This window comes from Panthera tigris, chromosome D4 (assembly GCF_018350195.1).
Source record: "Panthera tigris isolate Pti1 chromosome D4, P.tigris_Pti1_mat1.1, whole genome shotgun sequence".
Lineage (NCBI taxonomy): Eukaryota > Metazoa > Chordata > Mammalia > Carnivora > Felidae > Panthera > Panthera tigris.
Genome location: NC_056672.1, coordinates 31,432,467 through 31,720,824, shown reverse-complemented (window position 1 = coordinate 31,720,824; position 288,358 = coordinate 31,432,467). Strand labels below are relative to the sequence as shown.

General features: G+C 37.0%; 4 protein-coding genes, 1 long non-coding RNA gene and 1 other non-coding gene across 14 annotated transcripts; 3 read left to right on the top strand and 3 right to left on the bottom strand.

Moving 5' to 3' along the window:
* Positions 1–29,085: 29,085 nt before the first annotated feature.
* Positions 29,086–67,319, bottom strand: IL33 (interleukin 33). Of its 5 annotated transcripts, none has more exons than XM_042964858.1 (11): positions 67,270–67,319; positions 56,114–56,250; positions 53,860–53,943; positions 46,388–46,517; positions 43,758–43,865; positions 36,756–36,878; positions 36,075–36,206; positions 34,372–34,479; positions 33,282–33,332; positions 32,238–32,335; positions 29,086–30,885 (listed from the first exon to the last, which is right to left on the bottom strand). In XM_042964858.1, the coding sequence occupies exons 5-11, from the start codon at positions 43,852–43,854 to the stop codon at positions 30,688–30,690; spliced, it is 807 nt and encodes a 268-aa protein (XP_042820792.1). In that variant the 5' UTR covers positions 43,855–43,865; positions 46,388–46,517; positions 53,860–53,943; positions 56,114–56,250; positions 67,270–67,319; the 3' UTR covers positions 29,086–30,687. The 5 variants fall into 5 exon arrangements, with proteins under 5 accessions (XP_042820792.1, XP_042820793.1, XP_042820795.1 ...); XM_042964859.1 differs by having other exon boundaries at positions 43,791–43,865; XM_042964861.1 differs by lacking the exon at positions 36,075–36,206.
* A 50,431-nt stretch (positions 67,320–117,750) lies between these two features.
* RANBP6 (RAN binding protein 6) lies at positions 117,751–123,629 on the top strand. 4 transcript variants are annotated; one of them, XM_042964684.1, is made up of 2 exons: positions 117,751–117,945; positions 119,002–123,629. In XM_042964684.1, exons 1-2 carry the CDS (start codon positions 117,751–117,753, stop codon positions 121,066–121,068), a joined length of 2,262 nt encoding a protein of 753 aa, XP_042820618.1. In that variant the 3' UTR covers positions 121,069–123,629. The 4 variants fall into 4 exon arrangements, with proteins under 4 accessions (XP_042820618.1, XP_007098625.1, XP_007098624.1 ...); XM_007098563.2 differs by having other exon boundaries at positions 117,751–117,886; positions 119,002–119,175; XM_042964683.1 differs by having other exon boundaries at positions 117,788–117,886; positions 118,411–123,629.
* A 1,849-nt stretch (positions 123,630–125,478) lies between these two features.
* KIAA2026 (KIAA2026 ortholog) lies at positions 125,479–255,313 on the top strand. 2 transcript variants are annotated; one of them, XM_042964777.1, is made up of 8 exons: positions 125,479–126,270; positions 145,795–145,995; positions 187,832–189,246; positions 198,966–199,045; positions 214,273–214,362; positions 229,432–229,547; positions 248,876–249,063; positions 250,169–255,313. In XM_042964777.1, exons 1-8 carry the CDS (start codon positions 125,678–125,680, stop codon positions 253,798–253,800), a joined length of 6,315 nt encoding a protein of 2,104 aa, XP_042820711.1. In that variant the 5' UTR covers positions 125,479–125,677; the 3' UTR covers positions 253,801–255,313. The 2 variants fall into 2 exon arrangements, with proteins under 2 accessions (XP_042820711.1, XP_042820710.1); XM_042964776.1 differs by lacking the exons at positions 125,479–126,270; positions 145,795–145,995; positions 214,273–214,362 and having other exon boundaries at positions 187,486–189,246; positions 250,169–255,312.
* LOC122233357 lies at positions 246,563–246,701 on the bottom strand. Its single transcript, XR_006210907.1, has one exon. It is a non-coding gene; the product is annotated as a U4 spliceosomal RNA (small nuclear RNA).
* A 5,897-nt stretch (positions 255,314–261,210) lies between the features above and the next one.
* Positions 261,211–283,432, top strand: LOC122233195. The gene is made up of 3 exons (XR_006210697.1): positions 261,211–261,355; positions 280,050–280,159; positions 283,261–283,432. It is a non-coding gene; the product is annotated as an uncharacterized LOC122233195 (long non-coding RNA).
* MLANA (melan-A) lies at positions 270,355–283,672 on the bottom strand. Its single transcript, XM_007098564.3, has 5 exons — positions 283,449–283,672; positions 282,025–282,126; positions 277,727–277,823; positions 272,389–272,502; positions 270,355–271,126 (listed from the first exon to the last, which is right to left on the bottom strand). Exons 2-5 carry the CDS (start codon positions 282,099–282,101, stop codon positions 271,058–271,060), a joined length of 357 nt encoding a protein of 118 aa, XP_007098626.1. The 5' UTR covers positions 282,102–282,126; positions 283,449–283,672; the 3' UTR covers positions 270,355–271,057.
* Positions 283,673–288,358: the final 4,686 nt, after the last annotated feature.

Genomic DNA, 288,358 nt, shown 5'->3' with positions numbered 1-288,358 from the left:
TTGTAATCATGTCTTTCCTTTAGCCACTCTCTTCTACTACCTCTCACTGGAAACAGTTTATCCTCCTGTTATTCTAGGCAAGAACAAATTCCAATTTTACTGAGGAATTTAGCATTCTGACAAGATTAAATCAGCTTTTAATGAAAAAAAAAAAACAAAATAAAACAACCAAAACACCATTGTATTTTCATATCTCTCTAAAAAATGTTAAATGGTTTCACTTATAGGCTGACAGACTGAGTTTACACTGCATGGTATCAGGCCAATTGCTGTTTGACTTTATTATTTTAGTCACATTTATTGAGGGATAATTTTCATACAGCAAAATTCACTTATTAATTGTACAGTTTGATGAGTTTTGATAAAGCATATAGATGTATAATCACCACCTCAGTCAAGATATGAACATTTTCATCACTGAAAGAAGTTCCCTTGTTGCCTTTTGTAATCTATCCTCATCTTAGGCAACCACAAATCTAATTTTTGTCTATATAGTATTTGACTTTACAGAATGTCATATAACAAATATCATACACTATATGCCCTTTTATTGATGGCTTTTTTCACCTAACAAATGCTATCGAGATTCACCCATGTTGTTGCATGTGTTAGTAGTTTGTATTCTACTGAATGGATATATTACATTTTGTTTATCCATTCACCAATTGGTAGACTTTTTGGTTATTTCCAGTTTTTGGCTATTATGAATAAAGTTGCTATAAGCATTTACAAACTGCTCTTTATGTGGAAATATGTTTTCATTTCTCTTAGGTAAATACTCAGGAGTGGAGTATTTTGTAAGAAACTGACAAATTATTTTCCAAAATGGCTGAACAATTTTGCATTTCTTCTAGCCATGTGATAGAGTTCTAGTTACTCTTCATCCTTGACAGCACTTGATATTCTTAGTCTTTTAGATTTTATCTATTTTAATAGTTGCATAGTGTTATATAGTAGTAGTTGGTATGTCAGTGTGGTTTTAATTTGCATTTCCCTGATGACTAATGATATTGGGCATTTTTTTCATGTGCCTGTTTGTCATCCGTATGTCTTCTTCAGTGTCTGTTCAAATCTTGTGTCCATGTTTATTTATTTATTTGTTTTTAATTTTAATTTTTTATTTTTTTAAATTTACATCCAAATTAGTTAACATATAGTGCAGCAATGATTTCAGGAGTAGATTCCTTAGTGCCCTTCACCATTTAGCCCATCCCCCTCCCACAACCCCTCTAGTAACCCTCAGTTTGTTCTCCATATTTATGAATCTCTTGTTTTGTCCCCCTCCCTATTTTTATATTATCTGTTTCCCTTTCCTTATGTTCATCTGTTTTGTCTCTGAAAGTCCTCATATGAGGGTAGTCATATGATATTTGTCTTTCTCTGACTAATTTCACTTATCATAATACGCTCCAGTTCCATCCACATAGTTGCAAATGGCAAGATTTCATTCTTTTTGATTCATTGTATAGATATACCACATCTTCTTTATCCATTCATCCATCGATGGACATTTGGGCTCTTTCCTTGCTTTGGTTATTGTTGATAGTGTTCCTATAAACATGGGGGTGCATGTGTCCCTTTGAAACAGCATACCTGTATCCCTTGGATAAATGCCTAGTAGTGCAATTGCTGGGTTATAGAGTAGTTTTATTTTTAGTTTTTTGAGGAACCTGCATACTGTTTTCCAGAGTGGCTGCACCAGCTTGCATTCCCATCTTTTGTCCATTTTCAATGGGTTATTTGTACTGTTGCTGTGTTGCAAGAATTCTTTATATTTAATTCTGAATATGAGTCTTTTATCAGATGAATGTTTTATAAATATATTTTTCAGTCTGAAGCTTTTTATTTTCTTAATGTCTTTTGAGGAACAGAGGTTCTTAATATTTGTTACCTACAATAACATTTTTTCTTTATGGTTTGTGCTTTTTGTGGGTTTTATCTAACCAATCTTTGATTGACTTATTGTCACATATTGTGTGTGTGTGTGTGTGTGTGTGTGTGTGTGTGATTTCTTAGAGTTTTGTATTTTTAGCTCTTATATTTAGGTCTATGATCTTTGCAAATTAATTTTTGTGTCTGGTGTGAAATAGAATCAGAATTTTATCCCCTCTTCCTTCCTTCCTTCTACATATGGACATTCAATTGTTCAAACACTATTTATGGAAAAAAACCATCCTTTTTCTGCTGATTTAAATCTTTGTTGAAGGCAACTGATCTCGGTTATTATATATAGGTTACATATATGTTGATTAAAATCTCTACCACAATCATGGCAGAGTTTTGAGAAGCTGGTTCTAAAATTGACAAGATGCCTGGGTGCCTGGGTGGCTCAACCAATTAAGCATCTGATTGATTTTGGCACAGGTTATGATCTCATGTTTGTAAGATCAAGCCCCGAGTTGGGCTCTGCACTGACAGAGCATGGGTTGCTTGGGATTCTCTCTATATATCCCTGTCTCACTTGCATGGATGCTCTCTCTCTCTCTCAAAATAAATAAACATTAAAAAAGATAAAAGGGAGAAATCGGTGAAAGAGAAAACAAAAAAAAAAAGGAAAAATCAAAGATACTAAAAACTGGTTCTTTGAATAGCTCAGTAAAACTGATAAACTGTCACGAAACTAATCAAACAACAAAAAGGAAACCCACATTATCAATATTGGAAATGAAAGAAGGGACATCATTATAGATCTTATAAGATAAGAGAATATTTTGAACATCTTATTGCTGATACATATGATAGCTTAGATAAAAGGAACACATTTCTTGAAATAAGTTAATTACTAAAGATAACATGAATAACAGCATATCTATTAAAGAATTGAATTCATAGTCCAAAATGCTGCCACAAAACATCTCCAGGCCCAGATTGCGTCACTAGTGAATTCCACCATGGAATTAAGGAAAAAATAATAATAATTTATACAAAATCTTCCAGGAAATAAAAGAGGAGGTAACAGCCACTCATTTAATGATGACAGCACTATTCCCAGTAGCAAAGTCAAATAAAGGTATAAAGAAAATATACTAACCAATATCCCTCCCAAACCTAACTCAAAAAACTTAAAAAAATTTTTTTTAACATTTTATTTATTTTTGAGAGACACAGAGAGACAGAGCCTGAGTAGGGGAGGGGCAGAGAGAGAGGGAGACACAATCTGAAGCAGGCCAGGCTCTGAGCTGTTGGCACATAGCCCAACATGGGGCTTGGACCCGTGAACCGTGAGATCATGACCTGAGCCAAAGTTGGACACTTAACCAACTGAGCCACCCAGGCCCCCCCCTTTTTAAAAAAATTTTTTTTCAAAAATCTGAATAAAGTATTGGTAAATTAAAATGAGTATTAAAAACCTGAGAAACTCAACAGAAGACCAGGGGGGAGGGAAAGGGGGGAAAAGAAAGTTACAGAGAGGGAAGGAGGCAAACCATAAGAGATTCTTAAATATTGAGAACAAACTGAGGGTTGATGGGGGTGGGGGGAAGGGGAAAGTGAGTGATGGGCATTGAGGAGGGCACCTGTTGGGATGAGCACTGGGTGTTGCATGGAAACCAATTTGACAATAAATTTCATATAAAAAAAGAAAATACTTCAGCAAAAGGAAAAAACCCAGATTAAAAAAAAAACAGTAATATACAAAAAGATCATATATCATGAAGTGGGACTTATCTCAGTTATACAATGTTGGTTCCACATTTTAAAATCAATTATTGTAAGTTACTATATGAACAGAATAAAAAAGAAAATTATATCATAATCTCAATATGTACAGAAAAGCATTAGCAAAATTCAGTATTTATTCAAGATTTTAAAACTCTCAGCAAACTAGAAATAGAAGGAAACTTCCTCAACCTGATAAAAAAAAATATCTACACAAACAGATTTAACTTTATTTTTAATCCTGAAAGGTTTAATGCATATTTTCAGACCACAACACTATGAAACTTGAAGTCAACCACAAGAAAAAAATTTGGAAAGAACACAAATACATGGAGGTTAAAGAACATCCTACTAAAGAATGAATGGGTCAGCCAAGACATTGAAGAAGACATTTTTAAAAAGTACATGGATGCAAATGCAAATGAAAACAGTCCAAACACTTTGGGATATAATAAAGGCAGTTAAGAGGGAGGTATATTGCAATACAGGTCTTAATCAAGAAGCAAGAAAAGTCTCAAATTCACAACCTAACTTTGCACCTAAAAGAGCTAGAAAAGGAACAGCAAATAAAGCTTAGAGCCAGCAGATGATGGGAAATAGCGAAGATTAGAGCAAAAATAAGTAATATAGAAACAAACAAACAAAAAAAAACCCCAGTAGAATAGATCAACAAAATTAAGAGCTGGTTCTTTGAAAGAATTAATAAAATTGATAACCCCCTAACTAGACTTATTAAACAGAAAACAGAGGGGTGCCTGGGTGGCTCAATCAGTTGAGTGTCTGACTTTCGATTTGGGCTTGGGTCATGATCCCAGGGTCATGGGATCAAACCCCACATCAGGCTCCACTCTTGGCAAGAAGCCTATTTAAGATTCTCTCTCTTTCTCTGCCCTTCTTCCCTACTCGCATTTGCTCTCTCTCTATAACAAAACAAAACAACAAAACAAAACACAACACCCAAATAAATTAGGCCAATTTAGTTGAAAGTGTTGCATATTTTCTATTTCCTTACTGTTTTATTCTTTTTCTTTTGGTCTGCTTGCTCTGTCGTATACTGAGAGAGAAGTCTTATGTTTTCAACTCTGTGATCATCCTACATTCTTTCCCAAGTGTGCCTTTTTTGGCTCAGCAGTACAAAGGCAGGGCCTGTAGTAGAGCAGGCATCAGCCAGGCCATTAAATGTCAGTCTCCTCTGGCTGGCTCCCAAAATTTATCAGCGATTTTATGGGAAATGTTTACTTTTGGTTTCTAAGAGATGAAGGGAGGGGATTGTTTTTCTTCACGAGTTTAGCATTCCTCAAACACTTGACTTTTCCATCCCTTATCAGTCCTCTTTTGCATTGAAATAGAAGGATGAAATGGTTTGTTCAAATAACTGAATTTCAAATATTGGGTAATTACTGGTTTTCTTTCCATCCATGGGGTCTTGACAATTCAAGGAAAAATAGGAAAAGTTCTGTTAAATAAGCTACACTTGCATGGAACTGAATACCAAATCAGTTCATACTATTCTGCTTAAAATCCTATGTTACAATTAATAAGACTTCTCAGGGCACCTGGGTGGCTCAGTTGGTTGAGCATCCAACTTTGGCTCAGGTCATGATCTCATGGTTCATGAGTTCAAGCCCCACGTCAGGCTCTATACAGACAGCTCAGAGCCTGGGGCCTACTTAGGATTCTGTGTCTTCCTCTCTCTATGCCCTCCCCTGCTCATGCTCTGTCTCTCTCTCTCTCAAAAATAAACATTTAAAAAAAAGACTTCTCACTGAGGAAGGACTGTTTATGTCAAAGAGGTGGTGTGTCAGCTGAAACTCATTCCAAAATTCCCAAGTGTTTCCTTAGAGAATGTAATCATTCTTTTAATAGAAGAAAAAGCCAGTATGGTGCAATGGTAGTATGTTATCAGCAGCAAAAAGCAGAAATATATTTATTTTTCTTCTTGTCTTTGTTTAATTTTACAAAATGCCTCTAATAATGAGGCAAACTAATAATGAGGATCCCATTCAACTGCAAAATTCTGACCTGATTTAACAAGTTTTTTTGTTTTCTTCAAGTGTGGTTCTTTGAAAAGTAGGCCTCCCTTGAGGAAAAAAAAAGTTCTATTGGATATTAAATTGCAAATGTATGTCGAAAGGAGGAAATAGGTTTAACTTTTGTTGACCCCAATATAGTCCAGACAATGTGCTAGGTGCTTACAACCATTTCCTTATTCCATCTTCTCAAGATCCCTATCTGGGAGATATATTAGCTCTATTTAACATGCAATGACACTGAGGTACAGAGCAGTGTGAGGTCACATAGATGGCAGAAATTAAGATTAGAACCAAGATCTCTCTAGTACCAAAATTCATACTCTTTGCTGTCCATCATGCTTTCATTAATATGGAGGCCTGACACAAAAGTAACCCATTACTGTTTTTACTGATTAGTTCTGTGGTTTCTGAAATGGTTTTATCTAATTGTAGTTGGCATAGAATGAGATCTTTCTCTTTATATTCATTGTATTAGGAAAGCTTTGATCATACCATGTACTTTAAACAGAACTTGATATTTTGGTCTTTGATTAATTTGACACTATACAATATAGACATCTCTTTAGACTTTAGTCTTTGCAAATGTTAGGCTTAATGTGAGGACTGAGCAGAGGGCAGTTTAGGGCCTTTGGTCTAGGCAAGGAGGGACAACTAGAAAAATTCAAAGAGTGTAGCAAGATTGGTCAGTAGAAATGAGAAAACTGGCATGGAGGCAAGTACAGGTATCAGAATTCAAGGCAAAACAGATATCAGAGACCCAAAAGAACTTGTTACAAGAAAGAATAATCATGCAGAGAAATGATTCCAAGCAAAGGTCATCAGTGATGTGGTTTGAAGTGTTGAAGTTTGGAGCCGATGGGTAAGAATTCTTGAGATGTTTTTGGTGCAGAAAGGTGGTTTTATTAAAGCACAGGGACAGGACCTGTGGACAGAAAGAGCTGCACTGGGGTTGTGAGGAGTAACTGATTATACACTTGGGAGTGGGGGAAGATAAAGGCAAGGGGAAGTTTCCAAAAGGACCTTCCTATGTTAAATAAGACTCACAGGATCCTGGAGGCCTAGATATTGTCAAGCTAAAGTTATTTTTCCCTCTAGCAAAGCATTAACATTAAGACAGTTGGGAATTCCTGGAAGAATGTCATACTCTGCCTATCTCAAGTTATACGCCAGTGGGCTGTGGGTTATATGGAAATTTAATTTTATCTACAGTTCTTCTGCCTTTGTTTCCCCCATTAACCAGTGGCCATGCACTTGTGTGAACTGGAACATTGATTTTCAGATATGATCCTCTGACCAGCAGTATTGCCATCACATATTAACTTCTCATAAATACAAATTCATGAGTTCCACTTTGATCTACTGAATCAGGATTTCCATGACTGGAACTCAGAAAACTGTGCTTTAACAAACTTTTCAGATTATCCTTATTCATGTTAATATTTAGGAACCTCTGAACTAGAGGTGCAGAGCATCAAGTAGCAGGAAGGAATGAACTAGCCATGGAGCCTTGACTCCTTCATATACTTAATAAAAAAATTATTAAAAGTGCCAGGCACTGTGTTAGGTACTGGTTATACAGAGATGAAGGCATAAGAATGACTTTGTTGATGACATAGAGGAAAAGAATGCATTTAGTCAGAGTTGTGTTAAGTTTGAACAATCTAAAGTACATCTAAATGGTAGTGTCCCATAGGCAATAGGAAGCACAGTTGGCCTTTAATCAGAAAAGATATCTTGTCTAAAAAGTTACCAGTCCTTAAAAGAAGAGCTAAACTTCTGGGAGCTAATGGCCTTGTGTGGGGTGGGGTCTAGTTGGGGGCTGGCAATGTGGAGTGAGGAATGAGAGGGTCAAATGTTTGAGATTCCTTGAGACCTTGTTAACCACTCCATTCCCAACCAGATTCCCTGCCAGATGTTCTGACTACCTTCTATTTACTCTATTAGTGAAAGGGGGAGATTATTCCTTGCCCTAAGTAGTATGAGATGCCCAAACACGCAATGCCTGACATGATCAGATGAGATCAGCAATAGTTTATTAGTCACATATACTCACAGCCTGGGGAGAGGAGGACACCATATGCCAGGGCCCACAGGGGTTTCTCTTGGGAGCAGAGTGAACCAGCAGGGGCTATGGGAGGCAAGATTTATAATGACAAGACAGTGAGGTGACCTTTGATCCCTGTTGAAGGGTGTGGTTTATTTGAATAGTAACTTGGGCTGTCAAAGAGATGAAACCTGTTAGGTTGAAGAGCCGGGTAGTGTGTAGCTAGTTGGGCTGACAGGTGAGCTAGCTGGGTGGGGAGCAAGGGAACTCATGGTAGGACTTTGGGATTCTGTGAGGCTTAAAGCTGTCAAGGCAGCACATGGAATTTCGGATTTTACAATTCACCAGCATACATGGGAAGTGCACTTCAACAACCGTCTTCTTTTAAGGGAGTTTATCTGGGCTAAAGCCTTCTTGTTCTCTTTTGGTTTTCATTGCACAGCCTGATATCTCTCTGCCACCTGTTAGAAATAAGCCCATCGACACAACCAAAGAAGGGACACAGAGGGAGCACAGTGAAGGGAGGCTTTAATCAACGTTCTTGCAAGAGCAGGTGTCTGATGAACAGGCACACTTAGGGCAGTTACATACAGCAGACAATTTATCTCCTAGCATGCAAGTCCCTCCCCTGGTTCCTCTTTGGCTGAGTACTACAGAGGTTACAGCCTTACCCATGATGAGGTTTTGGGGTGATGGTGGGGGGTCCAGAGCCAATGACCAAGAAATAATTCTTGAAGATGTCTTTGGTGCAAAAAGGTGATTTTATTAAAGCACAGGATCAGGACCCATGGGCAGAAAGAGTTGCGCTGGGGTTGTGAAGAATGGCTGGTTTTATACTATGGAGTTGGGGAGGTAAAGTCAAAAGGGAGGCTTCCAGAGGGACTTTGATATGCTAAAGAGAACTCTTAAGATACCTGAGGCCTTGCTATTGTTAAGCTAAGGTTGTTTTCCTTCTGGTAAGGCATTAACATTAGGACGGTAGGGAGTTCCTGGAGAAATTTTATACTCTATTTGTCTCAAGTATTTGTCAATGGGCTGCAGGTCACCAGAAAATTTAATTTTACCTGCCATTTCCTTCTTGCCTTTGTTCTCCATATCACTATGGAGGGGTGATGTTGGGGCTCCAGGAAACTGAGTCCATAGGTTTCTGGAGATTAGGCTTTTTCTTGCCTAATAAGATTGCCTTTTTCTTGTAATTTATTAAGATAAAATCATGGAGACCAATGTCCTGTATGACTATGATCTCTATCAGTTGGCCATTTGTTTTCTTTCCTTTCCTTTGTCCTGGGGCAGACAGGAGTGCCTGAAAAATATCACACATCCCACCTGGGAGGGGGAGGGGGTTGGGTGTGCTAGCTTGCACTTTGTCAGCCCACCCCATGCTCCCTTATCACCTGGATGTCACCCATGCCAATGTAAGACAAAAAGTAGTCTGATTGGAACAAATGTACATTCACTAAGGTGACACAGAGATTTTCAGTCCTTCTTCCCTTTGTTCTTTGGTGCATGCTCATTGCAAAGCCCATGAAAATAAACCCGGGAAAATAAGTCCACGAAACAGAGAGGGGAAGAAGCACCAGGAAGTGAAGGGTCTAAGTGTTTGGGACTCCACTGTGGTGGGGAGAAGTTGTACATATTTCCAATAGGTTGTAAACCTACTGTTAACTAGGCAGCACAGCTTTTATTTGGTATTTCTGAAAATGAATCATCTCCCTTCTCACACTGTTATGGAATCAGGCTGGAATGCTGGCAGAAAAACCAAGCAGCACTTGGAGACCCTGGTGGACTGGAGATTTACTTAACACCAGCGGGCTCAGAGGAGATCGTTTCTCCAAAGATCTGAGCCCTGAATGCGAACGGGAAGGGTAATTTATAATTATCAGCCTTCATATTTGTGCGTGCGTGTGTGTGTGTGGGGGGGGTGGGTTTTGCTCGGGCAGCAAAGGAAGAAGAGCTCGGAGGAAGGGGTCTCTAAGCTAGAGACCAGAGTTTGTTTTAGTCCAATCAGCCATCTTTGGTGTACATTATCCACTTCTCCAACATTCCCCCCTTTGATGCCTTAAAAAAAAAAAACTTTTAATAGGCATCACCTTTCAGTTTTACAGGTTGGTACTCTCAGAAGGCTAAGATATGTGCAGTAGTTTGGCAAGCAACAGTGTTTTCAATAAAACATACCATGGCATTCAGTATACAGGGGCCGATGGATACAAGTAAAATTATGGAGAGGAGGGGCCCCGCCAGGGCAGGAAGCAGGATGCCCAATCTGTGAGATTCCATCCTTTCCATTGATTGATATTTTCCTATTGTTTATGTTGAATTCTTTCCTTGAATTTCTTAACCTTAGTTGTAACTATTCTTAACTGGTTTAGGAGATAGCAACATTCCTCCCCCAGAAAGATGCAAGTCCCTCCTTTTTCTGAAGTGAGGAGGTCGAGGGCTCACCTATTTTGGAGGGTCACCACCGCCAAAGAGTTTATTTGGCTTTGTAAGGTTACCAGAGAATCTGCCACCTGTTCCATGTCTTCATTTAGCTCTTGAGATAGTCTATGGTATAGTCCCACGGATGAACCTATGCCCCCTATTCCAGTTCCTATTCCTGTCTCAATTTCTGCTCATATCAGAACAGGTAGCAGGACTGCCTGTTTAGTCTGGGACTTGGGGCTAAAGGCAGTTAGGAGCTGATCTTCAGTGTATACAGATATCTCTGGGGTTAGGAAGACAGAATAACATATCTGAATCCAGTTGGCTTCTAAGCATTGGTAGGCTGAATTAGAACATAGATAGAACACCCTAGGGGTTGAACATAGGGTTGTATTCCTCTTTAAGGTTATATTTCTTCATTATAGAGAGGTACCATTCATACCCTCAGGGACTGTACAGATTAGATTGTTGGCATTTGTGAAACAGAGCCCAGTGGTCAGGGTCCAATTAAGACAGAAGTGTTGGATTTGAGATTTTCAGGAGCTTCCCAGGTCAAAGGGATAGGAGTGGCTAAGTAAGCCCTCCAGCTGAGGGGCAAACACATCCAGCAGGTAGGGGTGTGATCATCTATTTGATGGAGGACTTTAGAGTAGTGTTAGTCCAAAGCTGGAGTGGGGAATTGGTAAGCATCTGACTGAGGGCTGAAAGCCTCAAACACTGGTAGGCTGCTGGGGGAGTGGTCGCCTTTATGGTTTATATTACCCTATCCTGGGTATATTTTATAAACTTTTGAAGGGCCCTGTCTTGCATTCCTCCCCTGTCTGAGATTCCCCCATTGAGGAAGCTAAGTGTAACAAGCTTCCCTCTCTGGAGGCCCTTGTTGTGACATGGATTTCTGACATTTTGGGTTATCCCCATGGTCCAAACCTTAGTCCTTGGGGCCCCGGGGGGCCTGACAGATAGTGGGTGTTTTTCCCTTGTAGCAATCTTTGTGGAGGGAGGTGAAGGTGCTGAACGACCTTGACCCCCTTATTGTCATATAACAATCCTGGGGGCAAAGTGGGTAAGTGGCAGTTGTGAAAGTGAGAGAGGTTATCATAATATACAGACAATACTTAATAATCCTCCCATCTAGAGGAGGTATGTGAGATCCAGCATACATCTTTTGTCCCATGTCCAGCTTGTTGGTGCAGTCTCTATCAGCCCAACAGTAAGAAGATCAGGGCTATGACACCAGTGAAAGGTAAGGGCTGGCAGAGTTGTATCCAAATCCCTGGGTTCGGTGCATATATTGATTCCTCAAGCTTCTGCCATGCACAGGCCAGCCAACTTCCAGGGTGTGGTTGGAGCAGGGCTGGAGATCTCAGGGGCCAGTGTCTTTTTGAGGGTCAGTTTAAGTGGGTTGCCTGGATCACTTTGCCAGGTTGAAGGTTCCTCTGAGTTGGCCTTCTTAGCTCTGGAGTGATGAACCCATGGGGTGATACCTGAAACTGAATCCTCTATTTGGTTGCATGTCTGTAAAGTCCACCTCCAAGTCTTCCAAAGGGATAAGCTTCTGGTAACTGTCAGATCAGGTTTAGGGAAGATATGGTTTGCATATTTAGAGATCCATAGTGTTTTTCAGTTGTTTAAATAATCATATGTCCATAGGGTCTTATTATTATCCCCATAGTATAACAAGCACAGAAGATTGCCTATATATGAAATACTGTGACAATTTTCTGAAGTTTATCTCAAGTTGTCTAGTTTAGGCAAACAACAAACATTTAAAGGCAATCATAACTAGAATTTAACATCCATAAGGATGCATTGTTGAAACATAGTTGTTCTCTCTAAACACCCCCCCCCCCTTTCCAGAGATAGCCAAATTGAGACCAATGCATTTGTAGAACAAATCCAGTCTTAACAAATCTGGCCTAATTATTTACATAAGCTCAGCAAGAATAGCGATTGATTGTGAGGATCTTTTAAAGTTTGCTTTGTTGGAACCTTTTATAAGGAATCTCCAGGTTGAACTTTTAGTAGCCTCTCCAGGCCAGAAGTCAAGCCAAATACATGCCATCAGACAGGCCTGCAATACCTGTAGAATTGGGCGAATTCCTCCTCATGAGGTCCCCAAGATATCCTGAGGTTCCTGCACCTGCCAGGAAGTGACCTTCTTTACTTACCCGGTGAGGCTGCTGGGAACTCTGTAAGCAGGGACCAGGCCAACACTTCCAAGGGGCTTTATGGCTCCATGTTTTATAAAGCCAACCCTAATTCCTTAAAGCTGTCTGGTCATATCTGAGTCTATGAATGTCATCCTCAAATATGACATTCCAGTCAAAGCCTTGGTAAAATAACCAGTATTTCCAAATGGTGACCTGTTATAAGATGAACAGATTCTTATTGAACTTTTGCAAACAATTGTAATTGCCATGAAAGAAAGAATACTCATTGAGAGTTTTGAATTTCAGGGGAATTATGTAGAGAGAAAAGATAAATGCTTCAGCTTACAAATGCGTACTTTATGACATTTTTATATATCATAGTTATCTTAAGAGAAAGTTTCCTTAATCTGGAAGAGGAAACATTAGGGAACCAACAATATTTTTAACAAGAATCACAAAACTATAATCTTCCTCAGTTCATTTAATCTCATGTTCCTAATTCTTATTCAATTTGAATGCAGCTTTTTAGTTATGGAAATTTTTACCCATTTTAGTATTAATCTTAAGGATGTTGAATACCTGTATTTGTCCCCAAATTCCTTTTTATAAATCTTCTTGAAGAAGAGACATGTTTTGTGAGAGAATAAGAACAATTATAAATGGCAAAATCTCAGAAATAGACATCATTAAAGATCTGATGAGAGTTCATTATGATGCAATTGACAAAGAAATTCGGTTATTTCTGTGACACATAACATCTCAAGTAATCAGAATATTAAGTGATGACCTTATATCAAAACATTAAAATTTTAGGAATTGCATATATTCAGGCAGTTACAGCATTTACCTGTGCAATACAATCTAAGGTTTACTATTGTATGACAGAGCTTTTCCAAGTAACTTGACATCCCAAATAAAAGAGCCTAATTTGTCAAGAAGACTTCATTTACCATTTAAATCCTGAGAAGTTTGTTAAAACCCCAAAAGTCATAAGTGCATCCTAAATAGGATTACAGATCATTAAAAATCTTACAATTTTATATATTCAACCAAAGTGGCAATAAAAGATCCCAAAGGTGAATGTATAGCATTATACAGTTGTTATCAAAACCTAGCTCCTTTAACATTCAGAAGTTTTAACTAAGTAATCAAAGACCTGATAGAGATGAGACCTAAAACTTTGATTTTCCTGGAGGATAAACCTTTGTTTGCATTGTCTTATCAAAAGCAGATCAACAGTTTAAGAAAACTTTGTCATTTGAGCAGAGAGAAAAGCAGGATTTCAACCTTATACTAGTGTACTTTTAAACTTCCATTCATCTCAACCTTCTGTAACTTTCTTTTGCTTCTAAATTTTGTCCCAAAGACATTTCTTTCCAAATAACCAGTTTCATTCAGGACAAAATTATTTTCTTCTACCCTCGAAGAAACTGTATTTCCATTCCTTATATCTTTCTTATATACCTCCTATTTTCCTACATACAGAGTTGCTTTCTTTATTTTCATCAGTCTTAAGTATATTTAGCAAAATTTAAACTCTTAGGAAACTTTAGTCTCCAAATGAGGACTTGGTAACCAATTAAGAGGTGTTTAATCAGAATTTTTTTAGATGGTAAATTCATGAATCAATTAAGTACAAAGCATGCTTTCCAATAGGTCTGAATAGCCTTAATTTCTCAGCAATAAGAAGTTAAAAACACAAACCTATGTTCAATAATCAAAGCTTTAGCATTCCATACTATTTGGAAAGTTTCAGGTTGCCAAGGACCTTGAAAGTTATCTTAACAATTACCCATGAAAACTTTGAGACAAACAAAATTAACTATCATTAACAAACTGCAACAGAAATAACATGAGCTTATTTGACCTTTGCTGATAACTTTAAAGACAGGTCCAATAAACTTAGATTAGTTTAAACATCGAATATGTTTAACTGCATCCACCTAAAAGTCAATCAACTTTTCCCCATTGTCAATTTTCATTTGGGGCACCAGTGGAGATATCTGAAATGGGTGGTCCAAGGAGGGTGCACTTTGCTCCTTGACTTGGAGGGTGGGAGGAGGAACCAATGGTGCCTGAGACACTGAGGATGGTATAGGACCACACCCAAGTTGGTGCAGAAACATGAGGGGAAGGGGAAGGCAGAAGCAGCAACTTCTTGGGAATATTCCTTAAAGTCCCTGTCCTGAGGTAGACTAACCACAGTTGGCTCCAACTATAGCTTTTAACCTGGGAAATGAGGGAGAATCCCTCACATCTATTAAGCAGAGGAACAGGGAGAGAGAGTCAGTGTCCCCTTTTAGTCTGGTTCTGTCTCAGCTAGACCAACAAGGTCCCCTTCTGGAGGTTCCTCCTGATTTCCGCTGGGTTTTGGGGACTTTCCCTGGTTGGGACACTTATTCTTTTTAATGTCCTTTCCCCTTGCAGTAGGTTCATTGACCCCTTGCTAAGGATGTTCTGGGCATCCCCCCTTGCTACTGGGCATATTTATGGCTTTGTCAGACCCCTGCTCTGATCTTCCTGAGAGCCTCTTGATATCAGTGGATGTGGACTGGCATCTGGAGAGCCCCTGCCCCTGATGGAGGGCGCCTGTGCTTGGCCTAGGGTGCAATCTGGCCATGAGCCTTGTGGGGGAGGGTTCTCTGGCCTGGAAGGGGAGGAGAAATGGGCGGCTGCTGCAGCAGCAGCAGCGCTCTGGCTGGGGCAGCAGTGGCAGCAGTCCACCAGGGGAGGAGTTTCAAGCTCGGGAGGGGGGGAGGGAGCCTAAAGAGTCATGAAGAGGGTAACATTAGGGGAGCGGTGGGTCGCTCCTTTGGCTCCCTGGGTGAGTCTCTGGATAAAGCAGCTAAAACCTTTACCTGGCTCTCCTTGTTCTGTCCCAACCCCACAATGTTCCTGTGAGGCAGAGTCACAAAGACAGAGGGACAGGGGCATCCCCTCCAGTGAGGAGACCAGCCAGATGCCCGCCTGGCTGTGTCTTGAAGGAACCTAGGCGACGCTCAGCCCACAGGTCCCAGCCCTGCCACCCACAATCAGAAACCATTCTGATATCACCACACCGAGTGCCATCCATCATGGAATCACAGATGGGCCCACTCAGACTCCATGCCCCCCTGGGGACCCCAAGGGCACCTGCCTGTGGAGCCACAGAATCTAACTCAGCAGGCAAGCTAGACCGAGTCACACATTCACATTCACATACACACCAGAGGTTATTATATTCCCTACCATAAAATCCCTACCTGTGAGACTTCTGAAGTCTCAGGTAGTGATCAGGTCCCCCTTCCACTCTTGCAAGTAGGCCTGACTAGATTGGGCCCCAGCCTTATGGTTCGACGGTGGGGTCCAGGTCCTCACCTGCCAAGTATCCTCAAGTCTGGTGGGAATGGTGGAGTGGGCCGGCCTGAAGGGGACAGAGAAGGAGACTGCTGAAATTTAGGCAGGGTGCACACTCTCCCTTGTGATCCCTCATTCTGTAACTGCCTCGCTCTTCTCCCAAACTGGTGGCAACAATGGGCCAACGCTGTTGGGTTTCCCAGTCAGGGAACCAAATTTGTTATGGAATCAGGCTGAAACTCTGGCAGAAAAACCAAGTGGCTCTCAGAGACCTTGGTGGATTGGAGATTTATTTAACACCAGCGGGCTCAGAGGAGACCGTTTCTCCAAAGATCTGAGCTCCGAATGCGAGCGGGAAGGGTAATTTATAGTTATCAGCCTCCATATTTGTGTGTGTGTGGGGGGGGGATGGTTTTCCCATGCACGCAGCAAAGGAAGAAGAGCCCAGAGGAGGGGTCTCTAAGCTAGAGACCAGAGTTTGTTTTAGTCCAATCAGCCATCTTTAGTGTACTTTATCCACTTCTCCAACAACACCACCGGCCTTCTCTCTCTCTCTCTCTCTCTCACACACACACACACACACACACACACACACACTTTTATATTGACAATAGGTTTGGATAGTCCTCCTTGATGTGGGAAACAAAGGCAAAAGGAACTGTAGATAAAATTAAATTTCCATTTAACCCACAGCCCATTGGCGTATAACTTGAGACAGGCAGAGTATGACATTCTTCCAGGAACTCCAGCTGTCTTAATGTTAATGCTTTGCTAGAGGGAAAAACAACCTTAGCTTGACAATATCTAGGCTTCCAGGATCCTGTGAGTCTTATTTAACATATGAAAGCCCCTTTTGAAACTTCCCTTTGCCTTTACCTCCTCCAACTCCCAAATGTATAATCAGTTATTCCTCACAACCTCATGCAGCTCTTTCTGCCCACAGGTCCTGTCCCTGTTCTTTAATAAAATCACCTTTTTGCAGCAAAGACATCTCAAGAATTCTTTCTTGGTCCCTGGGTCTGAACACCAACACTTCAAACCACATCACTCATGGCTGTAAATTCAGCTGGCAGTCAGGTTACCACCCCAGACTGTAGAAGAAAGTGTCTTGTGTTTCTTAAATGATCCATATACTCAGACGTGGTATTCCCAGCCTGGGTCTAGGATCTAAGTAAGCTCTTGCTTATCTGAGAAAGTGGGTCTCATATTCTTATATAGAAACACAAATACTCAAGATGGCAGAGAGAAAAAGAGCATGTTTAAGGAAGCGAAGAAGAGTGGTAAGAGAAGTTGGAAGAGAAGCTGGGGAGGTATATCAGAGAAATCAAACTAAAAGAGACTACCCAATAAGAATGGGGTGGTTGAGAAGAACACATGCTGCTGGGAGCAGTGGAAGAAATGGACTGAAAAGTGAATATTGGATTTTTCATTTCAGATGTATTCATGCTACCTTGTTAGAACAGTTTTGATAGAATATGTGTGTAAAGATATGTGTGGGGAAGAGTAAGGGGAGGGGTAGGAGAAAGAAAGATGAAACCGTAGAACAGTGAATTCAGAGAGAATGGATACTAAGGTATTTATGGGAGAAATTACATCCTTCAAATACTCCAGCAACAACATCAAAAATTTAGTGGGATTGGAATGGGGAATTAACTAAATAAGAATGGAGGATTATTGATTATTCTCCATTAGAGCTATCTGATGGGTCCTCATTATTCTATTATGAGACTACTTTTTAAGCTTATGATGTGTTTGAAATGGTCAATAATAAATGTCTGAGTGTTTCTTGAGGACCAGAAGGGGCCATGCAGGAGAGAAAGCCATCAAGGGGACATTTGTGAGAGGGCAAGGAGACCCCAGTGGAAAAAAGATAAAGGTGTATCAGCTAATGACAAGGGGCTGAGGAAGAAACTGTAATATATTCCAACACTTCTAACCCTACAACCTGTTTAGGAGAGCAGCAGTAGAGAGGAGCCCAGCAGGAGATCTTTAAAGGGCACTTTGAAAGAAAGTATCAACTTTAATCATCTGCCAGTCTGGTTCAGGGATATATCAGCTTTAATTGTCTACTAAGACTGGCAAACTTGAAGCCATACAAGTAAAGAACTGTTTTATCTCTTCACCTCTCCTCTCTTCTTCATTCTGTCTGTTCCCTGCTCCCCACCCAACTTTAATCCCTAGGGAGAGCAAGTCTTCAGGTAGCAAGTGAAGGAGAATGTAACCAGAAGGCCAAGTCCCTTTCCTCACCCCAACTTGAAGCAGGATTTTGGGGTGGGGGGTAGGAAGGGTAGGGGTGGGGAAAAGATGTGATGCTAAATTAAGTTCAGAGATTTGAGTATTGCACTGAACTGGACATTCTAATTATTGTATTGAGGCTGTTTGCAATGTAATATGACAATAGGACTGTCTATCAAGAATAAGTGGAAAAGTGTAAGAGGTAGGATTGAATTAAGGGATGGTGGAAGACAACTAATGTTTTGATCACCAATTATACTTAAGGTTGTGGACTACACCATTTTTATTTCTGGTTTTATTTCCTTATCATGATCATTTCAGCTCACACTCAAACTATTCCAACAAACCCATTCTCTTCCTTACCACTAATTCCTGTTTCCCACCTCCTCATTTCTGTTTCTGGCGACTTCATTTTTCCCAGTCTCTCAGGCTCAATATCTAGGAATTAATTTTGATTCTTCAGCCATCAGGTGTATTGATTTTTCTTTCTCATTAGGTTCTCTGACTCCACCACTCACTGACTGTGAGCCTGGCATAAACTAGGAGATGTGTTCTAGGATGTCTACAACTCAGCCATTTCAATTGGTAGTCCCTGATGAAGGTGTTCATATCTATATTATGAGAATGCAACCCCATGGCCATAGTGACTGGATGGACCAGCAATCAAGTACAGCTTGATAGGTAGATATACTGGGGCAATATGATTCTCTTTCAAGAATGTGAACCAATACCAGTTTTTGTTGTTGTTGTTGTTGTTGTTGTTGAACAACTTTGAGAAGGTTTTTATTCCTAATGGCCAAACTAGGTCTGAAAGGAAGAGAGTCAACATTTAATCCCTCTGAGCCTTAATCTTCATATTTATAACATTTAATCCCTGCTCTATTATTTATACTAGTAGTGGCAAACTAAGTAGCTTACTACTTCTAAACAAGGTCATTTTAATTTAAAAAATTTTTAATGCTTTAATTTAAATTCCAGTTAGTTAACATACAGTAATACTAGTTTCAGGTGTACAATATAGTGATTCAACACTTCCATACAACACCCAGTGTGCATCACAAGTTCAGCAAAGGAAACAATCTGCAAAACTAAAAAGCAACCTATAGAATGGGAGAAGATATATGCAAATGACATATCTGATAAAGGGTTAGTAATCAAAATCTATAAAGAACTTAGCAAACTCAACACCTTGAAATTGAATAATCCAGTTAAAAAATGAGCAGAAGACATTTTTCCAAAGAAGACATCCAGATGTCCAACACACACATGAAAAGATGCTCAACATCACTTATCATCAGGGAAATGCAAATCAAAACTACAATGAGATACCATCTCACACCTGTTAGAATGGCTAAACTCAACAACACCAGAAAGAACAGGTGTTGGTGAGGATGTGGGAATAGGGAACCCTCTTGTATTGTTGGTGGGAATGCAAATTGGTGCAGGTAGCCTGGAAAACAGTATAGAGGTTCCTCAAAAAAGTTTAAAAAATTGTTACAATCCAGCAATTGCACTACTACGTATTTACCCAAAGAATACAAAAATAACTAATTCAAAGGGATACATGCACCCTGATGTTTATAGCAGTGTTATCTACAATAGCCAAATTATGGAAACAGCCAAGTGTGTCCATTGATGGATGACTGGATAAAGAAGATGTCACACACACACACACACAAAGCACACAAACTGGAATATTACTTAGCTATAAAAAAGAATGAAATCTTGCCATTTGCAATGACACTGATGGAGCCAGAGAGTATTAAGCTAAGTGAAATAAGTCAAGCAGAGAAAGACAAATACCAAACAGGGTCATTTTTAAAAACTATGTGTAATTCACACTATAAAATTCACAATTTTAAGCTGTACATTTCAGATGTTTTTATTGTATTCACAATATTGTGGAGCCATCCCTGTCTCACTCCAGAACATTTTTATCATTCCAGAAAGAAATTTCATACCTGTTAGCAACCACTTCTCATTCTCTTCTCCACTGGCCTTGGCCCACACCCCCTTTCACTGCAAGCCACTAATTTTCTGTCTCTGTGGATTTGACTATTCTGGGTATTTCATATAAATGAAACCACATACTATGTGGCCTTTTGTGTCTGGCTTCTTTCCCTTAGCATAATGCTTTCAAAGTTTATCTATGTTGTAGCATCTATTGGTACTTTATTCCTTTTTGAGACTGAATAATATTCCATTGTATGGTTATTATCTGTTGATGGACATTTCTATTTTTGGGCTACTATAAACAGTGCTGTTATGAGCATTTGTGTACAAGTTTTTTGTGTGAATATGTTCCCATTTCTCTATGGTATACACCTAGGAGTAGAATTTGGGTCAAATAGTAACTATGTTTAACTTTTTGAGGAATAAACAAACTTTTCTATACTGGTTGTACCATTTCACTTCTTCACAAATATTGTATGAAGGTCTTAATTTTTCCATATTCTTGCCAACACTTGTTATTTTCCTTTTTTAAACACCCCCCCCCCGCCTTGATAGGTATAAAGTGTTTTTTTATTAATTTTCTTTTCAATCAATTTCATTTTCAAAATGGAAAAAACTATTTTTCTCACTATCTTTGCTCATTGTAATGAATTCAGGTAATGCAGTTAGCTATCAAGATAAGCTAATATCAAGATAAAAATAAAAATTGTCCACAACTCCATCAATCCAATGATAGCAACTGTTAGCTTTTGGAGGAGGGCAATAGTTTGAAGTGCTATCTCATCTAGGTCTTGGAAATACCTACACTGTGGAATATATCTCTGTATGAACTGAAGTTCTTGTTTGCCAGAGTTCTAAATAAATACTACCCAATTTTTGGAAATTATCCATTTCCACCCCTACCTCCTGTTTACACAATCTTGAGATAATTGCTTAGAAACAGTTTTATTTAGTCAAATGCTTCTCCCATCCAGATTATGTCTGAAAAGTGAGAAGAAGAATAACCATGTATTGAATTTTTGTGAGACAACAGGCATGGCATTAAGGCACCTTCATTGTATTACCTTATTCAATATTCAGAACAGCTTTGTGCGACAGATCTTATTGTCATTCCCCTTCACAGACTGAAACAGATGCTGAATGATGTTAAAAGTAACTTACTGATAAATCTAAGGCCATGATTTTCCAACCTGGATCTGAGAACCAAAAAACTAGTTTTCGTGTTGTTGTGTTGTTGTTCAGTTCAACATGCAACATCATTTGGTGGGTTACTTCTTTATTCTATTGCAGTTTTTATTAATTCAGTTAATCACGTATTTTAAGCAGTTAGTGGTGAATAACTTTAAGGACAATACAATAAGAAACTGAATAAGAGAAAATATGTCAAAAATACAGTTATTAATTATTGATAGTGTAGCCTATTAAATATCTTTAAGCATTCTGATAGTTTCATTGAAGCTTAATAGATAACCAATAAACATAATTTAAGATGGACAATTTGGTAAGTTTTGATATATGAATGCTCCTGAGACACCTTCACAGCACAGTCAAGTTAGTGAGCATATCAATCATGTCCAGAGTTTCCTCTTGATCTATGGTAATTGCTCCTTTCTTCCCCACTCCTGTGCACTTCCATCCTCAACCAACCACTAATGTGCTTTCTGTTACTATAGTTTGCGTGTTCTAAAGTTTTTATAAATAGAATCATTTTGTATGTACTCTTCTTTTTTAATCCAGCTTTTTCACTCAGCTTAGTTATTTTGAGAATCATCCATGTTGTAGTGAATCTCAATAGTTTATTCCTTGTTGGTGGTGAGGAGTAATTTTATTGTATAGATACACTATAGTTTGTTTATCCATTCACCAGTGAATGGATATTTGGGTTCCAGTTTTTTACTATTGCAAACAATAGCATTCATGTTTTGTATAGAAATATGCTTTTATTGCTTTTGGGTAAATACCTAAGAGTGGAATGGCTAGATCATATGATAGATGTATGTTTACTTACTTTAAACATCTTTTTTTAAATTGATTTATTGAGGTATAAATTATGTACTTTAACATTCATTCATTATAAGTGTACAGTTCAATGAATTTTAATATTACAGAGTTGTATAATCACAATCCAACTTTTGGTAATTTCCATCACCTTAAAAAGACCGTTGGTCCATTAGCAGTCACTCTCTGCTTCTACCCTAAGCTCCAGGCAAACACTAATCTACTTTTCATTTCTATAGATTTTCTGTTTTGAGCTTGAGGGCTGGAGATGGAGTGGGCTGGCAAAAGTGTGTGTGTGGAAGGACTAGGGCATGCTGAAACAGAGCTACCTTGGGGGGACAGCTGGATTTGGTATGGGCCAGGGCCCAGGGCAAGCTGGGGTGGCCCTACTAGTCCCTCTAGAGCTCCTAGATCATGCTTACTCCATGCTATCAAGGTGGAAAGGGAATGTAAAAAATGGCAGTTGCCAGCACCTCCAACCCAGGAGAGAGAGATTTCCAGCAGTTCCTTGTTTTGCAGATGCTCTAGAGTTAGTAAATAGGTTTCTTTAACTTATAGTCTCGTTGTCCCTTTAAACTAGGTGCTCCTTGAAAGTTTTGCTGTGCCAAGATGGGGAAGCCTTATTGACTTGTTGATGTCCCTACCTACTTCAGATTGCTGCCTGGGGGGTGGTGTTCCCATAATTATTGTGTCACCATTTGTCTTACCCTTCTCTCTGTGGTCCCTCTATCATTTGTTATACAGAAACTGTTCAATCAGCCCTCAGTTCTCTTAAGGAGGGATTGCTGTATATGTACGCATTTAGATTTTGTGTTTCTGTGGGTGGAGAGGACTTCAGGGTCTTCCTATGCCACCATCTTGGACCAATTCATTTTTTTTTTTTTTTTTGGTATATGGATATCCAATTGTATGAACACTATTTGTTGATAAGACTTCCTTTTTCCATTGAATTGTCTTTGCAGTTTTGTAAATAATCAGTTGTGTATATATGATTAAGTCTATTTCTGAACTGTCTATGCTCTATCTTTATGGACATACCACATTGTCCACATAAATGTAGCTTTATAGCAAGCCTTACAAGTAAGTAGTAGACAAAAAAAATTTTTTTTTCGAAATTGTTTTGGCAATTCTAGGCCCTCTGAATTTCCATATAAATTTAAAAATCAGCTTGGGGTTTTGATTGGGATTGCACTAAACCTATATACCAACTTGGGAAAAATGGACATCTTAACCATATTATGTCTTCTTTTTTTTAAGTTTACTATTTGTTTTGACAGAGAGAGAGAAAGAGAGAGAAAGAGTGAGCACATGAGTTGGGGAGTGGAAGAAGGAAGGAGAGAGAGAATCCCACGCAGGCTCTGCTGACAGCACAGAGCCCGATGTGGGGCTCAATCCCACAAACTGTGAGATCATGACCCTAGTCAAAATCAAAAGTCGGATGCTCAAAAGACTGAGCCACCCAGGCACCCCAACCATATTAGATCTTCTGACCCATAAACGAAGTATATCCCTCCACTTATTTAGGTCTTCCTTAATTTCTTTCAGTTGTGTTTGGTTGTTTTCAGTTTATAGGTCTTGCACATCTTTGTCATATTTCTCCCTAAGTATTTAAAAATGTTTAATTGTATTATAAATAGTATTTTAAAATTTTCAATTTCCAGTTTTCTTTTATTATACAGAAATACAGTTGATTTCTGTGTATGGATATTGTATCATTCTGCATCCTTGCTAAATTCATTAGTTCTATTAGCTTCTTTGTAGATTCCATTGGATTTTTTGCATGGATGATCATATTATTTTTAAATAAAGGCAGTTTTACATTTTCTTTTCCAATTTGGATTATTTATTTCTTTGTCTTGCCTTATTGCAATTACTCGAACCTCCAGAAAAATTCTGGACAGAAGTAGTGAGACTGACTTCCTTTTATTGTTCTTGATCTTAACCAGTCTTCTATTCAGTCTTAGACTATTATGATGCTAGCTGTAAGTTTGCTTTGGTCTATGCCCTTTATCAGGCTAAGGAAGTTCCCTTATAGATGTTTTTATCAGGAATGGATGTTAGATTTTGTCAGCTGCTTTTTCTGCATCTAGTGAGATGATCATATGGTTTTCTCTTATAGCTTGTTAAAATAGTAAATTACATTAATTAATTTTTGAATATTAAACTAACATTGTATTCCTGGGATGAACCCCACTTGATCATTATATGCCCTTATATCCCTTTAATACATATAATACATATCCTTATATATATTATACATCTACTTTTTATATTTGTGGATTGATTAAAATTTTAGCATGTAAATTTTTGAATTTTTGTATCTATGTTCATGAAAATATTGATCTGTATTTTTCTTTTCTTGTAATATCTTTGGTTTTGATATCAGTGTAATGGTTGCCTCATAAAATAAGTTCAATAGAATTCTCTCCTTTTTAATTTTTTGACAGAGTTTGCTTAGAATTGATATTATTTCTTCATTAAATGTTTGAAAGAATTTACCACTGAACTGAAGTTTTTTTGTTAAAACATTTTAAACTATAAATTCACTTTAAAAAATGAATATAGGGCTATTCATATTGTCTGTTTCTTCTTGAGCGAGTCTTAATATTTTGTGCCTTTCAAGGATTTTGTCTATTTTCACTGAAATTACCAAAATGTTGTCCATAGTATTCTCCTTTTCATCCTTTTAATATCTTTAGAGTCTATAGTAATGCCAATTCTCTTATTATTAATATTGGTAATTTGTATTATTTCTTTTTGTTTTTCTGATCAGTCTGGCTAGAGGCTTATCAATTTTATTAATTTTTCTCTAATATCTAGCGTTTGGTTTCATTGATTCCTCTATCATTTTTCCAATCTACTTAATAGATTACTACATAATTTTATAGTTATATCTTTCCTATATCTTGAAACATCTGTACTTTTATCAAATTATCTTAAAATACTTTTTAATGTTTATTTTTGAGAGAGAGAGAGAGAGAGAGAGAGCGAGCACAAGGGGGGGAGGGGCAGAGAGAGACAGGGAGACACAGAATTCAAAGCAGGCTCCAGGCTCTGAGCTGTCAGCACAGAGCCTGATGCGGGGCTTGAACTCACAAGCTGTGAGATCATGACCTGAGCTGAAGTTGGACACTTATAACCGACTGAACCACCCAGGTGCCCCTATCAAATTATCTTTTGAAGAAATATGGGTCTTTTCATTTTTACTATTAAACTTTTTTACTTATAATGTAATATTTTATACTTATAAAAGACTATATGTAACTTGTAGGTAAAGAAGTATAATAAAATAAACACCTATGAAGTTGGTGGATTACTTCTATACCTGTCAGATCTCTTTAATTCTGATTCCTATCCTCCCCCAACACACACACTTTATCTCTTACAGGTTAACTTCTATTAAAGTTGTAGAGAAATTTGAGCATGTTTCTCTATGTGCTAATTGTACCTAAGAAACATTGTTCTCAGTTAATATCAGTCAGGTTTTCCTGCCTTTTAAAGCTAACATTCACTGAGAGCTTGCAATGTGCAAGGCAATTCTTATGAGTGTCCTAAGAAGCAGGTGTTCCCATCATCTCCTAGTGTTTGAAGTTTGCTTGAAGCCACATTAAAAAGAAAACCGATCTCTAGCTTAAGCACACATGGATTTATTTTTCTCTCTCAATAAGAAAGTTTGAGAGGGAGGGAGCCAAAACATAAGAGACTCTTAAAAACTGCGAACTGAGGGTTGATGGGGGGTGGGAGGGAGGATAGGGTGAGTGATGACTATTGAGGAGGGCACCTGTTGAGATGAGCACTGGGTGTTGTATGGAAACCAATTTGACAATAAATTTCATATTAAAAATATATATAAACAGAAAAAAAAGAAAGTTTGCAGTTAATACTACAAGACTAGCACAGCAGAAAACAGTGGCACACATGTCCCGCTGTCTTACATTATGCTCCCTAGATGTGGACCTGAGTTAGGGATTCATGAGCATGCAATTTACTAAGGAAATGTTCCCAAGAAAGATTGCTAAGGGAGTTGGGCAGAACAGGGATGGGCAGGAATCTAAGTAAGAATGTGATCTCATGCTTAAGTCCAGCAGAGGGTAGCTTCAGCATGAAGCCTCTAAGAGAATTTTTGAGTGAAATTTAAGATAGAGTTCTTTGACCCAAGCAAAAACTTCCAAAAGTCTCGTGAGGCTGATGGGAGGAATGCAAACTAGCAGAAATTTTCAACTCTCTGTGCAAGAGGGCAAAGCAACATCAGTACCATAAAAACAATTCTTGTAAGAAAAACTGTAAGTGATGGATATTGAAAGTGCACAGAAGATGGTGGTGGTGGTGGTGTTTATATGGGTGTATGGTACACACAGAAATGTAATAAAAGAATTCAATATAAAGGGATCCAACAAGGGGATTTGGGTAGAACACCATTATTGTTCACAACACCAGCGTTCGTCCATATTTCCTTCCTACCATTTTTAATGTATTGACCTTTATCCCCATGTTCATTGCCCCATGGTCAGAAGTTGGCTGTTCTACATTCAGCCTCATATAGGTAAGAGGTCTAGGTCTAGGTCTAGGTAAGAGGAAGGCAGAGAGGGTGAAAGACAAAAAGTGCATTTTAGTTGAATATGTCCCTTTAAAAAAGTTTTTCTTGGGGCTCCAGGTGACTCAGTCGGTTAAGTGTCTGACTTTATTTCTGGCTCAGGTCATGATCCCAAGGTTGTGAGATCAAGCCCCATGTCAAGTTCTGTGCTAAGCATGGAGTCTGCTTAAGATTCTCTCTCTCCCTCTGTCACTTTCCCCCACTCGAGCTGGCTCTCTCTCTCTCTCTCAAATAAATAAATAAATAAATAAATAAATAAATGTTTTTCTCAAAACTTTATCCTGCCTATATTTTATTGTTCAGAACGGTGTCAAGTGGTTACCATATCTACTACATGGGAGTCTGGGAAGGCTTAATCCTGTTAAGAAAGTGGGGATAGTGGTGTTGGATATTAGGTAAACAACTACAATATTTGGTAACTTCTCACCTTACAGAGAATAAACAGAGATTGAGAGAGTTCACATAATTTGCTGAAGTTGCACAGCCTGTAAGCAGTAAACCAAACCTATGTTCTTTTTAAAAAAAAAATTGTTTTGTTTCCTTGTTTCTGTATGTATGTATATATGTAACATCTACACCCAATGCGAGGATTGAACTCATGACCCTGAGATCAAGAGTTGCAGACTCTTCCAACTGAGCCAACCAAGTGCCCCCAAATCTATGTTCTTACTATGCTGGGTAGTGATTCATGCATTCTTTTTATGGGAATACCATATGGGCTAGGGACTATAATTGGACTTGGACAAGTGTTTCATCATCTTGGCACCTCAACAGGAAGTACCTCATTGATTCTATCTCTACCAATTTGGCTTTAACTTTTATCTCTTGCATCCGTTTCTCAGAGTCCTAAACCCCCTAATCCCAACCCTGACTGGGACCTGTAGAAGGAACCTATATAACATAACCTTGAGGATGGATACATGAATAGATCAGGGTGGGTAGTAGGGTAGAGAATTCACTCTTATTTCTTTCTCTAATGTGAAACTCACACTGATCTATCTTACCTTTGTGCAAATGTGTACTGCAGAGTTGGGGGTTAATACATAAATTGTACATGTTTTAAGTTCCATGTGGACAAGGAGCATAGTTTAGGTTTTTTTTGGGGGGGGGGAGGTGCTGTCATACTACCTAGCAAAGTCCAATATGCATGACATGTATTAAGGGAGCAACTGCTAGAGGACAAGACTTCTGGGCTGTATAGGTCATTGTATGATGGGGATGGGGGAGGAATTTTGAGTACCCTTGTTTAAGATTTTCCCATCCATCATGCAATTTCTCAGCATGAGGCATAAAGGTTGAAATTATTTTTATTTTTTGGCTTTTTTTTTTTTTTTTACAGATGTGGTGGTTATAATTCAATTTTTTAAGATTTTAATCCAGCTGTTGCATTCTTTTTTTAAAAAATGTTTATTCATTTTTGTAAGAAAGAGAGAGAGAGAGAGAGAGATGCCACAAGTGGTTAAGGGGCAGAGAGGGAGACACAGAATCTGAAGTAGGCTCCAGGCTCTGAGCTGTCAGCACGTAGTCCAATATAGGACTTGAACCCATGACAGCGAGATCATGACCTGAACTGAAGCTGGATGCTTAACTGACTGAGCCACCCAGGCACCCCGTCAAGCTGTTGCATTCTAATTAAATTAGCAATTATTTTTCCAAATTCGCTGAATCTTAACTCTTACTTCATTTTTTTCCAATTCTAAGTCATATTACTTATTCAAATAAAGTTTTCTTGACAGTATTTCAAGGTATCCAATAAATACATAAAAATCTAATGAATATGAATAAAATGAGGGAAAAGTAAGTTTTGGCATAATTGTTATTCTGATACAATGAAATGGAAAAATTCCTTCCAGTTATGTCTGTGTTATCGACCATCAAAACACATGAAAGTAAGTGACAAAAGACCATCACACATTTAAATATTTTAATCAAATAATACTCAGTATAGTGATGGTACAAAGTGTTTTTTAGAAAAGGAGAATTGAACATGAAAAATAAGATAACCAGGTTGAAAGATACCTAAATGATCAGAGGTCAGGTTAAATTTCCTTTGGCAGGTGTATGTTGGCTGTTTGATTTGGGGTAAAAGTCACCAAATAGCTCATCTGTGCTGGCCAGTATGATGGGCACTGGGAATATAAAGGTGTAAAAGACAATCCCTTTTCTGAAATATCTTACTTAATTTTGAATGACCAAAAATATCAGACAAATGACCTACTCCATATACCAACATTGGTGGAGTAAAGTGTACTTACTTTCACTTAAAAACTTCAGAATATTGAGTCATTTTATGATAAAAACGTGGCCTCACAGACTTTTGAAAAATATAATTTATTCAAGAACTTAAACAATGTAATAGATATATCTGGTTACTTAAAAACAATAATTTTAAGTATATCATAGAGATGCATATGATTAACATTTAGTGTTTTTCAGAGCGGATATTATAGATTCTGCGTTTATTTTTGTCTCCATAATAAAATTGGCAATGAAAGCATAAGAGACTCTTAAAAACTGAGAACAAACTGAGGGTTGATGGGGGGTGGGAGGGAGGGAGGGTGGGCGATGGGAATTGAGGAGGGCACCTTTTGGGATGAGCACTGGATGTTGTATGGAAACCAATTTGACAATAAACTTCATACATTGAAAAAAAAAAGAAACTTGAAACAATATACAAAAAAAATAATAAAATTGGCAATGTAATGAAAGATTTATTATTGTTTATAATTGCTTACCCTCACACAGTAATTCTCAGCCTTTTTAATCTTATGTTCCACCAGCATTATAATCTAATAGATCTCAACAATTAAAAATTAAAAAGCCTACACTTTCAGAAAAAGTTGCGTTTTATAAGTATTGTCATTAGTTTTATCATTTATTGTCAGTGCTAAGCCTAGGAAAAATTATAGTAGAATTAAGGCCTTAAAATAAGCAAAACTATTCCTTTAGTAGTTGAAAAATCTTATTATATGGTTGAGTATGAATTTTATTACTTTAGTAATGTAAAATGCAAAGATGTTTAATAAAAAAATATTGCTCTTTAATAGGCTTATATGAAATTCTACAACATCAGATAGATGAAGTAGAATAAAGATGGCATCCAGATATCAAGTGATTTGTAATGAAGCTCAGGAGTCACAAAAGGTATATCAAGAACACATTTGGTCAAAAGAATAAAGAAGTAATAAAAGTCAAACAAATATGCCATAATAAGTAGGGTAATCGGAAAGCTGGACAAGAAAAACATTTGTATACATGGGAAGAAAGTATTAGAAGAAATTTTGTCCAGGGTGATATGTATATCAAAAGTCATAGATCCCTGGAGAATAGGGTCAGAAGGACATAGTATACTACAAACATCAGGAAGAGTCAGTTATTGAAATTGTGATGATAATCCTGTGTCCTATCTAGGCTGTAGTAGATTAGAGGATTTCTGAATTCACTGTGGTACTTGGATCCCATGGTACTTGGATGTCCTAAAATAAGTTGTGTCTCAGTGCTTTTAAAAAAACGTTTTAATTTGTTGGATATTCCTAATGATTTCAATTATATGTCTGAACTAAAATTTATTTCATTTCCTAATATAAGAATGCTTTGCTTAAACTTGACTAAGTCTATAAAAAATCAGCAGTTTACAAACAATTAGAGGCAAAACTATTTACTTTACAAATACTGGATTTATTTTTCTTAATGTTTTGACTGTCTTTGTCATTTCATATATTTATATTATCTGCCTACCTATGTAGGTAGGTATCTGAAGTTTTGGGCATCTTCAAACAAATTTGGTGTTTTATTCCAGTTGTGAAATGGTCAGTCCAAATAGATTTGGTTGTATTTTCACCAATAGCTTTAGTGTTTGAACTCATTGTTTGGAACCAGGGAAAATTTTGTCTTTATGTAGCTCTTTAAAATGAATCCCTGTCTAAAATGAGACTTGGATTAAGGCCCTTGCTTCTCCCCAGAGGTTTCAGCTCTAATATGAAGTTCTTTCTGTACTGAAAGTAGAAAAAATTAAAGTTCAGGTTGTACCTCTTCTGAGGTCTCTTTAGCAATATCCTATTGAATATGTAATGATACAGAAGGAAATAAAATGCAGAAATGAAAGACCATAAAAAAGTATTTACACATAATGAGAAAAACATTCCATAGCATACTAAATACCCTCCATTTCCCTTGAATGTTACCTCTTTATTTCTCGATCATTTCTCCAGTGGTAGCTATTTGAGTTATCCAACACAAGATCCACAGCTTTCCATAACATTAAGTTTAAGAGAGTTTAAATATGATATTCTCTGTACTAAAATACTCAGTTTGATCCTCTACTTTAATTAGAGCAAGGTGGTTATCCTTTACTCCTATAAACACTCCAGGGTCATTCTTACATTCAAATGAAACACATTTGGAAGACTTCCTATGAAGGCGGAAGAAGGCCTGGTCTGGCAATGGTTTTCCACATTTTTGTAGCTGAGGAAACAAGAAAGAAAGCAATCAGTACGTGAGTGGGAAATCCATAGTCAACCTCACCTCCCTGTGTTAGAAACTAAAGAGAAATAATTATAACTTGGTATTTCTAGCAAGGCTACTTACTAAGTAGGGGATGGGAATGGGGTAAGAAGAAGCTAGTAGAGGGCTGAAGTGGGGTGGATTTAATTTAATTTACTGATGGTCTACATACTTTGAGATGCTTTGTAGCTTAGAATGACTGGATTTGGATACAGCAGCTCAGGATTTGTGCCCCACTTTTGCCATGTACTATCTCTGAGTCCTGTGCACATTGCTTTACTTCTCAAGCCTCAATTTTTTAGCCTAATCTGTTTTCTACATGTGAGTGATATAAATGATTATTATTTCAGGCCAGTAAGTGTTGGGAATGGTTTGTTATACAGTAATAGCTGACAAAAACAATAATTCCATCATAGAATTACTACAAGAATTAAAGGGGACTGCTTGTAAAACATTTAGCATGGTATTTGGCATATAAGAGAGTTCTGTATGGGTTAGCTCTTACTATTGAGTAATTATATATGCCAAACACTGTTATATACATTGAGGAGCATTTAAGGAAGATGTGGGGTACCATCCAGTGTTTATGTTAATACCTTACATGGCTGTATTAGTTAGATTTATAATTTTGTATTTATGTAATTTGTCATCTATATTATACTCTTATGTTTTCTTCCTGGTCTCTATCTTTGGCTTGTTTGTTCCTCAAAATGTTTATAACTCTTCATCATGACCAATATTATACTAACATTTACTAACTGAAAAAGGCTGTGTAGTGAATCCTATGATTAGAATGTAGATTATTATTTATAATGATTATTGTAAATCTTGGCAGATGGAAATATTTATGACTTTCCCTTTAGCAGGCTTGGAGTGTAAAATTACTTTTGCATTTGCCTAAGAAAACTATTTTATTAAGAAATGCTTCCTGGAAAAACAAAGTAGTTCCTAAAGCTGAGTAGATAGAATTTCAGATCATTCTACATAGTAGCACTTTTCAAACTTTAATGCACATATGAGTCTCCTGGAGATTTGTTAAAACACTGATTCGCATTCAGTTCTGAGGAAGCCTGAAATTCTGCATTTCTAACAAATTCGCAGCTGATTCTGCACTACTGGCAGAGCCCAGACGTTAAGTAGCAAGGCTATTCATGCCATTTCCCTCCCTTCCCTATTCCAGAAGCAAGTTATTAGTAGTAACTGTTTTATGTACAATAGCAGAAACAAAACTTTTTCCTTGAACTGTGACAAACACCCAAATCTGCACAACAGAGTGGAGTCAATTATGACAGTTAAGTGAATATTTCTATTACCTCCACAGAGTGTTCTTTGTTATTGGCATGCAGCAGGAAGTCTTTGTCTTTTGTAGGACTTAGATTTACCAATAACGTATGGCCATCATCAGCATCACCTTGCAATTAAAAAAATATGTAAATTAAAAATAATAAATTAATTTAAAAATCTAAATTATAAAGCTAAGAATTGAACAAGTAAGTTCAATTTAATGAAATGAATTTAACATCTAGGAAAAGAATCCAAGATGTGATGTAAAATAATTGCTTCATTAACCAACATGTCTTATAGAAGTATTTGTACCCAAATGAAACTAAAAAGTCACCGGATAATTTGGGGGTAATGTTAAGCTCCTAAAGAGTCATTGGACAATTTGGGGGTATTTTTAAGCTCCTTAGTTTTCTTATTTGGTTTCTAATTGTAGAATTATGACTCTATTGGTTATTTGTCTGGGTGTCAGCTTCCCTGTCTCCATGTAAAGCCACTGATAGTTTTCCTTCAATATCCCAACTACTCTCCTTGTGTAATAGAACATTTCCCAGTCTGTTTTCTTGTAACTAAGTGTAGCAATGTGACTAAGTTTTGACCAATGTGAGGTGAATGGTAGTGTCACGTGCAACTTCAAGGTTTTGTCCTTAAAGGGAAAGATAATTCATGCATCTGTCTTCCACTGTCCTGCTGATTGGGCATTGCTGAGGTAGCAAGTAATCTTGAACCATGTAGATGTTGGCAGAGTGACAAAGAGAGAAGGATCCTGGTCCCCAGACAACTTGTTGAGCAGCACTGCCATTCTCATCCTGGCTAAGATAGAAATGAAGTTTTATGTAGCTTAAACCACTATTATCCTGGATCTTTTTTAAATGTAAATCTTCATCCTAGTTATTAAACTGCAAATGGATGGGATGGAATAAATCCTCTAAGAATCTAAGATTTAACCATGAATGTGGGCTGGGCTGGAGAGAGTCTTCTGAGACTGCCTTCCTTTTTTATGGAGCATTTTTGGATTTGTCCTTGCCCCAAATTCAAGAATTCAAGTACTACAGCTACCTAGTTTTCCAAATTACCTGTTTCACGTGAGGGAGGTTGGAAATCATAATAACGGAATAACACCTTATCTGAAAGAGAATGCATAAAATCCCTTCAGTAAGATACAATTTTATCAAAATGTTTCAGTTTTAACAAATACATAACGTCAGACAATATCCTCTTTTATTATACATCAATTAAAGAAATTTTGTGATTTTAAGGAAGGTCTCAAAAATGTATGAATATGCTCTGATGAATTCTCTAACACAGTTATTATTAAAATATTTAACAAATTGTCCATAACACTGGTATATTCTCTTATTTGAGATTGTACTTTGGTGATATTGATAGGACTGGAAAGACATAGCAGGTAATTAGCAGTAGCAAATATATGTGGTCGGTTCATCCATTTTTTTTAAGTTTATTTATTTATTTTTTTTTTTTTTTTTTAAATTTTTTTTTTTTTCAACGTTTATTTTATTTTTGGGACAGAGAGAGACAGAGCATGAACGGGGGAGGGGCAGAGAGAGAGGGAGACACAGAATCGGAAACAGGCTCCAGGCTCCGAGCCATCAGCCCAGAGCCCGATGCGGGGCTCGAACTCACGGACCGTGAGATCGTGACCTGGCTGAAGTCGGACGCTTAACCGACTGCGCCACCCAGGCGCCCCTTTAAGTTTATTTATTTTGAGAGAGAGAGAGAGCACAAGTTGGGGAGGGGCAGAAAGAGAGAGAGAGAGAGAGAAAGAGAGAGAACCCCAAGCTGACCTGTGCTGTCAGTGTAGAGCCTGACATGGGGCTCAATCCCATGAACGCTAAGATCATGACCTGAGCCAAAACCAAGAGTTGGATGCTTAACTGACTGAGCCACCCAGGAATCCCTCTTCCATCTTTCACAACAGATACCGCTTCTCAATATCAGCATCCTTTCCTATTAAATCCTCACTAAGCTTCTGAATTCTCTTCAACTTAGTGATATTTAGGCATGTCCACCAATGTATTGGAGTTAGCACAGAGTATGAAATCTATGTGTCATGTCTGAAGTAATACATTATTTATGGCTTGGTAAATTTATTTTTTACTTTACTAGTCATCATTATATTGTTATAGACAAAAGGAAATATTCTACCTTTCTCTTGGTCTTTTCCCAAGTCTTCTACATAGATCTCATAACTTCCATCCTCAAAAACGAAAGTAATAGATTGATCATTGTATGTGCTCAGGGAAGCAGAATATTCTGTAACAAGTGAAAAGCTTGCCATTAAAAATTCAAAATATCTTGTTCCCATGAACAATCCTCAGCAATTAAAAAAAACCACTTTGTTTAAGGTTTTTGTTTCTGTTTTTCCAATTTGAGCTGTACTTTGTCCACCATTGTTGGGTAAATAAAAGCCTTTGGTGCAAGCTTAACATAGCTCAAAGGCGGAGGTATGTCGCTTGAATGGGATTAAAGATGCTGGTCTCCTTCATGAAGACTATAGGAGGTCATGCTAGTGTGTTTATGGGAAGATTTGATGGAGAGAAGTAAGCTGGAAAAGTGACAGACTTTGCCAGCTTCCTTGTTTCTTATGGTCAAGGGGACTGTGGACAAGAAGGGACTGTATTTTGAGAGACATGGTTAAATGAATACCCATCTGTAAGGTGTGGAGACCCATTCTGTCTTCTGGCTAAATAACAGAGACATTTACAGCAGCACTCTCAACTTTTAAAACAATGTCCCAGCACACATAGAAAATGATAATATTTCTATGGCACGCTGGGGTAAACTGGTGTAGAATTAGGACCTATGTTGGTCCTTGAAGAAAAAAAATCTTTACATTTTCTTTATATTATAGAATTGTGCTAAGAGAAATAATATACAAAATAGAAGAATGTTAAATATTGAATGTGTATATGAATTTCTGAAGTAAAATTATTTAAAAGTCTTTATTTAAATTTTAGTTAGTTAACATACAATGCAATATTGGGTTCAGGAGTAGAATTCAGTGATTCATCACTTACATACAATACCCAATGCTCTTCACAACAATTGCCCTCCTTAGTACCCATCACTCAGCTAGACCATTTCACACCCACCTCTCTCCATCAACCCAGTTTGTTGTCTATTATTAAGAGTTTCTTGTGGTTTGTTTCCCTTTCTTCTCTTACCCCCTATGTTCATCTGTTTTATTTCTTAAATTCCACATATGAGTAAAGTCATATGGTTTTTGTCTTTCTTTTATTGACTTATTTTGCTTAGCATAAATTCTTAATGAGAAACCTCAGTATGTTTCTGGAAACTTAAGATATTTATATCAGGAGTTATGCTTGAAATGGCAATATGCCATTCCTGGTCAAGTTTTCTTAATGATCTCCTCATTTCTTGATAGTTACCATCAACTTGGGGTTTACTTGCACAAGTAGGTGATACAATCTAAAACCAATTTAACAACTATTTAAAATGTTTGTGAGCTGAAATTATATTTTAAAAATATAATAGTTCTTCATTTTCTTTCATTGTCAAAATGTTGAAATTTGGGGAGGAAATGTGGTTTTTTTTTCCCTGAAGGATTATGTATTTTCCCCAGGAGTAATGTATATGGGATTCCAACCCATGACAAGCATTTCAAAATAATGATGGAGGGCTAACTATAGAATGCACATATATTGTTAGAGCAGCTACACTATGACTAGTCTGGATACCACTAAATGGGTACAATGACAGCAAATGGACAGAAGTTTCTGTTACACAAGTAGGCATGGACTTGAAGCTGTTTCCTGAAGTGGCACTTGTCATGGTCCTGTGTCTTACCTCCCTCCTCACACCCACACCATGCCCATCACCAGGCATACCTTGGATACTTGGAACATCAATTGTTCCAAAGCATTTCTGGACCATAGGCACACCAAAGGCTAAGCCCTCCACAGGCCGTTCCAGCTGCTGATGACGGGCAGTGAATACTAGATGTTCTTTATACTTTCCAGCTGTAGGATAAGGGTGGAGTAGGAGTGGATTGTCAGTACCCACTCTGCCCAAACCCTTTACCCCCACTTTGAGGATTCTGAGTCAAAGCTGCTTGCTGACAGTGATGACTGACCCCAGGGCTTCAGCCACCCCACAGTCTGAAGGGATCAATATTTCCTGGCACACTTATACCACAGTAGGGTACACTCACTGGAGTCCAGATGGGAGAAAACTAGTGACCCATGGTCTCAACACCCAAAAAAAAACAACTGCTATTAACATTTTAGTTTAATACCTTTAAATGAAAAAAAATGTAAAATACTGTAAATATATTTATAATTTAATATACTCTGTTTTCACTTATTATGACATGACTTTTTCTACCATGCTATAAAACTCTTTATATGTCCTTTTGAAAATGGCTAGAAAATAGTTCAGCATCCTTACTATTTTTCAGAAGGAAAATTTGGTCGAGGGAAAACATTATATATCTAAGATGTGGTAAATGAAGGCTAATAGATGCTCATTACTATATTGAAAAATTACCAGGAAATGTAGTTTCCCCTTACCTCTTCTTGTTGAATGTCTTTTGGTGGTTTCTTTCTTAAAATAACAGGCTGTCTTTTTTATAAGGCCAGAACGTAGCTGCATAAAGTACATTTGGCAAACTTCTTCAGCCTTCTGCTGGGATTCTAAACAATTGAAAAATTTTGATACTGTTTCATTCCATCCATATTTATCTTTTTACAAACCCTGAGCATAGCAGTCCACGAAAGCAACTAAAGATCCACAGTATCTTATCAGAAAGCTTGGGGCCAGTTGTGTTTCAAAATTCAGAGTTTTTTATTTAAAAAAATTTTTAATGTTTATTTTTGAAGGATAGAGAGGCAGAGCATGAGCAGGGGAAGAGCAGAGAGAGAAGGAGACACAGATTCTGAAGCAGGCTCCAGGCTCTGAGCTGTCAGCCCAGGACCTGACATGGGGCTCAAACTCACAAACCATGAGATCATGACCTGAGTCGAAGTCGGACGCTTAACCGACTGAACCACCTAGGTGCCCCCAAATTCAGAGATTTTTTAGATTTTAGAGTTGTCAGGTAGACTATATGCTGTATATATGTAGTACTCCCAGCAGGGACTAGGGCAGCACTCATAACCAAATAATTCATGATTTAAAGTGAAATATAGGAAAATTCATATAAAGTGAAATAAATAAAGACTTCATGTTGGTTCAGATCAGGATTTAATTGTCACATGAGTTCAGATTGTATTTTATTTCCAAATGAGTTATGAAAAATTTTAGGTCCTTAGAAAAAAATTTTGGTTTTCAGAATTCCATATAAGGGAGTGTGGATCTACATCAAGCATGTATCAATCTTTGCCTAACTTTTGTGATCACATGAAATCTGTAATCTTCTTTTACTTATCTAGAATACACTTTTAATAATTTTAGAAGAATGGCTATAGTCTCTAGAGGTTATTGATATTAAAAATAAGTGACCCATGTCTTCAAGCTTTTTTCCTTTATTTTCTTCTAAGAGTTTCATGTCTAACATTTAAGTCTTTAATCCATTTCAGGTCAGTTTTTGTAAGTTCTTTTACATACGGGTACCCAGTTTTCCCAACACCATTTATTGAAGAGACCATCTTTTCTCCTTTGAGTATTTTTTTGCTCCCTTCTCAAATGTTAGCATGTCTACAGTGCGCCAAGCACTGTGCTAGTAATTTTACTTACTGTTTCATTTAATCCTTTACAATAATATTACAAGGAAGTTATTCTCCTCATTTTCCAAGTGATGATCAGAGGCTCTGAAAACTCTTAAGAGGACTCTGATACTTATCAGCAGGAGGAATTAGTGAGTCATGAAAAAATATGAATGACAAATTTGGCTTTTGCTGGTTATTTTTTAAGCAGTAAAGGGAATCCCCCCACAACACACACACACACACACACACACACACACACACACAGCTCCAGGGCACAGCTCTTCACTTTCCTGGTATTTCTCTTTCTTTTATTTTATCTTAGAATTAGAGGCAGATTCTTGTCTGATTTGTTGCAATGAAAGAATAGCTATTGGTCTTCCCAGAGGCCAAACTGTGTTTCCAAGAGTGCATGTTGTGAACCTTTGGAGGGCATCGTTACCTTTATGAGGAGTCTGGGAAAGACAAGCTGGTGGACTCTGGGTCTCTCTAAGGAGATACTCTATTTGGATTAGAAGACAGTTGGTTTCATTCACCCATTGCAAACGAAAACAAAACCAAAGAGCAACTCAGCTGCTATTTATATCCACATCTCAACACTAGATTAGTGTGATCTTGGCCAAGCGTCTTAACCTCATTGGTCCTTGGGTCATGTGCCAAATCTGTCTCAGAAAATTGCTAAGAGGTTTAGGTGAAATGACTAAGTAAAGCCCAGTTCCTGGCCCATCATGGATTTTCAAACACACTTGCCCAAGGTTACAGATCTGGTGAGAAGTTGTAACTCAAGTATGTCTAGCATCAAAGCTACTCTTTCCATCCACTTCCATCTAAGAAAATGCTACACTGCAATTTTAGGAACTAACATAATACAAATCCAAATTAAATCAGTTAAAGTAAAAAATTTAATCACCTATTTAGTAATTCTTTCATTTAGTCAAAGAAAAAGTCTCAAATAAAAAATTAAATTTTCTACTTGTAAATTCATAAAAGGTTTTTCAGACTCAAATGGAAAAGAAAGTTGTAACACTTGAGTCATGGCATCTCAACTTTTAGTGTTTTGGTAAATGAATTATCAAGCAATTTGTATCAATACAGCCAAATTTCAATTATTCAGTGATTCAGAAAATGAAAATTATGATTTTAGGATCCATTCTATGATATACATTTTTTAATGTTTGCTTATTTATTTTGAGAGAGAGAGAGTGGGAGAGGGGCAGAAAGAGAGAGGGAGAGGGAGAATCCCAAGTAGTCTCCATACTCAGCTTGGTGCCCAATGTGGGGCTTGATCTCATGAAACACGAGATCATTATTGAGCTAAAATCAAGAGTCAGACACTTAACAGACTGAGTCACCCAGGCACCCCTCCTCCTTTTAATTCTCTAGAAGATTTGTCTTCCTGATATACTTTTGAAAGTTAAGTAAACTTTTGTAACTTACTATTTTGAATTATCTATATCTTACCTCCAATTCAGATGGGCATCTGCCTTTAGGTATCTTCAACACTCTGAATGGGGCAAGACCACTTAATTATACTAACATCTACCTTGGAACTCGCTATCATTGCATCAAATTTATAAATATCAACTGTAGTATCACATTTATGTAATGTTTTTACAATTGCAAGGATAATTTATAAACCTATGCCAATGCCAGCATTGAACTTAGTTTCCTGACGACTAATTTAATAAAATACTTTATTAAATGTTTCACATTGTCTCTCCAGAACTAAAAGGCATAAGATGATACTGAAAGTATGCTCATTCTTTACATGCTTATCTTTATGTTATATTCAGAATCCCATTGGACATAACTGACAGGCATGTCTAACATTGAGAGTGGATCCTGTAGGGAGCAGGATGTGGGTCTTGGGTAGTTAGAAGTAACAGTCATGATATTGAGGAAGTATTATGGGTGTAGAAGAGAGGAGCTAAAGATATTGATGTAGAGGCTATCATCTAGTGGGACGAACACTAGTATAATTTATTGAGGGATGACTACATTTGAAATATTGAAGACGGAGCACCTGGGTGGCTCAGTCTGTTAAGCATCTGACTTCAGCTCAGGTCATGATCTCACCATTCGTGGGTTTGAGCCCCGCATCCGGCTCTGTGCTGAGAGCTCAGAGCCTGCTTCAGATTCTGTTTCCTTCTCTCTCTGCCCCTCCCCTGCTCATGCTGTCTCTCTCTCTCTCTCCCCCTCTCCCTCTCTCTCTCTCAAAATAAATAAATAAACTTAAAAAATTCTTTGAAGTATTGAAGATAATTTACATTGGGAGAATTTGTAAGAAGGTATACTTTCGTGTTCAGGGCAGCTGAAAGTATGGTTGTGAGGGTTGTGTTCTCAGACGGGAAGCACAAAGCTGGCATGGCCTTGGGGACTCTGTGAGAGAGAGTTCTCTGCTGGGGTCAAAAGGCCAACTCAAGCTTATGTAAGGGCTGTTGCCACTTCCTATGTCTCTATCCTGCCTCATGTATGAGGGCAGTGTCTCAGATGGTTTTTAAGGAAATTCTCATGAGTAATTTCATCATAGCAACAACATGATGAAATCCTTCACGCATTTCTGGTGAGTAAATGGGAAGGGGCTTGGAAATCTTTCTGTACTTCTGTCACTAAGAGAGCCAGACTATGGCTGACAGGAACTACGTAAGTGAATCACTCATCTTTCATTTCTTTCCGAAACACTTATTTCACCAGACTCTCCTCACTGCTTACTACCCTTGATTTATCTGTGGCATTTGACTTTGGCAACCACATCCTTCTCTGAAACTCTTTCTTTTCTTATTGTCATGTCACCAGTCTTCTTATGTTCTCCTTTTTTCTCTCTGATCATCCATCTCTCTGCTTCTTTGTTGGTTTTCTCCTTGTCTGGCTGCTTCTAAAATATTGGTGTTCCTCAAAATTTGTCCTTTGCCTTTCCTCTCACTCTAGACTTTCTTTCTGGGCAAGCCTGCTCCAATGACATCTTCTTATACACTGATGACTCCCCAAACTGTAACTGTCCCTTAGTTCTGTCTCCTGAGTTTCCTATCTGTTGCTCTTTCTTCACAGGGTATTTTGACTTAAGTTATCCTACAGCATCTCTGTATCTATCTATGTAGAGCCACCAGAATTCTAGACATCTCTACCTGGATGACCAACACCTACTCCAAATTCAAATATACTCATAAAAAAATCAACCCTTCGTTATCTTTTTCTACCCAAAATATATTCCTCCTGAAATCCTATCTTGAAAAACAGTACCACTTTCTACCATTGTCTGCCCATTCTTAAATCATCCTGAAAGCTGAGAATCATCTATTTTTCCATCTCTGTCCATGCCTCAATTTATGTGGTGTGTCATTAAATCTTATTGATTTCACTTTCTGAATGTATCTGAAATTTAGTTCTTCCTTCCTATTCTGTTGTTTTAGGTTAGGCCCTCATCATCAGTCCCCTAGATGAATGCAGTGGACTTCTAACCCATTTTTGTTTCTATTCTTGCCCCTTCACTCTATATGCCACCATCAATGTGATTGATCTTTCTAAAATAAAAATATCCAGTGCCTGGGTGGCTCAGTTGGTTGAACATCTGACTCTTGATTTCAGCTCAGGTTATGATCCCAGGGTTGTGGGAGCATCATGCTCCACATTGAGCATGGAGCCTGCTTGAGATTCTCTCTTTCTCTCTCTCTCTCTCTCTCTCTCTCTCTGTCTCTCTGCCTCCCTCCTCTGCTCATGCACCCTCCTTCTGCCTCCTTCCTCTGCTCATGCACTCTCTCTATCTTAAAAAAAAAATCTTGCTATTCCCCAATTAAATGTTTTCAATGGTTTCTTACTGTCCATAGGATAAAGTTGAGCTCCATCACTGTAACAGAAGATATTCCATGGACATAACTCAAATTAAAGGGTGTGACCTCTACTCATTTCTATTGCCAATTATTGCCATGTAGGGATATGGACCCAGTGTTGCTAGATTTTCAGATTTTTCAAGATATGGAGATTTTTATGCACAATCTTCTAATTTTTAAATGTTTCCTCAATTAAAAAACAACAATATACTGTTCAGGCCAGATAAAATACTTCTGCTGGATGGATCTGTCCCATGGCTCTCATATGGTGACTGGTGGCTAGATTCACTAGGAAGCTGGATTGTCAGGACAGAGAAAGCGTTGATGAATGTAGGGGAGAAGAAGTAGTAGAGGAAAATGGCCTGACTCTACAAGTAGTTTCCTTGAAACTAAGAAGGAAATGAGTTTGGGGAGAGGCTTTTCTCTAGCTCATTAAGTCCTGTATCTTATTGGTACTAGGGATGAAGTACCTTAGTGGTGACCAAACTCATATGGAACCTGATTGTATGTATACCTCTAGCCGCTATTGAGTTTTCTGGCTTTGTGATTGTATCAGATCCTGCCAGTCCAAAGGAGAAGGAACAAAAATGAGCTTTCTTGCTTTGTTGCTTGGAGGCTCACAGCAGTTAATTTAGAAAAATAAGATACAATATTACTTGCACCTTGAGTTTTGAGAAGTGCACCTGCCACACACTTTATAGATATTTGTTGAAATTTTATCCAACAGTGTCCAAATAATGAAAATCTTAGTGTTAAACTGAGAAATATTATTGGAAAAGAAGATCTGTTAAGGGACAATAAGAATAATGTGCTGTATTCCAAAGCCATATGCATGATTTGGGGATTATCTTTATCATGTTTCTCTAAATGGTATAAGTAAGCTGTTAGGGCCACTGCACCCTTAAAGGAGGGGCTACATTTTAATTTTTGCATCAATGCCAGCAACTCTGGCATAAACTCCAGCCTGCTCCTCCACTCCAGTATCTATAAAGTGGCCACATCTCCTGGTGTACAAAGAAAACACATTCTTTATTAAGAGGACATAGAGTTAGTTCCACTGAGTCACTGTTTCTACACAGAGTTTTGATTCAGACACAAATAAAAGGATTAACTTAACTGTGATTTTCTGGCCATTCAGAAACTACAATTAAATTAATGTTTTCCTTGGTTACTAAAAACAGCATGGGTGGGCCACAGCCTTAGGGAAGACAGAAAATGATATTCTTTACCACTGCTCTCTTCTAGCCTTAACGATGTTCAAAGAGATGAAGAGAACAAAGAACAAAGATATGCCAGTCCCCACTATCATTCCTCATCCTCTATTTTCTCTCCAGTCTTGCCAGACTTCTATTAACTTTCTTTGGTGTTACCTCTTTTGTATGAAAAACATGAGTGTAAATTTGCATAATTCTTTTCTAGGATGATTTTCAGGATCAAAGATATTAGCTCTTTCATCTTAAAACTATGGCTACTACCTGCCTTTATTTACCCTTCAATTTATGCCAATTCCTTTGAGTTTTCAATTGGATAGACTTGAGCATCATTTGATCAACTCCGCTTTATTTGGGGCATGTATTATTCAAATATCTTCACTTATTATTCTCTCCCTTATCAGAAGTTGCAAGTCAAGACCACAGTACACCAAAGGTGTTTTATACATAATAAATGTTTGTTGAATGAAAGAAAATCAGTTTAAAATTTTATTGATCTGGGAAAAAGATTTTGGGTTAGGTAGAAAGAGGTGTGGGTAGAAAGAAGGGATTGATATTAAGGGTTATTCATGTTTATCACTATTAGCAGGTTTAAATTACCTAAACCATTCTTGTCCTGGTATGTATCAAATAAGCAAAAGTTGGCTATATATAGTTTGTCTAAAACCAAAGACTGCTGTATTACAAACTTATGAGCCATCCTTCCTAATTTCAGCTCTTGTATTCTTAGTAGCTTTTGGCAAGATATCATGTATGAACATCAGAATCATAAAGATTTGATAACAGATGAATATAGTGTGTAAAACAATCAGAAATGCTTAAGTTCTTACTTCCCAACTTGGGAGATTTTACCAAAGCCTTGCCTGCTGAGCTGTTCATCTTTGCTGGGGAGATTTTGGTGGTTGAATACTCCATTTTAGTCTTCATTTTTCAGGCTTCTGTAGGTTAAAATGCAATATTAGTTCAATTGTCTCAACTTGAAAATAAACAGAAACAACTGTGGCAAACTCAATATTAATAACAGCCACATAAGGAAAGTAATTATTTCAATAATATTTGAACATAGTTTTCTGAAAATATATCTATATTGGAATATAGTCAGAGGACAAAAAGAACTGCAAAGAAATCTTAACCTTTACTTACTGGGCTTTTTGTTGGTGGCATTACTGATTTTGGAATTCTGAAACAGTTTTTTCTATACTAGAGTATAGAACAAATAAGTAGATATGTTAATGTTACAGGATTTTTACCACAGGGGAAAGGAGATACAAATATAAAATATAAGAAGCCAAAGGAAAATCTCTGTTGTGTTAAATCTGAATCAGCAATATCAGTATGCCCATCTTAGTTTCTAAACAGTTTTTACACTAAAAGGAACCAGAACTATAGATATGGGTTGGGAATGTAGAAGTGAATATGGAATAGTTATTTCTACTTGTATTATACAACTTTGTTTTTGTCTCTGGACTTCACATAGGTTGAAATTCCATTGTTTTTGTTGTTGTTGTTGTTGTTATTGTTTGGATGGATAATATTACATGCAACCATCTTATTTACACTGGGTTTCATGAGCAAAATTCTTCAATGGTAAGAACACTTAGAAGCAGAGAATCTTTGATATCATTTTCCTGAACCCCTAAATTTGGCATTCAGTAATGCCAAAAAGCCATGTGTCATTCAAAAATTTGTGAGGCTGTGTCAAAAGGACACAGGAGTCCCCTTAAAGGGTTTCCCACTGGCCAAATTTGGCATAATCTGAGCATCAAAAAGAAAAATGAAGGCAATTTACTATAAAGCATTTAATGCAAAAAGAAACCCACCAGTCTTGAATTTCTCAAGAATGAATGAATGAGGGATTTATTCATTATAGAAAGAATGGTAGAATTAGAAAAACAACAGTCTTGTAGCCCCCAATTTAATACTTGATTCAGGCAAGGATCATCAATGGTTGCTGCACCTTGACTATCAAACTGGGTGGCAATATGTTACTGAAAGAATGTTGCGTTCTCTATTATAAATTGCAGAAAAACTCAAATTCTTTCAGTAAGGTACCACAGACTGGCTTCATTATCAAGGTAAGGCAGTGGTGCTGTGATTTGTGGAGAGAGCAGCATTTCTCCAGCTTTAAATTCTCCCTTATATTGCCTGAAACTCTGCTAATAGTTATTTCTACTTGTATTATACAACTTTGTTTTTGTCTCTGGACTTCACATAGGTTGAAATTCCATTGTTTTTGTTGTTGTTGTTGTTATTGTTTAGATGGATAATATTACATGCAACCATCTTATTTACACTGGGTTTCATGAGCAAAATTCTTCAATGGTAAGAACACTTAGAAGCAGAGAATCTTTGATATCATTTTCCTGAACCCCTAAAACAATGGATGAGTAGGCTAAGACTGAAAGATTAAGTGGCTTGCCCAGGATCACAAAAGCAAAACTGGGACCAGAATCTGGTTTCCTGATTTCCTTCTTTATGCCAGAGTTTCCCACCCTATCTCCTCTCTTCCTCCTCCAAATGTAAGAAGAAAATAATCAAAACTTGGAATTTAGTTTCAAATGCTTGGCCAGTTGTCCAACTTCTTTGAAAATAATAAATTTTTAAATATGGTAATTTGTAATCATAACATGTGGAATAGTTTGGTATTATTGTAGTTAAATTTTAAATTTATAGAAAATAGTTCAAATAATACCTTGCACACAGTAGGTGTGCAGGCAATACTGAAAAAATGAAAATTATAACACTCGTTTTTAAGTTTGTTTCCTTTTTTATCCAAGCATCCTTACATTCCAGGAAAAAAACTACTCCTGGATGGACATAAAAAAAATAAAACCCAAAACAAACTGTTTCAAATAAATGTAGGAAATGTCCCTATTTATATTCCACCTCTTGTGAAGTCAGAACCACATTACCAGAGTGAAGAGGTAAGCAGTCTTTCATTGACGATTCATAGGTACTTTAGTTTAATTATTTTGGGTTATTATTTGATCTTGTAACTTCCCCCACCACCTCTATTAACAACCCTGTTAACATGGACTATCTATTAGCATGGGCTAATTTGAGATAGCATACTTGGAGGAACTCAGCTCTAAACCAAAATTAGCTTTCTGATTTAAGCAACATAGATAAGCAACTGAAATACCACATTTACAATGCAGTCATTGACACAGAGAAAGTTAGCTGCTTTTTAAGAATCAAATGGTAAGTCAAAAGTATAGTCAAGAAATATTTTCAAATCCTATTCAAAAAGAAAAAAAGCATTTCTTTAAACAACCTACATATCTTTAAAAAAAACAAGCATTCTTTTCACCTTTTTTCAGACTTAAAATTTACTCTTTACCTTCCTATTTTAAAATCAGAAATATTTCAGAAAATATAGCAATATAAACATCATTGGTTCCTTCATGCTGCCTTTCCCAAAAACATAGGCAAATATTCTTATACACCGGTTATAACTCACCTTAGTTATAAACGTGAAGGGCTGCTCTCAAATGATGAAGTTTCTTGTCATCAACGTTTGGTAGTAGTTGCAGTTATATTTCAACTCCACTTATATATACACACTTGGATTAAGCAACATTGGGTGACAGCTTTTGATGAATGAGGCAGTGTAAATAGTGCTAGTTAGAATGAGTGGGAGTATATTTTATTCCCACAGTCAAATCCTAAACAGAACTTTTAGATTATTTTAACTGCAGCAATTTCAATGAGTTATACTCAGTTAATCATTAATTTTTATGAAACCTCTATGACATGGACTCTAGGTACTGTTTATTGCTCAATGTAGATCATACAAGGGCACAGATTGTTTCATTGCCTTTCTCTTTTCTTTTGGGAAGTTGAAAACTTTAGGTAATTTTTTTTCTGATTATAAAAATGATGTACATGCTCTCAGAAGATAGGTAAATGATAGGAAAGCATATATGCTGTATTTCCTGACATTCTTTCTCCAATGTAGAAATACTATGCATATCTATTTTTTCATAAAAATAGAATCTTCCAAAAAAATAGAATCTTCCACAAATTTTATTTTATAAGCTGCTTTTTTGATTTTTCAATAATACTACATCATGAATACATGTCAGAAATATTCTTTTACAGGAAGCATTATAATTAGCATTCAATTATATAAATATCCCATACCAATCTTTTATTAACACTTTGGTTGTTTCTATTTTTTCCCCTTTCTTTTCTTCTTTTCTAATATCACCAATGTTGCAGCTGACATGTGTGTGTGTGTTTGTGTGTGTGTGTGTGTTGTGATTCTTGGTAAACCTTTGTACGTTCATTGGTAGCACAAATTCCTCGTACTGGGATTGCTGAATCAAAGGGTTCTTGCATCTTACATGTTGATAGATATTTTCCCATTGAATTCCAAATTTTTTCAACAATCCAAGTAAATGCCTTTTCATCATTGTCTTAGCAGCAATGGTGTCATCACCTGTAAGATATTTGCCTTTCTAGTGGAATTTAAGAAACAAAACAAACGAGCAAAGGGGAAAAAAAGAGAGAGGCAAACCAAGAAATAGACCCTTAACTATAGAAAACAAGCCAATGGTTACCAGAGGGGAGGTGGGAGAGGGAATGGGTGAAATATGTGATAGGGATTAAGGAGTGCACTTGAGATCATTTCCAGTGCTATATGGAAGTGTTGAATCACTATATTGTACACCTGAAACTAATATTACACTGCATGTTAACTAACTGGACTTTAAATAAAAACTTTAAAAAATATTTGCTTTTCTAAAGAAAGGAAAATATTTCATGGTTTTGAATTTTATTTAGTGAAATGAAGCAACTTAACAAAATGTATTTGTTATTGGGGTGCCTGGGTGGCTCAGTCATTTAAGCATAGACTTTAACTCAGGTCATGATCTCATGGTTAGTGAATTTGAACCCTGTGAGTCTGAGTCTGCTGTCAGCACAGAGCCCACTTTAGATCCTCTGCCTCTCACTCTGCTCCTCCCCCACTCACACCCATGTGTACTCTCTCTCTCTTTCTCTCTCTCTCTCAAAAATAAATATTTAAAAATCTATTTGTCCTCAATTTCTGTCAATTATTGATTTATATGAATCCTTTGTAAATTAAGAAATGAAAGCCTTATCTCTGTATGAGTTGAAATTTTTTCCATTTTTTGCTGTAAATAAATTTTCAAATCTTATGTGGTCAAATTTAATCACTGTTTTAGAATTCCTGGATTTTGCATCCTGCTTCAAAATACCTCCCGTCTTCTAAACTTATAAATAAATTTATTATACCATTTCCTAAAATTATATCGTTTACTACTTAACACCTAAATCTTTGATACACTATTACTTTTACTATGAAGAATAAGGTATTTTTTTTCCTACAGTGCTTATCTCCAACCTCACATGTAATCCAATTTAGACAAAGTGATGTTTCATGTGTTATGTTGGAACTAACATGCAAAAGGCTATGAATGCAGAAATAAAGAGTTTGAATTTTATCCCATAGCCAACAGGAATCTTCTAAAAGTTTTTTAAATAAGTGAGAAGTATATAAAAACTGTGTTTTATGATTATATTATAAAAACTGTAATTTTATGGTTGTGTCTGGAGGAATGAAAGAAGAAAAGACAGGAAACAAGGTCAGTCAGGAGGCCAATTAAAATAGCCCAGGCAAAAAGCAGTGAGGGCAGGGTCAGGGCAATGTTAGTGAGGCCAGTAAGGAGGGGATGAAGGTCATAAGTCCTTAAATATTAGAGTGATAAAAGGCCCCAGAGATCCCTGTTCTAGCTCCACTAAGTCACTTAGCTTCTTAGTGACTGAGTCAGGATTAAAACCCAAGTTTCACTCTCAGTTCAGGGTTGTGTCCACTACAGAGCCCTCATAGCTCTTTTTGGATGTGTTTGTATCAGCTCTGGACAGGGATAGCGGGGAGGCAAAGGGAATTGAAGGGGGTGCCTGTGGTTCATGGTAGGAAACTCAGGTGGGGAGTCCATTGTCAAGCACAGGTAATGAGTATAATGTGGGGCAGATGGAGTTTGAGATACTTGAGGAGCACTTACATGGAAATTTCAGCACTGAGCTGGAATTAGGTTGTGGGTGGGTAGGGGAGGCCAGAATTAGCTGTGTGGATTTGTTCTTCGTTACAGCATGAGAGTTGATGATGTAGGAGCAAATGAGAATGTCTCAGCTGAATGTGGAACAGGAAGCAGGCTATGTCTAGATGGAACTATAGGAAATCTTACATTTAAAGAGTAAGAGAAGATAAGGAGTTAGAAAAGACTAGGAAGAGAACCAGAAAAAAAGAGGTCATATATTATGAAGACTAAGAGAGAAGACCATCTCAAAAAGCAACATTTGGTGATGAGCACTACAGTGACCCAGCTGGGGATTAGAGACCTTTTAGAGAGACCATTAAGCGTGGGACTCTCCAAGAAACTGCAGCGGATTGCATAGTGTAGAGGAGGAACTGAGACTTTTTCAAGAAATACAGTAATGAAAGGGAAACAAAGAGACAAGGGAATCTTGCTAGAATAGCATGGAGAAGGGAAAATACTGCTTACTAGTTAGACAATCTTGGGCAAGTTGCTCAATATTTCTAAACTCTCAATTTCTTCATCATAATAATTTTCTTCATAATAATTTGAACTCAGTGGGTCATTGTGAGAATTATATGAGAAGATATATTTTAAGCAGTTGGGACAGTACCTGGCACATAGTGGGAACTTAATACTTGTTATTAATATTATTATTGATGTTTTTTATTGGAATATGGGACTCTCGGACATGTTACAATGCAAAGAGAAAATGAAAATGAAAGAGAGAAACGAAAAGGAGAAAACTGATATAATAAAGTCCCAGAAGAAACAGAGTGAAAGGAGAGAGCAGTAGTGGAGGGGTTGGCTTTGAAAAGGAGGAGGCATTCTTCTTTCTGTAGTAGAGGAGGAAAAGCAAAAGAATGGTAGAGATGTAAAGTTTTAAAGGACAAGAACTTGACAGTCTTGTAAAAATGGCTTGCATCTTCAGAAAGTAAGTTGTGAGGAGAGTTACAGAAATTAAGAGAAGTAAGCATGTGTTTTAATTTCTGAGGATGAGTAGGAAAAGTCTGAAACAGTTCCTTAGAGAATGTAAAAAAGAATTTACTAAGAAATGGGGAACCACTGTTCATGGATATCGAGTTTCAGTTTTAGAAGATGAAAAATGTTTTGGAGATGGATTGTGGTAATGGTTACTCAGCAATATGAATGTACTTCATGCTACTGCACTGTATACATAGGATGGTTAAAATGGTAAAGTTTACCACAATTTAAAAAGTGATTTTACAAAGAATTTAAAAATTGGCGTGGGAGAAGTAGAAAGACTGGAGGTTGTTTGTAAACTGAGGAATTTGGGGGAATTCTGAGGAATGTTCTCTATCTTGGAGATTGCAAAGTTCTGATGATAGTGGTAGTCAAGATTAGCTTTTGCAGGTGAACTGTAGAAGAATATTAAAGACTCATCAAAACAGGCACTGGAGTCACCAAAGTTGACCTCAATAGAGGCACCATCAAACAGGAAAGGACTTTAGGGTCTCTATCAACCTGAATGGAAAGGAATTAACATAAGTAGGTAGTTGGACCCATGGTGAGGGTTAGCAAGAGCAGTAAAAAATAAGAAATGTGTCACTTCTCTATTGTCCCTGGGAGATGGGCACACAAAGAAAGGGTGTGGGTTTTGAGAATAGTGGTGTCACCAAGGGAAGCTGCATTTTAGTTAATAAAGGAAAATAGAAGGACATTTTTAAGGAAAAAAAGGAGGGAGATGACATTCCAGAGGAAATGACACACATTTAAATTATGAAAGAAAAAAAAACCCCAAACAACCTGAAAGAAGATTTTAATCTATCAAGAAATAATATCTTGCATGGAAATTCATTAGTTGGTGATTCACATCTGAGCAACAAAAACAAAAATGTATGAAGTGTAGTCATTTCCCAAACTGCAGTGTTATGTTTGTCTCTTTGCCTGGCAAAGTCTTCCAGAAACTTATGCATTCAACAAATATCAAGTGCCCATTACTTGCCAAGGACTATGTATTCCAACCCCATTAACCCATGGGACACTGCATGAAAATTTTCATTTCACTGTGTCTTCTTATCTACATCTGATCAACTGGAAAATCATTTATTGAATTACCAACCACCTCTCATATGTCAGGCAATGCCCTTTGATAAGCAATTTCCTTTTTTTAAAATACCAATACCCTTTATAATATTAAGTTGGCTGTTGACTTTTCTTTCCTGATTGTGAATTTTACTTGTAAAATAAATTCATTTGATTAGATTGATTTCTTGTGAAGAGGCTTGTCATTAACATGTAGAGTTTATAAGAAATTTTTATTAAAAATACATGTTAATTATGGAAATTTTGGAATACAAAATATAAAGTTCAACATTTGATGCCCTAGAAAGTAGCTAAATGCTTTGGGGGAAAAAAAAAAGTCTTGGGACATCTGGGTGGCTCAGTGGGTTAAGTGTCCAACTTAAGCTCAGGTCATGATCTCTTGGTTCTTGAGTTTGAGCCCCACATCAGGCTCTGTGCTAACAGCTCAGAGCCTGGAGCCTGCTTTGGATTCTGTGTCTCCTATTCTCTCTGCCCCTCCCCTGCTCTCACTGTCTCTTTCTCTCAAAAATAAATATTAAATTTTTTTAAAGAAAGAAAGAAAAGAAACATGCCTAGTAATCATTGTAAAGAAATTCTGCCCTCCTAATATCCCAAGAAAAGTCCCAAATGATGTTGGATTTGTACATGTCTATACTATACCACAGAGTGCTGCTGAGTAATCATAACAACAGTAATAACTCAAACACTTGTCTAGTGCTGCGTTAGGTGCTGGGGTATAGCAGTGAACAAAACAAAGTTTTTCCTGCCTCCTGCAGTTCACTCTCTTTTGGAGAAATAGATGTTGAACAAATAATCATGCAAATAAATCATTTATTTTATTTTATTTTTTAAAGTTTATTTTTATTTTGAGAGACCGAGAGAGAGAAAGAGAGAGAAAAAGAGAGTGTGTGGACAAGTGGGGGAGGGGTAGATAGAAGGAGATATAGAATTCCAAGCAGGCTCTGTACTGTCAGTGGGGCTCAAACTCATGAATGGTGGTATCATGACCCCACAAATAAATCATTTATAAACAGTGATAAATAAATAAGAACTAGGCTGGTAAAGAAGATAAACAGTAGTATTAAAGTAGAGTGGTCACAGAAAGTGGCATTTATGTTGCACTCCAAGGGTGTGAAGAATATATGGAAGGGAGGGGACAGAGAGTGCTTTCTGGGCAGAAAAAACCCCAGGGTCAAAGGGTCTTACAGAATTTGTTGTATTTGGAAATGAGACGGCTAGTATGGTTGGAGCACAGTGGACAATGAGGAGAGTATAATGTAATGGTGTTGGCAGTAGAAGAGGACAGAAGCCAGGTAGGGCTGGGCCCTGGATACCAGAAGGAGGAGCTTGGATTTTATTCAAAATTCAGTGGGAAGCCAATGAAGTGTTTTTAAGTAATATGGGATGTGACTTGGGTTTCATTTTTTAAAGACTGCTTTGGCTGTCATATAAGGAATAGATGGAGGGTAGGAAGAGGAAAGAAATGAAATCAGCAAGGAGTCTGCATTAGTTCAAGCTCTTAATAATGGTGGTGGTGATGATAATGGTGATGGCACTTACAGTGTCTTGGGCATCTTCTGTAGGCCAGATGCTTTACATATGTTATCTCTAATTGTTACCATGACCCTGGTATTTGAGTACCATTTTAAAATTTAGGAAATAGAGACTCAAAGAGATTAAGTGTGCTGCAAAAGACCCCATAGCTAGTAAGTAGCAAAGCTAGGATCTGAACTTAAGTCCATCTGGTTCTTTCTCTTATTCCATGGGAACTGTTCGTAAAATGAGGTGAAATTAAATTTTTGGGTTTTAAATTCCATTCACCACCTTGTAAAGCTTACATACTTTTGCATGAGCAGATCTATGAAGGTATAGAGGGGTCATCAAAACTCTTGTTGGGTACTAGAAAATTACTGAAGAAGACAGTGCCCCACAACTTGTCTTGGCTGGTAGGAGGGACAGGAAATGGGGAGAATGATTAAGTTTGACAACGCTATATGATTTCATTCTGGGAGATTTCACAGGGGAGCAGGAGGGAGAGGGTGAGATGGGAGGGTGATCACATTATCCTCTGTTCCCTTGGGTATAGTGGTTTCACTTCTTTCTTGGGGGAGGTCAGAAAAAGTGATGTCACAGAAGGGGAGGTTGAAATTTGGGGAACAATGAGATAGCATTGTCCTTGTTCAAACTGAATCACTTCCTGTTCCTGACTCCCTGGCACTCTGAAAGTTTCTACATGCCTCTTACCTGGACCCAGGAGAGAACATTTCTCCCAAGGAGAGGAAACACTACAAAGAAATTTGGCAAATCAGTATATGATTCAAGCAGAACTCCTTGTGACAGGAGGGGAGGGATGTTGAGATTTTAGGAAAAATTTCTTTTGTTCTTTACTTAGCATTTGTAAAGCACTTCTATGCTTTCCCACAGTATTCCTGGATGCATTCTTACCCAGTCATTTTTATTCACTGACACTACCTACCCCTTCAACCTTTGTAGCCTCACACAACAGTAACCCCCCTACTCCCACACAGACACACTTTACATTTTATACCCATTGGACTGCTTACTATTCTTCAATTCACCACACACTTGTATACCTCCATGCCTTTGTACAAGCTGTTCCTCTTGCTAGAGATGCCTCTTCCTCTTTGCCTGGGAAGCTTCTATTTAACCCTTAGAGCCCAGTTCAAATGCCTTCATTTCCCTAACCACCCACAATCAAACAGAATTTATTGCTTCCTTTTCTTACTTGCTTATCATATCCAACTAAATTAGTTTTCCTATATCCTCTGCTGGAATGCTAACTCCTTAGAAATAAGGGTTGTACCTTAGTCATCTTTGTTTCCCAAGCAGTTATTGAAAGCAGGCACTCAGTAAATGTTGTGTACTTTGGATCTGTCCTTGCAAAACCCTGAAAAAATAGGTAAGGCAGGTATTACCCACTGAAGAGATGTGGAGATCTTGTCCAAATCCCAAACATCTACTGAGTGGTAGAGTTGGAACTGTGAGTTGAACAGATAGAATTGGCACTACTACATTTTGACCTACAAAGATGACAGTTTTATATGACTCAGTCTAATGAAACCCAGGTCTTCTTGTTCTTGGGTCAATGCTCTTTCTAAAGCATTCAAAGAAGCTGACTTTCTGTTTGGTCTATGGCCCTGTGGTTTTAGTGTGGCCAAACATTTCGAATTGTTCAGTTCAATGTATTGTTTTTATTCCCCTCCAGTGACCCTTCCCATGTCTCACATACTTTGGAGATCTAGCTACGTGTTGAACCAAATCTTTAACAATTTTTGAAGAAACAGAAGAAGAATGACCTCCATTCCTAAGCTTACATTCAAGATTTGCTCCCTCTCTGCAGGGCTCTTCAGCTCTCTCGGTCTTAGTTTCCTCTTCTCAAAAATGAAGAGGGTGCATGAAAGCCAGTGTCTTCCTATCCCTTTGACTCCTTCCTGTGCTCCTATACAGGATTCCACTTCAGCCTCTTCCTTCTCCTTTCCCTGGGCCTGCTTCTTCAATACCAGCAGCTGTACCAGCCCATTGCCCACCCAAAAGATGTCAGCCTCAGAAAACTGCACAAGTTCTGCTTCAGCCCTGTACCCTTCTCTTCTCCTTCCACTACCTTACAGCAAATAGCATAATGGGGTTAGACAAGGGGGCAATTAACTAACCTGGGGTCATGTCCTGGCAAAGGCAGATCTGAAATCCAGTTAAGCCATTGATTTGGGTACATTGTGTCTTAGGGCAAAATTATAGGGAAAGAGGAAGTCTATAGAGTCTGTAGTATATATTTTCTTTTTTATGGATTCAGGAAGCTTTTAAGTGTAGAGGAAAGCAATGTATGGGAAAGAAACAACATGGAACAAATACGTCTTTGGTTTTAGTTAATTCTGAGGTTTAAAGTTGAGATCTTTTTTTGTTTACTTAAAAAAAATCTTAAGTAAAGCTGGACAAATAATATACAAATTATGAATTTTGTAAAAATTTAGTGGAGCATAAAAAATGCAATAGGAGTATGCAGAGTTAAAAGTTCTGTGGTTTTAGAAATTTACCCTTGTATAGTGTTTACTATGTGCTAAGTATTGTACTACATGCTTTATATAGTTAACTAATTCAATTATCATAGCAATCTTGTCAAAAGTGTACTGTTATTTTCCCTATTTTACAGGTGATGAAACTGGGGCACAGAAGGGTCAAGTAAGTTGCCCAAGGTCCCTTGGCTAAAACCTGAAGCAAATGTTTTCAGAATTCATGAGGTGCTCTAGAAAGGCGTTTCTTTTGGATTTCACATCTTCCCCCTGATCCCTCACACCAGAGCAGAAACTCCTTACCCATAGTTGGTTTCTGCTTAAAGTATACTTGGTCAAGAATATTTTGATACAAGAAAACAAATTAAGGGGGTGAGAATATGGCATAAATCCATAACACCTGGATTATTTAACCCTGTAAAGGGAGAGTGAGACTAAAGTCCAATTCGTATACCATCATTGGTGGTCTTGTTGGTGAGGAGATTTAGCAACATCATAAGAAGAAACCATTATACTTTAAGGCTGGAAGAGGGAATTTTCAAAACTTTTTCATGAGTAGAAACCTTGTCTGAAAAAGGAATATTGCTTAGAAACCCCAAAAGGATTTGACAAATCAGTAATTTACTAATATAAATGTTGTTCATATGTTTAAATTTTTAATATTTGCTCATTATAATGTTAACTAACCAGAGACTTCTCTTTTCAGCATGATGGTGGATTAGTTATTATGACCAATCCTCCTTACTAAAACTTCTAAAATGTTGAAAGAAATATTTAAAAAATCTTTCAAACTCATTTGTTGAACTGGAATGAAAGTAAAGAATGTATAGTGTTCAAAATACTGGGAGACAAGAAACCTTGGCTTTTTCCTAAAGTCATCTACTATATTCTAGAGACAGGTTAGACAACTACATGAAGTTCAGGGCCCAGGAGATAAAGTCCAGGATATGCCTAAAATGGGGATCCTAATAGGAAACTGCATGGCCTAAATCTGAACACCAAAAGGGCTACACTTGAAGTGTAAGGGTGGTTGAGATAAATAAACCTCACCTGCAGAAGGGGACTGCTAGGAAGCTCTGGCACTAGATGGAGGGAAAATCATTCTTCTGAGGATGATTCCTCATGAAAAGTCAGCCCCCACACGGGTTTGTATTTTGAAATCACAGTACCTGTGTGTTTCCAAAAGCCTGAAATAGAGAATTAAATATCAAATGCTTTTAGGTTGGTAGTATCCCAAGACAAATGGGAAAGGCAAACACAAATCCTATCTTGATGAACTCAGCTGCAGCCCAAGCCATAAAGTATTCATCCACACAGAAAAATTTCCAGGGCAAATGAATAGTTTGCAGTCAAGATTTATAAAACAAATAAAAATACTTGGCAACGTGATGAAAGCCACAGAAGGAACAGACAACAGAAGCCAACCTGAAAGTTGATTCATGTATTAGAACAATCAGAAATGACATATTGAACAACTGGTTTTAATATCTTTAGGTAGAGTTTTAAAAATATTGAAAAAAATGAATAAGGAAAATTTAGAGTTGAAAAAGATCCAAATAGAATATCTAGAAATAAAAAATACAATGTTGAAATTAAAGCTTCATTAAATAGCAGATTAAATGGCAGATTACACATAGTGAATTAGATGAAGAATCATGAATTAGAAAATATATCTGAAAATATTCATTGGAAAACAATTTAAAGACACATAGAGATGGAAAATATGAAAAAGAGGGTGAGAAACTTGAAGGACGGAATTGGACAGTCTAATGTGTATCTATTTGGAATTTTAGAAGAAGATGATAAAATAGGGAAGGCAAAATATTTGAAGGTAAATAAAAATTAAGAACTTTCCAGAATTATTGAAAGACTCCAATCCTCAGATCTAAGAATCCCAAGCAAGTTTAAAAAATTAAAGAAATCCATTAAATAATGAGGAAGGTTTTAGAAGATGTAATTAAAGCTGAGTCACAGAAAATAGTTCTGGCAGAACATTCCGTATAAGGTGGCAGAAAAACAAGGTGGGAGCAGATAGATCTAAAATCTCAACCTGGACAAATGCTTTTCAGAGTCACGCACATGGAAAAAGCAGATGCCAAGCCACAGAATGTGTATTGACTTGAGTCACTAAGTTGTGAATTAGTTCTCAAAACTGGAGATGAAATACAATCTGTCTTGCTTCAGTTCACTGCTTTAGACCTGGCTTGTTTTACTTTTTAAATTTTTATTTGTACCTAGATCCACAAAGGAAGACAACTTGCAAAGGTAGTGTCCCAAGACAAATGTGTATAACATTTGTATATATTTTAAAATATGTCATCTCTGTTCATGAAAAGATAGTAATTGCATCTATGTATATGTACGTATGGGAGATTTATTTCTGAGTCTTGCCTAATTCTTTGCAAATATGTACCAACAAGTGTTAAGAACATCTCTGAATTGGCAACAATATAAGCAAAACAGATTGCTTAACCAAGGATGAAAACTTGCCCATTAATGTTAGCTTTGACTCTGGGGATAGTCCCCAGATTCCAAAGCCTAAAGTAATTTAATATTTTCAAAATTTGAAATCCTAACAAGGATACAAGTCTTTGGGAAGTATCCTAAATTCTATCAAGTGACTTACCATTTGTTATTCAAGAGAAACATACATGAGTTTTAGACAGGCAAAGATTTACATTTTGAAGCATATCTTCTGAGTAAAATGTAATGTATCTTTAACTTGGCTCTAAAGAGGTCGACTTGGCACATAAAACACATAAAACATTGATGAGGAGACATTTATTCCAGATACCACAGATATATATGTAAAGCCAATGAAAGTACACTTAACTTCAATTTCCAGTGCACAGGGATGCCACTTAGATACTTCTGGAATCGATTCTGGGAACTAATAGGCTTCATATGAAGGCAGCTTTGGAAAACTAAGGAATAACAAGAGGAATTTCTAAAAGGATGAGCCAGATATTTATGGACATGTGGAAAGTGGAACTCAAGTCTCTAAAATTTAGAAGCAAGAGAAGGCAGCCTGAAGCAGCAGCTGAGATAACAAAACTTTGCATTGGTGGAAGATAAATGTAGCAGATCTCCTTTAAAAAAATAAGAAAAACATTAAAAAAAGTTTTCTCTTTAAGAATGGAAATCAACTACTTTTTAGTCAAGTGCTTGCTAGCTACATTATGAAGACTAAAGATAAGTTTCAAAAATAGATATAAAAGATAAGTTGCAAAAGATAAGTTTCGGACTCCTGACACCCAGCCAGAAGATAAGAATTGTCCTTGTGCTAAGAAACCGGTCAGCCAATGAGCCTTTACTATTTTGATGTCACATGCAGAATCTCAAGATGATCTGGTTTATCAAATGCGATAAATTACACAAAGCAGATACTTTGTTAAATTATACATCATTTGAACAATGTTTAAATCAAGAAAAATAATCAGGGTGGATTATTGTTAGCTCATAATGATTTAACAATACTTTAAACTTTCTTAAAGTATGTTGTGTTCAAAGTCTATAAAAAAACTACCTCTTTCTGCCATCTTGGAACCTGAGGAGACCTGCTGGGAACTGTACTCCTAAAACGACAGAAGGCTGTAGTCCAAGGCCATTTTTGCTGGCTATCAGCAGGGTCTCTGGAACCAGAGGGAGCACACAGCTCTTCTTAAAATTGAAGGTGTTTATGCTTGAGATGAAAATGAATTCTACCAAGCAAGAGATGCATCTATGTGTACAAATCAAAGAACAACCCAGTGACTCCTGGTGACAAACTTAGTAATCTAAAAAATCCTAGTAATCTGGTAAAAATAACTCACGCTCATGGAAACAGTGGTACAGTCATGCCAAATTCCAAAGTCACCTTTCTGCTAAAGTCACAGAATCCCTGTGATGCTGTACTCCTTAAGGATTTAAACTTACTGAAAAGCAAATAAATAAAAGTGTAGGTTTGTTAAAAATAAAACAAAACAAAACAACCACACAGTCTATCGAAACTAAATTTGTGACCATGGGGTTAAGAGAATAGTCCTTTTTTTTTTTCCTACCAAGGTAGGACACTTAAAAAAAGTGGTTCCTGACTTTTTTCCCCACTGAATCCCAAATACAATATAATGGTTCTTCCTCCCCCCACCCATTAATGTTGCTTTGCAACTGGGACACAAAAAGCAAATGCCTCAACCCCAAAATTACAATCTTAGGGAAGATACATATTTTTCTAAAGTGTGTCTGCTAGCTAACTCAAGTCTGGGGAAAAATTACTAGCTGCCCCAGACTGGCATAATGCCCGCTTATCAAAATGGCTAAAATGAAGAAGATAGAAAATATCAAGTATTTGCAAGGATTTGGGACAAATGGAATTATACATGGCTGATTAGAGTATAAATTGCTACAACCACTTTGGGAAATAATTTGGTAGCATTCACTAAAGCTGAGCATGTGCATACTTTTGACCAAGCAATTCTACTTGAAGGTATATATGAAAGGCATAAAAATGCCAAAAGACATAGTAAGGGAATGTTCATAGCAGTCTTAGTTATATAACTCTAAACTGGAAACATGGAAAATGTTCATCTACATTATAACAGATAAATTGTAACACATTTATTTAGAGGAATTCTAACCAGTAATGAGAATAAACATATGTGCAACTACACAGAGGGATCTCATAAACATAATGTTGAGTGAAAAGCTGGACACAAAACATATACTGTATGAATTCATTTGTAAATAGTTCAAAAACCCCACAAATTGAATATGTGGTGTTTGATGTTAGAAAGTAAAATACTATTCTTGAGGTAGAGAGTAGTGACTAGAAGAGGGCATAAGGAGACTCTGAGTTCTATACTCCTATTTCTTTAATTACTGAGGTTGGTTTACCTTGTAACAAACCATTAAGCTATACAGTCAGATTTGGGCAGTTTTTGTGTGTGTATGTTATATGTTAATGAATTTTTTTTTAAGTTAAAGGAAAGAGAAGACTATCAGTGAATTCTAAAATGTACACATTCTATATTCTTAAACGTGGTGGTCAAAGAGACACTGACAGAATTAAATAAGCCCTCTATATTGTGGTTAAAAAGAATTAAAGAAGTGTCAGTGTCTGTGTTTAAGAATGCATTGAGCTGACTGGAAAATGGACGGAAATGAACACATTCTCTTCTTCCCTTTGTACAAAATAAGTGGTTCTGATATGCCTGATTAAAGACTTAGTTTTCATACAGAGAAAGACAGATACCACATGTTTTCACTCTTAGGTGGATCCTGAGAAACTTAACAGAAACCCATGGGGGAGGGGAAGGAAAAAAAAAAAAAAAGAGGTTAGAGTGGAAGAGAGCAAAAGCATAAGAGACTCTTAAAAACTGAGAACTGAGGGTTGATGGGGGGTGGGAGGGAGGGGAGGGTGGGCGATGGGTATTTGGGAGGGCACCTTTTGGGATGAGCACTGGGTGTTGTATGGAAACCAATTTGACAATAAACTTCATATATTGAAAAAAAAAAGACTTAGTTTTCTGACCTGAAAAAATTGAAAATTAATCAGATTAAAAGAGATTTTTCAGGTGTTTTTCAGAGTAAGGCAGAATCCTCAGGGTAACTTTGAAAAGAGTTTGGCTGCCCTTTGCAGAAGTTCTTAAAAACGAAAAATGGTTTGAGTTCTGCAGAAATCAGAGGATGTCAACAACCTGGGAAGTTATTTGTTACCTAGGATGAATGTTGTTTCTTAGCTGACAAATCTCTTTTCTTTCACCAAAGACAAAATTTAGATATGCAGAAAGATAAACCATTCATAGCAATCCTGTCTATCTGCCAACTGTGTCTAGGACTAGGCATGTAACCCAGATCTTGCCAATGAGACAAAGGGGTGGCGTATCTGGGACTTGTGGGACAATTTTTCTCCTTAGGAGTAAGAACTTTTTGACTTTTTGACTTTGCCTCTGTGAAGATGTAATTCTCAGAGCTGGGCCAACAATATCCCATAAAGGAAGAGATCATGGACAGTCTGAAGATGGTAGAGCAGAAGGATGAGAAGAGCCTGGGTCTTGGTGACGTCCTTGATTCTTTGCACCAACTCTGGTATTGCCCACTTCAGAACTTCTTGTTAAGTAAGCACCAAGTGTCCTTATATTTTAAGCCATATCTAATTCATTATTATATTTTTGCAGCTAAAGCATATCAAGTGATACAAATTATCTTTGGCTTTTTTTTTTTTTTTTTTTTTTTTGCCTAAATGTAATCTACATCGGCTTTTTCTAAATCCTAAAATGAAATGGCAAACAACTAATGTATTCTGGACATTGTCTTAATCATATCTTTAAATACAGCTGGATTATTTAAACATTTCCCCTGCCCTCCCCCTGCCATGCTCAAAGTTCTTTTTTTCCTTTAGTTTTTAATGTAGTAAAAAATATATAACATAAAACTTATCATCTAACCATTTTTCAGTGTGCATTTCAGTAGTGTTACTAGGTCTGTTCTGCAGCAGGTATGTAGAAGTTTTTCATCTTGCAAAACTGAAACTATATTCATTGCACAACAATTCCCCATTTCCTTCTTCCCCAGGCCCCTGTCAAAACTGTCCTACTCTCTGTTTCTGTATGTTTGGCTACTGTAGATTCCTCACATAAGTGGACTGATATAGTATACAGTATTTGTGTCTGGCTTATTTCACTTAGAATGATGTCCTTAAGGTTCATCCATGTTGTAGCATCTGACAAGATTCTTTCTTTTAACATTGAATAATATTCTATTGTATGTATATACCACATTTTCTTTATCCATTTATTGGTAAATGGACATTTGGGTTGATTTTACCTGTTGGCTATTTTGAATAATATGGCATTGAACATGGGTGTACAAATATCTCTTCAAGATTTTGCTTTCAATTCTTTTGGATATATACGCAAAAGTGGGATTGCAGGATAATATAGTAGTTCTATCTTTAATTTTATGAGGAACCTTCATACTGTTTTCCATAGCAGATAAACAGTTTAATATTTAAATAATGTTATATTTAAAAAATTATGGCATAATAATATGGATATATAAATTGATATGTTATAAACAATAACATATTGTATATGAGAGAAAAAGCATGGTATGTCAGAAATAGAAAAGATAAACTGAAAATATTTTGTATCAGGACAAGATTTTGAAAACATATAAGTAACTGAGATGCTTTTTAAAAAATAAATTCAGATGGCCAATAGCAGTACTGTTATTACTATTTTTACAATTAATTCTATAGATTGCCAATATACTATTATATTATTATTTTTGCAAAACATCAATTGGATTTGTTTACCAAAAACTTTTACATGTATAAATTTGTCTAAATTTGTGTGTAAAATTGATTATGAAAATTACATATACATATACATATTGGTCATTGTGCTTGGACAAATAGTGACAAAATGAAATGACTTGTAAACACTTTGAACAAAGTTAACATTCTATTTATAAAGTGAACTTTTAAACAGGTTTTCATATCCTCCAGTAACTAATGTAGCTAACAAAGGGGCAAAAACAACAACTGTCAATAAGGTATTAACATTTTCAAATTTAAAAAAACTGAAACAATTGGGCCAAATTATAAATAAAAAATATATCTTTAATTAAAATATTTGAATTTTATTATTTTTTTCAAGTGTAGAATTTCGTGATTTATCCCTTATATTCAACATCCCATGCTCATCACATAGTAAAATAGGTAAAAACTCAAGTAGGTATATAATAAAGTGATGTTGGAACTCCATTGAAATTGCCAAAATGAACTAGTGATTTTATATATACAGATTTTCTCCCCTATCTCTGTAACTGAACTAATTTAATGTCAATAGTAAGATGAAATAATCTACTATATATCCTAGGGCCTATATTTTGTAATCTAATAATGTTCTCCACTAAAGAAATCAAAATTCTTTGGAGAATAGCTGGTTTCTGTTACAGGTAGAAGAAATGCAAGATGAGCCTGAATAACTTGTTGCCTGAAAGCAGTGATGCATTTTGTAGAGTTCTAAGGTGATTAATAAAAGAGCAAATGAACCAGCATAAAAAGGCTTCTATGTGCCAAATAGTGGCAATTTGAGTCAAAACAATAAAAAAATTATAGCTAATCAAAACAAGTTAAGTTTGAAAATGATTTATTTACAACAATGTCAACAAAAATCATGAGTCCATAATGATGCTCAAAAGAGAAAAGCACTAAAAACTGTTTTCTGTTCAAAATATCATTTCAGAATACCTATATTCATAAGTTAATTGTAAATATTTTCTCATAATATGTGAAAGTTTTTCCTTGTACAAAGACTGAAATTACTGCTTGCATAACTTTTATAGGAATTTTCTCCTATGTTTGGGATATGTCTATCAAATAGTTACAGAAATACTGGCCAAATTATTAATACTTATGTAAAACTTTAGATATTCCACACCACCCTCACTGACACATTATCCCAGATTAGCTGGTATAGTCCAAAATGAGAACGAGAGTCCCTTCTAATGCTGATATTCAGCGGGCATGCTGAATATGCTCCATGTGGCTGGTTCTTTTATTTATTTCTGCTTATGCCATACCAGAACATCAGAACATACATGAACATCATCACCCGTGGATAAACCAAGAGATATTTTTCACAACCAAATAGCCACCTAGTAATAAACTGTATCATATATTAGATGATATTAAATTTGATTATTAAGAGAAATTTAAAAATTAACAGTATGGTAGCTTTCTTTCCTTTCTTTCCCTTCCTTCCTTCCTTCCTTCTTCCTTTCTTCCTGCCTTCCTGTCTTTCTTTCTTTCTTTCTTTCTTTCAAATTACATTACATTTGAAACTTTTAAAAATCACTCTCTCTCTGTAAGAAAAAAAATATATAAACTGCTTGATAGCATTTCTTACTGCCACTGATAGAGCAACAGGCTAAGAAGTTAGAATGGTTGATATTGAACACAGCAGAGATGCAAAACAATGAACCTCTGTCAAACTCTTTAAGAAAGCATTGAATCTTTGCTAGGAAATTCAAGAGAAGTAATGAGCAAAACATGATTGCTAAATGTCTCAGATGCACTAGTATTGTGAGGGAAAATTGTGGCAATCATCTAATTTTTGAGGTGTTCAGAGTGAAGAGGAATTAGATGTAGACTGTTGTGCTAATTAAAAGTGAAAGCAATCAGCCAAGTTTGTGGGTTCTGGCAATACCAACAGGAATGGCAAAAGAAAGTTACATAAGAAAATGGTGGCTGGCGGGGAAACTTCTTCAGATGGCAATGAATGTAGACCTAAAAAAATAGGTGGAAAGTTTTAATGTCATCTCACTCATGTTTCTGTATTTGGAAATCATGGAAACTGAATTGAAAATCGCTTTACAAAAAGATTAAGGTCATACTAAATGAAGTTGTTTGGAATCCATCTTCCTTCTTGGTCCTTTTCCTTCATGGGACTTAACTCTGGATTTTAACCTCTGGTTTGAAATTTGCTGACTGCGTTATCTTGGGTTAGTACAATCTTTCCAAATCTTACTTGTTTAACTTTATAAATGGAGAATGTTATTATCTTACAGAAGTGCTGAGGATTAAATGGGATAATGGGGGGAAAATAACTCATTTAGTACATGTTCAGTGATTAATAAAGTTACCTTTAATGACTACTTCTGGCTTGCTTTATCTTTATAGGCATCAGAACACCTCTCTAAGGTAGGATTTTTTGTTATTATTATTGGTTTGTTTATTTTTATATCTTGCACCAGAGGGAAAAAATTCAGGGTCAGGAATGTTAAGTAAGATCCAAAATCACGCAGGTAGTCAATGATAGATGATGGATTTAAGGCCTGTCTGGCTCAAAAAATATGTGTATTTTTACTATTATGCTATATTGCACTCTTAAAGCAAAAACAAAAACAAAAGTATTCACAGATATAGCATGATCTACCAATAGTAACAAGGCTAGCATGCGAGTATCTGCCAGGAGTCTGTTACAGGGAGGAAGTGCTCCAAACTCCTTATTTGCCCATTACTATCCTACAATAATGAACTTTGCCTGCCCTGTGAGGCTGTTTCCTCTTAAAGCTTTCTTTTGCATGCAGATGTCAACACCAGAGAACCCAGAGGGAAACTGAAAAAAAGATTAGAGGTTTTTACCATGATTTCCTGAAGTCCTTGAACCAAGCATCATTTTTTTTTTGAAGGAATTAAGATTTTTTTCTGCTCTTCAAGGAGATTATTTTTGGTCTTGTTTCTAAATGTCCCTGCTATAAGCTGTGATATAAATAAGAAAGATTCTGACAGACGTTCTTGATTCTTACCATGTCTGCCAAAATTTCAACTTGTTGAATGAAAGATACATAGATTTTGGCACAGTCACACTCACATCTCCAAAAATGACCTCATGCTATCAGATTTACTGGCATAAAAATTCCCTGAATTTTCTTCCTCCCAGTGCTGTCCCTTCTGCAGTACTTCCCTGTAAAGATTTAAAAAAAAATTTTTTTTTAACGTTTATTTATTTTTGAGACAGAGAGAGACAGAGCATGAACGGGGGAGGGGCAGAGAGGGAGGGAGACACAGAATTGGAAGCAGGCTCCAGGCTCTGAGCCAGCAGCCCAGAGACCCACACGGGGCTCGAACTCACTGACCACAAGATCGTGACCTGAGCTGAAGTTGGACACTTAACCGACTGAGCCACCCAGGCGCCCCTTCCCTGTAAAGATTGAATTCTGCATGAGTATCTCCAAAAAAGGCCTTGTTCTGTCAAATACTCACATAAATATTCCTTGGTGTTTATTTTTTTCTCCCTTCTGTGCTTCACATACACACACCCAACAGTATTTGCTTGTAATGATTTAATTCCCCCATGAGTGAACCTTTTACAACTGAATCTCACACACATTCCCAGAAGTTAGTTGTAAGTTCTGTTTCTTTAACCCTCTGCAGACCCTAACCAGGAGTGGCAGTTTCCATTTCTCAGTCTCTTGCCTTACTTTTAGCCCTGTTTCAAACCCTAAGTAAAAATTCTAAGAATTCTTCCCTCTCCATAAATGGGAAAAAGAAAGAGGTACATTCTGGCTGTATATATTGTAAGCTAAACAGTGATGGGAAATCGAAAAATATCTAGGTCATTGCCGAGAAAATGCTTTATGTAGCTACCAGCCAAGGTTTGATGGGAAATCTAGGATCCTTTCAGAGAAGAATGGAGAAAAGGTGAAATTTGAGCTGCAGAGTTATGCTTGTTCAGAGAGTTAACTATTTAAGCATATTACTCAATTATGTGATTCTTCTCAAGCACCCTAAACTTTGGGAAATAGAGGACTCTGAAGTTTTCTGGACACAGAGCCATGCCCTTTTGGGGCAAAATTTAAAGAGGGGCATCAAGTATTCTAAAGACAAATGTGAGAAGCAATAGATAGGGATATTGGGAACAGCATAGGACCACAGTATACAGGGATGATTCAAGCTGAAGAAGCACAGTGCTGAGGAGGGAGTGAGAGTCAGGAAGATCCAACCACACTTAGTCCTAAACTCTCAAATTTCCAAAGACCTTCTAGAATCAACTTTGTGAAGCAACAGTACTTTTGGATTTGTGCCATTTTCTTTATTAAAATAGTCTGGAGGTATGTATTCATGTGTGGAAAGATAAGGCAGAGAAAAGTGCAAGGAGAAAAAAATTGCCACAAGGCAGACAGTAACAAATAAAGAGAAAAAAATCTTTAAATGAAATTGTCTAAATGAAGAATAGTAGCAAAACTAATAAGCTTTTGAATTTACCCATTTAGTCATTTAGGATGTAAATTACTTATTTTTTCAAAAACTTGTTTATTTTTGAGTAGATGATTTTGAAGGGATGACCCCTCTCGGTTCTTCTATTTGTCCTCCTTTTTTGAAACCACTGGTAAACAATTGCGAGTAGGTTTGTCTTGGAAGTACAGTTATCAACTTGTTTTATGAAGTTTTGTGGTGGGGGAGAAAAACTTACTATAAAGACTATTAATAATCAATTTTAGCAATTTATTAATGATTTTCCAAATCACCCAAAGGAAATCAAAGTGGAATTATAAGTTAGTAGCAACTATCATTATCAACTTTTACTAGTATTGGCAATAAATAGCAACAATTCAGCCTAATCCTTTATAGAAATAAAAAATAGTTCTCCATGGTTCCCAAGATCTTATTTTGCCAAACCTGAGAAAAGAATCTACCAGAATGTTAGTCTTATTCTTACCGTGTAATCTTGTTTTGATTTCTCCTCTGAAAAGCAGCAGCTCTGTGTTCAGAGGGCTTGCAGATTCTATTTATTACTCAAAGTTTGGCAGAGAATCAAATCTCCAAAGGAGGGAGATCTGAGTGGGTGAGATTTTGGCAGGTTTTAATTGCATGTAGAGAGCCAATAGAATTACAATCCTGTCAACATTCAAGATTCCCTACTTTCTGCCTTCTCTTCATCTCCATCTTAAAATTTAATTAAACAATTATGGATTTTATGTTTTGTGGTTTTTTATTTCCAACTCACATCAGAATTATCTCACATGCAATCCCCACTCCCATCTGCAACTCACAATCCTCTGCCCCCACACATTACAATTTGGCTCTCTTCAAAGTTGAACTTCACCCCCAGCACTGTTCATACTGAAATTTTTGGAAGAAGTTTTAGGTGATGATGATAAGTTCCTGAACTTACCTTCTTCTCCCATGAACACACCAAATCTACAGCTATATATGGATCATTTTCTTCTGAAATAGATATGAAAAGTAGATGAACTGCTCTTCAAAACAAAGAATAGCAACAAAAGGATACAACAAAGATAAAAAGACCACATAAAGATGGGTAGGAGAGGCAAAGACACAGTCTCACAAAAACCCCATCCCCTGGCATGGCAACACAGAACAGGAAGAGGTATCACCAGATTAATGTGGAGTTATCAGAGGAGTGAAGGGTTAGAATACAATATTGGGTGCTCCAGCCTGTGAGATCTACATGGGAAATACAAGGCCCCAGGAAATCTACAAGTCCCAAAATGCAAAAAGAAACTGAGATTCTCTTCTTGGAGAACTCACATGTGGCCTTACTTGCCCCAAGACTCAGTAAAAACAAAACAAAACAAAACAAAACAAAACAAAACAAAACACAGCAGTTTGAAAAGCACCTAGACTCTATGCGAGGACATCCATTTGCTGATCTGGAAGTATTGGCTGGAGGGATGGGATAATTGAGGTGCCTCCTGGAAATGGAGACGCTGGTGGATACAGTTGTTGCATTCTCCACATAGCCTGCAAGCACAGGCAGGTGAGCTCAGATACAGCACCCTCTCACCAACTTGTGTGGGAGGGAGGAGGAAAATGGTTATAGCACTTGCTTAGGCCAGAGAGCGCAGGCAGTTGTAGTGATTCCCCACTTCCTGGCTGGAGTGAGCAAGAGCAAGTAGTTACCACATTCCACCTTTCAGCTTAAAGCTGGTGTGTGTGCACAGACAAGGCACTCTTGCACTACATTCCTAAAGTATGTAGGGGCATGCAGTGAAGACATTTGCCCGCTGCATTTCTGAAGCTGGTGAATGTGGCCTACCCCCTATAATCTCTAGCTGCCTTGCCCAAACCAATGGGCATGTGCAATCCACACAGGGGACACACTTTAATTGCCTGGCCCTGGTGGCCAAGACTGTAACAATTGGAAAGACAGTTCTTGGCAGGCCATTAGCCTTAGGCACTGCACAGACAGAAAAACCCCAATCTTCCTATGAAAAAGGCTTACTTAGCCTAGAGCTTCAGCCTGAGGGACAAGCTTTAGTATCCCACACATTTAGAGGGTAGGAGTGCTTTCAGGGAATATAAGCAGGGATACAAAACCCTTGCAAACCCCCTTGGTCTTGCTAGAGGTTGGTGAGACTTCCCAGAAGCTTATACACTTTTTAAAAAAATATATTTGTTTATTTATTTATGTATTTGTTTGTTTGTTTTTAATTTACATTCAAGTTAGTTAGCATACAGTGCAATGTTTTCAGGAGTAGATTCCAGTGATTCATTCCCTATTTATAATGCTCAGTGCTCATCCCAACAAGTGTCTTCCTTAATGCTCCTTACCCAATTTGCCCATCACCCCACCCACAGGCCCTCCAGCAACCCTCAGTTTGTTCTCTGCATTTAAGTCTCTTCTGTTTTGCCTCCCTCCTTGTTTTTATATTCTTTTTGTTTTCCTTCCCCTACATTCATCTGTTTTGTATCTTAAATTCCTCATGAGTGGTTACATGATATTTGTCTTTGACTGACTAATTTCGCTTAGCATAATACTCTTTAGTTCCATCCACATAGTTGCAAATGGCAAGATTTCATTCTTTTTGATTGTGAGTAATATTCCACATATATATTGTGTATATATACCACATCTTTATCCATTCATCTGTTGATGGGTATTTGGGCTGTTTCCATACTTTGGTATTCATAGCACTGCTAAAAACATTGGGGTGCATGTGCCCCTTTGAAACAGCACGCATGTATCACTTCTGTATATACCTAGTAGTGCAATTTCGGGTCATAGGGTACTTCTATTTTTAACTTTTTGAGGAACCTCCATACTGTTTTCCAGAGTGGCTGTACCAGTTTGCATTCCCACCAACAGTGCAAAAGAGATACTCTTTTCCCACAACCTTGCCAACATCTGTTGTTGCCTGAGTTGTTAGTTTCAGCCATTATGACTGGTGTGAGGGGTTATCTCATTGTGGTTTTAATTTGTATTTCCCTGATGATGAGTGATGTAGATCATTTTTTCATATGTCTGTTAGCCATCTGGATGTCTTCTTTGGATAAGTGTCTATTCATGTCTTTTGCCTATTCTTCACTGGATTATTTGTTTTTTGGGTGTTGAGTTTTATAAGTTCTTTATAGATTTGGATACTAATAATCCTTTATCTGATATGTCATTTGCAAATATCTTCTCTCATTCTATCAGTTGCTTTTAGGTTTGCTGATTGTTTCCTTCACTGCACAGCTTCTTATTTTGATGAAATCCCAATAGTTCATTTTTGCTTTTGTTTCCCTTGCCTCTGGAGATGTGTTGAGTAAGAAGTTGCTGCAGCGGAGGTCAAAGAAGTTTTGCCTGCTTTCTCCTCTAGAATTTTTATGGCTTCCTGTCTTACGCTTAGTTCTTTCATCCATTTTGAGTTTATTTTTGTGTATGGTATAAGAAAGGTCATTTTCTGCATGTCTCTGTCCAGTTTTCCCTTAACCATTTGCTGAAGAGTCTTGTTTTATTCCATTGGATATTCTTTCCTGCTTTGTCAAATATTAGATGGCCATAAATTTGTGGGTCCACTTATGGGTTCTCTACTCTGTTTCATTGATCGAAGTGTCTGTTTTGGGGCCAGTACCATACAATCTTGATTACAGCTTTGTAATACATCTTGAAGTCCAGGACTGTGATACCTCCAGCTTTGTCTTCTTTTTCAGGATTGCTTTGGCTATTGGGGTATTTTCAGGTTCCATACAAATTTTATGATTGTTTGTTCTAGTTCTGTGAAGAATTCTGATGTTATTTTGATACGGATTGCTTTGAATATGTAGATTGCTTTGGGTAGTATCAACATTTTAACAATTTTTGTTTTCCAATCCAGGAGCATGGAATGTTTTTCCATTTTTTTGTGTCTTCTTCAATTTCTTTCATAAGCTTTCTATAATTTTCAGGGACTGAGAGGGAAGATGGCGGCGTAGGAGGACGCTGGGCTCACCGCGCGTCCTGCTGATCACTTAGATTCCACCTACACCTGCCTAAATAACCCAGAAAATCGCCAGAGGATTAGCAGAATGCAGTCTCCAGAGCCAAGCGCAGACGAGAGGCCCACGGAAGAGGGTAGGAAGGGCAGCGAGGTGGTGTGCGCTCCATGGACTGGCGTGAGGGAGCCGGGGCGGAGGGGCGGCTCGCTGGCCAAGCAGAGCCCCCGAGTCTGGCTGGCAAAAGTGGAGGGGCCTGACGGACTGTGTTCCAACAGCAAGCGCGACTTAGCGTCTGGGAGGTCATAAGTTAACAGCTCTGCTCAGAAAGCGGGAAGGCTGGAGGACAAAGGGAGGGAGAGCTGCTGAGCCCCCGGACGACAGAGCTCAGTTTGGTGGGGAACAAAGGCGCTCGCCAGCGCCATCTCCCCCGCCCATCCCCAAGCCAAAATCCCAAAGGGAACCAGTTCCTGCCAGGAAACTTGCTGGCACCGTGCAAACACCCAGCGCTGTGGTTCTGCAGATCCATCCCTCCGGCAGATCTGACTCCCTCCCGCTGCCACAGGGCCCCTCCTAAAGTGGATCACCTAAGGAGAAGTGAGCTAAGCCTGCCCCTCCTTCCCCCATGCACCTTGCCTACCCACCCCAGCTAACACGCCAGATCCCCAGCACCACAAGCCTGGCAGTATGCAAGTAGCCCAGATGGGCTACGCCACCCCACAGTGAATCCCGCCCCTAGAAGAGGGGAAGAGAAGGCACACACCAGTCTGACTGTGGCCCCAGCGGTGGGCTGGGGGCAGACATCAGGTCGGACTGCGGCCCCGCCCACCAACTCCAGTTATACACCACAGCACAGGGGAAGTGCCCTGCAGGTCCTCACCATGCCAGGGACTACCCAAAATGACCAAAGGGAAGAATTCCCCTCAGAAGAATCTCCAGGAAATAACAACAGCCAATGAACTGATCAAAAAGGATTTAAATAATATAACAGAAATTGAATTTAGAATAATAGTCATAAAATTATTCGCTGGGCTTGAAAACAGTATAGAGGACAGCAGAGAATCTCTTGCTACAGAGATCAAGGGACTAAGGAACAGTCAGGAGGAGCTGAAAAGCGCTTTAAACGAAATGCAAAACAAAATGGAAACGACGACAGCTCGGATTGAAGAGGCAGAGGAGAGAATAGGTGAACTAGAAGATAAAGCTATGGAAAAGGAGGAAGCTGAGAGAAAGATAAAAAAATCCAGTAGTAGGAGGGGAAAATTAGAGAACTAAGTGATACACTAAAAAGAAATAATATACGCATAATTGGTATCCCAGAGGAGAAAAAGAGAGGGAAAGGTGCTGAAGGGGTACTTGAAGAAATTATAGCTGAGAACTTCCCTGAACTGGAGAAGGAAAAAGGCATTGAAATCCAAGAGGCACAGAGAACTCCCTTCAGACGTAACTTGAATCGATCTTCTGCACGACATATCATAGTGAAACTGGCAAAATACAAGGATAAAGAGAAAATTCTGAAAGCAGCAAGGGATAAACGTGCCCTCACATATAAAGGGAGACCTATAAGACTCATGACTGATCTCTCTTTTGAAACTTGGCAGGCCAGAAAGGATTGGCACGATATCTTCAGTGTGCTAAACAGAAAAAATATGCAGCCGAGAATCCTTTATCCAGCAAGTCTGTCATTTAGAATAGAAGGAGAGATCAAGGTCTTCCCAAACAAACAAAAACTGAAGGAATTTGTCACCACTAAACCAGCCCTACAAGAGATCCTAAGGGGGATCCTGTGAGACAAAGTACCAGAGACATCACTACAAGCATAAAACATACAGACATCACAATGACTCTAAACCCGTATCTTTCTATAATAACACTGAATGTAAATGGATTAAATGCGCCAACCAAAAGACATAGGCTATCAGAATGGATAAAAAAACAAGACCCATCTATTTGCTGTCTACAAGAGACTCATTTTAGATCTGAGGACACCTTTAGATTGAGAGTGAGGGGATGGAGAATTATTTATCATGCTACTGGAAGCCATAAGCTTTCTATAATTTTCAGTGTATAGATTTTTCACCTCTTTGGCTAGGTTTATTCCTAGGTATTTTATGGTTTTTGGTGCAATTGTAAATGGGATCGATTCCTTGATTTCTCTTTCTGTTGCTTCATTATTTGTGTATAGAATTGCAACCAATTTCTGTGTATTTATTTTATATCCTGTGACTTTACTGAATTCATGGATCATTTCTAGCAGTTCTTTGGTGGAATCTTTTGGGTTTTCCATATAGAATATCATGTCATCTGCAAAGAGTGAAAGTTTGACTTCCTCTTTGCCAATTTGGATGCTTTTATTCCTTTGTGTTGTCTGATTGCCAAGGCTAAGACTTCCAATACTGTGTTGAAAAACAGTGGTGAGAGTGAACATCCTGTCATGTTCCTGACCTTAGGGGGAAAGCTCAGTTTTCCCCATTCAGGATGTATATTAGCAATGGCTCTTTCATATACAGCCTTTATGATCTTGAGGTATGATCCTTCTATCCCTACTTTCTTGAGGGTTTTTATCAAGAAAGGATGCTTGTTGTCAAGCTATGTCATCAAATGCTTTCTCTGCATCTATTGAGAGGGTCATGTGGTTCTCGTCCTTTTTTTTTTTTTTTATTGGTGTGATGTATCGCATTGATTGTTTTGCAGGTATCAGGTCCTGTATCTTAGGTATAAATCTCATTTGATCGTGGTGAATAATTCTTTTAATGTATTGTTGAATCCGGTTGGCTTCATGGAATGAGTTTGGAAATTTTCTTTCCATTTCTATTTTTTGGGACAGCTTCAAAAGAATAGGTGTTAATTCTTCATTAAATGTTTCATAGGATGCTCCTGGAAAGCCATCTGGCCCTGGACTCTTGTTTTTTGGGAGATTTTTAAATTACTAATTCTATTTCTTTACAGGTTTTGTGCCTGTTCAAATTTTCTGTTTCTTCTTATTTCAGTTTTCGTAGTTTTCTATGTTTCTAGGAATTTGTTCATATCTCCCAGATTGCCCAATTTATTGGCATATAATTGCTCATAATATTATCTTATATTGTTTGTATTTCTGCACTGTTGGTTGTGATCTCTCCTCTTTAATTCGTGATTTTATTTATTTGGGTCCTTTTTATTTTGTGCCTAACTGGCTAGGGGTTTATCAATTTTGTTAATTCTTTTGAAGAACCAGCTCCCGGTTTCATTAATCTGTTCTACTGTTTTTTGTTGTTGCTTTGTTTTTGTTTTCATTTCGATAGCATTGATTTCTACTCTAATCTTTATTATTTCCTGTCTTCTGCTGGTTTTGGGTTTTATTTACTGTACTTTTCCCAGCTCTTTAAGGTGTAAAGTAGGTTGTGTATCTGAGACCTTTCTTCCTTGTTTAGGAAGGCCAGGATTGCTATATACTTCCCTCTTATGACCACCTTTGTTGTTTCCCAGAGGTTTTGGGCTGTGCTGTTATCATTTACATTGGCGTCCATGTACTTTTAGTTTCCTTTTTAATTTCTTCTTTAGCCCATTCATTCTTTTTTTAAATTTTAGTATGAAATTTATTGTCAAATTGGTTTCCATATAACACCCAGTGCTTATTCCAACAGGTGCCCTCCTCAATAGCCATCACCCACCCTTCCCTCCCTCCCACACCCCCATCAACCCTCAGATTGTTCTCAGTTTTTTAAGAGTTTCTCATGGTTTGGCTCCCACCCTCTCTAACTTTTTTTTTTCCCTTTCCCTCCCCCATGGAATCTTCTGTTATATTTCTCAAAATCCACTAAAGAGTGAAAACATATGGTATCTGTCTTTCTCTGTATGACTTATTTCACTTAACATAACACTCTCCAGTTCCATCCACATTGCTACAAAAGGCCATATTTCATTCTTTCTCATGGCCATGTAGTACTCCATTGTATATAAACCACAATTTATTTATCCATTCATCAGTTGATGGACATTTAGGCTCTTTCCATAATTTGGCTATTGTTGAGAGTGCTGCTATAAACATTGAGGTACAAGTGCCCCTATGCATCAGCACTCCTATATCCCTTTGGTAAATTCCTAGCAGTGCTATTGCTGGATCATAGGATAGATCTATTTTTAATTTTTTGAGGAACCTCCACACTGCTTTCCAGAGCAGCTGCACCAGTTTGCATTCCCACCAACAGTACAAGAGGGTTCCCGTTTCTCCACATCCTCTCCAGCATCTATAGTCTCCTGATTTGTTCATTTTAGTGACTCTCACTGGCATGAGGTGGTATCTGAGTGTGGTGTTGATTTGTATTTCCCTGATGAGGAGCGACGTTGAGCATCTTTCCATGTGTCTGTTGATCATCCGGATGTCTTCTTTAGAGAAGTGTCTATTCATGTCTTCTTCCCATTTCTTCACTGGATTATTTGTTTTTCAAGTGTGGAGTTTGGTGAGTTCTTTATAGATTTTGGATACTAGTCCTTTGTCCAATATGTCATTTGCAAATATCTTTTTCCATTCCATTGGTTGCCTTTTAGTTTTGTTGATTGTTTCCTTTGCAGTGCAGAAGCTTTTTATCTTCATGAGGTCCCAATAGTTCATTTTTGCTTTTAATTCCTTTGCCTTTGGAGATGTGTCAAGTAAGAAATTGCTGTGGCTGAGGTCAGAGAAGTCTTTTTCTGCTTTCTCCTCTAGTGTTTTGATGGTTTCCTATCTCACATTCAAGTCCTTTATCCATTTTGAGTTAATTTTTGTGAATGGTGTAAGAAAGTGGTCTAGTTTCAATCTTCTGCATGTTACTGTCCAGTTCTACCAGCACCATTTGTTAAAGAGACTGTCTTTTTTTTCATTGGATATTCTTTCCTGCTTTGTCAAAAATTAGTTGGCTATACTTTTGTGGGTCTAGTTCTGGGGTTTCTATTCTATTCCATTGGTCTATGTGTCTGTTTTTGTGCCAATACCATGCTGTCTTGATGATTACAGCTTTGTAGTAGAGGCTAAAGTCTGGGTCTATCTGGTTTAGGAATCAAAGTAATACTGGCTTCATAGAATGAGTCTGGAAGTTTTTCTTCCCTTTCTATTTTTTGGAACAGCTTGAGAAAGATAGGTATTATCTCTGCTTTAAATGTCTGGTAGAATTCCCCAGGGAAGCCATCTGGTCCTGGACTCTTATTGTTGGGAGATTTTTCATAACTGATTTAATTTATTCGCTGGTTATGGGTCTGTTCAAGCTTTCTATTACTTTCTGTTTGAGTTTTGGAAAGGTGTGGGTGTTTAGGAATTTGTCCATTTCTTCCAGGTTGTCCAGTTTGTTGGCATATAAGTTTTCATAGTATTCCCTGATAATTGCTTGCATTTCTGAGGGATTGGTTGTAATAATTCCATTCTCATTCATGATTTTATCTATTTGGGTCATCTCCCTTTTCTTTTTGAGAAGCCTGGCTAGATGTCTATCAATTTTGTTCGTTTTTTTAAAAAACCAACCCTTGGTTCCATTGATCTGCTGTACTGTTTTTTTAGATTCTATAGTGTTTATTTCTGCCCTGGTCTTTATTATTTATCTTCTTCTGCTGGGCTTGGGGAGTCTTTGCTGTTCCGCTTCTAGTTCCTTTAGATGTGCTGTTAGATTTTGTATTTGGGATTTTTCTTGTTTCTTGAGATAGGCTTGGACTGCAATGTGTTTTCCTCTTAGGACTGCCTTTGCCGCATCCCAAAGCGTTTGGATTGTTGTCTTTTCATTTTCATTTGTTTCCATACATTTTTAAATTTCTTCTCTAATTGCCTGGTTGACCCATTCATTCTTTAGTAGGGTGTTATTTAACCTCCATGCTTTTGGAGATTTTCCAGACTTTTTCCTGTGGTTGATTTCAAGTTTCATAGCATTGTGATCTGAAAGTGTGCATGGTATGATCTCCATTCTTGTATACTTATAAAGGGCTGTTTTGTGACCCAGTATGTGATCTATCTTGGAGAATGTTCCATGTGCACTCGAGAAGCAAGTATATTCTGTTGTTTCAGGATGCATAGTTATGGATATATCTGTCACGTCCATCTGATCTAATGTGTCATTCAGGACCCTTGTTTCTTTATTGATCCTGTGTCTAGATGATCTATCTATTGCTGTAAGTGAAGTATTAAAGTCCCCTGCAATTACCACACTCTTATCAATAAGGTTGCTTATGTCTGTGATTAATTGTTTTATATATTTGGGTGCTTCCAAATTCGGTGCATAAACATTTGTATTTGTTAGCTCTTCCTGATGGATAGACCCTGTAATTATTATATAATGCCCTTCTTCATCTCTGTTACAGCCTTTAATTTAAAGTCTAGTTTGTTTGATATAAGTATGGTTACTCCAGCTTTCTTTTGACTTCCAGTAGCATGATAGATAGTTCTCCATCCCCTCACTTTCAATCTGAAGGTGTCCTCAGATGACTCAATAGATGAGTCTCTTGTAGTCAGCAAGTAGATGGGTCTTGTTTTTTATCCATGCTGATACCCTATGTATTTTGATTGGAGCATTTAGTCCATTTACATTCAGTGTTATTATTGAAAGATATGGGTTTAGAGTCATTGTGATGTCTGTAGGTTTCATGCTTGTAGTGGTTTCTCTGGTGCTTTGTGGTCCTTGCAACATTTCACTCACATAGTCCCTCTTAGGATCTCTTGTAGGGATGGTTTAGTGGTGATGAATTCCTTCAGTTTTTGTTTGGGAAAATCTTCATCTCTCCTTCTATTCTGAATGACAGACTTACTGGATAAAGGATTCTTGGCATATTTTTTCTGTTCATCACATTGACAATTTCCTTCCATTCCTTTCTGACCTGCCAAGTTTCAGTAGATAGGTCTGCCACTAGCCTTATGTGTCTACCTTTGTATGTTAGGGCCCGTTTCTCCCCAGCTGCTTTCAGAATTCTCTCTTTATCCTTATATTTTGCCAGTTTCACTATGATATGTCATACAGAAGATAGATTCAAGTTACGTCTGATGGGAGTCTCTTCCAAGTGCCTCTTGGATTTCAATGCCTTTTTCCTTCCCCAGATCAGGGAAGTTCTCAGCTATGATTTGTTCAAGTACACCTTCGGCCCCTTTCTCTCAATTCTTCTTCTGGAATTCCTATGATACGGATATTGTTCCATTTGATTGCATCACTTAGTTCTCTAATTCTCCTCTCCTACTCCTGGATTTTTTATCTCTCTTTTTCTCAGCTTCCTCTTTTTTCCACAATTTTATCTTTTAATTCACCTATTCTCCCCTCTGCCTCTTCAATCTGCGCTGTGGCTGCCTCCATTTTATTATACACCTCATTTATAGCATTTTTAAATTCATCATGACTATTTTTTAGTCCCTTGATCTCTGTAGCAATAGATTCTCTGCCGTCCTCTATGCTTTTTTTTCAAGCCCAGCAATTAATTTTATGACTATTATTCTAAATTCTTTTTCAGTTATATTGCTTAAATAAGTTTTGATCAATTCGTTAGCTGTCACTACTTACTGGAATTTCTTCTGAGGAGAATTCTTCCGTTTCATCATTTTGGTTAGTTTTCTGTACCTTGTGTGTTTTAAAAGCTTGCTATGTGTTCTGCAAGCTTGTGTGTTCTGCACCTGAGGGCACGGCTCTACTAAAGGAGGGTCGTACACTGTCCAGGGCCTGGCCCTTCAGGAGGTGTTTCTTCAGAGATTGTTACTTGCTCTCTGTTGTTGTGACTTTGGTTATTTTATTATCCTACTTGTAGTGACATTTTGGACCCTCCACCAGGTGTGCTTTGACTTGTTCCTTGGCATAGCCCTGGAAAGGAAAACAGATAGACAAACAGGAGACAAAAACACACAAACACTCAAACAAATAACACAAACAAATAAACAAAAACAGAAAACTGAAGACTAAAAACAAAACACCCAAAGACACTGACTACAAGTAAAGAAGAGGTTGGAGGCGGTGCTGATGGAAGAGCACATACAAAGAAATGACAGGAGTGGAGGGCTGGGGGGTGGGGAGGAAAAATAAACATTGGTTAGAGAGACTAAAAGGCTTAATCCAGAGAGAGAGAAAGGAAAATAAAGTAGGAGGTGGGGAAAATGAAACGAAGATAAAGTTACCCAGACAGAGAAACTATATGGCTTGATTATTCCAGAGAGAGAGAAAAGAATGTAAAGAAGGCGTGTAGAACATGTATCAAGACAATGGATTAAATGTCTGTTTAGACAGACCAGTAACCAGAGTAACCAGTCTAGGGCATGGAAGAGATAAGGAGGAGAAATGGGGGGGGGGGGGGGGGGGGGGGCGGGGGGGGGGGATATATCTATATATCCAGAATTGACCTAGAGTTAATCCAGGCAATGCTGCATCACTTGCCGGGAGTAGCTGTCTGCAGGGTCTGTGCCGCTTAGGTGGATATGCAGTTAAACCAGTGCAAAGGGGCGTGGTTTGGTGTAATCTGGACCCACCTCCACTCTGGGCCCCAGGAGTGATCCCTGAGGCCCCACCTTGGTGGTGGTGGTGTGTGTGGGGGGGGGGGATGGTGGTCCCCTAGTCTCCTCCACTGAGTGGAGCTGGACCGGTGGACTCCGTTTCAGTCGTCCTCACTGTGCTGCAGGCACAGAGGGTGCGGTCCTTCTCTCCCCGCCAACTCCCCTGACCCTGTGCTTGGCTAGGATTCAAAGTCCTACTCCGTGCGCTCTGGCACTGGGGAAGCGCCTCCCAGTGTGGCCCAATATGTGGTCCTGGCTGGCTTTGTCTGTGCTGCCACACTTCAGGGAGGACAGCCTTCTCCTACTGCGGACTGAGAGCCGCTGCCCTCGCCGCGAGCCCCAAAGGTGGCAGACGCAGGCAGGCTTTGTCTTTTCCCACAGCACTCCAGGGAGACAGCCGCCTTTTCCTCCTGCAGACTGTGCCCTCAGCCCAGCCACTGAGCCCGGGGATGGTGGACGCAGGCAGGTTTGTACTCTCACACAGCCCTCCAGGGAGGGAACCACTTTTTCCAACTGCAGACAGCCCCTGACCTACCACCACACCCAGGCCCCTGGCTCCTCCTCTCTTCCCCTGGTGTGCAAGGGAGCTGGCTCCAGTCTGAAGAAAGCCCTGCAGAGATTGGATCCCTCTCAGTGTCAGTCCGAGGTCTTCCTCCTGTCCAGATGTGATCCTACACTTCCCTAGACACTCTTTCTCTCCACTTTGTCTCTCCATAGCAGGGGGTCCCTCCCCTCCATGCCCACGCAGCCTTTTTTTTTTTTTATCTCCCCCAGTTCACAGTTACCCACCTATCTTTTTTCCAGCTTTCCCATTTTCTTCCTAGTAGATTCAGTCTCTTTTCCTCCCAGGCTCTGGTGTTCAAAGTCCTTTGGCTTTTACACTTCTTTGTTTGAGAGACACGGGAAGTATGGATCCCCCTATTCTCTGCCATGTTGGCCCCTCCCAGTATCAGATTTTTAGGTTTTCTGTCTCTTTATTAAACTTTTCATCTTGTTTGTGTATTTTTTTATTTCATTGTATTGTCTTTCTGTGTTTTCTCATAGCTCTTTGAATTTCCTTAAAATAGATATTTTGAATTCTTTAAATTATAGACCTTCATGTCTTTGGAAATGTCCCTGGAAAAATATTGTGATCCTTTGGTGACGTCATGTTTCTTTGATTTTTCATGTTACTTGAAGTGTTGCATTGTTGTCTTTGCATTTGAAGTAGCAGTCACCTTCTCCATCTTTACTAACTGCCTTGAAGTGAGAAATACATTCTTTTAACCCTGCTAGTATTTCTGGAGCTTTCTCAAACCTTCTATAGATACACCTTCTCCATGCTTCTTGCTCTCTTGTGACAGAATTTTTGAGTTTATAAGCCTTCTCTGCAGTAGGCTGAGTGCTAATAGCCACCCTTGTTTTCCCAAAGATGGCACTAAAGCTTAAATTTATGGTCTCTGCCTGGCCCTCAGATTCAGGCCACCTTTCCCCACATGCTCACATGCTTCTGCCAAAGCTCACTCCCACCACTGCTATCAGGAGTGACCATGGGGTTCTGGTCATGGGCTGGAGTGGGCAAGGCTCATGAAATGCTGAGGATGCCTCTGGGCCAGCTGGGGGCATCCACAGGTGTGGCATTCCCAGTGGTCCATAGTAGGCTTTTTGATGGGGTGAATGATGCAGTTAATAAGATCTGTGCCCCTTTACTGCACTCTTAGAGTCATATCTGCCTCTTCCATGCCTAAGTTTTGTATCTCATGATTCAGTACTCTGGCTGGGCCAGAGAGAAATGAGTCCCTTTTTAAGTGTCCTGCACAGCTGGGGAAGCCAGTGCTCACTCACATGCTCTCCTTTCCCCCACAGGATACATCAAAGGTTGAAGAAGATCTTTCCTGGCCCTTTACTGTGCTGCCTGGGGTGAAGTGATGTTGGTAAAGTCAAGCTGTTTCTCTTACCCATTTCAGTATGTCCAAATTCATTTTTTTTTCTTCAGCAGTGTGCTGGAACTTCTCCTCTGGAAACCTGGACTTCCACAAAGTCTCTCTCATCTGTGGGTGATTGTCTAAGACAATGTTTTTCATGGAGTCCCAGACTGTGGCCAAGAAGGACTGGAGCAGGTCCATGGGTCACTGCAGAGTCCACAGCCAGGATTTAAGTTTGTATACCTATTGCTCAATACACATGTGGGTGAGACTCCTCCTGGGTCTCTTGTTATATGGTGCTTGATCCCACAGTTTTAATAAAGGCACTTTTGTCTGTGGATAAATGCCAAAATTATTGTCATTGAGTGGGGGGACAAAAACAAGGGAAGTATTATTATTCTACCATAATGCTGATGTTACTCTCAGCCATCTTCTCATTTGGTCTTGTAACACTTCTACAGTGCAGCTTAACATACAAAGTTGCCCTCTGTAAGCGTAACTCTATTAAGAAAAAAGAAGAAATATAGACTTGGATATGGATATAGATATTGATTAAAATAAACATTTCTCTGACCATTTTTGGAGAAAAAAAGCTGGTGAAAATTGTCAATGCTAGAAACCTTGTAAATGAGAATGAAATGAGATGGAGATAACAGAGGCTAAGTGAATAAGTCTGCCAGTTCCCCACCACCACAGCTGCATAAGGAAAACTGTTCTTGCCTGAGGGGAGAAAATGGATTGTAGAAGAAATGCAATTTTTTGATCTGTTGTTTATTCTACCTCTTCAGTTTGCCTAGGTCAGTGATTCTTTGTAAGCTTGATTTTATGACTAATTTTACACTAATATAGATAGGATAGAATAGAGTAATACCATGATGCAATTAATAATTTATTACTTTTCCCATAAAAAATTATTTTATTGCCAATTTATTTTTTCCTAAGCACAATCTCTGCCTGAGGAATCTAGCACAAGACAAGATTTTTGAAATAAACAAGTTTATCCTCAACATTCATTCCTGCTATTTCTCTGCTTCTTCTTTTTCAGGCACCCATTGCTCTCAGGCTGCCTCCCTACTATGAGGTCACCACAATTAAACATTGCTTTCTGTCCCATACAAAGTCTTCCCCACCTCAATTTCTCCATGCATGTGACACATACTAATTGAGGGCATTGCCACCAAGAGGGTCCAGAGCATACAAGAGGACACAGAGGACAGGTCTCATAAGCCAGTGTTCCAATATGATCCACTAATATATGTTGTAATATAAATGACACCATACCCTACCCTTTAAGCAGTATCTGCATTTTAAGAAGATCTTCAGAGATGCAAAACTCATCACTCACCAAAGGGATTATTCCCTGATGCTGGAAATTTTAGTAGGCAACAAGCTAACGAGGGAGATATGCTGGGGCCAGAAGATGTATTTCAAACCACACCATGAAGAAAATTGTTTACTCCAAGTCAGACTGAGAAGTGGTCTCCACAAAACATGTGAAGTTCTTGATAAAAATCTATTGATGAGCTAAATAGAAAGATATTTAAATAAACAGAAATACAGATGGATAATAAGTGAACAGATGATATGGGAAGTTTACTGATGATGACTTACATGACATCTGGTCAGAGAGTTAATATAAAGTATTAACAGGTATTGGAAAACTGAAAAGGCAAACAGGGAACAATGAAGCTATTGTGGAAATGGATGACATAAGCAGCTATTCTATTGCTAGGGCTGTAGAAAAAAGAGAAAAGTTTGTAAATTAAATCTAAGAAGCTTAAAGGAGATTTTTCAGGATAAGACTCAGACCTCTGAGTAGTGGCTGCTGCTCAGCGGTTAGTGGAGCTCTAGGTGTTTTGAGAAGGAACCAGAGAGAAAGACTGAGACCTCTGAGGAAGGCACATGAGCTAGCTGGGGCTGATGTCCCTGGAAGGATGTAACAGAGCTGGTTCAAGGAGTTTGGGGATAATTACAAACTAGAATCAACTGTGGCTCATGGAAGTTGCTACACTCAAAGTGAAGAGTCTTTGCTAGTGTGAGAGAGGAATGGGAAGCAGACAAGAAGGAGCCAGGCTTTTCTTCTCCTCAGTTCTCCAATCTCCCTCCAGCACTCGCTATTGACTGGGTTTAACAGGGGACAGGCTGGCAAAGGAGTAATGGGGTTTGTAGAATCCCAGACCCAACATTATAAAGGCGAAAGAGAAGGATGGGTTTAATGCTAAGTGATATTAGCTTAATAATCCACACAATTATCTTAAATGTTAGGGTTTTCCACTTCTGTTTTCCAGAAATACCTTTTCTTTTAAATAAATAATTTATAATTTTGTTATATTTTGTAATTATACTTTTTAAAAGTTACTTCTGACTGATATAAGAATTCAGTTTGTCAGTTATCATCTTTCCATGTGGAAATTAAACCTTCATTTATTGAGAAAATATATTCACTTATTAGGAAATGTTTCCTCAAGGAAAGTAAATATAATGTCTAAGGGGTTGTTCCTTCATCATAAGGTTTGGAAGAGATATTTTTTTCCCAGAGGGACGTGAGCAGGATTTGAATTGCATAATAAAAATATGGAGGTTTCTCAAAAATAGACAAATCAAAGCACTCAGAACATATCAAAGTGAAGTTTCAAAAGGAAATGATTCTGCGAGAAAGTTTTGAGGACTTCAGTGTACATAGTCAGGTTTGGGGGAATAAATATATTTGTATTTATATATTGCAAAATATACCTTCAACAACATAACAACATCAATAAAAACTTACTGAGAGGTTACCATATGCTGGGGACTTTTCTAAGTACATAACACAACTTAACACATCTGATCCTCATGGTGACCCTAGAAAGCATCTCTATTGTATAGACTAAGTTGCCCAGGGTCACACAGTTAGTGATATAGCAGAATTTGAATTCTTAAGTCTAGTTCCAGGACCCATACATTTTATTTCTCAAAAGTGTGGTACTAAATCTGAAGTTATCAAATGCCTTTTCTTAAAGAAAGAGTTATAAGAATAAAGAAAACTTGCCAAGGAACAACACTGCCACAATTAAGCATTTAGTGAAAAAAACATATTCAGCCCCTCTATCAGCAATACACCACCTAAGATGGTGAGATGTGAACTCAGAACTCTGAAGTGGGTTCTGTGCAGTGGGCTGGTGCCACCATTCAGTTCCTACAATAACACTACAGGAACATTGTGAACCAGAACACTGAGCATAGGAACACCCAATACAGGCCTAAAATGTGGGGAGAATGCTCACAAGTCACACCATGACATAAAGACAAAAAAACTTACATAAAACAAGAAACTTACTATAAATCATTATCTCTAAAACATTAGCAGAGCAAAAACAAACAAAAAAAACTCAGACTCAAAATTAAGTACATATTGTACGATCTCATTTATATGAAACTTTAGAAAAGGCAAATCTAATCTATACTAATAGTACATTAGTGGTTTCCTGGGCCTGGGTTTCACTGAGAAAGAGTACAGGGAACCTTTTGGAATGATGAAATTGTTCTATATTTTGGTTATAGTGGTAGTTACATGGGGAATAATGATTTGTCAAAACTCATGGAACTGTACTTAGAATAGATACGTTTCACTGTATGTAAAACACCTCAATAAAGTCGAGAAGAAAACATTACTGCATATTATTTCTAGAGAAAGGAGTTTATTCATTCAACAAATATTTATTGAGTGCCTCCTATGTCTGGTTCTTTTCTGTAAGTTTTATATCATCAGTGATTAAAACAGGTGAAGATCCCTGCCATCATGGATTTTACATTCTAGCAAGGGGAAAGAGAAAATAAACACAAATAGGAATAAAAGAAAGAAAATTATAAACATGCATGATTCAAAACCAAGCATTTGGCAATACTAACCAAGCATTTGGCAAAAAAAATGTTGAGTTGAAACCTTGGGTAAAATACCTCTCATTCATTCAATAAATATTTAGTAAAAACCTATCATGTGTCAGACATTTCTAAGAGCAACCACAGTTACAAAAATTATAAGACAGAAATATATTCACTTTCTATCCTAGAGGTGTCAAGATTGTGGAGCAGCATGGAGCCCCTGAGCTTGTCTCATCCCTGAAACACAGCTAGATCAGCACCAAACCATTTTGAACACCCAGGAAATTGATCTGAGAATTAACGAAACAATCTGCATAACTTGAGCCACAAACTGAGCACAGAATGGTGCATAAAGGTGAACTGGGGGAAAGAAAAACTTCAGAGGGTAGGGAGCCATCTTCACTGAGTGAGGACAGAGAGAGAAAGAGAAATGGGGAGAGTGCAGCACATGGGGATTGTGAAGGAAAAGCATTCCCCCCAAAAATAGTTGGAGAGAAAGAGAGAAAATACTCGTAGGGTACTGAACAAGAAATCTGTTCCCCAAAACCATTGATGATGAGAAAGGAAAGGGTTTCAATAACATAGAAAAGGATTCTATAAAGAGTAGAGCACAGAATCTGAAATTCTGGAGCTCAGTACCTGGCGGTGCTCTGGTGATGAAGTAGGTTAAATCCCCAGGAGCAGGCAGTGTGGTCTGAAGGGTTCGTGTACCACATGGAGAGAAGTGGATCTCCTGCTTGGAGTAAATTTGGTAGAGGTCATATGGCTTCCTCACAAGCAAAGGTCCCAGTGGACCTTGGAGAACAGCCATGTTTGATGGTATTGGGACAAAGATGCCAGATTGCAGTGAAACCTGGTGCTGGCTGTGTGTTGTGATTTACCATAACCTCTGAGCCTCTGCCACTATGCAATTGCATGAATGTTTTCTGAAGCAAGCTGGCACCCAGCCATTGCTCAGTGAGACCCTCTCCCAGAGAGTCAGCACAGATCCAAGCCATGGGGGTTTCTGAAGTGTGGGGTTTTGAAACACAACCCCATTTAGATAAAACTCTGGGGGGAGTGTTGCTTGGTAGGCAGACAGCTTGGACACAGAGTAGAGATAGGGAATGGATGGAGGACCGAGACAAGGGAGGGGTGTTAGATCACAGGTCAGTGAGAGCCTGAAGTTCCTGTGCCAACACTAGGGAGCTGGGTGAAGTCATTTCCACCTCTCCTACACAAAAGCATGTAGGCACAGGCAAGTGCACCTACTGATCCACCCCAGTGAGCTAAGCAGCACCACCTGATGGAGAACAAGTCATTATAATAAGCCCCACCCAACTGCGACCTCCAAGAACATACCCCAGAAGACCATCAAAAGTCACTCCACCTGCTTAGTGTACGGACTAAGTGCTTTATAGTTTGAGTTCTAGGGGAAACTGGATGTAACTTCATTTGTGTTTCATTCTTTTTACTGGATCATTCATTTGTTAATTTTCTTACCTTCTGCTTTTGCTTAAATTGTTTTTGTTTTTCTTTCTTTTCTTTCTATTTCTTGGATAAAGAAAGAAGGAAGTTAACTTTATTTTTTTTACTTTAGTTATATTTTTATTTTTATTCGATTTCATTTTCTTTATTTTATTCTATTTTATTATATAATTTTTTAATTTTTAAATTTTTTACTTTTTCCCCCTTTTTCTTCCTTTTTTTCCCCTCTATTCTATAAAGCTTCTTTCAACAAAAAAATGGAAACACATCTAGGATCTAGCTTCCTTTATTTGATTTTTTGTTTTGTTTTCCAGTTTTTACTCTATTAATTTTTATTTTCTTCCAAAATGGCAAAATGAAGGAATTCATCCCAAAAGAAAAAATAAGAAGAAATAACAGCCAAGGACTTAACATAGAAATAAGTAAGATGTCTGACCTAAAATTTAAAATCATGATAATAAGAATACTAGTTGGGGTTGAAAAAAGCATAGAAGACACCAGAGAATCCTCTTTTTGCAGAGATAAAAGAAAATCTAGGCAGGCTGAAATTAAAAATGCTATAACTGAGTTGCAATTTCGAATGGATGCCATGACAGCAAGGATGGATGAAACAGAGCAGGGAATCAGTGATATAGAAGATAAAATTATGGAAAATAATGAAGCAGAAAAAAAGAGGGAAACAAAGGCAAAAGATCATGATACAAGATTTAGAGAACTCAGTGACTTATTAAAAAGGAATAACATCTGAATCATGAGAGTCCTAGAAGATGAAGAGAGAGAAAAGGGGGCAGAAGGCTTATGTGAGCAGATTATAGTGAAAAACTTTCCTGAACTGGGGAAGGAAATACACATCAATATCCAAGAAGCACAGAGACCTCCCATGAGATTAAAAAAACCCAACCATCACCATATCATAGTCAAATTCAAAAAATATGCAGACAAGGAAAGAATTATGAAAGTCCTTAACCTATAAGGGAAGACATATCAGGTTCACAGTATACCTAATCACAGAAACTTGGCAGGCCAGGAAGGAGTGGCAGGATATATTCAATATACTAAATCAGAAAAATCTGTAGCCATGAATCCTTTATCCAGCAAAGCTGTCATTCAGGATAGAAGGAGAGATAAAGAGTTTCCCAGAAAAACAAAAACTAAAGGAGTTCATGACCACTAAACCATCTGGCAAAAAATTTTAAGGGAGACTCTTTGAGTGTAGGAAAGACAAAAGCAAACAAAAAAGACCCAAATCAATAAAGACTAAAAAGGACCAGAGAACATCACCAGAAACACCAACTCTGCAGGCAACATAATTGCAATAAATTCATATCATTCAGTATTCACTCTAAATGTAAATGGGCTAAATGCTCCAGTCAAAAGACATAGGGTATCAGAATGGATACGAAAACACAACCAATCTATATGCTGTTTGGAAGAGATTCATTTTAGACCTAATGACACCAGCAGATTGAAAGTAAGGAGTTGGAGAACCATATATCATACTAATGGTCGTCAAAAGAAAGCTGGTGCAGCCATTCTTATATCAGACAAACTAGATTTCAAAATAAAGACTATAAGAAGAGATGAAGAAGGACATTATATCATAATTCAGGGGTGTTTCCACCAAGAAGATCAAACAACTGTAAATATTTATGCCCCCAAAGTAGAACACCCAAATATATAAATCAATTAATCACAAACATAAAGAAAATCATTGACAAAAATACTGTAATAGTAGGGTACTTCAACACCCCACTTACAGCAATGTGATTGTGTAAGCAGAAAATCAACAAGGAAACAGTGGCTTTGAATGACACACTGGACTGGATAGACTTAACAGATACATTCAGAACATTTGATCCTAAAGCAGCAGAATACATATTCTTCTCAAGTGCACATGGAACATTCTCTAGAATAGACTACACACTGGGACACAAAACATTCCTCAAGTGCAAAAAGATCAAGATCGTACCTTGCACGTTTCAGATCACAAGGCTATGAAACTCAAAATCAACCACAAAAAAATTTTTTTCAAGAGACCATGAACACTTGAAGATTAAAAAACATCCTACTCAAGAATGAATGGGTTAATCAAAACATTAAAGAGGAAATTAAAATGTACGTGGAAGCCAATGAAAATGAAACACGACAGTCCAAAACCTCTGAGATGCAGCAAAGGCGGTCATAAGAGGGAAGTAAATAGCAATCCTAAAGAAGGAAGAAAGGTCTCAAACACACAACCTAACCTAAAGCTAAACTAGCTGGGAAAAGAACAGCAAATAAAGCCCAGAACAAGCTGAAGAGCTATAATAAAGATAAGAGCAGAAATCAGTGATACAAAAAACAGAACAAACAAAACAAACAGTAGAACAGACCAATGAAACCCAAGAGTTGTTTCTTTCAAAGAATTAACAAAATTGATAAACCCTTAACCAGACTGATTCAAGATTGATTCAAAAGAAAAAAGAATGGACCCAAATAAATAAAATTACAAATGAAAGGTAAGAGATCACAACCATCACTGCAGAAATATTATGAGACAATAAGAGAATACTATGAACAATTATATGCCAATAAATTGGGCAATCTGGAAGTAATTGACAAATTCTTAGAAATGTAAAAACTACCAAGACTAAAACAGGAAGAAATAGAAAATTTGAACAGACCCATAATCAGTAAAGAAACTGAATCATAAAAAAACATCTCCCAACAAACAAGATTCCAGGGCTGGGTGGCTTTCCAGGGGAATTCTACCAAACATTTAAAGAAGAGTTAACGCCTATCCTTTTGAAATTGTTCCAAAAAATAGAAAGGGAAGGAAAACTTCCAAACTCACTCTATGAGGTCAGTATTACCTTGATTCCAAACCAAAAAAAAAGACCCCACTAAAAAGGAGAACCACAGACCAATTTTCCTGATGAACATAGATGCAAAAGTTCTCAATAAGATACTAGCCAACCAGGTCCAAAAATATATTAAAAGTATTATTCATCACGATCACATGGGATTTATTCCTTGGAAGCAAGGTTGGTTCAATATCTGCAAATCAATCAATGTGATATATCACATTAATAAAAGAAAGGATAAGAACCACGTGATCTTCTCAATAGATGCAGAGAAAGCATTTGACAAAATACAGCATTGTTTCTTGATAAAAACCCTCAAGAAAGTAGGGATAGAAGGAACGTACCTCAAGATCATAAAGGTCATATACAAAAGACCCACAGCTAATATCATCCTCAATAGGGAAAAGCTGAGAGTTTTACCCTTAAGTCATATGTCCATTATTACCGCTGTTACTCAACATAGTGTTGGAAGTCCTAGCCTCAGCAATCAGATAACAAAAAGAAATAAAATGTTTCCAAATTGGTAAGGAGGAAGTCAAACTTTCACTCTTTACAGACATGATTCTCTATGTGGAAAACCCAAAAAACTGTTAGAACTGATCCATTAATTCAGCAAAGTCGCAGGATATAAAATCAATGTACAGAAATTGGTTGCATTTCTATACACCAATAATGAATCAGCAAAAAGAGAAATCAAGGAATCGATACCATTTATAATTGCACCAAAAACCATAAAATACCTAGGAAAAAACTAACTAAAGAGGTGAAAAATCTATCACTGAAAACTATAGAAAGCTTATAAAAGAAACTGAAGAAGACACAAAGAAATGGAAAAACATTCCACGCTCATCAATAGGAAGAACAAATATTGTTAAAATGTTGATACTACCCAAAGCAATCTATGTATTTAAAGCAATCCCTATCAAAACAGTACCAACATTCTTTACAGAGCTAGAACAAACAATTCTAAAATTTGTATGGAACTAGAAAAGACCCCCGAAACCCAAAGTAATCTTGAAAAAGAAAACCAAAGCTGGAGGCATCACATTTCTGGATGTCAAGCTGTATGACAAAGCTGTAATCATCAAGACAGTATGGCACTGCCACAAAAACAGACACATAGATCTGTGAAACAAAATAGAGGATCCAGAAATGGACCCACAAATGTATGGCCAACTAATCTTTGATAAAGCATGAAAGAATACCCAATGGAAAAAAATACATTCTCTTCAGCAAGTAGTGCTGGGAAAACTGGACAGCAACATGCAGGAGAAGGAACCTAGATCACTTTCTTACACATACACAAAAATAAAATCAAAGAGAAAGACCTAAACATAAGATGTGAAGCCATCAAAATCCTAGAGGAGAAAATGGGCAACAATCTTCAACCTCAGCCATAGAAACTTCTTACTTGACATGTCTCTGGAGGCAAGGGAAACAGAAACAAAAATAAAGTATTGGGACCTCATCAAGATAAAAAGCTTCTGCACAGCAAAGAAAACAATCAGCAAAACTAAAAGACAACCGATGGAATGGGAGAAGATATTTGCAAATGACTTATTGGGTAAAAGGTTAGTATCCAAAATCTGCAAAGAACTTATCAAACCCCAAAAATAAATGATCCAGTGAAGAAATGGGCAAAAGACATGAATAGACACTTTTCCAAAGAAGACATCCAGATGGCTAACAGACACATGCAAAGATGCTCAACATCACTCATCATCAGGGAAATACAAATCAAAACCACATGAGATACCACCTCACACCTGTCAGAATGGCTAAAATTAACGACTCAAGCAACAACAGATGTTGGCAAGGATGCAGAGAAAAAGGAACCCTTCTGCACGACTGGTGGGAATGCAAACTGGTGCAGCCACTCTGGAAAAATCTATGGAGGTTCCTCAAAAAATTAAAAATAGAACTACCCTTCACCCAGCAATTGCACTGCTAGCTATTTATCCAAAGGATACAAAAATGCTGATTCGAAGGGACACATGCACGCCAGTGTTTATAGTAGCACTATCGACAATAGGCAAAGTATGGAAAGAGACCACATGTGCATCGATTGATGAATGGATATATATATCACTTCATACACACACACACACACACACACACACACACACACACTGGAATATTACTCGGTGATCAAAAAGAATGAAATCTTACCATTTGCAACAACGTGGATAGAACTAGAGTTTGTTATGCTAAGTGAAATAAGTCAGTCAGAGAAAGATAAATATCATATTATTTCACTCACATGTGGAATTTAAGAAATCAAACAGATGAACATAGGGGAAGAGAAGTAAAAATAACATAAAAACAGATAGGGGGGCAAACCATAAAAGACTCAAATACAGAGAACAAAATAAGGGTTTATTTTACAAAATTAAAATTTTTTGCTCATCAAGAGACGCTGTTAAGAAAATGAAAAACAAACCATAAATTTGGAGAAAATATTTGCAATTCATATGTCTGAAAAAGGGTTTGTATCCTAAATTTATAAAGAACCCCTCATAAAATTTAACATGAAAAAGACAAAACAGCTTCATCGCTTAAGTTCATTTTAAATAGGTGACCAGGTGGTTACAGGTAGCTCTTAGAAGAGAGCTGAATGGATTTGTTTGGTATGAAGCACAAACATTATTTCCCTAGAAGATGTACAATCAAGGAAAGGATGGGGCGCCTGAGTGGCTCAGTTGGTTGAGCATCTGACTTCAACTCAGGTCATCATCTCACAGTTCATGAGTTCAGGCCCCGCATCAGGCTCTGTGCTGACAGCTCAGAACCTGGAGTCTGCTTCAGATTCTGTGTGTCCCTCTCTCTCTGCCCCTCCCCTGTTCACACTCTGTCTCTCTCTCTCCTAAAAATAAATAAACATTAAAAAAAAAAAAGGAAAGGAAAAGAGGAGTGAGGGATCATCTCAAGACATAGTAAGCAACTGGAAAATCCAGGTCATTATAACTGAGTTGGACACACTTTACTTCAGCCAACGAGTCTGTATCAGTCATCTTTTGCTGTTTGATAACCACAAAATCTCAGTGACATATAATTTGCATGGCATTTATTTCCCAAATAGCTGAAGCTGGATGAGTCTGTGGTAGATGGGGCATCTCTCATACTTCTTCAGATCAGCTGAGGTGGTTGTTCTTTGTGTGTCTCATTCTAGAGCCTAGGTTAGAGAGTGAACAGTTAACCTGGAGGCATTTTTCTTGTGGCAATGGAAAATGAACAAAAGATCAAACTTCCTATATATTTCAATCTCCTCCTTAACCAAATAAAATCACATTGACTCCCAAAGTCAGTAGGAGAGCTATTCACCTTTAGAGGGATGCCTTTCAACTGGGGAAATTTTGCCTCTAGGGGAGGATATTGACAGTGTCTGGAGGCATATTTGTTTTTCACAATGGCAGGGAGTGGGAAGTGATACTGGCATCTTGTAGGTAGAGGCCAGGGATGCTGCTAAACATCTTCCAATGCACAAGATCACCCCACAGCAAAGAATTACTCATCCCAAAATATCAATAGTGTTTTAGTTGAGAAATCCTGTTTTAGAGGGAAGAATTGCAAAGTTAAGTGGCAAAGGCATGGATACAGAAAAAAATCAAGAATTTAAATCACTAATTCAATCTACTAAAGATCATAAATGTGAATACCCTTATTAGAATTCTTCTTTGAAAATATTGTAATGAATTATCACCTAAAGATTATGGAGATATGGAACTTTTTGCCCTAAATTTACAAAACATGTATTAACCTGGGCTCCAAAATTTTGAGTAGTTATGTAATCACAGCAGCAAAAATATATGTCATTGGAGAATGTTCACAATATCACTTCTAGAGAAGTTCTATCTAAAAATAAAAAAAAACTTCGGAAAATATTCTCAAAAGGCAAATCCTAACAACATTGCCCAATATCAAAACCAGTATCAATTAAATAATGGAAAGTTGGAGAGTGAGGTCCCCCTGAACACTGGGCAGTCAGGCTAGAAGTTGTTGTTGCTATTAAAGTTAAAAACATTTCAGGGAAAAACTCACCTAGGGTGATGGGTATTCAAGTACTGAAATCTGGTTTTTATCATAAATGACGTTTCTATTTGTCAAATTTTAATATGGTATGACCATGGCTGAAGTTTTGACTTTGAAATATGCCTTTTCATAGTATTGTGAAGCTGAGGCATCACAGCTTCAGATATCACATCTTGAGATATCATTTTCACTATGATGTAAGCCATTAAACAATGTCTATGGAAAATGGAAAGTGAATGTAAGACATGAGATGGAAATTTAAAGTAAAAGTCAGGATATTAACAAGTGAAAATTCCAGAGTATTATTAGTATCTGTAAGGTGATATGGGTTTTTGCTGACTACATTTGCCTTTCATAGGTATAGTGGTCTTAGCAATCAACAATGGAATTGTCTCTAGATAGTTTAAGGAAGAAAGAAAGAAAAGACAGGAAGAAAGACCCAGAAAGAAGAAAGAAAGAAAGAAAGAAAGAAAGAAAGAAAGAAAGAAAGAAAGGGAAGAGAGAGAGAGGAGGGAAGGAAGGAAAGAAAAGAAGGAATTCATTATATGATAATAGTTCACAGACTCACTTGGAGGATCCGAGGCCAGACTCTGAGGCCATGTAGTCAAATACAGTGTCCAGACACACATTGTGGGGGGAGGCTTTTCTTAGTACATCACTACCTCTGCCATTTAGTACCTGTACTGCTCAGGAGAGAGTGCCAGAGTCCTGTTCCTAACAGAGCCTAACACTTCTGTTGCCACCTGTGCCAGATCAGTCCTGGTATGTGCACTATTTCTTTACATTGCACTTGGAGACCTCTGACCCATGTGGACTTAAATGATTAATAGAAATTAGGTTACATGTTTGCAGCCTAACTTTAAGGGAATCTGACCATGAACATTTTCTGAGATGGTTGTACTCATAATGTGGAAAATTACTAAAATGAAAGAGAATATTTGGTATCATTGTGTGGCCACTAATGCAGAATATTCACTACAGGAAGAAAGAATATCAAGGAGAAGAAAAAATAACCAATGTTCCACATCAGGAATCAGCAGGTGAAGGTAAACCAATAACTTATCAGGTCTGCAACATAGGGTGCTAGAGGTCTGGAAGATGTGATGGTGAAGGATTCTAGTTGGTCTCAGTAAGTCTCCTGAATCTCTGTCTCCTTGTCAAAAGAGCTGACCACTCCTCAGGACTCACAGATGTTACAAGGGTCCACAGTTGCAGCCTGTCTTTGAGAAGGCATTAGTTTCTATGAAATTAATTCTTTTGTCTCTATAAAATTACTACTCCATAGATTGAGACTCATGTCTTTGGCTTAAGCTTTGGCCTCATGATAAAATAAAATTATTTCCAAAAAGGGTATTTTGTGGCTATTTGCCATTTACACCCAAATGTGGATGACTCTGAGATTCTTTCCTAGAAGCACACCCTTTTCCTTTAAGTTGGATATTCTGTTACTTACAACTGAAAGCATTATAATTGATATAATTATTGATAATTATTGATAGAGTTGATAGAGTAGCACTCTTAAACCATCAATAACTCAGTTAAAATTACATCATCTCAAAATAAAGAGTTGAGTGGTAAAATCAATGCTGAGCTATGCTCTCCAGATCCACTTTCAGGACTAGAGGATATAATCACCAATATGCTGTAAGTGTTGGCTAACAGACCTCCTCTGTCATAACTGGGCAGCACCTTCACTATAGAGATCTGTCTGCCTCAATCAAGTTTGATCACTCCCTTCCTTGGGAGCAGCCCAGTATGGGCTGGCTATACCAGTGCCTGGTCAACATGAAAACATAAGGGCTAGGCCACCTATCCCCAACAGAGGACAACTCTCAATGACCATGCTAGTGTCAGAGCTTTTCATGGGGTCAGCTGAAGCCTTTGCAGTAACTACATTACAGCTCATTTTCTCCCTCTATGCAATTCTACTCCCTTTCTTCCACAACTGTAGTTTCCAAGGACACTCCCATACACTACCCTTCCTACATGCCAATTTCCATTTCAGTCTGCTTTCTGAGGAACCCCACCTATGATAAATGGTCTCTTTATTAGTTAGCATTAGGTTCAGCTTCAGGCTATCAACAACCAACAATAATAATGGCTTAAATAGTATCTACACTTATTCCTCCCAAGTCCAAGACTGTATCAGAGATCTAAATGTGATATGGTGCATCATGGAATGGTGCAGAGACAATATTTTCTATATCTTCTTGCTCTGCTCTGAATAGATTTGACATCATGGTCCAAGATGGCAGTGCATATGTGCTAAACAAGATGGAGGAAGGGACAAAGAGGAAACAAAAAACACACTTGTACCCTCTTAAATACCATCCTGTGAGTTGGGGGATTCAAGGAATAAAACTAATGTTCCTGTTAAAACTTCAGGCATTTACTATGTCTGCCATGGTTTTAGTTTTCTTGGCCCTGCGATAATCATGTCATGTTTGAACATGCTTTGACTACAGACCTCTTCTTTGGACTCATGCTTACTTAGGATGGCTCTTTTCAGTATCCATTCATTCTACCTGGGCCAAATTCCTGCTTCCTACACTTACCCACCATTCACTTCTGACCCCAGAATTATACCAAGTACTTAAACTCACCATCAACAGACCATGATATGACACATCAGTAACAAAACATGACCTACAGCAACATAAGTTATAATTTGCTCTTTTCTGATCCTTGTATGGTGGGCAGAATCATTGATTCAAGAAAATGGTGTGATCTTTAACCAAACTGTGTACTCATTAGCAAATATACATCTACTTTAGCCACTTAAAATTATTTGGAATAATGGGTTTTTATTTTTAGAATTTATTTATTTTTATTTTCTATTTGTGTAAATGAAGTTTCAAAACAGTAGTCTCTCCCACTGGTTGAAAATGTATCTTGACTCCATAATAAAGGATATCATTATGCACTGCTCTTTTTACCAGAAGATGACAATGTATAACAATAAGTAACAGCATGGGCACTGACCAGTCAGAATGGATGCCAATCATAGGTAACCTTTGTAGTTGTCCTGGTAGTGACCAGATGAACATTGTGGTGCTTGTTAGTTGCAGGAAGGAGTATCATGTGACAGGCAAGCATACAGGATTGAATCTCTACTCTGCTTTTTACTAACTCTGGCACCTCTAGAAACTTTTCCTCAGTTTCTTTATCTATAAAATAAGGATAATAAAGTCCCACCTTCAGAGCATTTATTAGGAACATTAGAGAAGATAATTCATGTGGAACATTTGACATGATATCTGACACATTGCAAAAAGCTCAAGCTTCTTTTATCCTATGTAGCAGCAATTCTAATTATTTGGGCTCTTATGAAAAATTCTTGTAAACATTAATGAGCATAATGTCCACTGTTACTTTCCATAAATTCTTCTTAGTTCAGTTCCTGGCCACCTGATAAAAAAAAAAAAGATCTATTTTAATTGACCTTATGGTACAGCAAGCTAAGTTTAATTTCGTTATAAAGACTATATTAGCTATCTTTGGATGTAATTGCTCTTTCCCTGAGGTATTTAAGTTTTTATTCTAATAGCATAATGGTTACAAACACAGGGAGGCTAAGTAGTTTGAAGCCTAGCTCTTCCACTTCTTAGCTGGGGTAACTTAGGCTTATTGCTCTCCCACTCTGAGCATTCTCTCTCTCTCTCATCTGTTAAATAGATATAATCCAAAGAATTTACCTTATAGATTCAATAACATAATTTAGAACATTTAAAATAGAAAAAAGAATCATTCAATAAATATTAGCTATCGTTATTTTACTACAAACTATTTCAACTCCTTTTGTGTAGTAGAGGCAGTATAAACAATAAACTATGAATGGAGTACGAAAGGAACTATTCACTAATTTTTTCATCATATACAGTCCTCATTTTTTTTAAAGTTGTTATCCTCTGTAAAGAAAATGTCCATACTTATTTGTAGTTGTATAAATAAGGTTCAAAAGATTTCACACTACACTCAAATGTGTAGAAAAGCATGTAATTAATCTGATTCCCTTCATATGCCCCACTTGTCAGACAGTAAAGCAAGGACAGTAGCCCAGGTATACTCGTGACAGCAGAGATGAGGTAAAGTTCTCAAATCCTAGTGATGATTTCTGTATCACTGCTTGTCTCTATCAATGAGTGATTGTTTTGGGGTGCTCTCTGGTGCGCTGAAGAGTGACTGGTCCCATGCCTATGGATTCTCCTGGCTGCTGCTTCTGAAGTCTGCAATGAGATAGCTCATGGTGATATCTCTGTTTGGTCAGAACTTGGTGGTGCTTGCTAGATAGTTCAGCCTGGCCTTTGCTCTCAACTGATGCTAAAGATCCCTCTAAGACTGCTCCTTTTCCCTTTTCAGCCCTGACCTGTGATGCCCACCTAGGCTGTGCCATTTGCTACAGCAGACCTCATGGCAGGCCCACCTTCTGTGTGCCCTTTTTGGATATGTAGGAGATTTCCACCTTTGCTGCCTGGAAACCACAGGCAGCTCAGGAAACTAAACTCAAACCCACCCTCTGCAATCAGTGCCACAGAGATCTTTGCTGTAGCTGTCCCCAGGCTAGTGTGTGGGCCTCCTCTGGAGACCCAAATGTGTAATGAGGCAAAGCCCTGTGCCAGGGATGATCCCATTCTGGCCAAAGCTCAGAGAGGAGAGACTAGGCCATCTGACCCTTACCCCTTATCTCTCCTCAATCTGTCTCCCTTCTTCTACATCATAATTCCCAGGGGCTATGTGATAGTTAATTATTTTATGTGTCAACTTTATTGGGGTAAAGGACGCCTACCCCGATAGCTGGTAAAACATTGTTTCTGGGTATGTCAGTGAGGGTTTTTCGGAAAGAGATTAACATTTGAATTGGTAAACTGAGTAAAGAAGATCATCCTCACTGATGAAGGAGGGCCTCATCCAATTCACTACTATTCTAAATAGAAAAAAAAAAAAGTAGAGGGAAGAACAGTAAATTTGCTGTCTTTGAGCCTGTGACATCCATCTTCTTCTGCCCTTTGACGTCAGAATGGGTGCTCATAGTTCTTGGGGCTTTGGAATTGGACTGGAGCTTATATCATTGGCTTCTCTGGTTCTCAAGCTGAGAACTGAATTATACTACTGACTTTCCTGGCCTGTAATTTGCAGATGACAGATTATGGAACTTCTCAGCCTCTGTAATCATGTGAGCCACTTGTTATAATAAGTCTTATGTATGTATGTATGTATGTATGTATCTATCATCTATCTACCTATCCATCTATCATCTATCTACTTACCTATCATCTATCTATCCTGTTTGTTCTGTTTCTTTGAAGAACACTGACCAAAACAGGCCAAAAGGAACAACATTTGGACTTGATACTTCCTGTAAGTCAGATACTCCTTCCAGACTCCAAATTCATGGCTATGGTGGACAGGGTATGGGAGCAAAAAAGTTAGTTTACCAATGAGATTACTTAAATTGGAAGTAATCCAAAATATTGTCTCCCTCAACATTTGAACTGATTGCAGTTGTAATTGGATTATAAATTATTTTGTTTTAAATAAAAACATAATACATTATTGTTAATAAATTGGTTCTGTTATTCAGGAGGATAAAGTACTACTCTTGTATTGACAGAAAGTAAGTTCTGACTCCTACTTCTCCTTATAAAACTAAGAATATAAATGGCTTCTTTATGTTATCCTGCAAAAAGCAAAAATTGAGGGGGTTTCTGACTGCTAAGAAAAATTACACTAAAGGCATTTTTTTCCTCTTGTGGTTAGATCAGAAATTGAGGTGTTCATGGATTAAAAACCATTTTCATTTAACTTTTCAAAAATATTAAATCCCATAGACATACATTTGTAACAACCTGGGAAGATCCCCTTTTGTCAGTGGAGATGAAATTGATTTCTTAAAACAAATATCTTTGAGTGGACCATAGATAATAAAAATAAACTAAGTATTCTCTTCTTAAAGCCATGAAGAATTTACAAAGCTAATTGGAAAAATCAACTTTCTTTCAGCCCCCTTTGCCTAAAAATGCTGAAAAGAGTCTTTTGTGTTTCCTAACACTTAGTTCTTTGCTGACCCTCTCACCAATCCTCTTACCCCCAAACAAAAGGCCAGGAGAATTAAAGTCTCATAAAAATTGATTTTTAGATCTGATAGAAAAATGTTGTAAAATCTTTTTCTTGCCAAAAGAATTAAATGAGAATTGAGTAATAGAAACTCAGTAAAACACTTCCCTCCAGTTTATTCATTTCCCGTACCTCACAACATTTTTTACATCAGTATTCATCCTTCCTTCCCATTTATTCTGTGACTTGGTATGTATTTTCACATACCTAACTCTTATCACCAAAAATTCATGTATGCATCTTTTTAGCATTTTGTTATATGTATATTAATTTTTATGAAAAAATCAAACTATACAAAAATAAAGGTATTGTATAGGGACTCCCATTTACCTATCACCTTGTTTTAATAATTATCACATGGTCATCTTTTTCCATCTATACCACCAGCCACTTCCCACAAGCACCTTTTCCCTCAGATTCTTTTGAAGCAAATTGTTTCATTGTTTTTAAAGCAAATATTTCAAGTATATGTTGCTTTTGTCAGCATAACCATCTCAGTTTTATGTTTCTTCCTTTGGTTCTTCCTGCAATTTCAATTATATAACTTTCTATTTTCACTTTCTATTCAGGAGTTGTATCTTCTACTTTGAACTTGCCATGTGCATCTAATAAATGGATTGAATCTAGCTGGAATTCATTGCATTTTAAGTATGATATCTACCTACAAAAACTTAGAATGGAGCCAGTGGGAGAAATAAAATCCAGACAACATTGGCAAGAAAAATAATACCACAATGAGCCATCTGTGTATTGGAGAAAATCTATATTGTGCAGAAGAAATCTTTAGGGTATAGGTTAACAGGTTCCCCAAACCTAGCATTTTTGTGTTTTATACTTCTTTAGTAAAACCCATTACCAATCACATTTTATATACTAGATCATGAAGTGTTAGTTAATGGGTTTGTGTTTTATCTGCTAAGGATTTGAAACTTCCTCTTAAGACTAAGACTACTATAACTGTGACCACATGACCCCCTTGTTCCTCTGAGGTAATCTGCATTACCTGCCAGGAGTTTGCCTTACTCTTCCTTACTTAAAGCAATAGCACCACCTAGTGGTAAGATTAAAATGTTTCCTCACACTAGTCCTAGAACTTTTTAGAGCTGTTCTTAACAGGCCAAGTAAAGTAAGCAGTCTGGTGAAATTTTGAAGGCCTTCTCAGACTAACGTTTTTAAATGCATAAAACACAATACATAAAATTACAAAGAAAACGAATTACATGAAATGCTGTTGTAGCCAAGTGTCCATAAACTTCTATTAAGAAGCCACAATAGGATATTAGGAACATGAAATTATAGTTCCCTCAGAAGCAGCTCCTATTATTTGTAATTAAGGATCATATTTTGCAGATAGGTCTTAAGGAATTATACAATGGCTTTGGTTTAATCTCTATGAATATTTAAATACAAGTATTATAAGGGAGAGGGTACTGGAGCCAGAAGGGGAGTATCTATGTAATAAAAACAGTCTGAACAGTGAAAAAATGTTGGGTTTTGTATCCTGAATGCTTTTATTGGGCCCACAAACGGGGAGCAAGCTGGAAAATTAATGCTATTACCATTAATACTATTATTAGCTCTGCTAGGTAAATTCCACTCTGGAAGGTGCAGAATTAAGTTCCCACCAAGGACTAGTGAAGTAGCTTTAGATATCACTAGCAGGCACTGTGAGGATTCTGTTGTCACTGAAGTGAGGGGTGGTTATTGTACTGCATACCCCTGAAACGGAGGCTCAAGGAAGAGGCTAGGGGCACAGAAAGGAGGACTATTAACATCACGAATCTTAGGTTATAATAGCAATAATAAAAATTTACCAAATACTTCAGGCTCTCATATCTCCTGAGCACATGGGAGGATTGCACTTTCTGGACCCCTTGTAAGTAGTAAGTGAGGCCATGTGATTGGCACCTGTCAATGAATTGTCTGTGAGAGTGACATGTATCTCTTCTGGGTCACGCATTTAATTGTCAGCAAGAGACCTTCCAGAATTCTCTTTCCCTTTGACACTGGGAAGGGAAGTTTTCCAGATGGTAGCTACTCTGCCTGGTTCCCTCCCTGAGTAACTATAATGGGACAAGTTCTCCTGCTGATTCACAATAGACATGTAGCATGATTGAGAAATTTTAAACCACAGATATTTGGGAATTATTTATTGCTGTAGCACAACACAATCTATCTCAACTATCACAGCCAGATATTCAACTAAGTGCTTTAAGTATTTTCATATGCAAGACTTTCAATTGATTTACTCGCTTTTCCTCATTCTTCAGATGAAGAAACTGAGCCTTAAAGCATTTAAGGACTTGCCAATGTCATGAAGCAGGGTAAGTCCTTTGACTCTGTATTGTGTCTCTTTAATTACTATATTATCCTACTTCCAAAGACCTGTTAGAGCCTGCATTGTGTGGTTTCAATAGAGAAATAAGAAATGTATGGAACCAGGAAGCCAAGAGGAAGGAGTGCTGAAGCTACTTTCTAGAAGACAGATCCCAAGTCATCCTCAACATTTAGTAGATAAGAGTTCTACTAACCTCTCCTCACTGATTTGAACAGGATTCCTCTTCTTTTTCCCATAAACCCTCCCCAGGTTTTGCAAGACTTCTACCTGGATTCCTTGCCTCAATTCTCTGACTCCTCCTAGTCATCTCACTTCTCATTCTGCCTCCCAAACCATCTTTCCAGTTAGTGGATTTTAGCTCTAGGCAGGCATCAAGAACACTGGTAGAGCCTTGCAAATACATATGCATAGGTCAGTAGGGGCGTGGTCAAGTGTATTTTTTGTATTTGGCTACAACTAAGGACCATTATGAATGACCATGACGTCATGTGTCCATACTATCAGGTCCCGCTTAACCTTTTCTAACTTATTGCCCACATAACCCTCTCCCCATGTTTCAGTTGCAGTAGAGAAATTATTATTCCTTGAAAAAAAGCAACAAAGAATATTTTTCTGTCTCCAAGCCTCTCCTTCACTTTTTCCCTTTATCTGAAATTTCTTCCTCTTCCCCATAGGTAAAAATTCTACCATCCTTCAAGTGCTACCTCCTCCACTTAGTTTCCCCATGCTGCCTCATGTCAGAATAGATCCTTGATTCCTTGGGTCCCTCCTGCCTTTATTACATTTATTTATACATGTCTTACTTACCCACTAGCCTGTCAGTTCATGAAGGGAGGGCCCAGTGTTGTTTTTTCTTCTTGCCTGGTGGTATTTTATCTTAGTATTCCACAAAACACCTCTTACAATGCTTGGTACCTAGCAAGTGTTCAATATTCTTTAAAATGCAATTTAGATAGATGAATTAAATATTTCTTCTCTCATTTAACAAATATTTATTGAGTGCTCATTCTGAGACAGACATTACAGATATAAGCAGACAAAAATCCCTGCCTTCATGAAGCTTACATTGTAGGGTGTGATACAAACAATAAATGTGATAAATAAGTTATATATGTAATATGTTAGAAAATGATAAGTGCTGAGAAGAAACACAAAACAGATATGGTAGATGAGTTGTCTATTTGAATTATTTGTATGCAGGTTAAAGTTTGAGGAGCTGTACTATAAATGAAGCATTATTCTTTATAGGGATTCTTTACAAAATAATAAGTGGATGTACACATCAGACCCCAAGCCAGCTCTTTTGGGAAGGCAGGGAGATCCTAGGTCAGTTTCTTGGATTTTCGAACCAAATGCTAGCATCACACAATCACACAGGTATAAACTCACAATGGAATCAAAATGCTTCCTAAAAATTCTTCCTTTTATTTTAAGACAAGGATGTGTATATATATATATATATATATATATATATATATATATTATGTGTGTGTGCTTATATGTATTGATATGTGATTAGAGGAAGGAAAGTAACCTTTTTTGTGCTACTGTACCAGGGTTAAACCTTATACTGTAAATAAGGAGATACTAAAAAGATTATATTTGTATTTAACCAAATTAAATTAGTTTCTACTCAAAAAATATATCTATTATTTTAATCAGGAGGAAAATAAATTTCTAAAAGTCTCTCCACCCGATATTGCTCAGTCATTACTGAGTCTCTCCTTCTGGTATAGACACCTTCACATCCTGTGTGCCTCAGCTCTGATTCCTGCCATGGCTGTGGCAAACAGATCCCTGCAGGCCTCCTTCCTCTTGGCACTGATAGCACCTCACCTCAAGACTTGTTTCTCTCACTTCCTGCCTCAGAGCTCCTCTGGTTCCTTTCTGTGAGTGCCCATACGTGCCTGCTTTAGTACTCACACATGTGCAGACCAAAAAGATTAATGTCTCAAACAATGGGAGGTAGGAGCAGACTAATGAGTCTCCCTTTTGTCCCTAGTCCCTTCAGCAGGCAATTTGACTTGAGTTCATGCCAGTAACCAGCTCAATAATGCGACATTGCACTGACTTTCCCTCATTCTCTATCCTATACACTTGCTCCATAGGATTACTTTCCAAATAAATTACCTACACCGAAGCCCTGTCTCAAGCTGTGATTTCAAGGAAATACAGGTGAAGACACACTCCCATCTGATTAAATTCACACAAAGTCCTTTGGGTCTTACAAAGAGTAAGACCAGCCTTATGACCAAATGGACCAGCCTTTGGTCCACACATTGGGCCACCGCTTGAGATATTCATTACCCAAGGCCAATATGCAGTTATGGTAGTATGGTGGTATGCACTTATGGAGTATTCCCACTTCCTTTTGGGCATAGTAATATTTACTAGGGCTGGGAGCCTCAGTATTAGCATCCAGTCTTACTTCACCTGTACACCATATACCTGTGGGGATCCAGCCTATTGAAGAAACATAGTTCCCCATTCTCATGGAACATCCCTCATCATTTCCATAAACTTGAGAGTAATATCCACTTCCTCTCTGTTCCTATTTCTTTCTCTGTAAGGATACCCACCTCCCTTTGTCCCCATCCCTCACAGATCTAAACAATCTTGATGTGTTTAAAATTTCACAGAGGGAAAACCTTTGTCTTCAAAGAGCTGCTTCCTTCCTTATAAATTACTCCCAAAAAAGGGATACACAAAGGACCTCCCTAGAAAATGGAGAAGAGGAAAAAATAGGGAGGAAAATCCTACATTAATTAATATTGCAAAAATCCCAACTTTCTATATCTATATTTTTATTCCATTTAATTGTCATAATGACCCAATGAATTAGGTCCTATTATTCCCCATCGAATATGAGCAAACTAGGCTTGAAGAAATTTAGTAACTCTCCCAAAGTCTCACATCTCTTTTTTTATTTAATATTTTTATTTTAATTCCAGTAGAGTTAACATATAGTGTTATATTAGTTTCAGGTGTACAATATGGTGATTCAACAATTCTGTACCTTATTCAGTGCTCATCATGGTGAGTGTACTCTTCAATTCTCATCACCTATTTCACCCATTCCTCCACCCACCTCCCTTCTGGTAGCCATCAGTCTGTTTTCTAGAGTTAAGTGTCTGCTTCTTGGTTTGCCTTTCTCTTTTTCTTTATTCCACATATGAGTGGAATTTATTCTTAAATTGCACATATGAGTGAAATCATATGGTATCGGTCTTTTCCTGATTGACTTATTTCACTTAGCATAATACTTTCTAGCTCCATCCATGTCATTGCAAATGGCAATATTTCATTGTTTTTTGTGACTGAATTGATATAAAATCATTTCTTCTTTATCCTTTCATCAGTTGATGAACACTTGGGCTGTTTCCATAATTTGGCTATTATAAATAATGCTGGTATAAATATTAAGATGTGGATAGCCCTTTGAATTAGTGTTTTTGTATCCTTTGGGAAAATACCTAGTAGTGCAATGGCTGAGTGGTAGGGTTGTTCTATTTTTAGCTTTTTGAGGAAACTCCATACTGTTTTCCCAGAGTGGGTGCACCAGTTTGCACCAATGCTGCAAGAGAGTTCCCTTTTTTTACACATCCTCACAAATGGCTGTTGTTTCTTGTGTTGTTGATTTTAGCCATTATGATTGATGTGAAGTGATAGCTCATTGTGGTTTTTACTTGCATTTCCCTGATGTGATCATCAGGGTGATGTTGAACATCTTTTTATGTGTCTGGATGTCTTCTTTGGAAATATATCTGTTCAATTCTTTTTTTAATTGGATTTTTAATTTCAGCAGCACGTTTTTATTTTTAATTGGATTATTTTAAATTTTTAATTGTTTTTTTAATTGGATTATTAATTGGATTAAATTTTCAAATTTGGATTGTTTTTGGGGTTTTGAGTTGTATCATTTTTTAGTATATTTTCCATACCAACCCTTTATCAGATATCTCATTTGCAAGTATCTTCTCGAAAAGGTTGCCTTTTAGTTTTGCTGATTGTTTCCCTCGCTGTGCAGAAACTTAATTTTGATGTAGTTCCAATGTTTATTTTTGCTTTTGTTTCCCTTGCCTCAGGAGATGTATCTAGAAAAATGTTGCTAAGGCTTATGTCAGAAATATTACTATGTTCTCTTTTAGGATTTTTATGGTATGAGATCTCACATTTAGGTATTTCTTCCATTTTGAATTTATTTTTGTGTATGGTGTAAGAAAGTGGTCCAGTTTCACTGTTTTGCATGTAGCTGACCAGTTTTGCCAGCACCATTTGTTGAAGAAACTGTCCTTTTCCCATTGGATATTCATTTCTGCTTCATCAAGGATTAGCTGACCGTATAATTGTGGGCCTATTTCCAGGTATTTTATTATGTTCCATTGATCTATGAGTCTATTTTTGTGCCAGTACCATACTGTTTTTTTAAAAAATATATTTTCATTCATTTTTGAGAGAGACAGACAGAGCATGAGTGGAGGAGGGGCAGAGAGAGAGGGAGACACAGGATCCAAAGCAGGCTCCAGGCTCTGAGCTGTCAGCACAGAGCCTGATACAGGGCTTGACTCAGGAACCTCAAGATCATGACCTGAGCCGAAGTCAGATTCTTAACCGACTGAGCCACCCAGGGGCCCTGATACTGTTTTGATCACTATAGCTTTATAGTATAACTTGAAACCTGGAATTGTGATATTTCCAGTTTTGTTCTTCACTTTCAAGGTTGCTTTGTCTATTCAGAATATTTTGTGGTTCCATACAAATTTTAGGATTATTTGTTCCACTCCTGTGAAAAATGTTATTGGTATTTTGATAGGAATTACATTAAATCTGTCGATTGCTCTCAGTAGTATAGACATTTTAACAACCTATTATGATAGGAGAAGACAGAATTCAATAGACAGAGAGGGAAAGATTAGGGCCTGAGGTCCCTGGGTGGGGAAAACACATATTTTGGAATGATGCTGGGAGTGTCTGACCACAGCAAAACCCCTCAGGCTAAAGTTCCTCTTAAGAAAGTAACAGACCCAGGGCACCTGAGTGGCTCAGTGGGTTGAGCGTCCAACTTCAGCTCAGGTCATGATCTCACAGCTTATGAGTTCAGGTCCCATGTCGGGCTATTGTGCTGACAGCTCAGAGCCTGAAGCCTGCTTCAGATTCTGTGTCTCCCTCTCTCTCTCTGCCCCTCCCTGGTGCTCTCTCTCTCTCTCTGTCTTTCTCTCAAAATAAATAAACATAACAATTAAAAAAAAAAGAATGTAACAGACCCTACCTATTCCCCCTCAGGTTTCCCTCAGGAATTTGACAAAAGACCTACATATGACCATAGACCACCTCTCATCCTCTCATTCAATGAAAAGGAGCCAAGGAATGGACAACCCAGCACCTAAAGCTATCAAGCCGATAAGGGTAGAACCTGAGAAGGAACAAGGGGGAAGGGAAGGGAGAGGGCTGACTAGAACCTTACAAAACAAGGACCCTTGCCTATAGTCCTCAGGCATTCACTTTTGAATGTCTCCTCTCTATAAAAAGAGCTTTCCTACTATTCTTCTTTTCTAATAATAATATTCTATTAAATTTTTGCCTGCTCCTCATTTTGTGTCCACATCTTCATTATTCAGAGCAGCGAGACAATGAATCCTGGGTATTGTGGTAAAAGAATCCTGCAACAATTTGATTTGATTTTCCAACCCATAAGCATGGAATGTCTTTCCATTACTTTGCATCATTATTACTGAATTTATTTATTAGTTCTAGTAGTTTTTTGGTGGAGTCTTTAGGGTTTTCTATATATAGTATCATGTTATCCGTAAATAGTAAATGTGTTACGTCTTTCTTAGCAATTTGGATTCCTTTTTTTTTTTTTTTCTTTTGGTTGTCTAATTTCTATGGCTAGGACTTCCAGTACTGTGTTGAATGGAAGTGGTGGGAGTGGACATCCTTGTCTTGTTCCTGACCTTAAAGGGAAAACCCTCAGTTTTTCCCCATTGAGTGTGATGCTCACTGTGGATTTTTCACTTAAGGGCTTTATTCATATAAGGGCTTTACTTCACATAAGAGCTTTAAGGTATGTTCTCTTAACCCTACTTTGTTGAGAGTTTTTATCATGAATGAAAGTTGTACTTTGTCAAATGCTTTTTCTGCAACTATTTAAATGATCATATGGTTTTTATCCTTTCTCTTATTGATGTGATGTGTCATGTTGATTGATTTGCAAATATTGAACCACGCTTGTAACCTGGGAATAAATCCCACTTGATTGTGGTGAATAATTTTTTTAATGTATTGTTGATTTCAGTTTGTCAATATTTTTTTGAGGATTTTTGCATCCATGTTCATCAGGGATATGGCCTTGTGGTTCTTTTTTTTTAGTGGAGTCTTGCCTAGTTTTGGAATCAGGGTAATTCTGGTCTCCTAGAATGAATTTGGAAGTTTTACTTCCATGTCTATTTTTTGGAACAGTTTGAGAAAAATAGGTATTAACTTTTCTTTAATTGTCTGGTAGAATTCCCCTGTGAAGCCATCTGGCTCTGGAATTTTGTTTGTTGGGAAATTTGTGATTACTGATTCAATTTCTTTGCTGGTTATTGGTCTGTTCAAGAGTTCTATTTCTTCCTTTTTCAGTTTTGATAGTTTATTAGTTTCTACGAATTTGTTGTCCATTTCTTCCAAAATGCCCAATTTGTTGGCATATAATTTTTCATAATATTCTCTTACAATTGCATTTCTGTGGTGTTGGTTGTGATTTTTTTCCTCTCTCATTTGTGATTTTATTTATTTGGGTCCTTTCTCTTTTCTTTTTTATAATTCTGGCCAGAGGCATGCCAATTTTATTAATTTTTCCAAAGAACCAGCTCCTAGTTTCATTGATTTGTTCTACTATTTGGGGGTGGGGGGAGGGTTGCTTGGGTTTTTGGTTTTGTTTTTGTTTTTATGTTTTTTTGTTTTTAGTTTCTGTATCATTTATTTGTCCCCTAATACTTATCATTTTCTTTCTTCTGATGGCTTTAGACTTCATTTGTTGTTCTTTTTCTAGCTTCTTTAGGTGTAAGGTTAGGTTGCTTATTTGAAATTTTACTTGTTTCTTGAGGTATGCCTGTACTGCCATACACTTCTGTCTTATGACTATGTTTGCTGCATCCCAAAGGTTTTGGACTGTCATGTTTTCATTTTCATTTGTTTCCATGTATTTTTTTAATTTATTCTTTGATTTCTTTGGTGGCCCATTCATTCTTTAGTAGCATGTTGTTTAACCTCCATGTATTTGTGGCCTTTCCAATTATTTTCTTGTGGTTGACTTCAGTTTCATAGTTTTTGGTTTGGTATGATCTCAGTCTTTTTGTACCTGTTTAGGCTTGATTTGTAAGCTGGCATGTGATCTATTCTGGAGAATGTCCCGTGTGCATTTGAAAAGAATATGTATCCTGATGTTTTAGTATGGGATGTTCTAAATATATCTGTTAAGTCCATCTGGTCCAGTGTGTCATTCAAAGCCATTGTTTCCTTGTTGATTTTCTTCTTAGATGATCTGTCCACTGATTAAGTTTGGTGTTAAAGTCCCCTTACTATTATTGCATTATTATCAATGAGTTCCTTTATGTTTGTTATTAATTGTTTTACATATTTGGGTGTTCAAGTTGAGGGCATAAATATTTATAATTGTTAGATCTTCTTGTTGAATAGTGTCCTTTGTTATGACATATGCCCTTCTTCATCTTTTTATATTCAGTGGTTTAAATCTAGTTTGTCTGATATAAGTGTTGCTACTCTGACTTCCATTTGCATCATAAATTTTTCTCCATCCCCTTACTTTCAATCCTTGTAGGTCTAAAATGAGTTTCTTGTTGGCAGCATATGGATGTAGTTTGTTTGTTTGTTTGTTTGTTTGTTTTGTTTTGTTTTTAATCCATTCTGACATCCTATGTCTTTCGACTGGAATGTTTAGTCTGTTTACATCAGAGTAATTATTGTTAGATATATAATTAGTGCCATTTTATTACTTATTTTGTCATTGTTCTTGGAAATTTTCTCTGTTCCTTTCTAGTCTTTGTCATTTTTAGTCTTTGCTTCCCACTCAAAAAGTCCTCTTTAATATTTCTTGCAGGACTAGTTTAGCAGTTGCAAACTCCTTTTTTTGTTTTTCCTCCAAAAACAAAATTCTCCGAAAATTCTTTATCTCTCTTTCTATTCTGAATGATAGCCTTGCTGGATAGACAGAACATTCTTGGCTGAAGATTTTTCCCATTCAGCATGATGAATATATTATGTCACTCTCTTCTGGGTTGCCAGGTTTCTGTGGAGAGATCTGCAGCTAGCCTTATGGGTCTTCTCTTATAACTTAGGGACTTCTTTTGTCTTGCTGCTTTTAGGATTTTCCTTTATCACTATGTTTTGCAAATTTAACTACAATCTGTCATGGTGTTGGCCTGCTTTTATTGATTTTGATGGAAGTTCTCTGTGGCTGGACTTGGATGTCTGTTTCCCTCCCCAGATTAGGGAATTTTTTAGCTCTTATTTCCTCAACTAAACCTTTTGCCCCCCTTTCTCTTTCTTCTCTTCTGGGACTCGTATGGTACTAATGTTATGTTTGATGGAGTTCCTGAATTCCTTAAGTCTGTTTTCATGATCCATAATTCTTCTTTCTCTCTTTTGTTTAGTTTATTATTGTTCATTATTCTGTCTTACATATCTCTTATTCACTCCTCTGCTTCTTCAGTCCTGTCGTCGCTATATCCAGTTGGTTTCGAATCTCAGTTATTGCATTTTTCATTTCTGACTTTTTTTTTTTTAACTCTGCATTAAGAGTTTCCTGATGTCTTCCATACTTTTCTCTAGCCTGGCTGGGAGCTTTATCATTCTTGCTTTAAATTCTCATCAGTCATATTACTTATATCTGTTTCAGTTGTATCCGTAGGTGTGACCTTTTCTTGTTCTTTATTTTGGGATGAATTCCTATTTCTTGGCATTTGTCTAGGTCTCTGTCTTCTGTGGGTTAAAAAAAAGCCAATTGTGTTTCCTGCTCCTGAGAGTAATGGCTTTATGAAGAAGAGGTCCCAAAAGAATGAATAATTTCCCCTCACACATCCCAGGCATTTTTCAGATTACTGTTTTCATGCTCTCTATCTTGGGGTTGCTTGCCTGCCTGGAGCAGCACAGTGCACTTTGGGCTCTATCCCAGCCAAGCCTGTTGACTTTTAAAACTCCAAACTTTAGGGATGTGGTATGGTGGAGGCCTGTGCTAGTCCTCTGGGGGAGGGTCTCACCATGCTGGGACTGATGCAGGTTTGACTGAGAAGGGCAGTCATGCCAGAGCACAGGGTATGGGATTTGGAACACAGCAGGGTAAAGAGCCATATCCTTGTGAACAGCCTTCAGCAGGTGTCTCGCCTCTGAGCCTATGCTGAGCGGCAGGGGAGGGAAATGGAACCAGCTGGCTCTTTTGTCCCTGGGGAGGTGTGTCTGTGAACCCTACCTCTTACAGATGCACTCCAAGAAGAGCAAACAGTCTCTCCTTGTGTGCCTTAGGTGATCCTCAGATTGTACCATCTGTCCCCTGGGTTGCTTTCATGACTTCTCTCTAGGAATAGGGCAGCACCCTCAGGGCTCTATCCCAGTCAAACCCAGGAACTTCTAGAATTCCAGTTTTTGCACCCCACTGGTTGCAAAATCTCATGAAAATCAGCCCCTTTCATTTTTCTAATTAGTAGCTTTGGAGAAGTGTTCTTGTGTGACTCCCTGTGCACTCTTCTCTCATGCCTTTCTCTATGATGAGGGCTTGCTCCCCTCCAGAACACTCGTGATCCATTTCTCCTCCACAGCATGTCTCTGCACTTCTTACCTTCCATGATGTGGCCTTCTCTCCATCTAATTGTGCAATTCGTTTTGTCAGTCTGTAAGTTAATTTATTGGATATTTAGAATGATTTGGTAGCTATCTAGCTGTGTTTGAGGGACAAGGCAAGCCTAGGGTCCTTCTACTATGGCACTACCTTATCTCCCATCCAGAATCTTATTAATAATGATTCTTCACAATAAAGCTAAAAAAAAAAGACCCAGGTTAATAAGTTGGGTAATGGATGTTTCCTATTTATTTTAAAGGCAAAATTAGAGCAATTAAAGGAAATGGGCTCATAACGAAAGAGATATCAGAATGACTGAATAAACAAAAATAAATATCTTCATTAGACATTTTCCTAAGTTAACATTTTCAACGGGAGGGGTGATTTTATGTCTCTTATGTCTTTTATTATGTAACAATTTTTCTTCTCCTTTTGGATGAGAAATTGGGTCATTTTTCAAAAACAAAATGAAACAAAAATAATGAAAGACTATAACTACTTGGGTCAAGATTTATTGTAAAGCTACAGTAATCAAGACAGTCATTGTGGCATTGAAGTAAGGATAGACATAGATTAATGAAACAGAATAAATGGTTCAGAAATAGGTCTACATATATATGGTCAATTCACCAAAGGTATCAAGGTAATTCAGTGGGAGTAAAAGTGGAGCAACTATAAATCCAAATGCAAAAAGAAATGAACCTCAACCCATGCCTCACATAATATACAAAATCAACCTGAAACAGATCCCATATATAAATGTTGTATCTAAAACTATAAAGCCATAGAAAAAAATACTAAAGAAAATCTTTGTGACCTTGAGTTGAGTCCTATTTAATTAAGTAGGACATAAAAAGCCTTAAAAAATGTAAAAAGTGATAAATTAAACTTCACCAAACCTTAAAACTTTTGATTATTGTAAAGACATAGATGAAAAAGGAAAGGAAAAAATATTTGAAAATATATATCTAGTTAAGGATTTGTATCAAGAATATAAAAATAAATCTTAAAACTCAAAAATAAGAGGACAAAAAAAACTAGAATTTTTTAAATGGGCAAAAGAGGGGCACCTTGCTGGCTCAGTTGGTAGAGCATGTGGCTCTTGATCTCAGGGTCATGAACTTGAGCCCCATGTTGGGTAGAGATTACTTAAAAATGAAATTAAAAATGGGAAAACATTTTGAATAAACACCCCACCAAAGCAGATACACAAGTGGCAAATAAGCACATACAGAGATGCTCAACACTGTTAGTTCTTAAGAAAACACAAGCCAAAATCACAATCATATTCCACTACATACTCACTGGAATGACTGAAATTTAAAAAAATGAGAATCCCAAGTGCTGACAATGATATGGAGCAGCTGGCACTTTCATACATTTTGCTGTTGAAACGTAAAATGGTATAAACACTTTGAAGAGCACTTGACAGTTTCTTATAAACCTACACTTACCCTTTAACCAAACCATTCCTCTCCTAGTATTTGTCAAGAGAAATGAAAACATATTTTCACAAAAAAATTGTTCTCATATGTTCATAGGAGCTTCATTTATAATAGCTTAAAACTTGGAACAATCTGGGGCACCTGGGCGGCTCAGTTGATTAAGCATCTGACTTCGGCTTAGGTCATGATCTCGACGTTTCTGAGTTCAAGTCCCGCATTGTGCTCTGTGTTCACAGCTTGGAGCCTGGAGCCTGTTTCAGATTCTGTGTCTCCCTCTCTCTCTCTCTGCTCCTCCCCCACTCACGCTCTTTCTCTCTCAAAAATAAATAAACATAATTAATTAACTAACTAATTAATTTAAAAAACTTGAAACAACCCAAATTTCTCTCAGTTAATGAATGCACAGATTGTGGCATATTCATATAATGGAATAAAAAGGAAAAAATATGCAACAGAATGGATGAATATCAGAAACATTGTGCTGAGAGAAAGCATCCAGTTACAAAAAGTCACACACTAAATGATTCCATTTATATGAAATTCTGGAAGAGACAAAGCTATAGCAACAGAAATCAGATCAGTAGTGGCTTGGAGCCAGGAGTGGAGAAAGGAGATTTTCTACTGAGGGACTGACCCAGGGAACTTTTTGGAGGCATGAAAATGTTTTCTATATAGTTGTGGTCATGGTTACTGGACTGTAATCTAATTATATAATTATAATTGGTGAATTTTATTCCATATAAATTATGCCTCAATAAACCTGATTTAAAATAAAAAAAATACTTCATAGGTGGTGCAGTGTACTTCCTATTGCATCACTTAATGCCTGTTATGAGCCAAGGACTACTTGGGAAAACAACCACACTAAGTACCTCAAGAGGAGATTTTATTTAAGGGATTGGTTATACAGGTGTGGGATATCTGAAAGAGTAAATAAAGAGCACTGAAAAAACCAAAAGATGATAACTGAAGGAACTTCCCTAAAGCTGAGGGAACAAAATGGAACTGGTATCTTTAAACTCAGCGGAGGGACCTCCCAGAGTTGAAAGTGAAACCTCTGAGGAAGGGGTGCCCCTAGGCTACTGCTGGTATCTCTGCAGAGATGAGCGAGATTAGACTTTCTGAGTGTTACACAAGGGAGGGAATGGTTGCCACCAGGAGGAAGGGCCATGGTTAGGGCAGTCCAGGCAAGAAAAGGAAAAATGGAAAGGAATAATCCCGTTTCTGTCCTTTTCATACCCTCCAAATCTCTAATGGCTCTTATTGGTGAAATCTATCAGGGACTCATTTATGGAAAGAGAATATTTTTTCCAGAGCCCAACCTCAGAATCAGAGAACAAATTATAGGAAGTATGGATGTGGACCTGAAAGACAACAGTAAATGATGCCTCTCATTTATCCCACGTTTAATAATATTAAGATTAATCAGTAATTTCACTTGGTTTCAGCTTAATTCCTCTATTATTATATTCCTAGTCAATATTTAACATTCATTGGTTGTTATTTCCTAAATTCATGATTTATTTTGGGGTTATAACACAGAAATTTTCTGATTTTAGCATTCTTATGCTAATTAGTGCACTTATTAGTTGGAATTCTGTAAAGAAGAATGTACCCTCATTATCTATTTGGTTATCCTGAAATACAGTTTGTACAGGAAAGGCAGGAAAAGTCTTGATTATTTTATCCATTTCATAGTTGGTGACCTGGCAACTTCCAAAAATGGTTAATAAGTTAGTGGCTTTTGTTAGTATTGGAAACTCAGCACTTTTGTGCATATATTTGATGTTTTTAAATCCATTATAGGCATTATTATTCTTTTTTAATATTCAGATTGTCTCATCTTAGGCCAGTGGGAGCCTTGATGGGTTTCTTGTTATTGTTGTTGTTGTTGCTGCTGTTTCCTGTATTTTTATTCTGGATTATTCTTGTTAAAATATCAAATATGTCCAATTTAATTCTGCCCCCCCCCCCCCATTTGACTCTAAATCTCTCAGATCTCGGAATAAATTTGCAATTTATTTTGCACTTTTCTCACTTAATAAGCTGCTAATGAATACTTGAATTGTCTGGTATTGAGCTACCTTATGGAAACATTCTTAAATGGCCTCTCAATAGTGCAAACAGTTTTAAAAGCCAACTTTAATTATAAGGCTTAATAAAGTTCTTGAACTCTAACCAAATCTGCAAGTCCAGTCTTGATCCTGGGTATTATGCACGTTCCTGGGGCAAGGTTGGGGGAGGAAATGGTGCAAAAAGTAAATAGAAGAGAATTATACAATAGAGGAAGTACCTTAAGATTTTAAATCAGTATGTTTTTCTAAAATAAAAGATCATAAGTAATTTTCCCGAAATGGATTCAGTTTAGCTCCTACTGTTCATATGAAGACCATCACTATAGCACGTGGGAACAAGAAGATAGCAAAACGCAAATTCTGGGAGTCACTTTTTTGGGAAGCCTTTTTTTCCTTCAGGAAGAGTTAACAGTCCTTTGGTTTGAATTAACACTGCTGTTTATCCATTTCTAGGTAAATAAATAGGTACATTGCAGTACCTCCAACCAGATGCCCAGACTAAAACTTGGGGAAATTTCCTAAGCTGTTTCTTCTCTGAGTGCCATTGACACACCTCTTAAAACCTTCCAAATCCTTGATAGTACCTCCAAAAGTATAACTGAGTTCCCTGTTGCTCCACATCCTCACCAACCATTGCTATTATCAAACTTTTAAATTTAAAGCATTGTGTGTGGTATGTCTGTGGTGGTGTCTCATTGCAGTTTTAATAAGTCTTTAAAATACTAGTAGATATAGTATTAAGAGAAGACTCCTCCCTCCCCCATATAATTTTTAATATATATGTATAATATATTTGCTGAAACAGCAAATGCAAAGGCCCTGCAGTTAGACTTATTTAAGAAACAGTAAGAAAACTAGTCATCTGGAGCAAGATGCAAAACTGTAGTCAAGATCTTGGAATCAGAACCGAAACTAATCAGCGGTTCTCAATTTTGGTATTTACATGAAAACTCAGTGTGTTTGTTAAAATTGAACATTTGGGGGTTGCATTCCTCAGAGATTGATTCATTAGTTTAGACCTTGGTCTCTAATATCTAAATTTAAAAATAAGTATTTCAAGTGATTCTGATGCAGCTGGTTTTGGTTCACAGCATGAGAAACACTACTTAGAGAATAATGCTTCTTCCTAAATGAGTATAGTATTGCATATTACAATGTAATTTATGAGACTATTTTGTCTATCATCTGGTTAACTCCAAAGCTGTGATTTTCTGTCTTTCAGGGTATATGCAGCAATGTTTTACAAAATTAAAATTAGGCCCACTTGGAGAAGTTTAAGACAGACTTTGCAGTAAGTGAAGGCCTCTGATCATGTTGCAAAATTAAGAGTAATTATGGGGAAGTGGTATGGTGAAAGATCACTGGTGTTGCTTTCAGAAGAGGTACATTTGAGACTCAGCTGTGTCATCTTAGGCAGAGTCCTTAACCTCCCTGGGTTTCTATTACTTACCTAAAATTAGTATTAAAACTTTCCCACCAACTTTGCAAACCTGCATAAGGGTCAAAATGACTGAGTGGCAAAGTGCTAATACAAAAGTAAGATCTAATCATTTTTAGAGGAACGATCATTGTTTTTGATTGACACACCTACTTGAATTTAAAGAAACAATATTTAACTTCAAGGACATTTGTTTCTTACAATAATCTCAGCATCTTCCTACTAAAAGGAAAACCATAAAAGCATTTTACAGTGTAGGCAACATGCAAAGAAAACTTTGAGTGACGTGACCAAGGATACAAAATTAATTTACAGATAAGACCAGGATTCAAGTCTTCTGATTACTAGCCCCGATCACTTTCCACCATACTTTATTCAGTTGTTTTTCTCATTCTTTATTATAATCCACGGGCCAGGTGATTCTGACACACCAGGGTTTGAGCACCACTGTTTTTAGTGCTTTAGATGTGGTAGTGGGATGGCAATCAATGTCTTTACCTTTGATTGTACTTATTTGATAAACAGCTTTATTGAGGTATTATTCACATACCATACAATCCACCAATCTAACAATGCAATGGTTTTTAGTATAATCACAGAGATGTACAACTATCACCACAATTAATTTTAGAACATTTCATCACCCCAAAAGAAACCGACTATCTGATAGCAGTCATTTTACATTCTCTCCTTCCCACTGCCTCTGTAAATCTACTTTCCGTGTAGATTTGCCTTTTCAAGACCCTTCATATAAACGGAATCATACAATATGGGACCTTTTGTGACCGGCTTCTTCCACCTGGAGGGTTTTCAAGATGCATTTATTGCGTTAAAATTATCGGGGTAACAACAGAGCTAGTTTATTAATATAACGGAGGTAAAAAGTCACCCACAATCCCATTCTAATACATTCAAATCATACTTTTCTTTTTCTTTTTTTTCTTCTTCTTCTCTGCAGGTGCCTTTTCATCTGATTGGAAAACAGACCGAGGGTGTCCGTCATCCCCACCCCATCTCACTTATACCCCCCGCCCCCAGGCCCAGCAGCCCACCTCCGGGAGCTCAGACACAGCACCCCGCCAGCAGTGGATAAGCAGCCCCGCCCATCCCCTCGGGCGCCTCCTTTACGTCACTGTTTCTGGCCGCAGACCCCCTCCCTCCATCTCCGTCGCGGTTTCTTTGACAGAGCGCTATGGCGGCGGCCGGGTCTGCAGGGGTATCGGCCACCGTGTCGGGAAAGCAAGAGTTTTACCAGCTTCTGAAGAACCTGATCAATCCAAGCTGTATGGTGCGGAGGCAGGCAGAAGAAATCTATGAAAATATTCCAGGTCTGTGTAAGACTACATTCCTCTTAGATGCTGTCAGAAATAGAAGAGCAGGTTATGAGGTGAGACAAATGGCTGCCGCGCTGCTACGGCGGCTTTTGTCCTCTGGGTTTGAGGAAGTCTATCCAAATCTGCCTTCTGATGTTCAGAGGGACGTCAAGATTGAACTGATACTGGCCGTTAAGTTAGAAACACATGCTAGCATGAGGAAAAAACTTTGTGATATTTTTGCAGTGCTGGCCAGGAATTTGATAGATGAGGATGGCACTAACCACTGGCCTGAAGGTTTGAAGTTCCTTATTGATTCAATCTACTCTAAAAATGTAGTTCTTTGGGAAGTTGCACTTCACGTTTTCTGGCACTTTCCTGGGATTTTTGGGAACCAAGAGCGGCATGATTTAGATATCATCAAACGTTTGTTGGACCAGTGCATTCAGGATCAAGAACATCCAGCAATCAGGACATTATCTGCTAGAGCTGCAGCTGCATTTGTACTTGCTAATGAGAATAATATTGCTCTTTTCAAGGACTTTGCAGACTTGCTTCCTGGAATCTTACAGGCTGTGAATGACTCATGCTACCAAGATGATGATTCAGTGCTAGAATCCCTTGTTGAGATTGCAGATACCGTACCTAAATACCTGGGTCCTTATTTAGAAGATACTCTGCAGTTGAGTCTGAAGTTATGTGGAGACTCTAGACTTAGTAATCTGCAACGCCAGTTGGCCCTTGAAATAATAGTGACCTTGTCTGAAACTGCAACCCCAATGTTGAAAAAACATACAAATATAATTGCACAGGCAGTTCCTCATATATTAGCAATGATGGTTGATCTACAAGATGATGAGGACTGGGTAAATGCCGATGAAATGGAAGAAGATGATTTTGACAGCAATGCCGTCGCTGCTGAGAGTGCACTAGACAGACTGGCTTGTGGGCTTGGTGGGAAACTTGTTTTACCAATGACTAAGGAGCACATCATGCAGATGCTTCAGAGCCCTGACTGGAAATATCGACATGCTGGATTAATGGCCTTATCTGCCATTGGAGAAGGATGCCATCAGCAAATGGAATCAATTCTAGATGAAACAGTTAACTCTGTTTTGCTTTTTCTTCAGGATCCTCACCCAAGAGTGAGGGCTGCAGCCTGTACTACACTTGGGCAGATGGCTACAGATTTTTCTCCTAACTTCCAAAAGAAATTCCATGAAACAGTGATTGCAGCTCTGTTGCGTACCATGGAAAATCAAGGTAATCAGCGTGTACAATCACATGCGGCTTCTGCACTTATTATTTTTATTGAAGACTGTCCAAAAACATTGCTAGTTCTATATTTGGATAGTATGGTGAGAAATCTACATTCCATCTTGGTGATTAAACTTCAAGAATTGATTCGGAATGGAACTAAATTGGCCTTGGAACAGCTTGTGACAACCATTGCCTCAGTTGCAGATACAATAGAAGAAAAATTTGTTCCATATTATGATATATTTATGCCATCACTAAAGCACATTGTTGAGCTTGCTGTTCAGAAGGAACTCAAGCTTCTGAAAGGAAAAACTATTGAGTGCATTAGCCATGTTGGTCTTGCTGTTGGGAAGGAAAAATTTATGCAAGATGCATCAAATGTGATGCAGCTATTGTTGAAGACACAATCAGACTTAAATAATATGGAAGATGATGACCCTCAGACATCTTACATGGTTTCAGCATGGGCTAGAATGTGTAAAATTCTTGGAAGTGATTTTCAACAGTACCTTCCACTAGTTATTGAGCCTCTTATTAAGACTGCTTCAGCTAAACCTGATGTTGCTCTCTTAGACACACAAGATGTGGAAAATATGAGTGATGATGATGGATGGCAATTTGTAAATCTTGGAGACCAACAAAGTTTTGGAATTAAGACTTCAGGACTTGAAGCAAAAGCAACTGCTTGCCAGATGTTGGTTTACTATGCTAAGGAGTTAAGGGAAGGATTTGTGGAATATACAGAACAGGTTGTAAAGCTGATGGTTCCTTTATTGAAATTTTATTTCCATGACAATGTTCGAGTGGCAGCAGCAGAGTCTATGCCTTTTCTCCTGGAATGTGCAAGAACTCGTGGCCCAGAATATCTTGCACAGATGTGGCAATTCATATGTGATCCCTTAATCAAGGCTATTGGGACTGAACCTGATACAGATGTACTCTCAGAAATAATGAATTCTTTTGCAAAGTCCATTGAAGTAATGGGAGATGGGTGCCTTCTTGATGAACACTTAGAAGAACTAGGAGAAATATTGAAAGCAAAACTTGAAGGACACTTTAAAAACCAAGAACTGAGACAGGTTAAAAGACGGGAAGAAAACTACGACCAGCAGGTTGAAATGTCTCTGCAAGATGAGGATGAATGTGATGTTTATATTCTTACCAAAGTATCAGATATTTTGCACTCTTTATTTAGTACTTACAAGGAAAAGATTTTACCATGGTTTGAACAGCTTCTTCCATTAATTGTAAATCTAATTTGTTCGAGTAGGCCATGGCCAGATAGACAGTGGGGATTGTGCATATTTGATGATATTATAGAGCACTGCAGTCCAACCTCATATAAGTATGTAGAATATTTTCGGTGGCCAATGCTACTAAATATGCGAGATAACAACCCTGAAGTCAGGCAAGCAGCTGCTTATGGCCTGGGTGTTATGGCACAGTTTGGTGGAGATGATTATCGTTCTTTATGTTCAGAAGCTGTCCCATTGCTGGTAAAAGTTATTAAGTGTGCAAATTCCAAAACCAAAAAAAATGTCATTGCTACAGAGAACTGTATCTCAGCAGTAGGGAAGATTTTGAGGTTTAAGCCTAACTGTGTAAATGTAGATGAAGTTCTTCCACATTGGTTATCATGGCTTCCACTGCATGAGGATAAAGAGGAAGCTATTCAGACTTTGAGTTTTCTCTGTGATTTAATTGAAAGTAACCATCCAGTTGTACTTGGTCCAAATAATTCCAATCTTCCCAAAATAATCAGTATAATTGCAGAAGGAAAAATTAATGAGACTATTAATTATAAAGATCCTTGTGCTAAACGCCTAGCTAATGTTGTGCGTCAGGTACAGACTTCTGAAGAATTATGGTTGGAATGCATATCGCAACTTGATGAGGAGCAGCAGGAAGCTCTACAAGAGTTGCTAAATTTTGCTTGATGCACGTTAATGTCACTTGAATATCTTCTACCATAAAAGTAATTCCAAATAACTATTGTGAATGGATTCCATTACAATTGTGAGAACTGTTCTCTCCTTGCCAAGCAGTTTATATTCCTTCCCTATATGTTTCTCCAGGATTAGTCAGTGTTACAGCCTTGTGTTCACCTTGCATGTTTTATCTTTTAAATATAGAGCTTGGTGATAACCATTGTCTTAGTGTTTGTCACCTTTCCCCTAGTTGATGTGAAGTACATAAATTGTTGCTACTTGTCTGAATTATTGATGCTGGGCAAACAGTATACTTGTGTGAAGATGTCATGCTGCCCATCACAAGGTGCTGAGAGCTTACAAAGATAGGAGAACTTCCAAGGCAAACTATTTGGAATTGTGGGTGAAAGATAAAGTGGCAAGCTTATTCCTCCGGGTGCTTTTCATGGTAATGGGAGGATGCTGAAATTGGGAGATACTGCCTTGGATGTGGGAGATTTCTCTATATATTATGTGAACTTTTTCATCATGTCCTCCTGAGAACTGGGTGAAGCATATCCATATTCTAGTCCTCAAGGTGTCCAGCTGAGAGTTAAGAGAATTGTAAAATCTTAGCCTGACTGGTCTCTATTTTTCAAGTTATCCAGGACTCTAGGAACTATGGTTACTGCAAAGGGTATCCTGGTACATGGAACATTGGTAGCATGTAACATACTATTCTGCAGTGTTTGACAAATAGTAAGTAATATTTGTGGGAGTCAATCAGTATTATGTGTTTAAGCAGAATATTGCATTGTGTATATATGCCATTTTCCCCCTGAAAGCAGCCCAACAAGGAGAGAAGCCCTGATTTAAAATGGAGTTTAAATAGATTTCTATTTTGAAGAAGTTCTTAATAGATTCTATAGTAGCACTGAAGATGAAAGGGAAGCAAAATTAATTTTATCTTTAAACATGAGAAAAAACGGCTTTGACTCCAGTCAAATAGCAGATGTGCATTTTAAGAAAACAGCTAATCTAGAGTTAATTAATTGGAATGTTGATCTTTAATGTCCAACTTTTTGTAGGGTAGAAAAAAAGCTTTCTACTCAGTGAATCATTGACCCAAAATTTAAGAACAAATGTATCTGTCATGATTTCCTGGGGTATTGTGAGTACTGTGTATGTAAAGTATTTAGCAAATATTTAAGACCTAGTAAGTGCTTAATAAATGGTACCTGTTAGTGCTGTTGTTTGTTTGCACCTTTGCTGTGTGTGTGTGTGTGTGTGTGTGTGTGTGTGTGTGTGTGTGTTAATGGTTTGGAATTCCTTTTACATTAGAATTTCCCTGATTCACTCCCTGCCAGTTCAGATGAGCAGGCCATGTAGGCTGTTGTGGACAGAAATATGAAGTTGAGATTTTAGATATGGATTTCCTGTCCATTCCCTGCAATGATTTATTATTTATTACAATAAATAATAGGAAAGGACGTTAAGTATAGTATAGTCACAATTTTATTTAAGATAAATAAAAGTATACATAAATAAATAGAAAAATTCTGCAACAAGATATTAATAAAATTTTCTCTGGGTGGTGGGATTAAATGGCAATTTTTCTTCTCACTAATAATTTACCTACAACCAACATATTTCTTGTATAATAGTTTTTTTTAAGCTTAAGGATCTGATCCTACTTTCATAAAAGCTAAGATCACAATCATTGTGGCCTCTCCATGACCTATAGCTGTGGTTCCTTCAACTCCTACCTCTTTATCTTAATTGATATCCCATCAGAAGCCCTTGATCAAATTTCTAGCAATTCCCTACACTCTTGTGCATGAAAATTGGAAATTCTGCCAGGTGGCCTTGGAGAATTAGGTACCTTGGAGAATCTTGAAGTGTGACAGACCTAGATTTGAATTTTGGCAAACTACTTTCTTAACCTAAGCATCAGTTTCTACATCTGTAAAATAGGCATAATACCTATGATTGTTGTGAGAATTAAAGGTGATAATGAATGTAAGGTGCTTGGTGGCACAGGAGTCAATAAATACAATCTATATTATGAGAGAGTCATGAAATAGAGTTGGTGGCTAAAGATAAAGAGGGGATATTTGCTGGGGGAATGGTCAAAGGAAATGAAGGATGCTCAATCAGACTCATTTTGGGTTGCCATTTGCTGAAATTAGACTGTTCCCTGGCTTTGTTGCTGTGAGCTGAGGTACATCTAAGGGCTCTGAGGAGAAAGCGAAATGTCTCATAAATTACAAATGACTGATGAGAGGAGACCTTGAAAACTGGATAATGGGTGTGTGGGAGTGTCAATACTCAGTAAGTGTTCTCATTTAACTATTTTACCTAATTCTGCTACTTAAACTTACTGCTACTCTTTTCCCCCCTTCTCCCAAAAGCTTTGAAGTTTTGACTTTTATTGGTTCATTAAAGGTTCACAATAATCAAGGATCAGAATATCCTGACCATTTGTTTAGATGACTTGTACTTTTAAAATGCTTGATTTCTAGGACATAATTGCCAGTTTCAAGCTAGAGCATTCTTTGTAAATAGAAACATATGTGCATCTTTCTCTTTTTAAAAAAATTTTTAAATGCTTATTTATTTTTTGAGAGACAGAGAGAATATGAGCGGGGGAGGAGCAGACAGAGAGGGACACAGTATCCGAAGCAGGCTCTAGAGGCTGCGAGCTGTCAGCACAGAGCCTGATGTGGGTATGGAACTCACCAGCTGTGAGATTGCAACCTGAGCCAAATCGGTTGCTTAATCTACTGAGCCACCCAGGCACCCCGAGATTTGCATCTTTCTAATAGAACATAAGAAAATACTAATATCTGCTTTATGGAACCATTACACTCTTTCACCCCACTTACTTTAAGCATTACCTAATTAAAGTGAATGAGGAGTTCACGTTTTAGACATTCAAAAGTAATTTTTAAATGTATGGTGACATTGTAAGGCTAACGACCTGACTAATACTGTGCAGCTTAGACTTGAAATATTTGAAAACTTTATAACCCCAAGGATTTTTAGTAAGTTTCCATTCCCTTCCTTTATTCTTAGCAGATCTCAAGAATGGAGGTGGGAATATGTTAATTTTAACTGAAAACAAGACATTACTTAAAATAGGAATTGGTCAAGAACTGGACCAGAGTTTTAGAAATTAACAGTTTTACAAATTATCTTTTTTTTTTTTTTTGCATGTGAACATATGTTTTAGTTGGTCGAGTCCTTGCACCTGTTTTCTAAACTATAAAATTCTAGTTTTATATTAAAAACCCGGCAGTTACATGGGTGAAGGTGGGTACAGAAAATATGAAATTTACAACAGGATAGGATTTACATTTTGTGCTTTCTCACTATTCATTTGCCATTAACAAGGGTTTTATGGAGCAAGGTCCTTCAGAATTAATTTTAGTTTTTCTTTTTCTCCCCCCCCCTTTTTTTTTTTTAACATTTATTTATTTTTGAGAGACAGAGCAAGAACAGTGGAGGGACAGAGAGAGAGGGAGATAAAGAATCTGAAGCAGGCTCCAGGCTGTGAGCTGTCAGCACAAAGCCTGACATGCGGCTCCAACGAAGGAACTATGCGATCATGACTTGAGCCAGAGTTAGAAGCTTAACTGACTGAAGCACCCAAGCGCCCCAGGATTAATTTTAGTTTTTAGGGCTTTTAGGGTCTTGCAAAAGAAAAAAAAAAAAAAAAACTCTTTCGCTTTCTTTAAAAGCCCTTGGGCCTCTTCGGCAGTGTCGAGTACTCCTGCGCAGGCGCCCACTCCGCCCCTTAACAGTAGTCTACATGCTGATGACATAATTGGTCCGCGCAACCTATAGGCCTCGGAGCCGGTCGCGCAACCCAAGTCAGTGCTTTTGCGTAGCTGGGCGAGACGCGAAGGGGGTGGGTGGGGCTGTTCCACTACGCATGCGCACCGTGGATGGGGACGGTGCCCTTTTTTTGCCTCTTTCCAGAGCCTGGGGGGTTGCTTGAGTGCCCTCCCTCTTCTTCTCCGCCCCTCCCCTTCCTTCCCCCCGCCCTCGGCCCAGCGGGACTTATAACTGACAGTTGTCGCCGGGGCCGTTCCGCGCGCCGCCTCCTCCTGCCCGGGTACCCCGCAGGTAGAGAGGGGGCGGGAGCGGGTGTGAGGGGAGAGGAGGAGGAGCCCCAGCCTCCGCAGCCCAGTGCTGCAGCCCCCTTCGGGGCGGCTAGAGAAGAATCCTCACTTCCTCTTCGTCCCCTCCCAACCCCCTTACGGCCGGCCCGGAGAGGGTGGGGCGCCGAGGCCGCGGCAGCCAGGCCTAGCCTGGCCGGTGAGGAGCAGGCGGGCGGGGCGCGAAGGGGTGAGGCAAAGGAGGGCCTGGCGCGCTCCGCCGCCGGGGGGAGGGGAGAGGAGGGCACCTAGGCTCTCCTCTTCTCTCCCCCCTCCCCAGCGCGGCATGTAACCCCGCCCCGCCGGCTACAAGCTCAGGACCCCCGCGGGTAGCGAGCGGAGCAGGCGGTTGAGAGGAAAGCCCAATGCGGCTGGGGCTGCGGGGCAAGGCCGAGCCCTAAGGAAGCGGCCCGCGCTCACGCGTTCCCCGGCGCCTCGATCGGCCTCTCCACACGGCCCGACGTGGTTCTGCCGGGGCCATGAGCGTGCCCGAGACGCCGGGGGAGATGGAGCCTGCCGGGGAGGAGGAGCGGCCGCCACCAGCGACCGAGGAAGAGGAAGACGAGGAGGAGATGGCAGTAGCGGTCCCGGCCTCAAGGCCGGCTCAAGGGAGGGGTACCTCTTCGCAGGAGGAGGAGGACGACGAAGAGGAGGAGGAAGAGGCGATGGTGGTCGGGGGCTGTGGCTGCAAGGAGCAGGACCTGACCTATGAGCTGCAGCAGGGCTACCGCATCCTGGGCGAGTTCCTGCAGGAGAAGCACCGGGGCCTCACTGCCCCCTTCCTGCAGCCCTTGGGGGGCGTTGCCTTCGGGGAGGCTGAGGTGGCTGAGGGGCCGCGCAGCGGGGGCCGGGGCGGTCGCGCCCTCCCGCCGCAGGTCGGGCAGGGCATGTGTCTGCTGCAGATGGAGGAGAAGTTCGCCGGCGGCCAGTACCGCGGCATCACCGAGTTCGTGGCGGACTTCAGGTTGATGCTGGAGACATGCTACCGCCTGCATGGAGTGGACCATTGGATCTCCAAACAGGGCCAGAAGCTAGAGATGATGCTGGAGCAAAAGTTGGCGCTTCTTTCTCGGTAAGTGAGTCCTGTCCCCAGTGGGACTGCTGGAGTGACACAAACATCGTCGCACGTGTCCGAGGATGGGTTGGGCCAGGGGACGGGGGGCGTAGCTGTTACGTGCAGGGTTGGTGCTGCAGAACCCGGGAGGAGGAGCAGGCCTGAGTGGAGGCCCACAAGGGTGTGGTGGGTGTGTGGTGAATGTACGCATTCCCCAAATGGAAAGCTGAAAGGGAGTCGAGTCCTGAGCGCAGAAGAACAGGTAAAGTTTGTAGATAGAAAGTAATATGGTACCCATAGGAAGAATTACGGGGGTAGGGTAGAGGGAAAGAAAGTTTTAGTGAGATGGGAGATGGACCCGCCACTTCTAGACAGTTTTAACATGACGTTAGAAAAAGGTTTTAGGATGAAGTATCGTTTGAAAAATGTGTTTGGCTTGTGTAAAAAGATGGTCGTTTCAAACCGTTTAAAAAATGTATCTTTTTTTCACTACCCATGTCGACCGTCGGGAATTTACGGATTGTGTTTAAATGGTTAATGATTACTCTGGCGTATTCCTGATCTTTTCTCTCAGCTTCATATGAGGAGACCGAATTTTTGTGATAATAGTGGATGCATCAACACAAAATTTTTAAAACGTTTAGACTTTTGTGTTTATTCTACCAGAAATCAGAGTCATTTCAGATGGCACTGTGCTCTTGATATAATCCACACAAATAGCCAGAGTCAATTATTTTTCTTTAGTCAGAGAAAATAATGTAACACAAGAGATACTAAAATAAACATATTTATAAATATATATTTGATGTGAACCAAATTAATTTCTCAAGTGGAAATTCTTCAGGAATAGAAAAATAATTGAATGTTGGAAATGGTAGTTGAAGTGGAATAGTAGTTTGATTCTTTACTAGCTGAGTGAACTTGAACAAGTCACTACCTTTTTGGCTTCAGATAATAATAGTATCTCATGGGGTTGCTGTAAGATTAAATGAGTTAATAAATGTAAAGTCAACAGTGTCAGTTCCATAATTAGTCTGATATAAGTTGTAACCATTACAATATTAGCAATAGTAGTTGAATAAATGAATATTTTCCTCATTTCCTGGGCCTTAAACTAGTGCTTTTATGGAATAGTTTCTGAGAAGTTGTAGGTTTTTGGTCCTTGATTTATTTTATTTTTATTTTATTATTTTATTTTATTTTATTTTATTTTATTTTATTTTATTTTATTTTACTTTGTTTTATTTTATTTTATTTATTTTTGAGAGAAAGGAAGAGAGAGAATCTTGAGCAGGCGCCACACTCAATGCAGTGCCTGACGTGGGCTCGATCCCATTACCCTGGGATCATGACCTGAGCCTAAATTAAGAGTTTAATGCTTAACTGATTGAGCCAACCAGGTACCCCTGGACCTGGATTTATAATGGTAGTTTAAAAATAATGTAATATGTCGTTGGCTTCCCATACGATGTTTTCAAGACTATCAGTGACTTCTTTCACTGAAAACAATAGTTAACCTAGTGCTTGACTCATTAGAGGGCCTCTATTTAAGGAATTTCTTCTTGAATCCTTTCATAAAATACAATCATTTGGTAATGATTATTCACAGATTTGCTTTTAATACTTTATTTAATGTTATACTTGTGTAGTGTGTTTGTTACTATTGTCTCCACAGAGTCACTATAGTTATGACTTACAGAGAAAACCAATCCATTCACACGTCACTTTTTTAAGTGGTAAAATATACTCCAAGTTGATGTCACAGGATTTTAGACTTGGAAGGCACCATAGCGTTCATCTAGTCCAAGCATCCAGATTTACAAATGTGGAAACGGCTTTAGAATGAGATTGCATGAAAGTGCTAAGAAGTAGCGTATTGGTTTGGATGAATTACAGGTGTTTTCAAAAGTTTATGTGTATAATAAATACTTTTTGAGCCCGACAAAAGAACAAGAAGACTGTTGAACATAAAGTTAATTTCTAAATGCTTAGTTAGAATGATTCCTGGTGGCTAATGCTCAGAATGCTGTATTCCCATATGGTCTAATAGCATCCATACTTAGAAATTAAACTTAAGGGGCCCCTGGGTGGCTCAGTCGGTTAAGTGCCCGACTTTTGTTCAGGTCATTATCTCGCAGTTCATGAGTTCCAGCCCCAGGTTGGACTCTGTGCTGATGGCTAGGAGCCTTGAGCCTGCTTCGGATTCTGTGTCTCCCTCTCTCCTTTTGCCCCTACCCCGCTCATACTGTGTGTGTGTGTGTGTGTGTGTGCGCGCGCATGCACGCGTGTCTTAAAAATACACATTAAAGAAAAATTAAACTTAAGACATTCTCGGTTGACTCCATAGCTCAGGGGTTAGAGCACTGGTCTTGTAAACTTAAGATATTCTGTTGTTTATAAACATAATGACATAATGTATTTCTGACATTATTAGTTCAAGAGATAAAATTCTTGCATTTTAGTAGCAAAAACTAAAAATATGATGGTCTCAGATGAAGTTTTGAGTCCTTCAATTTTATTGTATTTGATGTAGGTAAACATTTTGTAATTAATTATTAATAAGTTTGCCAGACCACACTTATAGAATTCATTTCTTTTTCTATAATAGCCTAAAATCTGAGTTATTACTAAATAAATGCTTTGAGTGGGCATAACTTTGAGAAAAGTGTGGGTTATAACTGGTATAAATTAAGATACATAGATGTTCCAGAACAACATTCTGTGAACCGGCCACATGAGTATGATTTTTAGCAGTTGACTCAGATACCTTGTTTGAAAACACATGGTATGTGGTATTTTAGTAATAAAAAAAAATCTCTTAGATATTATTTAAGTTTTCTTTTGTCTTATATATATTTGTAAAACATTGAATTCTTATTTTTAGATTATTGTAAAGAGAACTTTACAGCTGCTCCATATACTGCTGAGCTTTTAGCGAGCAAGAAATGAGGTACAGTAAAGAAAATGACACATTATCATGGTAGAGCAGCCCAATAGTTTTAGTACCCTGGACTATGGACATAGTGTTTAATTTGAATCTCAGTCTAAGTCATTTGTACTGTCAGAGTATTAGGCTAGATTATTTGTACAGTTTAGTATCTGCCAAAGCTAGACATTCAGCTTCCTGAGATCAAAAGATAAGCCCCAAGCCTATAAACATAGTTTAGTAGGGAAACAGAGACTTAAAAAGATAACGATTCTATAATGGACATATAGACAGGTACAAGGGGAATTTAAGAGGGAGACCTAAATCTGAATGGGAATAAGTGTGGGGATGGCAAGTGAGAAGAGGAAATGAGAAGGGGGAAAGAGATTAGGTAAAAGATAACGTAAAGACATTTATACCTGAACAGTTATTGAAGATTGCTGCTGTATATTTTTTGGAGGGCTTCAGGGTGGCATTGTAGAATGCTCAACTATAGTGAATGCAAGGTATGAAATGCAGTGTTTCTGGGAACTACAGGTGCTTCTGTATAGCTACGGTATGGTCTCCAGAGTAGAGTTTGCACCCCAGCAGGTATGCAGGATGATTGACTGGGGTGAAGGAAGAAAATATTACAATTTCAGTATATTTGTTTTTTTTTTTTAATTCTTTTTAAATCTCTATTTTAGTTTACTTTTTGGTGTATATAATAGCATTGCATGTACAAAGTATAAACTTATAAATATACTTTTATATATAAATATATATTAGTGACATATAACAATTTGTTTTATGTATATATTATTTATGATAGAACTAGGATTAAGATTTAGGCAACAAATCTATTCTCAAAGTTTTATATGTATATATATATATATATATATACACATACACATATACATATAGATATATATAGTGGCTAATATACAATGTGTACAGTGTGCTCTTGGTTTTTGGGGTGGATTCCCATTGTTTATTGCTTACATACAACACCCACTGCTCATCCCAACAAGTGCCCTCCTCAATGCCCATCACCCATTTTCCCCTCTCCCCCACACTCCCATCAACCCTCAGTTCTCTGTATTTAAGTCTTTTATGGTTTGCCTCCTCCCTCTCTGTTTGTAACTGTTTTTTTCCCCCTTCCCTTCCTTCATGGTCTTCTGTTAAGTTTTTCAAGATCCACTTATGACTGAAAACATGTGATATCTTTCCTTCTCTGACTGACTTATTTCACTCCGCATAGTACCTTCTAGTTCCATTGACATTGCTGCAAATGGCATGAATTCTTTCTCATTGCCAAGTAGTATTCCATTGTATATATAAATTGCATCTTTATCCATTCATCAGTTGATGGACATTTAGGCTCTTTCCATAATTTGGCTATTGTTGAAAGTGCTGCTATAAACATTGGGGTACAAGTGCCCCTAGGCATCAGCACTCCTGTATCCTTCGAATAAATTCCTAGTAGTGCCATTGCTGGGTCATAGGTAGTTCTATTTTTAATTTTTTGAGGAACCTCTACACTGTTTCCAGAGCGGCTGCACCAGTTTGCATTCCCACCAACAGTGCAAGAGGGTTCCCATTTCTCCACATCCTGTCCAGCATCTACAGTCTCCTGATTTGTTCATTTTAGCCACTCTGACCAGTGTGAGGTGGTATCACCTCACAGTGTGGCTTTGATTTGTATTTCCCTGATGAGGAGTGACGTTGAGCATCTTTTCATGTGTCTGTTGGCCATCTGGATGTCTTCTTTGGAAAAGTGTTCATGTCTTCTGCCCATTTCTTCACTGGATTGTTTTTCTGGTGTTGAGTTTGGTAAGTTCTTTTGTAGATTTTGGATACTAACTCTTCTTCCGATATGGCATTTGCAAATGTCTTTTCCCATTCCATTGGTTGCCTTTTAGTTTTGTTGATTGTTTCCCTTGCAGTGCAGAAGCTTTTTCTCTTCATGAGGTCCCAATAGTCCATTTTTACTTTTAAGTCTCTTGCCTTTGGAGACGTGTCAAGCAAGAAATTGCTGTGACTGAGGTCAAAGAGGTTGTTGCCTGCTTTCTCCTCTAGGGTTTTGATGGTTTCCTGTCTCACATTTAGGTCTTTCATCCATTTTGACTTTATTTTTTGTGAATGGTGTAAGAAAGTGGTCTAGTTTCATTCTTCTGCATGTTGCTGTCCAGTTCTCCCAGCACCATTTGTTAAAGAGACTGTCTTTTTTTCCATTGGATATTCTTTCCTGCTTTGTCAAAGATTAGTTGGCCATACATTTGTGAGTCCAATTCTGGGTTTTCTATTCTATTCCATTGGTCTATGTGTCTGTTTTTGTGCCAATACCATACTGTCTTGATGATTATAGCTTTGTAGTAGAGGCTAAAGTCTGGGATTGTGATGCCTCCTGCTTTGGTTTTCTTCTTCAATATTACTTTGGCTATTTGGGGCCTTTTCATACAATACAGATTCCACACAAAGGTTAGGATTGTTCTAGCTTTGAGAATTATGCTGGTGCAACTTTGATTGGGATCTCATTTAATGTGTAGATTGCTTTGGGTAGTATTGACATTTTAACAATACTTATTCTTCCAATCCATGAGCATGGAATGTTCTTGTGTCTTCAGTTTCGTTCATAAGCTTTCTATAGTTTTCAGCATACAGGTCTTTTACATCTTTGGTTAGGTTTATTCCTAGATATTTTATGGTTCTTGATGCAATTGTAAATTGGGTCAGTTTCTTTGTTTCTCTTTCTTTTACTTCGTTATTGGTGTATAAAAATGCAACCGATTTCTGTACCTTGACTTTGTATCCTGCGACTTTGCATTCATGTATCACTTCTGGGAGTCTTTTGGTGGAGTCTTTCAGGTTTTCCATGTAGAGTATCCTGTCGTCTGCAAAAAGTGAAAGTTTAACTTCTTCTTTGCCAGTTTTGAGGCCTTTTATTTCATTTTGTTGTCTGATTGCAGATGCTAGGACTTCCATCACTGTGTTAAACAACAGTGGTGAGATTGGACATCCCTGTCGTCTTCTTGATCTCAGGGGGAAAGCTCTCAGTTTTTCCCTATTGGGGATGAGATTAGTTGTGGGCTTTTCATAGATGGCTTTTATGATGTTTAGGTATGTTCCTTCTATCCTGACTTTCTTTAGGGTTTTTATTAAGAAAGGATGCTACGTTTTGTCAAATGCTTTTACTGCATCTATCGACAGTATCATGTGGTCTTGTTCTTTCTTTTATTAATGTGATGTATCACACTGACTGATTTGCGAATATTGAACCAGCCCTGCAGCCCAGGAATAAATCCCACTTGATCATGGTGAATAGTTCTTTTTATATGTTGTTGAATTTGATTTGCTAGTATCTTGTGAATTTTTGCATCCATGTTCATCAGGGATATTGGCCTGTAGTTCTCCTTTTTTGTGGAGTCTCTGTCTGGTTTGGGAATCAAGGTAATTCTGGCTTCATAGAATGAGTCCGGAAGTTTTCCTTCTGTTTCTATTTTTTGGAACAGCTTGAGAAGGATAGGTATTAATTCTCCTTTAGATGTCTGGTAGAATTCCTCTGGGAAGCCATCTGGTCTAGGACTTTTATTTATTGGGAGAAATTTGGTAACTGATTGAATTTCTTCACCAGTTATGGGTCTGTTCAAATTTTCTATTTCTTCCCGTTTGAGTTTTGGTACCGTGTGGGTGTCTAGGAATTTGTCCATTTCTTCCTGGGTGTCCAGTTGGTTGGCATATAATTTTTCATAGTATTCTCTGATAATTGCTTGTATTTCTGAGGGATTGGTTGTAATAAATTCATTTTCATTTGTGTTTTTATCTATTTGGGTCCACTCTCCTTTTTGAGGTGTCTGGCTAGGAGTTTATCAGTTTTCTTTATTTTTTCAAAAAACCAGCTCTTAGTTTCATTGATCTGTTCTACTGTTTTTTTTTTTTTTGTTGTTGTTGTTTTGATTCTATATTGTTTATTTCTGCTCTGATCTTTATTATTTCTCTTCTTCTGCTGGGTTTGGTGTTTCTTTGCTGTTCTGCTTCTAGTTCCTTTAGGTGTGCTGTTAGATTTTGTTTTGGGGATTTTTCTGTTTTTTGAGATAGGCCTGGATTGCAGTGTATTTTTCTCTTAGGGCTACCTTTGCTGCATCCTAAAGGGTTTACATTGATGTATTTTCATTCCATTTTTTTCCATATATTTTTAAATTTCTTCTTTAATTGCCTGGTTGACCCATTCATTCTTTAGTCGAATGTCCTTTAACTTCCATGCATTTGGAAGTTTTCCAAACTTTTTCCTGTGGTTGATTTCAAGTTTCATAGCATTGTGATCTGAAAGTATGTATGATCTCAATTCTTTTGTATTTATTGAGGGCTGTTTTGTGATCTATCTTGGAGAATGTTCCATGTGCACTCCAGAAGAATGTATATTCTGTTGCTTTAGGATGAAAAGTTCTAAATATATCTGTCAAGTCCATCTGGTCCAGTGTATTATTCAGAGCCATTGTTTGTTTATTGATTTTCTGTCTAGATGATCTGTCCATTGTTGTAAGTGGAGTATTAAAGTCCCCTGCAGTTACCACATTCTTACCAGTAAGATTGCTTATGTTTGTGATCAGTTGTTTTATATATTTGGGTGCTTCTGAATTCAGTGCATAAACATTTAGTTAGCTCTTTACAACTGTCACAACTTTACTGTCTTCTAGGGAACTTGAATATAAATGCACTGTATGAGAGTTAGTGACCCAGGGAGCCTTCTGTTTTGCCTGTGCTGAGAAGTGATTGCTTCTGTATGATAAGGAATAGCTGTAGTGGTAGTAAGATGTTCAGCAGAGCAGTCCTAACTTAGTAAAAATGCTTATCAAAATTGTTGACGTTGGTAAGGCACTGAGTGCTATTTTCTTGTAAATAAAAACTTAACCTTTGTGTGTACCTTAGAGAAAATCAAGAAATGGAAAATTATTCTAAGCAAAATATTCTTATTAAAAATTAATTATGATAGTCTGCAGTTCTTTTGGAAATTTAATTTTTTTATTTGGTGCCACTTCAGTTACAAATATAGGCCTTGAAAGTTTTGTTTGTTGTTTTTATAAGGACTTTTGCAATTCCTGTTGAACTTGCCATCTTGCATTTTGCTAATGAATGCCTTCTTGTTTAATCCTTTGCTTTCACTTTCCCCTCTCCATCTATTTGGTGAATGAAATAGTTTAGATCACTTCGTACTTATAACTTTTCTCCTTTCCACTCTATTGTGCTATTACTTAAACTGTTTATCTTTTGAGTCTTCCTTTGGCTGTGTTTTTCATTATAACTGTGGATAATCTCTGAAGTTATGCCTTTAGATCTTCTTAAATCTATTCTTGTATGGCAAGAGCATTTATTTTTTATAACTTTATCAGTAAGACTCTCAAATCAATATTTTGAGCTTTCCCTTTTGTTTTAGTTTCATATTTCTGTCCACAGAACTTTTCCAATGGGTTGTACAACTATTGTATCTGAAAATGTTAAAAACTAAGTTTATTTCTAACCCAGATCTCCTTCTAATTTTTCTGTTTTTCTTTTCAGCTTTCTCATTCTTCTCTGTGGTGTCACTATTGTTTCAATCTGAATATATCAAATTCATCTTTGATTCTTACACTTTTCATTCAGTACATACACACTATCATCATGTTCATTGCTGAGTTCCTGTTGCTCAGCAAATATTTTGAATGAATGAATAACGGGAATGAATATAATTAGTATTTCTCTACTCTTTCCTACTGATGTAAAACTGTTCTTTCTGTAAAGTCCAAGTCCTTGTTGAGAAAGTAATCACACAGTATAGAGCAGTTGAGTAAATATGAATGAAAAAATATCATATGGGAAGCTGGGAAGATGGCAGAGCTGGGAAGATGGCAGAGCAGGAGGACCCTAAGTTTGCCTTGTCCCACAGATACAACTAGGTAACATATCATATCAATGTAAATACCCCAGAAAACTACTGGAAGACTGGCAGAACAAATTCTACAGCTAAAGGTAGAGAACAGGCCACATGAAAGAGGGTAGGAAGGGTGGAGATGCAGTGGGAAGCAAAATCCTGGCCATCGCGGGCAGTAGGAAGTCACAAGTGCGGAAAAGGGCAAGAAACAGAGTATCACCCTGGGGAGTCTGCATGGGAAAGCTGAATCCCTATAACATTTAGCTTTGAAAATGAGAGGGGCTGAATTCGTGGGTTCTTATAACTAACGGAACATAAAGTTTGGAATTTTGAAAATCAGTGGGCTTGGTTCTGGGAGAGCTCAGGATGTTAGGAAGCTGAGACCCTCCCTTAAAGAGACACCTTGACAAGTGTAATATTCCCATTATAGGTATTTCAGAATAAGAAGAGAGAGAAAAGGGAGCAGAAAACTTATTTGAAGAAATAATAGCTGTAGACTTCCCTAATCTATTGGGGAAGGGCACAGATATGCAGATCCAGGAGGCACAGAGATCCCCCAACAAAATCAACCCAAGGAGGTCCACACCAAGACAAATAGTAATTAAGGTGGCAAAAATTAGTGACAATTTTTTTTTTTTAAGTGGCAAGAGAAAAGAGATACAAACAAGGGAAACTTCATGAGTTTGCCTGTCAGCAGATTTTTCAGCAGAAACATTGTAAGCCAGAAGAGAAGGGCATGAAATATGTAAGGTGCTGAAAATGAAAGATCTGCAGCCCAGAATACTGTACCCAGTTAAGACTATCATTCAGAATATAAGGAGAGATAAGAGAGTTTCTCAGACAGAAACTAAAGGAGTTCATGACCACTTAATCAGTCCTACTAGAAATCTTTGAGTGGAAAAGAAAGACTATAAATAAGAGAATGAAGAGTAGGAAACACAAAAGCAGTAAAAATAAGTATATGTAAAAATCAGTCAAGAGATTCACAAAATAAGAGGATGTAAAATAACAGTATATACCTAAAATGTAAGGGGAAGAGGAATAAAGAACAGGTTTAAATTTATGAGACCACATATACAGAAGATATTATATGCAAACTGAATGGTAACCACAAATTCAAAAACCAGTAATAGAGATGTAAAGAATAAAAGAAAGAAATTTAAGTCTATCACCAAAGAAACCAGCAAACCATGAGAGAAAGACAAGAAAGGATCAGAGAAAAATTTCAATAACTATTTTGAATGTAAATGGACTACATGCTCTAATCAAAAGGCACAGTGTGACAGAGTAGATAAAAAACAAGACCAATCTATGCTGCCTACAGGAGAGTCATTTCAGAAGAAAAGATGCCTGCAGATTGAAAGTAGGGGATAGAGAAACATTTATCATGCAAATCGTTGTCAAAACAAAGATAGGATAGCAATATTTATATTGGACAAACTAGACTTTAAAACAAAGACTGTAACAAGAGAGAAGGAAACTATATAATAATCCTACAAGAACATATAACAGTTATAAATATGCACCCCACATGGGAGCACCCCAATACATAAAAAAATAACAAATATAACGGAACTCAACAATAATAAAACAACAATAGTAGGGGACTTTAACACCCCACTTACATCAGTGAACAGATCATCTAAACAAAATCAACAAGGAAACTGGCTTTGAATGACACATTGAACCAGATAGATTTAGCATATATACTCAGAGTGCTCCACCCTAAAACAGCAGAATACATATTCTTTTCAAGGGCACATGGAATATTCTCCAGAATAGAGCATATATTAGGCCACAAAACAACTCTCAAGAAATTCAAAAAGATAGAAGTCATATGATGCATGTTTTCTGACAATGCTATGAAACTAGAAATCAACCACAATAAAAAATCTGGGAAGACCACAAACACGTGGAGGTTTAATAATATGCTAGTAAACAATGGGGCAACCAGAAATCAAGAAGAAACAAAAAATTACATGGAGACAAAAATAGAAACAAAATGGTCCAGAATCTTTAGGATGCAGAAAAGCAGTTCTAAGAGAGAAATTTATAGCAATACAGGCCTCCTTAAAAAGCAAGACAAATCTCAAACAACCTAACCTTACAGCTAAATGAGATAGAAAAAAGAACAAACAAATCCAAATCCAGCAGAAGGAAGCAAACAGTGAAGATTAAAGCAAAAACAAATGATACAAAACTAAGAAAGCTAGGAGCTTGTTCTTTGAAAAGATCAATAAAATTCATAATCCCCTAGCCAGACTCATCAAACAAACATAAAACAACAACAACAACAAAAAAACCCCAAAACTCAAAATCACAAATGAGAGAGGAGAAATAACAACCAACACCACAGAAATACAATTACAGGAGAATATTATGAAAAAACTGTATGCCAACAAATTGGACAAACTTAGAAGAAGTGGATAAATTTGTGGAAACATAACTAACCAAATTAGAATCAGGAAGAGATAGAAAGTTTGAATAGACTGAACTGGCAAATAAATTGAATCAGTAACCAAACAACCACCCAAAAACACAAGTCAAAGACCAGATGGCTTCACAGTTGAATTCTACCAAACATCTAAAGAATTAATAGGTATTCTTCTCCAAGTATTTCAAAAAATAAAAAAGGAAGGAAAACTAACAAACTAATTCTGTGAGGCCAGCATTATCCTGATAGCAAAACCAGATAAAGACACCACTACAAGAGAGAACTGCAGGCTATTATCTGTGATGAACATAGATGCAAAAATTCTCAATAAATACTAGCAAACCGAATTAAACAATACGTTCAGAAAGCCATTCACCTACATAAAATAAAAAAAAAAAATCATTTGCCACAATCAAGTGGAATTTATTTCTTGGTTGCAAGGGTGGTTCAGTGTTTCCGAATCACTTAATGTGATACGTCAATAAGAGAAGGGATACAAATCATATCATATCAGTAGATGCACAAAAACATTTGACAAAATACAATATCCATTCACAATAAAAACCCTCAACAAAGTAGGTCCAGAGGGAATATATGTCAACATAGTAAAGGCTTTATATGAAAAACCAACAGTTAACCTCATTCTCAGTGGGGAAAAACTGAGAGCTTTTTGGCTAAGGTCAGGGGGAAGACAAGGATGTCCACTCTCAAACTGCTATTCAACATAGTACTGGAAGTCCTATCCACAGCAATCAGACAACAAAAAGAAAAGGAATCCAAATCGGCAAGGAAGAAGTGAAACTTTCACTATTTGCAGATGAAATGATACTGTATATGGAAAATCCGAAAGACTCCACCAAAAAAGCTAGAACAAACAGTTCTAACATTTATATGAAATCACGAAAGACCCCAAATAGCCAAAGCACTATTGAAAAAGAAGCAAACCTGGAAGCATCACAATTCTAGACTTCAAGTTATTACAAATCTGTAGTAATCAAAACAGTATGATGCTGTCACAAAAATAAACACACAGATCAGTGGAACAGAATAGAAAACCCAGAAATAAACCCAAACTTTACGGTCAATTAATTTTGACAAAATAGGAAAGAATGTCCAATGGGAAAAGGACAGTCTCTTTAACAAATGGTATTGGGAAAACTGGACAGCAACATGCAAAAGAAAGAAGCTGGACCACTTTCTTACACCTATTAAAAAATAAATTCAAAATGGATTAAAGACCTAACTGGGAGACCTGAAACCATCAAAATCCTAGAAGAGAACACAAGTAGTAACTTCTTTGACATCAGCCATAGCAACTTTTTCCTGGATATGTATTGTGAGGCAAGGGAAACAAAAGCAAAAATACACTTTTGGGACTACATAAAAATAAAGAGCATTTGCACAGTGAAGGAAATCAAACTGAAAGGCAAGTCGAACAAAACTGAAAGGCAACTTCTACAGAATGGAAGAAGATATTTGGAAATGACATATCTGATAAAGGGTCAGTATCAAAAATATATAAAGAACTTATGAAACTCAATGCGAAAAAAAAAAAAACCCAATTAAAAAATGGGGAAGACATGAACAGACATTTCTCCAAAGAAGAGTACATATGGCCAATAGACACATAAAAGAATGCTCAACATGACTGATCATCAGAGAAATGCAAATCAAAACTATAATGAGATATCCCATCACACCTGTCAGAATGGCTAAAATCAACAGCACAAGAAACAACAGGTATTGGCAAGGATGTGGAGAAAAAGGAACATTTGTGCATTGTTGGTGGGAATTCACGCTGGTGGAGCCACTGTGGAAAACAGTATGGAGGTTCCTCAAAAGTTAAAAATAGAACTAAGATTCAGCATTTTCACTATGGGGTGTTTATGCAAAGAATACAAGAACACTAATTCAAAGGGATACATGCACCCTGATGTTTATAGTAGCATTATCTACGGTAGCAAATTTTTATCGTAGAAACCCAAGTGTCCATCAGCTGATGAATGGATAAAGAATAATGGTATGTATCTACAATGGAATATTATTCAGTCATAAAAACAAAGGAAATCTTGTTATTTGCAGTGACATGGATGCAAGCTAGAGAATATAATGGTAGGCAAAATAAGTCAGAAAAAGACAAATACTATATGATTTCACTTGTGGAATTTAAGAAAAAAAACAAGCAAAAGGAAAAAAAGACAAACCAGGAAACAGACTCTTAACTATAGAGAACAAATTGATGGTTATCAGGGAGGAGGTGAGTGGAAGAATGGGTGAAATAGAGGATGGGGCTTAAGGAGTATACTTGTGATGAGCACTAGGTGATGTATGGAATTGTTGAATCAGTACTGTATACCTAAAACTAATATAACCATATGTTAACTATACTGGAATTCAAATAAAAAAAATTCATAAAAATATTTTAGGTTTAAAATAAATCATTTAATTATTTATTTTTGAGAGAGTGTGAATGGGGGAGGGGCAGAGAGAGAGGGAGACAGAAAATCCCGAGCAGGCTTCATGCTGTCAGTGCAAGAAAGATGGAATGCCTGAGACGGATAATTGGTTAAGAGAGATGAGATCAGCAGTTTGTCAGGTATGATGGGTCCCAACTACCTGATATGTGGATAGCTAAAAGGCTGAATTATATTAGTGCAAATGAAGGAATCAAATAAGAGATTGGAGATCTGGATGATGATGGGTTAAAAATGCAAGGGGAATAAGAGTAATAACTGGGAGAATAGGTAAGGAAGATCAAGTAAGAAATAAATTTCATAGTCTAATAAATACCTTTTTTTGTAGGCATGAAGACTTTTTTTCTTAAAACTTTTCTGGATATTCAGTACAGCTGAATATGAGAGTACTTGTTTCCAAACTTTTATGATCTGGCTTCCCAAGCAGAAAATATTTTGAATAGGTACCCCCAGTGTATCTATATTTATTTATCAATCATTTAATCATATTCTGTACTATTATATTTTGTATATTGTAAAGTGTTACAATCTAAATACTTAAACATGAGAGATAAGCATATTTTAAAATAAGCGTTAACATTAATGTTACAAAACGTTAGTTTTGGTGAGGACATTGTGATATTTCATTAGTTTTGAAAATCTTGGTTAATACTTGACTGTAGAACTATTTGAAAGTTTTGTTTTATATTAAATTTATTTTAATACTTAGCTTTAATGACTTTTGTAGTTCAGAGCTCATAAAGATGCATACATCCAGATGGAATGGCATTGTAAGCTGGGCTGACTATATTAGACAGGCAAAAGTTTTTGTTGAAATAAACCAATGAGAGTTTTGTCTTCCCTAATTTCAAATAGTTGTTCTTGAAGTCTAATAATACTACGGTTCTACTTTGATGGATAATTTTCATTTGCCCATCCAAATCTATTCTCCACTTTTGTGCACTGTGCTGTGTCCCAGGAGGCTGATTTCTAAGGACTGCATCAACTGGTCTGCCTTGTGTTCTGGCTTTTGATTGGGTTCATTCAATGGGAGGCACTGACAGGAGGACTGGAGAGAGGTCAGGATAGCCTAATGGCTTTCTCTTTGCTGGGCTATATGTCATCAGTAACTGTGCTCCATCATTCTGTGGCCCTCTTCTGTAATTATAGCTTCCTTTGTTCTATCTATATCTTCCTTTGTTCTATTTTGACTGAAACTCTTTATTTAGAATATTTTTAAACAGATTAGATAATTTTGTTTCCAAGTTTTAGTTGTACAGATAGAGTTTTTATAGGTGACACATTTCTTTGTTTTGATGGCAACAACGAAAATCACATAATATGGGAAACTTTTTCAAACATCTGTTTTTTTGGGGTGGGCAGTGTTAGTGCATGTATTAACCATAAGTAAAGCTTAAATAGCAATTTACTTCTTTATTAATACTTGAATAATTTGAAACAGAATTAAGCCTCTGAATTCTGAAATTTGGAATGTGTTAACAACACAGAAAAGACCTTTGATGCTTTATGTGAAAAAAACAAAAACAAAGGGTAACTAAAACTCAATGAGTCCACTGTAATTATTGCTTAGCTTTTGCTTATAGCTAGCAATCTGTTATTTTCAAACTATTGCCAGAGTGATTTCATAAACTAATTTTCCTAATAGTACAAAAGCTTGAATTTTGGAAAGGGAGAGTTATTTTAGTGTATGATTTGATTGTTGATTGGTTGTCTGACAATTCTTATTTGGAGGTGAGATTTATTTTTGTCTTATTGTATTTTATTCTCTGATAAATGAAACCCAAGTAGTTAGTAACAATTGTTTGATAGGTATTTCACTCTGGAGAAAATAGATGGCTGCAACTTTTCAACTTGAATTATGTCTGTAAATTTAAAATGAAAAATAGCTTGGCTTGTATCCTTCCATATGTCTTGTGTGTGTGTGTGTGTGTGTGTGTGTGTGTGGCTCTGAAGTTACATCCATTAAAAAAACAAAATCCTTATTCTCCTGGAGCTTTTATTCTGGTGAGTTGAAAAATTACCAAATAAATAGGTAATTATACAATATAATGTCGTGGTAAACAGGAAGGAAAAGAAATGGGTAAGGGAACAGAGTAACAAGGGATCCTTTACCAGTTATGATGGTCAGGGAAGTCCTCTCAGGAAGTCCTCTCAACTGCTGTTGAACAGATGTTAGGATAAAGTGATAATGCCTAGCCATACAGATACCTGGGGGAAGAGTGCCTGAAGTGAGGATGAGCTTGATCAAAGGCAAAGCTGATATTGGTGTGACTAAGAATAACAGAGACATTTGTGGCCAGAACACAAAGAGCAATGAGCAAAATGGTATAAAATGAGGTCTGGAGTGGTTGATGAGGGTCATACCACACTGGTCTTATAGGCCATCAGAATTTTGGTTTTTATTTTAAGTGTAACTGAAAGGCTTTGGAGGAGACAGAGCAGGGGGATGACATGATCTGATTACCTTTCAAAAGGATGACCTGGGTTGCTGCATGAAGAATAGACTGTAAAGAGATCAGAGTAGAAGCCAGGGTGCCTGTCACAAAGAGATTGCAGTAGTCAGATGAGACTTTGAACTTGTATACAAACACACATGCTACTTGGTGCCATATATATGTTTACATATACTTATTTATATATGATTGCTTTTGGCTTAAAAGATATATTCAGAATTTTTTTCACATTCAGCAATGTAATGTAGACATCTTTTATAGGGAGTACATACAGACTTCCTTACTCCTTTTGATGGATGGATGTTATTCCATGTTATGGTACACATTATTTAATCCATGTTGTATAAAAGGACATTTATGTTTACAGGTTATTCTTTTTACTTTTTTATTTAAATTTACCTATTTATTTTGAGAGAGACAGAGACAGCATGAGCAGGGGAGGGGCAAAGAGAGAGGGAGAGAGATAATCCCAAGCAGGCTCTATGCTGCCAGCTGCAGAGACTGACACAGGGCTTGAACTCACAAACCGTGAGATCATGATCTGAGCTGAAACCAAGAGTTAGTTGCTTAACTTACTGAACCACCCAGGGGCCTTGGGGATTATTCTTTTTAAAAGTACTCTGCAAACGTGTGTGTGTGTGTGTGTGTGTGTGTGTGTGTGTGTGTATTATTGCTCACAGTTGTGGAGATACGCCTGTAGGGTAAATTTCTAGGAGCATGAAGGGTCAAAGGATATGTGCATGTTAAATTTTAATGATTCTTACCAAATTGACTTATAAAAATGGTGTGCCCATTTTACACATCCAATATTGTATAGAATTATTCTTTTCTTAGATTCTCCCCAACACTGAGGAATATGTCTTTTTAATCTTTACATGTTGATATGAAAGCTACATTATAGTTTTCCTTTTTGTATTTTAATTATGAATGATAAATATCAAAGCATATCCATTTTTATTTCTGATGAGTAGTAAGGGATATTAATTTCTCTTTGAATATTTCTCTAAAGGATATTAATTTCTGAAAAAATACTGTTTAAAAAGTAGTTTATATAACTTCATCTTCTGCTTGTAGGACTTCTCTACTTGAAGTTAAAGGGTAAAATTTGGTTGCTGACTTGTTTACGTAACAATTTAGCTGTGTGTCTTACTATTTCCCTCAACTCTCCTTACTCCCAGTGCTCTGCATATACTGTGACCTCTGAGAACTCATGTTTCAGTGCATTAATGTTCTCTTCCATTAGTATTGATGAGGAAGTAATTAAAATTACTTTTATCACCAGTTTATTAACTTTTGGTCCACATTCCTTATTCCCAGCCCAATTAGCCATCATACAGATCTATGCTATTGTGCATAAAATAATCACAGCCTGAAACAATGTGGCTACATTAGCCCAAATTCTTCAGGATTAGTTGAAAACTAATTTAAAAGTTCATGACCTACTTAAAGCTAAATCAGTTACATTATTATCCCCTATAACAAAAAAAAATACATAACAGTGCCATAGTTCAATAGAACCTTGTAGTTGTACCATTCATGGGATCTAGATGCCCTGAGACTAAGATTGTTATAAAAGTTCTTCTAATTTAAAGTAATAAACCACTGTGAACAAAGTCCAAGATGGACAGGCATTTGATTGTATTTCATGCCATTAAGGTTTGTTTTGTTGAACCTTACCCTATTTTAAGAAAAGCTTGTAGGAAAGCAGGAAAATTTGATTACAGGGTCAACTTTTAATTTACATAGATTCTTATTGAGCATATTGAATGCTTACCTGGGGTATTGACTTGATTTTGCCATTGTAGAAACAACACCATGTACAAAACCTTCAGAGGCTCTGGAATATTTTGCAAGGTAGAAGAGTAGGTATTTTCTCTGATGCTTTTTGTAATTCTCCCTTTTACAGATAAAAGTTCAGAAGTCAGGTTTTAATTTAAACTTTAAAATTTGATAAGATTAATGTTTTTTTTCCCCAGTGTAAACTTTTTTTAAGTTTATTTACTTATTTTGAGAGAGAGAGAATGAGTATGCGTGTGCTCACCAGCAGGAAAAGAGGAGAGAGAGAGAGAGACAGAGACAGAGACAGAGACAGAGACAGAGAGACTCCAGGCATACTGCACACTCAGCGCAGAGCCTGTTGTGGGGCTTGATATCACAATTGTGAGATCATGGCCTGAGCCAAAATCATGAGTTGAATGCTTAAACGACTGAGCTACCCAGGCATCCCTTCCATTATACATTATTTTAATCAGTTATTTCAAATTCATTAAGGGGATATATGGATAATTAAACTCCTGAGAAACATTTTCAGCAGTATTTTCAAGTCCTAGTCTAATATTAATAGAACATTATAGAGTAGAGAGACATTTGTGGTGACATTGAAGAGGTAATCTCAATTCCAAGATTCTTATTATAGGTTAGTCAGTTTTCTGAATTTGCACTTATATATTGTAATACTTCATTTGTTTAGAATTTCTTCAAAGTGTTTATGTACCATGAATTTATTCCCCCAAAATGTTTTTGTAGTATTGTTTATTCTCCTATACCAATGATAAGTAGTATGAAATACATGAAGAAATGTAAAGATGAGCTGCATTTAATTTTGCAAACAATAAACTTTTTTTCCATTAAAGAGATAGTGTTTTAATGCTTAATTTTAGTGCTAAAGATTTATATATTTCTTTTTTTAAATTTTTTTACTGTTTATTTATTTTTGAGAGAGGGAGAGAGACAGAGCATAAGTGGGGGAGGGGCAGAGAGAGAGGGAGACACAGAATCTGAAGCAGGCTCCAGGCTCTGAGCTGCCAGCACAGAGCCCAACGTGGGGCTCGAGTCTGCTGACCACGAGATCATGACCTGAGCTGAAGTCGGACGCCTAACCAACTGAGCCACCCAGGTGACCCAAGATTTATATATTTCTTAAATGTAGGGAAGGGACTATCACTCAGACTGATTTTATGATATGGGTAAGGAAAACTAGAAATTAACGTAGGGTGAGTAAAAATCTGGAGCATAGGGACACCTGGGTGGCTCAGTCAGTTAAGCATCTGACTTTGGCTGAGGTCATGATCTTGTGGCTCTTGAGTTCCAGCCCCATATTGGGCTTTCTGCTGTCAGAGAACCCACTTCAGATCCTCTGTCTCCCTCTATCTGTCCTCCCCCCATGTGCTTGCTCTCTCTCTCTCTCTTTCTCTCAAAAATAAACATCAAAAAAAAAAAAAAAATCTGGAGCTTAGTTAGTTAAGTAAGGTTTAACGATATACTTTTTATATAATTAACAAAAGGGATTATTCTTAAGATGCTGGCTAAGTGGGTTTGTTGCTTACCCAGAAGGTTTAACCTTATGAATTGACTTATTCTTCTCCAAGGCACCTGAGAGAAAAGACAACGATAGCAGTCACATCTAGAGGCTATTATGGACTGGAGGATGAGAAGGGAACTGCATGTACCTCAACAAGGCGGCGGTCAACACCACGAAATTTGGCAGGCTTGACAAGTGGAGTTTTTGAGTCAATAATGGTTCAAGTTTTGAGACAGGAAGAACAGCTGAGAGCAAAAGAAGAAAAAAGGTAAATGTTAAAAAAAAAAGTTTCATGTTTAAATTTCTAGGAACTACTTTTCAAAGAGTAGCTTATATAACTTTTGTGTGCCCGTGTCAATTTGGGCCCATTTTAGTAGTGATGCAAAATACATGGTCACCAAGTGTATGAATTCATAATGAAATAATCACAGTGAAATTTGTTTAAAAATATAATTTTAAATTTTAATCCAAATTACTTTGAAACTATAAAAAATAATTTTGACAAAAGATTTCAGAATGCCTTCTAGATTTCTAGAATTATAAATGGAAATAGAAGTATTATCAAATTTTAAATTAAGAGAGTTTTATATAGATTTGTATAGCCTTAGAATAGTTCCACATACATTTAAAATTAAAAGAAATTACAAAGATTATGTAGTTCAAAATGACTCATAGGTTCACCTCTGCTAGTTTCTCCATTGGTATTAATTTTCTGGATACTCAGCTTACTCTGGGCTCATCAAGAAAGAATGTTGTGCTTAATTAGTGTTACCTTCTAGGATCTGGGAGCATGGACTAATGGCATTTATATAACATTTTATTTATAACAAAGAGACAAGGGCCCAGAGAGGTGAGTGATTACTCGGAAAAGACTGGTGATTTTTATACTAAATCAAATCTCAGACTCAAACTATGGTAGGAATGATTGCTGATATAATAGGGAACTGCTAATGCTTACTCAAAAGCAATTTATAATGTGTTGTTGCTACTTTCATAGTAATAAATTTAGCTTGCTTTGATAACTGTATGATTAAAACTCAACTTTGAGACTTTCTTCTACCATACTTTTTATTCTAGTGATTAATTCAGAACCCACTGTGAAATGCTTTTTTTTCCTTCTACAAAACCTCATAGAACTACTCTTGCTATAAGAAAGAGGATTTTATGGAAAGGGATAAAGATTAATCCCACAATAGAGTATAATAGATTGGAATGGAGAGAAAATGAAGAGGAAGGCTTGTAGGAAGAAAGCTGTAGTAGTCTAGATCTCCACTACTGATGACCAGAAATAGGGAGAGAGAGGTCAGATTGTTATGGGAACAAGTAACAAGACTTACTTAATACCTTCCTTGATACTAAGGGGGAACAAAGATAAAAAAAAAGACAAAGATAAGTCAGGACACAGTTATAATCATGGTGATTGAGCAGTTACGAAGGAGAAAAAAGAATGGTAATCATTTATTGAATATGATTATTTTCCAGGTTTAGCTCTAGGCATCTTACATGTATTTAACATTTGTCCTGAAGCACAGAGAGATTAATTAACTTGCTCAAGGTTAGGCAGTTTTTGAGTGGTAGTCAGTATTTGAACCCAGGCAGTTTGGCCCTGAAGGTTGTGCTCCTAAACAGTATGCTGATTTATGACTTGTAAAATGATGGAATGAACAAAGAAAACAGAAGAGTCTAAGTCCATTGTATGGGGAAAGATCAGTAAATTCTTTTTAGTTAGTTGATTGAAGTGATAAGGGAAACATTTAATCATTCAAGTAGGAATGACTAGTAAAAAACTAGAAATATAACTGAATCTTTTTGCTTCCTCCGATTTTACATGTGTTTATGTATTAAATGTCTTAGTGTTTATGTATTATGTTTATGTATTAAATGTCTTATTTTTTATATTTTATATTTTTTATATTTTATATTTTAATACATTAATTAAATGTATTAAATTATGTATTAAATGTCTTAGTGACTATGATAGTTTCATGGAGTAATATGAATTAAAGTTTTTCTTTGGGTGTAGTGTTAACTTTTGATTTTTAAGTTGTAAATATTTTAAAGATGAAGCGAAGAATAAATAAAATTATAATAAAGGCCTATGTACCCACTACTTAGCAGTTTTTAAAGAAATTAATGTAGATAAAATTGATTCCCTCCCTGTATTTTCTCTTTGTCCCCAGAAGAAACTGCTCTTGTCATTCCCATGCCTTTTATTATTGAATTTTAATAATCCTTTTATATATTATGGATACAAGTACTTTGTCAGATATATATGTATTGCAAATATTTTCTGTCTATGGCCTTTCATTTTCAGTGTTTAATTTTAAGAAAAAGAAAATTTTAACTTTGGGTTTGTTCTTTTTTTTTTGTTTTGTTTTGTGCTTTTTAGGACTTAAGAAATCTTAGCTTACCCAAGATTATGAATTTTCTCCCTTTTTTCCCAGAAATTTCTAAATTTTTATTTTATGGTCAGGTTTGTGATTCATTTGAACTTAATTTTTTTTTGAACTTAATTTTTATATGTGGTTTGAAGTAAGGATAAAAGTTTATTATTTTTCCCATATGGATAGTCTATTGTCCCAGTATCATTTGTTGAAAAAACTGTTCTTAGATTTTAAATTAGATTTGCATTTTAATTGAAAATCAGATGAACATATATTTGTGAGTCTTTGTGGACTTTATATTATTTCATTTATCTATAGGTCTGTTCTTAGGCTAATAATATATTGACTTGATTGGTATAGCTTTTATAGTAAGCCTTGAAATTTGGTAATATGAGTCTTTGTTTTTTGTTTTCAAAATTGTTAGGTTATTCTAGGATCTTTGCATTTATTTCTGTGTGATTCATATCATATTGTAAGCTCCTACAAAAAAACAGCCTGAGGAAATTTTGATTGAGATTGCATGGAATTTATCAGTCAGTTTCCAGATAATTGTAAATTTCTTTCAGTGCTATTTTGTAATTTTAAGTTGTTTACATTTTCCGTATATTTGGTTAACTTTATCCATACATATTTTCATGTTTTTAATGAGATTGTAAATCTTTTTTAAATTCAATGTATTATTTTTTATATAGAAACACAATTTTGTATAGATATTTTGTATAGAGTTTTGTAGAGATACACGATTGATTTTAGTATAGGGCCTTTTGTCTGTACTCTAAGTTCTGAAAGATTTTGATGCTTAGGGTTTTTTGATGAGTTGGTGTCCTTATTACTATGAGTGTCTCTTTTTATCCCTGATAATATTTCTGACACTGTTTAACATTGCATGTATCTCCACTGTTGGCTTTTGAGCCATCATTGTTTGATTTTTTTTTTTTTTTTTTTTTTTTTTTTAGTGGCTTCTCTAGGCTATTTATCCCATTTAACTTCAAATGTTATACTACTTTACAGTATACTACTATTTACCTCTTCTCATACTTTGTGCTGTTGTTGTCATTTACTTCTACAATGTATTGTAAACCCCAGTGCTCCATTATTGTATGTTCTTCAAACAGTAACTTGTTGAAGAACTTTAAGAATGAGGGGGAAAATGCATTTTAAATTTATCCACACATATACTCTTCCCAACAATCTGCCTTCCTTTGTATTGATCCATGATGCCATCTGGTGTCATTTTTCTACTGCCTAAACAACTTTCTTTATCATTATTCATACTGTAGGTCTGCCAATGAACTTTCATTTTTTGGTGTGAAAACAGTTTTTAGTTTTCCTTTCATTTTGAAGGAGAAAGATCTACGTTGACTTCATTTTTTTTTTCTCCCCTATCAGTACTTAAAGTCTGATATAACTATATGTAATTTTTTCTTGAGTTTTAATTTAAATTCCAGTTAGTTAACCTACAGTGTAATATTAGTTTCAAGTGTACAATATAGTGATTCAACACTTCCATACATCACCAGGTGCTCAGCATTCCTTAATCTTCATCACCTATTTAACCCATCCTACACTGCACTTCCCTTCTAGTAACCATCAGTTTGTTCTCCATAATTTAAAAAAAATTTTTTTTATTTTTTTAATGTTTACTTTTGAGAGAGAGAGGGAGACAGAGCATGAGTGGGGGAGGGACAGAGAGAGAGGGAGACAAAGAGCTGTCAGCACAGAGCCTGATGCGGGGCTCGAACTCACAAACCGTGAGATCCTGACCTGAGCCAAAGTCGGACACTTAACCAACTGAGCCACCCAGGCTCCCCTGTTCTCCATAATTAAGAGTCTCTTTCTTGATGTGTCTCTTTCTTTTCCCTTTGTTCATTTGTTTTATTTCTTAAATTCCACATATGAGTGAGATGATATGGTATTTGTCTTTCTCAGACTGACTTATTTCACTTAGCACAATATTCTCTAGCTCCATCCATGTCATTGCAAATGGCAAGATTTCTTTCTTTCTTTTTTTTTTTTTGATGTCTGAATAATATTCCATTGTCTGTATATCCCACATCTTCTTTATCCATTCATCAGTTGATAGACATTTGGGCTCTTTCCATACTTGGTAGTTATTTATTATTGATAATGCTGCTTATAAACATTGGGGTGCATGTACCCCTTCAAATTTGTATTTTTGTAGCCTTCGGGTAAATGCCTAATAGTGTAATTGCTGGATCATAGGATGGTTCTGTTTTCAGGTTTTTGAGGAACCTCCATACTGTTCTCCAGAGTGGCTGCGCCAGTTTGCATTCCCACCAGCAGTGCAAAAGGGTTCTCCTTTCTCTGAATCCTTGCCAACACATGTTGTTTCTTGTCTTGTTAATTTTAAGCCTTCTAACAGTTGAATGTTATCTTATTTTTGTTTTGATTTGTATTTCCCTAATGATGAGTGATGTTGAACATTTTTTCATGTGTCGGTTGGCCATCTGGATGTCTTCTTTGGAAAAGTGTCTATTCATGTCTTCTGCCCATTTCTTAATTGGGTTGTTTGTTTTGTGGGTGTTGAGTTTGATAAGTTCTTTATAGATTTTGGATACTAACCCTTTATTGGATATGTCATTTGGATATGTCTTCTCCCACTCTGTAGGCTGCATTTTAGTTTTGTTGTTTTCTTTGCAGTGCAGAAGCTTTTTATCTTGATGTCCCAATAGTTCATGTTTGCTTTTCTTTCCCTGGCCTCTCGGCTACATGTCTGGTAAGAAGTTGCTCCAGCCAAGGTCAGAGAAGTTGCTGCCTGTGTTCTTCTGTAGGATTTTGATGGTTTCCTGTCTAACATTTGAGGCTTTCATCCATTTTGAATTTATTTTTGTGTGTGGTATAAGAAAGTGGTCCAGTTTTATTCTTCTGCATGTCACCATCCAGTTTTCCCAGCACCATTTATTGAAGAGACTTTTTTCTATTGTTTTTTTTTCCCTGCTTTTTCAAAGATGAATTGACCATATAGTTGAGGGTCCATTTCTGTGTTTTCTATTCTCTTCTACTGATCTATGTGTTTGTTTTTGTGCCAGTATCATACTGTCTTGGTGACTACAGCTTTGTAAAATAGTGTGAAATTCAGAATCATGATGCCTCCAGTTTTATTTTTATTTTTCAAGATTGCTTTGGCTATTTGGGTCTTTTTTGGTTCCATATAAATTTTAGGATTGTTTGATCTAGCTCTGTGAAGAATGCTGGTGGTATTTTGATAGGGATTGCATTAAATGTATAGATTGCTTTGGGTAGTATAGATATTTTAACAGTGTTTTTTCTTCCAGTCAGTGAACATGGAATGTTTTTCCATTTCTTTGTGTCTTCTTCAATATCTTTCATAAGTGTTCCATAGTTTAAAGAGTATAGATCTTTTACCTCTGTAGTTAAGTTTATTCTTAAGTATCTTATTGTTTTTGGTGCAGTTGTAAATGGGACCAGTTCCTTGATTTCTGCTGCTTTGCTATTGGTATATAGAAATGCAAGATTTCTGCATGTTGATTTTATATCCCATGACTTTGCTGAATTCATGTATTAGTTCTAGCAATTTTTTGGTGGAGTCTTTTGGGTTTTCTACATAGAGTGTCATAGCATCTGCAAATAGTGAAAGTTTGACTTCTTCCTTGGCAATTTCTATGCCTTTTATTTGTTTTTGCTATTTGATTGCTGAGTCTAAGACTTTCAGTGCTATATTAAGTAGTAATGGTGAGAGTGGGCATTCATATCTTGTTCCTGACTGTAGGGGAAAGGCTCTCAGGTTTTCCACATTGAGGATGGGATTAGCTGTGCGTCTTTCACACATATGGCCTTTATGATGTTGAGGTATGTTCCATCTATCTGTACTTTGTTGAGGTTTTTTTAATTTTATTTTTAATTGTTTTAAATGTTTATTTATTTTTGAGACAGAGAGAGAGCATGAATGGGGGAGCGTTAGAAAAAGGGAGACACAGAATCCGAAGCAGGCTCCAGGCTCTGAGCTGTCAGCACAGAGCCCGACGCGGGGCTCAAACTCACGGACTGTGAGATCATGACCTGAGCCGAAGTCGGATGCTTAACCGACTGAGCCACCCAGGCGCCCCTGTTGAGGTTTTTTTTAAATCAAGAATGGATGCTGTATTTTGTCCAATGTTTTTTCTGCATCTACTGAGAAAATTATATGGTTCTAATCCTTTCTTTCTTTCTTTTTTTAATGTTTATTCATTTTTGAGAGAGTGTGAGTGTGGGAGAGGCAGAGAGAGAGAGGAAGACATAGATTCTGAAGCGGGCTCCAGGCTTCAAGCTGTCAGCACAGAGCCCGACGTGGGGCTCGAACCCACGGACCGTGAGATCATGACCTGAGCTGAGGTTGGATGCTCAACCAACTGAGCCACCTAGGTGCCCCTGATCCTTTCTTTTATTAATGTGGTGTATCACTGTGATTGTTTTGCAAATATTGAACCAGCCCTGCAGCCCAGGAGTAAATCCCATTTGATCATAGTGAATACTTTTTTTAATGTAATGTTGAATTCTCTTTGCTGGTATCTTGTTGAGAATTTTTTGCATCTAGGTTCATCAGGGATATTAGTGTGTAATTGTCCTTTTTAGAGGGATCTTTAGCTGGTTTTGGAATCAAGGTAATGCTGGCTTCATAGATTAAGTTTGGAAGATTTCCTTCCATTTACTTTTTTGGGGACAGTTTGAGAAGACTATGTATGAACTCTTCTTTAAATGACTGGTAGAATTCCTCTGGGAAGCCATCCGGCCCAGGACTCTTGTTTCTTGGGAGATTTTTTGATTACTGATTCAATTTCTTTCCTGGTTATGGGTCTGTTCAAATTTTCTATTTCTTACTGTTTCAGTTTTCGTAGTTTGTGGGTTTCTTTTCTTTTCCTTGCAAGTTTATTTATTTATTTTGAGAGAGAGAGAGTGCAAGAGTGTAAGTGGGGGAAGGGCAGAAAGAGGAGAGAGAATTTCAAGCAGGCTCTGTACTGTCAGCACAGACTCTTGGTTAACCAACTGAGCCATCTAGGCGTCCTGGTAGTTTATGGGTTTTTAGGAATTTGTCCATTTCTTCCTGATTGCTCAGTTTCTTGGCATATAATTTTTCATAGTATTCTTTTGTAATTGTATTTCTGTGGTGTTTGCAAAATCTCCTCTTTTGTTTGTGATTTTATCTATTTGGATCCTTTCTTTTTTCTTTTTGATAAGCCTGGCTAGGGGTTATCAATTTTATTTCCAAGAACTAGCCTTTAGTTTCATTGACCTGTTGTATTGTTTTGTTTGTTTCTATATTGTTTATTTCTTCTCTAATCCTTATTATTTCCCTTCTGCTGGCTAAAGCTTTATTTGCTGTTCCTTTTCTAGTTCCTTTAGGTGTAAGGCTAGGTTGTACATTTACGACCTTTCTTGCTTCTTGAGATAGGCTTTAATTGCAATATACTTTGCTCTTAGGATTGTCTTTGCTGCATTCCAAAAGGTTTGGACTGACATGTTTTCATTTTCATTGGCTTCCATGTATTTTTTAATTTCTTCTTTAATTGCCTGGTTAACCTATTTATTTTTTAGTACAATGTTCTTTAGCCTCCATATATTTGAGGACTTTCCAAATTTTTTCTTGTGGTTGACTTCAAGTTTCATAGTGTTGTAATCGGAAAACATGTATGGTATGATCTTGATCTTTTTGTACCTGTTGAGGTCTGATTTGTGACTCAGTATGTGATCTGTTCTGCAGAATGTTGTATATACACTCCAGAACAATGTGTATTCTGCTGCTTTAAGATGAAATGCTCTGAATATATCTGTTAAGTTCAGCTGGTCCAGTGTGTCATTAAAAGCCATTGTTTCCTTGTTGATTTTCTGCTTAGATGATCTGTCCATTGCTGTATGTGGAGGAGTAAAGTTCCCTACTATTATTGTATTATTATCAATGAATTCCTTTATGTTTGTGATTAACTGATTTATATATTTGGTTTCGTCCAAGTTGAGGACATAAATATTTACAATTGCTAGATTTTCTTGGTGAAAAGACCCCTAATGATGATATAATGCCCTTCTTCTCTTGTTACAGTCTTTGTTTTAAAATCTAGTTTGTCTGATATAAGTATAGCAACTCTCGCTTTCTTTTGACATCCATTAGCATGATAGTTGGTTCTCCATCCCCTCACTTTCAGTCAGCACATGTCTTCAGGTGTAGATATCTCTTGTAGGCAGCATATACATGAGTTTTGTTTTATTATTTTTTTCTGATACCCTGTGTCTTTTTGATTGAAGCATTTTAGTCCATTTACATTCAGAGTGATTATTGAAAAATAAGAAGTTAGTGCCATTGTGTTACCTATAGAGTTGGTGTTTCTGGTGATGTTCTCTGGTCCTTGGTAGTCTTTGCTGCTTTGGTCTTTTTATTTATTTATTTTTAAATTTTATTCATTCATTCATTCATTCATTCTCTGCTCAGAGTACCCCTTAAAATTTCATGCAGGGCTGGTTTAGCAGTCACAGACTCCTTTAGTTTTTGTTTGTTGGGGAAACCCTTTGTCTCTTTCTATTCACAATGAAGTCTTGCTGAATAAAGAATTGTTGGGTGCATGTTTTACCCATTCAGTACGTTGAATATATCCTGCCACTCCCTTCTGGCCTGCCAAATTTCAGTGGACAGATCTGTTGCTAACCTATGTGTCTACCCTCATAGGTTAAGGACATTTTGTCCCTAGCTCTTTCAGATTTCTTTCTTTACCTTTGTATTTTGCAGTTTTCACTACAGTATGTCATGGTATTGACCTGTTCTTGTTGATTTTGAGGGGAGTTCTCCTTGCCTCTTGGACTTGAATGCCTTTTTCCTTCCCCAGATTAGGGGAGTTCTCAGCTATAATTTGTTGAAAGAAAACTTCTGCCCCTTTTTCCTGTTCTTCTTCTTCTTCTTCTTGGACTCCTGTTATATGGATATTGTTCCATTTTATGGCATCACTAAGTTCTCTAAGTCTTCCCTTGTGATCTAATAGTTTACTTTCCCTCTTAAGCTTCATTATTTTCCATAATTTTATCTTCTATATCACCTATTCTCTCCTCTGCTTCTTCAATCCTTGTTATGACTCTATCCAGTCAGTTTTGCATCTCAGTTACAGTATTTTTTTATTTCAGCCTGACTACTTTTTAGGTCTTTGATCTCTGCAGCCAGGGTTTCTCTGGTGTCTTCTATGCTTTTTTTCAAGCCCAGCTAGTAGTCTTATGACTTGTTCTAAATTCTTGTTCAGATATATTGCTTATATCTCTTTTGAGCAAGCCCCTGGCTTTGATTTCTTCTTGACTTTTCTTTTGGGGAAAATTCCTCTCTCTTGTCATTTTGGCTAAGTTTCTGTCTTTTGCATGTTTTAAAAGTTTGTTGCATTTCCTACACCTAAAAGTAATGCTATATTTAAAAGAGGTCATATACTGTCTAGGGCCTGGCACTTGAGGAAGTGTTTCTGGTGTATGCTGCGTGCACTCTGCTGTTGTGTTTTGACTGCTCTTTCCCACTGGTCAGTCCTCTCTGGAGCTCCTCCTTGCTTGCAGTGGGGAGTGTTTGGACCTTTAACTAGGTGTGCTTTGATTTGTTTGTTAAAATAAGCCTGGGAAAAGAGGGGAGGGAACCCCAGAGAATAAAAAACTAAAAGGCTGATTCCAAAGAAACAGAAAGGGAAAACAAGAAGAAAATAAAAATAGAAGAAAAAAGAAAAGAATAAAGAGGCCTGATCCAAAAATAGAAAAGGAAATGAAAAAAAAAAAAAACACACACACAAACAAACAAGAAACTGTGAGACTGATTCCAAAAGAAAAAATGAAGAAGAAAGAAAAAGAAGAAAAAAAAAGTAAGCCTAGTCCTAGTTCCACCAGAACTGCAGGTATAATTTTGAAGCACTGGATTTTCAGTACACTTGGTACATGATGGGTGCTGGTTGTGCTGGTCTTCTGGAGGAAAGGCCGGCTGCCTTGGCTCACAGTCAGTCTTGCCCTGGTTAATAAGCATTTGCCAAGCATAGGGGGACAGGGTTTGGTGTAAGTGGGCCCCACCTCTACCGGGGGCCTCTTTGCTGCCCAGCAAAGTCCATTGTGTTGGTATTGGGGGGGAGGGGAGAGGAAATGGTACCACCCAAATCTCTTGTTCCCAGACAAGGAATCTCACACCCCCAGCTATTCAGGCAGTCCTCACAGAATATGAGGGCAGTTCAGCTCTCTCTGCACCACAGCTCTCCTGTGTTCTTTCTTTTGTGCACTGCTGGGATTCAAAACTTGACATCTTAAAGAACCTAGCACTTAGCGACCCACCCCCCTCCTCAGGAGCAGAGCCTTTCCACACTGTGTCTGATGTCCTTTGTCCCAGAAAAATAGTTCTGTGCATTGCATGGAATCCATGGCAGAGCACCACTAAAAGCAGCAAAAAGTTTACATGTTCTCTGGGTGCAACTCTGTCCCCTGCCTATGAAAGGCCTTTTGCTGAGCCTACAGGGTCTTTTGTCCTTGGAAAGGCAATATACCCTCTTCCAAAAGTACTCCAGGCAGGGGAATGCGCTCTCCTAGTGTGCCTGGGAGATCTCTACGCCACACTATGTGCTCTGGGGCCAGTTCCCTCCTTTTCCTAGGAGTCTCTGCCACAGCTCTGCTCCAGAGAAAGTTGCACACTTCCAGAACCTCAGAGTTTGAGCTCTAAACGCTGTTTCCAAAAAAACAAAAAACAAAAAACCTGCAACATTCAGTACTTGTTGCTCTCCATTGTGTTTGTCCAGATGGGTTTTCCTCCTGTGCAAATCCAGTGCTGCACTCTCTCAACTCCTCCTTTTCTCTTTTTTGTCTCTCCACAGAAAGGGTTCTCTCCCCTCCACAGCACTGCCATTTTTCTCTCCCCCAGTTCACTTCCACATACTTTGTACCTGCCATGCTGCCTCCCTCCAACCATGGAGATCCTTCTGCCAGTCTGCAGATCAATTTCCTGGGTGTTCCAAGTGATCTGACCTCAATACAGCTGTGTTTGAGGGACAAGGAAAGCCCAGCTTTCCCCTACTTCTGCATCACCTTAATTCCTTCAACAGTTTTATTTCTTAAATCTTTCTTGAATCTGTCCACTTTCCTCTATTTTTCTACTTCCATCTAGTTTCTTCATTTCTCACTTAAGCCTATGATAAATTTCTCTTAGTTGGTTTAACAGTGTCCATGCTTGCCTAATTCCAGGCTGTTTTTACATTAAAACTAGAATGAACTTTCTGAGATGCAAATTTGTTGATGCCACTTACCTATCCCATTACCTATGACCTCCCCAAACAAAGCAAGTACACACAAAAACTTGAGTGGCTTAATATTATTTATAAGGCTCTCTTTCACCTTTAAGTTTCAGCATACTGCTCTATCTCCTATCTTTCTTTCCCTCCTACTTGTTATCCTAGCTACAGTGGCCTTTTTTCCTTCTTTTCAGTGCCAGGAGATTGTTAACTTTATGTGCATCCAAATGTAGAGTTCACCTAAAAACACATGAATGGTGGAATTCTTTTAACCTGTGATTTCTAAATTTTCTAACATAAGTATGCTTTTTTTTTTTATAGTTAAACATAAATATTGAAATTTGTAATGTGCCAAATAGGTAGTGGGACAGGCAGGTTTTTAAGTGTCTTTTTAACCTATCCCATGATTTCTTTGGAATCCTCAGAAGGAAAGTGTGACATTTAGGCAGCAATATGTGGTATGATAGGTGGGAGTGCTAAACAAATACTTCCTCCTTGTGTATACTTAACTTGCCATCTATCATGATACCTTACATTCTGTCAATTTCAATTCTATGTAATATTTGTTAAGAGTTGGTCAGAGACCAGCTGAGAATATAGGCACTGTAAAGTCAGTTCTAGACAGGAACTTTGAAATCCTTATAAGGAAGGGTCATATTGGAAGATAGGGAAGTGTGCAAAGATCACATGATTACTGTGGTTATACTTCAGTTCTAGGCATAGGCATTGGTGACATCTTAGTCTTCTTCATCTTTGTCTTGGTCTTCATCTTGGTCTTCTTCATCTTTGTCATCTTCATTGTCTGTCATCTTCTTCTCTTCCTTTCCCTCCCCTCCCTCTCCTCACTCTCCTTCCCTTCTACTTTTTCTGTTAAAACTTTTGGCATAAGAAGTGAGAAGATAAATTTTCCATACTGTTAAGTAGGTTAAAACAACATTTCTATCAGAAATTCAAATTGATGGCAAGCTGAACAATTCTAGTGCATATTTTCATATTGTAATATTTCAGTTATCTGATGGGCATTTGATAATTTTTAGCTGATCACCTGAGCAGACACAAACATAAAAGTAAATTATTTTTAAAAATCTTGTAAATTTCATAGTTAAGTCTGTTTTGTGATCTCTTGAGGGAAGGGAGTCTCCACTTTCTTTCAATTTTTGTATAGTAGCTAGTTTCCCATTTTTGTATGGTACATGCTATTAAAATAATGGTTTCTTAAATCACATTGCAAAAATCCAAAATCCTGGCATTCTTCTATTACTATATTTATTTGGAGAGCATTGGAAACTAATGCAAAGGAGACAACAGATTGTGTGTATTGAACAGAAAGGAATAAAAGTTCAGTAAAGCTTAATAGTTTGTCCATCTTCACATAAATGCTGCAGAACAGTAGGCAATCTTGGGGCTGCTTGGTGTACGGGGCACTGTTGATTTAAGAGACAACAACACTACAACCCAAAATTTTGGGAAAGTTGAGTGAGAGGGCTGATTAATTTATAGTTGCAGAAATAGTCTTTAAGCCACTTGTGATCACTGCATTCTGTTTATAATGGTGACCTTGAACTGTTAGGGGAAGTTTATTACATTTTATATATCTCATTTATTATGTAGCAAAGTATACAATATGTTTTAGATAGGTTTTTTTAAAAACAAAATTGTTTATAATTGAAAGTTACCTATCCTCAAGGAAATTTCTGTTAATTTGTTACAATATAATCATATGATTAGGTGGCAATTTGGGTTGTTAAAGTCTACTTTAGCTCTATTAAAAATATTGGGCCTGTTCACCATTCTTTCTTGCAAAACTATATGGATTCCAGAATAGTAGCTAGTTTCTCATTTTTTCATATATTTTTCTTATAATGTTTCTTATAATTTTGTTTCATATATTTACATAAGCTCAGTGCATTTTTCTTATGTTTCTTATAATTTTGCATGTTTCTTATAATTTTGTTTCATATATTTACATAAGCTCAGTGGTATTTTGTTGATTTGGAAATCACTGGAGTTGAAAATATTTTCTACATTTTTGTGAAATAAAAACTATCACTTACTAAGTGATTTATTTTCAATTTCTCTGCACCGTAAAATAACAATGACTTAATGCAATAGACATTCATTATTTGTGACCACCTAGCATTTTGGATAGCTTCCCTACATTTTTGTTGATTTTTATATTACAAGTCCTGGCTTCCCAAAATAGGTGGTAGAAAATTTATATTCTCATTCTCACTCACAGCCAAGACAGAGGCTTATGACCAGTCATATACTGTCACCTTTAAAATTGTGTGAGAGCAACATGAGGTGGCAGTCTTGGGCAGGGGTTTATCTTTTGGCAAAGATGGTGGTATGAGCTTCTGGTTTTCTATGTTCCTAGTATCAGAGGTATCAAGGTGTGGTGGCAACATAGTTTTTCCTGGAGAACCTCTCAAAGTATGGTTGGGATTCCTATTTTCATACCTACTATGTTTGGCTTCCTGGCCCTTAACAGGGCTTCCATAAACTCCCTACTAATCTTTAAATAAATTCCTTTTCTGCTTTAGCCAGAATAGATCTTCTGTTGGCAGTTAAGTAGAAAGCTTGACTGAATACCTAATATTACCATTTCTATTTTAGAAAATGTAAACAGGGGCACCTGGGTGGCTTAGTCAGTTAAGCATCCGACTTCGGCTCAGGTCATGATCTCGCGGTTCGTGAGTTCAAGCCCCGCGTTGGGCTCTGTGCTGACGGCTCAGAGCCTGGAGCCTGTTTCAGATTCTGTGTCTCCCTCTCTCTCTCTGACCCTCCCCCGTTCATGCTCTGTCTCTCTCTGTCTCAAAAATAAATAAACGTTAAAAAAAAAAAAATTAAAAAAAAAAGAAAATGTAAACAAATGCCTTGCTTTCTTTTTTCATGCTTTCAATTTGCATACATTATATTGTTTCCTTAATTGATGGATTATTTTGGATTAAATTTCATACATATATATATTTTTTTTCTTTTACCAGATTGTAATCTCTTTAAGAGTGGAGCCCATGCTTTCATTTCTTTGTATCCTTACACATCGTAAAGATTCAATAAACGTTTATAAAACTGGTAAAGTTAGGATACTTTGAAACATTATTTATTTTTTGTAAAGCTTTTCACTCACTAGCAATGTTCCTTAGTTATACATGACCAAAATAACTTTAGGCATAGCTTCTGTTATTGTTTCACACAGTAACAGGTAAACACTCTCTAAGCCAAAAAAGAACAACATCAAAAATGAGACTTGTCCAGTCAAAGAAAAATTTTGGACCACTTTTTCTGTTCATGTGTTGTTGTTTACCTTTTATTTTCTTTTTATTTAGCAAATATGGCTTTTAGAATTATCTTCAGACAATTTTTTAGCATGTCTCCAACACTGAAGGCTTAATTTTTGAACTGACATTTTAGAAATGTGCACTACTATATCTGATTGTAGAATTCTACTTTTGAGCAAATTTTTAAATTGAGAATAACCTTGAAAGCTGGTGAATTTTATCTGTCCTTGTCAGCAAAATGTGGTTTGCTCCAGTGTTTCAGAATACAGTATTAAGATATTTGTTTAATTATGTTATGTTTGACAAAGGTTTCAACAATTGTTGAATTATAGACATTAACTCTACAGCTCTTTGGCAGGCCCCATTTCTACTGAGGATTAGAAGAGACTCACACTTCTAATTCTAAGGAACTATTCTGTGGTATGCTTGCGTATACCACACTGGACTTTGTTTTTTTTCCTCATGCCTTTTTATACTCTATCTATCATTCTTCCCTGAAAGGTACCATTTATAAGGAACAGAAGTGTGAGTAGCAGCCCTTGAGTACTTTCAGGCAATACCCACAGTTGGCAGTATCATGCCCCAACTATATCATAACTTTTCCAGGCACTTGAGCCAACAGACGTGTGTATCACACCATTGCCTAATTTTCTTCTTCCAAGTGTAAACCACTTGATGCTGTGTTTGGTGCTATCAATGGCAAACTGTATTTCTGGCACTTACACTAACCCACTATCTACACCTGAGGAAGTTTTCTTACCCTTCTATGTCCTTAGTGTCCCTATCAATAAGTTGAATTGAGTAATTAAAGAAACTACTGTGTCACTAACCTTTATTGACCAAAGGTTGCTTATCACTACTGTAGGCAAAAACAAATTCATAAAAGTGTTTTGGTCTGTTCCAACTTCCCCTTTCATTTTCTTTCTCAAGCACTAGTTTTACTCTTTCACTTCTGCAGAAACAGAGTTGATTGTGACAGGGTTGACCAAAATCAATTTTAATGCTAAGAGTACTAAATTACCTGCATTGTGATGGTTGGTGTTCCAATAGATACAGTTTTCTATACCAAACTTTTAAAGAAACTCTGAGTTATATTTCATGAGAAATAATTGGACAACCTTTTTGGTATTAATAGCAGAATATTGAAGAAGAAGTGACTACTCTTCTTAGTATCTGAAGTGTAGAGAAACTCATTTTCATGGTAAAAGACACAATATCTATAAATTTAAGATAAACAGACTCTTTAGTATTACCTGGCTTATATTCTTTAGCTTTTGAAAAGTTGATTTAAGAATTTTTTTCATTTCACAGGCCTTTTAGTTTAATTTTTTAATTGTTTATTTTTGAGAGAGAATGAGAGAGTGTGTGTGTGTGTGCATGTGTGCACGAGTGGGGGAGGGGCAGAGAGAGGTGGGGATACGGAACCTGAAGCAGGCTCCACAGGCTCCAGGCTCTGAGCTGTCAGCACAGAGTTGACAGGCGGAATCGAACCCGTGAACCGTGAGATCATAACCTGAGCCGAAGTCAGACGTTTAACCGACTGATCCACCCTGGTGCACCACACAGGCTTTTTAGTATAAAAGTCAGGTGGTTCTATTAAGGTTTATAATGAAAGACAGCAACCTTACTTCAGCTAAACCTCAAGTCGATGAGTCAGAAATTATCCTCCTTTAGATATTTCTTTTAGTGATTGTTTCCACATTTCAAATTGCATGCTTATATTGCTATTTCTTGATATTTTGATTTGGCATTATCTAGTGAAGTCCATCTGTGGAAGATGAAGATTTTATTCGCTTACAGCCATTTCCACTGATTTGGAAGTTCCATGCTCTTTATGTCTGTTCTTAATTTGATCTCTTCTGCCTCATCAATCTTACATATTACTGTTAAATGATAATTTAGCTCTGTCTCATTTTTTACCCTAAACTAGACATTATTGTAATTACTGTTTTTTGTAACATGGTTAACAGTTGATTTGTTCTCTCATCCTTACATCTTAGAACTTCTTTCTGTGATCATTTTTTTTTCTTCCTGAATTATATACTCTAGAAGTATTTTCTCTGTATCTTTAAATTGGGGTAGTTTCTATCACTGTCTTCAAGTTCACTAATCTTTTCTTCTGCCATGTCTACTTTGCCATTAGTAAATACGGTATATTTTCATCTCAGACATTGTAGTTTTCATCTCTCAAAGTTTGATTGTTGTCTATTTTATATCTTTATGTCTCTAGTTAATCTTTTGACTGTATTGGTTATGGTTCAAATAACTACTTTAATGGCCTTCTTTGCTAATTCTAACATTTGTTTTCATTTCTGGGCCAGTTTTGATTGATTTTTCTCCTTATATAGGTCATGTGTTTTCTGGTTCATTGTAGGCCTGCTGGTTTTGGTTTAGGTGGCAAACATGGTTTTGTCTTGGAGGATGCTACATGTTTTTATTCCCATATTTTATCCCTGTAAATCTTAATGGGCTTTTTTCTGGAATGCAATTAAATTACTTGGAAACAGTTTGATCATTTGGATCTTTTAGGATTTGTTACCTGGGTCCAGAGCAATAGCCAGTTTAGGGCTAATTATTTTCTACTACCAAGTATTCTATTCGCTGTCCCATGATTTGTGAGTTCTTCTAGTATGTCTAGTAGGAATAGATATTGTTTTCTAATTTTGGGGGTATTTTTCCCCTACCTAGCCTTGGCTTGTTACCTAACATGCATGCACTAATTAGTACTCTGAATATTCAAAGGGGATCCTCTGAACATCTTTGGTATTCTCATTTCCTTCAGCTGTCTCCTCTTTGGTGTTGTGCCCTGAAGACTCTAGCTGCCTTCCTATCTCTGGACTCTTGCCTGGGTTTCCCCTATCTGCATCATGGCCTGGAAAATCTCAGCAGGCAATAAACTGCCACAGTTGCTGGGCTCACCTTGTCTGCTTCCCATTTCTTAGAGGATCATTGTCCTTTGCTTGATACTTAGGTTCCTATAAACCATCCTGTTATCTATTTTGACAGGATTTTTTTGGTTGGTTCAGGTGGGAGAGTAAATCTGATTCCTTGTTATTTCATTTAGGGTGGAAGCAGAAGACACTTTAGAAATTTTTACTTTTGTTAGAATCAGTTCTACTTTTTTTGTCCAATTGGAAACATTAATTTATCTTCATTCATGAGTGGTACTGTTTCAGGTTTATTTTGTTGCTGTTAATGTGTCTTTCAATCCTTTTGTCATTTCTGTGTATGTAATCTTTTTTTCTTCTCTGCTTGTATGATTTTTTTTTTTTTGCCTTTGATATTTTATTGTTTTATTATGATGTGCCCAAGTGTGGCTTTCTTAATTTATTTTCTTGGGTTTCCTGAATTGAAGATTTGTGTCCTTCAGTAGTTCTAGGAAATACTTAGCCATTGTGTCTTCAAATATTGCTGTCATCACCATCTTCCTACCCCTCTTCTCTATTCTTATTTTCTGAAGCTCCAATTGGTTGGTTGTTAGATTGCAATCTGTCCTTCATTGGTCTTTATATCTCTTCCATACATTTTATACTTTTGTCTTTTTGCACTGAATTCTTTGAAATTTCTTCAGCTCTGCCTTTTCCTATATACAATCAACTATTTAACCTATCCATTGAATATTTTATTTTTGTGTTTATACTTTTTTATTTCTGAAAGTGTCTTTAAAAATTTTTTTTAAATGTTTGTTCATTTTTGAGAAACACAGAGAGAGAGAGAGAGCACGAACGGGGCATGGGCAGGTGGGCAGCAGAGAGAGGGAGACACAGAATCCGAAGCAGGCTCCATGCTCCGAGCTGTCAGCACAGTGCACGATGCGGGGCTTGAACCTGAGCTGAAGTCAGATGCTCAACCAACTGAGCCACCTAGGAGCCCCTATTTCTAGAAGTTTCTTTAGTTTTGTTTTCAAATTGCCTAAACAAAATCCAAATCCAAAAGATGGTTCTTCGAAATTCTCTGATAATTTGTTACTTACTTTAATTCCCTCTTTTACTTCTTTAACATGTCTCTTATATTTTGTTTCTAATATAGCATTCACTAAAATTTTTGAGGTGAAATCGTGTAGTGAAGGCTTTAGGACCCCAGTTTTTCAATGTGGGGAAGATTTTAAATTATGTTTCTTTAATAGATAAACATTATGTAAGTTTTCATTCTTCTTCCATCAGTTTTGTTAATTCATGTTTTTCGAAAGACTTGGCTAATTTATTTAAATTGTTATCTGGCATAAAATTGCTCATAATATCCTTAAATCATTTATGTCTGTAGGATCTACAGGATGTGACATTTTCATTTTTTGGATGGAGTGTGTGTGTGCACAAGCAAGCACACACACACGCGCTTTCTTGAGTGACCTTGCTAAGCATTTATCAAATTTTGTTAATATTTTCAAAGACCCAACTTTTGGATTTAATGATTTTTCTCTTGTATATTTGTTTTCTATTTCATTGACTTCTACTCTATATTTTCTTTTTTCAACTTTGATTTGCTTTTTCTTTTTTTCTAATGAACACTTCTGTATTTGATTTTCAACTTTTCTAAATGTACATTCTTTTTTAAAAGAAGTATTCATTGATGTATAGTTGACATACAGTGTTATGTTAGTTTCAGGTGTCTGACATAGTGATTCGACAATTCTGTACATTACTCATTTCCATAAGTGTATAATATTATTACAGTATTGACTGCTGTATGCTGTACTTTTCATCTCTGTGGCACATTTATTTTATAACTGGAAACTTTTTACCTCTTAAATCCCTTCAGCTATTTTCTCATCCATCTACTTCCTCCCTTTGCAACTACCAGTATAGTCTCTTTATTTATGAGTCTGTTTTTGTGTTTGTTCTTTTGTTTTTTTTTTTTTAGATTACATATGTGAGTGAGATCATATAGTATTTGTCTTTGTCGGATTCATTTCACTTAGCATTATACCCTCTGGATCCATCCATGTTGTTGTAAATGGCAAGATCTCATTCTTTTTTTTAAGACTGAGTAACATTCCATTCTATGTATCCACCACATTTTCTTTATCCATTCATCTATCAGTGTCCACTTAGGTTGCTTTTATATCTTGGCTGTTGTAAATAATGCTGCAGTAAACAGGGTGCATGTATTTTTTTCAAATCAGTGTTTTTTGTTTTCTTTGGGTAAATACCCAGTAGTGGAATTATTGGATCACATGATATTTCTATTTTAATTTTCTGAAGAGCCTCCATACTGTTTTCCACAGTGGTTGTACCAATTTACATTCCCACCAACACCATTTATTGAAAGAATTATTGTTTCCTCATTATATACTCTTGCCTCCTTTGTTGTAGGTTAATTGATCATATAAGTGTGGATTTATTTCTGGGCTCTCTTACGTTGTTCCATTGATCTATGTGTCTGTTTTTGTGCCAGTGTCATATTGTTTTGATTACTATAGCTTTATAGTATAGTATGAAATTATGGAGCATGATTCCTCCAGCTTTGTTTTTCTTTCTCAAGATTCCTTTGGCTGTTTGGGGCCTTTTGTGGCTCCCAAACAAATTTTAGGATTATTTGTTTTAGTTCTGTGAAGAGTACTGTTCATTTTTTGATAGGGCTTACATTGAATCTATAGATTGCTTTGAGTAGTATGGATATTTTAACAATATTAATTATTGCTGTCTATCAGCATGGTAAATTTTTCCACTTGCATTGTTTTCACTTTCTTTTATCAATGTCTTACACTTTTTACAGCAAAGGTCTTTTCACTTCCTTGGATAAATTTATTTCTAGGTTTCTTTTTTGTGCAATTGTCAGTAGGATTGTTCTTTTAATTTCTTTTTGCCACTTTGCTATTAGTGTAGAGAAATGCAGTAGACTTATGTATGTTATTTTTGTATCTTGAAACTGTATTGAATTTACTTATTGTAATAGTTTTGTGATGGAGTCTTTAGGGTTTTTTGTTTTTTTTTTTTCTGTAAGTAGTATTATGTCATCTGTAAATAGTAAATGTTTTACTTCTTCCTTACCAGTTCAGGTGCCTTTTAGTTTTGGGGGTTTTTTTTGTTTGTTTGTTTTGTTTTTTTGTTTTTTCTTGTCTGATTGCTGTGGTTGGGACTTCTAGTACTATGTTGAGTAAAAATGGTGAGAGAGAACATTCTTGCCTTGTTCTTGATGTTAAAGGAAAAGCTTTCAGTTTTTTCACCATTATGATGTTAGCTGTAAGTTTTTTTAACATAGCCTTTATTATGTCGAGGAATGTTCCCTCCATCCACTTTGTTGATAGTTCTTTTTTTTTAAAATCAGGAATGGATGTTATATTTTGTCAAATGCTTTTTGTGCATCTATCAAGAGGATCATATGGTTTTTATCCTTCTTGTTAATATGGTGTATCATGTTGATTGATTTTTGATATTAAACCATCTCCTTGCATTCCTGAAATAAATCTCACTTGTTTGTGGTGACTGATCTTTTAATGTATTCATGAATTTGGTTTCCTGATACTTTGTTGAGATTTTCCACCTGTGTTCATCAGGGATATTGGCCTATAGTTTTTTTTCTTTGTAGTGTCTTTGGTTTTGGTATCAACGTAATGATGGCCTTATAGAATAAATTTTGAAGTTTTCCTTTCTCTTCTTTTTTTTTTTTTTTTTGGAAAAGTTTGAAAAGAATGGGCATTAACTCTTTAAATGTTTGGTAGAACTGTTCTGTGAATCCATCTGATCTTATACATATGTTTCTTGGGAATTTTTTAATAACAGATTCAATTTTATTACTTGTAGTCAGTCTGTGCAGAATTTCTATTTCTTCCTGATTCAGTTTTGGAAGATTGTTTCTGGGAATTTAGCTATTTTGTTTTAGGTTGTCCAATTTGTTGGCATATAATTTTTCATAGTATTCTCTTATAATTCTTTGAGCTTCTGTGGTATTAGTTACGACTTCTCTTTCATTTCTGATTTTACTTATTTGAGTCTGCTTTTTTTTTTCTTGATAAATCTTACTAAAGGTTTATAAGTTTTGTTTAAAGAATTAGCTCCTGGTTTCATTGATCTTTTCTATTGTTTATTTTTAGTCTCCATTTCATTTTCACTCTAATCATTGTTTCCTTCTAATAACTTTGGGTTTTTTCCTTTTTCTAATTCCTTTAGGTGTAAGCTTAGATTGTTTATTTGAGATCTTTCTTGTTTCTTGAGGTTGGCCTATATCACTTTAAATTACCCCCTTAGAACAGCTTATGCTGCATCCCAAAGATTTGGGACTGTTGTGTTTTCATTTCCATTTGTCTCCATGTATTTTTTATTTCTTCTTTGATTTCTTCATTGACCCATTAGTTGTTTAGGAGCATATTATTTAGCCTTCATGTGTTTTTTCCCCTTGTAATTGATTTCTAGTTTCATACCATTGTGTTGGAAAAGATGCCTGATATGATTTCAGTCTCCTTAAGTTTATTGAAACTTATGTGGGCTAACATGTGATCTATTCTGGAGAATGCTTCATGTGCACTTGAGAATAACTCATTCTGCTATTTTGGGATGGAATGTTCTGTATATATCTGTTAGGTTCATCTGCTCTAATGTGTCATTCAAAGCCATTGTTTCCTTTTTGATTTTCTGTTTGCATGGTCTACCCACTGATGTAAGTGGGATGTTAAAGTCCCCCTACTATTATTGTATTGCTTTCAGTTTCTCTGTTTACATCTGTTAATATTTCCTTGATGCATTTAGGTGTTCCTGTGTTGAGTGAAAACATATCAACAGTTGTTATATCCTATTGTTGGAATTATATCTTTATTATTATGTAATATACTTCTATGTCTTTTGTCACTGTGTTTGTTTTAAAGTATAATTTGTCTGATATAAGTATTGCTACCCAGGACAGCCAGCCAGCCACCCTGCCTGCCTGCCTGCCTTCTTCCCTCTCTTCCTCCCTCCCTCTCTTTCTTCCTTTCTTCCTTCCTTTGCTTCCATTTGCATGGAATATGTTTTTCTATTCTTTCACTTTCAGTCTGTATGTACCTTTAGATCTGAAGTAAATCTCTTGTAGGCAGCATATAGACAGGTCTTGTTTTTTTTACCCATATAGTCACTCTATGTTTATTTATTAGAGCCTTGAGTCTATTTATATTTAATGTAATCATTGACAGGTATTTACTTATTGCCATTTTGTTAATTATTTTCTGGTTGTTTTTGTAGTTATTCTCTGTTGCTTTCTTCTTCTCTTGCTCTCTTCCCTTGTGGTTTCAATGGCTTTCTTTAGTGTTATGCTTGAATTCCTTTCTCTTCTTTTGTATGTTTTACAGGTTTTTGTTGTGTAGTTATCATTGGGTTCATATATAACATCCTGTGTGTAATAGCAATCTATATTAAGTTGATGGTCATTTAAGTTCAAACACATTCTAGAAGCATTAAATCTTTATTCTTCCCTCCATGTTTTATATTTATGATGTCATATTTTACATCTTTTTATTTTGTGTATCCCTTGACTAATTTCTAGATATAATTGATTTTTCTACTTTTTAAATTTTAACCTCCATTACTTTATAAGTAATCTACTGCCTTTACTATATGTTTATTTTTGCCAGTGAAATGTTTTCCTATTATAATTTTCTTTCTTCTGTTATGGCCTTTTCTGTCCACTTAAACAATTCCCTTTAACATTTCTTAGAACACTGCTTTAGTAGCAATTAACTCCTTTAACTTTTGTTTGGGATATTCCTTCTCTGTCTTTTTATTCTGAATGATAACCTTGTTGGATAGTTATTCTTGGTTGTAGTTTTTTTCCTTTTAGCACTTTGGATATATCATGCTATTCCCTTCTGGTCTGCAAAGTTTCTGCTGAAAAATCAGTTGATAGCCTTTGGGGTTTCCCTTGTATATAACTTCTTTTGCTGCTTTTAAAGAGTCCTTCTGTATCATTAATTTTTGTTATTTTAATTATTAAGTATTTTGGTGTGGACCTCTTTGGGTTCATCTTGTTTGGGCCTCTCTTTGATTCCTGGACCTGGATGTCTGCTTTCTTCCTCAGGTTAGGGAAGTTTTCAGCCATTATTTCTTCATTTAGTTTTCTGCCCCCTTTTCTCTGTCTTCTCCTGGTCTTGTAAGAAGTGACCTCCTGTAAGGGGTGCCTGACTGGCTCAGTTGGGAGAGCATGCAACTCTTGATCTTGGGGTTGTGAGTTTGAGCCCCATGTTGGGTGTAGAGATTACATACATACCTACATACTAACTAAATTAAAAAAAAAAAAAAAAAAGAAGTGGTCTCCTGGAGAGGTCCTGAAGTGACCTGTAGCACAATCCCTGCTAGTCACCATAATTAGAAACTCCAGGGATGTCCCTGTGTAGGCTGCATGTGCCCTCCAGTTGTGGCTGAGCCACAATTGCTAGGAGCACAGTGGTGGATATAGTGGGGACTCAGCCTGGCTGGCTACAATTTGCTTCTGCAATAGCTACAGGCACATTGAAGATCTGTTCTTGCTCCCTGTACAGCCAGCTCAGAGGCCTAGCTGCAGAAACTACAGACATGCTGGCGTGTGCGGTTATCTCCTCATGTACACAACATTCACCCCCACCTAGGGAGTCAATTTGGAGTAGTGCCAGTACCAACTGAGACTGCCTGATGGTATGGCAGTGTAGAAGCTGTTGTGGAGGGTTGCCTTCTCATGTAGGCATGTTGGGTGGTGTGGGTCTGCAGGGTAATGTCAGGGCAAGGCCTGTGGTGCTGGCAAGGTTGATGAAGAGTGATAGTATTGGCTCTCCAAAGCATCTGGCTGTCTACACTGGGGAAGGGTAAGAAAAATGGTGCCTGCCAGCACTTTTGTTCCTGGAGAAATCTGCACATCCTTGCCCTTCTGGCAAAAGTCCTAAGATTAGTGAATATCTCCTTCATGTATACCCTAGGTGCTTTCCAAACTGTTGATATTGTGCTGTGTCTTGGACCAAACTTTTTAGCATGCTGGCTCTTTAGGGGCAAGGACTCGGTTTCCTATCATGTGCTTGCTCTCTTGGAGTTAAACCCTGTTGATTTTTTTCAAGTTCCTAGACTTAAGCCCCACTAATTTTTTTTTTTTTTTTAACATTTATTTATTTTTGGGACAGAGAGAGACAGAGCATGAACGGGGGAGGGGCAGAGAGAGAGGGAGACACAGAATCAGAAGCAGGCTCCAGGCTCTGAGCCATCAGCCCAGAGCCCAACGCGGGGCTCGAACTCACGAACCGCGAGATCGTGACCTGAGCCGAAGTCGGACGCTCAACCGACTGAGCCACCCAGGCACCCCAGCCCCACTAATTTTCAAAGCTAGATGTTACGGAGACTTGTGAGTCCCCAGGGCCAGGGTGTGGTAACTGCTATCCTCACTCCTCTGTGCTTATGTTATCCCTCCCATTTGTGGTTAGGTTCACCAGGAGTTTGGTTCCTGATTGCGTGTCTGCCCCTCTTACCCTTTTTAACGGGTGGCCTTCTCTCTGCAACTACCTATAGAAGATCTGTTCTGCCAATCTTCATGTCATTTTCAGAGTTAGTTGCATGAGTTAGATGTAGTTGTTGCCTTGGTGTCTATGGTGGTGACTCAGGATGACTCTGTCATCTTAAATATACCTTCTTCATGTATAAATTTCCCTCATAATACTCTTTTAGCTGCACCCACCACTTTTGATTATTGTATCATTTTTTCTTAAATGTTTCTATTTCTGCTAATTTGAATGTTACAAAGTTTGAAATCAATCAGCGTTTTTACCTTCCTGATTAATGCAAAGGCTTTGCAATACATTTCACTTTAATCATTTTTTACCGAGTTTATTTCCTGTTGTTGTAATGTATTTTAATTCTGTCTTCTTTTTAAAATCTACAAAACATTTTTATCATTACTTTATGCCATGTCTATATAGATATATATCACCACTTTTTTTCTCTTTTCCTATCACTACTTTTTTCTCTTTTCCTGTATCTGATCTTGAGTCAAGAATCACTGTCCTTCCATCTTTAGATTTCATTCTCAAGAATTTCTTTAAGTGGGGCTCTGTTCATCACAAATATTGAGTTTTTGTTTGTCTGAAATATTTTTATTTTTGTCTTCATTTTTTGAAAGGTCTTTTTGCTCTAAATGGAAATTTACATTGATTTTTTAAGTGCATTAATGGTATTCCATTGTCTGTTGGCCTCCATCGTTGCTGTTGAGGAGTTAACTGTAAATCTGTTTTTTTTCTTTTAATATTTGTATTTTTCATATCTAGAAGTTCTGTAGTTTCTTGTCACAACTACTTTGTTGTTTTTTATAGTCTTTTTTTTTTTTCTATCCATGTTTTCACTTTCTTTTCACTAAACAATATATTTTCTATTTCCTGTAATTCCTATCTATGGTTTCGGGGGGCTAGATTTTTTCCCTGTCCCTTACAATACCTTATTTCTTATGTTTTGTAATCTTTGGCTGTGAACTAAATTTTTGTCAGCTGTATCAGTGGGAATTTTTTAAGATAGGTGTAAGATACATTTCCTTAGAGATATGATTTTTTTTTTTCTGTTCAAGTACCAGACAACAAATTTGGCATGAGACCACATTAAACTTGGTTCTTAGTGTGATATTTTTCTGAGCACCTAGAAATGTGAATATCAGCAATAAATCCATGTGAGAGTCAGTTTGTAGTTACATATTCTTAGGAGAGATGTTACTTTTTCCATCTACCACTTCTGTTGGGAGAACAATTTTTGTTATAGCCCTATAGTTGGGGACAAGGGAGGGGACTCTTGTTTCTGGTACACCCTTCTACTGATTGTGTGGGCTTTTGAACCCACATTCTAACCAGCCCACCAATGCTTCCATTCAGTAAAAGGTTTAAAGTCCTCAAAACTATAAGCACATTTGAAAAAAATTTGAGTTTTATGAAGAATACCTAAAATTGCTTGTTCAAATATAATTAATATGTATAAATGCTAAGTCACAAATGACAGTTTCTTTTAGTTTTTGAAAATGAACCAGTACTACTTGATTAGATAATTTATTGTATCTGTATTAGCAAGGTAGTTGTAGTGTGATCTCTTAGCCAAAAATATAAAAGTAGGCTTGTTCTGTAAAAGAGAAAGTTCTGATATTGCCAAAGTGGTGTACTTAACTGTGTATTGGTTTTGCAGGTTATAGTGGGATAGTACAGAAAAATATCCGGTATCAGACATTATTTTGCCTTGTTTTCATTTAGAGTCCAGGAACTAGTCTTATCTCTGTACTTTTATACATCTTTTCTAGAGGAACAATTCTCTTGAATCACGAGTAAGATAAATTATATTTTCCCTCCTTTGTTGTTGTTATTCTTATTTCTGCTTCCCAAACTTTATGTGTTTTCCCCTTTTTTTTGACAGCTTTATTGAAATATATGATACACCATACAAATCACCTATTTAAAGTGTAAAATTCAGTTGCTTTTAGTATATTCACAGACTTGTTCAACCATTACCACGGTCAATGTTAGAACATTCATCACTGCAGAAAGAAAGACTATTGATAGTCATTCACCATTTCCCCTGACCTTCCTAATCCTAGGAAATTCCTAACCTATGTTCTGTCCCTATAGATTTCTGGACATTTCATATAAATGGAATTATACAAAATGTAGTTTTTGTGGATGGCTTTTTTCACTTAGTATCATGTTTTCAAGATTCGTCCTGTGTTGTAGCATGTATCAGCATTTTTTAAATTGATAAATATGCCATTGTACAGATATGCCACATTTTCTTTATTCATTGAGCAATTGATGGCCATTTGGGGTGTTTCCATTCTTTGGCTGTTGTGAGTAATGCTGCTATGACCATTCATATACAGGTTTTTGTGTAGATACGTCTTTTCATTTCTCCTGGGTATATACCTAGAAGAAGAATTGCTGGATCACATGGTAACTGTATGTTTAACATTCTGAGGAACTGATAGTGGTTTCCAGTTTCTCCACCTTTGGACCAATACTTGTTAACTCTCTTGTTACAGTCCTCTTAGTGGGTATGAATAGCTGTCTTACAGTGGTTTTGATTTACATTTCTGTAATGAATAATAATGTTCAGTGTCTTTATGTGTGCTTATTGTTCATTTGTATATCTTTGGAGAAATGTCAATTCAGATCCTTCACCCATTTTTTTTTTTTAATTTTTTTTTAACGTTTATTTATTTTTGAGACAGAGAGAGACAGAGCATGAATGGGGGAGGGGCAGAGAGAGAGGGAGACACAGAATCGGAAGCAAGCTACAGGCTCTGAGCCTGACGCGGGGCTCGAACTCACGGACCGTGGGATCGTGACCTGAGCTGCAGTTGGACGCTTAACCGACTGAGCCACCCAGGCGCCCCCCTTCACCCATTTTTTAAACTTGGGTTGCCTTTTATTATTACTGAGTTATAAGTGTTCCTTATATTTTGAGGTTATATGTCTCTCATTAGATATATGATTTGCAAAAATTTTCTTCCATTTTCTGTCTTTTCACTTTGATTATGTCTTTTAAAGGCACAAAAGTTTTTGAGTTTGATGGCTCCACTTTATTTTCTCCTTCATTGCTTGTGCTTTTGGTGTCGTAAGAACATATTGTCTAATGCAAGATTACAAAGATTTATGGCTCACATTTCATCCAATTTTAATTTTTAAAAAATTTTTTAAGTTTATTTATTTTCAGAGAGAGAACGAGCAAGCAGGGAAGGGGCAGAGAGAGAGGGAGAGAGAGAGAACCTCAAGTAGACTGCACACCATCATCACAGAGCCTGACATGGGACTCGACCTATGAACCGTGAGATCATGACCTGAGCTGAAATCAGGAGTTGGGTGTTTAACCGACTGAGCCACCCAGTGCTCCCCAATTTAAAAAAATTTTATATTTTATTTTATTTTATTTTATTTTATTTTATTTTATTTTATTTTATTTTTTTATTCTTTTATTTTTTTCAATACATGAAATTTATTGTCAAATTGGTTTCCATACAACACCCAGTGCTCATCCCAAAAGGTGCCCTCCTCAATACCTATTACCCACCCTCCCCTCCCTCCCACCCCCCATCAACCCTCAGATTGTTCTCAGTTGTTTTTTTTTTCAATATATGAAATTTATTGTCAAATTGGTTTCCATACAACACCCAGTGCTCATCCCAAAAGGTGCCCTCCACAATACCCATCCCCCACCCTCCCCTCCCTCCCACCCCCCATCAACCCTCAATTTGTTCTCAGTTTTTAAGAGTCTCTTATGCTTTGGCTCTCTCCCACGCTAACCTCTTTTTTTTTTTTTTTTTTTCCCCTTCCCCTCCCCCATGGGTTTCTGTTAAGTGTCTCAGGATCCACATAAGAGTGAAAACATATGGTATCTGTCTTTCTATGTATGGCTTATTTCACTTAGCATCACACTCTCCAGTTCCATCCATGTTGCTACAAAGGGCCATATTTCATTCTTTCTCATTGCTACGTAGTACTCCATTGTGTATATAAACCACAATTTTTTTTTTAATTTTTTTAACGTTTATTTATTTTTGAGACAAAGACAGAGCATGAATGGGGGAGGGGCAGAGAGAGAGGGAGACACAGAATCGGAAGCAGGCTCCAGGCTCTGAGCCATCAGCCCAGAGCCCGATGCGGGGCTCGAACTCACGGACCGGACCGTGAGATCATGACCTGAGCTGAAGTCGGACGCTTAACCGACTGAGCCAGCCAGGCGCCCCTAAACCACAATTTCTTTATCCATTCATCAGTTGATGGACATTTAGGCTCTTTCCATAATTTGGCTATTGTTGAGAGTGCTGCTATAAACATTGGGGTACAAGTGCCCCTGTACATCAGTACTCCTGTATCCCTTGGGTAAATTCCTAGCAGTGCTATTGCTGGGTCATAAGGTAGGTCTATTTTTAATTTTTTGAGGAATCTCCACACTGTTTTCCAGAGTGGCTGCACCAATTTGCATTCCCACCAACAGTGCAAGAGGGTTCCCATTTCTCCACATCCTCTCCAGCATCTATAGTCTCCTGATTTGCTCATTTTGGCCACTCTGACTGGCGTGAGGTGATATCTGAGTGTGGTTTTGATTTGTATTTCCCTGATGGGGAGCGACTTTGAGCATCTTTTCATGTGCCTGTTGGCCATCCAGATGTCTTCTTTAGACAAGTGTCTATTCATGTTTTCTGCCCATTTCTTCACTGGGTTATTTGTTTTTCGGGTGTGGAGTTTGGTGAGCTCTTCATAGATTTTGGATACTAGCCCTTTGTCCGATATGTCATTTGCAAATATCTTTTCCCATTCCGTTGGTTGCCTTTTAGTTTTGTTGGCTGTTTCCTTTGCTGTGCAGAAGCTTTTTATCTTCATAAGGTCCCAGTAGTTCAGTTTTGCTTTTAATTCCCTTGCCTTTGGGGATGTGTCAAGTAAGAAATTGTTACAACTGAGGTCAGAGAGGTCTTTTCCTGCTTTCTCCTCTAGGGTTTTGATGGTTTCCTGTCTCACATTCAGGTCCTTTATCCATTTTGAGTTTATTTTTGTGAATGGTGTGAGAAAGTGCTCTAGTTTCATTCTTCTGCATGTTGCTGTCCATTTCTCCCAGCACCATTTGTTAAAGAGACTGTCTTTTTTCCACTGGATGTTCTTTCCTGCTTTGTCAAAGATTAGTTGGCCATACGTTTGTGGGTCTAGTTCTGGGGTTTCTATTCTATTCCATTGGTCTATGTGTCTTTTTTTGTGCCAATACCACGCTGTCTTGATGATTACAGCTTTGTAGTAGAGGCTAAAGTCTGGGATTGTGATGCCCCCTGCTTTGGTCTTCTTCTTCAAAATTACTTTGGCTATTCGGGGCCTTTTGTGGTTCCATACAAATTTTAGGATTGCTTGTTCTAGCTTCGAGAAGAGTGCTGGTGCAATTTTGATTGGGATTGCATTGAATGTGTAGATAGCTTTGGGTAGTGTTGACATTTTGACAGTATTCTTCCAACCCATGAGCACAGAATGTTTTTCCATTTCTTTATATCTTCTTCAATTTCCTTCATAAGCTTTCTATAGTTTTCAGCATATAGATCTTTTACATCTTTGGTTAGATTTATCCCTAGGTATTTTATGCTTCTTGGTGCAATTGTGAATGGGATCAGTTTCTTTATTTGTCTTTCTGTTGCTTCATTATTAGTGTATAAGAATGCAACTGATTTCTCTACATTGATTTTGTATCCTGCAACTTTGCTAAATTCATGTATCAGTTCTAGCAGACTTTTTCTGGAGTCTATCGGATTTTCCACGTATAATATCATGTCATCTGCAAAAAGTGAAAGCTTGACTTAATCTTTGCCAATTTTGATGCCTTTGATTTCCTTTTGTTGTCTGATTGCTGATGCTAGAACTTCCAACACTGTGTTAAACAACAGCAGTGAGAGTGGACATCCCTGTCGTGTTCCTGATCTGAGGGAAAAAGCTCTCAGTTTTTCCCCATTGAGGATGATGTTCGCTGTGGGCTTTTCATAAATGGCTTTTATGATCTTTAAGTATGTTCCTTCTATCCCGACTTTCTCCAGGGTTTTTATTAAGAAGGTTGCTGAATTTTGTCAAATGCCTTTTCTGCATCGATTGACAGGATCATATGGTTCTTCTCTTTTCTTTTATTAATGTGATGTATCACGTTGATTGATTTGCGAATGTTGAACCAGCCCTGCATCCCAGGAGTGAATCCCACTTGATCATGGTGAATAATTCTTCTTATATGCTGTTGAATTCGATTTGCTAGTATCTTATTGAGAATTTTTGCATCCATATTCATCAGGGATATTGGCCTGTAGTTCACTTTTTTACTGGGTCTCTGTCTGGTTTAGGAATCAAAGTAATACTGGCTTCATAGAATGAGTCTGGAAGTTTTCCTTCCCTTTATATTTTTTGGAATAGTTTGAGAAGGATAGGTATTATCTCTGCTTTAAATGTCTAGTAGAACTCCCCTGGGAAGCCATCTGGTCCTGGACTCTTATTTGTTGGGAAATTTTAGATGACTGATTGAATTTCTTCGCTGGTTATGGGTCTGTTCAAGCTTTCTATTTCTTCCTGATTGAGTTTTGGAAGTGTGTGGGTGTTTAGGAATTTGTCCGTTTCTTCCAGGTTGTCCAGTTTGTTGGCATATAAGTTTTCATAGTATTCCCTGATAGTTGTTTGTATCTCTGAGGGATTGGTTGTAATAATTCCATTTTCATTCATGATTTTATCTATTTGGGTCATCTCCCTTTTCTTTTTGAGAAGCCTGGCTAGAGGTTTATCAATTTTGTTTATTTTTTCAAAATACCAACTCTTCATTTCGTTGATCTGCTCTACAGTTTTTTTAGATTCTATATTGTTTATTTCTGCTCTGATCTTTATTATTTCTCTTCTTCTGTTGAGTTTAGGCTGTCTTTGCTGTTCTGCTTCTCTTTCCTTTCCTCAGGACTGCCTTCGCTGCATCCCAAAGCGTTTGGATTGTTGTCTTTTCATTTTTGTTTGTTTCCATATATTTTTTAATTTCTTCTCTAATTGCCTGGTTGACCCATTCATTCTTTAGTAGGGTGTTCTTTAACCTCCATGCTTTTGGAGGTTTTCCAGACTTTTTCCTGTGGTTGATTTCAAGCTTCATCGCATTGTGGTCTGAAAGTATGCATGGTATGATCTCCATTCTTGTATAGTTATGAAGGGCTGTTTTGTGACCCAGTATGTGATCTATCTTGGAGAATGTTCCATGTGCACTCAAGAAGAAAGTATATTCTGTTGCTTTGGGATGCAGAGTTCTAAATATATCTGTCAAGTCCATCTGATCCAATGTATCATTTGGGGCCCTTGTTTCTTTATTGACCGTGTGTCTAGATGATCTATCCATTTCTGTAAGTGGAGTGTTAAAGTCCCCTGCAATGACCACATTCTTATCAATAAGGTTGCTTATGTTTGTGAGTAATTGTTTTATATATTTGGGTGCTCCCATATTTGGCACATAGACATTTATAATTGTTAGCTCTTCCTGATGGATAGACCCTGTAATTATTATATAATGCTATTCTTCATCTCTTGTTATAGCCTTTAATTTAAAGTCTAGCTTGTCTGATATAGGTATGGCCACTCCAGCTTTCTTTTGACTTCCAGTAGCATGATAAATAGTTCTCCATCCCCTCACTTTCAATCTGAAGGTGTCCTCAGGTCTAAAATGAGTCTCTTGTAGACAGCAAATAGATGAGTCTTGGTTTTTTATCCATTCTGATACCCTATGTCTTTTGGTTGGCACATTTAGTCCATTTACGTTCAGTGTTATTATAGAAAGATACGGGTTTAGCGTCATTGTGATGTCTGTAGGTTTCATGCTTGTAGCCATGTCTCTGGTACTTTGTCTCACAGGATCCCCCTTAGGATGTCTTGTAGGGCTGGTTCAGTGGTGACGAATTTCTTCAGTTTTTGTTTGTTTGGGAAGACCTTTATCTCTCCTTCTATTCTAAATGACAGACTTGCTGGATAAAGGATTCTCGGCTGCATATTTTTTCTGTTCATCACATGGAAGATTTCCTGCCATTCCTTTCTGGCCTGCCAGGTTTCAGTAGAGAGATCGGTCACGAGTCTTATAGGTCTCCCTTTATGTGTTAGAGCACGTTTATCCCTAACTGCTTTCAGAATTTTCTCTTTATCCTTGTATTTTGCCAATTTCACTATGATATGTCGTGCAGAAGATCGATTCAAGTTACGTCTGAAGGGAGTTCTCTGTGCCTCTTGGATTTCAGTGCCTTTTTCCTTCCCCAGATCAGGTACGTTCTCAGCTATGATTTCTTCAAGTACACCTTCAGCACCTTTCCGTCTCTCTTCCTCCTCTGGAATACCAATTATGCATAGATTATTTCTCTTTAGTGCATCACTTAGTTCTCTAATTTTCCCCTTATACTCCTGGATTTTTTTATCTTTTTCTGAGCTTCCTCTTTTTCCATAATTTTATCTTCTAGTTCACCTATTCTCTCCTCTGCCTCTTCAATCCAAGCCGTGGTCATTTCCATTTTATTTTGCAGCTCATTAATAGCATTTTTTAGCTCCTCCTGACTGTTCCTTAGTCCCTTGATCTCTGTAGCAATAGATTCTCTCCTGTCCTCTATACAGTTTTAAGCCCAGCGAATAATTTTATGACTATTATTCTAAATTCACTTTCTGTTATATTGTTTAAATCCTTTTTGATCAGTTTGTTAGCTGTTGTTATTTCCTGGAGAATTTTTTGAGGAGAATTCTTCCGTTTTGTCATTTTGGATAGTCCCTGGAGTGGTGCGGAACTGCAGGGCACTTCCCCTGTGCTGTCTTGAATATCTTGTGTTGGTGGGCGGGGCCGCAGTCAGACCTGATGTCTGCCCCCAGCCCACTGCTGGGGCCACATTCAGACTAGTGTGTACTTTCTCTTCCCCTCCCTAGGGGCGGAATTCACTCTGGGGTGGTGTGGCCTGTCTGGGCTACTTGCACATTGCCAGCCTTGTGGTGCTGGGGATCTGGTGTATTAGCTGGGGTGGATGGGCAAGGTGCACGGGGGCGGGAAGGGCAGGCTCAGCTCGCTTCTCCTTTCATGATCCACTTGGGGGGGGGGGCCCTGCGGCAGCGGGAGGGAGTCAGACCCGCCAGAGGGATGGATCTGCAGAACCACAGCGCTGGGTGTTTGCACGGTGCCAGCAAGTTTCCTGGCAGGAACTGGTTCCCTTTGGGATTTTGGCTTGGGGATGGGCGAGGGAGATGGCGCTGGCGACCGCCTTTGTTCCCCACGAAACTGAGCTCTGTCGTCCGGGGCTCAACAACTCTCCCTCCCGTTGTTCTCCAGCCTTCCCATTCTCTGAGCAGAGCTGTTAACTTATAACCTTCCAGATATTAAGTCCCGCTTGCTTTCAGAACACACTCTGTCCGGCTCCTCTGCTTTTGCCAGCCAGACTCGGGGTCTCTGGCCAGCAGGCTGCCCCTCCGCCCCAGCTCCCTCCCGCCAGTCCATGTAGCGCACACTGCCTCTCCTCCCTTCCTACCCTCTTCTGTGGGCCTCTCCTCTGCGCTTGGCTCCAGAGAATCCGTTCTAGTAGTCTTCTGGCGTTTTCCTGGGTTATTTAGGCAGGTGTAGGTGGAATCTAAGTGATCAGCAGGACGCAGTGAGCCCAGTGTCCTTCTACTCCGCCATGTTCCTCCTAGTCGAGGATAATGTTTTTAAATGTGTAGACTAAACCTTGTTTTATTCTTAAAAACAATGCCTACGATTACAGGAGAAAACAATCTGAAGGCATGGGTAACCGAGTCAAACGAAGATGCTGGAAGTGTCCATAATCTCTTGCTCTGTGCCAGCCAAGGCTAGATGGGAAGTAGTGTTCCCCCAAGGCAGGGCCAACATCTGTTGTTGCCTGAGTTGTTAATTTTAGCCATTCTAACAGATGTGAAGTAGTATCTCATTGTGGTTTTGATTTGTAATTCCTTGGTTATGAGTGATGTTGAACATCTTTTCATGTGTCTGTTGGTCATCTGGATGTCTTCTTTGGTAAAGTGTGTAGTCTGTGTTGTCTGCCCATTTCTTCACTGGATTATTTGGTTTTGGGCGTTGAATTTGATAACTTCTTCATAGGTTTTGGATACTATCCCTTTATCCAATATGCCATTTCAAAGTGTCCTCTCCCATTCCGTAGGCTGCCTTTTAGTTTTGTTGATTGTTTCCATTGCTGTGTAGAAGCTTTTTACCTTGATGAAGTCCCAATAGTTCATGTTTGCTTTTGTTTCCTTTGCCTCTGGTGATTTGTCCGGTAAGAAGTTGCGGCAGCCAAAGTCAAAGACGTTTCTGCCTGTGGTCTCTAGGATTTTGATAGTTTCCTATCTCACATTTAGGTCTTTCATCCATTTTGAATTTATTTTTGTAAGAAAGTGGTCCAGTTTCATTCTTCTGCATGTCACTGTCTATAGAGTTTTCCCAGCACCATTTGTTGAAGAAACTGGTTTTTTTTTTTTTCCATTGGATCGTCTTTCCTGCTTTGTTGAAGATTAATTGACCACATAGTTCTGGGTCCATTTCTTGGTTGTCATTCTGTTCGATTGATCACTGTGTCTCTTTTTGCACCAGTACCGCACTGTTTGATGACCACAGCTTTGTAATACAGCTTGAATTCCAGATCGTGATGCCTCCAGCTTTGCTTTTCTTTTTCAGGATTGCTTTGCCTATTGTGGGTCGTTTGTGGTTCCATACAAACTTTAGTATTGTTTGTTCTAGCTCTGCTAAATGCTGTTGTATTTTGATAGGGGTTGCATTAAATGTGTAGATTGGTTTTGGTAGTATAGACTTTTATATTTTAACAATATTTTATTATAATATTTTTATTATAAAATATTATATATTTTCTTTTATGTTTTAACAATATTTGTTCTTCCATGAGCATGGAATGTTTTTCCATTTCTTTATGTCCTCTTTAATTTCTTTGATAAGTGTTCTATAGTTTTCAGAGTACAGATCTTTTACCTCTTTGGTTAGGTTAATTCCTAGGTATCTTAAGGTTTTTGGTACTGTTGTAAATGGGATCGATTCCTTGATTTCTCTTTCCGCCACTTTGTTATTGGTGTATAGAAATGCAACTGAGTTTTTTATGTTGATTTTATATCCTGCAGCTTTGCTGAATTCATGTATTAGTTCTAGCAATTTTCTGGTGGAGTCTATCGGGTTTTATACATACAGTATCATTTTGTCTACAAATAGTGACAGTTTGACATCTTCCGTGCTGATTTGAATGCCTTTTATGTCTTTTTGTTGTCTGAATGCTTAGGTTAGGACTTCCATTACTATGTTCAATAACAATGGTGAGAATGGACATCTTTGTCTTATAGCTGATGTAAGGGAAAGGCTCTCAGTTTTTCCCCATTGAGGATGAGTTTAGCTGTGGGTCTTTCGTGTATGGCCTTTATGATGTTGAGGTATATTCCTTCCATCCTTACTTTGTTTATGGTTTTTATCAAGAATGCACGCTGTGTTTTGTCAAATGCTTTTTTTGCATCTATTGAGAGGATCGTGTGGTTCCTATTCTTTCTTTTATTAAAGTGGTGTATCACGTGATTGATTTACAACTGTGAACCAGCCCTGCAGCCCAGGTATAAATCCCACTTGATCATGGTCAGCAATTCTTTTGATATACTGTTGAATTTGATTTGCTAGTATCTTGTTGAGAATTTTCATGTTCATCAGGGACATTGGTCTGTAATTCTCCTTTTTATGGGGTGTTTGGCTGGTTTTGGAATCAAGGTAATGCTGGCCTTGTAGAATGAGTCTGGAAGTTTTCCTTCCATTTCTGGTTGTTTTGTTTTGTTTTTTTGTTGTTTTTTTTTTTTGGAACAGTTTGAGAAGAATAGGTATTTACTCTTTAATTGTCTAGTAGAATTCCCTGGGAATCCATCCAGCCCAAGACTCTTATGTCCTTGGGAGATTTTTGATTACTAATTCAAATTCTTTGCTGATTATAGGTCTCTTCAAATTTTTTTTCTTCCTGTTTCAGTTTTGGTACTTTGTATGTTTCTAGGATTTTGTTCATTTCTTACAGAATACCCAGTTTGTTGGCATATAATTTTTCATAATTTTCTCTTGTAATTGTTTGTATATCTATAGTGTTGGTTGTGATCTCTTCTCTTTTAGTCTTGATTTTATTTATGTTGGCCCTCTTTTCTTTTTGATAAGTCTGGCTAAGGATTTATCAATTTTATTAATTCTTTCAAAGAGCCAGTTCTTACTTTGTTGATGTGTTCTACTGGGGCCTTTTATTTTTGTTTCTATATTTATTTCTTTTCTGATATTTATTATTTCCCTTCTTCTGCTGGTTTTAGGCTTTATTTGCTGTTCCTTTTCTAACTCCTTTAGGTATCAGGTGTGGTTGTGTATTTGAGACTTTTCTTGGTTCTTGAAGTAGGCCTGTATTGCCATATACTGCCCTCTTATGGCTGCCTTTGCTGCATCCCAAACGTTTTGGACCACCATGTTTTCATTTGCTTCCATGTACTTTTTTTTTTTAATATGTATTTTTAAACATTTATTCATTTTTGAGAGAGAGTGTGAGAGGGGAGGGGCAGAGAGCAAGGGAGACAGAATCTGAAGCAGGCTTCAGGCTCTGAACTGTGGGCACAGAGCCCAACACAGGGCTCAAACCCACGAACTGTGAGATCATGACCTGAGCTGAAGTTGGATGCTCAACTGACTGAGCCACCCAGGCGCCCCATGCTTCCATGTACTTTTTAAATTTCTTCTCTAATTTTCTGGTTTACGATTTATTCTTTAGTAAGCTATTTAAGTATTTAAGTGTTTAAGTATTCTTTGACCTCCATGTATTTGAGGACTTTCTAAATTTTTTCTTGTGGTTGACTTCAAATTTCATAGTTTTGTGATCTGAAAATATGCATGGTATGATCTCAATCTTTTTGTACCTGTTGAGGGCTCATTTGTGACCCAGTATTTGGTCAGTTCTGAAGGATGTTCATGTGACATTGAAAAGAATGTATATTCTGCTGTTTTAGGATGAAATGCTTTGCATATATCTGTTAAGTCCTTTTGGGCCAGTGCGTCATTGAAAAGCCACTGTGTATTGTTGATTTTTTTACTTAGATGGTCTGTCTGTTGATATAAGTAGAGTGTTAAAGTCCCCTACTGTACTGTGTTATTGTCACTGAGTTTCTTTATGTTTGTAATTAATTGATTTATATATTTGGGTTCTTCTAAATTGAGGGCATAAATTTTACAATTGTTAGATCTTGATGGATAGACCTCATAATTATGATATAGTGCCCTTTTTCATGTTACAGTCTTTGGTTTAAAATCTAGTTTGTTGATATAAGTAAGTATGGCTAGTCCAGCTTTCTTTTGATGTCCATTAGATGGTTCTCCATCCCCTCACTTTCAATCTGCTTGTGTCTTTAGGTCTAAAATGAGTCTCTTGTAGGCAGCATTGTGTGTGATAGGTCTTGTTCTTTTTATCTTTTCTAATATCCTATGTCTTTTGATTGGAGCATTTAGTTTATTTACATGCAGAGTGGTTATTGAACGATATGAATGTAATGCCATTTGTTACCTATAAAGTTGGTGTTTCTTTTTTTTTTTTTTTAACGTTTATTTATTTTTGTGACACAGAGAGACTGAGCATGAACGAGGGAGGGTCAGAGAGAGAGGGAGACACAGAATCTGAAACAGGCTCCAGGCTCTGAGCGGTTAGCACAGAGCCTGACGCAGGGCTTGAACTCACGAACCATGAGATCATGACCTGAGCCGAAGTCGGACACTTAACCGACTGAGCCACCCCAGCGCCCCTAAAGTTGGTGTTTCTGATGATGATCTCTGGTCTTTTCAATCTTTGTTGCTTTTGGTATTTTTATCCCCAAAGAGTACCCTTTAATTTTTCTTGAGGTCTGGTTTAGTGGTCACGAACTCCTTTATATTTTTGTTTGTCTGGGATACTCTTTATCTGTCCTGTTCTGAATGATACCCTTGCTGGATAAAGTATTCTTGGCTGCATATTTTTCACATTCAGCTCATTGAATATATCCTGCAAGTCTCTTTAGGCTACTAAGTTTCTGTGGATAGATCTTCTGTGAATCTGGTCTGTCTTCCCTTGTAGGTTAAGAACTTTTTTTCCCTTGCTGCTTTCAGGATTCTTTCTTTGTGTATTTTGGTCTTGTATTTTGTGATGGTCGTTTTTATTGAATTTAATGGGAGTTCTTGCACTTCTTGACTTTTGATGTGTATTGTCCTTCCCCATATTAGGGAAGTTTGCAGCTCTAATTTGCTGAAATAAATCTTCCTCTTTTTTCCTCTCTTCTTCTAGGACTCCTGTGATACAAATGTGATACAAATGCTTTAAGGAGTTGCTGAGTTCCCTAAGTCTACCATCGTGATCCAATACCTTTGTTTCCCTCTTATTTTTTGCTTCATTGTTCTCTATAATTCTGTCTTCTATATCACTGATTCATTCCTCTACTTCATACATCCTTATTGTCATGTCATCCAGTTGGGTTTGCAACTTAGTTATAGTATTTTTAATTTTAGCCTGAGATTTTAGTTTTTTTTATCTCTTCAGTAAAGGATTCTCTAGTATCTTCTATGCTTTTTTCAAGCCCAGCTAGTTAGTATCCTTATAATCGTTGTTTTAAATTATGGTTCAGATATCTTATGTCTGTAATGATTGAATCCCCAACTGTGACTTTTTCCTTTTCTTTCTTTTGGATGGATTCCTCTGTTTTGTCATTTTCTTTAGGTCACTGTTTTTTTGTGTGTGTGATTATTAGGAAAGCCTGTTCTATTCCTGCTCCTGAGAGTAATGGCTATATTAAGAAGAGACCAACAAAAGGGGTATCCTATATGCAGTTTGTTGTTGTATTTTGGCTTTTCCTACCCTCAGGCCGGTCCTCTGCAGAGTGTCTCCTTGCTTGCAGTAGGGGGTGTTTGGACATTGTCCACTGTGTGGTAGTTTTTGTCTAGGTCTGTAGGTGTGTTTTGATCTGCTTTTTAAAAGATGTGGAATCCAAAAAAAAATGAAGCTAGACCTTATTTCTCCTAAATTGAAGCTTTGAAGCACTCTGTCAGTAAACTCTGTGCATGACGGGATGCACTGGGTTTGGGGGAGAAGCCTGCTGCACTGATTTTCAGGTGGTCTTGCCCTAGTGGAGATGCACCTGCAGGGCACAGTGGGGTGGAGCTTGTTGTAAGCAGCTCTGGTCTCCACTGAGGAGGCTGTTTATCTCATTGAATTTGGTCAGTACTGATGGGGGAGAGCAAGAAAGTGATGTTGCCAGCTCTCTTCTCCTGGGAGCAAGGAGTTCGCCCCGCCACTCCTCAAGAAGTCATTGTAGAAGAGCAAAGAATCCCTCTCTACTGTTCCCAGCTTCTGTCAGATCCCTGCCTTCACCTTGTCTGAGTCCCAACTGTCTGCCTGCCAGGCAGCACAGTACTCTTATGCTTTATCTCTGCCATGTGGCTGGGTTTCAGAACTCCAAATTTTAGGGAACCGTGTAGCCTGCACCAATGCTGATGCTTTGGGAGAGGGTCTTGCTATGCTTTTGCCATTTACCAGTTTGTCCCAGGAAAGCAGTTGCATGACCACACAGTGGTTCAGAGTTTATGGTGAAGTGCAGCAAAAAGCTGGCACCAAGACTTGATACCTTCAGCCTGTGTCTTTGTTCCTATTCTAGGGAATAGGGCAACACATTGGCACCATCAGTTCTTTTGTCCTGGGAGAGTCCATGCCACCACTCCCAAATGAACTCCCAAGAAGGGGAACTGTTTCTCCCAGTTGGACCCAGGGGATATTCAGATCATGCTTCCTACTCCTGTATCTCCTTCCTCCTTTCTTCCCCACTGGGGCACTGCTAAGCCTGCCAGATACAACCCAGCGATGGTATGGTCTTCTAAAACTTCAGACTTTGAGCTCCACTGCTCATAAAAACTAACAGTCAGCCCCTCTCTTTTTCCCAGTCACTGGTGTTGGGGAAGAGTTTTTCTTGTGCAGTCCCCTGCCTGTTGCTTTACTCTTTCTCTCTCATTCAGGCACACCTCCATGATCAGGGCTCCCTCCTCTCCACAGCACTCACAGTTCTTTTCTCCTCCACAACAATTGTCTGTAGATCCTACCTTCCACGAGGTGGTCATTTTTCTTCTTGTAGATGTGAAGTTTTATTCTCTCAGTCCTCAAATCAATTTCTTAGGTGTTCAGAATGATTTGATATTTATCTAGCTATGTTCAAGGGATGAGGTAAGCTTAGGGCCCCCCTACTCCTGTGCCATCCTCCTCCCATAATTTTAGTTTTTAAGGCTAGCTAATAATAGCCAGCTTATTTCCCAATTGTGTAACTTTTTTATAACTTAACAAAAGTTTATAAAAACTTCTTTATAACTTTTTTTATATGGTTAAAAGTTAACTCTGTCAAGTTAATACAAACAAAAACTTTCTAGGAACGGAATGACCATGTCAAAGGATTTAAATATCTTTATAGTTCTTATATGACATCATACTACTTTTAGAAAGCACTACCCTGTGCTTTTGTTTAGTACACATGTTTAAATTTTTTTTCATTTACTTTGAAATTGATACACATCCTAAGTTGAAGAATTTTACTTTGGATGAAGAAATGTCAGAAGACTCAGTGTCAAGTTATATATTTATTTCATCATCTGAAGAAAATAATGGTACATCTAATGAGATACTTTGTAGCCATTTTCCTTGTTGATTAAAGATTAATACGACACCAAATATTTAGTATTTAATGGTACTTTCTACTTTAACAATAGTATAATTTGTTAAACTTTCTTTAGGCTTCGGGAGCAGGAAAGAAAAGAAGCAGAAGAAGCTAGTCAAAAGGAAATGGAAGAATGGGAAAGAAAACTCCTAGCTCAAGCAGCTCCAACTTGTATGGAGACTATGTGGGAAATTCCAGCTATTGGTCATTTTCTTTGTTTAGCCCAACAAATTCTAAATTTGCCAGAAATAGTCTTTTACGAATTGGAACGTTGTCTTCTAATGCCTCAGTGTAATGCTTTTCTTTCTAAAATAATGACTTCTCTGTTAAGTCCACCTCATCGCAGACCTACCTTACATCGAAGACCTACTTTGCCTTATAGGACCTGGGAAGCAGCACTGAGACAGAAAGTACAGCAGTGGTATACTGCTGTAGGACAGACTGAAAATCCTGACAACTGTGCTGAAAAGCTTGGGTTATGTCCTCAGTTTTTTAAAGTTCTTGGAGAAGTTAATCCATTGGAAGAAAAACCTTTTCATGAACTACCTTTTTACCAAAAAGTATGGTTACTTAAGGGTCTTTGTGACTTTGTGTATGAAACACAAAAAGAAGTTCAAGATGCTGTACTTGGACAGCCTATTCATGAATGCAGGGAAGTTATCTTGGGTTACGATTATTTGGAGAATGCTTATGTGCATTTTCCACAGTTCTGTGGTGCAGATGTACGGATTTATAAACAGAGACCTTTTCAAGCCCCAGAATTTCCAGTTCCACCCATTAAAATACAAAGAGTACCTCGGATTAAACTGGAGAAATTGAAATGTGACTATGTTAGTACGAGTAATGGAGAACATAGGTGTAGTATAGGCCTCTCCTCTGCCTTCAAGAAAGAGCAGGAAACTAATTTTGATACAACTTGGGGCTCTGCTAAAATGAACTTGGATAATCATGACATCCCTGTTGAAATGGAAGTGAAATCCAGCTGTGAAATTAGAATTTGCAGGCCCTGTGAAATTAAAAAAACTGATTGTTATAAAGAAAATTTAGGGGAACCAGGGAGTCCAGGGGAAGTTACTGGCTTTGGAGAGCCTCTTAGTCCAGGTGAAATAAGGTTTATAGAAAATCAAGAAAAATATGGTGAAGCTTCCAGAGTAAAGCCTGAACCCAGTCCATTAAAAGAAAATGCTCTAAAATCTTGCCAAATACATGTAAATGGAAGTCACAGTGATCATCCAGAATTTAACTGCCACAAAGTTGTAAGAGACATTCTATTAGAGCAGTCACTGCAGAGTCACAAGAAAATCAAACTAACTAAAATGAGGGCAAAAAAGAAGAAAAAGAAAAAAAAGAAATTGAAAGATGTTTTAAATGAAAACTTACAGAGAAAGCGTGAAAGTCTTCATTCTCTTGCATTCAAATCTTACAAACCTGAGATCCAGAATAAGTTATTGATCATCAAAAAGAAAGCAAAACACAAGAAGCACAAATCTGGTAAGCTAACACAAATGGATGAGAATTACATTTAAGCATACTTCATGTTGTTCTTGCAATTAGGCATGAGAGGCACTGATTAACAGAATGAAAAGTGTGTGTGCGTGTGTGTATGTGTGTGTGTGTGTGTGTGTGTGTGTGTGTGTGTGTGTGTGTGTGAAAAAAATACCGTCACAGTACATTTTAATTTAATTTTCAGTTGAAGATCTTTGGACATGTTTTTACATTTCTCTGGACCAGATTCTTGATAAATAATGCTTCCTATCATTTTTGAGAAGTGTTTTTCCCCCCAGGCTAAGACCAGTACAGCAAATGGAAAAAGCACTGATATCAGGAGATACCATTCCCAATACTATATAGAGTACATAGCAACTTAAACCAAGGCAAGTCAGATTATCTTTTTGGGTGTTGGTTTTTTCCCACATCATATATTTTTTAGCACTCTATTTTCAGTATATATTTTCATACCCAGGAAAAATGTGAAATACAAGGAAAAACATTGCATCAACTAATAGGACATGAAGCATATTTTGTAAGAAGATTTGCACATTTGTCTTACATCAAATTTGAATACCCCATGTATTTGTTGCAAGTCTATTTAAAGAATAACAAAAAATTCTGTAAATAAAGTCTTCGGTGGTTGGTTGCACTATCTTTTCATTACTCAGGTGTTTTTGCTTTTTCTATTGTTTGCCTCTTAATCAGTTTCTGTGTCTTGTTTGTCAAGAAAATAGGTGAGATAAAAGCAGATGTTGAACTCCACTTATTATAAAATTTGCCTGGTTGGGAAAAACTTGAATTGTTTACTAAAATGAGTTGTGGTTTATTGTCATTATTTGTGGATTTCCATTTTTTATGTCTTCCCTCAGTAACAAAGATAATTAGGATTTGACAATAATTTGATAATGAGTTGACAAATGAGAGAGTGAAGTTTGTTTAGTTGATATACTTGCTGTTATTTAAATGAATACAGTTAAGTATATTTTAAAACGTGTATGTAATATATCATTGATAAGGAAGCATAAAATTTACTATTAAGAACAGGCTTAATTTGATGAACTGATAATTGCAAAGTTGAACCACTACACTGGCCAGATGATGAAAAACTACAATTTTTAAAAGTAACTTTCAGAAATAAGCCTTTTAAATTTTGTAATAATCCACATATTTAGTCTATATAAATTTAGTTTGATTTGTCACGTTTTCCTCTCAAAAATATTAATTAGTAGTTTAAGTTGGAAATATTTTTTCCAGTGCTAAAGTATGTAATACTGTTTTATTAGTACCATTGTCACCTGAAACCTTTTATTGTTTATTTATGACCTACTATTCATGTGTTCAAAGGTAATTGTGACTTATGGGGGTAGATACTGATGTAGCTCCTATACAGGCTTTACCAATAGGAGAGTAAAAATATTAACTGTAAGGATTACTTTTAAATGTATTTTTATGGTAAGCAATTAAAGTGTTGCCACATTTTTTAAATGGTAGTGCAGAATATTTGTAGATCAGAGAGAATATTTGTGGGAGTGTCATGTCCAGTTGTCCAAGTGAATAAAAAAAAAAAGATAGAAGTAAATTCAGCAAGTACTTATGTACCCTCTCTGAGCATCTTTAGGTGGGTATAGACAGCTTACAGGGATGAAATAGAAGAAAATAATGCACTAGCCTATATACTAATTTTATCTTCAGAGCAAATTTAGGAGGTTAGTCTTCAGTAACAAAAATACTTGGATTTGGCAAATACAGTTTCTCTCTCCCTTGATAGTTCTGGGTAAGCATATGCCCACTCTTTCTTTATAAGATACTAAACTCCTTTCTGTTATAACAGCAGTACATAAAATGATATTAAAATTTTTATTTATTTATTTATTTTGAGAGAGAGGGACAGAGAGAGTGAGCAAGCCTGGGGCAGAGAGAGGGAGAAGGAGAGAATCCCAAGCAAGCTCTGTGCTGTCAGCACAGAGCCCGATGTGGGGCTCAAACTCATGAACCATGAGATCATGACCTGAGCCAAAACCGACTGAGCCATGCCTTTTAAAAAATTTTTTAAATTAAATTTATTTATTTATTTATTTATTTATTTAGAGAGGGAGCTGGGGAGGGGCAGAGAGAGTGAGAGAGGGAATCCCAAACAGGCTCCCTGCTGTCATTGTGGAGCCCTATAGGGCTCAAACTCACAAACCAAACCGTGAGATCATGACTTGAGCTGAAACCAAGAGTCGGAGGCTTAACTGATGGAGCCACCTAGGTGCATAACAACAACAACAACAACAACAGAACATTTGTTTTACATCATTTTCAGTACACTTGTCTTCCTGAGGCTTTGCCCTGGGCTCCTTTATTAGTTATGAGGCATTGTAGCCTTTTATAGTCAGTTTTGGGCATACTCTAATCCAGTGTTTTCTCTTTCACTATTTTTAAAAGGGAGCTCCATGGTGACATGTTTGGAAAATGTGGAAATGCTCCTCTTCTAGATTCACATTGTGCATTAGTACAGGTCCACAATGCATTTTACAAAACTCTTGTATCAGATATGTTTTGGAATTCAGAAATCATCAGATTATAGAAGGATAGTATGATATATATGTTTATTAAATAACATCCCCAGTTGAGTTTGGTGTAGCCCCTGTAATTACACACATAGTTTTTACAGAAAGGTATGTGAATGGGTTAAATGAGATGAAAACTATAAAGAACCTTAGAACAGTTCATGTCAAGTTTTGCTACCATATAAATTATTTTTAAAAGGTTAGTTTTGAGAACTTTTTGAACTTCAGAATTGTGGAAAAGTGATTTGGGGCCTTTATTTTAAGGACTCTGGGAAGCCTTGAAGAAAAAAAAACTGTTTAGTTTTGTTTAACCTAGTACTTTTAAGTTTACTTGAACACAGAGATTTTTTTTTTCAAGTAATAGCATTCTGTAGAATATGCTTTGGGATAAAGTGTGTCATCCATGAGCATTCACTTAGGATAGAGTAAATTCTACATGCGGTTAATGTCCATTTTATGTTGATTATACAGGCTTTAATTTTTGGTGGACTCTCTAAATTTAGCAGGTGGGAGATAATTTTTAGTGGAAGGTGCAAAGACAAATTGGTTGAGAATGATTAGATAATTTTAGGGAACTCTGGGGCAGTTTTGCAACTTTTAAGCATTTTTATCTATTTTTTTAGAATTGGAGTTTGCTTTCTGCTTTTTAATTGAATTCATTTTTAGTTATTTAAGCCTTTCCTTACTCTTAGAAACATTATAGAATAGAAAAACGTTGGAATATCCCCAATTGTGCATGCTTATAGCATCAGATACTTCTCCTTTATAATAATTATAACTTTTACTTATAATGGTTGCGTTTATTTCTTTGTAAATTATTTTGATGATTGTCTTCCCTGTATTTTATAACATTCTTGGGGACAGAAGGTTAGCACAGTGACCAACACATTGTGTAGGAATCTGTCGAATAAATAAATGAACACACATAATATAGTTTACTCAGCTATAAGATTAGCTCCTTAAAATGTATCTTTTATATCCTTTTCAGGCCTATATATTTTTGAATTAGCATTGTACTATCCATACCATTTTACAATCTGTTTTTTCCTTGTGTAACAGTGCACCGTGAACTTCTGTGTGATCAGTAGATCTTTGCACCATCATTTTGTTATGTGTATTTTGTAGTTATTTTTCCAACCTCCTTATTAGACATTTTGGTTGTTTTCAATAGTATTCTGTTATAGATTTTGTGGAGTAGAGTTGGCTGAAATAAAATAGGTTTTAAAAACTAGAGGACTTTTTATAAAACCTGAAAAAGATGGGCAAAAATTATTAAAGATACATTAATTGTTAACAAAAAGCTTATGGTGTTTTAAGTTACTCATTTTAGCCAATTTGGTTTGGAGGGTTTTTCCCTCTTCTCACATGTTCATTATTTTCAACGAAATCATTTTGTGTTAGCTCCTCTGAACTGATTAAAATAAATAAGACAAGTGGTGGTGTTATTCTTTTATAAGTGAATAAACTAAGGCTCAAAGTGGTAAACAATTCATTTTAATAATTGTTAAGTATATAATAGAGTAAAAGGTCAAGTGGAGAGTAAATCAGTCAGTGTTTGCTATAGTTGTCTTGGAAGGTTTTGCAGAGGATAAAAGACTTTGAAGAATAGTGGGGATTGGATAGATGAACAGTGGTTAATAATGTGAATAAAAGCATGAGGGTATAATTAAGCTGGTGTCACTGAAAACACAGAGAAAAACATAAGGAAAAAGGTGAAAAGTTGAGGTTTTAGAAGCTATTTGAATGATGAGACTGTGCCAGTTATGGGTGATCTCTTTCTGGACAGGTGGTGCTGTTTTAAATAATTGCATCAAGTGCCTAGTGCAAGGAAATGACCTTACAATAAGAGATAATGTGTAAAAAGCAATAAGCTCCTTTATAGGGAATAACTAAAAAAGCAGTGTAATCTACAATATTTGGTTACATCCAGACCCGTTATTGTGAAAAAGTTTTACAGTTTTTTGTTGTTGTTGTTGTTGTTGAAAACCCAAAGATCCTAACTATGTGTGTCTGTATGGGGAAAATTTTAGAGGACCAACTCAAGATGCCAAGATATAAGAGAGTGAAGGATTGATAGAGTATTTTGTCCTTTTATTTTAATGCTATATACTATACTCATAAGTGCTAACTGTATGCCAGGCACTGTTCTAAGCCTTTATATATATTTTCTCATTTGATTTTCATAAAAACTCCATTAAATGGTATTATTATTCCTCATTATATAGATTTTATAGATTTAAAAAACTGAGGCACAGAGATGTTTATTAACTTGTCCAAGGTTACATAGCTAATAAGTGGCAGGATTAGGAGAAAGGATCTTGCAGAATAGTTAGGACCATTAAAGAGTTATAAAAGAAACTGGCAGGGTTTTCATGAAGGGGTTGAAGGTAAGTTTAAGAAGAGGAAATTTCTAAATCCAGATAGAGAATGACTGACTATATGACTTTTCTTTCACATTGACAGAAGAAAATAATGTTTTGAGAGAGATGTTACAATAAGCAGAATTTGACAGCTGATTCAGTATTTTAAGCTAAAGGAGAAAAAAATCATTGTTTAGCAGTTATTGAATTATATGATAGTGGCAAAAAGTTACCAGTATGATGAGAAATTTGCTAATAGGCAAGAAGAATGGAAAGAAAATCAGCTGTTTTGTTAAGGTTAAATTGCTTACTTAAGAGATACAACACTCCAGAAACTTGTATAGACTAAATATTTGCTTACGACATGAACATTTAGTACATAAAAAGTCAAATTTAGACTCTGGTTCTGTGACTTCACATTCCAGCCACTTCCCAGATTTCTATTTAATAATATAAATGCCCTTGGCCTTTTTTTTTTTTTTTAACAGTGATTAATGTCTTAGTATCCATTCATTTGTTACGATTCCTAAAATGTAAGCACTGAGAAACTAGCGAATGTGTTAGGATAGTTTTTTTTTTTTAATGTTTATTTTTGAGAGAAAGAGTGCAGGTGGGCAAACACGAGCTAGGGAGGGGCAGAGAGAGAGGGAGACACAGAATCCAAAGCAGGCTCCAGGTTCTGAGCTGTCAGCACAGAGCCTGATGCGGGCTCAAACCCAGGAACTGTGAGATCATGACCTGAACCGAAATCAAACACCCAACCAACTGAGCCACCCAGGTGCTCCAGGATAATTTTTAACATAAGAAGGCCAAATCTAGGAGGGCTTTGAAATAGAAGTCTCTGAATAGTTCAAGGGGCCAAAGAATGATGACAGTCAGGTAAGGCAGATAAAGGAGAAGGGAAAGATGGAGAATAAGAGACAGGAAAGAGGAGTTGGATTGGGGATAATAATCACCTGCATTTTGCTAGTTAAGAGGTATATCTCCATGTTCTGGAAGACTAGAGTTTTGTGCCTAAGTTATAAAATATATTTTTAGTTACATTGTCTTTCTCTCAAGTTGGGCTTCCTTTACTACAGCTGTCCTCAGCATAGTTTTAAAAAGCTTCCTTAGGCCACACTTGAATACTAATTACTAGGCCATGTTAAGTTTTCCTTCTCTATTTTCCAGGTACAAGTTGACACTCATTTTTTGCTCATGTGTGTATTTTAGGCCCAATAATTGTGTCAAAATTCTGTATATGCTTTCTGACTTTAGCACAGTCCCAGATCTGAAAATTGTATTCTGTTTTATGGGACGAGATGATTTAGGGCTGGGGGGGGGTGGGGTAAAGATCTGGTGTATCATCAAGTGAGTGGTGGAAGAATGGAAGCCCACTAGGGGGCAGTATGTAGCTTGCCCTATATATATCTTGCCCTGGAACAAAAGCAGATTACCAAATAAAGCCTGGTGGTTTTGTAGTATCCATGCTACATTTTAAAAGTGGTATAATAAAAAGGAAGAGCCAGTTTTTACTGAAGAATGAAGGAAAATTTGTATTCAAATTTTTATGAGGATATAGTCTGAAGATACTAATAGTGAATATGTGAATCTTATAATCCTAATCAAAAAAGGAATGCTGTGAAATCAGTCAGAAGCAAATTACATTCCTGCAGAAAATTTGAAAGAATGCAGTATTTTATCATAAAAAGCACACAACTTTGAAGTGAGGCAGATGTAGTGCAAATATATGTCCAGTGCACATTAGCTATAAGTCCTCCATCAGTTTATTTGCCTGTTGATAGCCAGTTTTTTTATCTGTGAAAAATGAGGTAAGACATACCTTGATGTAATCATTACAAAGATTAATTGGAATAGTGAATGCATAGTACTTAACATGGTGCCTGGCATGTGGTAGGAATCAGTAAATGGTAACTGATTTTCAAGAGGTAGAATTATATAATGGAAAGAACTTGGACTTTGGAGTTAGAATCCCTGGCTGTGGTGCTTGCTTACAGTGTAACACTTGAATAAGTTAAGTAACCTTTGGTTTTCAGTTATCCTACATTAAAATGAGGTGTTGCCTACCTTGAGGGGTTGTTTTGAGTATTAATTGAGATAATTTATATAAATTATCTTGCTAAGTGTCTGACATAATAGGTTCTCAATAAAAATTAGTGTTCTTACTACCACTCCTAGGTCATGTTGTGAAACTCTTTGGTAAATTGCGTAAATTATCTAGTTATTGCCAGTGCTTTCTTTATTTAAAAATGGACTCAGAGAGACCTTAAGAATTATAAACAGTTACCTGCCTCCCTTTTCCTATCTCCAGACCGGTGAAATTTCTGATTAAAATTAGGATTTTTCTGTTTAAGGATCATTTCTCATAACTTCTTGTATGAAAAATGCTGTAAATAAAAAACGAATAATGTGATTTCTGTCATCAATAATTCAGTCTAGTAAGGATGAGAAACCTATAAATGGATCATTACAATACTGTATAATGTGTTACATAAATATTGTAGGAAGTAGAGTGGTAGCACAGAGGATATATAAGCAAGAACTAAGATGAAAGAATAAGTTAATAAAATAATTTGAAGAAGGTTAAATGATAATATTTGTTTAGACACTTAACATAATGGCTTAGCTAAGGGAGATAATAACAACTAACATTGATCACTTAACCATGTGCCTAACAGTAGTCTGAGTTTTTTTTACGTTTTAATTCTCAATAAGAAAGTAGGTAATATCATTATCTCTGTTTTATAGATAAACTGCACAAGGAAATAAAGCAATTTGTAGCTAGTAGGTGGTTAGAACTGGTATTCAAACCCAGGTAGTTTAGTTCTAAAACTCAAGCTTAAAACCACAACAGAATACTACTTCCATTTATTTAATCTACATTTAGGTATCCTAATCATATAGTGAAAGGAAATACCCAGTAACCACTTCACCTGCTTAATCCATTAAAATAAGCATGGCTGCTAGAGTGAACTGGAGCTTTAGTACCCAAATTTAGTGCTTATGTGGCAACAATATAAACTTTATTGGAAGTATCAAGGGTGACCTCTGTTGTGCTTACAAATGAATGCAAAATCAAATGATATTTACTCATTTATTTTCACATGGTTTTTAAAAAGCTAATTACAACAGTGCTGGGGCTGGGGTGGGGGTGGGGGGATAAGGAAGGATTTCATTTCCTTCAAATTGTTTTTATAGCTTTCCCAAAATTCATGAGGCTATTAAATCTTTTCCTATGAACTTTAAAAAATGTAGTTTATAGAAGAAAGGCATTCTTGTGTCCAGACTCATGAGTCCCTTTGAGAGGTACCTATTGCATCCAATTAGAAATCAGTTATTCTAGCTGTGTTATAGAGATACCAAGAGTTGAATCACTTCTTCCTGAATACTGGTTAAGCAGACCACGCACTTGCCTATTTTTGTGGAAGTTTAGTTCCTGTATAGATTCTGTGTAAGCACGGAAACAAGTAACAGTGATAAGAAATAAATGTTAGGTTATTTTAATTAAAAACAAATGTCAAGTGACAGCAGGTTGATACTTAATAGAACAGGACAGTGAAATCCATGTGAACTTCAGCAACTCAAAATTTGTAGTAGTTCAAACATAGTATACGTGCATTTTACTGAGTCAAAAGTTAGAAATGATCAAATGACAGTTCTGTGATATGGTTGTAAAGGAATACAGAAGAAAATACAATTATATTTAAATTAGAATTGTGCCTACAAGTTGAATAAAATGTTGCAATCAAATGAACTGTTTGCATGGAAGCAGATCATATCTATATAGGAAAATGTTCAGAAAGGGATTATGTAAAAAAATAGTAACTTTTAAGCTGATTTTAACGTACAAATGATTGTGAACTAAAATTAACTTCTAAGTGTTTCTGATTAATTTTTATTCCCTTATATAGATTATCAGCTCCTGGAGGACAGGATTTCCATTTTATGATTCTTTGTTATTCCCATAAATTGTAAAGTGCCCTGTATCTCATGTTTGTTGAATAATTAACAACCAGTTTATTAACTGGTTTTGCTAAATGCAAATGTAGACAAAACACTTTAACATGTTCCTTTCTAAAAACAGAGGTTATATGCATGTATATATCTCTGTTATGTTAAATACAGAGTAGATACATTTCAATCTGTACTAATGAGTTGGATTTCTTTAAGAATGTGGATTTATTTTTCGTAGTGATTTCTGATTGCATAAATGACTAGATGCACTTTTTAAAGGGAGATTTTTACCTTGTTTTTAAAGTGATTATTGAATCTGCCAAAGGCAGCCTCTTAGGTGATAAAGAGATAAAGAGATAGAAAGACCTTGTTTCCTAAGCTGCTGAGAGGATTTTCACATTAGATTGGTTTAAGACCATAGTCTTCAGAGTATAGTTTTATGCAAGTTCCTGACTATGGAAGTCATTGTTAAAAGGTAAGATTTTTTTGTCTTATAAAATTTCATTTTAAGTTGTGAATTAGATTTTTAACTGAGCAGTAGTAATGTGCCTTTTTTTTTTTTTTTTTTTGCCAAATCTTATTACAGTAAGTTCTGATACTGTGAAATTCATCAGAGATTTTGATAGTTTAGTTCATGTGTAAAGAAAACAGCATTTGTTAATATACTTGTTACAGGTAGTTATAGTTTAATGTTTGCTTTTACTACGGCTTGTTTTGATTCATCACTTTATTTTGACTCACTAGAAGCCATCTGTTAGTTATATTTTAACTTTCAAGGTTCTATGTAATTTGGTTCTTGTTAATGAAGTGCTATAAACAGTATTATGAAGCTTTTCTCTTTTAATCTTGAAAGGAAAAAAATCCATATCTAAAAAAGCAATCACAAAGAAGAGGAAAACTGTTACAAAGTCACCCACTGTACCAGAATTTCAGGTAAATGTTTCAATTTTGTCTCAACATTTTTTAGTTTAACTTTTTTAGTGTTTATATTGTTCCTCAAGAGATTGGCTGAATTCCACTGTAACACCCATACTTTAAATGAAGTGTTTCCAACTATGACTTTTTTCCCTTTAAGTGCAAGGCACGGATGGCTAAGATTCAATCTAGTATTTGAAAATTTTTTACCTCTATTTTTGTCTCTTTGATAGTCAAAAATCTCTGGTTTTTCTTATGTTATTCTACTTTGTAGAAGTAGTTTAATAGAATATATACTATATATTATAAATATAAATGTTTAATACATGATAGCAAATGTGTACATGAGAGTCTTCCAAGAACAAATCATAATTTGTAAACAATTTGTAAATAGGTAATTTATTTTCACTTATTTGGGCACTGTGGAAATAGTAGACTTATTAACTTAAAAACAAATCTTTTAACTCTTAACTATATATGAACTTCAGAGAGAATATTAAGTAACATTTAATTGAATGGTCTTTACACATTTCTGCAAAAAGAAATAACTATATTTACTGCCAGATTATTACGTGAAGAGTTTTTCATTTGTAGCTGGTACTAGAATCAGCAGAGAATTTCACCCTAAGTAATACTTTTATTTTCAACCTAATAAAAGATGTTTTTTCATTCAAATGACTCTTCTTTTAAAATATCTTTGTATTACCATGTCCAGTCCAGTTCTAACAATACTTAATTCCCAAAAAATAAAAATGGTGTTAAAATAAATTTCTGTCAGTCTCAAGTCAAGAAGAAAACAAAGAACAATAACTATGAAAATATTGGTAATATGTAATGTGAGTTTAATAGTTACATATATCCAAAAATGTAAACACATTTATTTTTCAGTAAAAATCTTATTTTTAGAAGTGTTTTTATGGAAGTTACTAATTGGTAAAAATACAATTTTAAATGAACAGTGAAAGAAAATAGGCATTTTCTTTTAGTATTTTAGGATAGAATATATTTTTTTAAATGTTTATTTAGTTTTTTTGAGAGAGAGATGGAGAGAGAATTCCAAGCAGTCTTCACACAATTAGAGCAGAGCCCGATGCAGGGCTTGAACCCGTGAAACTGTGAGATCATGACCTGAGCAGAAATCAAGAGTTGGACATTTTAACTAACTGAACCACCTAGGCACCCCTAGGATAGATATTTTTAATGACTTTCTTAGAATGAATTTCAAACATTTCTACATAATCTTTTTGTATAAAGTAACCTTGGTTACAGAATATTAAGTGAAAAACGTATATTTACTGTTTTACTTGGAGGCTTGTCTAACCATTGCTTATACCTGGTATTCAGTACTATAATATTGTCATTCTTCCACTGATATCATACCAGCCTTTGCTATTTTTCCCACTGATTTTTTTCCCCTCAATCCCTTAAAATATTCATCCTAGGAATATAAGTCTCAGAACAGACCTGACCTGCTGTTGATGTTTGTTTCCATTCCTATCTTAGTGGATGGACTTTTATATGTAATAAGTGACATAGATAGCATAGTATTTTTAAAATTGCAAATGGTATTCATTAGTGAGGCATGAAATTAATCTAGCAGATTATATGACCACCATTCCTTTTATAAACTAACAGTTAAAATAGAAAAGAAATTATGAATGTGTCAAATACAGTAAGGGTAATATCATTTCATGAAACTTTGGTTTTGGTCTTGTGTTTATTGTACTTGCTTGCACTGTAAAATATATTTTTGACCATGGGTAGAGCAAAAAATCTTGAAAAGCACAATACTAAGTGATGCTTTGTCAGTTACTGACCATTTGCTTACCACTCTCAGAAACTTAAGGTCAGAGTACATGTTTTGCCAAATTGAGCTGTTTAAAATAAATATTATATTAATTATGTTATGTTTTATTATGTTATATATAAACCCCCTTCCTGGTTCTTAAGGTGTCCTAGTGTGTGGGGGGGGCGGGGGGGGCGGGGGGGGGCGCGCTAGGATGGGCAATAGGCTTATGAAAGCAGTGGTTCTTATGCCTAGTTTATAATATGAATACCATGGTATTATCCCATGAAATTGAGAGCTGTCTCCCAGGAAAAAAGTCATTTGCTTCAAATAAGCAAAGAAGAGGAGATAAGACACTATTAGTCACTAGTAAACTTTGCTGTTACAGATAAAACCTATAGTTTTGCCTTTCAAAATAACTTTATGTAGAATTTTTTTTCTTTGAAGTTCCCCACATGTAAGAAACTGATTATTATATAATAAAGAAGTGAATTTATTTCTTTCCCAGAAGTTCTAGCAATATGTCATTTAGCACCTCAGATTCTGCAAATTATTCATTTTATCCAAGTTCTTTAAATATCCCATTTCTAGTATTAAACATAAAAATACTGTCTAAAATGGTTTCGCTGGGAGATTTTCTTCACCACATTTATTCTAAAATATTACTGAAAGTAATGAAGCTGTTAGTAGATAGAGATTGGATCCCTTTTGCAAAACCTGACTTAATTTGTATAAGGATTAGTCCATCTTTAAATAGACAATAAAACATGCTAAGAGAAAAATGTGTCCAGGGATTAAATTGTAAAGTTTATTTCTTGATAAGTCCTAATGAATTAAAAAAGTAAATCCTGTTTTGACCTCAGCTACTTTTTTTTTTTAAGTTTATTTATTTATTTCGAGAGACAGAGACAGCATGAGTGGGGGAAGGGCAGAGAGAGAGGGAGACAGAGAATCCCAAGTAGGGTCTGCATCATTAGCGCAGAGGTGGCTGTGGGGCTTGAACTTAGGAGACAGTGAGATCGTGACCTGAGCTGAAACCAAGAGTCAGATGCTTAACCGACTGGAGCCACCCAGGCACCCCGACCTCAACTACTTTTTAATTCGACGGTGTTTTTGTTGACTTTTTTAAATCTGGAAATTAACATTGCCTGTTTGCTTCATGTTTACTTATATTTACACCTAGTATCTATATCTCAGTTTAAGAAAAGAATTATCCTACCTTTATTTAAGGTATACACTATAGGTATTCAAATAGTGGATTGGGTTTATTTTTGTGTGTGTATTATAAAGAGACTAACCACATCTGTGCCACTTGTTCCTAAGGGTTATGTCAGTGGTTCTCATACTTTAGATAGTATAAAAATAATGTGATACCTTTATTAAAAATGAAAATTCCTGGGTTTTATGCACCAAGATTTCATCCTTGATTCAGTGGATCTAGATGGGTACCAGTAATGTGCATAGTGGTTAAGCATGGATTCTGGAACCAGGCTATATAGGTTCTAATGCCAGCTTTACCACTAACTCTGTAACCTTAACCTCTTTGTGCTTTCAATTCCTCATCTGTATAATGGGGTAACAATAGTACCTACTTATAGGGTTCTTGTGACAATTAAATGAGAGAGTTAACTGTTTTATGTATTCTTTCTTATTTATTTTTTCAAATAAGCATGCCAGATTCTTTAGACATAAGTACAATGTTATGAGTAGGAAAATCAATTAAGAATTGGCTTAAAAGCATCTATTACTGACTTTTACCACATAAAGACTTTGCAGTAAATCTCAGATTTGGTCATATTTTATAAATCATGAAATGTTATGATTAAGCCTACAAGAATTTGAAAAGTGAAAAACCAAGTAATATTTGCATCATTAGATTTAATCAGGGGAAAAATTTATGCTTACCCACTATAGGGTTATGGTGATTATATAGTTGGCTTATTGGGAAATTTTGGGGTTTTTTAATTTAGCAATAGGTGCAAAAAAATTAGGAAATATTTTTATTTTTAGTATTTAGCATGTTGGTGATTTAAACTTTTAAATCATATTGAACAATTGCTTATGACTTTATTAAATTGACTAAAATTTTATTTTGTCAGTTTTGTAATATAAGACTGTTAGACTGAAAAGTAAATATCAATTTTCTTAATAAAATTAATATTTGCCAAAGCCTTTTAATTTGTTTATTTGAGAGAGAAATCTAGTATGTGAATTCTCTTTTTGAACACAGTTATAACAGAGTCATAGGAAGTATTTTTAAAACAGTGTGTCAAGTCTCAGTAAAATTTTAAAATAATGTAAGAGCTTTAGTTGCCATGTCTTTGCTTTTCATTGGTAACCAAAATCTTTCATGTAACTTATACTTGATCCTGTTTATATATGTGTGGTTTATTCTAAAGGCTGGTTTATAGAGGAAATCCAGAATCCAGCTGCTGACTAGGACTTACATAGTGGTAGTATTTTTAAACATAAGCATAAACTCAGATCCTTAACATACCTGTGAAAAAGTTTAAAACTTTTTAAAATATAAAAAACTATAATTTTCACAGGTATGTTAACCATACTATATTTAACCAATGGAGAAACTAAAGGATATGAAATACAGTAACAAATTGAGACCCTCAGTATAACAAATTGAGACCAAAATTAGAGTTCACCTGCTTCACTGTGTTAAGGATTATTTTGATTATATTATTTTATTTTGATTATATTATTTTAAATTGCTACCTCTTAAATATTTTTAACTTCAGCTTTTTCACTTTTAAAAGTATGGGTTTTACTTTCCTCTTAAAATTCTTTCAACTTTTAAATATTGTGCATTGAGAGAAACATATCTCATTAATACAAATACTTTGTTAATCAGACTTATTTTTCACATCACATATGATATCCTATTTGCAGGTTTTGAAGCAATCATTCTTGATAGTATGGTGATCATAAGAAATGAGAAGAAATTTTCTGTCCTCATATTTTAAGATGTTAACATAATTTTAGCTTATTTATTTTTAAAAGTTTATTTATTTTAGAGAGAGAGAGAGAGAGGCAAAGAAGGGGGGACAGAGGATCCGAAGCAGGCTCTGTGCTGATGCTTAACCAACTAAGCCACCCAGTCACCACATTATAATTTTAGTTTAAATACAATATGAAATTTGAATTTATACCATGAATTTAGTGTTTTGCTTACAATTTTTAGAATGAAGTGTAGGTTTGTTTTATTAGAATGGTAGTGAATGAGAGATCCAGTTTGGGCCTACTCATTTTGATTCCTTCATTGTTTTCCCTTTGCTGTTTAATGTGACTTATTATATTGCTTTAGTTTTGTATGCTGCCTTATGCTCTTTTTGGAACAAATAAAGAAAATACCTCTCATACCTATTGAGTTTATGCCCAAAGGCATAATTTCTAGCTTGAAGTAATGATAAAGTAAGGAATGATTTATTATGTTAGGTTTTTCTGATATATGATCATATCAGAATTCTTTTGATCTCTACTGGACCTCCCCTCCCCCGCTGTATATACACATTCCTACTTTCTGAGTTGAAGAGGAGACCTTTTAATATTTAACATTTAATAGAAATCAAAGCTTAGGGATAAATTAAACCTAAAACTATAATACATATTCAATTGTTATTAGATTTTTTATTTTGTTTTGTTTGGAAAGATCCCTTAAAGAATATAATATAATATAGTAGGAAGTGGATGAGTCCTACGTTCTATGGTCTCTTCTACCAGTGTGTCATCTTAGGTTACCTCTGTTAGTTTTAATTAGTTTGTATGTGAACTGGAGATACACCTTTTTAGTCTAAAAATTACATGTTTTTAGTCCTTTCTGTTCTAAGATTTATGATTTTGTGGCTCTCATGGATTGGCCTTAAGTGAAAAGTTATCTTGAGGGAGAGTGTGACAGCTTTCAAGAGGTTTTCCTTGGGGTATCAAACTTTTTTGTAACTTCTGCAGTATGACTGAAAATTTTGTCTCATGAGTATTGGCAGTGTGACCCAACTGTAATCTGAGCTGCTATGGAGCTTTTGTTTTTCATCCCTGGAAGCCCTGAGCCTCAAATAACATTTTCTAATTCAAGGTAATGGAGGCTTTGATAAGATGTTTTGCTTTGTTCAAAAAATGCATCTGTTCTCCTTAATAGGTGAACTTTATTTATTGGATTGATTCTGTTTCAAAAACACCATTTGAAGTTGAGTTTAAAGGCCACACATATGCCATATTATATAAAAAGAGAAGGAATAGAGGGTATATAAGGCAGAGTTGGCATTAATCAGAGTATTTTTTCTTTCAGTATTAGTAACAAAATTATGTATGTTCCTATATATGAATTTTCTCAGAGCTTAACTTGACTATATATTTTGAGTATCTGCATTAGGTATATATCTATTTGTAGAGAGTTAGTATAGAAAGAGACTGTAAATTGTTATGTAGCTATTAATTCATTTTAAGATAACTTCAAAGTAAATATTGCTAAAATTATTTTCACGCTCAAATTCAACAAATTTATGTTGAAGAGTCCTGTCATTTAAGGAACATTTATCTTACCATTGTGCATTTAATTCAGTATTTCATCCGCTATTTGGAAATTAGTCTTTTTGATCTTCATATTCAAGGACACTCCTATGTGGGCTTACTGGCCAGAGGGGGATAAACCGTTCCTTGCACCAGCTTCTGTTGAGGATGCAAGTAGTAGTAGGAAGGATGGGGGAAGTAGTCAACAGCTCATATTATTTATTTGAGGGAATGCTGTTTCTGGTGCTCCGATTACCAGAGGTATTAATCAGTTCCCCAAACCCCCAATTATAATAGGCATGACCATAAAAAAGATTATTACATTTACATGGGCTGTGACGATTACATTATAAATTTGATCATCTCCTAGTAAGGTGCCAGGTTGTCCAAGTTCGGCTCTAATTAGAAGGCTAAGGGCAGTCCCTACTATGCTGAATAAAAGGTAAAGAGTGCTTAAGCACCGAATAGAAGGTAAAGAGTGCCAGTATCTTTGTGATTAGTGGAAAACAATCAAGGGTTTATGAACATAGGTAAAATGCCTGAGGAAAGCATTAGACTTTAAATCTAAGAACAGAGGTTTAAGTCCTCTTTTTGCCAGGCTCTGTGGTGAAATAGCATGTTGAATTGCAAATTCAAAGAAGCAGTTTCAAAAAAAAAAGAGAGAGAGGTTAGAGTGGGAGAAAGCCAAAGCATAAGAGACTCTTAAAAACTGAGAACAAACTGAGGGCTGATGGGGGTGGGAGGGAGAGGAGGGTGGGTGATGGGTATTGAAGACGGCATCTTTTGGGATGAGCACTGGGTGTTGTATGGAAACCAATCGGACAATAAATTTCATATATTAAATAAATAAATAAATAAATAAATAAATAAATAAATAAATACAAACAAAAAAACCACTCAGGATATTGCCTGACATATACTACATGCTCAATAAATGCTCACTATTATTATTCAAAAAAAAAAAAAAAAAGCAGTTTCAAATCTACCAGAGCTTCTCCTGCCTTTTTTTCCCTAGATAGCAGGAGAAGATTGAAGCCAGTTGATTAGTTAGCTGTTGACTAAAATTTCATGGGATGGAAGCCCACCAGTCTGTCAAGGGCTTAGCTAATTAAGTGTTTGATTTGCAGTCAATTAATGTAAGATACATTCTTGCGGTCTTTAAGGTTAAATATGCAGCAGTTAAATTGATGTAATTTACTTATGGCTTTGAACACCCTTGGTCTATTTTAACCTAAACTCCTAGTCCAGAATAGATATTATTGGTATAAGTGGGAGTAGCATAGTCAAGATTACAATAAGTGGGCGCAGGAAGTTTATCTTTTTGTGCTTTCAAATTGTCATTTTATTTTTATGTTATTTGTTGAGGGAAACAGTACTGTGACATATGTTAGTCGTATATAACAATATAGGTTGAGGGGTGCTGTGATGGCTAATAGTGTAGATATAATAATTTCATGTTTTTAATTTCTAGAATGGTTTTTCACTTTGGGATAAACCCTAGGAGTGGTAGAAGGCCTCCTAGTCATAGTATTAACACTAGGATGAGTGAGGTGATTAGGGGTGCTTTGTTTCATGTATGGGATAGTGATAATGTTGTTATGCCTGAGCTATGTATAAATAGTATGAAGGTAGTGAGTGTTATTATGATATAAATTACTAGGTTTAAAATTATTGTGGGCCTGTATAGTATAATGACTGTTATTCATCCTATATGGGCAATTGAGGAATATACTAGGATTTTTCATAGTTATGTTTAAGTCCTTTTCGGCCTCCAATTAGGATGGATGTGATGGCTATTGTTAGAAGTAGATTGGGATTGATGGCAAGTGAGATTTGATACAGGATGGATAGTGGTGCAATTTTTTGTCATGTTAGCAGAATTAGGCCTGAAGATAGATTCCCTGTGCAACTTTAGGTACTCAAAAGTGAAATGGGGTTAACCCCCGTTTTATTGTTAAGGCAACAGTTATTATAGTCAATGCTATAGGATTGAGGGTTTTTTATGTTATTGCCCGGAGTATAGTAGGTTGATGATAATTCCTATTGTTAAGGGTATGGATGTGGTTGCTTGTGTTAAAAAGTATTTTGTAGATGCTTCTTTGGCTTGTGAGTTGAATTTTTTTTAAATTTATTTTAATGTTTATTTTTGAGAGAGAGAGAGAGAGAGACAGAGCATGAGCAGGGGAGGAGCAGCAAGAGAGGGAGATATAGAACTGGAAGCGGGCTCCAGGCTCCATGCTGCCAGCACAGAGCCTGATGCGGGGCTTGAACCCACGAACTGTGAGATCATGACCTGAACTGAAGTCAGACACTTAACCGACTGAGTCGCGCAGGTGCCTCTGAATTTTTTTTGTAAGGATAGGGATGGTAGCTAGCATAGTTATTTTGAAGCCGATTCAGATTATTAATCACTGAGAGTTTATTATTAAAACTATAGTTCCTGAGATGACTGTTGTAATAATAAGAATAGGGGGTTTTATTAGTACAGGAAGGGTATAAATCAACATTTTTGGGGTATGGGCCTGATACCCCAGGCTGTAAGGTATAGCTGACCTTACTATAGAATATGGTATAATGTAGCATGAAGAGTTTTGAATTCTTAAGACTAGGTTCGATTCCTATAATTCTAGAAATAAGGGGATTCAAACCTCTATTACTTACTCTATCAAAGTAACTCTTTTATCAGACATATTTCTTATGTTTGGGGTGGAATGCTTGCTATAATAATAGGTAGTGATGCATGTCATATACATAGGGTCAGTGTGAGGGGTAGGAAGTTCTTTTCCTAATAAATGTATTAGTTGGTCATATTGGAATCATGGATAGGATGCTCGAATTCATAAAAAGGTAATTGTCAGGAATAGAGTTCAAACAGTAAAGTTGACTCTGTATAATTCTGGTAAATATGGGCTGTGGAATGCTCCGAAAAATAAGATTGAGGATGTTCATTATGATGATGTTGGTGTATTCTGCTAGGAAAAATAGGGCGAAGGGACCTGTTACATACACAATGTTAAACCCAGATACAAGTTCTTATTCTCCTTCTGTTAAGTCACAGGGAACCCGATTAGTTTCTGCTAGGGTTGAGATGAATCAGATCATGGCTAAAGGTCATAAAGGGAGTGATGATTAGCATTGATAGTGTAAAGGATCCATTTATTAGCAGTACTGATAGTAGGATTATTGCTAATGTAACTTCGTATGAAATTGTTTGAGCTATGGCCCACAGGGCTCTGATTAAGGCGTAATCATAGGATTGAGTAAATGGCGAGACTTGACATAGCTAGTATAAATAATACTCCTAAGTTTATGTTGATGAGTGGATATGGTATTGGCAGGGGGATTCAGATGGTTAGGGCGAGTGAGAGGGCTAAAATGGGTGCTATAATAAATGTAGATATGGAAGATGTGAGGGGTTGCAGGGGCTCTTATTAAAAAGTTTCACCGCATCTGCAGTAGGTTGCAGTAGCCTGTATGTTCCTAAGATGTTTGGTCCTTTGTGAAGTTGTATATATCCTAATACTTTACATTCTACTTGTGTTAGGAAAGCTACTGCAAGGAGGATTGGGACGTTCAGTGAAAAGATGTTAATTACAAACATGTTAGGGAGAGGAATTGAACCTCTGATTATAAAGGTTTAAGTTTTATGCAATTACCAGCTCTGCCACCCTAACAAACCCGGATTCTTGGGCAGTGGAAGTTAACAAAGTCTGGATTGAGATTATATCATCTAATGAGTTTAAGGCACTTTATGTGAAGTAGGCCTCATTTCTCTTGTCCTTTCGTACTGGGAGAAATTGTTTAATAGATAGAAACCAACCTGCATTGCTCCAATTTGAACTCAGATCATGTAGGACTTTAATTGTTGAACAAACGAACCTTTGATAGCTGCTGCACCATCGGAATGTCCTGATCTAACATCGAGGTTGTAAACCCTATTGTCAATATGAACTCTAAAATAGTATTGTGCTGTTATTCCTAGGGTAACTTGTTCCACTGATCAAGTTTTGGGATCAATAAGTGATGTAATACTTTTGACTATTTGGTCTAGATTTCAGACCCTCAGAGCTTGTTTATTCTCCGAGGTCACCCCAACTTAAATTGTCAGTCCATGTATTGTCCCTGTTGGTTGAATTGAGTTGATTTCTTTGGACTGGTTAATTAAAGCTCCCTAGGGTTTTTCATCTTATTATTATATTCCCGCCTCTTCACAGGAAGGTCAGTTTCATGGATTGGAAGTAAGAGACAGCAAAACCCTCATGTGACCATTCATACAAGTCCCTATTTAGAGAACAAATGATTATGCTACCTTTGCATGATCAGGATACCACAGCCATTTATATCAGGATACTGCGGCCGTTTAACAAACTTCACTGGGCAGGCTGTACCTCTAATACTAGAAATGCTAGAGGTGATGTTTTTGGTATACAGGCGGGGTTTGTGTTTGAGTTCCTTTTACTTCTTTTAATGTTTCCTTAGTTGTGTGCCTGTGTTGGGTCAACAATTAGTTTGATAATTAGTTTATAGCTGGATTATTTTATCTTATTGTTAACTGTGTTATCTGCTCTGATATAAGTTTATGCAAGGACAGGTATTAGCATTGTTGCTTCTATTGTTAAATAGATTAACCCAGTGTTAAATTAGGAGTTGGTTGCATATTTTGGTATTAAGATGATTTTAACGCTTTCTTAACTGATGGCTGCCTTTAGGCCAATTATGGTTGTGTTTATACTTATTCTCTAAACAAGGTTGTATTTTTTCTAAAAAGCTGTAACTTTTTAGATACATTTTAAATTTATATTAGAATTTTTAGGTTTTTAGGGAAGTTTAAAGTTGAACTAAGATTCTCTTCTGGGTACCAGCTATCACCAGGCTCCTTAGACTTTTCACCTCTACCTACAAATCTTCTCATTTATTTTGCAACATAGATGAGTTTATTCTACACAGGTTGTTTATAGGTAGCTTGTCTGGTTTGGGGAGGACTAGCTTAACTTCACTTTGTTAGGTTATTCTAGTTAATTAAGCAAAATGTACAAAGGGGTAATGTTTGCTGTTTAGTATTTTTAATTTTTCTTTCATTGTTCCCTTACAGTACTTTCTTTATAGCACCAATTTAAATTTCTCTATCCTATACTTGTAAGAATTTATTAAATGTTTTGGTTGTTTCATGTTAGTTGAGTTTTTGGTTGTTTTGGCTAGCTTTGGTTCAAGATGATCATTTGATGTGAAATCTTCTGGGTGTAAGCCAGATGCTTTAAGCTACATCTTGGTTTATCCGTGCATACTTTCCAGTATGCTTACCTTGGTATGACTTATCTCCTCTTGTGTTTTTGTTATTTGAATAAGTTGTCTTTAGGTTTATGTCACTTGAGAGTGATGGGTAGTGTGTGCTTTCTTCATGGCCCAATTCAATTAAGCTCTCTATTCTTAATTTACTACTAAATCCTCCTTTAGTTCTCAGTTTCATAAGAATTTTCATAGGGAATTGTGTTTTTACGTAGAAAATGTAGCCCATTTCTTCCTACCTCATGAGTTGCACCTTGACCTAACTTTTTGATATATGATAGTTGTTATTACTTTTCTTTCTTTGTAGGGTTTGCTGAAGATGGCAATATATAGACTGAATTGGCAAGGGGTACTGAGGTATATTGGGGTTTATTGATTACAGAACAGGCTCCTCTAGAGGGATATAAAGCACCCATAGTGGAGTATCTAATCCCAGTTTGGGCCTTACCTATAGTGTAACAGGAGGAATTAAAGTCATTTTTGTGACTTATTTTTATATTAATTGTAGCTTTTTACAGCCTAGTTAAGATTTAACTTTAGTGCAGGGTTCTCTTTAACACACTTTACACCCTAAGTCTATTAATTTGGGTTAATCATATGACCACCATGGCTGGCACAAAATTTACCAACCCTGTTTAATATAGCTTAGTCTAACTTTCGTTCATGGCTTAATTTTTATCACTGCTGTATCCTGTGGGGTTGTGGTTAAAGAAGGTATTATGAGCCACATTTTAGTGTGTTTGATACCTGCTCCTTTTGATCACTGGTGATTTAGAGGGCATTTTCACCGGGGTGCTAAGACTTGCATGTGTAATCTTTTTAACAACTAGTGGAAAGGCTAGGACCAAACCTTTGTGTTTATGGAGTCTGACGACTCATCTAGGCATTTTCAGTGTCTTGCTTTACTCAATAAGCTATACTAACAGGTTTATGTTGATTTGGATTTGAGTTTATCAGTTGATTTTTATGGTACTTGTTTAGTGAAAATTAACTGTTCAAGAAGAAAGAGAGCTCAGGACTATGTATCCTAGTGTATTATATGGGAATTTGATGTTTGAGCCTTATATTTGGATGTGCATTTAGTCTTGTTTGGGGGGTTTGGCAAGAAGATAATAAATACGTTTATCTATTAGAGGGTTACAGGGGACTTGGGGGTAAGGGGAGTTTGGTTAAGCTAGTTGTTCATTATGAACTCTGTAGTACCAGAATGTTTCAGAAGCCATGAAGATTTGGAATTCTTAATCATTTAGAACCTTACTGCTCAAAAGTATGATCTGTATGTAGCCCATACCTGGAAACTTGTTAGAAATGCAGAATCTCAGGTCCCACCTCAGACCCATTAAATCAAAAACTTCATTTTAACAAGATTCCCAGGTGATTCTTATGCACATTAAAGTCTGAGAAGCATTGATTTTTGTATACAACTTACTAAGCTGGTAAGCCACTTCGAAGTACTATTTTAATATATTCATAATATTCATAGTTTGACTTCAAAACTGTGTTCCTTTAAATGGAATATTAAGTATTTGTTGATTCCTATGAACTGAAAGATTTTAAGTTTCTTAGAGTGTGTCTGGTTGTCAGGGTGCATGTTTTCATTGTTACTGTAAGTTTCTACAAACTATACATGCAAAATGTACCCTTATTCCTTGTATAATGAGACACCTAAGATGCAGGTGAAAATTCCTCTGTGCTTTGCCATGTGTGCAAATGAGAAATCTGTGCTGTGATATTAACCACCGCACAAAGTTCAGTGAAAAGGCATGTAACCCATCTGTAAGCTCTGGGGCAAATTTGACATGTTAGTCAGAATAGCATATTTTACAATGGGAAGTTTAGTTACCACTGAGTGAGTAGGACCAACAATGAAGCTTTATAAATGGAATAGAAGTTGAAGACATTATCAAATTTTAGAGGCACTCACATAGTTGTCCAGTCCACTGCCTATTAGCATTTCTTCCAGGACTCTAGATTTGGCAAATGGGAATGTGTAGTTTATAATAAAATATTAGCAGCACTGTCCTACTACATCATTGTGTTTTATACCCTTGAAATTATTTGAGTTACTTAAATGCATATTTTCTCTTCATCGTCAGTTCTGTGTTTGAAAGTATGTAGGCATTTCTAATAATAATCGTTAATACTAATTATAATTTATAATATGTGTGATTTTTTCTTAGTCTGTTAGATTTAACTATATTGCCATTTAGGTAGATCAAGGGCATATCAGTGATTTCATATGGCTTAACCTAATAATGAAGTTTAAAGGGGTCCTACTTTCCCATTTTTGTCACACAGTTATCACTAGGAATAATCTTGTTGTAACCCACTTTTCTTTTGTTGTTGTTGTTTTTTGGGTTTTTTTTTTTTTTTTTACAAAAAATATGCCTTTTAGGAAAACAGTATCCTTACACAGAAACTAATGAATGTAGCAAATTTGGGCTGATAAAAACTTATGGTGAATTAATAGCTTTATAAGTGTAGTATTTTTTAAAAAATTATCATGCAGTATAACCATTACAAGACTTTCATTAACCTAAAACTTTTCCTCTTTATGTAGTTGCAGTTGTTTTAGAAACATTTCTTTTTTATAATAGATTTTTTAAAATATGGGCTTAAATTATTTTAGGGAAAAGTTAAATATATTGGGAAAAACTCAGTATAATTTTACAAGAACTAAAATGTAGTTACTAATATTTTTGCTGACACTTCACTGTTTTTTACTTATTTTTTAATGTTTATTTATTTTTGAGAGAGAGAGGCGCAAAATGCAGGCGGGGGAGGAGCAGAGAGAGGGAGACACAGAATCCAAGCAGGCTCCAGGCTCTGAGCTGTCAGAACAGAGCCTAATGCGGGGCTTGAATTCATGACCTAAGCTGAAGTCGGACACTTAACCTACTGAGCCGCCCAGGTGTCCCAGACACTTCACTGTTTAAAGCTTTTAGTAGTTAAGCCAAACTAGTTTGATTATTCATAACTAAAAACCAATTATTTTGGCCATTTGTCAACATTACCAAGGTGAAGTAAAATTATATTTCCATATAATTATGAAAAGAAATAGATGCTGTCTATAGAGATGATTTTATTAAAGACTACAAGATCATATTAAGAATGTGTACTTAATGTCATTTACTTCTTTGAATATATGTATTACATATAGTGGAAATCCTTCTTTCTTGGCAGTCCCAACCATAATACAATTAGTTTGATCATATAGTTAGCAAACTAAAGCAAAGGTATAATGACATTTCTCCAGGGATGCATTTATTCATCAACTAGGATACTGCCTGATAAAGCATTTCTTAAAGGTGATTCAGTAATTTGTGAATTATAGGGTGAGTTTCCAGATCTTTGTCATTCTGGGCTGAAAGTTGATAACGTTAAGAAAGTACCTGGATTATAAAGCAAGCTGAGAACAGAGGGGTGTGGTATGAAACCACCAGGGTTGAAATTTCAGTTATTTTTATGCTATGCCTGAAGTTCATACATTATAACAAGTGATATATTTTAAAATATAAACTGTGGGATTTTTTTTGCTTTTTACTATTACAAATACAAATAATTGTGAATTTAGTGTATGTTAAATCAACTTCTGTTACCACATTTTGGGTGTTTTATATTATGTGTTATCAAGCTGTGTTTTTGTGTTTTATTTTAGCTTATTTGCACTAATCTTGATGAACTCAGGGAATTAATCACAAAAATCGAGAATGAACTCAAAGATCTGGAAAACAGTAGAAAAAAATCGGTAGGTGTTGATCCAAAAGTTCTATCTATTATTTTTAGCATTAAAATTTATTCCTGCTTTTTTCTAAAGCTTTCTTTTTTAATCTTGTTTTTCTGGGTTACATAAAAATTTGCAATGAAAAATAGAAACATTGTTCCTTTTATTTCTTCTGTGTGGTCTAGTTTTCATTTTTCATAGAGAAAAATGGTACCAGGGCAAGTAAATTAAATTTTGTTTGCCTGGTTTATATCAGGTATAGTTTTAGAATATTTCCCAATATACTGGTTGGTTGTTTGCTGACTGGTAGTTTTTAGGGTAACGCTTGCCTTGCAGATATTCTTAATTAACAATTATATGCTTTTAATGGAAGTTTATTGCTTATTAACATAAAAATTTTAATTAACTGTGACATAAATAATATATAAATTGTTTAATCCTGCCCCAGATGTTTTTGAAGCATACTTACCAGTATGTCTTTTAAAACACCTTTATCAGTTAAAGTCTTTTTTAAACTTTATATATTCTAAATTCACAATTTTACCTTCATTTTTTATAATTCTTGAGAGAATATAAAGAAAAGAATATTCACTCAACACTTGGTAAAATACTCATTTATGTTATTTATTAAATCAGTGATACTTGCTTAACTGGCATTAATAGTTCAGTGATATTACATATTTGAAACACAGTTATACACCAGTAAATGTGAAGGCTTTAAGCATTGGAGAAAATCAATCATTATTTTAAAAATACCTTTTTTTTATGGCTTAGGAATGCCATGAAGCCACTTTTAGGTGTTTGCTCAGAACCTGTTAATCTAGAATTATGTATAAAATAAGGATAGTGATACATACAGCAAAGCTTCATATCAGCAGATTTGTAGTAGTCATTTTATATGCTGTTTAGGAGAAACATATTGGTAGCACTCTGAAGGGAGGAGACTTAAATGCCATTAAAGGACAACCTTCTGAGGTTATTTAACAGAGGCATAAAACAGCCATAAGCATTCAGAAGTTTCAAGTGATACCTCTGAGAATATCGATATAATCTAAGAGATAGGATAATGTTCATAGTGATAGCTATTAATTAACAAAAAAACATTATGTTCAGTATACAATCTGAGAATGTGGAAAACTGTTATTTTTAGAAATATTTCTATTAAAAATGGTTTAGACCCTTATTAGATTCTTGTGTGTTCGTGTGTGTGTGTGTGTGTGTGTGTGTGTGTGTGTGTGTGTGTGTTTACACATACACACTTTGGTATATGGGTAGTTGATGTGAAACACCAGGTGTTTTTTCAAACAACATTTGTATTAAAATATTTTCTCAGCAAAGTTATTTTTAATATATCTGATGTTGTATGATCATAAAGGACTAATTCTGTTCTTTAATAGGAGGAATAGTCTTTTAATCAGGGTGTTATCTATAGTTTTTGTAGAAGCTGTTAATTTTTAGTGAGTTGTCTGTTCTTCATGAGTCTAAATAGAATTCTGTTAAGTAAATTTGCTAATTGTTTTTTATGCTATGGTTAAACATAATGTATGCCTCTTAATTTGTTCCCATATTATAAATTAGGGTGTTGTTTTCAATAAATAGTTTTATGCATAACTGATTTATGTACTTACTTACAGCATGCATTGTAAGAGAAAAAGACTTCTGCAAGTATCCTAGAGTTTTCTGTAAAGCCATCCACCTCACTTCCATTAGTGGTAGGAGGTATATGCATATTGCCTTCCTTTACAGGAACAAGTAGAAGGGTAAAAGAAAGTATAGATTACAAATATTTGACATTGTAGTCTGTGGAGGCAGGTTTATCAGATAGTTTTAGGTTACATACAGGGTTTAATTTTTAAATTTTGTGACTCTAAATTTTTAACTTGTTTATGACTCATAATATTTGCATATTAGTTTTAAAATATGTTTTCTGCTCTTCAAGAAATAGAAATTCTTGGGACTGTACTTAGTAGGGATAATCTTACTGAGATTACTAACATAAGAGCTATTTCCCTTTAAACTGCCTAAAAGGTTGTTTTCATGTGAAATGGCCACACAGCATAAAGGTAACAATAGACCATAAAAGTTTACATATTATTATCTGTCATTCCTTATTTTTCTATACAAGCTATTATTGAGTATGGTAGATGTTAGTTATAGGAACTAACCTTATTGAATGTTTATGTTAATATTAAATATCAATTTATTTGGCATCATTTTGGAATAAGATGTTTCACTGAACTGAATTTTCTAGGTAACTGAAACCTGAACTTTAGGACTAAATTCCTTCCTTCCTTTCTTTTTAATTTCTTATTTTAATCATTTAATGAGAAACTTCCCTGCCTCCTTGTACTATATTCAACAAAATTTTAACACTTTTTGATGATTCAAGGATCATAATGAATATCCATAATTATACTGATACCCTAAAAGTGTATTGATATCAATAACTCTAAACATTTACCAAAAGACCTTTATGTTATATATTTTGAAGGTGTGTGTTTGTATTTTTGCTTTTGTTATCTTTTCTTGGTCAACCTGTTGTTTCTTGTGTTTGTCCATGTACTTGCCTTAGCTAATATACTGTGAATTACAAAGGAAGTAACAATATTTATAAGAACTGGACTTGTAGTAAGGACCTGAGAGACTTTCTTAATAATGAGAAATGCATGAACTTGGTGATGGTGGTAGCCATTTTCACTGATTCCTTGCCTGTGGACTTCCTTCACTATTGCCAGACAAATAGAGTATTAATTTTGATCTTCATAAGATATCACTGTCAAAACTAAAATAGTATTTAGAGTCAAAACAATTCTGTTACTCATCAGCTTTTATATCTATAATGCTCCAGTAACAAAGAGGATTTATTCCATATAGACATTTATTTGTCATAAGCCATTTTTAAAAACAGAAATATTTATGTGATAGAGGATTTAATATGGATTCATACAAACACCTCACTTCTTTAGAGGATTTCTTCTCTGCAGAGCCTCTTCAGATAGTTTATAATCTTTTAAAAATCTGGATCGTTTACTCATTCTTGTAAGACAGCTAATTCTATTTATAGTTAATAATGTAAGGAGAAAAAATGCTTTCATTTTCTTGAGTTTGTCTGAGCACACTTGATACCATTACTTCAATTTTGGAAGCAACTTTCAACATCCTTTAGATCCTGCAGTGTTATACCTAATTATTTACCTGAGATTTGTTTAAAGTGAGACATCTGGTTGAGATAAATAGAAGTATATAGTTTGACAGTTTTTAAATTTTGTTTTCCTCATTATTGTTTAGATCATAGGATTCTTCAGTGAGCTAAAGGAGAAAATCATAACATTTTATTTTTATTTTGTGTTTTTAGTCAAGAGATAAAATTCACATTGTCTATTTGGAAATTATATTTTTATCTTATTTAATTTTTAAATATTTATTTATTTAGAGAGAGAGAGGAAGAAGGGGAGGGGCAGAGAGAGCAAGGGAGAGAGAGAATTCCAAACAAGCTCCATGCTGTCAGTGCAGAGCCTGACGCACACAAGGCTCAAACCCACAAACCCTGAGATCATGACCTGAACCAAAATCAAGAGTTGGATGCTCAACCAACTGAGCCACCCAGGTGCCCCAGAAAATATCTTTTTAGATTGAGGAAATGTATTAGTTTTCCAGAAAGATAGAGCTCAGATATTGATAAATTTGCCTGATCCTGTTGTATTTGAAATATATTAGTATTGCTTTCAGTCAAAATTTTAAACAGTCAAAATTGGAAAATTTTGCCAGGCTGATATCAGAAGTGGTTATATTTTGCGTTTTCATCTGACCTTTTTCTCTTTTTCATATCTCCCTAATTTCCTTATGTTTTAGATCATAATTTAGATTTTCAAAGAGGTTTCAACCTAGTTTTCTTCAATAAGGAAAGATCCCTATAGAAACTGGGTGTAAGGAAAAGTGTGAACAATTTGGCAAAAAAAAAAAAAAAAATTTTTTTTATAAGAAAAGAAACCTTGTCTGGATTATATAGTGATGAATGATAGCCTTATCAATATAGAGAAACTAAAATTTAAAATACAAGACTTTTTTTTTTTTCTTTTCTAATATATCTTTTAGTAGTTAAGTAACTCAACACTTAGGATAAATATCATGATCAATATATAAGAAAAGCTATAAAACTGCCTTGCTATTTGAGCCTGTAATCCTGTTTGGAATTTAACTTTTACTTTCCCCATTTCATGCCCTATCTCCAAAAGCAATTTACACAATAGTGTGTTGAGCAGACTACCTCTAATAGTGGAAATTTGGAAAAAGCCTATATGTCCAACAGTAGGAAGATGTCTAACCAAACAGTATTAACACAGTAGTGTATCATAAAGCTAGTAAAATAAAATATTTGTAGGTCATTGTTACTACATGGAAATAATTTGTGAAATGTTAAGTTTTTTAAATATATAAAATGATATGTGACTAATGATTATAATATATAAAAAGACATGTTAAGAATTGGAAAGGAATTCAAGTAGTGAATAAAATTAATCTTTATTATGTTAAGATAATTTAAATTCATCATACAATAATAATATTTCTCTTGCCTGACCAAAGGGTGTACATTAACAAGACCAAACGTTAGAGAAATTAGAAGCTTTGATCAGAGATGGTGACACCCCTTTTTTGATCACAGAGTTCTGTATAAGCCACTGGTTATCAATCAGAGATGATTCCTCTCCCCACCTGGGAGACTTTTGGCAATGTCTAAAGACATTTTTGGTTGTTGAAGAGGTGGTACTGGCACTTAATGGATAGAGGCCTGTGATGCTGCTAAAAATATCCTGCATTATAATGATCCTATAATGCGCGTGATAATCTCCCACAATAAAAAATTATCTGGCCTCAAATGTCATTTGTGTGGAAATTGCAAAACCCCAGCATAAGCCTGTATTTGCTAAGGGCCCTATTCCCTTGCTTTGTCTGCTGCTGCCAACTTATTATGGAGAGAAAATAAGTTGATGTTTTGAAAGTTAGGTAGAAATCAATGGAATCATATACTCGCTCCCATAATTGAGAGTACTTTTAGTAGACCATATACTTCTAATTCAGACTCACATTTGGTGAAACTTGTGAATGTTAGTATTAACATTTACCCTTTATAGTTCATCAGATAGTTAAAAAAGATTCTTGACCTTAGCTTCATATCCAGATGTTTTCAATTTATTATGATTTATGACCTGTTTCAAGTATATTCACCATTTACCTTTACCTTCCTTTATATAGGAAATGAAGAAATTACAGATAACATGATTGTATATGTATTTTCTTTATTCATTTTTAGAAAGATGCTGTAATATATTCTTAAAAAGTGAAGATACAGTAAGGAGTAGAAACAGATAAATAGAAAAATATAGTCAAATTATGTTTAAAAGTTATGTGACTTTATACGGGACCCCCAAAACATAATTGCATGTACTATAGCCTTAATATGCAGCCAAGGGTTATTATATTTTAATCTCACTTTCTAACACCTGTAACAGAAATTCTATTATAATGGAAGATTATGGGATTTTTCCCTCCTCTCTGTATTCTATATCCATGTGCTCACAGTGAAGCATCAAATCATAATTATTTTATAACCAGCTGTTGAGAGTGCATAATCTATTTTACTAGAGTGTAAAGAATATTAGATACCTTCAGAGTCCTGAATATGCCCTAATTAACTTTATTTAATGGCTTTTCCTGTAGATATGGTTGCAATAATCTCTAAATTGTCCTTAAAATTAATTATACTTAAATTTTTACAATTACATCATTATATATATCATTTTCTTATTCTAGATTTTCTGGTAAACTATTGGTTAACAAAACTGAAAACTATCTCAGCTGTGGTGGGGGAATCACGTCTTTAGTCATATGTAAAGCTTTTAAAAAATTAAAACGACCTTTTGGGGGCGCTTAGATGGCTCAGGTGGTTAAGCATCCAACTCTTGATTTTGGCTCAGGTCATGATCTCACAATTCTTGAGATCAAGCCTCCTCTCAGGCTCTGCACTGACAGTGTGGAGCCTGCTTGGGATTTTCTCTCTCCCTCTCCGCCTCACCCACATGTGTGTGTGCTCTCTCTCAAAATAAATAAACATTTTTGAAAAAAATAAAACAACCTTCTGGAAGGCCTGTGCAACAGATAAAATAAGTTTCTGTATGTATCTTAGTTATAGGTTCAAGTCTTATTCATAAGGCTTGTATTTCCTTACTGTCATCTGTGTGCTATGCATACTACCAGGAACTTGGGTAGGGGTCCAGAGATTAAAACATAGTCCTTATCCTTAAAGAATCCACTTACAGAGTTTAAGATTTTATTCCCAACCCTGAGGATAAATTTTTAATTTTAAACAGGGTTAGTTGAGCTAGCTTCTGTCCTTTTATGAAAGACTTAATCTTTTCTTTTCAAGCAGTGTTAATTCAGAAGTCACCAAACACTCCAGACACCTGCTTACTTCCCTTGTTTGAGAGTATAGTGGCGAGATAGAAAACATATGTGTTTTATGAACAATCAGATGGTAATTGACATGCTCAAAATAATAGAAAAGAAAGTTAGATGACAGGAAATATGAACCAGAGCAATATTTGGTAAGACAAAGCTTTAATCAACTAATTACTGAATTATCTAAGAATGCATTATCCATATTTATATCTATCGTAAATCTTGTTCTTTGGGTATTTTTTTTTTTTTTTGACCTTTAATAACTACTCAACCTAGAACTGGATTTTAACCCCTGTTAATAGAGCTCACTGTTTCTACTTAATTACAGTTTGGCATAGTTTTAATCCCATTAGGGAAACTTTCATAAAAACAATTACTTGAAAACCCCTTTTCTTCAAAAGAAAGTTGCAATTAAAAGGGAAAAGGGTTATTTTGTATTTTTATATCAGGCAGGTAATTGAAGTGAGCTTCAAAGGAAGAGTTGAACTAAGTTACAGATTCTTCTATAGCTAGAGCTTCATAGTGTGGCTTAAACCCTTCTCAATTAACATATCACACACAGATATAACTAACATTTATATGTCAAATAAGTTTCAGAGCACCAACTAAATTTGTATTAGCTATTTAATAGTTACTACGTTCCACTGACAAAAGTTGTGGAAAATTGAATTGAAATCTTTGGGGCGATTAAGGCACCCCTCCATAAGCTTCACATCATTCCAACTTTTTATATTACAGAAGATATTGAACTCTTTGGAAAGACCCCAGAATTTAAAGATAGAATAGTTGAATGCATTTTGTGAATTGGTAAAAAATATAAAAAAACAAAAAAAACAAAAAAAAAAAACTGAGAGAATTGAACAGTAATAGAACTTCCCTACCATTTTACCAGACTTTAGGAAAAGAAAAAAATGATACATTACATATTAAAGAAAGATCAACTCAGAATCTGCAGAGAGTAGAAAGGAGCCTGCATAGAGGGTGTAGAGTGCACAAAAGAAACAAACCAAAAAACAGACTCTTAACTATAGGAGACTAAACAGATGGTTACCAGAGAGAGAGGTAGGTAGAGGGGATGGGTGAAAGAGGTGAAGGGGATTAAGAGTACACTTCTTTTGGGGCACCTGGGTGGCTCAGGTGGTTGAGCATCCGACTTCGGCTCAGGTCATGATCTCACGGCTCGTGGGTTTGAGCCCTGCATCGGGCTCTGTGCTGACAGCTTGGACCCTCGAGACTGCTCAGATTCTGTGTCTCCCTCTCTCTCTACCTGTTCTTCAAAAATAAATAAACATTTTTTAAAAAGTACACTTGATGAGCATGTGAGTAATATGTGGGACTGTTGAACCACTATTTTGTACACCTGAAACTAATATAAAGTATGTTAATTACACTGGAATTAAAATTATTTTTAATATAGAAAAAGGCTTACCTGTAAATACTTTTTAAACGATATGTGATGCTAACAAGTAGTAGTAGGTGCTTTTAATTAGGACAAGAGCAATTTAAGGCAGGTTTATTGACAGTAGCATGAAACACTGACAGGCAATTAGAAAAACCTGTAAGAGTATGTCTTGGTAGTCCAAAAATATAGTCAATAATCATTTGATGTAGAAATACAGATCATAGAGAAATGTGAACAGTCCCTGAGAGTAATTGTATTAAAATGTAACACAATAATTTGTTTATGATGATTCAAGTCATCAAGAGTTAAATTATATTCATTGTGTGTTCAGAAAATCTAGAAGACATATTTCCCTCAATTAAAAAATCTTTTGCATCTGAGCAGAAAACCTCAGTTAAATAAGAAATTTACTTATGTAGTTTGAATACTTTTTGTAGGCCCACTCTGTGCTAGGCATTGTGATAGAACCTGAGAAAGTAAAAATAAGTAGGTTACTGTCCTTGCTCTTCAGATAGTCCCAATCTTCATGTCACTTATGTGGAATTTTTTTATGCTCTGATGATACCAAATGTAGCATTGCTTAGTGATTCAGACTGTGCAGTGAATTGCTTGAGAACCCACCTTTCTGATATATCAGGTATAGATTGATCAAATTTTATCAATTTATTTGCTACCACCAATTTACTTTTGAAAAAGGTCAAATTCAGATACTCAACATGTGGTTAATTTCCAATCCAGAATTCGTTCTTCTTTGTAAATGAAAGTGGTTATATACCATCTGTACATATATATTGTTAGATTTTCTTCCCCAGTAGTAGTAATTACCTGACTAGGAATATGATCTGTTACCCAGTTTTCCTCTCTACAAAACTAAATGCCATTGAAATTTGCAGTAAATTTTCAGCATTGATGCAGTTGTTTGTTTTCATGCTTTCTAGTTAAATGCTATTATGGATATATAATGGGCATGTTGTATATGTTGTTCAGTGTGAGATGCCTTTAAAATAAAGTACAAATGCTTTTCTGTTAAATTAGTCTGTAAAAAAAATTTTTTTAATGTTTATTTATTTTGAGAGACAGAGACAGAGTGGGGAAGGGGCAGAGAGAGAGGGAGACACAGAATCTGAAGCAGGCTGCAGGCTCTGAGCTGTCAGCACAGAGCCCGATGCGGTGCTCAAACCCACGAACTGTGAGATCATGCCCTGAGACAAAGTCGGACACTAACCCGACTGAGCCACCCAGGTGCCCCTTTTTCTGTTAAATTAGTCTTAGGTGAAAATGGATGAGAGAAAATACTAGCATTAGATAGTTCATATTAGAACCTCTGGCAGTGTTAATACCTTTTAACTTTTCTGATGTTAATATGCATATATTTCACTATACTGTCAAACTAGCACTTTTCCAAGGGACTGTATACCAAAAAGGTGAATGTAATACTTTACCCCTAAAACTGTGAGTATGCAGGAATACATGAGTATGATGATAGTTTATTTAGGTAAGCAATAAGAAAAAGTAAATACTACCTTTTCATTTAATATTATTTAGACTAAGGAGAATGCCAAATAATTGGTTTATTAATATACTTAATTATAGTTAATTTGATTTGTGCTGTGTTTTTATACATAGGAGTTGAAATTATTTACAAGTTACCTTCAGATACTGCTAGTGATTTTAAATGAGACACCTTTGTGTACAGTTAGCTTTTCTCAAAGTTATTTGCATTTTATTTGAAAAGCTCGATATATTATTTAATCCCTTTTCCAATCCTTTGTCACAATTTATGTGACAAGAGCCAAGCCTGTAACAAAAAAATATTTTGTCATATGGTCCAGTTTCTGTGATCTAACATTTATAAATAAAGGAGTATAGAAAAATAGAAAAATAGTATTGATGTTTTTGTTATATACATCTTTTTTTTTTACTGTTCTTAACACATTAGTACCTTCTCAATTTATAAAAGCATTCTTTGTATATTTATATATGATTTTATTTTTTTCTTCATATAGCTGTCAACAGCTATTTTGTTTACATATAATGTTATAAGAAAATCTATATAAGTAATAGGATGATTTGTGTAAACAAGTTACTTTCACCTAAGTTTAACATTCAAAGCATCTACAATTATTAAAATGTGTAAAATACATCCATGATGATGAGACATGTAAGGAACCTAGAATTTACTTGTTTTCCTTTTGTTCTTCTTTTAGGTGTCCAATGTCTCCAGCATCAGTAGATTGCCAACTCCCTGTCCTTGCAACACCCCAGCCAGCATTATGCTGGTTCTGTCATACCCATCCCTGATTACTGCAGCAGAATGGAATCGTTCTTTAGTTGTAAGGTAAGTTTCCCTCCCCACTCATTTCACACACATAGACTCAGCTTTTCATTTTATAATATTGTGTAGTTTTGTAAGTTTTTTTTCAAGTTTCTTTTCCTGTATGGTTCCTTAGGTTATTAATGTATCTTATTCAGAAACTTATAAAACTGCATAATATAATAAAAGTTTTATCTTGTAACCATAGACCAGGTTCTTTTTGTAGTAATCCCTATGAGGTTATAATACCTCCATTGTTTGACATTTGGGGCATCTCATGGAAAGGGAGCTGGCAATCTGCAGCTGCTGTGGACATTGGATGAGAAGTATTGAAAGGTAAGCTTCAGATTTAGACCATATTAAATGCCTTTGGCTCTATGGTGTATGCTTGAAATTCATACTTTATGTTAAACTTTATATTAGATTCATAAAAGAAAAATATTACTCTCCTCTTTTAACGTGACCTTCAGTAAATGTTTGCATTATTAAGTTCACATAATACATTGGGATTATCTTACAAGATAGTTTTTATCCCTGAAAATAGAATTCTAATATTGAATGAAATATTAAATGAAAATAATATTAAATGAAAAACAGTTTATTCTTCCCCCTTTTCACATACCTGTTTATAAAAAGTGTTAGGACTACATTTATGTACATAAAGCTTATAAAATATTTTTTTATTAGAGAAATAGTTATAACACTGTTTCACAAATGACCTCTTACTAGTCCTTCTATACCTACTGTCTTTATTTTCAATTCTGTGTTGATATCTACAGATAAAGATTGTAAGAACCTTTCTGATTTTTATTACATCCATGTTCTCTCTTAAGTGTTTGAAGATGAGGAATTTGCTGTTTTCTGTGTTTTTTAGTCCAGTTTTAAACTTTAGAACAGTATAATTTTAAGTAATATTGTAAATAAGCTAAATTTTATAGATTTTAATTTTTGCATTACAGAGACACCTACGTGTAAAGATAGGTACTTAGGTAATACAGTCTCGTATTCTTTAGGAATTGTCTGTAGGCCAAGTGGGACAGCATTGTGTGGAAGAAGGGATTTTAACATTCAGAAGAGCTAGAATTCTAGCTGAAAGTCTGCCTCTGTCTACAGGCACTTCCCTGTGTTTCACTGAGTCTATGTTCTCGTCCTTCCCTTTAGCTTTAATAATTTCATCCTAGAAGAAACGCAGTAGTTATTCTCAGTTTTGCCTTTTTGTATATGTAAATAAAGCTGATCAGTCAGAAAAGCTATTGCTAGCTTTTAGTTAACGACCTGATTTAAATTCGGGAAATATTTGATTTTATATAAATTTTTACATTAGACCCAAGTTAAGGCAGATGGTTGCCATCTCTAACTTCTTTTAAAAATTCGTAACTTTTTTCTCTTTATATTAGTTTCATTGTATACTGTGACACTCCAAGACCACCACTAGGTAGGAGGGGACACGTTATATTAATTCCATTTGGTTTTTATTGACCAAAGAAGATGGTAAATGAAACAGGCAGTGTGAGTTTCTTTTTTACTGTCAAGTTGTTAAATCACCTTACCTAAAATACCAGTCCCAGTGCAGTGATTCTGAACTTTTTTAAATGTGTATCCCCTTTTGGTAAACATAAAAACTGTGGACACACATACCCCATGGCAGGATATAGTGATATCCTTTATTAAGGTCATTGTATTCTTTACATGTATCTTCTAGTTTTTATCACTCTTTCTATAATTTCTTTTATGAGAATAATAGACTTTTTGTTTTCCAAATATATAATAATTAAATATGCATTTTTAAATAATGAAATACCATACCATCACTACCCCAAGTTGAGAATATACAATATTAAAAAAGGGGAAGAAGGCCAAAAAACATATATAAAGTTAGAAAGCTATAGGCATTTTCAAACAGGTCAGCAGATAAGACAGAATTATATGAAAGCTAGAATTCTATTCTCTGATTAATATTTATGATCCCTTCTCTGTATATATAGTTGGATAGTTCAGTAATATATTTTCTGGACATTAGATTAATTAAAATTTAGTAATCAAAATCAAAAGATAAAATTCTCCTGATCTTTTTTAATGTCTTTTCTACAAAAATTAATGCTATAATTTAATAGAGACACAAACACAGCTGACAAATGTCTTAAAATAATGACATTCAGCTACACAGATTCCTATTCCTTTGCCTCATCTACCTAGTCTCAAGGTCCCACAATACTGCTCGTCCTTCTACATTCCCCACACCATCACCACTACACTAATCCAGATAGAAGCCATACTACCCAGGTTCATTCTGCATCTGCCATTCTTTCGCCATATAACCCTCAGTTACAAAAACTTCAGAATGCCTGGTGCTCTCGGGGTGCCTGGGTGGCTCAGTCAGTTAAATGTCTGATTTTAGCTCAGGTAATGATCTCGTGATTCCTAAGTTTGAGCCCCACGCCAGGCTCTGTGCTGACAGCTCAGAGCCTGGAGCCTGCTTCGGATTCTGTGTCTCCCTCTCTGCCTCTCTCTCTCTCTCTCTCTGTCTCTCAAAACTAAATAAAAATTATAAAGAAAAATTGAAAGAAAAAAAGAGAATGCCTGGTGCTCTCTAGTCTTTTAACACTTCTCCAATTAAATATACCACAAAGATGATAGTCTCCCTGAACCTTCATTACTCATGCCTTTCGTCTTTCTGCCTGTATTCTTACCATTTCATTTTTGAGCCAAGTAGTAGTTAAAAAGTTGAGAAATAATGCTGTTGTATGCCCTGTTAAAGAAAAAAAAAAAAAAAAAGAATCTCTACCTTTTTTTTTTTTTTTTAACTGAGAGTACTACCTCATTCCACAAAGGATTTAGGGTGACTGTCTGTCATCTGCCTTTTCATCTTCCTCATTTACCTCTCCCTAGATAAAAGTATTGTTTATTGTTTAATAGTTTTCATGGGTTAGAATAAGCACTTTATACTATTTTCTAACCCCTTTTTTTTTTTTGAGAAAATAAACTTTTGAGATATAACTTACTGTTGAGTCCTTTGAGAAAGCATTTGACAAGAAGAAAAGTCTGTCTAGTTTATTATATGAAATATAATTGATATATCATATAAATGATTGATACAATTGATATAATGATTGGTATAATATATAAACAATATATGAAATAATTACTTTCCTTGAAATTTTTTCACAATACTCTGATTTGTCATGCCATTAAAAAGATAAGGGTTAATCATTGAGCCTAGGTTCCATACTCATTATGTGCACACATGTAATCCCAAATCTTCCTACTCTTCTAATAAACAATTCCCTTCCAAGATATAAAAACCTCAGAAGCAAAAATGTACTTGTTTATTTCTACATGAATAAATATTCTGTTGGAGTAGGAACTACACTATTCATCATTTATGTTTGTGACTAAAATTTCACATACATAGATAAATTTCACATTTCAGTAAGTGGCTGAAATGTTGACGGTTATATATATATATATATATATATATATATATATATATATATATATATATATAAAATTGGGAAATTTATGCACAGATTCAGAATACATTTTGCTTTAGGAAGTGGTTATTTTTCTGCCGTAGTGTTCTACATATGTGGTAAATTAACTCAATAGTTGCTATGAGATGAAGTCTAATTTTTGCATGTTAATTGTGATCCACAGTATATATAGTTGTGTATTTTTTGTTACAAAAGAAAAAAATGAGTGGTCTATATGGTATATGAATTATATCTCAACAAAAAAAAAGAAATACCACATGGTTATAGAGCAGCAAATGATGAAGATGGTAGTGATGATGATGATGATGAAGATGGTGATGGTGATAGGTATACACTAACATTGTGGAAAAGGGGGGAGTTGGCTACCTAACGATATAACTTCTGTAACCTTATTGTTCCTATGGTATTTGAATAATTTTATGGGTACTGGTGAAGTGTATCTTTACTAATGGTTTTTATAACCTATGTCATTGAATTTATGCAATACAGCTCTTAAGAGTAGACATGTAGAGTAGAGTGATGTAGTAGAGTAGAGTGATGTAGTTCTAAGAACTTGTACTTCAACATAAGGTAGATCTGGATTCAAGTCATAGGACCTTAAACAAGTCATTTAATCTCTTAGCCTTAGTTTCATTTGTTAAGTGAGACTAAAAAGGCACATACATTAGAAAGGTTTTCATAACACTAAAGTACATGTGTACTCTCATGCTCATTCAACCCCTCCATTCTTTCCCCTCCTTCTCTTCCTCACTTTCCTCCTCCTTTTCCCTCCCTCCTTTTCCCCTTCTAGATAGAGATACAGATAGATAGAAATAGAGATAGATATATGAGTTAAATACTTTGGATAATACTTAACAAATGGAGAGGGGGCGTCAGTAATTATTAACTCAGTGTAGCTGTAGCATTATAGTGTTGAAAATTATGACCACTTATCTGTTTGTCTGTGGTGGAAATATTTTTAAGTAAAAATAATTGTAAAACTTCCTAAGGAAGTTTGTTAAGACTGTGCTTGAATATAACAATCCTGACTTTTTTCTCTTTTTTCCCACTCTTTGGGATAATTACAAAAACTTTACAGAAGTGAACCATATCATTTACATATTTAGTGAATTTTTATGAATGTTTGTATTTTTACATGTATTTAGAAATGATTTATTAAAATATTTACAGTTGACCCAATTAAAAACGTAAAAAAAAAATTTGTCTCCTTGTTTGATTAAATAGGTTTTAGATTTCTCTAGTAGAATTGAGAATCTTTAAAATATTATAAATTTATTACAGAATATTTTTCCTCTTTCTGCAACCTTCTAAAAAAGATATACTCATTTGATAAGTATTGGTGTTTTATTTTGTGTTTTACTCAGAAAATAAGGCTTGACATTCACTTTTAGATTAAATCTAAAGGATTTACTTTAATATTGTGTTTTTAGGGCAAATGGTATCATCGGAGGCAAGCTGTAAAAGAATTGCATGGTACATTGATACGTCTTTTAAATGAGTTGCTGCCATGGGAACCAAAGTTGATGAAAGCTTTTCAAAGAAACAGGTACTTTGAGCTTTATAACGTTTTACTTATTTTAGGGCTCTTAACTTGTGATTATGGGAAGATGTTCTGGAATCATTTGGTATTTTTCCATTGATTTATAATTCAACAGTTATTTTTGAGTGCCTGCTGTGTGCAAGGCACTTCTAAGCCCTGAAAAAGTAGTGCTGTTTAAACAGAACCCTACTATCTTGTAAAAATGAAACTGTACCTATTAAATAAGTCCCCATTTTCCTTCCCACCCACCCCTCACAACCGCCATTCTACTTTGTCTATATTATTTGACTGCTCTTAAGTACCTCATGTAATACACAGCATTTATATTTTTGTGTTTTTGTGACTATCTTCTTTCACTTAGCATAATATTGTCGAGGTTCATTCATGTTGTAGCATATGTCAGAATTTCCTTCCTTTTTAAGGCTCAGTATTTCATTGTGTGTGTATACCATTTTGCTTATTTATCTGTCAGTGGATGCTTGGGTGGTTTTCATGTTTTAGCTATTATGAATAATGTTGCCAAGAACATGGGTGTACAAATATCTCTTCAAGATACTGCTTTCACTTCTTTTGGGTATATACTTAGAAGTGGAATTGCTGGATCATGTGGTAATTCTATTTTTATTTTATTTTATTTGTTTTATTTATTTGTTTATTTAAATTCAAGTAGTTAACGTGAAGTGTAGTATTGGTTTCAGGAGTACAACCCAGTGATTCATCAATTACATACATAACACCCAGTGCTCATCCCAACAAGTGCCCTCCTTAATGCCCATCCCCCACCCATGGCTCCTCCATGAACCCTCAGTTTGTTCTTTGTATTTAAGAGTCTCTTATAGTCTGCCTCCCTCTCTGTTTTTACTTTATTTCATTTTTCCTTCCCTTCCCCATGTTGATCTTGTTTGTTTCTTAAATTCCACATAAGAATGAAATCATATGATATTTATCTTTCTCCGACTGACTTATTTCAGCATATTCAGTGTATTTAGCATAATACACTCTAGTTCCATCCATGTTGTTGCAAATGGCAAGATTTCATTCTTTTTGATCACTGAGTAATATTCCACCACACACACACACATACACACAGACACACACACACACATCTTCTTTATCCATTTATTAGTTGATGGACATTTGTATTTGGGCTCTGTCCATAATTTGGCTGTCATTGATAGCACTGCTATAAACGTTGGGGTGCGTGTGCCCCTTTGAATCAACATTTTCATACCCTTTGGATAAATACCTAGTAGTGCAATGCTGGGTTGTAGGGTAGTTTTATTTTTAATTTCTTAAGGAACCGCCATACTCTTTTCCAAGTGACTGTACAGTTTTCCATTCCCACCAACAATGCACAAGGATCCCAATTTCTCCACATCCTCACCAACATTTGTTATTTTCTGGGTTTTGTTTGTTTGTTTGTTTGTTTGTTTTTGTTTTTGTTTTTTACTAGTAACCATTCTAATGAGCACTAGGTGGTATATTTTTGTACTTTTGATTTGTATTTACCTAATGATTAATAATATTGAAATAAAATGGGTATCTTTTCATGTGCTTATTGGTTACTTACATATCTTTGGAGAAATGGCTATTTAAGTTTTTTGCCCATTTTTGAATCTGCTTGTTGATTTATGTTGATTTTTAGGAATTCCTTGTATATTCTGGCTATTAATCCCTTATTGGGTATATGACTTACAAATGTTTCCCTCCATTCTGTGTGTTATCTTTCTGTTTTGTTGATAGTGCCTTTGATGAGCAATTTTTGAAATTTTTCATAAGGTCCAGTTTGTCTTTTTTTGTTGTTGCCTCTGCCTTTGGTGTAATTCCCAAGAAATTATTAGTAAGTTTAGTAGTAAGTTTTGAAACCAGGAAGTGTGAGCACTCCAACTTTGTTTTTATTTTTCAAGATTGTTTTGGCTCAAGTCCCTTGAGATGCCATATGAGTTTTAGAATAGGTTTTTCTATTTCTGTAACAAATACAATTGGGATTTTGATAGGGATTGCCTTGAATCTGTAGAACCCATTGGGTAGTATTGACATCTTAAAAATATTAAGTCTTCTAATCCATAAACATGGATGTGTTTCCATTTAGTTATGTCATCTTTAATCTCTCTCTCCAGTGTTTTGTACTTTTCATTGTACAGGTCTCTCACATCCTTGATTAATTCCTAAATGTTTTATTCTTTTTTATGCTATTAAAAATGGAATTGTTTTAAGATGCTTTTCAGATTGATCATTGTTACTGTATAGAAATGCAACTGATTCTTGTGTGTTGACTTTTATCCTGCTACTTTGCTAAACTCATTTAGTTAGTTCTATCAATTTTTTTTGTGGCTCTGTAGGGTTTTCTACATGTAAGATCATGTTGTTTGTGAAAAGATTATTCTTTTCAATTTGGATGCCTTTTCTTTTTCCTGCGTAATGCTTGGTCTAGAACTTCTTTTTTTTTTTTTTTTTTTAATGTTTGTTTATTATTTTTGAGAGAGACAGAGACAGAATGCGAGTGGGTTAAGGGCAGAGAGAGAGGGAGACACAGAATCGGAAGCAGGCTCCAGGCTCTGGGCTGTCAGCACAGAGCCCGATGCAGGGCTCAAACTCACAAGCCATGAGATCATGACCTGCGCTGAAGTCGGACACTCAACCAACTGAGCCACCCAGGCACCCCTTGGTCTAGAACTTCTAGTCCTGTGTTGAATAGAAGTAGCAAAAGTGAGTATCTTTGCCTTCTACCCAAACTTAGAAGGAAAAGATTTCAGTCTTTCATCATTGAGTGTGATGTACACTATGGGTTTTCCTTATGGCTTTTCTTATATTGAGATAGCTTCCTTCTATTTGTTGAGTGTTTCTATCATGAAAGAATGATGAATTTTGTCAAATGCTTTTTCTGCAATTATTGAGATGATCATGTGGTTTCTTTGCTTTCTTGTGTCAATGTGGTATGTTACATTAATCAGTTTTCATATGTTGAACTGTCCTTGCATTCTAGCAGTAAATCCCATTTGTTCAGGTCCTTTCAGTATGCTGCAGAATTCCATTTGCTTATATTTTGTTGAGGATTTCTGCATCAGTGTTTATAAGAGATACTGGTCTGGGGGAGCATGGGAACAATGGCAGAGTAGAAGGATCCTGAGCTCACACCATCCCATGTTTACAGCTAGATATCATCCACCCAAGTCAATAAATCAGAGAGCAATCTGAAGACTGGCAGACCAAACTCCACAACTAAATATAGAGAAGAAGCTGCATCTGAAAGTTTAGGGAAGTCCAAAATGTAGAGGGAGGCTGCCAAAATGTGGAGGGAGGCTGCCTGCAGGAGGGAAAGGACTGTGTACACAGAGAGGGTAAAGAAACAGGTACTTCTGCCAGGGAGCTCACAATGGGGAAGACTAATTCCCATAATGTTTGGCTTTAAAAACCAGAGGGGCTGAATTCCATGAGTTTGTAAAACCAGTGGGAATTGGAGCCTGGAGCTTTAAAAGTTTGCTGACTAAGCACTGGGTGAGCCAGGAGGGTAAGTGATAGCTGCTGGGTTCCTACCTTTAAAGAGATAACAGCCTGTGCAGAGAGGCAACATAAAAACAGCAGTTTACACAACGCCAGGGGCAAACAGGAAACAGATCTGTTCATACTGATTTTAGACTTGGTGAACTTTTTTCAAAATGAGGAAGCTGGCAGGCACCATTTTCCTCCCTGACCATCAGGATAAACATAGAACCAGCCATAGGAGACAAAGCTGCACAGATACCTGTAGCCTCGACCCAGCACTCAGGGCAAGTTTTGTTAAAGTTGCATAGGTACCCTGCCCAGACTCCAGGTGCATATCTGCTGCTGCAGGCCATGCCCAGCCATCATCTTGCGCCCAGACCAGCTTCACATCCCCCACAGCCATAGCGCTTTGAGAGATCCTGCAGAGGACTAGTGGCCCAATATAATTTCGCTAACACCGATTGCCCACTTGCAGGTTCCCTGGTGAGCTCTCCCCTCTTAGAGCTGGTCGGCCTGAGTCCCACGAATACCACAGAGTAAGCATAGCCCACAACAGGCAGAGGGTCAGCGCAGACGACTGCTCTGAAAGGAAAAGTGATTTGGACATTACAGTAAGCAATACACATAGGACATTCTCCTGAAGTGCCAGGTTCTGGTGAAGAGGGGACACTGCACTGCAGGACACTCCAGAACCTCCTCTTCATAAAGTCACTTCTTTCAAGAGCAGAAGACATAGCTGCTTTTCTTAACACAGAGAAACAGACCCAGAGAGGCAGACAAAATGAGGAGACAGAGATACTTATCCCAGATGAAAGAACAGGACAAGGCCACAGCCAGAGATCTAAGCCAAACAGATATAAGTAATATGCCTGATAGAGAATTTAAAGCAGTGATCATAAGGATACTCAGTGGACCTGAGAAGAGAGTGGAAGACATGAGTGAGACCCTTAATACAGAGATAAGGAATAATAAAGCAGAAATAAAGGGCTCAATTAGAAGCAAGAAAAATCTCAACCTAACCTTACATCTAAGGGAGTGAGAAAAAGAACAACAAACAAACAATTAAAATTGATAAAAATCTAGTCAGGCTTATCAGGGAAAAAACAGAAAGAACTCAAATAAAATCACAAATGAGAGAGGAGAAATAACAGCCAACACCACAGAAGTACAAATAATTATAAGAAAATATTATGGAAAAACTGCATGCCAACAAATTGGACAACCAAGAAGAAATGGATAAATTCCTAGAAACCTATAAACTACCAAAACTGAAACAGGAGGATATAGAAGATTTGAACAGGCTGATAACCAGGAAAGAAATTGAATGAATAATCAAAAAATTTCCAACAAAAAACTCCAGGACTAGATGACTTCATAGGTGAATTCTACCAAATATTTAAAGAAGAATTAATACCTGTTTTACTCAAACTATTCCAGGGCATAGAAAAGGAAGGAAAACTTCCAAATTCATTCTATGAGGCCAGGATTACCCTGATAACAAAACCAGGTAGACACACCACTAAAAAAGATAACTACAGGCCAATATCCCTGATTGACATATATGTAAAAATCCTCAACAGATACTGACAAACCAAATTCAACAATATATTAAGAAGATCATTCACCAGAAACAAATGTGATTTATTCCTAGGTTGTAGTGGTAGTTTAATAGTTGCAAACCAGTCAACGTAATACACCACATCAATAAGAGAAAAGATAAGAACCATAGGATCATTTCAGTAGATTCAGAAAAAGCATTTGACAAAATACAACATCATTCATGGTAAAAAACCTTCAACAAATTTTTCTCCCTAAGGTCAGAAACAAGACAAGGATGTCCATTCTCACCACTTATTCAACATAGTACTGAAAGTCCTAGCCACAGCGGTCTCAGACAACAAAAATAAATAAAAGGCATCTAAACTGGCAAGGAAGAAGTAAAACATTCATTATTTGCAGATGACATGATACTATATATAGAAAGCCCAAAAACTCCACTAAAAAAATGACTAGAACTGCTAAACAAATTTAGTAAAGCCACAGGATACAAAATCAATATACAGAAATCTGTTGCATTTCTATACACCAATAATGAAGCAGCAGAAAGAGAAATTAAGGAATCAATCCCATTTACAATTGCACCAAAAATAATAAGATACCCAGGAATAAACCTAACCAAAGAGGTAAAAGACCTGTACTCTGAAATCTATAAAACAGTGATGAAAGAAATTGAAGACACCAAGAAATGGAAAGACATTCCATGCCCAAGGATTGGAAGAACAAGTACTGTTAAAATGTCTGTACTTCAAAAAGCAATTTACACCTTTAATGCAATCCCAATCAAAATACCAATAACATGTTTTACAGACCTAGAACAGGCAACCCTAAAATCGCATGGAATCACAAAATATTCTGAATAGCCAAAACAGTCTTGAAAAAGGAAAACAAAACTGGAGGCATCACAATTCTGGACTTCAAGTTATATTAACAAAGCTGTAGTAATCAAAACAGTATTTATTGTACTGACACAAAAATAGACACATAGATCAAGGGAATGGTATTGAAATGGAAATGAACCCACAGTTTTTTGGTCAAGTAATCTTTGATAAAGCAAGAAAGAATATCCAATGGGAAAAGGATAGTCTCTTCAACAAATGGTATTGGGAAAACTGGGCAGCAACATGCAAAAGAAGGAAACCGTATTCCTTTCTTACACCATACACAAAACTAAATTCAAAGTGGATTAAGGACCTAAAGAGAAAAAATAAATTATTGGAACAACATCAAAAGACCCAAAAAGAAAAAATAAATGTTTGGGACATTAAAAAACCTAAAAAGAAAAAATAAATTATTGGGACAACATCAAAATAAAAAGCTTCTGCACAAGGAAGGAAACAGTCAACAAAACTAAAAGGCAACCTACTAAATAAGAGAAGATATTTGCAAATGACACATCTGATAAAGGGGTAGTATCCAAAATATATAAAGAACTTATACAACTCAAGAACTTATACAACTCAACACCCAAAAAACAAATAACCCAGTTAACAATAGGCAGAAGACATCAACAGACATTACTCCAAAGAAGACATCCAGATAGCAAAGAGACATATGAAAAGATGTTCATCATCCCTTACCTTCAGGGAAATGCAAATCAAAACTACAATCAGATATTGCCCCACACCTGTCACAATGGCTAAAATCAACAGCATAAGATACAACAGGTGTTGACGAGGTTGCAGAGAAAGGGAAATCCTCTTACAGTGTCAGTGGGAGCAGGTACTGTTGAAAACAGTATGGAAGCTCCTCAGAAAGTTAAAAATGATGATCCAGCAATGGCACTACTGGGTATTTACCCAAAGGATACAAGAACACTAATTCAAAGTGATACAGGCATCCCTATGTTATAGCAACATTATTTACAGTAGCAAAGATACAGAAGCATCCCAGGTGTTCACTAATTGATGAATGGATAAAGAAGAAGTGGCATACACACACACACACACACACACACACACACACACAATGGAATATTATTCAGCCATAAAGAAGAAGGAAATCTTGTCATTTGCAGTAACATGGATGGAGCTAGAGAGTATAATGCTAATCAAACTGTCAGAAAAAGACAAATACCATATGATTTCACTCATGTGGAATTTAAGAAACAAAATAAGCAAAGGAGAAATCTATCTATATCTATATATCTACATCTATATATAGAGAGAGACGGACCAGGAAACAGACTCAACTATAGAGAAAAATTGATGGTTACTACATGGGAGGAGGGTAGAGGATGGGTTAAAAATGTGATGGCGATTATGGAGTGCACTTGTAGTGATGGGCACCAGGATGATGTATTGAATTGTTGAAGCACTATATTGTACATCTTAACTAATATAACACTAATTGTTAACTAACTGGAATTAAAATGGGACAAAAAAGAAAAAAAAAGAGATACTTGTCTAGTTTTTTTTGTAGTGTCCTTGTCAGGCTTTGGCATTAGCGTCATGCTGGCCTCAAAGAATGAATTAGGAAGTTTTTCTTACTTTTCAGTTTTTTGGGGGAAAAGTTTGCAAAAGAAAGGTATTAGTTCTTAAATGTTTGGTAGATTTCACCAGTGAGTGCATTAGATCCAAACTTTTCTGTGTTGAGAGACTTTTGAATTAATGATTCATTCTCCTTTAATAGTTACAGGCATATTCAGATTTTCTGTTTCCTTGTAACTTAATCCTGGTAGGTTTTTGATTTTAGAAATTTGTCTATTTCATCTAAATTATCCAATTTGGTGGCATACAATTTTTCATAACATTCTAATTATTATTTTTATGGGATTGGTTGTAATGGCCCCACTTTTATCTCTGATTTTCCTAATTTGAGTCTTCTCTCTTTTTTTTTTTTCTAAGTTGATCTAGATAAAGATTTGTTAATTTTGTTGATCTTTTAAAAGAAGGAAATTTTGGTTTCATTGATTTTTCTCTATTGTTGTTCTATTCTCTATATTGTTTACCTCTGATATCTTAGTTCCTTCCTTCCATTAGCTTTAGGTTTAGTTTGTTTTTCTTTTTTGAATTTCTAAAGTTATAAAGTTAGGTCGTTGATTTGAAATGTTTCTTGTTTTTTAGTGTAAACATTTCTTTATAGCTCTAAATTTCCCCCTTAGCACTGTTTTTCCCCCCCACTGTGTCCCATCGTTTTACTATGTTGTGTTTTCATTTCCATTATGTATAAGTATTTTCCAGGTTTTTTAAAATAATTTCTTCCTTAATCCATTAGTTGTTTAATAGTGTGTTATTAAATTTCCACAAATTTGTGGATTTTCCAGTTTTCCTTCTATTATTGATTTCTGACTTCATCTGTGGTGTACATTCTCGGAAGAAACAGACAAGTTCAAAATGTCAGTTAGTGATATGTACTATGAAGAAAATTAAATTACGGTAAGGAGAATAGGAAATGCCTGGTTTGGATGAGATGATGATTGCTCTTTTGTAGGGTGTCAGGGAAAGCTTCCCTGATGAGTTGATATTCAGAGACCTGAAATAAATGAGGAAGAGAGCCACATGGATATCTGAAGGAAAAGAAGATGCAGAAGCCCTAAGGTTGGCCTCATATTTGGCATGTAGAAGAAATGCAAAGGTTCACAGGTGTATCCAGAGCTGAGTGAGTGAGGATTAAAAGGCTAAGAGTCAAGATATCAGAGAAGTATAGGGAACAGTATCCAGATCATGTAAGTCTTAATGGACTTTTGTTTTTACTCTGAAATAAGACACCATTGAATGGTTTTAAGCAGAGGAAGGACCTGATCTGACTTATGTTTTAAAGCACTCACACTACCTGTCATGCTGAGATTAGTGTAGTGGGATGACAGGGAATTCAATTACAAAAAGCAATAATCCAGGCAAAAACAAAAACGATGATGGCTTGGAACAGGATAGTGGTTACTGGTCTGTAACCCTCTTAAGGAGTTTCCCTGGTGTAATCTGAAACTGGCGTCTGTATTCAGAGGGCAGGGAGAGACCAAAAGAAGAAACAGGCCACTCCAGGTGCGTAGGTGGCAGGTTGAGTAAGTAAAAGGAAATTACATTTGATAAGGCTTGTCTTGAGCAGCAGCAAGACAAATGGATCTCTGCACCTGCCCACCAGATCTTAAAAGTTCATATAAGGAGGCCTTACTTAGATGCAATCACATATATATCGTGTAGGTATTTTCAACATCACATCACTATCTCAAGGCTGTGTTCTTGGAGCAGTCTCTGGGGGGCAGGAAAGGCAAGTAGAACCTGCATTCCAAGGGTGGGGGAAGGAATGAGAAGCCTTTGAGTGCCTGGGTCCAACTCATGGGTCAATTGGTGGTCACCTGTTTTTCATGATTCTCCTTAACAGCTATTCAGATGGCAAGGGGTGGTTGGATTCTGGATGTATCTTGAAAGTAGGATAGGTAGAATTTTCTTAAACATTGGATATAAAGTGTCAAAAAAAAAAAAAGAAGAAGAGGAAGAGTAAAAAGATGATGTTCTATTTTTGGTCTAAACAACTGGAATAATGGAATTGCCATTAATTTAGATAAGGGAAACTAAAGGAGTAGCAGGTTTGCAGGGCAGGGATTCAGGAGTTTGGATTTCAACATGTGAAGTTTGATATGATTTTTAGACATCTAATTGGGCTTAATTGAGTAGACAGTTTAGTGTATGAGTCCCTGTTCAAGGGAATAAACCAGACTGGAGGCATAAATTTAGGGTTGTCAGGATATAGATTATATTTAAGCTATGAGACTGGTAGAAATCACCTAGAATGTGAGCATAGATAGAGAAAAAGAGAGACCGGGCCCTGGGGCATTCCAACATTTAGAGATGGTGGAGAGGAATAGGACTCAGCAGAAGAGACTGAGAAGGAATGTTCAGTAAGGTAGGATAACCAAGAGAAAGCGGGGTGTCTTGGAAGCCAGGTAAAGAAAATAATTTCAAAAAGGAGGGCTGCTTGTGATAGATTGAAAAAGATGAGGCCTGAGAATTAATTTTGAATTTGGCAACATGGAAATCATTGATGACCTTGATGAGCTGTGTTGGTAGAGTAGTGGGTAAAAGTCATAGAAGTCTGTTCAAGAGAATTAGGGGAGAGGAAGTTTTATCATAAAGTGGAGCAGATAAATAGGGCAGTAGCTGGAAGGACAAGTTGCAGTCAAGAGAAGGTGCTTTGGTTTTTTGTTGTTGTTTGTTTTAATTAATGGGGAAATAACTTTCTGTATACTGGTGAAAATGATCTAATAGGCAAAAATGGACTCAGGGAAAGGAAGAGACATTTGGTAGAATGATATTATTGGATAGATGAGAGAGGATGCATAAATGGAGGCATTAGCTTAAATAGGAAGACAGAATATGAGTACAAATGAAGGTCATAAGTGGCAGATGAGATAAGAGCATATGAAAGTTCTTGTCTGCTTCTATTTTCTTCTTCTTTTTTTAATGTTTGTTTATTTTTGAGAGACAGAGAGAGAGACAGACAGACCGTAAGCAGGGGAGGGGCAGAGAGAGAAGGAAACAGAATCCGAAGCAGGCTCCAGGGTCTGAGCTGTCAGTACAGAGCCCGACACAAGGCTTGAACTCACGAAGTCAGATGCTTAATGGACTGAGCCACTCAGGTGCCCCAGCTTCTATTTTCCCTGTAAATAAAATAAAACAAAACAGCTGAGACAAAGAAGAGGGCTGAGAAGGGAGGAATTTCATACAACCCCCATGAAGATATTTCTAAAAGGAGATTAATTTTACAATTATTCTATGTGCCACACATACTGTGAGGTAAGTACTATTATTATCCCCATTATACAAAAAAGTAAACTGATGCTAGAAAGTTTAAGGTGCTAGGTGCCTGGGTGGCTCAGTTGGTTAAGCATCTGACTCTTAATTTTGGCTCAGAGCATGATCTCACAGTCATGAGATTGAGCCCTGCATCAGGTTGTGTCTGAGTGAGGAGCCTGTTTAGGATTCTCTCTCTCTCCCACTCTCTCTGCCCCTCCCCCACTTGCACGCACTCATTTGCTCTCTTTCTTTCTTTCTCTTTCTCTCAAAATAAATAAATAAGCTTAAAATAAAAAGAAAGTTTAAGGAGCTTCCCCAAAGTCTCACAGCTATTAAGTGACAGAGGTGAGACTTAAGCTTCAGTATACTTAAATAAGAATTTGTAGTAAAAATAAATTGGAGAATATATGTTCAGATCTTTTTCAATGTTTATTTATTTATTTATTTTGAGAGTGAGAGAGAGAGCAGAGAGAACAGAGAGAGAGAGAGAATCCCAAGCAGGCTCTGCTGTCAGCACAGAGCTCGATGCAGGTCTCAAATCCCACAAACCTTGAGATCATGACCTGAGCCAAAATCAAGACTCGATGCTTAATGGACTGAGCCACCCAGGCACCCCCATTTCTTTTTTAAACAAAATGAAATAAGGTAAAGGTTAGTGGTAGAATAGAGAAATTCAGTTGAAAGCAAGAGGAATAATAGAGGATCTCTAAATTATGTGTCTTTGGAAATGTTTTCATCTCTCCATTGTTTTATGGAAACATAGCTATTATATTTTTATGTGAAAAGGATCTCTGAGAGATCACTTTTCAGCTTTCTCTGTTATATATATATATATATATATATATATATATATATATATATATATATATATTATATATATGTTGTATATATGTTATATTATATATATATATAAAAGAGGTCCCAGTAGTTCATTTTTGCTTTTAATTCCCTTGCCTTTGGGGATGTATCGAGTAAGAGATTGCTACGGCTGAGGTCAGAGAGGTCTTTTCCTGCTTTCTCCTCTAGGGTTTTGATGGTTTCCTGTCTCACATTCAGGTCCTTTATCCATTTTGAGTTTATTTTGGTGAATGGTGTGAGAAAGTGGTCTAGTTTCAACCTTCTGTATGTTGCTGTCCAGTTCTCCCAGCACCATTTGTTAAAGAGACTAGACTGTCTTTTTTCCATTGGATGTACTTTCCTGCTTTGTCAAAGATGAGTTGGCCATACGTTTGTGGGTCTAGTTCTGGGGTTTCTATTCTATTCCATTGGTCTATGTGTCTGTTTTTGTGCCAATACCATGCTGTCTTGATGATGACAGCTTTGTAGTAGAGGCTAAAGTCTGAGATTGTGATGCCTCCTGCTTTGGTCTTCTTCAAAATTATTTTGGCTATTCGGGGACTTTTGTGGTTCCATACAAATTTTAGGATTGCTTGTTCTAGCTTCAAGAAAAATACTGGTGCAATTTTATTGGGATTGCATTGCATGTATAGATAGCTTTGGGTAGTATTGACATTTTAATATTTATTCTTCCAATCCATGAGCACAGAATGTTTTTCCATTTCTTTATATCTTCTTCAATTTCCTTCATAACCTTTCTATAGTTTACAGCATACAGATCTTTTACATCTTTGGTTAGGTTTATTCCCAAGTATTTTATGCTTCTTGGTGCAATTGTGAATGGGATCAGTTTCTTTATTTGTCTTTCTGTTGCTTCATTATTAGTGTATAAGAATGCAACTGATTTCTGTACATTGATTTTGTATCCTGCAACTTTGCTGAATTCATGTATCAGTTCTAGCAGACTTTTGGTGGAGTCTGTCGGATTTTCCATGTATAATATCATGTCATCTGCAAGAAGTGAAAGCTTGACTTCATCTTTGCCAATTTTGATGCCTTTGATTTCCTCTTGTTGTCTGATTGCTGATGCTAGCACTTCCAACACTATGTTAAACAACAGCGGTGAGTGGACATCCCTGTCGTGTTCCTGATCTGAGGGAAAAAGCTCTCAGTTTTTCCCCATTGAGGATGATGTTAGCTGTGGGCTTTTCATAAATGGCTTTTATGATCTTTAAGTATATTCCTTTTACCCCGACTTTCTCGAGGGTTTTTATTAACAAAGGATGCTGAATTTTGTCAGATGCTTTTTCTGCATCGATTGACAGGATCATATGGTTCTTTTCTTTTTCTTTTCTTTTCTTTTCTTTTCTTTTCTTTTCTTTTCTTTTCTTTTCTTTTATTAATGTGATGTATCACGTTGATTGATTTGCAAATGTTGAACCAGCCCTGCAGCCCAGGAATGAATCCCACTTGATCATGGTGAATAATTCTTTTTATAAACTGTTGAATTCATTTTGCTAGTATCTTATTGAGAATTTTTTGCATCCATATTCATCAGGGATGTTGGCCTGTAGTTCTCTTTTTTTACTGGGTCTCTGTCTGGTTTAGGAATCAAAGTAATGCTGGCTTCATAGAATGAGTCTGGAAGTTTTCCTTCCCTTTCTATTTTTGGAACAGCTTGAGAAAGATAGGTATTATCTCTGCTTTAAATGTCTGGTAGAATTCCCCAGGGAAGCCATCTGGTCCTGGACTCATATTTGTTGGGAGATTTTTTATAACTGATTGAATTTCTTCACTGGTTATGGGTCTTTTCAAGCTTTCTGTTTCTTCCTGTTTGAGTTTTGGAAAGGTGTGGGTGTTTAGGAATGTGTCCATTTCTTCCAGGTTGTCCAGTTTGTTGGCATATAAGTTTTCATAGTATTTCCTGATAATTGCTTGTATTTCTGAGGGATTGGTTGTAATAATTCCATTTTCATTCATGATTTTATCTATTTGGGTCATCTCCCTTTTCTTTTTGAGAAGTGTGGCTAGAGGTTTATCAGTTTTGTTTATTTTTTCAAAAAACCAACTCTTGGTTTCATTGATCTGCTCTACAGTTTTTTTACATTCTATGTTGTTCATTTCTGCTCTGATCTTTATTATTTCTCTTCTTCTGCTGGGTTTGGGGTATCTTTGCTGTTCTGCTTCTATTTCCTTTAGGTGTGCTGTTAGATTTTGTATTTGGGATTTTTCTTGTTTCTTTAGATGGGCCTGGATTGCAATGTATTTTCCTCTCAGGACTGCCTTTGCTGCATCCCAAAGCATTTGGATTGTTGTATTTTCATTTTTGTTTGTTTCCATATATTTTTTAATTTCTTCTCTAATTGCCTGGTTGACCCATTCATTCTTTAGTAGGGTGTTCTTTAACCTGCATGCTTTTGGAGGTTTTCCAGACTTTTTCTTGTGGTTGATTTCAAGCTTCATCGCATTGTGGTCTGAAAGTATGCATGGTATGATCTCCATTCTTGTATACTTATGAAGGGCTGTTTTGTGACCCAGTATGTGATCTATCTTGGAGAATGTTCCATGTGCACTCGAGAAGAAAGTATATTCTGTTGCTTTGGGATGCAGAGTTCTAAATATATCTGTCAAGTCCATCTGATCCAATGTATCATTCAGAGCCCTTGTTTCTTTATTGATCCTGTGTCTAGATGATCTGTCCAATGTTGTAACTGGAGTATTAAAGTCCCCTGCAATTACCACATTCTTATCAATAAGGTTGCTTATATTTGTGATTAATTGTTTTATATATTTGGGAGCTCCCATATTCAGCACATAGACATTTATAATTATTAGCTCTTCCTGATGGATAGACCCTGTAATTATTATATAACGTTCTTCATCTCTTGTTACAGCCTTTAATTTAAAGTCTAGTTTGTCCAATAGAAGTATGGCCACTCCAGCTTTCTTTTGACTTCCAGTAGCATGATAGATAGTCCTCCATCCCCTCACTTTCAATCTGAAGGTGTCCTTAGGTCAAAAATGAGTCTCTTGTAGACAGCAAATAGATGGGCCTTGTTTTTTTTGTATCCATTCTGGTAACCTATTTCTTTTGGTTGGTGCATTTAGTCCATTTACTTTCAGTGTTATAGAAAGATATGGGTTTGGAGTCATTGTGATGTCTGTAGGTTTTGTGCTTGTAGCGATATCTCTGGTATTTTGTCTCACAGGATCCCCCTTAGGATCTCTTGTAGGGCTGGTTTAGTGGTGACGAATTCCTTCAGTTTTTGTTTGTTTGGGGAAGACCTTTATCTCTCCTTCTATTCTAAATGACAGACTTACTGAGTAAAGGATTCTCGGCTGCATTTTTTTTTTTTTTTCTGTTCAGCACATTGAAGATTTCCTGCCATTCCTTTCTGGCCTGCCAAGTTTCGGTAGATAGATCTGTCACGAGTCTTATTGGTCTCCCTTTATATGTTAGAGCACGTTTATCCCTAACTGCTTTCAGAATTTTCTCTTTATCCTTGTATTTTGCCAGTTTCACTATGGTATGTCGTGCAGAAGATCGATTCAAGTTACGTATGAAGGGAGTTCTCTGTGCCTCTTGGATTTCAATGCCTTTTTCCTTCCCCAGTTCAGGGAAGTTCTCAGCTATGATTTCTTCAAGTACACCTTCAGCACATTTCCCTCTCTCTTCCTCCTCTGGAATCCCAATTATGCATATATTATTTCGTTTAATTATGTCACTTAGTTCTCTAAGTCTCCCCTCATACTCCTGGAATTTTTTATCTCTCTTTTTCTCAGCTTCTTCTTTTTCCATAATTTTATCTTCTAAGTCACCTATTTCTCTCCTCTGCCTCTTCAATCCGAGCTGTGGTCGCCTCCCATTTTATTTTGCAGCTCATTTAGAGCATTTTTTAGCTCCTCCTGTTTCTTAGTCCCTTAATCTCCGTAGTAATAGATTCTCTGCTGTCCTCTATACTTTTTTCAAGCCCAGCAATTAATTTTATGACTATTATTTTAAATTCATTTTCTGCTATATTGCTTAAATCATTTTTGATCAGTTCGTTAACTGTCGCTACTTCCTGGAGTTTCTTTTGAGGGGAATTCTTCTGTTTTGTCATTTTGGATAGTCCCTGCAGTGGTGGGGAACCGCAGGGTTCTTCCACTGTGTTGTCTGGAGTAACTTGTGTTGGTGGGCGGGCGCAGTCAGACCTGATGTCTGCCCCCAGCCCACCGATGGGGCCACAGTCAGACTGGTGTGTACCTTATCTTCTCTCCCAAGGGCAGGACTTACTTGGAGTGGTGTGGCCCCTGTCTGGGCTACTTGCACACTGCCAGGCTTGTGGTGCTGCTTCTATGGGATCTGACCTATTAGCCGGGGTGGATCCGCAAGGTGCACAGGGGCGGGAGGGGCGGGCATAGCTCGCTTTGCCTTCAGTGGTCCGCTTTGGGAGGGGTCCTGTGGCACCGGGAGCAAGGCAGACTCTTTGGAGGGATGGATCCGCAGAAGCACAGCGTTGGGTGTTTGCCCAGTGCAAGCAAGTTTGTGACGGGCACTGGTTCCCTTTGGGATTTTGGCTGGGGGATGGGTGAGGGAGATGGCGCTTCCCAGCGCCTTTGTTTCCCGCCAAGATGAGCTCTGTCCTCCGGGGTTCAACAACTCTTCCTCCTGTTGTCCTTTAGCCCTCCCGTCTCCAAGCAGAGCTGTTGACTTATAAAATTCCAGATGTTAAGTCCCACTGGCTGTCAGAACACACTCCACCCGCGCCTCCGCTTTTGCAAGCCAGACTCTGGGGCTCTGCCTTGCCGGGTGTGCTGGCTGCCCCTCCACCGCCCTGGCTCCCTCCCGCCAGTCTGTGTAGTTCGCACTGCCTCTCTGCCCTTCCTACCCTCTTCCGTGGGCCTCTTGTCTACGCTTGGCTCCGGAGAGTCTGTTCTGCTAGTCTTCTGGCGGTTTTCTGGGTAAATTAAGCAGATATGGGTGGAATCTAGGTGATCATCAGGACACAGTGTACCCAGTGTCCTCCTGCACCGCCATCTTCTGAAAAGTCCCTTCATTTGTTTTTTAGATTTCACATGTGAGTGTAATCTTACGGTATTTTTCTTTCTCTGACTTATTTCACTGGGCAGAATATCCTCTGGGTTCATCCATGTTATCGCAAATGGCAAGATCTCATCCTTTCTCATGGCTGCATAATGTTCCAGTGTGTGTGTGTGTATGTGTGTGCATGTGTACACATAATATATACCATGTCTTCCTTATCTGTTTGTCTATCGATGGACATTTAGGTTGCTTCCAAAGCTTGGCTATTGTAAATAATGCTGCAGTGAACACAGGGGTGCTTATTTCCTTTATAGTGTTTTTGTTTTCTTTGGGCAAACACCCACTAATGGAATTATTGGATCATATGTTATTTCTATTTTTAATTTCTTTTTTTCAAAAATTGCCAGTGCTGACTATATTTTAAATCATCCTGGCAAGATATTGGGAAAAGTTTTCAATTAGCAATAATCATGCCTCAGATAAACCTCATTGGCTATGATACTGCCACTGTGCAAAGCTTCTATCTTTAAATTTTGATAAACCTTCATACTGTTTTCCACAGTATCTGCCCCAATTTACATTCCCACCAACAGTGTACAAGGGTTCCTTTTTCTCACCAACTCTTGTTACTTCTTAACTTTTTGATTTTAGCCATTCTTACAGGTGTAAGGTGATATCTCATTGTAGTTTTGATTTGTGTTTCTCTGATGATGTTGAGCATCTTTTCATATGTCTCTTGGCCATCTATATGGTCTTCTTTAGAGAAATGTCAGTTAAGGTACTCTGCCCATTTTTTAATCAGATTGTTTGCTTTTTGGTATTGAGTTGTAGAAGTTTTTTTTTTTTTATGTTTTGGTTAGTAACCCTTTATTGGATACATCATTTGCAAGTATCTTTTTCCTTTTATTAGGTTGCCTTTTTGTTTTATTGATTGTTTCCTTCACTGTGAAGAAGCTTTTTATTTTTGTTTAGTCCCAGTAGTTAATTTTTGCTTTTGTTTCCCTTGTTTTAGGAGACAAATCTAGAAAAATGTTGCCATGCTGATGTTAGAGAAATTACTGCCTGTGTCCTCTTCTAAGATTTTTATAGTTTCAGATCTCACATTTAGGTCTTGATCTATTTTGGGTTTATTTTTATGTGTGGTATTAGAAAGTGGTTCAGCTTCATTCTTTAAATTTTTTTTTTTAACATTTATTTATTTTTGAGAGAGCATGAGCAGGGGAGGGGCAGAGAGAGAGGAAGACACAGAATCTGAAGCAGGCTCCAGGCTCCAAGCTGTCAGCACAGAGCCCAACACGGGGCTCGAACTCACGAATCATGAGATCATGACCTAGGCCGAAGTCGGATACTTAACCCACTGATCCACCCAGGCGCCCCCAGTTTAATTCTTTTACATGTGGCTGTTCAGTTTTCCAAGCACCATTTATTGAAGAGACTTTTCCCCATTGTATATCTTGCCTTTTTTGTCATAAATTAGTTGACCATATAAGTATAGGTTTGTATCTGGGGTTTTTATTCTGTTCCCTTGATGTGTGTATCTGTTTTTGTGTCAGTACCGTACTATTTTTTTTAATGTTTATTTATTTGTGAGAGAAAGACAGAGTGCGAGCAAGGGAGGGGCAGAGAGAGAGGGAGATAAAGAATCCGAAGCAGTCTCCAGGCTCTGAGCTGTCAGCACAGAGCCCGACATGGGGCTCAAACCCACGATCTATGAGATCATGACCTGAGCCAAAGTTTGACGCTTAACCCACCGAGCCACCCCTGTGCCCCATTACCCTACTGTTTTGATTACTTCAGCTTTGTAGTATATCTTGAAATCTGGAATTGTGATTCCTATAGCTTTGTTTTTGTTTCTCAAGATTGTTTTGGTAATTCGGGGTCTTTGTAGTTCTGTACATATTTTAGTACTGTTTCCCCTAGCTTTGTGAAAAATGCTGTTGGTATTTTGATAGTGATTGTCTTGGAATCTGTAGATTGCTTTGGGCTGTATGAACATTTAATAATATTCTCCCAATCCATGAGCATGGAATATTTTTCTAGTTGTGTCATCTTCAATTTCTTTCATCAGTGTTTTAAAGTTTTTAGAGTACATGTCTTTCACCTCTTTGGTTAAGCCTATTCCTAGATATTTCATTCTTTTTGATGCAATTGTAAAAGGAATTGTTTTCTTAATTTCTCCTCATGCTATTTTGTTATTAGTATATAGAAATACTATCAATTTCTGGGTATTCATTTTGTATCCTACAACTTTACTTCATTCATTTGCTGGTAAAGTGTTTAGGATTTGATTAACTTTTTTAAATGGCATTTTTTACTATATTATAATCAGTAATTATGAAAATATTTCAAATCTATTTTTGTCCATGCAGCTAGAAAAAAAAAATTTACCTTTCTCTCATTTAATAGGTCTAATAGCATTTAAAAAGACAAATTGGTGGTATATTCAAACACTGTATTCTGAAGTTATAAATATAATCCTTTCTGGTTTCTTATGCCTACCCCCTGGGTTTTCTCTTCTTTAATGATACTTGTTGGTAAGACTGAACCAAGCATCTTAGACACACTTGAGATTAAAACATAGCTTTTAGCGACTTAATTGAAAATATTTCAAAATAAAGTTTAAATTATTAACAGTTAGTTTAGCTTCCAAGAGTTTAAGATGTATGTGTTGTTTGTTGGGCATTTTATTTCAGGAGCCGCCTAAAGAAAGACTACGATGATTTCAGAAGACAGCCTGATCATGATAAATTTACTAGAGAACTGTGGACTACTGAAGAAGGTGAAGGAGATCCTGGAAAAGAATCTCCTAAAGTAGAAATTAGTAAGTCTGTAGAGGTGACAGAACCTTTGGATATCCTGGAGAAAGATAACTTTGATTCAGGTAAGTATTAAAACTTTCTTTAAATCAACACTAAAACCACAAAGAGAAGTTTTACTATCTTTTGTGGAGATAAAGGTTAATCTGGTTAATGATGTGTATTAATTAGGAAAATCTGCCATGTTTTGAAGGTGTCCTGTGTCCTTGTAAAGGTTCCTTGGAATCATTACATTTCTAGGAGTTTCTGGAGCCAGTGCCTGCCTCCAAACTGTAGGCATGTCTTTGCTCATTATAGACCACACATCTTTAATATACAATCCCTCTAAAATAAGTTCATCATCTTCTTTTTATTGTTACTATTTTTGAAGCACTGTTTTTGATGTTTGATTTAAATGGAATTTGACAAGTCCCTAATCTGGGAAGATTTTTTATGAGGAATGACCAAGGTTGATGGCCTAATGAGACCCCAGAGTGGACATATCATCATAAGGGGGCTAAATTAGATTATCTATAATTCATTTCAGTTTATCAGATTATATTATTCTTTAAATCTAGTTAAATAACTTTCTTTAGTTATATAACAGGTTAGTGTGAAAATTTGTGGTTAGTAATTTTTTAACCTGTTGTTTTTCATGTCCTTGGTGACTTGAAAAAGAGTAGCTTCTCATCAACCCAGTTTGACTGATATGAACATAATTTTTTTACTGTAGGAATAATTAACCCCAGAAACTCCTTTAGAGTCTCTGAAAATTAGAATGGAGAACTATCTCTCTTTGATTTCATGATTTCCTTATCTAGAAGAAAAGAACTAGACTGTATTCCTTTTCAGATCTAAATTCTGAGCTCTAATTGCTGGCCTGAGTATCTCTTTAAGAGATGTAAATTTTCCTTTGTGTTTGTATTGCAGCAGACTTAGCAGAGTTTGAACAAAAAAAAATTCTGTCATTAATACATAGTTGGGAATGGGTTGTGCTATCAAGATTGCCATGTCAAAGATCACCTTACCTTAATTTTCCAATCAGGGTGCTGAGACTTTGAAATCACCCTGTAGTAGATTTCTTAATAAAGTTCCAGTTCAAAGATTGACTTGCTTTTTTATAATTGGTCTTATTATTGCTATTCAGTTGCTGTTTTATTTAAACACAGTGTTTGCTTTTATAATTTTCAGATGACATGAAACTGTCTGAAATAGATTTTCCTATGGCCAGAAGCAAGTTGTTGAAAAAGGAATTGCCTTCTAAAGATATTGCAAAGATACTGCCTAAAACACTTAAACGACAGTCAAAACAAACTAATTATGTGGATGATAGCACAAAAGATCTTTCCCCAAGGAAGAAAGCAAAGTTAAGCACAAATGAGACAACAGTTGAGAATGCAGAAGGTGAGGTGCAGATTGACTATTTAAATGAATTCAAGCATACAGAGCCACTGTTTCCAGAGTCGTTTGCCTCAGTGGATTCAACACCAGTATCTATTCTCCAGAAAGGGACCAAACCTATTCAGGCCTTGCTTGCAAAGAATATTGGGAACAAAGTGACCTTAACAAATCAACTGCCCCCTTCCACAGGTAGAACTGCTCCTGCTTTGGAAAAACCAGTTATATCTCCTCCAGAAGCAAGTCCTATAAAGCCAGCATTGACCTGCCACACCAGTACAAAAGGTCCTTTACAAATGGTATACAAAGTGCCCTGTGGCCAGTGGTTGCCCATAGATCTCCATAACAGCTCTGTAAAGATTCAGATGCAACCTGTGCTAGATTCTAAAACAGGAGAAAAAATCATGCAACAGGTTCTCATTCTGCCTAAGAATTTTGTGATTCAGCACAAGGAAGGGAAAGCAGTTGCAAAAGAAGTACCTCCACTTCAACAGAAAAGTACAGAACAACCTTGTTCATCTTTCCTACAGACAACAAATGTAAACTCTTCTTTAGCATCAGTTCTTGTCAGCTCAGCAGGAACTGTTTCTACCCAGCTACCTAATATACTTTTCAATAGGACAATTACACCTTTGTCAAATAGTGATAGGCCACAACCTTTGTCACCTGTAACCTCCATAAGTAATTTATTAACACCACCAGTTAAGACTAGCCAGAGTGAGTCAGGAAAAGTCAAGAATGCAGTTTCAGCAGCCACATTTTCCCAGCCCATTGTTTCATCCACCATTTCCTCAACAGTTCAGCCTCTGTTATCAGCAACAACACTAAGTGGATCTACAAATCCTGGTAGTTCCCTCAACTCTTTTGCACAACAAACTCCTGATTCTTCTGAAGTAAAGCAAGAACTGAAAACTGTGTGTATAAGAGATTCACAATCAATTCTTGTTAGGACACGAGGTGGGAACACTGGAGTTGTAAAAGTACAGACCAGTCCAGATCAAAATTCACCCAATAGCTTATCTTCAAGTTCAGTTTTCACTTTTGCTCCTCAGCTTCAGGCATTTCTGGTACCCAAATCAACAACTTCATCATCCTCTGTTTTTTCACCCTCAGTTGGAGTGACTACTACATCTAGTCTCCCATCTTTTAGCCAAACATCAACTTCTGATTCCATTCCATCTGGCTTTAATCCATCAGTGGGAAAGAATCTCAAGCTTACATTAGGCCAGTCTTCCTGCGGTGGTAATTTGGGCCACATGATAGATAAAGCTTCACATATGCCGCCTTCTCCCTTAAAGTCCTCTCTTTCTTCTGGCACTCTACTATCATCAACAGCAAATAATTCAGTAAATGTAATTAGTATATCAACAGGAAATTTTGGACAAACCAGTACGAATGTTATTCATACTCCAAATAAACAACAGGGAGATTATTTCACAAAAAGTTTCCCTGTTACAAGATCAGAAGCAACAGCAGCAACAAATGGCGATGTGATCAGTGCAACTGCAGTTCACAAACTTATGCTGGTGTCAGCTCCATCTGTTCTTTCTTCTAGCAGTGGAACTGCAATTAATGTGACACCTGCACCAACATCTACGGGTGTTTCTGCCCAGAAATTAGTTTTTATTAATGCTCCAATTCCCAGTGGCACTTCAACTCCAACTATTGTGGCAGAACCATTAAAACAAACTCTTTCTCCCCCCTTGAGTAAAACATATGTTAAGACTCCAGAACAACCCCAGATAGTACTAATTCCATCAACAGTGGGAGCACCAATAAAAATAAATTCATCACCAACTGTATCTCAGATAAAAGATGTGAAAATTGGACTAAACATAGGTCAAGCAATTGTAAACACTTCAGGCAGTGTGCCACCTATACCATCAATTAACATATTGCAAAATGTAACCCCAAAAGGAGAAGAAAAAAGTACCAAGGGCTATGTTTTGCCATTGTCAACAAGTAGTAATTCAATTCCAGTAAGCTCAAGTTTTGTGAGTCAAAATATTACTCCTCTTAATGAATCAATGGTTTCTGCAACAAGAGCAGTAAACATGTTTTCAGTAACAGGAGCAAACGTGTCTTTGGGTTCTCTTTCAGTGACCTCAGCCTCTGCTTCCGTTGGGACACGACCTCCTGTTTTAGTCAGTGGAAATGATACCTCTTCAAGAATTATGCCTATTTTGTCAAATAGACTTTGCACGTCAAATCTCGGAAACACTGTGGCTATATCAACTGTGAAAACAGGACATCTTGCATCATCTGTTCTGATTTCAACTACACAACCAACAGTGTCTCCTAAATGTTTAACATCAGCTTTGCAGATCCCTGTTACTGTTGCCTTACCTACACCTGTGACTGTATCCCCTAAAATAATCAACACAGTTCCACAAGTGGCAACTGTACCAGGAGCCACATGTTCTATATCTCTTTCTAAAAGACAATCTCGGACTTCTGTCCAGATTCAGTCACCAGGGATTTTAACTACAGTGCCAACAAATATAAACACAAATAAACCTCAAACTGAATTGCCATCCCTTTCACAAAGTCTAGGTAAAGTAATTAATATTTCCAATTTTGCTTCTCTGCCAAACCAGCAAATGTCCTCTGCTTTAGTAAAATCAACCTCAAGTTACAGTTCTGCTCCTGGTGGCTCTGCCATTCACACTGCTACAGCACCATCAAATGTGAATAGTGTGATAGGGGGTCAGTTCAGTGAACCTTATATTCAGCAAAAAATAGTCATCAACACCAGTACACCTTTGGCACCTGGTACTCAGATCATGATTAATGGAACCCGGTTTATTGTCCCACCACAAGGTCTTGGAGCTGGTAGCCATGTTCTTCTTATATCTACTAATCCAAAATATGGACCTCCCTTAGTTCTTAACAGTGGCCAAGGCCTTCCGGCTTTATCAGTAGATAACCCTGCCCAGATCACACTAGCATCAAATAATTCTTTAAGTGGGCAACCTGTGAAGCATTCTCTAAGAAGTTCTACAAAAATTATAAACTCTCTTGGGAATGTCAGTCCTCTACCCACAGTACATACAACATCACAGATCATAAACACAACTGCTAAAGTGTCTGTTCCACTTCCCGCACCAACAGTGTCATTGGCTTCAGTAATTAAGTCTCCTCCAGCTACTCTTTTGGCTAAGACATCTTTGGTTTCTGCCATTTGTTCTACTAATCCTCCACTGCCAAGTAGCACATCAGTATTTCATCTGGACACATCAGTCAAAAAATTGTTGGTTAGCCCAGAAGGAGCCATTTTGAATACCATAAATCCTCCAGCATCTAAGGTTTCTTCTCTCTCCTCCTCTCTCTCTCAAATTGTTGTATCTGCTAGTCGAAATCCTGCCTCTGTCTTCCCCGCTTTTCACTCATCTGACTTAGAGAAGCCCAACACAGCTGCATCCTGAATTTAGACTAAATGAGCCAGTTTTTAAATAATGGGGCATTGTTTTGACTCCCATAAAAATTTTAACTTTATTATACTGTTGAAAACATACTATACATAGTTCTGTGTGTTTTAATGTATCTTTTCATTAGCTTGCAACAAGGCTTTGTTTCCTTTGGGAGAAAAAGATCTGTTCCATTTAACTCATTGGTATGAGTATGTTTTCCAAAGTTGTTTAAAATAGACAGAATCTACCTGTCTGTATTGCATAGATTGGACAAAGTCAAGTTTCACTAGTTCGTAGTAGGCTAGCTCTTTGCACACTTGAATTGACATGTTTCTTCTTGAACTTGGACTATGGCAGTGTGTATCAACAATATTGTATTCTGTGTCATTAGTGAAATCTTGTTTTTGTTTTCTGTAAAAATATAAATAAATGTATGTGTGTGTGTATACACACACACACACATATTTATGCATTGTGAAAATGCAGTCCATGTTGTAAAATTGTACATATTCCTAAATCCCTAACAACCTGTACTAAACTATATGTACAAAGAACTATGCTGTCTTATTTATGTTTTGTTTACATAATGTATAGTTTTTTAAATATTTTAGTAATTTTGGACCAGTGAACTGTTAGCAACAATGCAGAAGAATCTGCATGTAATAAACTGAGTTGCTGTATTTCTTTGTTTGAATACCATTTTTAAACTGCGTTCTTGTTCCATTGAAAGAATTGTTCCATTGAAAGAACTGCGTTCTTGTTCCATTGAAAGGAATTAAGGGTGGGAAATTTGAATTAATGGCTAGCATTTGTACAAGGTTTTACAGTTTACAAATTTTACTTCATATATCTTACTTACTTTTCACAGTAGTCTTGAAAGATTAAGTGATGTTGTCCGAGGTCATCCAGCAAGTGGGTGGTAGACCTGAGCCATTAGTTGAACCTGATGCTTTAAATTTCCATGATTGTACATTACTTCTATTATAAAATTTCACTTTGGATTTCATTGTTTTAAGTTTTTTGTCTTATTTCACCACCAAATTCCCCATTGATTAAGTAATCTTTCAGGCCAATGTGTTTGGTCTGTGTTTATGCACCTCAGATATGCTTTGTTAATTTTTTATTTTCAAATTTAGATTCACAAGAAGTTGTGATGGTAGTATGGAGAGGTCTTATGTACCCTATATATAGCTTCCCTCCTGATATGTCTGTTTTTATATTGAGGTATTATTTCATAGTTGACTGATTTTCCAAAATGATAAAACATAAGAATTTTCCTTTTTTTAATTTAGAATAACAAATGAATTTGAACACTTCCAATTATTTATAAGCATTCTTTGCTTTTGTTTGCTGTTTTTTCAATCACAGAGCAGTCACTTATATTCTGTTGTAAAACAAGTGATTTTTACGGGGCAGCTTCTTCTCAGGGTTTGACTTTGTGGTATTTCAGAATATGCCTCATTTTAAATAAAAGATAGATTTTATTATCACAATGAACACTGAGTAGTGTATAGAATTGTTAAATCACTATACTGTGCACTCAAAACTAATATAACACTGTATATTTACTGGAATTAAAATTTTTTAAAGTCTGGGAAAAAAGACAGCATAAGGAATACACAAAAAAAATGTATAATTGCTTAGTCATAAATAAATAAATATCTTTTTAAGAAGGCAAAGCATGAAAAGTCAAAAAAAGATAGATTTTATATTTATTGGATCTTTATCCATTATCTAAGATAGTGATTGTATATTCATCCAGATTATGTTTATAATGACGTTAAACATCACATGGAGTTGTAGTCTAGGGTTAAAAATGATGGGGAAGAGTAGGCCTGAAGACTTCCTTTGAAACTACACTGAAATGTATTAGTTATCAAAGTGGAAGGGGTGTGAGGATGTTCCTGGAAAGTTGCTAAAGGCTCTCAAAAATCTATACTTATGTTCTAAAACAGTGCCTTTGCCAGTCATGTCTATGTTCTCCTCTGTAGTCACTGCCCCTCTTTCCCTTTCAGTTTAGAAAGACCTTGGATTTCAAGGGAATGTGGGTGATATTTGGGAATGCAATTGCATTGTGCATAGGTGTGCTCAATAAATAAATGTACTTACATACTCAACTTTTAAAGCAAAACAACCAGAAATTATTCATCTTTTCCCTTTAAAGAATTCTCCAAGCTATTTCTAGAAACTAATTTACTGAATTACCTATGGCCCAACTTTAATCCCAGTGAAGGACCTAAACTAATTATTAACCACAATTCTTTTCTAACTCCTAAATCCAAAATCCTAATATGACCTTTGAAACTCTGTGTGATCTGGTGAACCTTTTAGAGTGAAGCCCCAGCCCCCGACCCTGCCATCCCCTTGGGGATTAAAAGGGACCTCAATCTATTGCTGCTTACCTCACCAGCTTCTTTTCAACCTATTCCCTTGCTTATTGCACTCTAGTTTTCTTTTAGTTTCTAGAAAGTTCAAGGCATTCCTAGAAGTTCTCTTTGACTTAATGTTTCATTACATATTCCCATTACATATTACATAACTCCCTCTCCTTACTTCATCCTAGCCAGCATCATGATATTGTAGTCATTCATAGATTGAGAAGGGCATAGTACTACACTACTGTAATGAGGTTTGTATGCAATTATTGAAAGTCTGTCTTCCTTTTTAAAGAGAGACCTTCATAAAGAGAGACCTTGTCAGTCATCATTGTCACCTCGGTAACTCGCACCCAGTAGACATTCAATATGTTTGTTGAATAAATCAGTGAGAAATGTAGGTAGCTTCTTAATATAACCAAAAGCCAAATTCTTTTTCTTTTGTTTCCAGCTTGGTAGATCATGTGGATTTCTGGGATCTTGGCCAACCAAAGAGTACAAAGTCAAATTCCTCAGTTCTTTGTAATCAGTGTTATCGTTAAGTATTCTTCAACACTGTTTATAAAGGCATTCATGTAAAGGAAGAAAAGTCACTACAATGCTACCTGAAAACTTCATGGTACTAAAACAGTATGTTTCCACACATAGTATAGAAATAGGACATTTGAATATATTCAGCATCATTTTCAATGCTAAGCTAAAACATGGGGAAATAACATGTCTTTCTGATATGTTAGCTCTTTCCTCTCATTTCCTATATGGTTTTTCCTCAAAAAAAAAAAATCAATTCTCCTTTGTGAATAGTAAAAACAAAATTATATATAAAATACTAAGGGACTCTTTAGATTCCTGCTTCCATTTCAAGCCTCCAATTTAATTTAGTTTATTTTTTTAATTTACATCCAAGTTAACATATAGTACAACAATGATTTCAGGAGTAGATTCCTTAATGCCCCTTACCCATTTACCCATCCCCCCTCCCATACTCCTCCAGTAACCCTCTGTTTGTTCTCCATATTTAAGAGTCTCGTGTTTTGTCCCCCTCCCTGTTTTTATATTATTTTTGCTTCCCTTCCCTTATGTTCATCTGTTTTGTCTCTTAAAGTCCTCATATGAGTAAAGTCATGATTTTTGTCTGTCTCTAATTTCACTTAGCATAGTAACCCTTTAGTTCCATTCACGTAATTGCAAATGGCAAGATTTCGTTCTTTTTCATTGCTGAGTAATACTCCATTGTATATATATACCACATCTTCTTTATCCCTCCATCTGTTGATGGACATTTGGGCTCTTTCCAAACTTTGGCTATTGTTGATAGCCCTGCTATAAACATTGGGGTGCAAGTGCCCCTTCGAAACATACCTGTATCCCATTGGTAAATGCCTAGTAGTGCAATTGCTGGGTCTAAGGTGGTTCTATTTTTAATTTTTTGAGGAACCTCCATACTGTTTTCCAGAGTGGCTGTACCAGCTTGCATTCCCACCAACAATGCAAAAGAGATCCTCTTTCTCCACATCCTCACCAACATCTGTTGTTGCCTGAGTTGTTAATGTTAGCCATTCCGACAGGTGTGAGATGGTATCTCACTGTGGTTTTGATTTGTATTTCCCTGATGATGAGTGATGTGGAGCATTTTTTCATGTGTCAGTTGGCCATCTGGATGTCTTCTTTGGAGAAGTGTCTATTCATGTCTTTTGCCCATTTCTTCACTGGATTGTTTGTTTTTTGGGTGTTGAGTTTGATAAGTTCTTTATAGATTTTGGGTACTAACCCTTTATCTGATATGTCATTTGCAAATGTCTTCTCCCATTCTGTCGGTTGCCTTTTAGTGTTGCTGATTGTTTCGATCGCTGTGCAGAAACTTTTTATTTTGATGAGGTCCCAGTAATTCATTTTTGCACTTGTTTCCCTTGCCTCCAGAGAGTAAGTTGTTGAGTAAGAAGTTGCTGTGGCCAAGGTCAAAGAGGTTTTTGCCTGCTTTCTCCTTGAGGATTTTGATGGCTTCCTGTCTTACATTTGGTCTTTCATCCATTTTGAGTTTATTTTTGTGTATGGTGTAAGAAAGTGGTCCAGGTTCATTCTTCTGCATGTCGCTGTCCAGTTTTCCCAGCACCACTTGCTGAAGAGACCATCTTTATTCCACTGGATATTCTTTCCTACTTTGTCAAAGATTAGTTGGCCATACGTTTGTGGGTACATTTCTGTGTTCTCTATTCTGTTCCATTGATCTGAGTGTTTCTGTTCCAGTATCCTACTGTCTTGATGATTACAGCTTTGTAATACAGCTTGAAGTCCAGGCTTGTGTTGCCTCCTGCTTTGGTTTTCTTTTTCAAGATTGCTTTGGCTATTCAGGGTCTTTTCTGGTTCCATACAAATTTTAAGATTATTTGTTCTAGCTCTGTGAAGAATGCTGGTGTTATTTTGGTAGGGATTGTATTGAATATGTAGATTGCTTTGGGTAGTATTGACATCTTAACAATATTTGTTCTTCCTAACCAGGAACATGGAATCTTTTTCCATTTTTTTTTTTTTGTGTCTTCAATTTTTTTCATAAGCTTTCTATAGTTTTCAATATATAGATTTTTCACCTCTTTGGTTAGATTTATTCCTAGGTATTTTATGATTTTTGGTGCAATTGTAAATGGGATCAATTTCTTGATTTCTCTGTTGCTTCATTGTTGGTGTATAGGAATGCAACCGATTTCTGTGCATTGATTTTATATCCTGCAACTTTACTGAATTCATGGATCAGTTCTAGCAGTTTTTTTGGTGGAATCTTTTGGGTTTTCCATATAAAGTATCACGTCATCTGCGAAGCGTGAAGGTTTGACCTCCTCCTGGCCAATTTGGATGCCTTTTATTTCTTTGTGTTGTCTGATTGCTGAGGCTAAGACTTCCAATACTATGTTGAATAACAGTGGCGAGAGTAGACATCCCTATCTTGTTCCTAACCTTACAGGGAAAGCTCTCAGTTTTTCCCCGTTGAGGATGGTATTAGCGTAGGGTCTTTCATATATGGCTTTTATGATCTCAAGGTATGATCCTTCTATCCCCATTTTCTTGAGGGTTTTTATGAAGAAAGGATGCTGTATTTTGTCAGATGCTTTCTGCTTTCTCTGCATCTATTGAGAGGATCATGTGGTTCTTATCCTTTCTTTTATTGATGTGATGAATCACATTGATTGTTTTGTGGATATTGAACCAGCCCTGCATCCCAGGTTTAAATCCCACTTGGTTGTGGTGAACAGTTTTTTTAATGTATTGTTGGATCCGGTTGGCTAATATCTTGTTGAGGATTTTTGCATCCACGTTCATCAGGGAAATTGGTCTATAGTTCTCCTTTTTTGTGGAGTCTTTTTCTGGTTTTGGAATCAAGGTAATGCTGGCTTCATAGAGTTTAGAAGTTTTCCTTTCAAGCCTACAATTTTATTGGTGCATTTAATAATTAATTGACTTCAATAGTTTTATAATTAAAGCAGTGATAGTAATATGTACACTTAGATAAGTGAAAATTTTTGCTTCCCCCAGTATATCATTGACAGTGAATTTAGAAATCTTTGATATTAAAAGCTTGAGAATGTAGCAAATTCTGAAAGTGATCTAAGAAATTTGATGAACTATCCAAGTTACAGTGTATTATAACATAGAGATGATAACAAATTACCTTAAGTCACTCCAAAAGTTGTTTTGCTATTATCTGAGCCTGAAGCCTGATTGTTGCTATAATGTTTTCCACTGTCCCAGGTATTTTTACTCATTTATTGAATAAGTATTTATTATGCATGCCATTACCAAGAAAGTTGAAGGGCATGGCACAGTTCAGGTTCTTATAGTTTAACATGGGGACAAAATCTGAGTGTGAGAAAATTCTATGGTTAAGTAATATATAAAGAAGTATTAAAGAAATGCATGCTTTTATGTGTGTAATCCTCAATATCATTCTTAAAGTAATTATCAATGTAAATGGAAAGCATGATTGTCAACAAGCTTTAAATTCAAAGAGGTGTAAATTAATTCTACACATTTTTTGAGAACTGTATAATACAGAAGATGTAGGATCAACATAGATGAATAAGATCACATCCCTGTCCTCAACACACACACACACACACACACACACACAACAACAACAACAACAACAACAACAACAGAATGTAACAATAAGTTAAAATTAAATATCAGAGGAATAAAGAACTCTTAGGAATTTAGTGGTAAGGTGCCAGAGGTTTCATATAAGAGGTGGAATTTGTGCTGGGACTGAAAGTATATTTAGAACTGGACTTGGAAAGAGTCTTTAAAAAGCACAGGTAAATTAACAGTACTATATTGCACATTTGAAAGTTGCTAAGAGTAGATCAAAAGTTCTCATCACAAGAAAAATTATCACTGGTGATAGATGTTAACTAGATTTAATGTGATAGTTCTACAATATATACATAAATCATGTACACCAAAATGAATACAATATTATATGTCAATTATATCTCAGTTTTCTTTAAAAAAAAGCACAAGGAGCATTTAGGGAATAGCAGTTGAGTTTGAATAGAATATTATGGGTTGGGGGGGCTGATGAGGAATGACTAAAAAATAGGTAGGGGTGACAAAGGACTGAAAAATATGCTGAAAGTCATTGGGATGGTACTGAAGTGTTTGAGGCAAAGGTATTAACATTCACATGTAAGATGAAGATCAGTTAATTTACCTTGCAGCGTTGCTGTGAAGATTACATGTAATAATTTATGTAACACACTTGGCCCAAAGTCTGCCACAAAGTAAACGTTTAATAAATAGTAGCTGCTATCATTTACCTGACTAGAGACATGCCAATTAGGAAGTTACTAGGTAAGTCAAGAAAGTAGTATGAAGACCTTTTATCTGGCAGTGATGGTAGCTTGCAACAGAGAAGTGAGAAAAAGAGAAACTACAGGTTTCTGACCATTTGCAAAAGTTCACATCATGCTACTTTACTTTTACAAAAGACCTGCATTAGTACCTGTTTTCGCTAACCAAAAGAAGTCCAAAGAGGATTTTCACTTTTACAAAAAAAAAAAAAAAAGGAGAAAAGCAAAAACAGCACTCATGGTTTGTTTTGCATTGAGCCTTTATAGAAACAGCAGGCACCCCAAGCAGTGAGAGGCACCACCAAGCTCCTTCCCTGGGAACTTCTCAGCTTCAAGTCGCCATAGCTTTGACCTGTGAGTATCTGTGCTTTATGTCAATTTGCTTTGTATCTGTTACCAAGATGTGTCCTAAGGTATCAAAGTAGCCTAAGAGGTTATTTTGGGGATCTGGGATGGCTAAAAACTTTTCCATGTAGTTAATGGTAATCATCTCTTCATTTTACCCCATGTTGGCTTCAAAGTTTTCATAAGAACTGTCTACTTTCAAATAATTGGGGAAACCTGTATTTGGATTGAGAAGGATAGAAAAATGTTTTTTAAGGGAAAGAATTTATTTTGATTGCATAAAACTTAGAAACATTGTAACAGCAAAGAATATCATGAACATAATTTTATCTGCCCTAAATTATCTGAATCTAGTGCTAAAAAAAAGTTAAAAGACTAATAGGTTTAGTTGGGGGGGGGGTGGTATTTGGTTTAGGGTTTTGTTTTTGGTGGGTTTCTTGTTTTATATTGTTTTTTTAAACCAAAATTTATTAGATAAATATTTTTACAGATTTCTTCAAACAACTCATAACATATATAAATGGAATTTATTGATTAAATGTTTTTCCCTGATTATGTAAAAGTTAACTTAAGTTGTGGCTTAAGTAATAGTAGACCATTTAGTTCAATCTAAATACAATACTTATTTGGATCTAATTCTGTAATATCTAATGAAATGGTCTAATGTCCATAAGAATTTTATTAAAACCATCTAGATTGGTAAAACGCTATCTTAGGAATTATAATTCTGTCAAACTTGAATTTGGGCAAATATAGCATCAATTAAGTAACAATACTTAAACTAAAAAGAGATTGCTCTAAATTATTTTTTTAAAATGTTTATTTTTGAGAGAGAGACAGACAGACAGAGTGTGAGCAGGGGAGGGTCAGAGAGAGAGGGAGACACAGAATCCGAAGCAGGCTCCAGGCTCTGAGCTGTCAGAACAGAGCACAACACAGGGCTCAAACCCACAAACTGTGAGATCATGACCTGAGCTGAAGTCGGACACTCAACCAACTGAGCCACCCAGGTGCCCCTGCTCTAAATTATTTTTAAAGAGAAAAGACAGATGTCCTGCTGTGGATGTTTAGGACTTGGCTACTGTAAACATGAATCAAACTTACAGGTGACTCAGATACCTGAGCCCTTACAGTTCAATCTTCCTCTTTCCTTGGGGACCTGATGATTCAGGGAGTCCCCTGATACTCTCTAGCCTCTGCCCAGGACTACCTGTGGAGCAGTGGAGGCCACTTGGGAAAAGCTGGAATTTACACTTCTTCAGCTAATTTTTGCTTGTTGTGATTTTTTTCTTAGCTCAGTGAGATTTGACTCAGCCAAGGTGCTCTTTTCTCATTGGAGACAATCCAGCTTTGGTAAAAGGAAGTACTTCTTTCCAACTATTTCTCAAGACCATCTACCTATAGGAGTCATACTTCTGATGTATGTGGCTTCATATACTTTGGGAAGTTTCTCCTTTATTTCTAAACTGTAAAGTCTTTCCTTGATGGATTTTCTACAGATATGCATTGCATGTTCTTGGTGTAGTCCAGGTAGTATTTGAAGTTTTAGCTGAAGTTTTTGAATCTCAATTTCAAGCAGTATTTTTAGACTGCAAAGGTGTTTGTTCAGTTTGGAGACCTTTTATTTGAATTATAAGCAATTGATTAATTTTCTTCACTTTTTAGATTGTCTTGGTCATTCTCCTTCAAGCCTTATTTAAAAATGAATAGCATCAATGTATTTCTCCAAGTTAACTTCTGATGGGCAGTTTAGGGAGTCTCAGTTTTCTTTCTCTTTGTCTGATTTCAAGTTGCCATCATCTATGTAACCTTCTCTAAAGAGAGCAGGCAAACTTGTCTTCAGTGCTGTTTTAGAGATTTTAATAGGCTCTCTTTATAATTTAAAGCCTCTTTCATTTGTGTTTTCAAGTTGTCAAGCATTGTCTTCTGTTCATTTCCTACACTTTTTCTTACATTGCACAGCTTCTTAGAATAGCAGTTTTAAGCTTTCTTAAAAATGAATGTTTTTATCCAAACATGCCATGAAGAATGTTCTTCTGAATTGCTCCTAAGATGTTTTGGCATCAGTCACTTGAGATGATTTTTTTCTCCTGAAAGTGTGTCTGCTTTTAACTGTAAAAACAATCAGACTCCCTCAGGGAATCTCTCAGTCCTCCTTGTTCATCACCTAGGATGCTAGTTTGAAGGACTTTGTGAAGAGAACCTTTTTCCATGGGTAAAGGAGAGCACTCTCAGCAATGATGGTCTGGAGATGCTAGAGAGGTCCGGGGCTCAAGCCACACATACTTCTATAGAGGTGGAGGATTGAGGCTTAGACTAGGGATTGCAAGGAGCTGACCAAATGCCTGTTGATGTTTACTTCATTTAGAGCTCATTTGTTTGAAAAGGGGAGGGAGAAGGCTTATTTTAAGTGGTAAGAGAACAGAATCAGGAACAGTATGTAAGTATTTCAGCATTTTGTTTAATGATTTTTTCAATGTGTAAAAGTCTGTTTATTCAGTGTTTTTTCTTTTCAGTGCAATCGTGTCTTTTGTAGAAAATGAAACAATTCTGCTACCCTAGTATTTCCGATGATACAAGATGACTTTAGGTGGTTTACTGATTCAGCATTAAAAAACGCTGAATCATACAGTGAGGCAGTCATAACTTTCTCTTGCAAGTCTTTTAATTATGTTGAAAGCTCTTTGATTCTTGCTAATCTCCCTCTTGAATAAAAAGAGCAGGTCTCAGGTTGACAGCCTTCTGTGATCATCAGTAACCTTCTAGGTGTGCATAAAAATACTTTCATTATCTTCATTTTTAGCATTATCTTCTACTTATGGAAAATGATACTGATTTTCCATTTAGGGTCGTGAAGTAAATTCAAGACAAAAAAAAATTTTTAATGAGTTGACTGAAAGAGTAAATATTAGATAAACAATAGTAAAGATGACATGTAGAGGTCAACCAAAAAAAATTAATGTTGTTATGCACCATTCCATACCATTCCAAAATCTCTGATCCTTTTTGATTATATATATATATATATATTTTTTTTTTTTTTTTTGAGAGGGCTTTGGAGCCCAAAGTAGCTAAACTGCCATTGGAACATTTAAAGCAAGACATCAGCCAAACTACAGTATCTTTTTAAAAAAAAATTTTTTATATTATATGAAATTTATTGTCAAATTAGTTTCCATACAACACCCAGTGCTCATCCCAAAAGATGCCCTCTTCAATGCCCATCACCTACCTTCCCCTCCCTCCCACCCCCCATCAACCCTCAGTTTGTTCTCAGTTTTTAAGAGTCTCTTATGGTTTGGCTCCCTCCCTCTCTAACTTTTTTTCCCCCTTCCTCTCCCCCATGGTCTTCTGTTAAGTGTCTCAGGATCCACATAGCAGTGGAAACATATGGAATCTGTCCTTCTCTGTATGGCTTATTTCACTTAGCCTCACACTCTCCAGTTCCATCCACGTTGCTACAAAGGGCCATATTTCATTCCTTCTCATTGCCACATAGTACTCCATTGTGTATATAAACCACAATTTCTTTATCCATTCATCAGTTGATGGACATTTAGGCTCTTTCCATAATTTAGCTATTATTGAGAGTGCTGTTTAAACATTGGGGTACAAGTGCCCCTATGCATCCGTACTCCTGTATCCCTTGGGTAAATTCCTAGCAGTGCTACTGCTGGGTCGTAGGGTAGGTCTATTTTTAATTTTTTGAGGAACCTCCATACTGTTTTCCAGAGTGGCTGCACCAGTTTGCATTCCCACCAACAGTGCAAGAGGGTTCCCGTTTCTCCACACCCTCTCCAGCATCTATAGTCTCCTGTTTTGTTCATTTTGGCCACTCTGACTGGCGTGAAGTGATATCTGAGTGTGGTTTTGATTTATTTCCCTGATGAGCGATGTTGAGCATCTTTTTATGTGCCTCTTGGCCATCTGGATGTCTTCTTTAGACATGTGTCTATTCATGTTTTCTGCCCATTTCTTCACTGGGTTATTTGTTTTTTGGTGTGGAGTTTGGTGAGCTCTTTATAGATTTTGGATACTAGCCCTTTGTCCGATATGTCATTTGCAAATATCTTTTCCCATTCCATTGGTTGCCTTTTAGTTTTGTTGATCGTGTCCTTTGCAGTGCAGAAGCTTTTTATCTTCATGAGGTCCCAATAGTTCACTTTTGCTTTTAATTCCCTTGCCTTTGCGGATGTGTCAAGTAAGAAATTGCTGCGGCTGAGGTCAGAGAGGTCTTTTCCTGCTTTCTCCTCTAGGGTTTTGATGGTTTCCTGTCTCACATTCAGGTCCTTTATCCATTTTGAGTTTATTTTTGTGAATGGTGTAAGAAAGTGGTCTAGTTTCATTCTTCTGCATGTTGCTGTCCAGTTCTCCCAGCACCATTTGTTAAAGAGACTGTCTTTTTTCCATTGGATGTTCTTTCCTGCTTTGTCAAAGATGAGTTGGCCATACGTTTGTGGGTCTAGTTCTGGGGTTTCTATTCTATTCTATTGGTCTATGTGTCTGTTTTTGTGCCAAAACCATGCTGTCTTGATGATTACAGCTTTGTAGTAGGGGCTGAAGTCAGGGATTGTGATGCCTCCTGCTTTGGTCTTCTTCTTCAAAATTTCTTTGGCTATTCGGGGCCTTTTGTGGTTCCATATGAATTTTAGGATTTCTTGTTCTAGCTTCGAGAAGAATGCTGGTGCAATTTTGATTGGGATTGCATTGCATGTATAGATAGCTTTGGGTAGTATTGACATTTTGACAATATTTATTCTTCCAGTCCATGAGTACGGAATGTATTTCCATTTCTTTATATCTTCTTTAATTTCCTTCATAACCTTTCTATAGTTTTCAGCATACAGATCTTTTACATCTTTGGTTAGATTTATTCCTAGGTATTTTATGCTTCTTGGTGCAATTGTGAATGGGATCAGTTTATTTGTCTTTCTGTTGCTTCATTATTAGTGTATAAGAATGCAACTGATTTCTGTACATTGATTTTGTATCCTGCAACTTTGCTGAATTCATGTATCAGTTCTAGCAGACTTTTGGTGGAGTCTGTCGGATTTTCCATGTATAATATCATGTCAACTGCAAAAAGCGAAAGCTTAACTTCATCTTTGCCAATTTTGATGCCTTTGATTTCCTTTTGTTGTCTGATTGCTGATGCTAGCACTTCCAACACTGTGTTAAACAACAACGGTGAGAGTGGACATCTAGGTCGTGTTCTTGATCTCAGGGGGAAAGCTCTCAGTTTTTCCCCATTGAGGATGATGTTAGCTGTGGGCTTTTCATAAATGGCTTTTATGATGTTTAAGTATGTTCCTTCTACCCCGACTTTCTCAAGGGTTTTTATTAAGAAAGGATGCTGAATTTTTCAAATGCCTTTTCTGCATCGATTGACAGGATCATATGGTTCTTATCTTTTCTTTTATTAATATGATGTATCACATTGATTGATTTGTGAATGTTGAACCAGCCCTGCAGCCCAGAAATGAATCCCACTTGATCATGGTGAATAATTCTTTTTATATGCTGTTGAATTCAATTTGCTAGTATCTTACTGAGAATTTTTGCCTCCATATTCATCAGGGATGTTGGCCTGTAGTTCTCTTTTTTTACTGGGTCTCTGTCTGGTTTAGGAATCAAAGTAATACTGGCTTCATAGAATGAGTCTGGAAGTTTTCCTTCCCTTTCTATTTTTTGGAATAGCTTGAGAAGGATAGGTATTATCTCTGCTTTAAATGTCTGGTAGAATTCCCCAGGGAAGCCATCTGGTCCTGGACTCTTATTTGTTGGGAGATTTTTGATAACTGATTGAATTTCTTCGCTGGTTATGGGTCTGTTCAAGCTTTCTATTTCCTCCTGATTGAGTTTTGGAAGTGTGTGGGTGTTTAGGAATGTGTTCATTTCTTCCAGGTCGTCCAGTTTGTTGGCATATAATTTTTCATAGTATTCCCTGATAATTGTTTGTATCTCTGAGGGATTGGTTGTAATAATTCCATTTTCATTCATGATTTTATCTGTTTGGGTCATCTCCCTTTTCTTTTTGAGAAGCCTGGCTAGAGGTTTATCAATTTTGTTTATTTTTTCAAAAAAACCCAACTCTTGGTTTCGTTGATCTGCTCTACAGTTTTTTTAGATTCTATATTGTTTATTTCTGCTCTGATCTTTATTATTTCTCTTCTTCTGCTGGGTTTGGGGTGTGTTTGCTGCTCTGCTTCTATTTCCTTTAGGTGTGCTGTTAGATTCTGTATTTGGGATTTTTCTTGTTTCTTGAGATAGGCCTGGATTGCAATATATTTTCCTCTCAGGACTGCCTTCGCTGCATCCCAAAGCGTTTGGATTGTTGTATTTTCATTTTCGTTTGTTTCCATATATTTTTTAATTTCTTCTCTAATTGCCTGGTTGACCCATTCATTCTTTAGTAGGGTGTTCTTTAACCTCCATGCTTTTGGAGGTTTTCCAGACTTTTTCCTGTGGTTGATTTCAAGCTTCATCGCATTGTGGTCTGAAAGTATGCATGGTATGATCTCCATTCTTGTATACTTATGAAGGGCTGTTTTGTGACCCAGTATGTGATCTATCTTGGAGAATATTCCATGTGCACTCGAGAAGAAAGTATATTCTGTTGCTTTGGGATGCAGAGTTCTAAATATATCTGTCAAGTCCATCTGATCCAGTGTATCATTCAGGGTCCTTGTTTCTTTATTGACCGTGTGTCTAGATGATATCCATTGCTGTGAGTGGGGTATTAAAGTCCCCTGCAATTACCACATTCTTATCAATAAGGTTGCTTATGTTAGTGAGTAAATGTTTTCTATATTTGGGGGCTTCTGTATTCGGTGCATAGACATTTATAATTGTTAGTTCTTCTTGATGGATAGACCCTGTAATTATTATATAATGCCCTTCTTCATCTCTTGTTACAGCCTTTAATTCAATGTCTAGTTTGTCTGATATAAGTATGGCTACTCCAGCTTTGTTTTGACTTCCAGTAGCATGATAAATAGTTCTGCATCCCCTCACTGTCAATCTGAAGGTGTCCTTAGGTCTACAATGAGTCTCTTGTAGACAGGAAATAGATGGGTCTTGTTTTTTTATCCATTCTGATACCCTATGTCTTTTGGTTGGCGCATTTAGTCCATTTACGTTCCGTGTTATTATAGAAAGGTATGTGTTTAGAGTCATTATGATGTCTGTAGGTTTCATGCTTGTAGCCATGTCTCTGGTACTTTGTCTCACAGGATCCCCCTTAGGATCTCTTGTAGGGCTGGTTTAGTGGTGACGAATTCCTTCAGTTTTTGTTTGTTTGGGAAGACCTTTATCTCTCCTTCTATTCTAAATGACAGACTTGCTGGATAAAGGATTTTTGGCTTCATATTTTTTCTTTTCATCACATGGAAGATTTCCTGCCATTCCTTTCTGGCCTGCCAAGTTTCAGTAGAGAGATCGATCACGAGTCTTATAGGTCTCCCTTTATGTGTTAGAGCACGTTTATCCCTAGCTGCTTTCAGAATTTTCTCTTTATCCTTATACTTTGCCAGTTTCACTATGATATGTCGTGCAGATGATCGATTCAAGTTACGTCTGAAGGGAGTTCTCTGTGCCTCTTGGATTTCAATGCCTTTTTCCTTCCCCAGATCAGGTACGTTCTCAGCTATGATTTCTTCAAGTACACCTTCAGCACCTTTCCATCTCTCTTCCTCCTCTGGAATACCAATTATGCGTAGATTATTTCTCTTTAGTGCATCACTCAGTTCTCTAATTTTCCCCTCATACTCCTGGATTTTTTTATCTCTCTTCTTCTCAGCTTCTTCTTTTTCCATAACTTTATCTTCTAGTTCACCTATTCTCTCCTCTGCCTCTTTAATCTGGGCTGTGGTCATCTCCATTTTATTTTGCAGCTCGTTAATAGCATTTTTTAGCTCCTCCTGACTGTTCCTTAGTCCCTTGATCTGTAGCAATAGATTCTCTGCTGTCCTCTATACTGTTTTCAAGCCCAGCGATTAATTTTATGACTATTATTCTAAATTCACTTTCTGTTATATTTTTTAAATCGTTTTTGATCAGTTCATTAGCTGTGGTTATTTCCTGGAGGTTTTTTTGAGGGGAATTCTTCTGTTTCGTCATTTTGGATAGTCCCTGGAGTGGTGGGGGACTGCAGGGCACTTCCCCTGTGCTGTCTTGAATAACTTGGGTTGGTGGGCGGGGGCCGCAGTCCGACCTGATGTCTGCCCCCAGCCCACCGCTGGGGCCACAGTCAGACTGGTGTGTACTTTCTCTTCCCCTCTCCTAGGGGTGGGATTCACTGTGGGGTGGCGTGGCCATCTTGGCTACTTGCACATTGCCAGGCTTGTGGTGCTGGGGATCTGGCGTATTAGCTGGGGTGGATCAGCAAGGTGCACGGGGGTGGGACGGGCAGGCTCAGCTAGCTTATCCTTCGGAGATCCCCTTCAGGAGGGGCCCTGCGGCACCGGGAGGGAGTCAGACCCGCTGGAGGGATGGAACCACAGAATCACAGCATTTGGTGTTTGCGCAGTGCAAGCCAGTTCCCTGGCAGGAACCAGTTCCCTTTGGGATTTTGGCTGGGGGATGGGCAAGGGAGATGGCGCTGGTGAGCGCCTTTGTTCCCCACCAAGCTGCCCTCTGTCGTCAGGGGCTCAACAACTCTCCCTCCCTTTGTCCTCCAGCTCTCTTGCTCTCCGAGCAGAGCTGTTAACTTATAACCTTCCAGATGTTAAGTCCTGCTTGCTGTCAGAACACACTCCGTCAGGCCCCTCTGTTTTTGCAAGCCAGACTTGGGGGCTCTGCCTTGCCGGCGGGCCACCCCTCTGCCCCGGCTGCATCCTGCCAGTCCCTGTAGCGTGCACCGCCTCTCCATCCTTCCTACCCTCTTCCGTGGACCTCTCATCTATGCTTGGCTCCAGAGAATCCGTTCTGCTAGTCTTCTGGGTTCTGCTAGAAAATTTTCTGGGTTATTTAGGCAGGTGTGGATGTAATCTAAGTGACCCGCAGGACGTGGTGAGCTCAGCATCCTCCTATGCTGCCATCTTCCCAGAATCCTACAGTATCTTATTTAAATCCTTACACCACCTTCTGGTTTAACAGAAACTTTTTATCATTAATTATGATAGCATTAAGTCTTGAAGTGAAATGTAATTAGAACTGGATTCTATGTATGAAGATACAGGATCTCTGCAGTATGTTATTGTAGTATCATGGAATTGTAGACCACAAAGAGACATTACTGATACTTTTCTGAATGTGACTATAATTTGGTAGGTCAAATTTGTCTTAAACCTATAAAGATATCCTCTGCAAGTACTCCATGCCACAGACTCATGTGCAGCAATTTTGTTAGAGTTCTTATTGGCCAAGAGGCTGCTTCTTCAAAAATCAGAATAGTAGTTTCTTAGTTGTTAGCCAAATTTCAACAAAGAAGAAATTTAATGGTGCCAGAATACACACTTGAATTCTGTCTCAGAAAATTATACAAATAGTATCAGGCATTATAGTGTTTATTAAGAAAGTTTTTTCCATTTTAATATTTCTCATAATTTCTCCAATTAGTATTACTAGTTGCTCTACTAACAATTTAATACTAAGCTTATTATTAGGGATGATTTACACTGTTTCTACAGCATTCCAAAGCAGAATATTAGATGTCCATATTAAATTCCAGCAAAATTGTAAGGGAAATCATTTCAGCACCTCTCAGCATTCTCACGGGGAATAAGGTGGTGGTGACTGTTCTGCAGAGAGTTTCTCATAGGCAGGTGGAGCATTGGGAACCTGTGAGAATGAGAAAGGGAGAGTATAGGCTTGGCAACAGTGCGTATGTTCTGGGAGAGGGTAGAGTTAATGGTTAGCATCATAACTATACTACTTCTCTGGACAGAAACTTGTAAGTGTCCACAGGCTTCCCAAAATATCAAAAACTTATTTATACCTGCATTACCTTTGTCAGTTTAAGTCCCAAGCCCTAGCTAGTGAGTTCTTGAACACTGTTTTTAAAGCCACTAATATACATTACATTTATACCACATAGATACATCCTTGTGTATCTTGTGTATCTAAAGGCCAGTGCTATCATCAGTATAGCAAAAATGTGCCAGGCCTTTATTTAATGCTCAAAATTTAGAATTCTAGAGTGTTTTCATGTTACAGGTTGGAAAACTGAGGTTAAGTCACTTGTTCAAGGTCACACAATTTCACAGCAATTTGGCTCCAGAGTCCATTCTCTCCACCATTATGATATACTGCACCTATACCAGTGCACACAATAGAAATAGAGTATACCAAATATGAGATTTAAACATTTCTAGTATCCACATTACAAAATAAGAATGAACAGGTAAAATTAATCTTAATCATTTAATCCCACATATCAAAATATCATTTCAACATGTAATTGATATAAAAATCATTAATGAATTATTTATATTTTTTTCTTCATACTAAATCTTTGAAATCTGGTATGTGTTACAGCACATTGTAATTTAAACTACTTTGTTACAAATGCTCCATAGCCACATGTGGCTAGTGGCTACCCTTTTGGACTGCACAGCTCTATACAATTAATAACAGATGCTTTTTTTTCTCCCCTAGATGTATCTATATTCAGAAAAAGGCAAATATACTAAAAACATAAAACAAAAAAGATATTGTATACAGAACAAACTTCTTCCTTTGGATCTTATACACATAAGATCACTGACCCTAAAAAATCTGAGTAAAAGAGGACATGATTTAAGACAATCTCTGGGCTTCCCCATTTTTATCTTTGTTATTGTGTTTTTTGTTTATTTGTTATGTATTTTGTTTATTTATGTTTTTGTTATGTTTATTATGTTATTACTTATGTTTATATATATATATATGTATATATATATATATAACATAAATTTTACCACTGTAATTAACCATTTTTAAGTGTACAGTTCAGGAGCATTATGTATATTCATATTGTCCTTGCTTTTTAAATTGGAATAATTTTATTCATTTGAGTTAAAAACAGCCATACAGAAACACCAAGATATAGGATCTCAACCTACCACAGGTTCACAATTATTCTCTTGAAAAGGCAGCTTGCTATCCTGGTGACCAAACCCCTCACGTGGACATCTCCTTGTTAAGGTACTTCGAGTGCCAGCGTGAATGCTTTTGTCCTGAAATGTGCATGCATGAAGGTCAGTGGTTGAGAAAAAAATAATTGAGTTCAATAAATAAAAGAGAAGGAAGTTGAAATTTTAAGAATGGGTTTTAATCAGGATGCCTGGGTGGCTCAGTTGGTTGAGCACCCAATTCTTGATCTGGGCTCAGGTCATAATCTCTCAGTTTGTGAGATGAAGCCCCATGTCAGGCTCTGTGCTGACAGCACTGAGCATGCTTGGGATTCTTTCTCTCCTTCTTCCTCTACTTCTCCCCTCACCCTGCCTCTCAAAATAAATAAATAAACTTATAAAAAAAAAAGGAGAATGGGTTTTAATCTTGGTTCTGCCACTTATGTGCAGTGTGTTTCAGGCTAGTAGTCATTTTGCCTGTCTGAATTCTAGTATTTGTGCATCTGTAGTATGACGATAATACCACCTACCTCTCAGAGTTGTGGAAATTAAAACTAAAGGTAAAGCACTTAGTACAGTGCCTGATACCCATTAGTTCGTCAATGAATATTCTTGAAGGGAAAGAGAAAAAGAATCAATCTAAAAAATGAACCTCAGAGAATGATTTTGAGTGGAGGTGGTCAAAGCTAGTGAGGTATCTCAGTGAGAAAAAAACTTTTGAGAAACTTGGAAGCAGCGACACACTATTTCTGCCTTCCCCATAATGACAGCAAAATATCTTTAAAATGCTACAAACACATATGTTGTGGTAGAAATACTGTGGTTGTAGTCTGAGCTTCCAAGTTAAACTGCAACATGATGACTAGTCAAGGAATAAATTATGCACCCTGAGTTATCATGGGGAGGGGTGGGTGAAAGCTTAGTTTGGTGCTTTGCATAGGTTTACAGGGTGATATTCTCCATCCCTACAATAAAATAACAACAAATTGTGCAGGACAGAGAAACATACCCAAGTGGGGACTTCAGGAGTGGTCCACCATAGTGAGGTGGAATATTTCATCACTGACATAGTTTAAAATTACTGGCACATTATGATAATAAAAAGCATAGTTTTAGTTGCTTTTATTTTTGTTAAATTCTCCATAGTGGCAGTTCTCAAATTTTAGCATGCATCAGTATTACCTGAGGGCTTGTTAAACCCAGATTGGCAGACCCACATCCAGACTTTCTGACACTAGGGTGAGGCCCATAATGCGCATTTCCAACAAGTTCCCAGGTGACACTGTCAAAACTGATGATCCAGGGTCACATGAAGAACCAGTGCTATGCAGACAATGCGCCTCTTTATTGCCTGCCCCCAGGCAACCCAGCTATATTCAGATCCTTAGAGGAAGCAGGCAGGTAATGCTAAGGGGGAGGAAAGGGGCCAGGTGGGGGCAATAGAAAAGGAGGGAGAGTATCTCATCTAAAGGGACAACCACTATATAGCTGCCAGTTTTTGCTAGATCTCTTGATTTTTAAAAGAAACTGGAAATTGAGATTTTTATGTAACATGCTACTTTTAAATTTTAGTACCTAATTAAATTTTTTTTTTAATACAGTCCCAAACACCAGTGAGCCAAATCTAGCCAGTAGGGCATTAGCAGTATGCATTCTGTGGTACTGGCTGAGAGGGACTGGAACAAGGAGGCTGTGAGGATGTTAGCAGTTCTTCAGCCTTTTCTGCAGACTGTGGCTAATCATTGGGGTCTACTAGGTTGGAAGAGGGCATTAAGGCAGGTTTCTCAGGGAGAAGTGGAGAAGTGTTTGAAATATCAGTGAGATCAGGCCAGACATGGATTTGGCTGATAACTACACAGTCTTCAGACTGTAAAGAAGTAGTTTTCCTAGACTCTAGTCTGAAATTATTATTGATGTTACCCCCTGGAAGGATATATGCGCAAAGGCCCTAATCTTGATGTGAGGATGCAGGAAGTTTCTGCTCCCCTCCCCAACTCGCAGCCCACAGATAAGGTATTTAATGCCTTTTCTCCCTTTACCTCAATTATCACTTTTATTCTTTTTCTTCTTTGTAAATCTCTCACCTGCTATAGGATAGGGGCATGATCCACTCCCCTAGTTCACTGCCAATTCTATGCATTTGTACTGAAACTTCAGCATTCGATTTAAAAGGCATCTTCCTGGGGATGCCTGGGTGGCTCAGTCCATTAAGTGTCAGACTCTTGATTGCAGCTCAGGTCATGATTTCACGGTTCGTGGGATTGAGCCCCGCATTGGGCTCTGCACTGACAGTGTGGGACCTGCTTGGGATTCTCCAACCCCACCCCCCCCCACCGCCTCTCTCCCTGTCTCTCAAAAATAAATCTTTTTAAAAGGCAGCTTCCTGGGTCCCACCACCAGAGAGGGTCCCAGAATCTGCATCTTAGCAAGAGCCCCAGTGCAGGGGCCCCTGATCAAGCATTGAGAAACACAAGTGAAACATGAGTGTCAACTGAGCTGTAGCAGGGGCCTTGAAATTCTCCAAGAAATTATCCAAGAATCAAAAAGCATTTTGTCCTAAACTTTCAAGTGAAAGGTAAAGTTGGTAAATACAAAAACAACTTCCATCCCTTTATAAATCATTTTCCTGCAGAAACAAGCTGCAAAAAGCACTCTTTTCTTTCAAAAGATGTTTTTCAGGGCTAAAGGGAGTTGTGAGTCAATGGAGACACTTTAGGAGATCTTAATTCCAACCAACCATGCTACCATTCTATGGTCAATGGAAGTGGGAAAGTAAACATTTCAAAGCTTAAAGCAGGTTGGTAAAGGTGGAGTAACTTAGCTACCTGAAGCTTGCATTTATTGTCATTTATGTCCTTTGGTTTCAAAATGAAAAAAAAAAAAAAAAAAAGAAGAATCACTGAAGAGAGGCAGGGAGGATTTATTTAGTGCACTATTTTACATAATTTTGCCTAAATTTCTTAGACTACTGATCCCCAATCCAGCTTTTCAGGAAATATGAAAGTCTCAAAACAAGATTTTAATATTAATTTAAAAAGTAGGGGGCACCTGGGTGGCTTAGTCGGTTAAGTGTCTGACTTCACCTCAGGTCATGATCTCATGACTCATGGGTTTGAGCCCCACATCAGGGTCTGTGCTGACAGCTCAGAGCCTGGAGTCTGCTTTGGATTGTGACTTCCTCTCTCTCTGACCCTCTCCTACTCATGCTCTGTCTCTCTTTCTCTCTCAAAAATAAAAATAAACATTAAAAAAAATAAATGACAGCATTTTTTAGGTGCCACAGGAACCAGAAAACTTAAACACAGCTCCATCTCACAAAAATTCCAGAAACTCTACAAATCACTGATCTAGTAAGGTTGAACTTAAACCTTACTAAGCAAAATGTTCACAGTGTCTGAGCTTATGACATTAAAGACTCTCTGTTATGGTTTAATTGAGTTTAAGATGGGAGTGTTGAATCAGGAAGGAAAAAAATCATTGTATTTTTGTCCAGTGGCATCAAGCCAGTTAGGAAATGGTTGTCAACATATTGAATTTGTAGAGCTTTTACTCCTTGAAAGACTTAAATCATTGTGTGTTTTTATATACAAATATAGAATTAAATAAACATATGGAAGAAAATATATATTAAATAAAAACTGATATATATCACATTATATCACATGTGCCTAGGTGTAGAATACAGTAAATGAGGCTCAGAGAAGTTAAAATCTAAGGTCATCAAGCGAGTCAATGACAGACAATGAGACCAAATCCTGATGCCATACAATTGGGTGACTGCTATGGGCCAGGCACTGGAGGTACCAAGATGAGTAAGAAATATTCTCTGTCCCAAGACATAAATGGAGGAAGGATAAGGGGTGGAGGAGGCAAAAATAAATAAATAACCAATTGCAAAGCAATATTAACTCTGTACTAGAGGCACAAATGGAATTCTGTGGCAGAGAGCAAAGTCCCTTCCTAATCTGTTGTGAACAGCCACAGAGAAGTGTCATATGAACACAAGGTCCATCCCTAATCTCCTAAGCCAAGGCTTTCCTATGGTACTTGGTTTGGGATCTTATTCAGACTCATAAACTTCCTTCTTTCCACTAAATGTCAACACACGGGAGGGCTACTACTGCTCAGTGGCCGTGTTGGCCCCCAAACTTGCACTGTATGTCATGATTTGTATTTGGACACTCTGGCAAGATGGGCATTAGGGCAAGGGGCACATGGGAGTGCCCAAGCTTCCTGGCAAGGAGAATTCAAAGCTATACCTGTTATCTTCCCCTTCCCTTCTTCAGACTGCCAAGCTCCAAACCCAACCCTCACAACCGTCCTCTCTGTCATAGAACCTTTTCTTCTAAATGAAGTGTTTGCTGAATGAGGAACGGGACATTCCAACATCTTTTGTAAAGATAATTTTTTCCATTATGTATCAACCCAGAAGTTTTCAGATGTGTAATAATAAAGGGAGAAATGGAGAGAAGTGTGGAGGGACAGAAAAAGAGAGGGTGGAGGAGGAATGAGAGAAGGAAGAAGGGGGAAGGGAGAGAGAAATTGCAACTTTCATTTCATTGCTCACTATGGAGAGAGCCTTTGGATGCTTAAAGCTAAAGTGCTACTTGGCTTTTAAGTGAGACCTGTAGTTCTAATGGTTTAAGATTCAATTGATGTTTCCTATGTGTGGAAGACACTACTGCCCCAAGACTGGGCTGTGTAATTTGTTAGCTTCCTGTTCATGTGGGTAAAGAAGAAAAAATTCTGTCAAAACTACATTGGTCATCAAACGACAATGGGCTCTGTTAAAAACCCAGCGGTCCTTTGTGCTGCTGAGGGGTGGATGGTTTCCTCATTGTACTTATGGCTGTATAGGTCCTAGGCATGCTGAATTGCTTGGTATAACAGAGTTAGAAGAACCTGGAACTCCCAGGCGAGGCAGCAAGCTGAGATGAGCAAGCCACTAAGTTGAAGAACAGAACCAGTGAGAATTCCCAGAAGGATTGATAAGATCTGGAGGATCTCACATGCCATTGTTTGCTGTGCAAGAGTATCAGGACCTCTATCCTTGCACCACACAAACTATCAGTGCTCAGCTACATACACAGCCAAGTACTCAGGTTTGCTGTGAATCAAATCACTGAGATGAGCCAAGTTTCTGGTTGGGGTTCATGCCTAGGTAGAAGCAAAGAAGACTTGAAAGAAGTATAGAGAAAGACTCATCAGAACCAGAGAGAAGAGCTAGAGGTGATCATGAGAATGTTATCTCATTCCCCAGAAATTCAAAGAAAGAAAGGGAAGGGTATCCTGGATCCAGAGGGATTCCAGCAGTGGAAACTTTACTAACCCTCAAGCTTCTGTATCCACTTCGTCTTCTACAATACCAGCAGCCAATGAGCAGCAAAATTCCCAGGACTACTGTCAGGATTCCAATCCCTGCAGCCCTGGCTCAAGAGATAGACAAATCCATCTGGGTACAGAAACCTCGCTCCAGATTGCGATGAACATGCATCAATCTTCAATCTTCACAGGAGTTTTTCCAGCCCAGAGCAACACCTCCCAGCCCCCAAGTAGTTTCCTACCCCATACCACACTGAACGCTCACCAGGCCTCTAGCATCTGTAACCAGGAACAGGAACTTCTTTAGGAGTCTCTCAGGTGTGTGCCCACAGAAATAGGGCTAACTGGCATGGCCTAAGCACCCAAGTTCCAGACACAAGAAGTGCAGTAGCAACTGACCCTTACATGAACAAAGTATTTACTGAGACTGAGTTATCTTTTCTTTCCATCAGGACTTATTTAAAACATTTTCCCCAACTATTAGTCCAGAAAAAGTATTGATAATTAACATTGACTCAAGACCTACTCTAAGCCGGATGCCATGATGAACATTGTACATATACTAGATTATTTAATTCTTACAACAATCCTGCAAAGGAGACATCACCTATCATCCCCATTTCACAGATGAGGAAATAGATTTAGAGGTGAAGTGCCTTGCTGATGGTCATACAGAGGGTAGCACAAGATGGAGCCAGGATTTAAACCTGAGTTTATCTCATTTGTGTTTGTGTCTTTTCTGACCCAAACTCACCCCCTTATTCCTTGTGCATGACTAATAAATTCATGTTCAAAGATTCAGCACCACCCATCCCTCCCAGGATGATGGCAACCAATCCTGTCTTCTCTTATACACAGCCCTGCAGTGGTAATCAGCAGTGTGCTTACCTGTCTCTTCTAGGAGAGGAGGTCCCAAAGGAGTTTTTTGGTTTTTGGTTTATGTTTTAATTTGTTTCCTCAGTGCCTAGAAAGTGTCAGGCACATTGGTGTTTCAAAAAAATATTTCTTGAAGATGGATGGATGGATGGATGGATGGATGGATGGCTAAGTGGACAGTTGGATGGATGGCCAAATTAATAAAAAATGAACAAATGAATTATGAGTGATTACAAATTCACATCTGCAAAATGAATGAACCATTGAATGCTCTTTTAAGGTAACTATTTATAAATATGTGGATTTGGGGCATAATGCTAGCCCCAACATCATTATTTTTACTCATTTACAATTGGAACTGAAGACCTGAAATACCATCTTTAAAGATTCATCTTTCCTTTGTCCTAAAAGCTTAATATTCTGTTACTTTCACCTCTTGTGGGTCATTGACACTCTAGTGAGAATGAGGGGATCTGCGACTTTCCACAGAGCAGGTTTTGATTGGGGATAGAGAAAAGATAGTGAAGAGGAGAAAGTATTTAAAGCAGCCACTGAGGACTTAGGGCTGGCACATTCTGACTGAAGGGGTGGAAGTAGGGCTTGTTGGATTTAAAGGTCCCCAAGACTGTAACTATTGCATGGGGATGCCAGAGCCTAGCCCAGCTGTTAGGATATGTGTCTCATGTTTATACTCCATTACACAAGATGCTATCTGGCCTCTGCTTGCTTCAGGAATCCAGTTTAGAATCACCAAAGACTGAACCAGATGGGTCAGTGCTTACTGCTTACTCTGTTCTCACCTAAGTGACCTGGAAAAGATATTTTAGAATTGAGCTGGGACTAGAGCCCAGGGGATGCTGAGACAAGCAACCTTATCTCTCCAGACTGCTTGGCTGCCAAGTCAGAGATGCCAGCTGGCTTGACTTTGGAGTCAAGAGACTCTAAAGATGTTCAATAAGAACCTCCCAGCTGGCCAGGCATGGGTTATTAAAAGATATAACAAGGAGGCTCAGTGCTGGGGAGAACTGTCTGAGCTGAACCTAGAGCAAACCTGTAGCTTCACTAAGAATGGAACTTCACTAAGATTGTAGCAGGATGCAATCTGGGCATCTAAGCCAACCTTTTGAGCCCTGTGTCCAGTGGCCCATGGGAAGCATTAGTTACCACAGAGGCCCTGGAAACAATGACTGAGGCTGTGCTTTCCCTGTATAACACTGTCAATTAGGTGGCATCGGCCTGATTTTCTACATCATAGCATGATCAAAGTGGAGAGTGCTGTGACTTGCTAAAGAAAGGCTCTGCAGAGCTGGGTGATTTATAGGAGATTGAGCATCTGAATGTAAATCAAGATATAGCTGAGGCTTCTCCTGGACAGAAGCCCTGTAACATCTACCTGACCACCTCCTTCTCAAGGCTGCTGAGGCATTAAGTCTATTCTGTCCATCTCTAAACAGGATGGATGACAGTGCTGGATAAAAACTCTGACCTAATTATGCAGGCCAGTCCACCTATTTTGTGGATCATGAAGCTGAGACCTACCAAGATTCATCAACATCACCACCAGGTTAGTGGCTTCTCTGCCATTCATTGAGCACTGATTTGTGCCATGCATTGTGCTAAGCACCCCACATATAGACTTTTATTTCATCCTCACAATAGTCCTCCGAAGTAGATATGATGTTCATGTCACAGCTGATATCCCTAACATTTTAAGGTGGTAAAATGCCCAAGGCTGCACAACTAGTAAGTGAAAGAACCAGCATTCACAGTGACTGGCCTAAGATATCCAAGCAGTGCCTTTCCTTCTATATCATTCTTTCCTGCCATATCACCCTTTCCTGAAATGAAGCTTTCACAAGAAGCATTCAGTGGGTTCTCATGACTGAAGGCAGATGATTTAATTCTTAGCATGCTTGTGCTCTAATTTCACCCACCAAGTCTGTGGTCATCCCCTTGGACATCTTGACACAGACAGAGCTCTGTTCCACTTCTTTATGCACAGTCACATTGCATTTACACACATCCAGTGACTGATACAGTAGTGGAAAACATCAGGATATGCCAGACACACCAAAAGAATCCACTACTCAGCTGGGCAGGGCTCTCTAGAGTGTCATTCAAATGCCTCCTGCAGCAGAGTCACATGAGATGCTTGTTAAAGTGCCAACTCTGTGCCCCTACCCCCAGACCTATGAAATCAGCCTCTCTAGTGGCACTGACTGGAAAACTGCAGTTTAAAACCTCCATAAATTACTTATGCCCTTTCAATTGAGAGAACCCCTCAACCTCTCTTTCCTGACGTTTCACAGTGATACAGTTTGTTAAATCATTATACAGAAGCTGAAACAATATCCTACCTAATATGTGTACCCCCCAAATACCCCAAAGAGTGTATTTTTGCTCTTCAGACATTTTTTCAGAAGATCTCCCCATCCCAGTTCCCCACTGACCATGCAGGAATGTTAGAGAATCCCACTAGAGTCTTCTAAGGAAATGCTCCCAGCCTAAATTCTTCTTCAGTCCCTTTAATGGATTCTACATCTTGCTTGCCCCTGCTAGTTCACTCTAATAAAGATTTTTAAATAGTTCTTTTCCAAGGGAGAGCAAGTTTTCAGTAACTTCTGAACTTAAGAGGTAGTCCAAATAAAAACCTGGTACCATTTTTTTCCTGTTGGAGTCTCCACTCAGAGGGTGTAAACTGACCTCCCACCAATCTTGCCCACTCTAGTACATGTAGAGTGTGTCCCAGGAGACTGTCATCCCGTTACAGCACTTATGTTTGCTAAAATTATTCTTGAACCTAATTATCCAAAAGACTGTAATATTTTTCCAAAGACAAGGATAGTGTCTTGGACTGATTATGCATTGCTTAGCACTTAGAAATACTGAATCATATAAATACTTATTTTTAATTAATTCATAATATCAAACAGCTTTCCTTAGGATAAATTATGATGCAGAATTATAACCACCATCTTCACCCTGGAGTCAGTCTGCAGTTGGAGTCGCACATACTTGCCCTTCATTCTCACTAGCTCTTTGGCAACTCGCCTTTGTTCTGTCTGCAGACCATCTCTAGGAGCCTGAGTGGGTTAGACATAACAAGGTTTGAGGAAAGTGTCATCTTGCATCCAGACGTTTTCCATCCAGGGAACCTGTAGTGAAAACCTAATAGCCAAGGATACAGAAAAATAAATGCCAAGACCCAACTGATTATCATTCCTGTTTCCTTGCCTGTTTGGCCTCAGAGAAGCTTGACTGAGTCCCTTGTAGGATCATGGGGGTTCCTCACCTCATTATCAGGGTTTTTACTCTCTGCAGAAATGAACACTAGAGAGATTTACTGACAAGCAGATGCTGGTAGAAATCAGCAGGCTGTGTCAGCAAATGGCAAACTAGAAACCCCCCTAGGTTCAGTTTTGAACTTACTCTTCAGTTGTGATGTAGGAGTGGTTGTGCCCCTTCTTGGGGTAGCCAAGGATGAAGTAAGCCTCTTCTTTTGGCATCTTATGGGCACAGTTCGCAGGATACCTGTAGCAGGGGCACACAGGCATCATTTAATGCATCCAGAGCATCTCACTCAGCACTTCATAAAGATCCAAAAGACATTCTCTCCGAGTGGACATTGATAATACCCAGGACCCTCTGGTTTCTCTCTGGGAAAGGATTTGTACTTGCTTTTTTCATTGATATCAAGTGGAGATTGCTCAAGGTTCTAACCACTTCTACCAACTGAAACTTAAGTTCAAAGAAGAAACTACAAACAAAAGCAAACAACAACAACAACAAACTTTGAGTTATTATTCTGGGGGGAAATGCTCTTCATTTGCCTTCAATGTGACTCTATACCATAAGCTTGTAGAGAAACAAAATTCATTTTTATTTATTCCCTACTTTCCTTGGCACAAAACTGGTTAATAAAAGGAGTTCTCTCCAAAGGTATTAATTTCATTTCAATCTTTGGCCAAATAGATGGTTATGATGACATGAATATGTGGCTGAACACAGCATCCTCTTTCTCCCTCATTCAAGTCTCAGGAATAGGGCTTAAATCTGTTTGTGTATATGTCTTATAATGATATATATTTTAATACACAATTTTAAGCCATAATACAAACAAATAGACAAAAGCTCATGAACTATGGAAGTCATGATTAAAGTGTGCTGGTTGGAAACCAACAGTGGTTTCTCTTCTCTCCTTGCTATTATATGTATTTTTCTTCCCTCTTATTCTTATGAATTTCAAAGGTCTGATAATAGAGTTATATTAATGAGCCTGCTTAAAATAGTAGGAGAGAAGTGGGAGAACAGAGGGGGAATTCACCACATGAACACCTTACACTGGGGCATTTTGTGCGTAATTTTTCCTTCCCAATTGTAGGAAAGAAATTATAGTTGAACTCATGATCATCTCAGGTAAATAATGTAGGGGTGAGCCCTGTGCTCAAAATTACAGATACAAAACTTGATTCTGCATTAAATTGTTTTTGTAAATCTATGTAAACCTCTGCAAACAGTATAGGGACAACAAATGTACCTCATCTCATCTCACTCAAACCAAGAGAAGCAGTCTTTCAAATGACAAGAGAATACACACACAGAATCAAAATCAGGATGTAGCCTGAATGATTGCTTTACCTGGCTCTCTTCTTTGCTTTTTGGCAGTCTAGAAACAGGACCTAGGAAGAAACTTCATGAGCCCTCAGTAGCTGAAGACTTACATGCACTGAGGAGAAATTTCGCTGACAGCCAAGCATCAGGGAAGCAACGAAGGAGGGCAAAGGAGCCCACCAGAATCCCCCAAAACCTGTTCTCTTGGGCAAAAACAATGGGTGAGAAGGCCATGCTCTTACCTTCCTGGATGGGATTGTTCTGTCTGCTGGCTTGCCCTGTGTGTGAAGATTGCTTCTCTGACTCTTAATCTTTTAAATTTCTTTTCCTGATCTCCAGTCCCATGTTAGTCATGAGTTTGGATTTCTGACAGGGTTGCCTGTGATTGCTTAATTGGCATGAAAGAAACTGACTTCATTCCTCTCCTCAAAAAGTCATTGCTCACTGTGGCCTCTGTTTTCCCCAATCTCAAGATTTCCTTTTAGGGAAGCCACTTATTTTATTTGTTTGTTTGTTTATTATTTAACATGTTTCTTTTTAATGTTTATTTATTTTTGAGAGAGAGAGAGAGAAGCAGAGTGCGAGTGGGGGAGGGGCAGAGAGAGAGGGAGACACAGAATCTGAAGCAGGCTCCAGGCTCTGAGCTGTTGGCACAGAGCCCATCACGGGGCTAGAACTCCCGTGAATAGTGAGATCATGACCTGAGCTGAAGTCAGACGCTTAACTGACTGAGCCACCCAGGCACCCCTTGGAAGCCACTTATTTTAAATGTTGGTCTGTCTCCCTTAAGGTTGCTAGATAAAATATAGGATGCCCAATTATATTTGAATTTCAGATAAACACTGACTAATTTTTAATATAACTATGTCCCATGAAATATATTTTTTAGCATAATTATGCCCCACTTACTGGATAGGACATATTTTTACTTAAAAAATTAGATATTGTTTATCTGAAAATATACCTGGGGACCCTATATCCTCCCTTATCCCCACCTCAAAGACTTAAAGAGCCTTTAGGCTCAGACCTGGAGACCATCTTGTCCCACCTGGTTCTGATCCAGAAGAGGAAATAGAAGATACTTTTTAAAAAATTTATCAGGGTTTTATTTATTTATTTTGTTAGAATTTAGTGATTTATCACTTATATTTAATACCCAGTGTTCATCCCAACAAGTGCCCTCCTTAATGCCCATCACCCATTTAGCCCATCCCCCCACCCAACATCCCTCCAGCTTGTTCTCTGTATTTAAGAGTCTCTTATGGTTTACCTCCTTCTCTTTTTATCTTATGTTTCCTTCTTGTCCCCTATGTTCATCTGTTTTTTAAACTCCACTTATAAGTGAAATCATATGATATTTATCTTTTACTGACTGAGTTATTTCACTTAGCATAATACACTCTAGTTCCATACACATTGTTACAAATGGCAAGATTTCATTGTTTTTGGTCGCCAAATAATATTCCATTGTATATATACACCATATCTTATTTATCCATTCATCAGTTGATGAACATTTGGACTCTTTCCATAATTTGGCTATTGTTGATAGTGCTGCTATAAACATTGGGGTGCATGTTCCCCTTCGAATCAGCATTTTTCTATCCTTTGGATAAATACTTAATAGTGCAATTGCTGGGTCATAGGGGAGTTCTATTTTTAATTTTTTGAGGAAACTCCATACTGTTTTCCAGAATGGCTGCACCAGTTTGCATTCCCACAAGCAGTGTACAAGTTTTCCTCTTTCTCCACATCCTCACCAATATCTGTTGTTTCCTTAAATTGTTAATTTTAGCCAATCTAGCAAGTGTGAGGTGGTATCTCATTGGGGTTTTGATTTGTATTTCCCTGATGATGAGTGATGTGGAGCATTTTTTCCTGTGTCCATTAGCCATTAGTCCGTTAGGGTGTCTTTGGAAAAGTATCTGTTCATGTCTTTTGCCCATTTCTTCACTGAATTATTTGCTTTTTGGTTGTTGAGTTTGGTAAGTTCTTTATAGATTTTGGATACTAACCCTTTATCTGATATGTCATTTACAAATATCTTTTCCCACTCTGTCAGTTGGCTTTTAGTTTTGTTGATTGTTTCCTTTGCTGTGCAGAGCTTTTTATTTTGATGAGGTCCCAATACTGTATTTTTGCTTTTGTTTCCCTTGCCTCCGGGGACTTATCTAGAAAGAAGTTGCTGCGGCCGAGATCAAAGAGATTGCTGCCTGTTTTCTGCTCTAGAATTTTGATGGTTTCCTGTCTTACATTTAGGTCTTTCATCCGTTTTGAGTTTGCTTTTATGTGTAGTGTAAGAAAATGGTCCAGTTTCATCCTTCTGGCATGCTGCTGTCCAGTTTTCCCAGCACCATTTGCTGAAGATATTGTCTTTTTTCCATTGGATATTCTTTCCTGCTTTGTCAAAGATTAGTTGGCCATACATCTGTGGGTCCATTTCTGGTTCTCTATTCTGTTCCATTGATCTGTGTGTCTGTTTTTGTGCCAGTACCCTACTGTCTTGATGATTACGGCTTTGTAATAAAGCCTGAAGTCCAGAATTGTGATGCTTCCAGTTTTCAGGTTTGTTTCTGTTTTTGTTTTTGTCAGGATTGTTTGGCTATTCAGGGTCTTTTCTGGTTCCATACAAATTTTAGGATTGTTTGTTCTAGCTCTGTGAAGAATGCTGGTGTTATTTTGATACAGATTGCATTGAATATTGCTTGGGTAGTAGCGACATTTTTAACATTATTTGCTCTTCCAATCCATGAGCATGGAATGTTTTTCCACTTTTTGTGTGTCTTCTTCAATTTCTTTCATAAGCTTTCTATAGTTTTCAGTGTATAGATTTTTTACCTATTGATTAGGTTTTTTTTTTTACCTATTGATTAGGTTTATTCCTAGGTGTTTTATGGTTTTGGCGCAATTGTAAATGGGATAAATTTCTTGATTTCTCTTTCTGTTGCTTCATTTTTGATGTATAGAAATGCAACTAATTTCTGTGCATTGATTTTATATCCTGTGACTTTGCTGTTCTAGCAGGGTTTTTTGGTGGAGTCTTTTGAGCTTCCCACATAGAGTATCATGTCATCTGTGAAGAGTAAGAGTTTGACTTCTTCCTTGATGATTTGAATGCATTTTACTTCTTTTTGTTGTCTGATCGCTGGGACTAGGACTTCCAGCTCTACGTTGAACAGCAGTGGTGAGAGTGGAGATCCCTGTTGTGTTCCCGATCTTAGTAGAAAAGCTGACAGTTTTTCCCCATTGAGGATGAGATTAGTTGTGGGACTATTCATATATGGACTTTATGATGTTGACATATGTTCCTTCTATCCCTACTTTTTTGAGAGTTTTTATTAAGAAACGATGCTGTATTTTATCAAATGCTTTTTCTGCATCTATTGAGAGGATCATGTCGTTCTTATCCTTTCTTTTATTGATGTGATGTATCACTTTAATTGATTTGCAGATACTGAACCAGCCCTGCATCCTAGAAATAAATCCCACTTGACCGTGGTGAATAATTCTTTTAATGTATTGTTGGATTCTATTTCCTATTAGGAAATAGAAGATCCTTAAGGCCTCCTAAAAACTTCCTAAGCTCCCTGATTTCTCTGTGACATATTCAAAGATAATTGTCTCCTGGGGAGAGTGGGTTCTGTGCATTTGCAAGGGGCAGACAAAAGTTTCTCTTTGAAGGTAGATAAGATCTACCTAGTATCTAACTGAAAACAGGTGGATATGACCTACCTAGTATCTAACTGATTTGACCTGGCATTATAATCTACCCCAAGAGTCAACTGTGTATAACCCAGAAGCATGTGTTAGGATAGAACAGTTACCTACCAGCTCTCTGTAACTGTTGTGGAGAAACAAAACACTCAACTGAAAAAAAGAATGTGATAATTCTTATCAGCTGAGGACTTCGATTAAATAACTACTAAGGTCACTTCCCCATAATATCCAAGGTCCCCACTACTTCCTTATCCTATGGCTTTCCACTTTCCATTTTAGACTGTTCTGTGTGAGGGCATTATCAACCTACTGGATACTGGATAATCATCACTGGAAATTACAAAGGAGAGAAAAGACAAAAAGGAGAGAGAGGGGGTTTGATCCTTATTAGGTAAGACAGGGAAAGCCTTTCTGAAAAAGAGGAAAAATGTAAACTGAGATGTAAGTGACAAAAAGGAGTCAGCAAAGAAGTCATACAAAGATGGAGGAAGAGGATCTCAGATAGAAGAACCTGAAGCAAAGGCCCTGAGACAGAGTAACAGAACATGAATTAGTCTGGATTCCCAGAACTGAGACTGATTCAGTAGATTCTGTACACGCATCAGGAAGAATATAAGCCCATTGTGTCAGTGGATTTGAGGAAGGTGACTTTAACCTGAGAACCTTAGGGTTATGCCCAGTAACTCCCAGACAGTCCTAGTGGTGGGTGCAAGTCTAGAAAGAAGGATGCATTTCTGAGCCAGGAAGCCAAAGGTTTGTGCTAAACTGGATTCCTCAACTAAACTGGGCCCCTGCATGATTGGTGGCAAGACCAGAGAAGGAGGTACTGACTTGGATCTCAGGGTAAGGCAAGCTCCCAGGTCTTGTTTAAGTCCCCTGGTGATGTGAACTAATTCAGGGACCTTGAATTTGCCCAGGTATTGTTCCAGCATGGATCATGCAAGGCAGCTAGCATCATCCCCTGCCCCAGAGAGAGCCACAGGACCAGATTCGGCACACTGGGGACACTACAGCCTGTTTGGAGACATACTCTCCCACTCATCCAGTTTTTGAAGCTCAGCAAGGGAGTCCTGATTAGATCTTAACAGGGACATCTCTTTGGGTCTTTGAGTGGCTTGCAGCTTCTGATGTGTCCAGTCCTGTCAGGGTGAAGTGCCAAGGATGAGCTGGAGTGGCTTCTTCAAATAAGGGTTTCCAGGGAACCTCAGACTGAAAATCCTACCACATCCTGTTTCCTGGAATTACCCCAAGAATTTCCTTTTGACCAGGCTTCTAGTCACTGTCCTTGGATTGGCCTAGGCATCAGTCTCTGCCCCCAGAACAAACCCAGGCCCTACTACCTTCCACACTTCCCATAATGTCCTTTCTTCCCTGGCAGTATAGCTCCAAGGCTAACCACAGGGATTCTAGAGTCCAAATTATCTGTACTTCATCT

Excerpts from the sequence above, each read along its gene's own strand:
- IL33 (XM_042964858.1), bottom strand. The coding sequence starts at position 43,854 with ATGAAGACTAAAATGGAGTATTCAACCACCAAAATCTCCCCAGCAAAG. Across the intron at positions 33,333-34,371 it reads GGGAAAAGACCAAGAGAAAG|ATAAGGTGTTATTCCGTTAT; the intron begins GTAGAATATTTC and ends ATTCTCTTTCAG. Across the intron at positions 30,886-32,237 it reads ACAAAGAACACTCTGTGGAG|CTACAAAAATGTGGAAAACC; the intron begins GTAATAGAAATA and ends TTGTTTCCTCAG.
- RANBP6 (XM_007098562.2), top strand. The coding sequence starts at position 117,751 with ATGGCGGCGGCCGGGTCTGCAGGGGTATCGGCCACCGTGTCGGGAAAG.
- KIAA2026 (XM_042964777.1), top strand. The coding sequence starts at position 125,678 with ATGAGCGTGCCCGAGACGCCGGGGGAGATGGAGCCTGCCGGGGAGGAG. Across the intron at positions 199,046-214,272 it reads CCACTGTACCAGAATTTCAG|CTTATTTGCACTAATCTTGA; the intron begins GTAAATGTTTCA and ends GTTTTATTTTAG. Across the intron at positions 214,363-229,431 it reads AAAACAGTAGAAAAAAATCG|GGCAAATGGTATCATCGGAG; the intron begins GTAGGTGTTGAT and ends TTGTGTTTTTAG.
- MLANA (XM_007098564.3), bottom strand. The coding sequence starts at position 282,101 with ATGCCAAAAGAAGAGGCTTACTTCATCCTTGGCTACCCCAAGAAGGGG. Across the intron at positions 272,503-277,726 it reads GTGGATACAGAAGCTTGAGG|GACAAAAGCATTCACGCTGG; the intron begins GTTAGTAAAGTT and ends TGCACATTTCAG. Across the intron at positions 271,127-272,388 it reads AGAATAATTGTGAACCTGTG|GTTCCCAATGCTCCACCTGC; the intron begins GTAGGTTGAGAT and ends TCATTCTCACAG.